This window comes from Schistocerca cancellata, chromosome 11 (assembly GCF_023864275.1).
Source record: "Schistocerca cancellata isolate TAMUIC-IGC-003103 chromosome 11, iqSchCanc2.1, whole genome shotgun sequence".
Classification (NCBI taxonomy): Eukaryota; Metazoa; Arthropoda; class Insecta; order Orthoptera; family Acrididae; genus Schistocerca; species Schistocerca cancellata.
This window is the reverse complement of record NC_064636.1, coordinates 37,113,894-37,402,251: the sequence shown is the minus strand read 5'-3', so window position 1 is coordinate 37,402,251 and position 288,358 is coordinate 37,113,894. Positions and strand designations below refer to the sequence as shown.

At 41.2% G+C, this 288,358-nt stretch overlaps 2 protein-coding genes and 2 non-coding genes across 9 annotated transcripts; 3 read left to right on the top strand and 1 right to left on the bottom strand.

The window, feature by feature from the left end:
* Window positions 1-85,137: 85,137 nt before the first annotated feature.
* LOC126108481 (uncharacterized) lies at window positions 85,138-241,005 on the top strand. 4 transcript variants are annotated; one of them, XM_049913735.1, is made up of 9 exons: window positions 85,138-85,384; window positions 93,688-93,749; window positions 110,284-111,962; window positions 113,617-113,745; window positions 129,004-129,147; window positions 163,850-164,098; window positions 172,190-172,271; window positions 183,139-183,209; window positions 183,242-183,298. In XM_049913735.1, exons 2-9 carry the CDS (start codon window positions 93,696-93,698, stop codon window positions 183,249-183,251), a joined length of 2,418 nt encoding a protein of 805 aa, XP_049769692.1. In that variant the 5' UTR covers window positions 85,138-85,384; window positions 93,688-93,695; the 3' UTR covers window positions 183,252-183,298. The 4 variants fall into 4 exon arrangements, with proteins under 4 accessions (XP_049769692.1, XP_049769690.1, XP_049769691.1 ...); XM_049913733.1 differs by lacking the exon at window positions 172,190-172,271 and adding an exon at window positions 239,102-241,005 and having other exon boundaries at window positions 183,139-183,320; XM_049913734.1 differs by having other exon boundaries at window positions 183,139-183,333.
* Window positions 88,404-88,476, top strand: Trnaa-cgc (transfer RNA alanine (anticodon CGC)). The gene has a single exon. It is a non-coding gene; the product is annotated as a tRNA-Ala (tRNA).
* On the top strand, window positions 175,280-175,354 carry Trnas-cga (transfer RNA serine (anticodon CGA)). Its single transcript has one exon. It is a non-coding gene; the product is annotated as a tRNA-Ser (tRNA).
* A 106-nt stretch (window positions 241,006-241,111) lies between the features above and the next one.
* Window positions 241,112-261,734, bottom strand: LOC126108486 (ankyrin-2-like). 3 transcript variants are annotated; one of them, XM_049913744.1, is made up of 6 exons: window positions 261,701-261,734; window positions 259,662-259,831; window positions 259,499-259,546; window positions 254,150-254,699; window positions 247,268-247,411; window positions 241,112-241,589 (listed from the first exon to the last, which is right to left on the bottom strand). In XM_049913744.1, the coding sequence occupies exons 2-6, from the start codon at window positions 259,747-259,749 to the stop codon at window positions 241,112-241,114; spliced, it is 1,308 nt and encodes a 435-aa protein (XP_049769701.1). In that variant the 5' UTR covers window positions 259,750-259,831; window positions 261,701-261,734. The 3 variants fall into 3 exon arrangements, with proteins under 3 accessions (XP_049769701.1, XP_049769702.1, XP_049769703.1); XM_049913745.1 differs by lacking the exon at window positions 261,701-261,734 and adding an exon at window positions 259,934-260,019; XM_049913746.1 differs by lacking the exon at window positions 259,499-259,546.
* Window positions 261,735-288,358: the final 26,624 nt, after the last annotated feature.

The following is a 288,358-nucleotide window of genomic DNA, read 5'->3' as shown; positions in this document are numbered from 1 at the left end:
AACTAGAAAGGATAGGGGACAGTCTTTTTGGTGTTGATACATGATGTGGTCAGCAACAGGGAATGTGGTGCTTTTTCTGCAAACTACTTTGTCTATGTCATGTGTTATGATAGGTGTGTTTATTCTGTTTGAGGTATATAGTCCAAGTGCTGGGAGCCAAGAGTGGGGCAGCAGTATTAGTATGTTCATTGATAGTAATATAAACAAGGGTCATCGGGAATGGAGATGATGTCGGAGAGATGGGATGAGATGTGGTCTATTTTGCTCCAGCTGTCAGGTAAGGGATGATGGTTGTGGAGGAGCAGGTCATTACCCATGAGTCAATGGAATGCTTTCCAGTACTTGGAAGAGTTTATGGAGAGTGTTGAGTGTGATGCATGTCTGGTGCCAGTACCAGAATCCCAAACTCCTCACGTGTCACTGAATTTGCCGGAGGCATGTTGTGTATCCCCGTCGCAAGTTTGCAGGAAGAAATAGTACATGTGATCGGATTCTCAGAGGAAAAGTGGGGTTTGTGGCGGGAGTGTGAGATGGTGAGGATATATGGACTCTGTAGGAATGTGTGTGAATACAGTGTCTGACGAAGTCTACTGCAGGAAGAATATGGCATCAGAGATATCTTGAGGTTGCTGGAAGATGAGGGGATGGCTTCCTAACTGGATGTCTGCAGATTCCCAGTACACATTCCAGTTGGTGCTAGAGTAGTCTCGGATAACTCTCATATGGAGCTGCTGATGGTGTGCACAGGGATGAGGTTGTGCATAGGAGATGGTTAGGAGTACAGGTAGGTGGTTGGGAGGTGCTAGGAAAATGTCTAGGGTGGTGTTGCTTTCAGGCCAGGTGTGCTGTGGGATGGGGACAATGCGACCTTGGAGGAAGTATGTAAACTGACATCACTGCTGGATTTATGCTGGACATCTATTATGGATTTTTAGGTCAGCAGCAATGATATAGGTGAAGGTGTGGATAACATTGGTGAGGAAATTGTAGGGTAGGGGATTATTAGGCCAGACATAGATAGTAGCACAGTTGACAGTCAGGGCTTTGAAGAAGGGGCTAAGCATAAGCAAATGGAGATGTTCTTGTGGTGGCTGATTGCAACTCCACCTCTGGCCAAGAGATGGGGACTATCTGTGCAGAGAAGGATACAGGGAGAGACATCTCATTATGGAGGAAGGTATCAGCATTGTGTTGGCAGAGGGTATGCATTACAAGGAGTTTGTAGTGGGTAGGGTGCGAATGTTGTGGTATAGGATGCTGTATTGCTGTCACACCATGATGAAAATCTGGGGAGAGGGTTGTGTGGGTGAGGGGGTGGAGAGGTTTAAATAAGGTGTCAAGACAAGTAAAGACAAAGTGGACTTGGTTTTGGGAGTAGGCAGCTTGGGTTCTGAAATGGAAGATGGAGTGTGCAGCTGGGGAAATTTGTTTCATGGTATGCAGTCATTGGAAGGAGTGAATATTTTGGAGGGCGACAGAGAGGAATCTGATATTTTCGCCAGTGGGAGTTGGTCAGAGTGAGGTATTGGGATGGATTGAATGATCAATGGGACAAGGTTCCATTTTAGGGCCCTTACATTTTCTTGTGTATATCAATGACCTTTCATCAGTAACATAATCAGATGCCAAGCTTGTTTTGTTTGCCAATGATACAAACATTGCAATAAATAGCAAATGGAGTGTAGTCTTAGAAAGATCGGCTAATAAAATATTTGTGGACATTAATAACTACTTCCTAACCAATTAATGTCAATTAACTTTGAAAAAACACACTAAATGCAGTTCGGAACTTGTAAGGGGTGTCCCACGAGTATATGCCTAACATATGATGACAAGCAGATAGAAGAAGTGGACAGTGTTAAATTCTTGGGATTACAGTTTGATAATAAATTCAACTGGGAGGAGCACACCACAGAACTGATGAAGCGTCTTAACGAATCTCTATTTGCAATGCGAATTGTGTCAGACATGGGCGATATACAAATGAAAAATCTGGCATACTATGTTTACTTTCATTCCCTAATGTCATATGGGATTATTTTTTGGGGTAATTCATCAAGCCAAGCTAAAGTTTTCCGGGTGCAAAAACGTGCATAAGATTTATGTGTGGTGTGAACTCAAGAACATCCTGCAGAAGCCTGTTTAGGGAACTAGGGATACTAACTACTGCTTCCCAATATATTTATTCCTTAATGAAATTTGTCATTAAAAATATATCACTGTTTCAAACCAACAGCTCAATTTCATGGAATCAGTATTAGAAGAAAGAATAACCTTCACAAGGATTTAAAGTCACTTACTCTTGTACAAAAATATGTGCATTATTCAGGAACACACATTTTCAATAACTTGCCAGCAGCCATAAAAAGTTTAACAACCAATGAAATTCAGTTTAAGAGAAGCCTAAAGGATTTATTGGTGGCCAACTCCTTCTACTCCATTGATGAATTTCTCAGTAGAACCAACAGATTTGTGTGTGTACACACACACACACACACACACACACACACACACACACACACACACACACCATTACTTCAGGGCAGTAATGTGTTCATTGTAAATAAGTATTGTAGTAGTTATATTAAATGCATTAGTGTTTGTAAAATGATTCTTTCATATAGTGTTCATTTAAAAAAATGAGGATCATTCCACTTGGGACTTGTGGAAGGTACAATAGCTTATTTGTTTCAGTTGTAAATATTTGTCATGCATTATTGTTTTTCTGACATGTTCTACATCCTAGAGGACCTCCTCACTATGGAGCAATTGCAATGAAAGTAAATCTAATCTAAACAAGGCAGGTACTATTAAATCTGGTTTCTTGATTGGGGAGTTGGTCTTGCACTTGGAGTAAATAAGTTAGACGAAATTGCAGGTGGGAGGGGAGGCGAGGTAGGAACATTGTTTGAGGAAGTGAGAGACTTAAGAGTGAGGATGGGTGGGAGGATTTTTACGTTCCGGAATGAATTGTCATTGTAAATGCGACATTTTTGGCAGTGGTAGGACTGTGGAAGGGATTTGGAAGGTTCAACTTAATACCGGCCATTGTACATCAGCGATCTCTCCCTGACGAGACCTGCATAAGGAATGTGGAACCTGACAAGGAGTGGTCCACAGTGGTGGGATTCACTTTATGAAACCATCTATAGGGTGATGTAAGTTAAGATGCCAGCTATCACATCCTGCAGCCATTCACCTTGGTAGGTTTTTGTTTGTGAGTTAAGGAGCAAGTCTACACAATACTTCTCTTTCAATGCTGTTGAGTATCACATAAAATTCCAGCATATTTTCATCAATTACTTGCAAATGAGGGCTACACCCCCATATAGAAGGTTTCAAAAAGTCAATCCCACCAGTGTAGACGTCTCTCTGTGAGTCATAACAGCTACATATTTCTAAAGTGGAACTGGAACTGTTTTTGCAGCCACCTCCACTGTCGTGATCTCGGGGCCAATCATTGTTGTTATGGCAGTGAAAGCAGGGGGACGGTGAGGAGGCTGGAGTTGTTTAGAGGTGGTACTGAATGGAGTGAGGGAGGCATGATGCCAAAGGTAGTGCATGGGATTTTGAAGAGGTGGTTGGAATGGAAGTTGGGGTTTGTGGATTTGATGTGGTCAGAATCTTTGTGGGGGAATGATTTGAGTGATGGAAATGTGAGAGATGTATTTCCTTACTTCTAGTGATGGATTCGGCATTTAGGAATTTGGGGTCAGCAAGGGAGAGAATGAAAGTGGAAACAGCTATGACAGAAGGTGATTGGTGGGTGGGGTGGGGTGGGCTGTGTTTGATAGGGTCAGGAGTTGTTTGTGGTTTTTTGAGTACGGTACTGGAAATGGGATCTGCTTTAGGGTACTTCTATGGGTTTCTGGTGGTTGTGTGTTGGGGTGGGGGTTGGGGAATTGGAAAAGGGTGGTGTGTGACATGGTGCAGGTCCTTGCAGAAGGCTCGAGGAGATTTGGTTTCTTGTTGATTGTAATGTGGTTTCAGGTATTGCAACGATAGCTTGACTAGTTATTAGTTTGGCTGGAGTTGCTGAGGAGGTGCTTGGTTTGGGAAAAGTTGGAAATGGGGGATAGGTAAATGATGTGGTAGACAATGTGGAAGAGGTTGTGGGATGGGATAGTAAGGGCAGGGTAGGCAAAGGAAGTGACTATGGGTGGGGTGAGACTATTAGAAGAGGAATGTGGACATAACATGGTGGGCCAGGGAAAGTGCTCCACATAGTGAAGTGGGAGCGGAGGAGAGGGTGGTGTGTCCACTGTGGGGTCAAAAGAAACAGGGGACGGAAGTAGATGATTAATATCGGCAGGGGAGTATCGCCGGTATGGTGGGGAAGATGGCACAGACATCTGGTGAGATGTGATGACAGCAGATGAGGGTGGCAGTGACAGGGACAAAGACAGAGATGGCGAGTACAGTGTGACAGTGGCGATGATGGTGATTGTGGTTAAGAGGAGGCAGCAGATGACTACAGCAGAGGTGGAGGCTGTGATGGTGGCAAGGAGATGATAATGATGATGATGATGAATACACACACAAAAGACTCTCTCAATGACACAAGCAAACTACATGGATGAACAGATATGGACGCAAAGCATCACAAAGTGGCAACAACAAATGAACTAGTGCTAGAGACTTCTAGTCAGTTGGTGCACGTCAGTACCATTTTTCTTTCTCTATTGTCATTTCATACCCCTAGCCCCATATGGGTGGAGCATGTCCTGTCAGTGGATACAAGTCGCCACTCTCCAGCCATATGAAGGTAAAAATTTTGAAACATACTATAAAATTACACTTGGAGGTTGTCAAAAAGACAAACTGAAAGTGAAAAGACTAATGGTTGAAATGGCTCTGACCACTATGGGACTTCACATCTGAGGTCATCAGTCCCCTAGAACTTGGAACTACTTGAACCTAACTAACCAAAGGACATCACACACTTCCATGCCTGAGGCAGGATTCGAACCTGTGACTGTAGCAGTCACGTGGTTCCAGACTGAAGCGCCTAGAACCTCTCTGTCACAGTGGCCGGCACAGAAAGACGGGTAGCTGCATAAGTTAAAATACAAAAGGCTGATTTGTTGATTAATTAAAATATTGTCACAGAGGAAGTGGCAAATGAATGTTTTGCAAAATATAAAAGGCAGACAGAGAGTCGCATAAGTTAAAAGGTAAAAGCTGATGTGTCAACAGATTAACATAGAGACATAGATGAGCGAAATGATGAGTGGGTGTAGACTGACAGGGACAATGCAAAAGAGGATGTTTACTTGGTGGCAATATCGTACGAATCAAATGAATATATACCCACAGTCTGCAACACAATCATAAAGAAAAACACATCACACTCTCTACATGTGGGAATGAAATATTGCAATTACACACTGCAGTACATACAATAATGAGTTAATGATGGGTCCACCTTTTTGCAAGTATACAAACAGTTGTGTAGATGCAAAAAGGCAAACCAATAATTGATTCCTTATTATTTTTCTGCAAGCAGGGGAACAGAGCTCAGAATTCCAGTATCGTAGTACATATACTTTATCAAATGACAGATATAGTAACAGAAGAGTTCACAGAATTGCTGTTATTAATACTTCCTAAATGCTGCATTCCAATTTACAGGACTAAACACTAGCTGTACATGTATCTCTATTTCATGGAAATGTAAGAAAACAGTGACACTAGTTTGCTGGGAGATGTCTCCAGATCATGTCAATCACATGACTGCCATTCTGGGCAGAGCCACATTGTCTGCGCATGAAAGATCAATTCCTATGTGGCAAAACTGGATGGAATGGAATGTGACAACATTCCACAATGTGTTTCAAGTAGCGGCATTTGCACACGCCGGCAACAGAATGGGGTGATGCATCAAGATTGCTGTTTCTCGGGAAGAAAGTTTCGATGCTGACACATAGCATGAGATGGTATAGACAGTGAGGGGGGAGCGGGGGGGGGGGGGGGGGGGCATCTCATCTTGGATATTTTTTCCTCCGAGTGTTCTCCCACAAAAAAGCTCAGATTTTCTTTTCTTTTATTGCCTTTTAGTTCTCTTTCTTTACAGCTATCTACTTAGTTTTTAATCTTTAATTTCTTAGCACCTTTCTATCTGGCTTAATTAGGTTGGATTCAAAAATCTTAGTCAATTGCCTTGAGAGGTATACATATCTCACTAAGGCAAAGGTTCAAAATTATGGGGTACTGTATCTGCTACTGTGTTAGGCCAGTTAAAACAAAATTCAGAGATAGAACCATAATGGGAGGTACAAAGTACAAAACTGGTAACTCATTGATTTAAATTAATGATAGAAGTACTATCAATATTCTTGCTACATAGGTCTGAGGTGAGTCAGTTATAGTTAACTGTATTAACTCGTATAAATTAGCATACAAATTCAGATATACATTTTTATGTATTCATCCTCTGATAGCTGTACATTCAGTACACATTTACAATTGCGGGTATATTGTAAATTTCAGTTTGAGTATACACGTATATGCAATGATGAAAAAAAACTTTCCTCTATCTCAGTTCTACCCCGATTCATCTGTTTGCATGTATCAATATATTGTATCAGTTATTACATATTATGTGCATCTGGGAAAAGAAAGAGTTCCTTGTGTAGCCAGTAGTCTCTTGTCACCAGGAGCATTGGCACAGGTGTTAGAAGAGAAATGTTAATGCCACCAGACTCCGAATAAATCTATTGGATTGTCGTCCTCGACTGTCGCATCCAAAGAACGGGTGTTTACTTCTTCTGTGCTTCCACATCCACAAAGAGGTGGCTAAGCAGCATCAGTGTGGTCTAGATGTTGTCAGAGACATGTATGATTGAAACTCAGTCACACTACAGTAAGTACAAACTTTCTGCCATATCAGTTTCTCATTTACCAAGGCTTCCTTGGTATCACTGATGATTTTCTGGTATAATGTCAGATATTTACAAGTGAAAACTGGTTTAGGTTTTACAATACACATACAAAGCAGCAGCCTGCACTGAGCATATATACATAAAGAACAAAAAGTGATGAAGCCATTTCCATTACATAACACTTTCTAAAGGCATGAGGACAAGAATGGAAAACGATTGTTGTGCAATATTTATGACTGACAATAAGTCAGCTAGAATTCTCTATGTAACAAACATGTCAGCACTTGATGGTGTAGAACTCCCATGTATTGTGAGTGCAGTCACTACATGCTGCAAAAAGTATAAACAGGATTAAGCGGTGATGGGCAAAAAAATAACTTGGAAGGCATTCTACACACAGCCATACCAAAAATCTTAGAGAATTGCAGCAGAGCCAGATGATTATCAAAACTTTTGAAGGATAAATGAGGAATGTTTTAAAGAATTGGTGAATTTTGGAACACCTTGTATACATTGAAAAGATATTGTTCATATATCCATCGGGTTTCGTTTTCCAGAATGCTTGAACGGTCTATAATATAATTCTGAAAAGAGGTGAATACATTATTGTACAGCAGTGTTCCTCAAACTGCGGCCTGCAAGCAGCATGTGGCCTCAATAAGTATTAATGTGGCCTGTAGTTCTCAGTCGTATTTTATAATAGTATGTGTATAGCAGTTAACAGCCAAATCCTACAACATCAACTAGTGATAACATCTAATTAACAGTGCAGTTTTCTCTCTGCAACAAATAAAAATACTTAAAGAGAGAGTGTGTATTATTTTAATATGTGCTTAATTTTAATTAATGTTTGTAAATTCGAGCACAGGCTTAGTGAAGTCGCCCTCTTACCTCAGGGGAAGATGAGAGAGGGAGAATGTTTTGTTGCCATCCAGTACTCAAAGCTCAAGGATGTGTGCTGCTCATACCAATGAGTTGCTATGGTATAAATTTCTAATGTAAGAAACATGGATTTGTAAATGTGTACATAATTGTAACTACGAATATGAAAGTAAATGAGGCTTTTGCAATGCAATGCGATGCAGTGAGAAGAAAGAAAATTAATTCAAATAATTCAGTAAACATGTGTGATCTTCTCTCATACTGCATAATGCATTTAAATATAACAATTACTGTTATTAATCAATTAATTATCCAACACACAATCAATGCAACAATTCTTTGTCAAGCACAATCTGAAACAAGAACAGTAGATACAAACTTTTCCGAACGGTGCTGACTTTCAACAGTAAGCTGCCAGCCCCCAACTTATCAAGCCTCTGCTGCAGCTAGTCTACTGGGAGCTCATAACGTACTAATTTTTGTAGGGTACCAATTGATAATAAGACTGGTACATATGCAGCCCTGATGATTGCCCCACAGTACCTACACTGGCTCTCGAGCAGTAAAGTTTGATGGCCGCTGTCGTAGAGGATCAGTACCGTAGGCCGTGCTGTCATGTATTTCTGCAGTATACAGGATGGACAATAATAAAACTGACAAACTGCGTGGGTGGATTCCTGACTGGAACTGGAGGAAAAAAGGTTCTATGAATGTGATGTCCTGCAATTGACGGTGTGCCTGTAATGACAAGATTTCCTTCTGGAACACAGTACTGAGCTGGACAACACCCACATCACAACAGGTGTTCAAAATGGCCTCCACAGGGTGCAGTGGGTGAATTCACATGGCACACTGTATCCTGCCACACTCTTTCGCACGTTCCGTGCTCTCTTCAAATCATGTCGCAAGTGTCGTGAACATGCTGTTGAAGGGTCTGCTCGACAGGAACTGGTGCAGCATACAGAATGATTTTCAGATACCCCCAGGGGTAAAAATCCAGGAGGTTTAAGTCCAGTGATCTAGTAGGCAGCCGGCCGGTGTGGCTGTACAGTTCTAGGCACTTCAGTCTGGAACCACGTGACCACTACGGTCGCAAGTTCGAATCCTGCCTCTGGCATGGATGTGTGTGATTTCCTTAGGTTAGTTAGGTTTAGGTAGTTCTAAGTTCTATGGGACTGATGACCACAGATGTTAAGTCCCATAGTGCTCAGAGCCATTTGAACCATTTCTAGTAGGCAACACTATGAGGCCTCCGTGTCCCATTCAGTGTCTGGGGAAGATGCTGTGCAGATGTCGGCAAACGGTAATGTGGAAACTACAGAACCTGTCATATAGCTAAAGGCATATTCTCAAGCAGCCCAGCCAGACATTTTTCAGAAAGTCCAGGTACATTCCTCAGTTGAGGCATTGAGAAATAAAAACTGGTCCAAGTATGTGGTCACCAAGAATCCCTTCTCCAATGATGATTCTCAATCATTGCTGTTGAACCACTTAAAAATTCACTGAGAATTTTCTGTAGCCCACACATTGTGACTATGTGGATTAATTAATGATGCCACTTCTGGTAAAGGCTGCTACTTCAGTAAAGAGGACTGCTCAAGGAAATCCCATAATTGTGGTGATCTGATGCAACAACCATCAACCAAATCCTTCCCATAGAGGGAAATCCACTGTTGACAATCCTTGCACTCACTGCAGGTGTAACGGAAAGTAGCAGTTGTCATGCAGGATACACATAATTGTACTTTGGTTTAAACGGTGTTGGTGGGCCACTTGCCTGGAGCTTGTATTACGGTTTGTCTCAGTATCCCGTAGAACCCAGTCATGTCAATCTGCTGTACACACATTCCACTGCCTCCCTGTATGTTAATCTGTCTGAAAGGACCCATGATCACACAAACTCCCAAAAAGGCCTCGAAATGTTGTGTGATGTGGTTGGTGCCCGGGCACTTGATTTGGTATAGTCATGCTGCCTCTGGACCACCTCAGCTTGTTCTCGACATAAATCAAACTACTGCCCTGAATGCACTTGAGCAGATGATTGCTATCATCTTTCTTCGGTGAAGTATTCATTCACATGGTGATGTTGTATTTTGTTGTCTGCATGTCTGCCCATCACCAAGACCCAGCAGGAGTTGCTGTGTGTTACACAGTACCGCCTTTACATGGAACAATATACTCCAAAGTATACTGAGCAGGAGCTGATGTTAAAGTGTCAAAAGCACTCTCAGGTTGTCAATATAAGTATTGAATAATAAAATTGACTGTGTGAGAGCGTTTATGGGTGAAAAATTCAGGCCTACTGAAGGAAAAAAAAACTGTTGTCATTTTTGGCATTATTGCGTATTTAGAAAGAAAAGCCTCAATAGATAGGGTAAATAGGCTCTATAGTGTGTGTTTCACAACTCATGTTATATACTTCTAGGTGCTGTGGAGGGGACAAGTAGATAGACTTTTGTCAAAGAACCCATACTGAGAAATGTACCGTTTGGATAGAAAGTAAATTTTCAGGTCCTAACTTAACTTTCAATGTGATGTGACTGGTGTTTTATGGAGCTAAATGGTGAGATCATCAGCACCCTTACTTTTTCAGGCCTATAAATGACGTATGAAGGCTACATCACTCCACTGTTAGAGAGAAACTGATTGTATTTCAGGAATAATCTGGAAACAGACATAAGAATTCCAGTTGTGATGGTTAATATTTGTGTCATCCATACAATGTAGGAAAAATGAAACTATAAACCATTTGTCTATATTTATTTAGCTGATTTGGATGTACATATATGGATCAGATCCAAGTACATATTTCATATGTCAGTTTTACACAACAACATTCACATATTCTAGTTAATTATCATGGAAGTGACTTTAAACACTATAGCTTCATACATAATTAGATATTTTTATCTACTGTGCAGTCTATTTACACACTTTTTATTTCAATTCAAAATACATAATAATGTATCTTGAATTTACTGCCCATCTCAAATGCACATTTTAGTTTTATCTGGGAAGTTTTCCTGTAAAAAGTTCTTTGGCTGGGATCAAGTACTTAACATGTGTCATCTGCTTCAAAGAGTTGATCTTGCCTGTTGCTGTAGAACACAAGAATAAACAGAAGTTCTGGTGTTACAAATGCTGACAAGTAGATAGTAATGCCCAAATTAATTCATGCCACACACAGTCTTGAGTTTCTGTCTTTCTTATTTCCAGGTAAACTGTACAAAGTTGGCACAATGTGTGCCTTTTAGAATTCATTTACTAAACTGAATGGCATGGATGCCACATTGATACTTCAAGCAAAAATGGGAGTACAACAGTGATTCCTCAAGGGTCTTATGTACACTTTGCTACAATAACACAACAGTGAAAAACAGAAAATTAAAGAACTACAATGAATTTTGTACATTAAATAATGCTGAATAAATTATAAAATAAAATGTCATTACATAACATATTAATTTTATTGCAGAGTAGTCTCATTCACAATGAAAATAGATATGTGAATACAACAACCCAGCGCATAGTGGAAGAATGGCCAGTTCGAGCTCACAAGGGAACCTTCATTGACTTCCTTGCTGCAACAGAGGAGGCTATCGATGATATTCAATGTTTGCCAATTTGTAATTAAATTGTTTAAGAATATTAATGTATGCCACACAATAAAGAAATAAAATAAACACTATCACTTGAGGTATAAGGAATATATTCTATAGCTTTACATCATGGTCACATTTTCCAAAGTGTAGCATTACTGATATTGCCCACATTTGGCGATCCTTAGGATTCTTGTTGACTTGCTATTAGCTGTTCTATTAATTAATGTGACAGAAACTGCTGGTAACAAAACTTAAAGAAGCAGTAACGCCATAGCTGTTATGTTTCATACTACACTGTGTGCCTATTTCCAATTATTTTTTTTTTGCATGTGGTATGTATTCATTGACAAAATAGAATGGTATTCTTACAAGCAACAGTTTTATTTTTGCTTACATATCACTCCCAAGCTGGCATTGGGAACATGAAATGAACTGTACAGTTTTATTGGCTTCCTTTGAAGCTAAGCCATGTTATGTGAAAGAACCCTTAAATTTATACAGTTTCTGCTAGAACGGTTATGTACAACTTCACTTTTATTGAACTTGTTTTTATGTTCCTCTGGAAACAATAGTATTTTGAATACATAAATATTGCAGAAAGTTAAAATTTTAATATTTTTAACTGTGGCCTAGAGCTGTTTGATCATCTTGCATTAGTCGTTGTTCTAATGGTTACATTTTTCAGTTTGAATATTTCTTTTGCATCACTTGACTGACCTCATATTTCAATTCCATGTGTCATGATGGCATCAAGATATGAAAAATACAGCATTCACATAGCACCATCTGTTACTAGTTTTTTAATGTTCTCGAGAACAAATATAGCTGAACTCCATTTGTGCTGTGATACCAATTCGGTCTTTCCACAGTGAACTGTTATCCGTGGCGAGACCTAAGAATTGTGCTTTTTGAAGCATATTCATACTATTCATACTTGTTACTGAGTTTACTCCTGTAGTCTTCTTCTGTTGTTCCCAAACAGTATTGTTTTAGTTTTCTCTCTAATGAGAATAAATCTATTGATTCCAAGCCATTGAGTGATTGAGTCAAATATCATTTTGCTTTTTGTTATGGCATCAACTAAATTTGTAGCACTGGTTATGCTAGTGGTAATGCCTGCAGAAAGAATTACGTCACTTTCAGTATTAAAAGCTAAGTATGATTATCTATGCAAATTTATCTCAGAAACATTGGGTACCCTAATATGCTGCTTTGTGGTACACAATGACTAATTTTTCAAAATCCAACTAGATATTGTTATTGTACTAATTGTGTTTCTACTGTTTTCTATTTTGTAGGTACATCTTAATTGTACTAAGAGCTGCTCTTCTAACCCCATACTAATGAAGTCACCTTATTGAAATGTAATGATCAACTAGGTCAAAAGCTTTCGATAAGTCACACAGTAGTAACAAAATATACCATGAGGATTTTGCCATTGATCTAATCCCTGTGAAAGATATTTACTCATTCAAATAGCTGAAACTATTGATTTTCCTTTCTGCAGTCCAAATCGTCTGTTATTTATGACACCAATCTTTTCCTCTTCAAAATATGGAATAAATATGAAGTACTTTATTTTCTCAGGAACTTTGAGAAAATGAGAAAAATGGTTTGCAGTTGACACAGCACATTGGATCTCCATTTTTGTATAGTGGTATGTCTATGGCTATTATCATCCTATCTGGAAAACTGCCTTTTGTCAGAGATGAATAAACTATGTGGCAAATTTCTTTGGCCATTTCAATTGTTGTTAACTTTAAATTTTTAAATTAGAGTCCTTTTAAGTCAGAGGACGTTTAATTATGTAATTTATTTGTTGCTTTTACTGTGTCTTGATCTGTTGTAGGATAGAGATCACGAGTTCACTGAGGAGTGCTTTAGTTCCTGCAGGGGATCAATTTTGTCGTTTTGTGTAAATCTGTCATATGTTCGTAAAATATTTATTGACAATGCTAGTAACAGATATGAGACCTTCTGATAATCTGTTGATTGCTTTTAGCTTTAGTTGTGTGCTATTGGTGTCTGACAAATTTCCCATTTCTTTGTTAACCCTCACACTGCACACTGGGATCCTCTGGACCCTAGCGTAATTTTTATTGTGTATTACAAAGAGTATCTTGGCAACAGTTTATCGAAACATAGTGTATATTAAGTTGGTAACACTGCCTACACGTATGCGATGTTAACTCAAACATTTGCATTGGTGTTGCAGTAGTGTAAAGCTGTAAAGATTGTTGAACGTCCGGAGGGTCATGATTACCCCAGTGCGCATTTTGTGTAGCTCATTTATGCATACTGAAAATAACAACTTGGTAAATATACAATATTGAAATATATATTGTGCATAACTTATAACTGTTTCCTTTCAGTGTTGTCCTATATTATTATTATTTTTTTCAGCGACAATGAGTAAACGACTCATAACAGATGACGATATACATAATATACTTATGGACGAGCTGGACCAGGCAAACAATCCATTTGGAGGCCTAGATTCTAATGAAGATCCTGATTTTGTCGTAATACAGGAACTATTCGGTACGGAAGAGGGTGGAGAAGATGATGATGATATCTATGGTAGTTCTTCCAATGCAAACATCCTTCCATCCTTCTAGGTAAGAATGGCTTTAAGTGGTCTTCACCTGTACCATCTAAGACAGGAAGAATTAAATCCAGAAATTTAGTTACTGCTTTCCCAAGTCCAAAGGGTCAAACAAGATCTATTTCTAGTCCAATTGAAGCATGGTAGTTATTAGTGGTTATAGATGAAATACTGGACAAGTTTGTCACTCACACAAGCACTTTCACCTATTTGGGACATCTGGACTAAATTTATTGACAACTGAAAGTCCCTATAAACCCTTTTCGATTACTGCATAACAGATGAGTAGCCAATGGGCTTCCGTGACAGATATCCATTCAGTATAAACATGTCTTCGAAACCAGACAAATAAGGAATTAAGATTTTGATGTTTAATGATTGCATGTCTTAGTGCATACTAAATGCTATTCCCTGCATTGTCAAGGAAGTAACAGAAAAAAAATGAAGCTGTCCCAGTTATCAGAACTGATTCATAACACTAATAGGAACCTATCTGTTGACAACTGGTTTTTGTCAGTTCCTCTTTATCACACAATGATTGAAAACTTTGGTTTGACAATGTTGGGAACTGTAAGAAAAAATGAACCTGAAATACCACAATCATTCTTATGTTTTCAAAATGTAAGAAATACACATTTTGCCTCTGATGTCAATAAGATGCTACTGGCATATGTCCCAAAGAAGAATAAAGTTGTACTCTTGCTGTCTACCATGCTCTAGTCAAACAATATCGACAAAACAACAGGAAAACCTGAAATGATAATTTCATACAATAAAACAAAAGGTGGTACTGACACTTTCGATCAGCTATGCAAAACTTACACCACTGCACATGCAACAAGAAGATGGCCTATGAGGGTTTTCTGTGACATTCTCAATTAAAGTGGGAGAAATGCCACAATTCTCTTTACCCTTTCCAGCACTGATGTAAAGAAGCCACGAAGGAAATTTCTGCATGAATTGGCATGGAATTTAACTGCTACATTGAATATTCCTACACAATGAAGGAATGTGAAGAGAACTCTAGAAGAAATACTGACAATAGATACTGTGGCACCAGACAGACCAGAACCTCTGACCAGCAAACTGAGATATTCAGTACTTTCAAAGAAAAGGGACAGGAGAACAAAAATGTTGCCAGGATTGTAAAAGGGCAACTAACTAAATAAAGTCAGGTAAGTCACTCTGTTGCATTATACAGATTCATATATGAGAAAGTTAACCATAAAGAAATACAAAATATTATTTATCAATAATACTACGAACAATTTATAGACATCTTATGTTACTCATTGTTGTAATAATAAAAAAATCAATAAAGGTAACTACATAGTCATTTACAATGTCCCATATACATAAGACAGTCCAATATGTATATTAATGAGCTTTGAATGCATGGTATACGATATGCAGACTAGACGAATGTCTGAAAACGACACTTACACTCCCAATCTATAAGAAAGGTGACAGAGAAATGCCAGACAATTATAGACCTATATCAATAGTTCCCATTATATCAAAAGTAATAGGAACCTGCAAACATATCCAAATTTACAATTATTTTGAAAGTAATAAATTATTGAGTAAGAACCAGTTTGGCTTTCGATCTGAACTATAGACAACCAAAGCAGTTGAATGCCTCCTTAGTAATGTATATGAAGGATATGAAAACAAGAAACTCACTTGTGCTACACTGTTAGATTTAACAACAGTCTTCAGCTCAGTCACACATGAAATAATGATAAAAAACTAGAACATTATGGTACTGTAGATAAACCATTACATTTTTTTCAGTCATACTTAAGCAACAGGGTACAATTAGTAAAAAGAAACTATCAAAAGTCAACACCCATGAAAGTAAAGAGAGGAGTTCCACAAGGCTGAGTGCTTGCATCTTTCCTGTTCATTGTTTACATCAATGACTTCTCAAATCATATGCCATGCAACAATGTACTGTATGCTAATGACATGACACTAGTAACAGATGGAGAACATCTGCAAGATGTCATAGAATACAACAAAGTAGTAACTGAAATGAGCAGTGACTGGTGCAGAGTCAACCTTTAATCAATAAACACATTGAAAACTCAAGAAATTTACTTCACCCTGAAACCAATTGAACAGAATACAAAAAATGTCAAGTTACTAGGTTTACATATAGATCAAAAACTTACATGGGACAGACACACAAATTATCTTTGTGGCAAACTTGTTCGAACTCTCCTTCTATTACACAAGCTGAGACACGTTATCAGTAAAAATCTGCTAATCTCCACATACTTTGCTCTTTTCCATTCACAACTGCAATATGGGGTATTCCTTTGGGGTAACTCAGTGGGTTCAAGTACCATCTTCAAGTGGCAGAAGAAAGCAGTTAGGTGCATTTTAGAACTAGCACCAATACAAAGTTCCAAAAATCATTTTAAAGAATTAAAGATAATGACACTACCTAGTATATACATTTATAATTGTTTAATATATGCTAAAGAGAACATAAATATCTTTGATTTAAGATCTGAAGTGCATGCTGATAATACTCAAAATAATAGTAACATGGACCTACCATACACAAGGCTGACATTAACACAAAAGAACCATAAACACCTTAGCTTGAAATTTTACAACAAACTCTCAAAGGCTGTGAGCAAACTACCGATGAATAACTTTAAGCAAACAATACAAGTGTGGCTCAAATGTACACCATATTACTCACATGATGAGTTTCTAAACAGTGACACAAAAGAGATATGCTACATGAAACAAAAAACTGCCACATGAATTATACCTATATGTTTGTGACAGTAATGTACCAACTAAGACTTTTTACATGGATACGTAAGATGTACCATAAATATATCTTGATACTATTGTATATTTAACTGTTATGATATATTATAATTACTATTGTGAATGTATAATTGTTGTATTATCAATATCACTTTAGAATGTGTATCTGTTTGCCCTGCACAGGCACAATTATGTACAATAATAATCGTAATTTTTTAAAAACAATATTGAACACACTGGCAATGCCAATTGTATGGAAAAAATACTGAAAGGCAAATAAAGATTCTATTCTATTCTATTCTAACATTTTACTGGGGTCCAGTGGACCCTAGTGTGAGGTGCAGGGTAATTCAAATCAAGTGTGCAGTGTGAGGGTTAATTATCTTTCACCTACTCCTGACGTTGTTCGATGATAGTAATCTGGTTTCCCACATTTTTGCAGCTTTAAGTTTGTTATTTTATCTTCTTATAACCTTTATAGTATTAAATGGTGAGGCCTGTGTAGATCTGTGCTAATACCATAAAGATGTTTTAGTTTTTTGCAGGACAGTAGTAAACCCTTAATCAACTGTGACTTATGCCTTCTGTTTTTCTTTATTATCTTTGTTTTACTCAGTAGCCTGTCTTCTATAGCTTTTAAGTATGTACCTGGTAAAATATTATATTTATCATTTATATTATCAGACACATACAATTCTGGCCAATTTTCATTCTCCAGTTTTTTCTTCAAAAACTCTCTGATAGAGATGCTACTGTCTGCTGAGACACACATTTGTGAGTATCTACCTTCACAGCATAACTTATAATTAAATTCTATGAATTGTGGTGCGACAGATTCAATCCATTTTTCAGGAACCTCTACCCACTGGAGTCAACCTTTGTAATTATGAAATCAGTGACTGAGTATTTTTGCTTATGCTAGCAAAACCCTTAACAATATTATGTAAACCATGTGTTCTAAGAAGTAACGACAACACAAGTATCAACAAATGGAGAATAAATGATTGTAGTTTTCAGCCTGAATGAGGTTCTGGCATGGCTCTCCACACTTGTCTGCTCCGTGGAAGCCTCTTCATCACCACAAAACTACTGCAACCTCCATCCATTTGAACCCGCTTACTGCAGAAAAGCCTCAGTCTCTCCCTCTCCCTACAATTTTTACTTCCAACACTTCCTTGAATAACCGAATGTCTTACTGTGTGTCCCATTAACTAATTGTTTCTTTTAGTCAAGTTTTGCCACAAGCTTCTTTCTTTTCCCTAGTTCGATTCAGTATCCCCTCTCTTTTGAATATACTATTTGTTCTGTACAACTTATAAGGGCACTGCTAGCTTTTATGTTATGATTTAGTGATATTGTACTCTTTTCTTATAGCTGGCTTCTGGAATTTTTGAGAGGCTGAAAGTGTCTTTTTTCTGGAGGTGGTGGTGTTTTGCTGTATAATGTCAAAAATGCTGCACCACTACTGCTCATATACTAAGTTAGAGCGGATGTAAAATCATTGTTGGACGTCAGCACAGAGCAGCCAAGCACAGTTGTGTTGCTGATAAAATAGTATGCAGAATTTGCTAAAAACGATGATCAAGAGTTGAAAGTGTTACTTCAATTCATAGGACATAAATTTTTGAGTAATTTAGTTAATTCATGTAAAGGTGTGTGGGATTAGTTTTGATATTTATTGTACTGTGTTTTTCAATTGGTAGCTTTTGTGCAGGACAAAAATTAAAAGTTTTCCATTATCAGTAATTGTAAGTTAAATTGAGGTGCAGAGACTTGCAATGGGTAACATTTTCAGTTTTTCAACTGAATAAATCATGTACAAAGCTATATATGTAACTGTCCTTACCAGAATTACTGTTCTCTCAAGAGCTACTGTTGTGGCAAGAGTCACATTCAATTTAGGGGAGTCTTGTTGCAGCTGTACCATCTTGTGCACATACAACTGACCCCCCAGATGCACACCTTCTGTGAGTTCAAATTTCCACCCAGAAAATCCTCACCTTCATGCAATGACATTTCATTTGCAAAGTTTGCACATAAACCCCAGTCTGAGAACTATAGAGCTTGTAACAACTGCAAATGATAAAGCTATAGATGTAAGTATCTTGTTAAAAGTTTCCACACAGACTTCATTCGAATTGCTGATTCCACACTAGCCTTCCAAACTGACTTTTTGGATCTATGCATGGAAGTCTCTCTCACTCATTCAAAATGTTTTGCACTTACTCTTCTTTGTCTCATATCTTTCACTTTGCAAAGACATTTGCTGTCTTCAAATTAATGCCATCTACGGCAGCCGATTTTTCACAGAGTGCTGCATTGAGGAGAGGTATAGATGTCGGTCAGTGAGACATGGCACAAAGTCAGCGTTCCAAAACATCCCAAAGCTGTTCTATAGGATTCAAGTCAGGACTCTGCAGGCCAGTCCATTACAGGGATGTTATTGTCATGTAACCACACAACCACAGACCATGCATTATGACCAGGTGCTCGACAGTGTTGAAAGATGCAATCGCCGTCACCAAACCGCTCTTCGACAGTGGGAAGCAAGGAGGTGCTTAAAACATGAGTGTAGCCCTGTGCTGTGATAGTGTCGTGCAAAACAAGGGGTGCAAGCCCCTATATCAAAAACTCAACCACACCACAACACCACCACCTCTGAATTTTACTTTTGGCACTACACACGCTAGCAGATGATGTTCACCGGGCATTCGCCATACCCACTCCCTGCATCAGATCCCCACATTGTGTACTGTGATACGTCACTCCAAAGAATGTTTTTACACTGTTCAATTGTCTAATGTTTATGCTCCTTACACCAATCAAGGCATCGTTTGGCATTTACCGGTTTGATGTGTGGCTTATGAGCAGCCGCAAGACCATGAAATACAATTTTTCTCACCTCCTGCCTAACTGTCATAATACTTGCAGCAAATCCTGATGCAGTCTGAAATTCCTGTGTGATTGTCTGGATAGATGTCTCCCTATTATACATTATGACCCTCTTCAACCATCAGTGGTCTCTGTCAGTCAACAGACAAGGTTGGCCTGTTTGCTTTTGTGCTGTACATGCCCCTTCACATTTCCACTTCACTATCACATCTGAAACTGTGGACCTAGGGATGTTTAGGAGTGTTGACATCTCGGGTACAGACGTATGACACAAGTGACACTCAATCACGTTACCACATTCAAAGTCCACGATTTCCTTGGAGCACCCCAACTGTTCTCTCACAATGTCTAACGACTACTGAGATCGCTGATATGGAGTACCTGGCAGTAGGTGGCAGCACGATGCACCTAATGTGAAAAATGTATGTTTTCAGGATACTTTTGATCACACACTGTAACATGAAATGCAAGCTGCACTGTAACAACAAGTTCAGCCCTTGAACACTGTTAAACACAGAAAGTTCTCCCTTCACTAGAGGCCACCTTTGCTGCTTGTGCTTTCTTATGGAGCCCACAGCAGATAGTGCACATGTATACATATGTGTATACAAACAAAACTGTTTGAATTGCTCTTTCATTTATAGTATTACATTTAATTGGATGCTGAATGTAATAAATTTTACAAAGTTTTAAAACTGTGATATTCATTTTGAGACACACTGTTGAAGGTATAGCTGGTTAAACTATATTTCATCAGTCAAGCACCATCTTGTATCATGAAATGGAAGTAGTTCCTCTACAGTGCAACATGTGATACAAATTGAGTACCTTTAACGTATTAACAATTTTAGCCACCTCGAAAATACAGACTTGCGTTACTTTTCAGTACCCTCTATTTCAAATATTTAGCTTGTAAAAGGTCTCCTATTATACAGGCTGACCAAAACAAGAGGCCCTCTTTCTTATAAACAACCTACAGACAAGCCACTCATTTATTCTTAAGTACAAAGAAGTAAATTATTATTATGAAAAGCAATTTACTGAACATGGAGTAGGTCAGAAGTACACAGAAGGTCCTGAAAATATTCACCATAAACTCAGAGACACAACTAAGCATGTCTCATGTTTCCGGCAACTTTTGTCTATTCATTTGGTATTTGTTTTGTTTTGTTTTGTTTTAGGGTGCAAAAAACAACTGGGCTCATACAGGCACAAGTCAAATTCATTTGGTGTGATTTCCGATATCGCAATGGAAATGTTTGTCTTCAACTCTCCAATTTCAACAGGTCATTACTGTAGACTTTGCCCTTTCAGTTAACCCACAGATAAAAATCACAGGTACACAGATCAGGCAAAGCGTGAGACCATAAACCACGATAAACTGTATAGTCTTCTTGAAAGCTTCACGGACGTATGACACTGTAAACTGTGACGTACACATCATAGTGCCATCTTGCTGGAAAACTGCATACTCCCGTTCTTCCTCCATCAGCTGCATCACGGATAGTTGCAACAGTTCTGTTACATAGATTGAGAGTTCATGGTGGTGTTGAAGAAAATGAGATTTAAAACCTGTTGGCCTGAAACTGCACACAGCAGCTTACTTTCAGATTGTGCAAAGACATCTCAAAGAGTTCTATGAGATTGTCTGTTGACCAATAGTGTGCATCTTGAGAGTTCAAAAACCCACTAAGATGAAATCGTGCTTTGCGTGAGTTGAAGTAATTTTCTTTATTCAGATAGCCTCCAGCAACTTGTGTGAGTAACCATCTACAATAGTGTTGTTGTGCATAATCTACAGGTTTTAATACTTGCATCACTCTTACTTAGTATGCTCGCATATGTAGTAGCTTCTACATGTTATGGCCTTATGTTCATGTGATATACAGTAGGGAGAATAGTGGTCTAGTGGTCATCCGTGAACTTCTTACTCTAGTCTCGTGAACATATTCAATATTTTTCAGTGAATAAACTTTCTTTACCTGGTTATATTTGGCATTAGCAGCTGAAACTATTGCTCTAAATATAGAGATCAATTTCTGCACTACTCTTTTTGTGGAAGCAGCTGTCTCTGTATAGTTCATTGAGAACTTTTTCCCATTTAACATTTTAAATGATTTGCATCCATACAATACAAACTCCCTGTTCAATTGACAAAGGCATTCTGCAGAACTGTACTCACAACAAGCTTCAAACCGACTGTGTGACAACACAGCACAGATATCTAAACCACTGCTTGACAGCAGGTGACACTGCTCGATCGCTGCTCTAGCATTAAGAAAGATCAAGACTCATATAGCTTCAGATACCATGTTCATTATAATTATGACTGATTACTGGTGTGTAGTAGAATAATAACGCAGACTATTAAACAGAGCATTGATTAGATTTTCTCAAGTGTAACACTTTTAAAATTCTATAGACAATTCGATCCTAAGTGCATGACCTTGTTGTACCCTGGAATACTTTTTCACATTTGGAAAATTTTTCCAGAGTAATCATATCAGAAAAAGACAGCATCACACAAACAGTGAATGCCCTCATTCAAAAAGAGAATAAGGAAATATAATAAATTTTTATTACAAGGCTGGCTATGCATAAAATTCTGAAAAGTTTTCCAAGGGACAACACTCCCTGATTTTTGAATCAGTACTTCTTCAGGTCTCTGTGATCCACTTTTCTGGCGCCCTGAAAATATTCTAAGTTCGCAGTTGGCGTGGCCATGCAGGGGGCTCTCGGTGGGCCCCGGGTTGCCGCACGGTGCCAGACATTTGCTGTAGCGAGAGGGGCAGCCCCGGCACATGGTCCAGGCGGACCGCGTGGCCGGGAATTCCACGTTGACCCAGTGTCGAGGACGGTGCTTTGTGTCAATGAAGGAGATGTGTATGTCAGAAGTGCCAAAGATGGCGGACTTTGGGAAACCATTATGGGAGGCATTCCAAAGCTCGTGGAGAAATTAATAATAGCCAGAGGAATCATGGTACCACAAAGAGAAACATGTACATTACCACTATTTGCACGACGATTCTGATGGTCTAATCAGATTTTCAAAATCTTTGTTAGTTTAAATTTTATTATCTGACTGTAAATTACACAAGTAACACCCAGCAACAAATTTCCAAAATCTAAACGATTCATCCAATTTTGTCGATTGACGTGTCTTTAGAAAGCTATTAGTGTAAACTTAAATAGGTGTGAACTACAGGCATGTACCTTGAATAGTACACAAGTTATTGGACATCAGATTGGTCGATTACTATCGATCACGTCAGGCCATAAGTACTCCACAGTTAACAAAACAAACGGTAACACCATGCCTATAAATATAATTGTTTATCTATGTCTTTGTTCATATCCAATATATACTATTCATGAAGAAATTAGTCAAATATTTACTGTTTTAGAAAGCACAGAGACATTAGGCTACTTGCCTAGTTTTGGTTTCTGTTCCTTTGATACATGTTTATTTGATTTGTTTATGTATTTAACAATGTGCGTTAGAGATTGTTTATGGTCCAGCCGTAGGAATATTTATTCAATTTCAAGTTATTTAAATATAAATCCAGTATTTCGTATGTGTTTCAATATGTCTGTGAGTGTGCGTTGGCTTGGACAAATGGCTGGAGTGCTCTAGCCAATCACAGCGCACATTAATGGGGAATCTGTGTGGAAGTGGGGATGGAGCAGGAGTTTGCGAGAGGACACGAGGGGTGCCTGACGGGAAGGCATGACGGAGGGTCGCAGGAAAGACTTGGAGAGTGGAGTAGTTTGCGCGTGGTCATGGCTTCTGCAGTGAAGACATAGTATGCATTTAGAAGTGAATATCTTGCGAGGTATGTTGTTGTTCATAACTAATTACTTGAAGTGGGAATCTATTGTTTCCCTGTTATTCAACTTATATTTTATTTAATTGCTGGACCATCGACAACAGTAAGTCTTATGCAGTAATGAACGTCATTCTTAAAGTTACTTCTGCTATCGTACTCATCATTTAAAGTCATTAAAAATAGTACCTCCAGGTTTTGTTTAATTGCAATCTTTCAATTATGAATTTCTGTTACATTCAAAATTCACAATTGCCGAGTGATAGGAACCTTCGATCATTCGATTTATGTGTATATTCATATTGTATACCGTAGACTCGGCAGTATTTGGCTTGTAATGCGTCAACTATGTATTAAAGCCACTAGACAATGAAACCAGCCAAAAGAATTAATATTTCAACTCTGTGTTGGAGGGTACGTAGTTCAGGGCCACCACATCATCATTTTTTCCCCCTTGAAAGCCTGCAATGTTATACTAATTGTGAAGTTTCTTACATCTCTCTGATGTACTGATGACGAATACAAAATTAATGTTGAAATATTAGTGGGATTTTGTTGTATTTGTTTAAATGTAAGTGCGGGTTATCCGTATGTTAATTGACTGCACCACTGTAGCAAATGATGAAATGTATTATGAAAGACAATGCAATATGACTGTTGTAATTATTTCCACGAGCTGCAGCACATGCAGTGTGGCGTACCGGTTAGTATCACTGGCTGCAGTGATGTGGGTTGCCAGTTCAATCCCATCACTAGCAGTTATTGTTTATTGGGTACTGATCATTTCTGGGAGGTTCTCAGAAGGTTGTGGTAAACGACTGACCTATAGCACAGTTGAACTGCAGGCTGGATTGGAATGTAATAATCTGGTTGTGAGTTGGCAAAGACAACAAACAAATATGTAAAACCAAATTATTGTCTCAGAATGCATAGTACATTTAGCATCCACCTAACAAAAAAAAAGTGAAGAACTTGGAAGACATGGTCTGATGTCGATGCAACTTTCTGTGTGTACATGCCATCATTAGGTACACAAAAGATTACAATTGTAATTATCTGTGACACACAGAAGAGCCATAAAGTGCATTAGTGTTGTTCATGTTCAGCGTTGTTACCAGGCTTGGTAAGAGATGTCGAGAGAATCACTGTGGAGGACGTGGACATGCCTTGTACTCACATGAGACAACATTACCAGCAGCAGTATTTTGAAAAGTCCTCATACCAACACTTGCATAATACCTGTGGCAGCACACACTAAAGAGCAACACAAGTGCCTGTCAATTCTGACCAGTAACGAGACAATTAACCATCACAGATCATACTCAAATTGACAATCGGTAGGAGCAATACATGCTTCCAGTATGGTACGGAGTGACGGCTGCACACAACCTAGCATTTTGGCAGAGATGTCCAAATGTCATTGCATATCATTGAATGTAGTTGGTATGACCTGGCAGAGAGTGTCTTTCAGCTTTCCCCACAGAATAAAAGAATTATAGGCATCAAATCCATTGAATAGGCCAGCCAAGGTGCAGATCCTCTGTGACCAATCCAATGATTTGGAAACAGTTCACGATGACATGCTGTAGTACTTTGTGCACTATGGGCTGGACAGCCATCATATTGATACCACAGGTTCCTCTTAAGCTGTAGAGGAACTATTTCTAGCATTCGCGGAAGGGGATCTCTTTAGGAGGCTGCAACACACGTGGAAGTTGTAAAGCAGCAACCTCCTTTGGCATTACTTTTCCTCAACAGAAGTAGTCGATTCCAGAAATATTTTCGAATTTCAGACAGGTCAATATTATCTCAGTCACGTATCTGAAAAATTTCATATAATTTTATCTACAATATGCTATATTTCAAGTTAAAAACTATAAATTGAATTACTTTATTTTCGTTGTTACATGTCCTACCTCTGTATTACAGTCCCCCCACCCCCCGCCGAAACGTTTGAAAGTACGAAATATTTGGCATACTTAAAATTTCTATTATTAATTACACATTTTGGTACTGTTTAGTTCTGGATTCACTTACAAAATAATAGAAATTCATTTTTCAAGAAAATTTTGTTATTACCGCAGAGAGAGGAGATAGTGGTAAGCACGCCTCTGATGTGATTGCATGTTTTTTTGTATTTTGTAAGAACAATGTAATTTCGGCTTTATTAAAGTGAAAATTCAAAAGACAGTGTGGTATAGTAAAATATGAAGCAAATAAATGTAAAAAAAGAAACAAAAATTCTGTGCATGCACTTTACAGTTGACAATAGTAATGACAACAACAAATTTTGTGACAGGGAGATTATAAGTGGCGGTGTCAACTGAGATCAGTTGACTATTAATGAAGTTTTGTCTGTAGCAGAAAAGAAAGTACTTTATTGCATTTACAATTTATGTATGAATGAATTTCCAAAGACACAAAGAAAGTAGACCGAGGGCTGCCCAACAAAGCAAATTACATCAATAGTGACGATGTACTAACAACAATGACATACCAGATCGAATAAAGCGGACTTTGCAACTACAAAAAGGGACATCAAAAAGGAAAGATAAGTACAAACTATTTGTGAAGTTAATTTGTTTGTGGACTTGTGTGTTTGTTAACAAAATGAAGAGAGGTGAGGGTAGGACTGAGGCAGAAGTGAAAGCTGTAGGATCCAGTCAGGAAATGTCTGAGCCAAGTGAAATCGCAGATAGCAAAGAAACTGTAATAACTGACATTCTACAGTTAATTTTAGCGAGAATTGAGGAAATGAAGACAGATAATAGTACATTAGACACAGTACAAGATCAAATGGACCAACCCAGTAATGAAGTTTCACTGCAAAAAAATGAGTTGTCAGAGGGGTTACAAAGTATGAATGAAAAAGTTGATGTTTCATAAAATAAACTTATTGTTTTGGAGAATGAATTGATAGTTGAGTCAGCGAGACAATCAAAGAATTTTGATGTTGGCAAAGTGAAAAGAAGGGTGTAACGGAAAAGATGGAACAAAACGTTGCCAATTTAAACAAAAAAATTTTAAGTTTTGGAAACAATATGCAAACTAATGTAACTGTTTTAGATCAAAAAATTTCAACAGTTCAAGAAAGTTATATTATCCAAAATCTGTATGCAAACAATGGTATGGTGTGGTCCAGCACTCCTATCAAAAGTTTTCCATCAGACTATTAAATCCAGTGGATTTTCTGCATCACTGTAGAGATACTTTTGCATCAGGGATGAATGACAATCAAAAAATTTAATTAGTTAAAAGACGTCTTGATGGCGAAACTCTATCATGGGTAAATATAAATTTAAGTCAGTGGAGCAAATATCAAGGATTCAAGAAAAGTTTTTTAATAAATTTTGGTCAGAAGCTGAACAGGGGAGAACCAAAAGTAAATTTGAATGGTCCTAATTATAGGAATAGGGACAGTAATTAAAAAGAGTTTTGGAAGAACTAACTTAATAAATTAACACACCTTGATGAACCCTTTAACAAGATGCCCTTGATTGATGCACTTAAAAGCAAATTACCAGGAAGGTTGCCTTGGGATTTAGTACATGGAACTGATGATTGTCTTGAACAATTTTTGCAATATGTTGACAGGCTGGACAGAGCAGTAGAAAGAAGTATGTACGACAATAATCAGAGTTATAGAAAACACAATGTCAGTAATCACAGAAACAGAGATAACGGTAACTTCTATCAGGATTAAAGTGTCAATAGGGAGAGAAATTTTGAGCATCAGCAAAATGCAAATAATGGGGATGATCATGGGGTTTTTAATAGGAAACAATCATAGAAGTGACTACTCGGAAAACAGCAGTTCGCCTCAATGAAGATCCACAATTCTGTAGCGAGCAAACACAAAAAGCAAAGGATCACGAAGTTACACTTGCGATTAGACAATAATAACAGTGTTAATAATATGGCACATGTATCTGAAATTGAACAGAAGGAATATCAGATTTCTCATTTATGTTTTGATCAAAAGTTTTGGAATACTATGTTGAATTATGGAGATCTAGGTACTAATCACAAACCAGAATGTGGGAGTAGTGAGAATTTTGATGTAGTACGTACTAATGATGTTATTGATGTACGTAAATCAGGTGATGACTGTACTGCATCTGAACTAGGTGGTGTTTTTTATGTACATGTGAATGAGAGGTGTGAAGTAACTGAGGTTAAGTCTGATGCTGGTGGCTTACTGCAAATGAATGTAGGTGAGGTACATGACTCTGATGGAGATGAGACTTTTATTGTTAGTGACATTGTTAATGAACCAATTTTGGAGGAATATGATGATGATGATGATGATGATGATGAGTATCAGGTATTTGCGGAGTTTAAGAATAATGAAGTTTCTGAGTTATTTGTGAATGATGTTGAAAATACAGATAAGGCAAATGATGTATGTGAGTTGTGAGTGAGTGTCATTGAATACCTTTGAGCCCAGAGAATAAAGGTAGAAACTTTTTGAAGTTAGTTTGGCAACATACTGATGATAACAGAGATAAATGTGTATTCTGGAATGAGTTAGCTATGGTTAGTCAGAATATGTATTCAAATTGGTGGACTGATGTGAAAGAAGATCTAAGCGGGAAGTGTAATTTTGACAGTAATGTTTTTTGTGTTCTTTGTGCAACAAGAGATGTTAGTTGTGCCATGGAATCTACTCGTTGTGTTCAATATTTAATGGTAATAATAATAATAATAATAATAATATTTATTCAACATCGAATAATCAAATACAATCCCTAGAAATAATACAGATGACAACATGAGCAAGCAAAGTAATGCTATGATACCTGTTAAGTTGATAAAACCCTCTGAAAGCAGTGTGACATACCATTTGATAAAATTCAAAATGATCTTTCGCATGCCTGACAACAGAGAAGAGGATTCAGATTTTGGTTGTCCTTACATTAAAGTTAAGATTGATCAGTGGGAAGGTAACTTTTGGAATGATACAGGTAGTTCGATTTGTGGTGTATGTGAACAATTTAAAGACGAGATCAAGTATAGTAAGAATTTTGTGGAAACAACCATTGTAGGTGTAATGGTAAGAGGAGATACAGTTAAGCAAAGCAAACTGGTAAAATCTGAGGTGGTTTTAACTTTTAGTATAGCAGACAAAATTTTTGAAGATGGATGCTTAGTGATCCCTAGTCTGGAAAAAAATATAATTCTTGGTATGGATTGGATAGTGAAAGTTGAGGCTTTTTTTGGACGGAATGCTAAAGAATTGTTTATTTTGGAACCTAAAAGTAATACTTATGTGAAAACTAATATCTGTATTTTAAACTGTGGTAAATGATTTAATTGTTGGCAAAACATTGTGAACCAAGGTGAGTTCAATGTGTTTGATGATGATGACTGATGATTGAAGCTCAGGATTTTGAAAGTGTAGTAGATTCTAAAGTAAGGGAAGCTACAGTTCTTAATGATCAACAAAAGGAACAACTTTGGAGTCTGTTATTGGAGTTTAGAAATGTGCTGATGATATACCAGGGAAAGTGAAAGGCTATCAGTGCATGCTTTACCTTAGAGATTATCAACTTTTCTTTCTCAAGGCATATAATGTACTATTTTCAAAAAGGATAGATGTTGAGTTAGAAATTCAGAAAATGGAAACATGGTGGATAATTGAGAGAAGTAGGAGTGTTTACAATAATCCTGTAGTTGTGATAAGTAACAGAAATGGTAGAGTGAAAATTGTTTTGGATTTTAGACATCTTAATAAGTTTCCTATCAGAGATAATGACCATCCTGAGAACCACGTGAGTGGTTTGGACATGACCTCCAGATTTCAAGTTGTGTCAAAGTCAGATATTGTTCAGACCAGATTTCTCTCTTCCTTTTCGTATTATGACAGACAACAGTGATGTTGATTTGGGTGCTCATTTATTTCAGGATGTTGAAGTTGATGGTTTTAATGAACACAGAGCTTGCATTTGCTAGTAGAGTATTGCATAAAAATGAAAAGAAATGCACTGTAAATGAGAAAGATCTTTTGGCTGTACATTGGTACATTGGGTGTTCAACAAGTTTAAAAATTATCTACTAGGTCACAAAGTCATCATCTATACTGATCACAAAGCATTGTGTTGTCTCCAGGTGTGTAAGCTGGACCATAACAGAATTTACTCGTTGGGCCTTATTTTTACAGCAGTTCAATTATAAAATCAGATACATTAAGGGCACAGACAATGTAGTTGCTGATACATTGTCTAGGCTACCTTTAGGGAGTAAATTATCTAACAACTTTGGAGGAGGAGAGAAAGAATTTAAAATCATGTGCTTGAGAGATGTGAAAGAGGAAAAAGAGATCTTGAAAATTTGCAATGACATCCACAGGTATCAAAATCATGATCAAAATTGGAAATTGGTTAAGAGCATGTTGGGTAAGAAAGGAGGAAAAAAGATGGAACAATATTATAAGGGACACGAGGGTATTTTATTCAGGAGACATACAACTGACTCAGATCTTTGGAAACTATGTTGGCCATAACAGTTCATTAATACTTTAATTACTTATGCACATGAGAATTTTGGTCATTGTGGATCAACCAAATATACACAAAAGATTCAGAAAAACATCTATTTTTGTATTATGTGAAGGAGAGTCAAGAAGAAGATTGCCAGCTGTGACAGATGTCAGAGACTGAAGGTAAGTAGCCAAACAAGTAGAGGTCAAATGGAAAACATACTGCCTTATAATAACCTAGATCTTGTTGAAGACTGCAGCCAAACATTTGTTCCAATTTGCATCAGTACAATATGAGAAATAAATAAAAAATTTTACATCAGCAGCCACAGAACAGCACTCTATGAAAAGGGTCCACAATATTAAGGTTTAAAGTTACTCAATGCACTGCCCAGTAAAGTTATGGCCCTATCCACAATGAAGCTTAAATTTCAGCTAACGAAATTCCTGTTACAAAATCTGTTTTACACATTAAAAGCACACCATACCTCCATGCAGAATAAGAAGTGCTTCAAAAAAATATGTAAATAGTTTTAAGCAAACCATTTTATTTCCCATTTATTTTGGTAATTAATGCTGTATTCAGAAGAGTGCATTATTGTGCTAGGTATCAAAAACTGTAACCTGCAATGAATCATTCGATGTTGAATAAAGTACACTTGTAGAAATGATCAATATTTTTGTTGTAAATTGTCGTAGCTGTGTTGGGAAAGAACCAGAGCTGTAAGCCCTAATAGAAAGCACTGGAGCTCAAAGACAAGGGTTGGAACTTAAATAGTGGCAATTATTTATTCACAACCAGTACAAAAGTGTTTCACGTTTGCACCTGTTACTGTCCTTCAAAGTAGTCACCAGCATTGTGTAGAACCCATTGCCTGCAAAGTGGAAGGCGTAGTATACCATTGGCAGAGCCTGTTAAGTGATGGCGCGAATGGAGCGGTCTAAAGTTATGGAGATTCTTGTGTATGACTGTGATGGTGGTATCATAACGCATTACATTCTTCCATGGCAGACCATCAACGCATTCAGCGGACAGTATTACTGTTCATTTTTGGTGCATCACCTGCAACCAGCTTTGCACAAGAAGCAGCATCACTTTCTGTGCAACTCACCCATTATTTTCCAAGACAATGCGTGGGCACATACTGCGCATGCTGTGGCTGCTCAGTTTGGTCGATGGAACTGGGAAGTACTGTACCAGTTAAGTCCTTGTGACTTTGATTTGATTCCAAAGATGAAGGAACCAATTCATGACATTTGCTACAGAACTGTTCCAGAGAGTCGAAAGGCAGTAGACCGCTCCATTCGCACCATCACAGAACAGGCTCTGCTAACAGTATACTACACCTTCCACATCGGTGGCAATGGGTTCTACACAACACTGGTGACTACTTTGAAGGACAGTAACAGGTGGAAACATGTAACTCTTTTGTATATTGGTTGTGAATAAATAATTGCCACTATTTAAGTTCCAACCCTCATAGTTATAGGTACAGAAAACTGGCTAAAGCCGGAACTAAGTTCAGCAGAAATTTTTTCTAACAATCTAACAGTGTTCAGAAAGGATAGATTAAATACAATTGGTGGTGGAGTATTTTCTGCTGTCAGAAGTAGTTTCACCTTGTAGTGAAACTGAAGTAGATAGTTCCTGCGAAATAGTATGGGTAGAGGTTATACTTGACAATCGGACTGAACTATTAATTGGATCATTTTACCGGCCCCTGACTGAGAAGATATAGTTGCTTGACAGTTCAAAGAAAATTTGAGTCTCATTTCAAACAGGTACCCCATTCAGAAAGTTATAGTTGTTGGTGACTTTAATCTACCCTCGATATGCTGGAAAAATTATATGTCTAAAGCCGGCAGCAGGCATATAACGTCTTCTGAAATTCTACTGAATGCTTTCTCAGAAAATTATTTTGAACAAATAGTTCATGAGCCCACTCGAAGTGTAAATGGTTGAGAAAGCATACTTGACCTCTTAGCAACAAATAACACTGGACAAACAGCAAGTATCGTGACGAATACAGGGATTAGCGACCACAAGACAGTATTTGCTAGGCTGAATACTGTAACTCCTACAACCATCTATTTAAAAAACCTGACAAAAATGATCTTCATGCCTTTTAAAGACATTCTGCACTCCTTCCGATCTGATCATGTAAGATTCCGAAAGTTGAGGAATGATTTCAAAGAGATAGTATCAACAGCAATTGAGAGATATATACCACATAAATTAATAAGTGATGGTACTGATCCCCCTTGATACACTAACCAGGTCAGATCACGCAAAATCCTCACGACTGGCAAAGTTTTGTAGAAGTTCGAAATATAGTGCGTTCTTCAATGCGAGATGCTTTCAATAATTTCCACAATGAAACTCTGTCTCTGAACCTGGCAGAAAACCCAAAGAGAGTCTGGTCATACATAAAGCACACCAGTGGCAAGACGCAATCAATACCTTCACCACACGATAACAACAGTGAAGTCATTGATGACAGTGCCACTAAGGCAGAGTAATTAAACATGATTTTCCAAAATGCCTTCAGCAAAGAAGACCAAGTAAATATTCCTGAATTCCAATCAAGAACAACTGCCAAGATGAGAAACACTGAAATGGATATCCTCAGTGTTGCAAAGCAGCTTAAATCACTTATTAAAGTAAGGCTTCTGGTCCAGATTGTATACCAGCCAGGTTCCTCTGTGAGCATGATGATACAATAGCTCCATGTTTAGCAATTATATACAACCGCTCGCTCACAGAAAGATCCATACCTAAAAACTGTAAAATTGCTCAAGTCACACCAATACCCGAAAAGGGAAGTAGGTGTAATCCGTTGAATTACAGGCCCATATCACTAACGTATATTTCAAAAAATGGCTCTGAGCACTATGGGACTTATCATCTGAGGTCATCAGTCCCCTAGAACTTAGAACTACTTAAACCTAACTAACCTAAGGACATGACACACATCCAGGCCCGAGTCAGTATTCGAGCCTGAGACTGTAGCAGTCATGTGGTTCCAGACTGAAGCGCCTAGAACCACTCAGCCACAGTGGCCAGCATGTCTATTTGCAGTAGGGTTTTGCAACATATACTATATTCGAAAGTTATGAAGTACCTCAAAGAAAACAATTTATTGACGCGTAGTCAGGACAGATTAAGAAAATATTGTTTTCGCAAAACACAACTAGCTCTTTATACTCATGAAGAAATGAGTGCTATCTACAGGAGATGTCAAATTGATTACACATTTTTAGATTTCGGGAATGCTTTTGACACCGTTCCTCACAAATGTCTTCTAACCAAACTGCGTGCCTATGGAATGTCACCTCAGTTGTGCGACTGGATTCGCGATTTCCTGTCAGAAAGATCACCGTTCATAATAATAGATGGAAAATCATCCAGTAAAACAGAAATAATATCTGGTGTTCCCCAAGGAAGTGTTATAGGTTCTCTATTGTTCCTGATCTATATTAATGACATAGGAGACAATCTCAGTAGCTGTCTTAGATTGTTTGCAGATGATGCTGTCATTTATCGTCTTGTAAAGTCTTCAGGTGACCAAAAGAAATTGCAAAATGATTTAGATAAGCTATCTGTATGGTGCAAAAAGTGGCAATTGACCATGAATAAAGAAACGTGTGAAGTTATTCACATGAGTACTAAAAGAAATCCACTAAATTTTGATTATGCGATAAGTCACACAAATCTGAAGGCTGCAAATTAAAGAAAATACTTAGGGATTACAATTACAAATACCCTAAGCTGGAACGGTCACATAGATAAAGACTGTGATTCATTGGCAGAACACTTAGAAGGTGCAACAGGTCTTATAAAGAGACTGCTTACACCATGCTTGTCTACCCTATTCTGGAGTACTGCTGTGTAGTGTGGGATCCATATGAGTAGGACTGATGGATGACATCGAAAAAGTACAAAGAAGGGCAGCTCATTTTTTATTATCGCAAAGTAGGGGAGAGAGTGCCACAGACATGATACGTGAACTGGAGTGGCAATCATTAAAACAAAGGTGTTTTTCTTTGCAACGGGATCATCTCATGAAATTTCAATCACCAGTTTTCTCCTCCAACTGCGAAAACATTCTGCTGGCACTCACCTACATAGGGAGAAATGATCATCATGATAAAATAACAGAAATCAGGGCTCGCACAGAAAAATTTAAGTGCTTGTTTTTCCCGCACTCTGTTCGAGAGTGGAACGGTAGAGAGACAGTTTGAAGGTGGTTCATTGAACACTCTGCCAGGCACTTTATTGTGAATAGCAGAGTAATCATGTATATGTAGATGTATTATCATTATTATTATTATTTCTTTCCTTCCTCAGACGTTATGTCTGGTTAAAAATGGAAAGTGACACGGACCTTGATCACGCGTGACTTCCTTTTAACTGAACGGTATATGTAACATTGCATTTAGGAACTTTTAGGTAATTGAACATGTATCAATAATTACAGATTTCTGTAGTTGTATATATACATTTGGATGTAGCTGTATTGCGTTGATGTACTGGTGGATATTGTGTGGTATGACTCCTGTAGTTGATAGTATAATTGGCATGATGTCAACTTTATCCTGATGCCACATGTCTTTGACTTCCTCAGCCAGTTGGATGTATTTTTCAATTTTTTCTCCTGTTTTCTTCTGTATATTTGTTGTATTAGGTACAGGTATTGCAATTAGTTGGGTTAATTTCTTCTTTTTATTGGTGAGTATGATGTCAGGTTTGTTATGTGGTGTTGTTTTATCTGTTATAATGGTTCTGTTCCAGTATAATTTGTATTTATCATTCTCCAGTAAATTTTGTGGTTCATACTTGTATGTGGGAACATGTTGTTTTATTAGTTTGTGTTGTATGACATGTTGTTGATGTATTATTTTTGCTACATTGTCATGTCTTCTGGGGTATTCTGTACTTGCTAGTATTGTACATCCGCTTGTGATGTGATCTACTGTGTCTATTTGTTGTTTGCAAAGTCTGCATTTATCTGTTGTGATATTGGGATCTTTAATACTATGCTTGCTGTAATATCTGGTGTTTATTGTTTGATTGTGTACGGCAATCATGAATCCTTCCATCTCACTGTATATATTGCTTTTTCTTAGCCATGTGTTGGATGCGTCTTGATCGATGTGTGGCTGTGTTAAATGATACGGGTGCTTGTCATGTAGTGTTTTCTTTTCCCAATTTACTTTCTTCGTATCTGTTGATGTTATAATATCTAAAGGGTTGTAGATGTGGTTATGAAATTGCAATGGTGTAGCATAAGTATTTATAGTTTTTGTCTTGTTTCTTGCTGTCAATTCTGTTTTCAGTATTTTTGTTAGGCTTTGTCTGTATTTTTCTTATAGTTCTTCTTTAATATTTGTATTATCTATTCCTATTTTTTGTCTGTATCCTAGATATTTATAGGCATCTGTTTTTTCCATCGCTTCTATGCAGTCGCTGTGGTTATCCAATATGTAATCTTCTTGTTTAGTGTGTTTTCCCTTGACTATGCTATTTTTCTTACATTTGTCTGTTCCAAAAGCCATATTTATATCATTGCTGAATACTTCTGTTATCTTTAGTAATTGGTTGAGTTGTTGATTTGTTGCTGCCAGTAGTTTTAGATCATCCATGTATAGCAAAAGTGTTATTTTGTGTGGGTATGTTCCAGCAATATTATATCCATAATTTGTATTATTTAGCATGTTGGATAGTGGGTTCAGAGCAAGGCAGAATCAGAAAGGACTTAATGAGTCTCCTTGGTATATTCCACGCTTAATCTGTATTGGCTGTGATGTGATATTTGTTGAATTTGTTTGGATATTAAGTGTGGTTTTCCAATTTTTCATTGCTATGTTTAGGAATTGTATTAATTTAGGATCTACTTTGTGTATTTACAATATTGGTAGTAACCATGAGTGGAGTACACTATCAAAAGCTTTTTGGTAACCAATGTATGCGTAGTGTAGGGACCTTTGTTTAGTTTTAGCTTGATATGTCACCTCTGCATCTATTATCAGTTGCTCTTTACATCATCGTGCTCCTTTGCTGCAGCAATTTTGTTCTTCATTTATAATTTTGTTCTGTGTTGTATGTGTCATTAATTTCTGTGTAAAGACTGAAATTAATATTTTGAGTATTGTTGGTAGGCATGTTATGGGGCGATATTTTGCTGGGTTTGCTGTGTCTGCTTGATCTTTAGGTTTCAGATAAGTTATTCCTTGTGTAAGTGTATAAGGGACTGTGTATGGATCTGCAATGTAATTGTTAAATAATTTAGTTAGATGTGAATGTGGTGAGGTGAACTTCTTTAGCCAGAAATTTGCTATTTTATCATTTCCAGGGCCTTCCAATTGTGCGTAGAATTAATTGCTTGGGTGACTTCATGTTGCAAAATTATCACTACAGACATTTGTGGTATCATCTTGTATGAGTCTGTTTCTGCTTGTATCCACCATGCGTGTCTGTTATGTTGTACCGGGTTTGACCATATGTTGCTCCAGAAGTGTTCCATGTCTGTTATGTTTGGTGGATTGTCTATTTTAATGTGTGTGTTATCTATTGTCTGGTAAAATTTCTTTTGGTTTGTGTTGAATTTTTGGTTTTGTTTCCTTCTATTTTCACTTTTTTCTATCTTCTAAGTCGTTTGGCCAATGCTTGTAATTTCTGCTTCTTTTCATATAATTGCTCTATTGCTTCTTGTTGTGAGATTTTACCTAACCTTTTTCGTTTTTTGTCTGATATTTCATTTCTTATAAATTTTGTTAGCTGTCCAATGTCTTTTCTCAGTTTTTCTATTCGATCTGTAGCCTGTGTTGCCATGCTGGTTTTGTGGGTTTCTTCTGTGTGTTGGTTGGTTGTGATCTCTGCCTAGTGTGTATATTTAGTGTAGTGAGTGCTCCTACATAAACCAGTAGTTGTAACTCTTCCATAGTTGTGTTTTCAGTTATTTTGTTGTGTATGATTGGTTTGATAGTTGTTATTGTTGTTTTGACTTGTGGGTTATTTGGCGGTCTATGCAAGAATGGTCTAATGTCTGTATTTATGTCTTTGTATTCTATATATGTCAGCTGAAATTTTTCTTCTATATCTAACATGTGTGTCACTTCATGTTCTATTTGTGCTTGTTCTGGTGGCTGTCTTAAGATTTCGTTTTCCTCTGATTGTTTAATTGATGTGTGTTGTTCTTTGTTTGTTTGCTCTGGGATGTTTGAGTCCATTACTGTATTTTCTTCTTCTTATGATTGCACATTATTTTATTCCAGTACTTATTGTACTTGTTGTTTGATGTTTTCTAATTCTGACTGGGGTATCCTGTTATTTTTTATTATTACACGGATCTGATCAGCTAGTCGTTGTTCTGTTAAATATTTTAATTCTGGGTATCTGGTAATAAATGTTGTGTATACTTGTGATCTGTATCCAGTTGTGTTGGTTCCTAACTTTGTTGCTTGGTAATAACAGAACATGAGGTGTCGGTTAACTTCATCTGGTCATCTCATCCTCTGTCTTTGTTTTCCTTCTAGGGTGGTTGCAGGAAGCATATCCTGCAAAACACCTCTATTTGGATTTAAATCATTTTCCAGTTGGCTAGCAGTGTCATTACCATTGTGGGCGTGCGTAGGGTTCAAGCGTCGTCCCCGACCATAACGGCGCTTGTCCTGAACCAACTCATCACACTAAAAGAGGGGTTAGCCCTATCAGTGGTTTGTTCTTCTCGTCTCCTTTTACGACTGGCAGAACATACCGGAGGCCTATTCTTTTCCCGGGCCTCCACAGGGTTTATTATTATTATTATTATTACTATTATTATTGTTGTTGTTGTTATTCTAAATTGGTTAATGCACACAAATGAAAACCAACACAACCATAAACTGTGACAGTCTATTCATCAATATGATACACCTACAATGGCAGACTGACATCCCAGCTGCCAGACTTCAAAAAATCCAAGCCACTTACAAACACTTGGGTTTACTATTATTGGTATTTAAGAAATTGCCAACATGCGCACAAGATGTGGCACTTACAGTGTTCAGAAACACCACTTGCAACTGGCTGTACCATAACTAAATATAATGGCCCAATGTGACTGAACTTGTTTAAACTTGGATATGAGAATGTGCTATTTACCCACAATCTGATTGCTGATTGCAGTACTTTATAAGTTTGGTAGATGGTAGATGGTAAAAAAAATATAAATTAATTATTTGAAGTAAAATATTGTGGTCCATAACTGGAATAAAGAATTTAACATTTCCTGGATGACTGAATGATGCTGTTACTTTCTCTAAACTCATGAAATGAAGTATCCACAAGCTTTAAAGTAGATGTGAATGAAAAAACTATTGAAACTTTGTGGCATCTGTTTCATTGGATCAGTGGTTACAGTGCATATAATTATATCAAGAGAGCTAAATGCAAATTTATAGGTGCCACTGACTGGGTGACTAATGTTATTCTCCCACTGATGCTGAATGTGTAGCTCACACTCATTCCTTTTCTGTAACAATAAAGATAATGAAAGACACATCCTGGTGCAGCACAGCCTGTAGACCGTGGCAAATGAAATGTGAACAATTGTATAAGCTTTTTGCACAAGCATATTGTATGCTGTTCTGTCAACATATTGCTGAACAAGTAAGGGAATGACACAAACACAAATAAAAGGATTCAAAAGCACTAAAATGCAGAATGAAAAATAATTTTTTCTTTCAGTATTTGTCATCAATAAAATGGAATGCTTGTCACATAACTTTATTCATAAAAGCTAACTGGATAGATAAAAAAAAGGTATTACAATTTTCTAGCTTTCGGGCCCAGTAGCTCCTTCTTCTCGTAAAAGGGTTGAAGGTGAGGGAAGAAGGGTGAGGGAAAAGTACTGGTGAGGTTTGTGGGAAAGGGTAGAATTTGGAAAAGTCACACAGGTCCCAGGGTCAGGGCAGGCTTGCCAGACTTGGTGAGAACAAAAGATTGATTGTTGGGGACAGTAGCAGGCGATATTTTAAAACCCGAGAGTTTAAAGGTGAAAGATAGGGTAATATGCAAGCCAGAGATTACTGCTAAAACATTGTGCATGAGTTAATAAGAGAAAAATGCTAAGTGCATTATTTGTGGAAGAGGTGGGAGGGGGATGGCAAAAAATACACAGGTCAGAAAATGAAAGATGTTGAAAACCAAAAGGGAGTGAAGAAAGTAATAGTTACTGTGAAAAAAGAAATTAACGTAAATTGAGGCCAGGGGGGTGACAAGAGTCAAGGCCATGTTGTTATGCCATTCCTACCTGTGAGGTTCCAAGAAACTGGTGTTTGGGGGAAGATTCCAAATGGTACGTGTGGTGAAACAGGCACCTAGGTCACGACTGTCATGTCGTAGAACACACTCTGCAACATGATGTTCTGTGTTGCCTATATACACCTTTCATCAATAATCATTCGTCCTAACTAATAACTTGGTGGTAGTCAATACATAAAATAAATTTAGAGCTGTGAATGTGGACAAAATTCAAATGCATAATGAAATGACAACTATTAAAATTTGTGCCAGACTGGGACTCAAACCCAGATTTCCCATCTACCGTGAGTGGTCACCTTACCATAAGGCTATCAGAGCATGACTCACAGCCAGACCCTAACTTTCACACGTTTTGTCAACCGTGTGTCTACAACATGTACTTGTACATCCTTTATATATATTCCCGTACAGGCAGGGATGGCTAGAGGACAAATGTAAGGATGTAGCGGCTTGTCTCACTAGGGGTAAGATAGATACTGCCTACAGGAAAATTAAAGAGACCTTTGGAGAGAAGAGAACCAATTGTATGAATATCAAGAGCTCAGATGGAAACCCAGTTCTAAGCAAAGAAGGGAAGGCAGAAAGGTGGAAGGAGTAAATAGAGGGTTTATACAAGGGCGATGTACTTGAGGACAATATTATGGAAATGGAAGATGATGTAGATGAAGATGAAATGGGAGATAAGATACTGCGTGAAGAGTTTGACAGAGCACTGAAAGACCTGAGTCGAAACAAGGCCCCGGGAGTAGACAACATTCCATTAGAACTACTGATGGCCTTGGGAGAGCCAGTCATGACAAAACTCTACCATCTGGTGAGCAAGATGTATGAGACAGGCGAAATACCCTCAGACTTCAAGAAGAATATAATAATTCCAATCCCAAAGAAAGCAGGTGTTGACAGATGTGAAAATTACAGAACTATCAGTTTAATAAGTCACAGCTGCAAAATACTAACGCGAATTCTTTATAGACGAATGGAAAAACTGGTACAAGCGGACCTTGGGGAAGATCGGTTTGGATTCCGTAGAAATGTTGGAACACGTGAGGCAATACTAACTTTACAACTTATCTTAGAAGAAAGATTAAGAAAAGGCAGACCTACATTTCTAGCATTTGTAGACTTAGAGAAAGCTTTTGACAATGTTAACTGGAATACTCTCTTTCAAATTCTGAAGGTGGCAGGGGTAAAACACAGGGAGCGAAAGGCTATTTACAATTTGGACAGAAACCAGATGGCAGTTATAAGAGTCGAGGGGCATGAAAGGGAAGCAGTGGTTGGGAAAGGAGTGAGACAGGGTTGTAGCCTCTCTCCGATGTTATTCAATCTGTATATTGAGCAAGCAGTGAAGGAAACAAAAGAAAAATTTGGAGTAGGTATTAAAATTCATGGATTAGAAGTAAAAACTTTGAGGTTCGCCAATGACATTGTAATTCTGTCAGAGACAGCAAAGGACTTGGAAGATCAGTTGAACGGAATGGACAGTGTCCTGAAAGGAGGATATAAGATGAACATCAACAAAAGCAAAACGAGGATAATGGAACGTAGTCAAATTAAATCAGGTGATGCTGAGGGAATTAGATTAGGAAATGAGACACTTAAAGTAGTAAAGGAGTTTTGCTATTTAGCGAGTAAAATAACTGATGATGGTCGAAGTAGAGAGGATATAAAATGTAGACTGGCAATGGCAAGGAAATCGTTTCTGAAGAAGAGAAATTTCTTAACATCGGGTATAGATTTAAGTGTCAGGAAGTCGTTTCTGAAAGTATTTGTATGGAGTGTAGCCATGTATGGAAGTGAAAGATGGACGATAAATAGTTTGGACAAGAAGAGAATAGAAGCTTTCAAAATGTGGTGCTACAGAAGAATGCTGAAGATAAGGTGGGTAGATTACATAACTAATGACGAGGTATTGAATAGGATTGGGGAGAAGAGAAGTTTGTGGGACAACTTGACTAGAAGAAGGGATTGGTTGGTAGGACATGTTTTGAGACATCAAGGGATCACCAATTTAGCATTGGAGGGCAGCGTGGAGGGTAAAAATTGTAGTGGGAGACCAAGAGATGAATACACTAAGCAGATTCAGAAGGATGTAGGTTGCAGTAGGTACTGGGAGATGAAGAAGCTTGCACCGGATAGAGTAGCATGGAGAGCTGCATCAAACCAGTCTCAGGACTGAAGACCACAATAACAACAACAACACAGGCGAGACATTTGGCTTGTAAGTAACTTGCTGTTGTTGGTGGATAAATACGATATTGGAGTGCCTGCGTTATTCCAAATTATGATGTAGGGTTTCTCTGGACATCCATGCATGTCCAAAGCAACAGGCACTGTGGCAACTGTAGCTGTTATGAGAGTATGACCAATTGTAATTGTGCAAGTATTACAATAGTTGAACAAATAATGGGTGACATCGATATAGCCATTTAGTAAGCCTGGGTAAGTGGCTACACTTTGAAACAAAACAGAAGTTAATATTGCAATTTTTTTACTCTGTTCCTTTATTTGATACTTAGAAGCTTAATGGGTGTTGGAACGCAATACCCCAACAATGCTAAATTTAGAGACTCAGCTTCCCTGTATTTCAGGAAGCACTGTAGCCATTGACATGAAAGTTTCACAGTAGATTACACTGTATGTTCTGAGTCTACTGAACTAAAGTAATTGCATTTCAGCCACTGCTTTTGGAAATACAATTTTTTAATTACACAACTAAAATTTTGTGTACTTTTTAGTAGATTAAAAATCATTTTAATTATACATAACATTATGTTCTCCTTTCAGTTAAGTAGACTCAGGATATGTATGATATTACTCAATGAAAATTTGAGTACTCTACTCGAAGTGGTTTCTGAGATTTAGAGAAAAACGCGACTTCTTAGTGGCCAACTGTACTGCATACTCTGCTTTATCAATGCGAACCTTGACCTTCTGTTTAAGTTCTTTGATGCAGTTTGCTCCAGGATTAATTCCCATATGCTGTAGCACACACACCCTACCAGTGTTGCCATCATTAAAAGCAATAACAGCATCACTGACCCCTCACTTCAGTGTCTTCACTCCAACAAAAACATTTTTTGGTAAGCAAGGTTTCTGCTCTTTTGGACACGTCAGAAAGCACACCATACATTCATACAATCCCAGATTTAACCTACATAGGGCCTGCATATACTAGTATCAGAGAAATTTTTTCCAATATAGTCATACTTTTGATTCAGATGATATTAGCCTTCAATGTGAACATTTTCTTTTTTTATTTTGTGTACTTGATAGGAATGAAACAAAATATAATGCACTCTTATAACTTTCATGCTCTCAGGAGTCTGCATGCAGTCTGTTCTGTAGCTCTCCCTGCCCTCTGTCTTCGACGCTGCGTACTACAATTGTGCAGCAACTGCTGCAAACCTCTAGCATCACTGTCCAGCCCTATGTTTCTCCTGTTTATGAAATATGAAGAATGTTTTGGATATTTCACTCTGGCTTTATCGCTGGTGCAATATGATCACAAATGAGAGTGCTACATTTTCTCGAGATTGGTGCCGGATAGACCTTCACCCAAGTCTAATGAAAAATTCAGTATCTTTGATAAATTTCATATGCAGTAACATATTATGTAATATGTCCCAAACACAAAATTATGTCAACCCCTGTTTGTCATTGCAAACTTTTTGGAATTTTGCGCCGTGTATTACTTCCGTGTAAATATCACAATAACTGTGACCATTAAAGAAATGGTGTGCACATCATCATGAGCCTGACTAAGTAATGCAGAAATCAATTTTTTTTACCAAATAGTTTCTGTAAAATCGTCTTAAGAAATACTGCAGCGCGTACGTCTTGATGGTATCATCGCCCACCAGCCAGAAGGTGAAAAACTGGTCACTGCACATTGGACACTTTATCCTGCACAGACTCTACCTCAGTTACTAATAAAATGGACTTCATCATTCTCCACAAGGAGATTTTGCCAATTCATGGAGATATTAAATACCATGAAAAATTAAGTCTGAAACTAGGCATAAGATTCAATATACAACAAGATTAAAGAAATTCACAAGCAACAAATTGATAAATATCATAGAAGCTATAATGAGCTGTTATATTTATGGACATTGAATACAATATTTGGGTGGTCAGGGAAGTAAATAAATGGAAGAGTAAAAATAGCCTAGGCTGCTTTTCTGTAAACTCAGTGGGGTTTGTAACGTTGACCTTCCTAACAGTCCAAAAGGGGAAGTTTGGAAATATGAGGTTTACCAGCTTTGACTTTTAGTAACGAGGTTTCCCGTGGACTTCAATTCAGAATGAAAACTATTCAAAAGCTGAGGTATCTTCCGACAGCAATGCTGAAAATGTGTGTTGGAAGTTTCTGTGGGTATACAGGAAAATACACATAGGATTAGGGCGCAAACTGGAGTTGCAGATATAATTGGGGCTATAGTTGGAATTTATTGTATTCAGGCATGACACAAAGCCAAGGAGATCGTGTGGTCATTTGACCGAGGAAAATCCTCGCTGCCACTTTTCGGAGATGTAGTAAGAGCATTTAAAAATGAATCCACAGAGAGTACAAAAAAATTAAAATAAATACACAGAGATAACACACTTAGTCTCTTGGTATTTGTTAGTGATATATATGAACAGTTAGATTCAGCTAACAATTAAATATTTATTGGGCGTGGGCAAGAAATTGTGTATCTGTTATAAATCACAGTGATTGAGAAGTTAGACATGTCACAATAATAACTTTATACAATCTGGCTGTGATCTGAGTCGCAACTAGGAGTTGCAAGTAGCCTTTAACATTCAAGCTATGTGCCATCTTGCTGAATTTTGTACTTCTTCCTGTGAACCACTTCTTTTTTTCATGTTCTTCTTCTTCTTCTTCTTCTTCTGCTTCTTCTTCATGTTCTTCTTCGAAGGGCTCTTAGTAGCTTAGTGCACCACTCTTCAGGCTACAGAAGTTTTAAAAACATAGTAAGAAGATAATAAACAATAAAAGAAGTCATTAAAAATGGTGACTCTTAAATTGTAAAATGGCGGGAAATTGTGGAATTTAAAATATAAAACAAAAGTTGGCAATGCAAAGTAAAACATTCAGTAAGCAGACAGGTGCAATAGTAGACAGACAATTAAGAAATACGGCAACAGTATGGTCTCTGTTCACAACAGATAACAACTCACACCTAGCAACAGTATGGTTTCTGTTCACTACACTTCAGAAAAGACACAGAACACTTTAACACTCACTTAAAACACTGCACTAAAAAGTTGGCATGGAGATGACACACCACAGCCTAGGGCAGAATGGTTAGGGAGAGGGGGGTGGGGGTGGGGGGACATGAACATATGAGGGGAAAAAAAGGGAGGAGGTAAGGAATACACTAACAGGTGGGGGGGGACTCATAAGGGAGGGCAGGATGGACATGAGAAGGAGTGGGTAAAGGCAGAGGAGGGGTATGCAGAAGTACTCAGGGGACAGAAGGGAGTCAAAGACAGAATATGCAGGAAGAGGGAAAACATGAAGGGGGTGGGACCAGAGGAAGCCTGGGAAAAAGACAGAGGTAGGAAGGGGGAGGTGACGATCAAAGTTGATAGGAGGAATAAATGGAGGGAGAAAGGGCATCTTCAGAGAGGGAGAGTTGACAGAAGGCTCCTTGGGAAAGGAAATGAAGTGTGTAGAGGTAGATGGTCGGGGGGCACAATGGTGAAGGCGCAGCAGAGGGCGGGGGTGGAGAGGTGAGGAGCAACCAGGGGATGCGGGCATCAAGTCTGCAGATGGTGTATAGGACTCTGATATATTCAAGGAAAAATAGCAGATCGGGGAAAGGAATCAGGTAACAGAATTTCCACATGGGGGATGGGAGGTGTATACAGAAGGGAGGGCGAAGTGCAAGGTGCTAGAGGATCTGGAGGGATTTATAGAATTTGGGTGCGGCAAAGATCCAGGTGGGACTGGCACAGGAGAGGATGGGATGGATCAAGGATATATATGTGTGGAGGATGGTAGAGAGGTTCAACCCTTATGTCCGGCCAGAGAGGAGTTGTAGGAGACGGAGGTGGTTGTGGGCTTTGGGTTTGATAGGGCGGAGATGAGGGGTCCAGGTAAGGTGATGGTCAATGTTAAGTCAGAGGTAGGTGAGGATGGGGGAGAGGCAGACAGGATGGGCACAGATGCTAAGGGAAAAATCAAGGAGCCAGAAGGAGGGAGTGGTACGACTTACGATGATTGCCTGGGTCGTGGAAGGATTGATTTTGAGGAGCCACTGGTTACACCATGTGGCAAACAGGTCAAGGTGATTCTGGAGAAGGCATTGGTTCCGTCAAAGGGTAGGAGCGAGGACAAGGGAGGCGTTGTTATCAGCATACTGCAGGAAGTGGACTGGAGGGAGGGGTTTGGGGCATATCTGCTGTGTACAGGAGGTAGAGGAGAGGGTAGGGGACAGAGTCCGGGGCAAACCCACAGAGGGCTAGAAGATGCAGGAATCGGTGTAATGAACGCTGACATAGGAAGGGTGGTGGAGAGGAAGGAGGCAATCAGATGGACATAGGTGATAGGAAGGGCGTAAATCTGGAGTTTCAACAGGAGACTGGGATGCCATATGCAGTCATATGTCTTTTCCACATCAAGGGAAACAAAAATGGTGGAGCGGCTGGAGTTAAGTTGGAGGGAGAGGAGATGGGTGAAGTATAGGAGTTGATTGTTGGCAGAGAAGGAAGGTCGAAAGCCACATTGGGTGTTGGGGAGGAGGTGGTGTCGGTGGAGGTGGTGATGGATGTGCCAGGTAAGGTCATATTTTAAGAGCTTGCTGAACACTGAAGTGAGACAAATAGGGCAATAGGAAGAGACATCAGAGAGAGGCTTGTTAGGTTTGGGGAACATCAGGATATGGCAGGTTTTCCACAGGACAAAGTAGAAGCTGGTGGCAAGGATTACATTAGCAAAAACTACGTTATAGAGGATGGTAAGGGCTGCAAGAAAGGAGGGAGGGCAGTGTTTGAGATGGCGGCAGGAAATGTGGTCACGGGTGGGAGCAGTGTTGCGTTTAGTGCAGAGTGTGAGGCTGATGTCCTGTGTACTGATCGGAGTCTTAAGTTCTCATGGTGGTGTGTGGCCCAAGTACTGGAAGTTAGGAGCAAGGGGAGGAACGGTGGTATCCAGACATTTGACAATGTCGGGGAAGAGGGAATAATCAAATTGTGGATCATCTGGAATGGAAAAGACTTTGGATAGGTGGGAGGTGAAGTGGTTGGCCTTACTGAAGTTGTCTGAGAAAGGACGGTCATCAAGGAGGAGAGGGTTTTGCAGGGTAGGATTGTTTCCAGAAAAGGCTTTGGAAAGCAGACCAATAACTTGGAAGAGTTATTGGGAGTGTGGCGTTGAGTTGTAAGCGTGTCTATCACCAGGCAAAGCATTCCTTCACAGTAACCATGTCCTGCGAACCTCTTCTCTAGTTGTGATTCCAGAGACAAGTAGCAAGCATAAGTCGCAAGTAGCGAGACAAACAGTGCAGTTAACTGAGCCATGTGTGGCTCGTGTTCCTGCCATCATGTATTTTACACCCTGTTTTTAATGTACTTCCACCTCACTACATTAATTTAAATTACTACTGTCACTTTGCCTGACCGTGACTGGCACTAGCAGAACATTTCGATATATCCCGTCTCATAGTATCTTTGCTCAACTGCTATTACTTCCCGGGCATTGTCTATCGTGAGTTCCGGTCGTGAGTTCAGGCCACCAGTCAGTTGGACCGCGTCTGGAGTGCAGTCCGGACCTGCCATTCAAGAGTTGCAATGTGGCACTGGTGCAGTAGGGTCGGATCAGTGGTGAGGTCGGCGTCGTCACGGCTCGCCCGACCATTGCTGCCTCGCATCACTTGAGCCGGGCCACGGTCTCGGTGGATCGTCAGTCTGTCATCCTAACAGACGACGCATTTTGGCTCACCGATTGTTCGTGAGTCAGCTGTGTGTGTGTGTGTGCATCGACTCCCGATTTGTCATCGTGTGTGCTTACTTACTGTTGGGTATCGTTCAGGTCTTCGTGCAAGTGTTTGTCAGGTTGTGTGTGTAGTTGGCGTTATTTCCACTGACGACTATTTTAGATGTTGTCGGCATTCTGAGAGGAGTGGGTCGGTTGCTGAGGACTAGGGAAGTTATCTCCGAGTGGTGCAATCGGTTGGATCTGCTGCGCATCCCTGAGCAGTGTCAAATCATGTGTGGATCTGTCCCATCGCTACAAGCTTCGTGGCTCACTGACCGAGGATGTTAAAGTTGAGTAGGGGTTTCAACTATCCAAGCCACATCCATTCATGTTGTGCGGTTCATTTCGGTGGTTCACTGTTGGGGAAGTTTCCCTGTGAGCAGCACCGAGTGTTTCTATTGGTGAAATTTAGTCACCATGTGGTCCAATTAACTATATTGGTTGACTACAATTCGAGTGCACCAGCGGAATTTTCTCCCTTGTGGCCGTGAGTGTTCTGGTTACTTGCCCTGTCCACTGACGTAAATTCACACAGTGTTCCTTTTGGGTGAAGTTAACTACATTACCGTATTTCAAATTCAAGTGTACCAGCAGAATTTTCTGCCTTGTGGCCGTTAGTGGTCCGGTTACCTGTCCTGGCCACTAACATAATTTCAGGCAGCGTCCTTTCCTCATCTGTTGTTGCTGTCCAACATGGTGTGTAGTTTTGACAGCTAATACATATTTCATTGTGGATAATCACGTTCGTAATCTTTTGTGTTTGAGTTCTCATGTACTGATTGGTGGCAAGGAATTCGTTGTGTCAGTCAGTCCGAGGCGGTCCCCTGGTTGAGTTCCGTCGGATCAAGTGTAGTTGGGCTCACCACCTGTCTCACCTAAGTGAACAAGGGCAGACCGACCTCCCTGGAGGCTTCTCAGTGCCGTTTTCTTTATTGTCCTTCTCACCAGTGTTTAATTGTCCATTTACAATCTTTTATAGCCAATGATTTAAAAATTCTTGTTTTTACTGGACTTTATGTATTTTTGAATTTTGAAAACCAATTGTGGGCTTTAAGCCATTTAAAACCTTATCCTTGAGATTACCCTTTAAGCAAAAACATTGCAGCCTTTTCTGCCTTAAAGGATTATGGTAATATATTTTAAAAATTTCAAATTTAATTGTGGCTCTTACCCACTTGTATTGCACATTGCATATGTATGTTCTATCTGCTTTTGCCTTGAGGCTTTCCAGCTTAACTGTGATACCATTTATATTTTAATTATTTCATTTGCTATTTTAACTGCATTTTCATTTTGTTGACTTTTAAGATTTCTTGTTTGGAGGCCCTCAGCCATGAAATAGTTGCCCTTTTGAAACTCATAGTTCTAAAGATTCGGATATGTGCTGTTTTGGTTTAGTGGTGCTATTAAATTACAATAAATTACAATTTTGAGTGAACCCTACCGACACCTTATTTGGCCCTTTCCACAATCCTAATCACCTGTTCTGCCCTGCGGGTTTAGTGGGCATCTCATTAACATTCAGCGCCGTGTGGCATCTGTTGGCCGACTTTCGTACTTCTTCGTCTCAAATTCTCTCTCTCTCTCTCTCTTTCTGTCTTTTTTTTCCTTTATTGAGTTTCAGTTCCACATTAAGTAGGCAGGCTGGCAGTAGTTTAGTATTCTGCTGTTTAGCCTACAGAATTTTTAAAAGATGATAATAAAAGCAGATGATAAGAATGGTGACTTCTAAAGTGTAAAATGGCGGAAAATTGTGGAAGTTAAAATATGAAACAAGAGTTGGGGATGCTAAGTATAACACACGTAAGCAGACAGGTACAATAGTAGACAGACAATTAAGAAACACGGCGACAGTCTGGTTTCTGTTCACAAGAGATTAAAAAAATCACACACAGCGACAGTATGGTTTCTGTAAAAAGTTGACATGGAGATGACATACCACAGCCTAAAACAAATGTGTGTGTGTGTGGGGGGGGGGGGGGGGGGGGAAGGACCCTGATATATATAAGGGGCAAAAAGAGTGGAGGAGAGGAAAAACCAAAGGGAGGGAAAGAACCAACGGAGAGAGAGGAGTCATAACAGAGGCCAGGGCAGACGTGACACTGAGAGGGTAAAGGCAGAGCAGGGTAATGCAAAAGTATTCAGCGGAGGGAAGCGTGTCAAAGAGAGGGTAGGGAAGTGGAAAAACAGGATGGGTGGAGGGGGCAAGAGGGAGCCTGGGGAAAAAATAAAAGTAGGGACAGGGAGGTGAGGATCATAGTTGATAAGAGGGATAAATGGAGGGAGAGAGGGCATTATCTGGGAGAGGGAGCTGTCGAAAGCCACCTTGTGAAAGGAGATGAATGGCGTGGAGGTGGGACAGAATGGTGAAGGCACGGCAATGGGTGGGGGTTGGAGAGGAGAGGTTCAACCAGGGAATGGGGGGGGAGGTGTAGAGGGCAGGGATATGTTTGAGGAAAAGGAGCATATGAAGGAAAAGAATCAGGTCATAGAGGATCTGTGTGTGGCATTGGAGGTCTATGTGGAAGGTGAGGTGGAGTGTGTGGCTCTCAAGGAATTTTGGGAGGGGGGAGGGGGGTATGGAGGGATGGCGGAAATCCAGGCGTGACTAGTGAAGCAGATGATGATGGAAAGGATCAAGGGTTTGTAGTTGTGGAGGATGGTCAGAGACGAGTTTAAGAAGACGGAGGCAGTTGTGGACTTCGGACTGAGTAGAACGGAGATGAATGGTCCACGTAAGGTGACGGTATATGGTGAGTCCAAGGTAGGTGAGGGTGGGGGAAGAGGTGAACAGGACGGGAGCAGATGGTAAGGGAAAAATCAAGGAGATGGAAGGAGGGGATGGTACGAACTACGATGATTGCCTTGTCCTTGGAAGGATTGCTTTTCAGGAGCCACTGGTTGCACCATGTGGCAAAAAGATCAAGGTGATTCTCGAGAAGGCATTTGGATCGTTGAACAGTAGGAGCGAGGGATGCCATTTGTAGGCCTTTTCCATGTCTAGGGAGACAAAAATGGTAGAGCGGCAGGAGTTAAGCCGGAGGGAGAGGAGATGGGTGAGGCGTAGGAGATGGTTGTTGGCAGAGAATGAAGGTTGAAAGCCACACAAGGACTGCAAGAAAGGAGGGAGGGCAGTGTTTGAGGTGACAGTAGGTAATGCGGTCATGGCTGGGAACAGAGTTGCGTTTAGTGCAGAGTGTGAGGATGACGTCCTGTGCACTGAGGGGAATGTTGAGCTCCAATGGCGGTCTGTTGCCTAAGTACTGGAGGCCAGGAGCAAGGGGAGGATTATCCATACATTTGATGACGTTGGGGAGGTGGGAATAAGCAAATTGGGGATCATCTGGAAGTCTTGAGATAGGTGGGAGGCCAAGTTGGCCTTACTGAGGTTACCAGGAAAGCAACGGTCTTCATGGAGGACAAGGTATTGTGGGGTAGGACAGTTTCCAGTAAGGCAGTGGAAAGCAGACCAGTACTTTGAAGAGATTATTGGGAGAGAAGCATTGAGTTGTGTGCATGTCTGTCTCCAGGCTCAGCATTCCTTTGGACTAAGATTGTTCCTGATGTGTCATTGTGATTGCCGGTGGTGAGTGAGTGTGTCTCAGTCACGGGTGTGGAGGATGGATTGGTATAGTTGAAAGGATTCACGAATGAAAAGGACGGTACGCGGGCGAGGGCTGGGTGGTGATGGTGTACGGCTTTTGTATTGATATGGGCAGCTACGGCATTCATCAAGGTCTGGTGGAGGAAGGTAGCAGTTTGGGAGATGTTGTTCAGATATTGGAGGGTAGGGTTGTGGCATTTGTCCTGGGTGTATATCGAGTCTTGTTAGGCATTCCAGTTGGCGCAGGAGTAATCGTGGACAAGTTTAGGAGGAACATCAGGATGAGGAAAGGGGCGGGGATAGCGACCATCAAAGATGCTGAGAAGGATGGGGGTGTGGTCGCTACCAATGATGTCAAGGCTTTCGGCGGTGATTGCCCGAGGAGGTTGGGAGACGCCAAAATCATGTGAGGAGTGGTATTGGATTCAGGTTAGGTGTGTTGTGTGGGGGAAACCTGGTCTCCCTGGAGGCTGGTGATAAACCAATGCCACCACTGGAGGTCAGCAGGAGGACAGCTGTGGATACTGACGTCTGCAGAAATCTCATATGTGAAGAAGGTGCGTTAGATGTGGGCCAGGAAACCGTACGGTAAGGGGGTGCAAACTCAGATGTAAATGGTGGCACATGTAATGGTAAGGGTGGGGAGAAGAGGCTGAGGGTGAGATTCTCAGAGAGATTGTTGAGAAGAGGTTGAGCCAAAGAGGGAGGTGTTTAAGGTGGCAACCCTACTACACATTAGTCTGTGGAGATGGAAAGACGAGGTTGGAGGAAGGTTTCATTGAGTGTGAAGGCTCCACATGGTGTTGATTTAGGGTATGCAGGAGTGTTCTGGTAAATGATACTGTAATGTTGTTGTGCCATTGTGGGGGAGATTTAGAAGAGGGTGGTGAGGGAGGTGAAGGAGAAGTGGGCCTGCTTGTGGGAGTAGGTGGCATAGGTGGTGAGGTGAAAGATAGAACAGGCAGCGAGGGCAGTTTGGGAAATGGTGTGGGGGCATTGGAAAGTGTGTATTTTGTAGGACTGTGGTGATAAAGTGGATGATGTCCTCTGCAGTAGGAGGACGGCAGAGGGAATTGTTGGGATGGATGTGATCATATAGTGGATGGACGGGGATGGTGAGCTCTGGGGTGATGGGAGGAGGCTCTGCTTTACATTTATATGAGTAGGTAGAATGTGATTTGTTACAGGTACTCGTATTACAGGAGGGGGAAGAGGCAAGGTGGGGGCAGTTCTTGAGGAAGTGTGAATCTTTGCAATGGGGACAGGTTGGGGGCTCTTACAATTGGCAATGATATGCACATTATATTTAAGACATCATTGGCAGTGGTAGGATTAAAGGGGGAAACGGGAGGGGTCAACTTTAAGGCATCTATTAATGAGGGCTCCCTCTGTAAGGAGACGGTCAATGGAAAAGAAGGATTCAGTGAAGGTTATTATAAGGCATGTCGCCTCTGCATCATTAAAGGTGCGACAGGCCAAGCATATTTCAAAGTCAGTGTGGGAATTGAGTTCCACAAACACCTCAGCCTCCATGACCACGGGGCTAAGCATCATGATCACAGAGGTGAAGGTCAGCAGATATCGAGGAGGCTGTGGTAGGGGGAGGGTGTGGTAGGGGGTAAGGGAGGCTCGTGGGCCAAAGTGGACGCATAGGATTTTTGAGAGGAGATCAATGTGGAAGGATGCATGGGGGTGGAGTCCTTGTGAGGAATGGGAAGGGAGATAGGGGCATTGGTGAGGTATTAACAGATGACAAGGGTGAGGCTGCAGGTGTCAGGGAGTTGAGGGTTAGGATCTGAGAGGATGAAGGAGTGGGGCAAAGGAGGTGTAAGAGCGAGGGATGGGGTTGTGTCCATGGGGATGGGTGGTTCACGGGGATCAGTGGTTTTCTTTGTGGATAGGGTGGGGGCAGGGTCAACATTAGGGCATTTGGTAGGTTTCTTGGATAGGACAGTTTGAGAAGGACGCTGTGGGGTGGGTTCAAGGTTTAGGTGTCAGTGGAAAGTTCCTCCCTAAGTGTCAGGTGATGGAGTGGGTGGGGACGTGGGTGTGGCAGAGATTGTGGCACGGCATACTGAGATTTGTGCTAGCTGGGAGCCTGATGTAGGTGGCGCAGAGAGTGGTGGGAAGTCCGGAGATGACGATGGAGTGGCAGCTACAGGTGAGGGAGAGTCGGGGAAGTGATGGGCGTATACAGCACAGGAGTAGGATGAACAGGGAGGGAAGTGGTAATGGTGATGGGATCTGCTGAAGAACTCCATGTGATGGTGGTCAGAGCAGTGGAAGAGGAGGTGAAAATGATGGAGGTGGTAGGGTGGGCCATGGTGGTGGTGAGCAAGTGGGGGATGAAGACGGTGACAGCAGTGGTGACGGCAGAAGCGACGAGAAACGGTGGCGTTGGCGAAGAACTCGGCAATAGTGGCAGCAGCAGCAATGACGAGATAGCCCTCGATGACGTGAGGGTCAGCAGCAACTCCACCAGGGTGGTGGCGGCAGCCCTCTGCAGGCAGTGCCGGTGGTCCAGTGACTTACTCTGGGCAGCAGTTGAATGATGAGGGCAACAAGGACGGAGGCGAGGGCAGGAACTGGTGTGGGGCAGAGCCCCATCAGAGCGGTGGTGGTGAGCACCAGGCAGCAACGGCGAGCAGTGGGTGGCAGTGGCTGTGGCGTAATCCTGGGATGTGGGAATGAGGGAGTCCGACCCTCAAGATTTCTCTCAACCTCTTGTCTAGTTGCGATTTCAGTGACAAGTTGCAAGTAGAAGTTGCAAGTAGCAACTAAAATCACCAGTTATAATTGAATGCCGTATGTGATCTGTTATCCTCTGCCGGCCGGTGTGGCCAAGCGGTTAACGGCGCTTCAGTCTGGAACCGCGTGACCGCTATGGTCGCAGGTTCGAATCCTGCCTTGGGCATGGATGTGTGTGATGTCCTTAGGTTAGTTAGGTTTAAGTAGTTCTAAGTTCTAGGGGACTGATGACCTCAGTGTTAAATCCCATAGTGCTCAGAGCCATTTTGTTATCCTCTATCCGTACTTTGTTTGTTATTGTGTCTCACAATATGGGTGTATTGCGTGCTTATGGTCAAGAATATGAACGAAGAAGCTGATTTTCTCTGAGAAAAATTTTATACTCAGTTGAGAATTGGGTCAGCCGAGTAATGTGAAGGCCGAATAAAGGTTGTGGTAGCGTTCCATATACACCTCCCACACCCCATGCGGATCCTAAACGACCTGATTCCTTTCCATCTGCTCTTCTTCTTCGAACATATCTGCATCCTGTACACCTCCCACAGACTTGATCCCCCCATTCCCTGGATGTTCCTCTCCTTTTATACCCACACCCACACCCACAGCCGTGCCTTCATCATTGTGCCCCATCTACCCTGCACCTCTACACCCTTTATCTCCTTTCCCAAGGTGGCTTCCATCAACTCCCCCTCCCAGATGATGCCCCATCTCCCTCCATTTATCCCTCCTTTCAACTTTGATCCTCACCTCCCCCTCCCTACTGCTGTCTATTTCCCAGACTCCCCTTCCCTCTCCCAGCCCATCCTGTTTTTCCCTCTTTCCCGGCTACACTCTTTTGAGTCACTTCTCTCCCCTGAGTACTTTTGCTTTTCCGTCCTATGCCTTTCCCCACACCCTCTCTTGTCCACCCTGCCCCCCCCCCCCCTTATGAGTCCTCTTCGTCCATTGGCTCCTCTCCCTTACTTTGCTTTTTCCTCGCCTCCCCCCCCCCCCCCCCCTCTGACCTAGGCTGTGGTGTGTCTTTTCCATGCCAACTTTTTAGCGCAGTGTTTTATGTGAGTGTTAAGTGTTGTGCGTCTTTTCCGAAGTGTTGTGAGCAGAAACTATACTGTCACTGAGTGTGATTTTTTTATCTCTTGCAAACAGAAACCAGACTGTCACCGTGTTTCTTAATTGTTGTCTACTGTTGTACTTGTCTGCTTCCCATGTACTTAATTAGCATAACCAACTCTTTGTTTTATATTTTAACTTCCACAACTTTCCGCCATTTTACAATTTAAAAGCCACCATTTTTATTGCCTGCTTTTATTACTTATTATTATGTTTTAAAAATTCTGTAGGCTGAAGAGCGGCATACTGCTCCAGCCATGTAGGCCAATATCACTACTGACAAGCTTTTCAAAGGTTTTAGAGAAACTAGTGCATGCCAGGATAGTTAAGCATCTCAGTGAACACAATAGCTTCAGCAAAAGTCAGTTTGGATTTCAGAAAGGTTTGTGAGTGGTAGATGCAATATTTGCATTTACTGGCAAACTCTTGGAATCTATCACCAAAAAACAAAGTGATTGGCATATTTTGTGACCTAAAAAAAGCATATGACTGTGTAAATCACCACATTCTTTTACAAAAAGCTGAACATCTCGGTATAAGTGGTGCAGCAGGAAAATGGCTCAACTCATATCTGTCAAACAGGAAACAAAAAGTTGCAGTAGATAGTCAAGATGGTGTCCCAAATGATCTTCCTCTCTCTACGGAATATTGTACGAGGGTTATTCCAAAAGTAAGGTCCGATTCGCCGTAACTATTGAAATTTGGCGCCAATGACAAAACACGCATGCGCGCCGACTCCCGGCAAGCCTTGCGCGTCAAACGCCGCCATTCGCTTTGTTACTGTTGCTGAGTGTAGTTCACAGTGTCACTTTACAATGTTTAAGACAATTGATCAGCCCGCCGATTGTGAAGTAAGGGCAGTGATACGGTTTTTGTCTGCAAGAAACAATTCAGCAGCGGAAATCCATCGGCAGATTACTGAAGTGTACGGTCCTAACATAATGAGCGACAGTAAAGTGCGCAAGTGGGTGCGAGCTTTTAATGAAGGACGGGATAATGTGCACGATGAACCACGGTGTGGCCGACCATCAGTGATTTCAGACGATATGGTCAATGCGGTTGACAAAAAAATTCGTGAAGATCGCCGATTCACTATTACAGACGTAGACATGCATTTTCCGAATGTGAGTAGAACAACTTTGTACAGAATTGTGTCTGAACATTTGAAGTTTCACAAATTGTGTGCCCGTTGGGTTCCCAGGCTGCTTACTGAGCCCCAACGAATGAAAAGAATGGCTTTTGCTCTTGATTTTTTGGAGCGATATCATAAGGAAGGTGACAGTCTTTTAGACAATGTTGTCACAGGGGATGAGACATGGGTTTCTCACATCACTCCAGAGTCTAAACGTCAGTCAATGCAATGGCGTCACACGTCATCGCCAGTCAAGGTCAAGGCAAAGCAGACAATCTCAACACAAAAGGTTATGGCGACTGTGTTCTGGGATAGACGTGGAGTATTGTTAGTCGACTTTATGGAGAGAGGAACAACGATTAATAAAGCAGCCTACTGCGCTACCCTGACTAAACTTCGATGTGCAATCCAGAATAAGCGACGTGGTCTTTTGTCGTCTGGAATCTTGTTGTTGCATGACAATGCCAGACCCCACACTGCAAATGAAACGCAAGCTCTGATCAAGAAATTTGGATGGGAACAGATGGACCATCCTCCTTACAGTCCGGACCTGGCGCCAAGTGATTTCCACCTGTTCCGTTACTTAAAGGAGTTTCTCGGCGGCAAGCGCTTCGACACAGATGATGAAGTGAAAGAAGCAGTTAAGGACTGGTTATCGTCACAGGCGGCCGATTTCTATAACATGGGCATTCAAAAGCTTGTTGAACGATGTGACAAATGTTTAAATAAGTATGGAAGTTATGTAGAAAAATAGATAAAGATGTAAGGAATGTAAATAAAACAATTGTTTTGAAAAAACATTTTAGTTTTGATTTTTTTCTTATAACCGGACCTTACTTTTGGAATAACCCTCGTAGATTCACCATTTTCGCGGATGACACTACACTACTTATTGATAATTCAGTATATAAACTTGAGGTAATGGCAAATAAGGTTTTAAATGAAATGGTGAACTGGTTCAACATTAATGGTCTTATTTTAAATTACTGTAAAACAAACTACATTCAGTTCCACAAAACATCCAAAGATGAGGAAATATTTGTAAAGATAGGTGAGCAGACAATAACCAGGGTAGATTCCTCAAAATACCTAGGCTTGCATATTGATAGCAAACTGAATTGGTCAAATCAAATCGTGGATCTGTGCAAAAGACTAAGTTCAGTAACATACGCATTGCGCATTGTTTCTTCTTATAGAAATACGGAGACCATGAAGTCAGCGTATTATGGTTACTTTCATGCAATTACGGCATATGGAATAAATTTTTGGGGAAATCAGCCACTGGCTAAAAAAATTCTTTGTGTACAAAAAAGAGCCATAAGCATTATGTGTGGAGTCCATCCTAGAGCCACATGCAGGAATCTTTTTAAGAAGCTTGAAATGCTTACACCCACTGCGCAATATATATTCTCATTGATGTGCTTCATAAGGAAAGAAAAATCCATCTTAAGCTGAATAGTGCATATCACAGTCACAATACTAGAAGGAAACATGATATCCACTATGAACAGCCAAATCTAAGTATGGTGCAGAAAGGAGTCCATTTCAGTGGCTGTAAGATTTTTAATGCCCTCCCTTCAAGAATTAAGTGTTTGGTAGACGATGATCTCCTATTTAAAAAAATCTTAAGGCAGTTCCTATTGCAAGGATCATTTTATACATTAGAAGAGTTCCTGAACTACAGTGTTTAACATTTCTTGTATTGTAAATTGCAAATGTATGCCCAAATTTGTATTTGTAAAACGGAATATTTTTATTGTAAACATATATTTTGCAATGTTTATTTCTCTGTAACACTTATTATTTCGTAATCTTTATCTATCTCTAAAATGTACTTTTGTATTGGGACCTAAGTTACTGTTTTGCAATCTCTATCTATCTCTAAAATGTATTTTTTTTTTTTTTTTTTTTTTTTTGTAGTGGGACCTAAGTTACTGTTTATTGTTTTTGTTTTATTTTATGTATTACCATACATTCCGGCCAAAAGCTTGTAAAATTGACACGTTCCATATCCTGTGATAGTGTCACAACATGGATCACTGGAACAAGAGATATATAAATAAAAATACTAAGCTGCTGCCAGCCCAACCCCTTCCAGAGAGATTCGAAACTCAATAAAAAGGAAAAAGAAGTTAAAATTGCATGGTGATTTTAAAACCAGATAATGGCTAAGTCTCTGATGAGTATTTTGATGCATATTACACACATATATTGTACATAAACTACAAAAAATTCAATCTGGTGTCTACTATGTAACTTTTACCAAACATTAAACAGCTGTATTCACAAGACTGATATTATTTCCAACAGTATAATACACAGCTATACCTTTGTCTGTATTTTAAAATATTGCATTAGTAATATTCCCAATTTCAACTTGTATCTGTAAGATCAGTGCTTTCCAATGTTTTGACGTGCACATCATCAATCTTAAAACACACAACCTTCTGTCCTAACCTAGAGATTGGGCTACGCTACACGTCAGTCCGTCATCACAATCAACATTCAAGGATAAACGTATCAGTATCACACTCTAGCAAGTCGTTATCATTAAATACGTGGCAGAAAATGTGGGGGAATCGAATGTGAATGGAATTTTCGTTATTCAGTCTCAGTATGGTTCACATCTATTTATCATTCCTTTCTAATCACATAATAACTTCAGTTACGCACTGTACCAATACTCATTTTGCACACTTTATTATCAACCATGGCTCCTTTACGGTGCGAATTCTTCAAGAGTCATTTTGAATCTTCATGACTATCTCTTCTAAATGTGGATGGGTAAATAGAGCATCCAGTAGTCGCGCCTGACAAAATCACGAGGATTATTAAAATTTTATATCGCTTCTAATTACTAGCAATTTAATTCACATTATACAACTGCTAATACTTCTGTTAATGGAAGCACTTGAGTGGGGGGAGGTTTCACACTTTGCACAAATGATGCCCCTAGATTCATTTACAAACATAGAAACTAACCTTACTTCTGACAAAGACGATGTAAAGACGCTGTGGCAACTTTTCCAGTTTTGCTGTCACTGGCATTATGAATTATCGATAAATCAAGTGACTTACAATGAATGTAGTTCAGATACTTGTGGAGGCGCAACAACGTGGTTAGAACCCGTATTCAAAATATGAGCTCCTATGGTACTCTGTGGTAATTTGCGATATAATTCTGAATATCGCACTATCAATACTTTCACACTAGTTCCATTAATTTAAACCAAAGCCAAATGAAGAACATAGGTAAACCAAACTTAATGCTGATCATGTCGTAGTAACGAAATAACGTTATTTATATAGAATGCATTACTTTCACTAAACTTAGGAGCTTGATCATAAATTATTAATTGTTATTACAATTATAACGTTATTTCTATAGAATGCATTACTTTCACTAAACTTAGGGGCATGATCAATAACAACCACGCCTTTCAAAAATTAAGATTATCATTAATGTTATTAGGGGCATGATCAATAACAACCACGCCTTCAAAAATTAAGATTATCATTAATGTTAGTTTGCTTGGTACACTCGATTGACGCAATGATTAAATATGTAGAACATTGTACCACAAATATTGCTAGGTATGAAGTATTCACTTCATAATTAATTGGAATATACATGCGATTATAGCAGCAGAGTAAAAACAGTTAAAGCGAGGGATTTCTTTATACATCCATCACCTGCTTGTAGAACCTATAATTGCAAACTGAAATGAAATATGAAGAATTTACATCGTATGGAGTGAAGCTCCGTTCCGCAGTGTTGCTAGATATAACCGACAGATGGCACCCTAATACGCTGAGTGAGAAAGTGTTGCGGGGTCTCTCATTCGCTTTGCTAACAGCACTCAGCAATCGGCAGTTACCGAATATTTGTAGCCACACTAGTCTTATACATTGCTTGTTTAAAATGGGAGATGTGATGCATTTGATAAGTTTTATGAACATTTTACACTCGTGTTGTACTACTATTTGCATTTGACACATTTTACTGTAGTATAAAAACAGCTATAAAATGCCGAGAAATTAAAAAATCGTTTATATTATTCGTATTACATTTGTATATCTGTTATAGCTTTCATGTCTTGTTACAATTCCATGAGTCCTGTAACAATACAGCGCATGCAAGTAAACAAATAATGAAAGCGTATTGCTTGAACTAGATATCTTACTATAGACAGAGACAGTCTGTTTTGTTGGTTCAGTTATATGCCTTACATTTTAGTATCATTCCAACAAGTTTTCGCGATCAAATGTGACGATTCATCGCATATCAGTTCAAGCTAAAATACTGTATGTGATGTGGCATCTTTTCTCTGTTCCCCAAATTCCCGTTTTTTGTCCCTCTTTATCAAGATTTGGTTCCCCCTCAGAGGGGGAGGTGGGCTGGCAGCAGCGTAATATGCCGCTCTGCAGCCTACAATATAGTTTAAAAACATAATGAGTGAAGAATAAACGATATAACCAGGAGCTAAAACGGTGACGGGTTAAAACCGTAATAGGGCTTAAAGTTGTGTAACTTAAATTAGAAAACCAAAGGGTCGGCGATGATGATTAAAATAAATAATAATTAGACAGGCACAATTAAAAAAACATGGCGACAGTTTGGTTTCTGTTCGCAAGAGTTGCAAAAACACATCCAGTGACAGGATGGTGTCTGTTCACAACACGTAAAAACAGGATGCACAATGCTGTCACATCACTGAAACACTGCACTATGAAGCAGACAAGAAAGCAGATGGAGGGGGGGGGGGGGGGAGGCTAACAGCAGAGGGGGGGTAAAGGGGGAGGAGAGGAGAGGAAAAGCAAAAGGGGGGAGCCGATGGAGGAAGAGGACACAGAAAAAAAAAGGGGGGCAGGGCGAAGGCGACAAGGAGTGGGGAAGGCAGTGGAGGGAAAAGAAAAAGGATTTGAGGGGCGAGAAAAGGAATCAAAAAGAGGGTAGGTGGGAGAAAACAAACAGGATAGAAGGGGGGAGTGGAAGCTCGGGAAAAGGACAGAGGGAGGGATGGGGAAGTGAGGATCAGAGTTGACAGGGATAAATGGAGGGAGAGAGGGCATCATCTGGGAGGCAGAGTTGACAAGCCACCTTGGGAAAGGAGATGAAGGGTGTAGAGGTGGAGGGTAAGAGGGACACAACAGTGAAGGCAAGGCAGCGAGCGGGCATCAGAAAGGAGAGGTGGAGTGAGGGATGGTGAGGTGGGGGGGGGGGGGGGGGGATCGAGTCGGCCGGAGTTTTAGAGGACTCAGATATGCTTGAGGAAAAGGAACTGATTGGGGATATGAATCAGGTCATAGATGATCTACTGGGCTAAAGGAGGAATATACGAAAGGCAAGGTGGACTGCATGGCACTCAAGGATCCGGAGGAACATATAAAATTTGGGGGGGGGGGGGAATCCAGATGGGACTGGCATAACAGAGAATGGGGGGCAGACAGGGATGGTGAGCTCTGAGATGACGGGAGGAGGTTTTACTTTACATTTAGAGGAGTAGGAAGGATGGGGTTCATTACAGGTGTTACAGGAGGGGAGAGAGGTTAGGTTGGAGTTCTTCGAGTAGTGGGAATCTTTGCAGTGGGGACAGGGAGAGGGAATTTTGCAGGCAGCAGCGACATGGTCATTGTACTTAAGGCAGCGTTAGCAGAGGTAGGATTGGAGAGGGAATGGGAGGGGTCAACTTTGTGACATATATTGTAGATGAGGGCTCCCTCTGTAAGGAGGCGGTCAATAGAGGAGGATTCTGTAAGTAGGTGCATAAGGTAAGTCTGACTGGGATCATGAAAGATGTGACAGGCTGAGTGGATTTCAATGTCGGGATGGGAAGCTAGTTCTGCCAACACCTCTGCCTCCATGATCACGGGGCTAAGCTTCATGATTATGGCGGTGAAGGTCAGTGGATGTTGCGGAGTTTGAGGCTGACGGGAGACAACTGGGTGTGGCAGGGGGTAAGGGTTGCTCATGGGCCAAATTGGATACATGGGATTTTGGAGAGGAGATCGATGTGGAAGGAAGCATTGGGGGATTTAATAAGAATCGAGTGTTTTCAAGGAATGAGAATGGAGATGGGGGCATTTGGGAAGTATTTACAGATTGCAAGGGTGAGGGTGTGGGTGTCGAGGAATTGAGGATCAAGATTGCAGAGGACGATGGTGTGGAAGGAAAGGTTTGTCAGGGGTGGGGCCAGAGTCGTGTGCGTGGGAGTGGGTGGGTCACAGTGATCAGGGGTTTTCTTTGTGGATAGGGTGGCTACAGCGTCCACATTAGGGCATTTAGTAGGTTTCTTGGACAGGACAGGGTAGGAAGAGGGCTGAGGGATCAGTTGCAGGGGAAGGTGGCGGGGGACAAGTCCTCACTGAGGGCAGATGATGCAGGGGTCGATGGCACAGGCGTCGCAGAGACTGTGGGTGGTAATCCGTGCAGGCTGGGAACCTGTCATAGGTGATGCAGTGAGTGGTGGGAAGTCTGAAGTTGGTGATGGGGCGACAGCTAAAGGTGAGGGAGAGTCGTGGGAAGTGACAGCCAAAAACGGGACAGGAGTGGGGGGGATGGAGGGAAATGAGGACGGTGATGGAGCCTGTGGATGAGTTCCATGTGATGGTGGTTGGAGTTGCTTAGGGGGAGGTGAAAATGATGGAGTTTGAGACATGGTTGTGGTCTGCTAGTGGGGGGTGAAGATGGTGACGGTGCTGACGGCGATGGCAGTAGGGACGAGAAACAGCAATGGCAGCTAGGACAGTGGTGGTGGCGAAGGACTGCAGCAATGGTGGCAGGAGCAGAGGCGGTGGTGACAAGGGTGACAAGGGGGGGGGGGGGGCTGTGATGACTCTAACAGGCAGTGAAGGTGATCCAGCAAATCCCATCACTACCTAGTGCCTGTTGTCACCGATGCTATCCAGTGCTTTCCAGTGCCGCGCCTCCCAGTGCCTGCTGTCACCACCCCCACCTGTTGCTCGCTGATGCCGCCTGATGCTCGCCACCTGCATCACCGGCCGTTGCTCATCGCTGCAGCCACTGCCGCCAATGCTGCCCTCCAGTGTTCGCCACTTCCCAGTGCTCGCCGCCGTCGGCCCCTTCTTTAGTTCCTTTCCCTCTTCGGCAACTCCTGTCACCAGTGGACACCGCATTCAATAATTGACGCCCTGACTACCACCATCATCTCCACTTCCCCTTCCCTTTCACTCACTGTGCCCTCGTGGAGAGCTTCCTCTGAGCTTAACCCATCTACTCCACCTCCCCTCCTCACAGTCTCCTCCCCTTCCATCTCCTCCTCATCCCTGTATTCCCACCTCTATGTTGCTCCTTCCCCTACTTCTTCTCCTGCTCGTATTCCTGTTCCTGCTCCTGTCCCTTCTTTTGACCTCCCATCTACAATCGCCCAACAAGATGACTTTTCCCCCCTTCCCACCTGCCCCACTACAACTCTTCCTACTTCACCTGCCTGAGGCAATGCCTGCCACGCCACAGTTGCCAACACAGAGAGCCCCACTTCCATTCCTAGTGCCGCCGCCTCCAAAGAGGGGCTGCCTCCCACCACCTCCTCATCCACTCAGTCCCTCACCCCTCCTCCCAGGCCACACCCACAATAAAACTCCCAAGCGTCCTAATGGCGACATCATCTCTAACCCCTCCTCCAAAAGAACACTGCCTGCCCCACTTCCCTCTGATCCCGCCATGGATACTACCCCTTCACCCATTTCCCCAGCCCCAACCCTGTACACTTTCATCGTTGCCAACTCTGATCCGAAATTCCTAGATGTCCGCACCCTCACTCTTGAAATCCGAAAATACATCCCCAGTGCCCCATTACCCACCTTACCCGTGGCATAGACTCTGTTCTCATCAAGTACTCCTCTCCCTCTTTCCATACTCATCTACTCTGGCGCCTTCCCCGTATCATCTTGGCTCCCCTCGTCTCCTCATCAGCTCCAACCCCCTCGTCGTCTGCCAACCCTCAACACCATGATCACCAAACTCAGCCCTGTGATCACGGAGGCGGAGGTGTTGGCAGAGCTGAATGCCCATCCTGGCCTGGCAATATGATCGGCCCGCCATATTCCCAACTCCTCTGGCCCTTCCTTCCTCATGCATCTCATTACTGAGTCCGCCTATTCCATCAATCACCTCCTCATACAGGGAGCCCTGATTTTCAACCGCTGCCACCCTGTTGACCAATCCCATTCCTCTCATCAATCCTACTGCTGCGAGTGCCGTCTCCTGTACAACAACAACCTCACCCAAGACTGCAAGAAGCCTCCCACCTGCCCCCATTGTGAAGCCTCCCACTTCCTTAAACAGTGTCCTCATCTCGCCTCTTTCCCTGTCTGCAACACCTGCAATGAACCCCACCCCACCTACTCCTCCAAATGCAAAGCCAAATCCTCTCCTACCAACCCTGAGCTCACTGTCCCCATTCACCCCACTGACCAGCACACCCACCCAACAATTCCCTCTGTCCTCCCCTTACGGCTGAAGACATCATATGGTTCCTGACCATTGTCCTGCAGAACCTCCACCCCTTTCAACACCCCCACATCCTGCAGCAGATTTTCCTTTCCGCCTGCTCTGTTTTCCATTTAAATACCTGTGCCACCTACTGCCACAACCAGGCCCACTTTGCCTTCACCTACCTAGACACCATCATTTAAGCCCCTCTCTCCTCATCCCACTTCCTTCCCCACTCCCACCTCCTGGGATGTCAACTGTATCGTCTCCTCTACCTAAACATCCACTCCCTCCCTGCCAACAAATACCTCTTCATGCATACCCTATCCCAGCACCAGGTCGACTCCTTCATCCTTAATGAAACCTTCCTCCAACCTCGCCATGTTGTCCACACCTCTCCTTATCTACTTCATTGCACTGTCAATCCCCTACCCCTCGCGTGAGGCAGTGTCGCTATTGACCACCTCAAGTATTTCCCTTCCCGGCCACATCCCCTCCTCAATGACCTGACTGAAGACCTTCTCATCATCTTTTTTCCCTCCCTCACAATCACCTGTGCCAATATCTATGTTCATCCTGCAGCTCCTCTCCCCTACGACTTCATTTCCCAAGTTGACCGTACCTTCTCCATCTATGTGATCACTACTGACCTCAACATCCACAGCCGTGACCCTGCCACCCTTTAGCAGTGGAATCAGTACCTTGCCATCCTTCCTGGTGATCTCGTTCCTCTCCCACAACACACGCGTCCTGAAAGTAACACTACCCTGGATGTTATCCTCGCTTCCCCCAACCTCTTTGGTAATATCATGGTGGATGTTCTCGATCCTATTGGCAGTGACCACCTCCCCGTCCTTCTCACCCTCTCCTCTGCCCATGGACCCCTGCAGCCTCCCACCCACCTGCCTCTCCAAAGTCCATCCACCTCTTCCCTGACAACCTCAGTAAAGCTAACCATTTAGCTTCCCACCTATCCAAGGTCTTCTACATTCTTGACGATTCCCATTTTGATTAATCCCTCTCACCTCCATCCTTGACAGCGTTCATACCTCTGTCCTGCCACTTGCCCCTAGTTTCCAGTATTTGGATCAATTATCCCCTCTGACATCAACACTCCCATCACCGCACACATCACCAGGCTCATCCAGCTCCTTAACCTTACCCATCTACCCAACATTACTCCCACCACTTTGCTATCTTTGTTTTCATTGACCTCCAGAACACTTATGACCGTGTCTGGCATCTTAGGCTCCCCTTCAAACTCCAGACCTATGATCTCTCATCAATTTCGTCCATTTCATTGCTTCCTTCTCCACCCGTCATCCCTCTTATGTCACTATCCACAATTCCAACTCCCATACTTTCTATCCGTCTGCTGGCGTGCCTCAAGGCTCCATCCTTTCCCCTCTCCTCTGTCTCCTCCTCCTCACCTTCCATATCCACCTTCTGTCACCCACAGACATACTCTATGACCTCACCACCTTCCCACAACTTCTCCTTTTCCTTGAACACATCCTCATCCTGTATGTCATTTGCCAACTCGATGCCCCCCAACCCATGGTGTCACCCTTCCTCTCCATCCCCAGCCTGTTGCTGCACATTTACTATTGTGCCCCGCCCTCTCTTCATCTTCACACCCTCCATCTCCTACCCGAATGCAACTTTGAGCACCTACCCCTCCCAGATGATGAGCTTTGAACTGACATCTACCCCACCTACCAACTCTAGCCCAACCTTCCTCCCCTATTCCTCAGGGCTCCCTCTCCCCCCCTTCCCCTTCCCCTGAGCAGTTTTCCACCTACCCCACCACCTCCCTGTCCCATGCCCTCCCCCCCACCCCCTTCTGTGTTTCTGTGCTCCCTCCTGCATTATCTTCCCTCTTCATTTGCCACACCACCCATCTCCTGCCTCTTGGTGCACCTCCTGCCCACCCTTTTCTTCCTCTTCCTCCTGCCCCCCCCCCCACCCCCCCCCACACCTTCCTCCCCTCTTTTTCCCTCCTCTCCAGTTTCTAGTCCCTCGGCAGTCCCTACCAGTGGTTTTTATTCTTCATAAGTGCTCCATCGTTTCCAGTGGTTTTTTTTTTTATGTGTTCTACACTAAGTGATTTTAATCATGTGGCCGACTTTTAACTTGTGTTTGCCTCCAGAGTTTTTTAAGTGCACTTTGAATTTGCACCTATGTTCTTTTAAATTTATGTTGGCTTTTTAACTGTCCCCCAGTACACGTCCCTGTATTAGTGTATATTTTACCTCCCATCATCTCCATTTACTGTGTTTTTTATGTCCCGCTTTTTCTCCCCCTTCTTACACAATTTATTGTAAGGCCATTTGGCTGAAGAGCAAAACCCTCGAAATCCATAAATACATCCCCAGTGCCACCATCACCCAGCTTATCCCCTGCAGAGACGCTGTCCTCATCAAATCTCCCTCTCCCTCTGTGACATGCGGGGTTGAAGAAGAGTTTGTACCTCTTTAATTCTGGTGAATTTTGCATCAGAACTGGACACACACTCAACCCCCTCCTTACCTACCACCTAATCAATTATGTGCACAACAGTAAAGAAAGGAACTGATAGTGGACCCTGCTAGTTGGTAAAGTAAGAAGTGTACACTCACAATAATTTAATAAAAATCATTATCTACTCAGTAAAGAAAATGGGAATTTTATCATAACGGATGACAGGAAATGCGATTCTACATCTATCTATGAAATGGTATGTGGATCAAATATTACAATGTGATTTATTATAAGTCAGAACACAAAGGTACTTGATTGTCAATACAAACAATACGCTAAAGGTTAGGTCATACTGAACTATTATGAGAATAAGAGTTGGCTTGAGGCCAAAAAGACAAACAATATTTCTATCCTTCATGGCTGAAACATTTAACCTCACTTACACTGTTTCCCTGAACAGAAAGGATGATAATTTTGCACGGTGATTGACTGACTGATGATGGTCCATTCACCACTAACCAGAATTGTAACTGCAGATATCCCGCTCACACACACACACACAAAACAAACAAAAATATTCTCGTGTAACTGTGGCATTTTGTAACTACTGGCACATACACATGAAATTTGTACACCTGACAGGCATCAATGCAAGTGATCAAAAATTAAGTAATGTAGTGTGCATCACAAAAAACTTGTTCTAAACTGACATAATGATAGGGAACCAGGATATCTTGAACATGGACATGTATACATAAAAAAAGAAGACTGGAAGCTGTAAAACTAACCACTATACATGTAGCTGACCTTGTATTTCCAGTTTTTAGTCTCTTAAATAAAGGAAAAAAATCAATGCTTTCACTAGGGGCACGAATTTTACTGTGTTGACACTCTTGTCTGAGCGGGTGGGGGGGAAACCAGTTGACCAAAACATCCTCCATGCAATGAATCACTCAACACACGGACATTGCCACATTGCCGTACTCATCTGTGGAGTGAGGTGGTGGCTCCTGGCGTGGAGAAAGGGGCGCCTACTGGTGGGAGTGCAAGTAGTCGACTAGTGGTGTGGGCCACCAATCTAATGTTTCTCAGAACCAGGCATGGATCTGGGTGTGGGTGGACAGTGACAGGAGAGCATGACACAAGGCTTGGCAGTTGACCTATAAATGGTGCTCAGCAATACCCATACTAGAGGAGCAACAATAAAAAACAAAAATCATCAGTACATACAGCATATAAGGAGGGCCATACCAGAGATCCCACAGCCGCTGCTAGAGTACTGATGGCCACCAGAAAGAGGGGGAGCTCAGGACAGAGGCCTGTATGACCCTTTTTTCTTGGATATAGGGGGGATACTGACTGAATCACCTTCTGGAACCCAGAATGTACGTGACAACAAGTTCTTGAGAAAAATTGAGAGTGGACCCTGGAGACACCACTCATGTAACGTAGTAACTATATGACGATGCCATGTCATGTTATAAGCCTTCTGTAGGTCAAAAAAGACAGCAATGAGATACTGGTGACCTGCAAAGACCATCTGGATAGTGATCTCCGTAGGAACCAAATCGGCAGTGGAATGGCCTTTGCGAAAACTGCCCTGAGATCAACCATAAGGCCCCAAGACTGTCCACCCACACCCAGATCTCTGCCTAGCTGAGATGCATTGCTTTTTGGGACTGGTCTTTGATCACTGGCTGATGTGGCTTCCCCATCCAACGTAATTGGAAGTCCTAGCAACACCTCAATACCCTTCACTGCCTCAGTAACACTAGCTGGTGTGCAGATCACTCTACCCTTTTGCAGCTCTACAAAGACCCGATTCTGTCCCGTCTCGACTGTAGGAGTCTTACAGTCTTGCACGTAATTCAGGATCACCCTCAGCATTGCCAATACTGGATCCCATTCGTCACTGTGCTGTCTGACTTGTGACATGAGCCTTCCAAACTAGCCCTGGGGACAGCTTATAAGTCGAGGCTGGAGTTCCTCCATTCCCCATCAGGTGCCAACAACAGCTGCTGAATTACACTATATGTACACTGCTGGCCACCGTAAATGCAACACCAAGAAAGACAAGAGGTAGCACAACAAAATTTATTTTGTAGATAACATGTTGACCAAGTATCAAATGATTACGTTTACAGACGTCTGTGACATGTGGTTCCTGCCAGAATCAGTAGCCAGAGTAGCCGCCATTGTTGGAGATCACCGCTGCCACACGTCTCAGCATTGAGTCAAAGAGACGTTGGATGTGCTCCTGCGATACAGCAGCCCAAGCAGTTTCCACACGTTGCCAAAGATCATCTGGTGTGGCAGCTGGGGATGTAATCTGGGTCACTCGTTGAGCAACCGTGGACCTCATGTTTTCTATCGGCAAAAGATCCGGAGAGCAAGCTGGCCAGGGAAGCAATTCAATCTGGCTATTGACGAAGAACCTTTGGACAATGCGTGCCACGTGTGGTCGCGCATTATCCTGTTGAAATATGGCTGTGGCCGAGCCCTGAAGGTAAGGAAGGACAACTGGCTCCAGCGCCTCGGATATGTAGCGCCGGCTATTTAAAGTACCGGCAATGCGTACTAGAGGCGTGCGAGAGTAATATCCATTACCGCCCCATACCATAATACCCATTGCAAGACCAGTGTGGCGGTGCATAATGCAGCTGTCCAGCATCCTCTCTCCACGGTGTCTCCACACTCGAATCCGACCATTGTGGTGCTGCAGACAGAAGCGTGCCTCGTCAGTAAAGACAACGTCATTCCATTCTGCCATCCACATCCGTCTGTCATCACACCATTGGCGACGGAGACGTGTGGTTCTGCGTCAATGGTAGACGAAGCAATGGACGTCTTGTGAACAGACCACCCTGCTGTAAACGGCGTCGAATGGCGCAGACACTGGATGATGCGTTACAGACGCAATGTGCTGTGCTATGGATCGGGATGTCACTGAGCGATCCGTCACTGCCATGCGCACAATTTGCCTATCAGCACGTGCAGTGGTGCATCGAGGTGAATGCGATCGACCACGTCGGTCCGTCGTACCCTCCTGCATCCAACGGTCACATATCCGCATTACAGTTGTTTGGTTTCGTCCAACACGACTAGCGATTTCTCTGTATGATCATCCACAATCTCGGTAAGCCACTATCCTTCCTCTGTCGAACTCGGATACTTGATCAAAAGATGTTCGCTGTTGTCTACGAGGCATAACTGATCGTCTTGTGAAACAACCACAAGGTAAACACACGTGCCGAACGTACACTCGTCGAAATTGCCAAGCGTTAAATGGCGCTATGAGGTGGCACCACAGGCGCGCGTGATGTGCGTCTGCGCTGAAATTCTAATCAGTTGCATATCTCATCGCTGCAAACCCATGATGTAAATTTCACTTGATTCGGATGCTTCCTTCAGGGTGTTGCATTTACGGTGGCCAGCAGTGTATTTGCAGCTTCCCCTAACATCTCAGCTACTGAGTCCTTTTCCCTGGAAAGAATCTCCACCTCCCACAACAAGGAGAACTGAGTTTACAACTGCTGCATGCCTCGAGTGTCTCTGTTTGAACTGGAACTTCCTCCACTGTCACCTGCAGTCTGGGAGACATCGCGTCTGCCCCACAGCTTGTGCCTCAACCTAAGATTTGTCTCAGAGTCTCCTTTGGTCCAAAAGATTCTGCTGACCCCATGATTTTTCACCAACTGTTCCTGGCTGTCCTTGAGATGTATCCAGGTTCAGAAGTGATAGTCACCAATGGCTCAACACCTGATGGGTGAATAGGCTTTGCATACACACATGCATGGTACAGTGAACTCCACTCACAGCCAAACAGCTGCAGTGTCTTCACTGATGAATTGATGGCCATTAAACTAGTCCTTAGCCATGTTTGTTCTTTGACTGGTAAAAGTATCCTAATCTGCAGTGACTCCCTTAGTAGCCTTCAGCTAATAGACCAGTGCTACTCTCCTCATCCACTGTTTATGGCTGTCCAGCATCTCACCTCTGAACTCCATCAAGCTGGATGGTCAGTTATTTTCACTTGGACTCCCATTCATGTTAGGATTTCGGGAAAAAGAGAGTCCCAGAACCAGTCCTTTGTTTATTTATATGCCATCAATTGTTGGAAGTCTGGAACTCAGAATAGTCTGCCTTGGTCCCCCCAAACAAACTGAGGACACTTAAGAAGTCACGATCAATTGGCAGTCTTCCCCTGCACGCTTCTCGCAGGGAATCCACCATCCTGTTAACTTCGCATTGGCCACACTTAGCTGACCTGTGGGTACATTCCACTTACTTATTGACTGCCCTAATTTGGCTGTTTTGAGGTGGCCTCTTAATCTTCCTGACACACTAGCTTTGGTGTTGGCAAATGACACCAAAGCAGCTGACCTGGTGTTACGATTTGCCCCGCGAAGGTGGTTTCTATTCATGCCTGTAAGATGGGGCTTTTTGGCCTCATTGATTGCCTGAGGGATTGGTGGGGTAACTCTCTCCTGCTTCTCCCCCCAAGGTCCACTGGGAGTTCTTGCTTGGTGGCCCAGGCTGGCCTTTACCCTTCCCACCTTTCTTTTCTCTTTATTATTTCTCATTTCTCGGTTTTAATGCCTTGTATTAACTGATCATTTAATGAATTGTCTGTGCTGTTTTTCTCTGGGCTTTTATCTTTTTATTTTTATGTATTTATTTTTTGAGCTAGTTCCACTAAGGCTTCCCAGGATTTGCATTTCACCTTGTTTAATACTTAACTGATGAAAGGACTGATGGTCTAGCAATTTAGTCCCTTTCACTCCAAACCACCCAGCCACATCGTGTGATGCAAATTGGTTTTGCACTAACAGGGGTGACCACCATTGCTGAGTATGGTGGGACCTAGACAGAACCCATTCCTCCAATGCTTAGGAGAGCCACAGCATTTAGCTGAGCCACAGCAGTGTTACACTTCGAATGATATAGTGGGAAGCCATTGGTTCTGACTTCAGGCCAAGGCTAATAGTGACTGACAGAACTCTGATGGACCAACAGACATCCTGCATCCACATGTGTCATCTCTCATGTAACAGTATAGTAGTGCCATTTATCAACAGGATATGTTCACCCACACATGGCACATGCCTCTGTAACCTGTTTTCTCGATGTTGAGGTACTTCTGTGGACAGCAAAATCCCGAGATCTGTTTGTGAAAGAACATGTATGGGACCAGCTTGGTCATCAACTCCACCCGAGTGCCAGTATCCGTGATAATGAGTACTGTTTCCCACATTTGTGTGTCATCATGCCTCAGGAGAGGATAAAACACCTGTATGACACACTTCCCAACTGTATCACTGCTGGCATCCAGGCCTGAGGGAGTGCAAATGATCCATGGAACAAGAACCCAACAAACAAATAATTTGCATATATACACTACTGGCCATAAAAACTGCCACACCAAGAAGAAATGCAGATGATAAACAGGTACTGATTGGACAAATATATTATACTAGAACTGACATGTGATTACATTTTTGCACAATTTGGGTGCATAGATCCTCAGAAATCACTACCCAGACAACCACCTCTGGCCATAATAACAGCCATGATGTGCCTGGGCATTGAGTCAAACAGAGCTTGGATCACGTGTACACGTACAGCTGCCCATGCAGCTTCAACATGATACCACAGTTCATCAAGAGTATTGACTGGTGTATTGTGATGAGCCAGTTGCTCGGCCATCATTGACCAGACATTTTCAATTGGTGAGAGATCTGGAGAATGTGCTGGCCAGGGCAGCAGTCGAACATTTTCTGAACCCAGAAAGGCGCGAACAGGACCTCCAACATGCGGTCGTGCATTATCCTGCTGAAATGTAGGGTTTCGCAGGGATCGAATGAAGGGTAGAGCCATGTGTCGTAACACATCTGAAATGTAACATCCACTGTTCAAAGTGCCGTCAATGCAAACAAAAGGTGACCAAGACGTGTAGACAATTGCACCCCATACCATCACGCTGGGTGATACGCCAGTATGGCGAAGACGATTACACACTTTCAATGTGCGTTCACCAAGATGCCGCCAAACACGGATGTTGCCATCACAATGCTGTAAACAGAACCTGGATTCATCCAAAAAAATTACGTTTTGCCATTCGTGCACCAAGGTTAGTCATGGAGTACACCATCGCAGGCGCTCCTGTCTGTGATGCAGCGTCAAGGGTAACCGCAGCCACGGTCTCCGAGCTGATAGTCCATGCTGCTTCAGATGTCGTCGAACTGTTCGTGCAGATGGTTGTTGTCTTGCAAATGTTCCCATCTGTTGACTCGAGATCAAGACGTGACTGTACAATCCGTTACAGCCATGCGGTTAAAATACCTGTCATCTGGACTGCTTGTAATACGAGGTCGTCGGGATCCAGCACGGCATTCCGTATTACCCTCCTGAACCCACCGATTCCATATTCTGCTGACAGTCATCGGATCTCGACCAACACGAGCAGCAATGTCGTGATACGATAAACCACAATTGTGATAGGCTACAATTTGAACTTTATCAAAGTTGGAAATGTGATGCTACGCACTTCTCCTCCTAGCACGAGACATCACAACAACGTTTCACCAGGCAACGCCAGGCAACTGCTGTTTGTGTATGAGGAATCGGTTGCAAACTTTCCTCATGTCAGCACATTGTAGGTGTTGCCACCAGCGCCAACCTTGTGTGAATGCTCCGAAAAGCTAATCATTTGTATATCACAGCATCTTATTCCTGTCGGTTAAATTTCACACCTGTAGCACGTCATCTTCATGGTGTAGCGTTTTTAATGGCCAGTAGTGTATTATAAAATCAACTTAAAATACACTTCTGTTTTAGTTATTAGCAAAAATTTCTTGTCAGTACAGGTAGTTTTGGAGGAAATACCTATTTATGATTCCTAATCAACAAATTTCTGCTTGGTATCATTTGGGACGGGTGGTAGGGGGAGAGTATTTCCTTCTCATCCTGTCCGGTAGGTCTCCCCTGGCCCGGGGTTATTTTCTGAACTGCACCCCTTCCCCTAAACCTCTGCAGTCCTCATCCTTCACCCCTATTCCTTCACTTTCAACTCTTCTGCAAGAAGAAGGAGCCACAGGCTCCGAAAGCTTGTAAAAGTTGAACCCTTTTGTGTGCATTTTCCCCTGTGGCCAGTTGGTGAGTAGATTTTTTAATCCATCCGTTTATATTACATTATCAATAATTGATTATTTTCGTTGTTACACTAAATAGTTAGGTGCTTATTAATTACATTTGCAAAAGAAATACTTCAAAGTGGTGAAGTGTTACAATTTTTTAAATAATATTCTGGTTTTTTTGGGAAAGAATGTTTTTTAAAGTTGGAATGGTCATTACAACTGTTCACTTGAGAACACTACGATAAACCAAAATCACAGTTGTTAATAAATGCTGTGCAGACAGAATTGTTGACATTTCTAAAGTTGACCGATGACCACGCTGTCTGGTCTCCTTCCCCAAACCAACCAACCAACCAATTTCTAAAGTTAAGAGGTTAATTGCAGCAATCAGTATATTGTTCGGAAACTGTGATAATAATTTAGGTAATCTGGGTAAGTAGTATTTTTGTAAGGAACTGTGATGTTAAACTGTATCGTGGAACATGTCATACTTGCCGCTATCCCTTAGCTGCTGAGATGGATTCTTGACCAGTGTGCAGAAGTTGGAGACTATTGTTTCCTGTATACACTTCATCCAAGTCTGGTTTGCAAATACCCTTGAAATTGTATGTATTTGTATGTTTTGAGAAGATTCCTTTGCAGGCTTGCAGTTTTGTGTTATTTCTGAAGCCAGAGTTTAGCTTCATTATCTGAAAGTAAAGACGTGATGGCCGAGATCATTTATTAATTTTCAATTTTATTAGTTTATTTATTTATTGCTTCTTTCCTTGTGGACTCGAGCTAGCTGAGAGTAAGGGCATCACAAGATGTTTCACAGTTTGTTGCTAAGATAAGTAACTGATTATATTTTCCCCATTAGTATGTTTGATGTATGTGCATTACTTTCTATTCACCATGTGTAACTGCATAACATAGCAGCATTTCCTTTGACTCCCATGGTAATAAGGTGTCTTCCATTAGGTCATAATGATTCATGCAGTCAGGCACCTTTGACAGATCCTTCAATATCCCACACAAATTCTATTGCTGTCAAGGGAGCTCAGAACTAAGGCCCAGCAATTCTATTCTTTGTTATCAATTCAGAATGTTTTGTAGAAGTGATAATAAATTATATTGGCCTGCATTTTCTTAAGTCACCTCTGTTGATTTTCTTAAATTACTTGATTTTACTGATTCTGAAAAAAAGCTTTTCTCTATCGTAGCATTCAATATAGATGTTGAGTCTTTTGGTAAACTTTCCTGCATTCCTTTATGAGATATGGTGTAACACCACCTAAGACAGAAAAATGTTTGGCTTTTAGTTGGTTTATTGTGTTTGAAACCTCTGTGTCAATGTAATGAATGCAATGGTAGAATTTTTGCCTCTGTATTCTCTCCGTCTGTTATATGTGGTCTTATTTTATCTGTTACAGTTACAATATATATGTTGAAGGTGTCTGCTATTTCAGGAGGCTCTATTTCACTTTCATTACCTTTCAGTGGGCCGATGTCCTCTGTCCTATTTCTTCTCTCCTCATTTTTATGTTTCCTGTTAATTTCAGTAAGTAACACATGTGATGTAAGACTGATACTGAATCTTTGGTTGTGGTACCCTTGTGGAAGAATCCTCCAGTGGATGTATGCCTGACTACCTATAACCTGACTCAACCTACATGGTTAAATGTGCTCTCTCATGATGTGGTTTGGAGGACATAATGTGTGGGGCATCAAACTGTAACAGATTTTCAGTCAGTTCTCACTATGCCTTCAGCGTCACCTGCTTAATTTGAAGTACACTATTCATTGCAATCTCAAGTACCTACATTGGTGTTGCATCTTTCACAATATTTACCTCAAAATCAGCATTCTTTCAGCAGTCAGTCTGAGTTATCATCATTCGAACCTAACCTAACAAATTTGTTCCCTTTGTAACCAATTTATGATAGTGCAACTGAACTGTGAAACTGCAGGTAAGTTAATTAAGAATGTGTACATATTGTAATATTTGTACCATTAGAAATGTATTCGTTCAACATTGTGCTGGACTGTTTCAGTGAGTCACCTTTTATAGTACACCTACTGTCTTGGACCTAGAAGTAATCTGTGCAACTGTTTTTATTCTTTCCTCATTTAATGCCCTCAAGATGATTATTGTCCCATTCTCTCAGAGTTCAATTTTCTATGTTTAGTGTAGACTGCACGGTTCCATGTCACCATGCTGGGAGTTCCACAGTATTGCTGCTCCTGATGACAGCCTGACCCCAAACTGTGTTTTGTGGAGACATTGTCTAGTTTCTGTTCAGTCCTCCCTGCACAGGAGGCTTGTGAGGATGTACTGGGCATCATTCATGTGCCCCTAAAGGAGTTCCCAATTGTTATGTGAGTGAGTTTCCTTACTGTAACACTGTTCTGAACCGGACCTGATGGAGGAAAACATCAGAATTCCACAGACATGTAGTAACATTATTTCACCTTTGCTTTGAGTTGCTACCTACGTCTGTTCACTGGTTGATGTAAGATCCATTTTTACAACTTTCCCTTTTTTCAGAACACTGACAATTTGTATCATTGTTTAGACTTCACAGTGAAACTATGCCCCCAGTCACTACCAGTACATTGATCCTGTGGCTTTTGATCTCTTACAACAGTGGAGACAGCAAAGAAATCCTTTACTTTTAATTTTTTCCGCAGTGCTAATAGTCTTGGAAATCTAAAATTCAGAGATTTTGTAAGTGTCATTAAAAATGGGCAATTTTGTTAACCAGGAGAACAACATGACTCTGTCCCTAGAAAAGGATGCAGTTGGCATTATTTGAAACTGATTTGTATCATTTGCTGTTTATTTTAAATAAATTAAGCTTGCTGATGTGCGCTGAAATCAAATTTTACTCAAAGAAGGAAAGAAGATTATGGTTTAACACCTTGGAGATAATGAAGTCATTAGAGATATAATGCAAACTCTGAATGCACGAGGAGAACTGCCATGTGCTGTGCTTGGGAGTGGTCTCGGTGTTTGCTCCAACTCACTTGAGGAAACTGCGGGAAACCTCAGCCCGCATGATCAGACACTTTTCCTGGTCCAGATGCCTCTGTGTGGCAGTCATCTGCCAACTCTACGAATTATTCTCATTGTTTATTTGTGTGCATTAAAAACTGTGATACTAAAACGTCTGAGGAGGTATTTTTTTGTACTTAACAGCACTCAGAAATCTGCAAAATTGTCTTTTTTTGGGATGGGACGGGGGAGGGGGTGTTGACTGCTTTAGGAGTTTTGTGTTCAGGAACTCAACTCTAGACCCTGTAAGTGTGGAGATTACCTGAGAGAACCAGTCAGTAGGGAGTTCTTGTCCAGTTGCTCTCATACTGTACTACAAGGTGGTGTAAGCCTTTTTTGTTGCCATAAATGCTTCATCTTACTTTATCATTTAAGTTTGCACGAGCAAGTCACCAAGCAGAGCGTACCATAAATGAAGATTCTCTTAATACCTTCACTCTCTAAACACTGTGAATGTGTCACAAGCATGAGATCCAATGTCTCTATGTTAAGATATACATCTTAACATGTCGGATACCTAACAAACCTGTCCACATGATTTTCTGTGTTAGAGGTAGTAAAATCGTTGCAGAAAGTGTTTCTTAAACAGATGTAGAGGAATGTTTGATGAGTCGTCGCCTTTGACCTGTGACATAAGAAGCATGCAATGAACACCATAAAGAATGTGGTGACTATAACATGATGTTATTGGCAATTTTTTCAAAAACTACAATCAGGATTTTTTAGTGTCACATTCACTGTCTTTGCCAATGCACAACCAAATTTTCACCTTCCAACCCAACTGACACATTGGACACAGCTATAGATCAATCTGTCACCACAGCCACATATTTTTATTATCACATTCATTAACTTCACCTGCTCACAAGCTACAGATCAGTGTGTCACCAATATCAGTTCTTTTTCTTTTTTTCCAAATTAGTTGGCTTTGCTAACAAACAACGAAAGTGTGAATTCATACACCAAAAGGTGGCATGACAGCAGCCAAACAGTACATCACTGGCCAGAGCTGATGACTCATATCTAACATTCTTCTTGACGCTCTTAAACACCCAGTGCTTGCTGTGGAGAGAGCAACATCTGTTTCTTTCAATGAGTACCATAGCAGTATATTGTCAGGTGATCTCTCACAGAACTAAAAGGAATTCTGGTTGTATGTAAATGCTGTTAGTGGCACCAAAACTAGTGTCCAGTACCTAGTGAATGAGACAGGAACTGAAGCTGAGGGTAGAAAGCAAAAGCTGAAATTTGTAACTCTGTTTTCAAATGTTGCTTTACAACAGAAAACCCAGGAGAACTGCCCCAATTTAATCCTTGTACCACTCAAAAGATGAATGAAATAAGTATCAGTATCAATGGTATTGAGAAACAGTTGAAATCATTAAAGCTGAACAAAGCTCTTGGGCATGAAAGTATTTCTGTCGGATTCTATACTGAATTTGTGACTGTGTTAGACCCTCTTCTTACTATAACCTATCATAGACCCCTTGAACAAAAAATAGTGCCCAATTCTTGGAAAAAGACACAGATCACACTCATTTACAACAAGGGTAGAAGAAATGATCCACAAAACTGCCATCCAATACCCTTGACATCAATTTGTTGCAGAATCTTAGCACATATTCTGAGCTCAAACATAATGAATTATCTTGAACAGAATGAGCCCCTAAATGCCAACCAGTATGAATTTTGGAAACATCAATCATGTGAAACCCAACTTGCACTTTTCTCACGAAATATTGAAAGCCTGTATTAGTTGATTTCCAAAAAACATTAGACTCAGTACCATGCACACGCTTATTGTCAACATTATGATCATAAGGGTATCAAGTGAAATTTGTGACTGGGTTGATGACTTTTTGGAGTGTCATGGTCAGATGTAGCAGTAACTTCAGGTATACCTCAGGAAAGTGTGTTGGGTCCATTGCTGTTCATGTTGTACATCAATGACCTTGCAGACGACATTAATACTGACAGCAGACTTTTTACAGATGATGCACCTACCTCCCCCCCCCCCCCCCCCCCCCCCCCCCCCCCCCCCCCCCATGAACCATGGACCTTGCCGTTGGTGGGGAGGCTTGCGTGCCTCAGCGATACAGATGGCCCGTAGGTACAAACACAACGGAGGGGTATCTGTTGAGAGGCCAGACAAACGTGTGGTTCCTGAAGAGGGGCAGCAGCCTTTTCAGTAGTTGCAAGGGCAACAGCCTGGATGATTGACTGATCTGGCCTTGTAACAATAACCAGAACGGCATTGCTGTGCTGGTACTGCGAACAGCTGAAAGCAAGGGGAAACTACGGCCGTAATTTTTCCCGAGGGCATGCAGCTTTACTGTATGATTAAATGATGATGGCGTCCTCTTGGGTAAAATATTCTGGAAGTAAAATATTCCCCCATTCGGATCTCCGGGCGGGGACTACTCAAGAGGATGTCGTTATCAGAAGAAAGAAAACTGGCGTCCTACGGATCGGAGCGTGGAATGTCAGATCCCTTAATCGGGCAGGTAGGTTAGAAAATTTAAAAAGGGAAATGGATAGGTTAAAGTTAGATATAGTGGGAATTAGTGAAGTTCAGTGGCAAGAGGAACAAGACTTCTGGTCAGGTGACTACAGGGTTATAAACACAAAGTCAAATAGGGGTAATGCAGGAGTAGGTTTAATAATGAATAGGAAAATAGGAATGCTGGTAAGCTACTACAAACAGCATAGTGAACGCATTATTGTGGCCAAGATAGACACATGGCCCACGCCTACTACAGTAGTACAAATTTATATGCCAATTAGCTCTGCAGATGACGAAGAAATTGAAGAAATGTATGATGATATAAAAGAAATTATTCAGATAGTGAAGGGAGACGAAAATTTAATAGTCATGGGTGACTGGAATTCGAGTGTAGGAAAAGGGAGAGAAGGAAACGTAGTAGGTGAATATGGATTGGGGCTAAGAAATGAAAGAGGAAGCCGCCTGGTAGAATTTTGCACACAGCACAACTTAATTATAGCTAACACTTGGTTTAAGAATCATGATAGAAGGTTGTATACATGGAAGAACCCTGGAGATACTAAAAGGTACCAGATAGATTATATAATGGTAAGACAGAGATTTAGGAACCAGGTTTTAAATTGTAAGACATTTCCAGGGGCAGATGTGGACTCTGACCACAATCTATTGGTTATGAACTGCAGATTAAAACTGAAGAAACTGCAAAAAGATGGGAATTTAAGGAGATGGGACCTGGATAAGCTGACTAAACCAGAGGTTGTACAGAATTTCAGGGAGAGCATAAGGGAACAATTTACAGGAATGGGGGAAAGAAGTACAGTAGAAGAAGAATGGGTAGCTCTGAGGGGTGAAGTAGTGAAGGCAGCAGAGGATCAAGTAGGTAAAAAGACAAGGGCTAGTAGAAATCCTTGGGTAACAGAAGAAATATTGAATTTAATTGATGAAAGGAGAAAATATAAAAATGCAGTAAATGAAGCAGGCAAAAAGGAATACAAACGTCTCAAAAATGAGATCGACAGGAAGTGCAAAATGGCTAAGCAGGGACGGCTAGAGGACAAATGTAAGGATGTAGAGGCTTATCTCACTAGGGGTAAGATAGATACTGCCTACAGGAAAATTAAAGAGACCTTTGGAGATAAGAGAACCACTTGTATGAACATCAAGAGCTCAGATGGAAACCCAGTTCTAAGCAAAGAAGGGAAAGCAGAAAGGTGGAAGGAGTATATAGAGGGTCTATACAAGGGCGATGCACTTGAGGACAATATTATGGAAATGGAAGAGGATGTAGATGAAGACGAAATGGGAGATACGATACTGCATGAAGAGTTTGACAGAGCACTGAAAGACCTGAGTCGAAACAAGGCCCCCGGAGTAGACAACATTCCATTAGAACTACTGACGGCCTTGGGAGAGCCAGTCCTGACAAAACTCTACCATCTGGTGAGCAAGATGTATGAAACAGGCGAAATACCCTCAGACTTCAAGATGTGAAAATTACCGAACTATCAGTTTAATAAGCCACAGCTGCAAAATACTAACACGAATTCTTTACAGACGAATGGAAAAACTAGTAGAAGCCGACCTCGGGGAAGATCAGTTTGGATTCCGTAGAAATACTGGAACACGTGAGGCAATACTGACCTTACGACTTATCTTAGAAGAAAGATTAAGGAAAGGCAAACCTACGTTTCTAGCATTTGTAGACTTAGAGAAAGCTTTTGACAATGTTGACTGGAATACTCTCTTTCAAATTCTAAAGGTGGCAGGGGTAAAATACAGGGAGCGAAAGGCTATTTACAATTTGTACAGAAACCAGATGGCAGTTATAAGAGTCGAGGGACATGAAAGGGAAGCAGTGGTTGGGAAGGGTGTGAGACAGGGTTGTAGCCTCTCCCCGATGTTATTCAATCTGTATATTGAGCAAGCAGTAAAGGAAACAAAAGAAAAATTCGGAGTAGGTATTACAATCCATGGAGAAGAAATAAAAACGTTGAGGTTTGCTGATGACATTGTAATTGTGTCAGAGACAGCACAGGATCTAAGGATCTGGAAGAGCAGTTGAACGGAATGGACAGTGTCTTGAAAGGAGGATATAAGATGAACATCAACAAAAGTAAAACGAGGATAATGGAATGTAGTCGAATTAAGTCGGGTGATGCTGAGGGAATTAGATTAGGAAATGAGACACTTAAAGTAGTAAAGGAGTTTTGCTATTTGGGGAGCAAAATAACTGATGATGGTCGAAGTAGAGAGGATATAAAATGTAGACTGGCAATGGCAAGGAAAGCGTTTCTGAAGAAGCGAAATTTGTTAACATCGAGTATAGATTTAAGTGTCAGGAAGTCATTTCTGAAAGTATTTGTATGGAGTGTAGCCATGTATGGAAGTGAAACATGGACGGTAAATAGTTTGGACAAGAAGAGAATAGAAGCTTTCGAAATGTGGTGCTTCAGAAGAATGCTGAAGATTAGATGGGTAGATCACATAACTAATGAGGAAGTATTGAATAGGATTGGGGAGAAGAGAAGTTTGTGGCACAACTTGACCAGAAGAAGGGATCGGTTGGTAGGACATGTTCTGAGGCATCAAGGGATCACCAATTTAATATTGGAGGGCAGCGTGGAGTGTAAAAATCACAGGGGGAGACCAAGAGATGAATACACTAAGCAGATTCAGAAGGATGTAGGTTGCAGTAGGTACTGGGAGATGAAGAAGCTTGCACAGGATAGAGTAGCATGGAGAGCTGCATCAAACCAGTCTCAGGACTGAAGACCACAACAACAACAGCACCTATCTATAATGAAGAACTATCTGAAAGAAGCTGCATAAATATTCAGTCAGATCTTGATAAGATTTCAAAATGGTGCAGAGATTGGCAACTTGCTTTAAATGTTCAGCAATGTAAGACATTGCACTTCAAAAAATTAATACCCTATGACTATAATATCCATGAGTCACTGTTGGAAGCAGCCAACTCATACAAACACCTGGTTGATTTTGTGGAGTGGACCAAACAGCAAGGCCTTTGGTCCTATAGGATTAGATAAGGAAGTCGCCTGCACCCCTTCAAAGGAACCATACCGGCATTTGTTTAAAGTGACTTGGGGAAATGAGGTAAAATCTGTAGGAGGATAGCTGTATGCTAATTTGAACCACCATCCTCCCAAATGCGAGTCCAGTGTGCTAATAACTGCGCCACCTCACTCGGTACAAATACACTTTGTAGGGATATTTATTTATTTATCTTCTGTCCATATAACAAAAAGTTTTTGGACATGGTCAGGGAAATTTAGACTACATTACACATATACAGTAAAATATTTACATTCTTTCATAACAACATATGGATCAGATACGTGTCCGTACATATTATTTTTCCAAAGGGCACTACAAGTACATTCCTCTATAGTGTAACACAATTTAGCTTATATTTATGATAGTACAGTACACATTATACAGTGTATAATTACATTCTTTCATACCACTGATAGATCGGAAACATTGTCTATATACATTGTTTTCCAAGATGGCACTACAATTTGAAAGTCCTCTATAGAGTAACAAAACTTCTCTATTAAAAATTGCTTCAGTCTACTCTTTAGCACATTTAGATTATAAAATGGCATGATCACATCAGTTCAGTCCTGGGCAAAGCAGGTGGTATACTAGAGTTTATTGGAAGAATACTGGGGAAGTGCAGTCTATCTACAAAGGAGATTGCTCACAAATCACTCATGCAGCAAGTTCCAGAATATGCTCAAGTGTGTGGGACCCGTACCACATGGGCCTAACGGGGGTTTACTGAACAAATACAGAAAAGGCAGCATGAATGATCACGCATTTGTTTAACCCATGGGTGAGTGTCACAGATATACTGAAGGAACTGAACTGGAAGACTCTTGAAGATTGAAGTAAACTATTCCAAGTCTATTAACAATGTTTCAATAACTAGTTTTAAATGACTGCTCTAGGAATATCCTATACCCCCTACGTATTGCTCACACAGATGTCATGAAGATAAGGTTAGAATAATTACTGCACACATAGAGGCATTCAGTCAATCATTCTTCCTGTGCTTCAGATGTGAATGGAACTGGAAGAAACCCTTGTAATTGGTATAATGGGACATACCCTCTCACATGAATCTCACAGTGGTTTGCTGAGTATTGATGTAGATAATATTTCACTCTTTGGATGTTATAGATCGTCATATAGAATCTCCACACTGGAAAGTGGTTCCAAAAGGGCACGTGTACTTTGTTTCCTAAGTGTCATGAAACAATCATCAGTGTACAAAGTACACTTTATTGTTAATAACTGGCAACACTTGCTACATTGTGTTGTCATGCCTACCTTGTATGTCGTTTGTCACTGGTAGAAATTATGGAGACATCGGTAGCTACATTTAAGTCGTGCGACTGTAATTTACATATAATTGATGTATTTTTCCCATGTTGTATAATAAATCACACACTACAGACTTATTACATGAAGTTCAACGAAGAATTTATGCTGAATAATGTACGTAAAAAACATATTTTTGCTAAAGATTTATCTAATTTTCCTTGAATAAAGCATTCTCAGATGTTTTCTTCGCCATCAAAAGGCCGCAATTTACATTATCCAACATTTTTCTGTAATTCCAAACGATACATTTTCAGACTAAATCTTGCATATCTGTCCATTAATTAGAAACGTACGTTATGGCTGCTTAGGAAATACACTTGAGACTTTATTAGTAACCAATATTATTTATTTAATACTGAAACCAATTCAACTCTTCACAACTTTCCAGTGTAGGGGCCAATTGGTGAAAGAACATAGCCATTATTACAAAAATTTTATAACACTTCTCGGACGCTTACAATAAACTACCTTTGTCCTGCATATATTGCTTCCGATTTACAGACGTGCAAGCTCTCTAACCTCTCTTGTTCATTGTAGATCGTCGTTTCATACACTCTTTATGGAGCGAACCATGTTAACTAGGCAGTCTAACCTTCACGAAAGTATCAGCAGGGATAAAATTGAAACAATAAAGTTGATGGGTGCCAGAAGCGAAGTACTTTATAAAACAGCCATAAAAACATTAATGCAGAAAATTAACAGCATTAAGCAAAGAAAAGCTAAAACAAAACTCTCGGAAAATATTATGTTATTTACATCGTGTATCATAAACATTAATAGTAATAATAAATTGCAAACTAATGTCTCCACCGTTTTTCAACAGATAGGCGAGAGTAGAAGTTTAAATGGAAAGCTTTATTTAGTTCCTAAAAGTAGTGTGGACAACTCCAGCTGCGGCCAAAAAACAAATGAGTACTGAACTAGTGGCAGTTTCGCATGATGGTAAACTGCCAACACCGAAACATCAAAAAGTTTCAGAGACGCTATAAAAATGGAATTTTCCACATTGGCATCTAATAATTAGGACTCTGGATGTTTGAGGTGATAAACTCGTTTTATATCCGGTTAATATCAATTGATGTTATAATATAATGACGATAAGTTATTTTTATTTTTAATTAGGTGGGACATATGTGTGAATGCCTTTCTCCATATGAATTAAATTTCTCCGATATAAGTTTCTCTAGCTACAATTTTGTATAATAATCATTACGTGATTGTGTACACTGAAAATATTTTACGGACTTTTCATTTTCAAACGCTTCTTTGTTGGCAATGGAATGGTGGTGTACTGTGGAGTGTTAACATGTTTGGCGCGTTAATTTTAGTGTTTGAATTGGATTTGGTTATTAAGACAAATAATACCGTAGCTCTCTTTTAATAACAGTAATAGAACAAGTTTTTGGTTATCATAATAAATTAATCGGTGTGCTGCAAGAACAAATATTGTTACGTAACGTGCAGTTGTTCGACATCCGTCCATCGTTTCAGAAGTGCGCTGAAGATATATAAATCTGTGTTAGAATTTTATTTAAATTGATAAGAAGCCCCAGGTAAGAATGAGGAACTATGAAACTTCGCATATCCACAACTGTTTGAAGCTGTTGGAAGGTAGTAATAATTTCAAATTGCTGCATATTTTTTATTTTGAGAGAATAAGTAGTGATTTTGCCAAATTAATTTTGGCAACTACTTTGTTATACACACGAGTTCTTCGAGTGCAGGGGGTTATTTGCTAACAGTTTAATGATGCAAGTATTCTTTCCTTTTGTTTTAAGCTCTACGGACAGGAAATTTATCCCAGCGTTCGATAATTGTGTTTACGTGTATATAATATTATACAACAATTAATGAAAATTTAGGGAACTCTTCTTGTTGAGTATTTGACAACTTTTTCGGTGCATGTTGCAGTGTTGTTCTTCTTAGTTTAAACGACGTTAGATGGGACGAAAATAGTCTGTTTCATTTTGCCCTTATTTGAATCTTACTCCCAGCACTCCTCCCAAATGACACCAAGGAGATATTTGTTGCTTAGGAGTCATAAATCGGTGTTTGCTCCAAAACTACCCGTACTGCCGAGAAGTGTGTATGTGCATTTTAAGTTGATTTTATAATATATATGCATGTTATTTGGTTGCTTGCTGGGTTCCTGCTCCATGGTTCCTTTGTACCATAAATCATAATGATGTGGAACGATTAATTTTACAAGCGCACCATAACTTAATTTTTAAAGATAGCTATATGCTGAAAATTTGTGGAGCTGTTTTTCTCTTTTTTTAATATATTGAGATGGAGTTATTAACTCCTAGCCACCACCCTTTACAAATTATGTTGGCAGAGAGAGTTTTACACAGTAGCAGGAGTTGTCAAGGAGAAACGGTTTGTTATCGAGAATTAAAATATATTGGTGCCATGGCCATTGCCCTTTTTTAAATTGTATTGGGCTAAATAATTTCATGGTTCTCTCATCTGCGTAACTATCAGTAGGAATTAGTCCAGAAAAAAGAAAGTTGGGGACTCTGTCTAGTGGCAGCCTGCATTTATTTATATTTCCACCTGACTGTTATTTTCCAACTAACGTATACCCCAGGCCATATGACAGACCTGTCAGTCATCAGAGCCAAGGTTTTGAGGCAGAGCACTATCATACTCAAGCCATTATGCATTTTTTTGTGCAATGTTTGTAAATGATATTACAATATAGGCTAGTTGCACTTTTAAGGTGTCCAGATGTGTCTAAAAAATGTGCTGACTGTCTTAGAATTTCTGGTACGAGGATACACGGATCTGCTCAGGATTGGACAGCACTTCTGCTACTGCTGTAGGCCCTAAGTGGAATATGTTGGCTGTGAAGCCTTTGATCCCTGTAGTGGCTGCCTGAGTGAGAGTTGTACTCAGCAGAGTTGGGACAAGAGATCTCAGGCACTTTGATATCTGGTGGGTTGCTGGAGTAGAACACACTTATATTCTCTTTCGGAGTAATCCTTTATGTTACTCATAGACCACAGATCCTGTGGAGAGGTGTCTCAGAGCTGTGGAAAGAAGTCAAAGGTGCATGTATTATCTAAGTTAAATGCAAAATATTGTTAAGACATTATGTTAGAAATGATTGTAGTTTTGCAATGCCAATTCTCGAATGATCAAAAATATTGAATTCGGTATTTTCTGTGACAAATATCTTTAGTGAAGTATAAGGAGTTGCCCAACAGAAACTTCTTTAAATCAGTTTAAACTCAATTACCTTATTGACCCGACATTTAATGTGCCTTGGTAGGTTTTTTAATACCTGAAAACCTCTCTGTCACTGCCATAGGTGACACCTCATACCATTTGTTGCTCACATGACAGCTGGTAGGTGCTTCCATTTCTTAGCCAGCTGTGACATTCTACTCTCTGGCTCTGTTGTAAATGTGAAAACATGTAGAATGTAGTGACAAATCAAAGATTTTTGTACTGGAGGCGCATCAAATTACTTAAAAAAAAAGATAGTAATAATTAACATATTTAAGCAGACATTTCTGAATTTTCAGACATGAACATTTTAGCAAGAACATATATAACACTTATGGTCATTTTGCAGCTTGCAATACAATAAATACAATATATTAACAATTTATTATACAATACGTAATCTTTATTGTTTCTTTTATTTTCAAATTGCCAAAGTGTCCTGCATTAATTCTTCGATCGAATAACAACATTTTTCCATTAGTGTATTAAATAACAATGTTTTTAGTGGGTCCAACTCCATATTTAACAGATTTGTGTTATTTAGTTTATTGTAAATTTTTAAGCCCATGTACAGTGGTCTTTGATTGTAAAGTTGTAAATTATGAGAGGGAAGGGTGATACTGTGTCTGTGACGAGTACTGTAATTGTGGTTAAAATGAAAATTGTCGAGTGAGTTTTGATTTTTATGTATGAAAATAAAAATTTCGTACATGTACAGAGAAGGAATGTTGAATATTTTTAATTTTTTAAATAATGGGTGATAGAATGTTCTTTTTTGAACTAAACCCATGTTTCTTATAATTCTCTTTTGAAGTGTAATTAATCTTGGGCTGTTCGCAGAGTTCCTCAGAAAATTATTCCATATTGAATTATGCCCGTACTCTTAAAGTAGCTGTGGTAGACTATGTTCCTGGTATCCATAAGGGTGGAACCAGATAAAATGTTCATCGCATTAGGTAGGCTGTTTAGTTTGTTTGCTAAGAAGTCTGCATGTGCAAGATTTGGACCTAGAAATTTTACATAACTTGCTTCAGTCATTTCTTGATTGCCGTGCACTTTTTCCATGGGAGATGCTGATGATGTTTTAGCACTGAACTGTACTGATAAGTTTTAATCCATTTTACTGAAACCATCGGTCTAGGTTTCCCATTATTTTATCCCCAGTATCGTGAATTTGTTCAAAATTGTTATTTTAAATTAAAACTGAGGTATCATCTGTGAATAAACCGGAGTGAACATCAATGCTTAAAGGTAAATCATTTATGTACAGCAGAAAAAGATAAGGCTCAAAAATTAAGGCCTTTGAGACCACTGTACAAATCTTTTTCCAGTCTGAGACCGAGCGAGGTGGTGCAGTGGTTAGCACACTGGACTCGCATTCGGGAGGACGATGGTTCAATCCCGTCTCCAGCCATCCTGATTTAGGTTTTCCGTGATTTCCCTAAATCGTTTCAGGCAAATGCCGGGATAGTTCCTTTCAAAGGGCATGGCCGATTTCCTTCCCCACCTTTCCCTAACCCGAGCTAGCGCTCCGTCTCTAATGACCTCGTTGTCGACGGGACGTTTAACAACACTAACCTAACCTAACCCAGTCCGAGAATGATAATTTCCTGTTTGAATTTAGTATAAGTCCCTGGGTTTTTTTTTTTTTTTTTTTTTTTTTTTTTTTTTTTTTTTTTTTTTTTGACCAATAAGATTTGAACCACTGTAATGCCCTGTCCACAGTCCCATCTCTCTCTAACTTGTGTAGAAGTAGCAAGTAACTGACAGAGTCAAAACCTTTGGTCAAATCACAAAAAATACCTGTGACCTTTTTACCCTTGTCTAAAGCAGAGCTTGTCTTTTCAGTGAATTCCCTGATAGTGTTTATTGTATTTTTCCCTTTTAGAAATCCAAATTGATTTTTAAGTATAATGTCATTTTATATAAGAAAGTTTTCAAGATGTTTTGCAATAATCCTTTCTATCACCTTAGCAGAAACTGGCATCAGGGAAATAGTGCAGCAGTTTCCCATGTCATCCGTTGAGCCTTTCTTGAACAATGGTCTTATTTCAGCATATTTTAACACATCTGGGAAATATCCTGCCTCAAATGTCTGATTAATAATTTCAGCCAATGGATAAGAAATGATGTTATAAACAGCCTTGACTACAGTGGTTGGAATTTCATCCCACCCAGCTGATTTCTTGTTTTTTAAAGGCACTGCAGCATCTTCTACATCTTTTGGGGTAATTCTTTTGAATGTTTTAACAGATTTGACAACATCTGAAATAGCCCTTGATTTATTTTCATGTTTACTAATAAACAGGTTGTTAACCAAATTTCTTGCTGCCTGTACAACTTTTTTGAATGTATTCTTATATCTCTTTAGTCAGAATTTTTGTCATGTTTTAACTCATTGTGAAGTTCTTTTCCTGGCACTAGAAACTTTTATTCCTTGTGTAATCCAGTTTATTTTGTTGGCCACTCTTTGTTGCCAGGCTTGAGGGGGAAAGTTTAGTTCAAAAATCTAGGAAACCATTTAGGAATGTTTTGAAATTTTTTTCACTTGACACACTATTATCTAGAAGCCTGTTTATAGTTTTTTAGGAAATATATTTACATTCTCTTCCCTTTCAAAACATGTTTTCACACGGTTTGGTTTTCCTATTTTTGGAAACTGATAATATGTGTTTCCGAGTGGCTATTTCTTCTAGTACTTTAAGTGAAATTTAAATTAAAAGCATGTTTCTGAATTAAGTAACAAAGATTTACAATATTATTATTATTTAATACATTTATATTAAGGTTGGCTGCAATTACTATTTTTTTCTTTCTTTCTGGTTTTCGGAAGTCTTTCTAATAGACATTGAAATTTAGATAAAAATAATTTTGCTACAGCATTTCCAGGAATTCTGTAAAGAGATACAGTATTTAAATCAATTCGTTCCACAGCACAACTTTCAAAATTACCTTCCTCATTCAAACAATTGAATTCACTGTCTTTAAAATTTATTGAGTCATTTAGAAGCATGCAGCAGCCCCCATGAGACCTTTTACCTCCACAAAAACTACTGACAAGTGTAAAATGTTCAATTTTGTTTAGAATTTCTATACTGCCTTTGTCAGCCAATGTTTGTTTAAACATAAAATTTTTAAATTTGAACATTCTGAAAGTAAAACTTGGAAGTTCATCAGTTTTAGAATAACTTGGGTTACAACAAATCTGAGGCTATACCATTTATATTTGAATGCATTAGAAAATGTTTATCACTGTTTTGAATGCTTTTAAGTAAATCATATGTTCGAATATATCTACATTTTTTATTTGCAGTTGATTCTTTTGTTTTTAACATCCATTCGACACACTGTCAGTTTCCCTGATAATTGATGATTTTGCAAATGTCGAAAAACATTTTACTCAGTCACTGAGAATAGCCTATTTAGATGTACACAATCTACACCCAGACATTTGTTACTTACAAATTTCTTTGGGTTTATAAGTACCACGCTAAGCTTATCACACTGGTCCCATCTACGTAAGAGACAGAGTGTCAATAATAATGGGACAGGAATAATGTGTAATCCACACATTGAGAAGTTAACGGTAAAAATTCAAAATGAAGTCACTCTTTCTGTCTGTGATGTTTTGTAGTTAATGAAGGTTGGACAGTGAAAGAAGTAAATGGAATAGTGAACATATTCTGTTGTGCTTTCACTGAACTAAATGTGGTTTTTGAAACTAAGCTTCTGGTGCATCCGAAATGAAAAGTTTGCATTGGTTGGTCACATTCTGCAGATCTTGTCGAGAAAGAATCTTCAGGACAGAAACATGTCGAGGCATACCGGTAAATTTTACCAAAATGGAGGTGAGTCAAAGAAACTTAATGTGTGTACTTTGCTAACAATAAACTATCCCTATACTAAACACTGTTCATATTAATACCACCTGACTTTAACCCAAGGCACTGGAACGAAAGCTGCTATTTTGGAAGAAGCTGCTACTTCCTAATTTTTAATATGTAGCTTTGGCTTTCGGCAGCTTACTATTCATTTTATTACAAAGCATTTTTCAAAGAAAATATTTTTACATCCATAAATACTGAGTGTTATTTATAGTACATTATTACTTGTCATACAGCTTTATCACAAACACTAATATTTACTATATGGCTAACATATCACTGAACCTAGATATTCAGATAGTTGAAAGAGTAGTTAATGAGGTATGTTTTTAATTTTCTTTTGAATTGGCAGGGATTTCCAATTTCTTGCTTTATGTTAGATTGGAATTTGTTGAATATCTTCCATCAGAGCACACAACCAGGCAAAGTCTAGATGAAAATTGTTGTCGTGTCTTTATTGTGACTGTGTAAGAAACATTTCAGCTAAATCTGATTTTTATTGTCAGCAACAACAACCATTTGGGAGTAAACGTATTGGAAATTGAGTGTCAAGCCTTGTGTAAGATGTACAGTTATCTAATTTATTCAGTAGTTATACTACTTGCTGTTGTACAAACATTTTGCTTAATTACTGTAGATGCACTCCCCCAGTGTATATAGTAAGTCCACAAGACAACAGGTAGTGACAGTGGGAAAATGAGAAAACCCTCTTGTCTTCAGAACAACACAGTGAGAGATGAGAGATGCTTCTAATGATGAAACGCTTTGAACTGAGCTGCTTAATTAGTTTATCTCTGTTCTTTTTTCTTTTCTGTAATATTTAGCCTGCCTAGTATTGGGTCCACTTTTTCAGGGTTTGGCAAATTTTACTTTGACAAATTTTATTTCCATGTGCTTTATCTTGTAGACAAGAAAAAAATCATTCTTATTTAGATGTATCAAACATATTTTGCCTATTCATGCTGGGCGTCCTCGATGGTATTCATTTTTATGTCCTTGTCACATATCCATACATTCTTTTGCATGTACTAGGTGCACATAGTAGAGATTTCTTCTTTTTTTTTAGGCTGCATTTAAACACTGCACTGCCCATAATATATACTTTGGCACACTGAAAGTGCTCTTACTTATTTAGTACACACAAATAAAACATTCAGTTGCAAAAGACTGATTTTTCATATGTATACAGGGTGTTACAAAAAGGTACGGCCAGACTTTCAGGAAACATTCCTCACACACAAATAAAGAAAAGATGTTATGTGGACTTGTGTCCGGAAATGCTTAATTTCCATGTTAGAGCTCATTTTAGTTTGTTCTCCCACCTACGCTCAATGGAGCACGTTATCACGATTTCATACGGGATACTCTACCTGTGCTGCTAGAACATGTGCCTTTACAAGTACGACACAAATTGTGGTTCGTGCACGATGGAGCTCCTGCACATTTCAGTCAAAGTGTTCGTACGCTTCTCAACAACAGATTCGGTGACCGGCGGATTGGTAGAGGCGGACCAATTCCGTGGCCTCCACGCTCTCCTGACCTCAACCCTCTTGACTTTCATTTATGGGAGCATTTGAAAGCTCTTGTCTACGCAACCCCGGTACCAAATGTAGAGACTCTTCGTGCTCGTATTGTGGACGGCTGTGATACAATACGCCATTCTTGAGGGCTGCATCAGCACATCAGGGTTTCCTTGCGACGGAGGGTGGATGCACGTATCCTCGCTAACGGAGGACATTTTGAATATTTCCTGTAACAAAGTGTTTGAAGTCACGCTGGTACGTTCTCTTGCTGTGTGTTTCCATTCCATGATTAATGAGATTTGAAGAGAAGTAATAAAATGAGCTGTAACATGGAAAGTAAGCATTTCCGGACACATGTCCACATAACATATTTTCTTTCTTTGTGTGTGAGGAATGTTTCCTGAAAGTTTGGCCGTACCTTTTTGTAACAGCGTGTATAATGAAGCATAACTGAAGTAGCAACTGAGAAAAAATGGCTGCAGATATTAAGAATATTTTATCTCTGTAGGGGTAAGGGAGACAACTCACTGAAGAACAACAGCCTTGAGTCATTGACAGACAAACCGAAAATGAGGGAAAACATGCTAGCTTTTGGAATAAATCCTTTTGTTCAGCTGTATTGCACCACCACTCCCCCTCCTCCCGTTCTGTCCCCACCCCCCACCCCTCCCTCCCCCAGTTTCAAGGCTTTGTGAGAGCCACAGTATGCACCAACAGCTTAATTTTTCTTGCTTAGCTCTGCCAGCTCTTCACTTTTGAGGCCTCATATTGATTTCTCTGTGGAAAGCTGTTTATGATAGCCATAGTGAGAGGCAGTTAAATAAGTCAGTATTCATCATAGGCCAGTTATGGAAATGTTAATCTCTGCATTGCACATTCATATCTTGAAACTGGTGGAATAAGATTGTTGTTTTATTTCAAGGTGAGACCAGGACCATTGAAGTTATTTTAGTCATGATTTTCATTTTTTGTAGTTCTTAATTTACTTTTTACAGTATTCTAAGTAAGTATCAGTATATTTTTACTGCATATACTGATAGTGCTAAATGAGGCAACTCGCTCGGTTATTGAACTGTTTATTTGTGGGGGAGAGGTAGGGAGAGATGCATGCATACACAAGTGCAGGAGAATTGTATGTCCTACCTGGCACTGATTCAGTTTCTAGAATTGTAATTAAAATTACTGGCCTTTGTCTCTAATGTGTCCCTTTCCTTACAGGCACTAATATGGATGACAAACTGCTTCCGAGAGAAGTGCCAGAGCCGACAAGGTTTCCAAGTGTAAGTAAGTCGTAATATTTTTTTAATTATTAATTTTTTATATCTCTTTATGGAGATATTAGTTTGGATCATTATTGTCCCATACTTACCAGTGGAGTAGCATTTAAAACTGTTACACACAGACTGTGGTTTCGAATGTCAACACTGAGTGTTCCGAGTTCAGCGTGCTGCTGAAAACTCAGAAACAATGTAATTGTGCGTATGGCATGTGTTCCTCGATGTGGTATATGCGATTGCAGTGCGCTCCAGTGGCTGTTGTTGGCTGCGTCTCGCTCGCACGTCATATTGATTATTAAAGGGATGAGCATAGATTTGCTATGTTAGCTCTGTTAAAATGAACAGTTACTCCCTTGTCCAGAGGCTAGTCGTGTTTTGTCTGTAGTATACATAAATAAAAACTTTAATATCCATGAAAATGTTGTAAGGCAAAAAGGAATGTACCATGTTCAGTCAGTAATAACAGTGGCGTACAAAAGTTCCATTACAAGTAGTGTGATGCAAATTTACAATAATTCACCATGTAAGATAAAAATGATTTTGTTATTCTTACTATTTAGTAAAATCCTAAGGCCATTCGTACTTGATCACTGTTTCTTCAGCAAGAATCACTACAATATGTGGAATACACTTAAAACAAGAACGTTTAAGTAGTGCGTGCTGTTTTGTAGCTAAAACCAATCAAGCAAACAAACTGACTTCCCAGAAAGTGCATGACATGGGATATTGGAGAACATACTTTTATTAATTTAACAAGAAAGTATCAGAACCTGCTAAGAAACGCCACTGTCAGGAAAAAAAAAAAAAAAAATTGGCTCCAAGGAGGCGCAGACCAGTGACACATTGACATACACCTGAGAATTCTGTGACGCTACCCATTGTGCTATACGAGCCGTGAGTGTTATATGATCTTAATTTGCATCTTAGCATCTTCTGAAAGTGTTAAACATAGGTGTGTTATTAACTGACAATTGTAACAAATTGTACCAAGAACATTGTGGATTCTCAGTGTGCCATTGCCTTGGCATACTTTAATAATATTCAAGCTACAATAATTTTTTAACCACCAATGTGATGTTTCCAGTCATTTTATCATAACTAATCATACAGTTAACAACAGGTGTTTGGGACAGGACAATATTGCAGGGTAGCAACATCAAGGTGTGGATAATCATGTGACATTGTTGTAGAGTCTGACTGTTAAGTTACAGAGGCGACCAGAGCGATGGATGCCAACGCTGGGTGGAGTAGGTGGGAGACAAAAGGGAGGGTATCCAATTTCAGGGCTCAATCCGAAAGTGTGTGGTATGTTCAGTGGAGGCATATCAGATCCTAGGTGATGAGGGTGCTTCTGACAGGAGGGCATTAGTTTGTGAATAATGCCTGTAGGGGTAGTTGTGGGACAGCTTGCCAGTCTGTCGGGAGGGGGGGGGGGGCATTTGATGTGGATATGGTGATAACTTTTAAAGTGTAGGTGTTGCTACTTGTCATTTGGTTTTGGGGGACAAGGTTTGGATGAGGGCTTCAATGCAACGGGGGTTTGACGATCTTAGATTCTCACACATCAAGGTATTTGCCATTGTTTGTAACGTTTGTTCATAAATGTATCGATCTACTTCATCGCAGAGTGTGTGTTCCAGCTACCTCTTGTTTAGCTGAGGTAAGAATTCCACAATAATCACTTCCTGCTGACTATGAGTGTGATTTTTGTTGCTGGGCACGAGTGCTTGGCATGGTGCAACAGTTAGTCCGAGCATAGCAGTTGGATTGAGATGATGCTCTTGTCAGCATGGGTCGCACGTGCTTGCTAACTGTGTTCACGTGAGACATGCCCTTTCGTAAGAAAGAATTCACTGTAATTATTCACACTGCATTATTTATGTGATAGTGAGTGGGAATAAGTTGAGTTGAGTTCAGACAATGTGGTTACTGACATTGCTCGGATGTATTTGCTGATTTTCTTTTGTTATTCGTACCGCATTTTGTTTGCTTTGAGAATTGTAAAGTGATCAGTGTTGTACGGTGACATGCACAATAGCACTAAAGCCAAGTATCTTAAAAAATGTTTGAAATTATTAATAATTGTGGTAATAAACCATGCTATTGATGATTTGCTAACAATCACTGTTCTTAATCGAACTCATCTTAACTGACTAACTCAAACCGTCAGAAATTGAAATAAACATTTTGTAACTTCTTCGAGTGGAGAGAGGCAGCATTATCGTAATGTCACACACCCTCGTCGAGGAAGGTGGCTTTGAATCTGAAAAAGGACAGGGTTACTTATGTTGGGAAATGAATTTTCGTTTAAATAATTTTTCATTCTCACAGAACTTAGAATTATGTAAAAGATAGTCTACTCCACCCAAAAACAAATAAATATTCTTAAATTGTGCAATGTGGACAACATGGTCTTGTATAGTATGTATTTACAGAATGAGCAATACAAACCTCAGAACTTTATCTGTAAACCTCACCGTGAAATTCAGCACCACTCTTGCAGCCCCCACTACTGGAGTTTGTTGAGCATATGTGTAATCTAAAAATGCACTTCTTTGCATCTTCTCTGTTTACTATCAATTTTAGGTGTAAGAATCACAGACAGATGAGCAGTATTCGGGTATTGGTGGAAGGAAGGTTTTGTAAGGCACTTCACTTCTGGGTGGCCCATACATCCTGAGGATTCGTCCAGTGAATCTCATTCTGACATCTGCCTTACCTGCAGTTAGTTTTGTGTGGTCATTTCACTTGAAATTCCTCCATTCGCATTCTCTTAGGTATTTAATGGGTGTAATTGCTCGGTAATCATGCAGTCATACAATAATGGATCTATCTGTCTGTTTAGATACAGTACATTACTTTATTTTTTGTTGAGGGTCAAACAGATGTACATCATCATCATGTTTTCAGCTAATAGACCTAGTTGTCTGTTATGACATCCTTGCATCTCGTGTAACAGACGTGGCAGGGAAACAGGCAGTTTTGAAACCTCTGCTAGTGATACAAATTTATTCACAAAGATATAAAATAAATACAGCATGGATTCACAATGCTTGCAATTTAAAATGCCTATCACTTGAAAATGATATCACTCATGTGGCCACCATTTTCCTTCACAAACATTTCAAGTTGAAGAAGAACCAGTTACTTAATTTACCGTACAGACTAATGAACCTGGCAAAAGAAGATTGGGCATCAAGTTAATGAGAAGTCTGTCCAAAAACTTACAAGCAGAGGTGTGTGACAGCAGAGTCTCTGGTGGACAGTATTAAAGATAACCTAATAGATTAAATCTGTAAATAATGTTCTGTGTAGTCACTAATCAACTGTATTGAGGATTTTTCGGTAGAGAGGATGGAGCACATGGTTGTAGATATAGATTTGCCCACAGATATAGATGTAACTTGAGGTATGCCCCATCAAAATGTTTAAGCATCCTTACTATCCATATTGTGTATAAATGACCTTGCAGACAAAATTAATAACCTCGCACTTGTTGCAGGCAATGTAGTTATCTATCTGAAAAATAGGCGCAGACATATTCAGTCATATCTTGATAAGGTTTCAAATTGGAGCTAAGATTTGCATCTTGCTTTAAATGTTCAGAAATGTAAAACTGTGCAGTTCATAACTTGCAAAAACATTTAGTATACTGCAACTAAAATACCAGCAAGTCACGATTTCAGTCAGTAAACTTGTTCGAATACCTAGATGTAACAGTTTGTAGGCATATCAAATGTAACTCCACTTAAAATGGCGCAGTGATCAGCTTAAAAAGACTGCTGATGGACAAAGCTTCTGGATATTGTGTAACTGGTTTTGGACCCAGAGAACAATAAGGATCCTGAAATATGGGTAACCAGTAGCCCAGCCAATCTCATACTATTTGGAGGGGTCAGCCCGTCGTGAGTACCACCTTCCGGTTTCTTCACCCAGTGCAGTCTCCAAGGTCGCCTCTCAGCATCTGTCGTCCTGCACCGGCCCATCTCATCTGTTCTGATTTGTGTACAGGTTGATTAGAGAAAGCGTCTCATATTTTTACAGGGGGCACTGCTAGTCAAAACAGCAAAAATTTTGCCATCAACATGACTGCAACACACACAGATCACATGAAACCCATGTCACACTTCTGTTACATGACATTCTGAAAGCTTTGGATCAAGGCAGGCAGGTAATGCAGTATCTCTTAATTTCTGAAAAGCATTTGACTCAGTACCACATCTACTTTTATTGTCAAAAGTACGATTATATAGGATATCAAGTGAAATTTGTGACTGGATTGAAGACTTTTGGTACATAGAATGCAGGTTGTTATCTTGGTTGTAGAGTCATCGTCAGATGTAGAAATAACTTTGGGTATGCTCCAGGGTGGTGTGTGGGGACCGTTGCTGTTCATGTCGCATATTTGCAGTTCTCTATAATGGAGTGCTACATGAAAGATACTGAATAAACATCAGTCAGATCTTGATAAGATGTCAAAGTACTGCAAAGGTTGGCAACTTGCTTTAAAGATGATGGCTTTGAAGATGGCATAGTGGAATGCTGAAACTGTTTGTTGTCAAAATAAAAAAAATTAAATTAAATTAAAAAAAATCATCATCTTGGTTACACAGCTGTTGGAGTATTTCATTGATATTGACAATTGCTTAACCAGCTGATGTCCCCTGTCCATGAGGGACCAATAGAGACTTGCTTTAAATGTTCAAAAATGTAAAGTTATACACTTCGTATAGTGAAAAAAATGTAATATTCTATGACTATTATGTCAGTGAGTCACTATTGGAATCGGCCAACTCGTACAAATACCTGGGTGTGACACTCTGTAGGGATATGAAATGAAATAATCACATAGGATCAGTCGTGGGTGAAACAGGAAGTAGATTTCGGTTTATTGGTAGAATACTGGGGAAGTGCAGTCAGTCTACAAAGGAGACTGCTTACAAATCACTCGTACAACCAGTTCTGGAATATTGCTAATGTGTGTGAAACCCTTACCAATAGGACTAAATGGGAATGTTGAATATATACGCAGAAGGGCAACACGAATGGTCACAGATTTGTTTGACATGTGGGATGGAGTCACAGAGCTACTGAAGGAACTGAACTGGCAGACCCTTGAAGATAGACATAAAATACCCAAGAAAGTCTGCTAACGAAGTTTCAAGAACTGGTTTTAAACAATGATCTTAGCAATGTGCTACAACCCCGTATGTATTGCTAACACAGGGCTTGTGAGGATAAGATTAGAACAATTACAGTCTGCACAGAGACATTCAAATTATAATTATTCCTGTGCTTCATATGTAAGTGGAACAGAAAGAAACCCTGATTACTGTTATTATGGAACATACCCTCTGCCATGCACTTCGCAGTGGTTTGCAGAGTATAGTTGTATATGTAGATTAATCGAGTTACACCCCAGGCTGTCGTACGACAGGCACCTGTACTTCCAACATTCCTTGTGGTTTCCATTTGTTGTCACACACCCTTCAGCTCTCCTCCTCACAGAGTCACAAATTTGTGTAGACACATGCTCAGATTTGGTGTTACACATGTGCACATTGTTGATGGCTGCAGAATACACCAATATCTTTAACACTTTGAAGAAGAGCAACGTAGTTTGTACATCACATAGATTTTGCTTGAAAAAGACGAGCAACATAGGATCCCCACTGGCTGTTTCTCAGCTCTGTTAATATATTCCAAAATTTGTGTAGCAACATTAGGAATAACAGAAAATCTGTATTTTGCATTGTTATAAAAACAATGCAGTGACCAGCTAATGGGCTGCTACCCTTTTGAGATGAAGTAAATAAAGTGGTGGAATAAAGCTTTTTTCACATTTACATAACAACAATTGTAACTTCATTTGCCTATTAGTAGACATCATCTTGAATTCATTACTAAATTGAAGTGGCTTTGATACACAAAGGAGGCTTTCCCACAAGGTAGTTCACTTGTAAACAGACTCAATGGAAGATATTTTTCTATACTGAAGCTGGTTACAGAAATGTCACAGAGGCCCCAGAGAAGATGTTACGTTTGTGCAGAATGAATCGAGGCATGATCTGGAAAAGTGACAAGAAAATGTACCAGGTTCTATTGAGAAGTACGTGAGGTAGGACTTTGCTTTCCAAAATCCTTCAAAAGTTTTCATGCTAAGCAGTTTTCAATAAAAACTATATTTTCAAAAAGATTTATTTTTAGTACCACCAGTTTCTAATTCTGTCTGCAATAAGGAAAGAAAAGATGAAAAAAAAATGTTTTGTTTTATTAAAACAACACATTATTTTTATTTCAGTATAAAAAATGGTCACTGTGTAGGTCTTATGTTTCTTTGCAGTATCTCACAGAAAAGATCTTCTTTCAAATGCAATAACCTGACATAATTTTTTCGCAGTAGAATCTACTAAACAAAATTCTAAAAAGGCTTTGAAAAAGCACAGTACGAGTTTGTTGAATGACACCAAAGGTGCCCAGTCCTCAAAATTTTAAATGTCCGCACAGCTGGAAATTCAAAGGATTGAAGGCAGTTGAACCTCTACCAATCTGTTGCTTACCAAATGTCGACGATAGGTACTTTTGCACGTGGCATAGAATGTGCAGCGGTGCCCTGTAGTGCTTAAATCCTGTCCGTCGTCTTTTGGTGAGAATGCTGTGGGTAATTTATTATTGCAGTTTGGCGATAAAGGGCAGCTGTTAATATGTCTGGCAAAGTATGATAAATGAATCGTACAACAATGCCGAAGGTGTGAGTTTGACGTTAAACAAACTGTACTACTCAGTGTGCATGGGTGTACAGATGTGATACTGCTAGTTACATAAGCCCAGCCACCACGGCAAGGTCATATCATATTGGACGGTAAAAATTGGTTTTTAATTTTCCTGAGGCCAAAAACCTCATAAAAAGCATCACTCAGATCAGTTTTTAACTCTCCTGAGGCTAAAACCGCAATCAAAATCAAATCTGATTATTAATTCCTGTGTGACTTTAACAAAACATGTTCCATATGCTGTCCCCTGTTTTCTGTAACAAGTTGAAATCGAGAAACAGCATGTTCCGTAACTGATCGAAGTGTTTCCAGGGTCACGTTCAGAATGTGTTGCGCAATGCGTGCCTTCAATGCAACTAAGTCTTCAATCAGAACATTGAACACAACATCTTTCGGATAGCTCCACAGCCAGAAGTCACACGGATTAAGATCAGGTGATTGGGATGGCCAGGCTGTAGGGAAATGATGGCTGATAATTCTAGCATTTCTGAAATGGCGCTTGAGCAGCAGCTTAACTGGATTTGCAATGTGCGGAGGTGAACCGTCTTGCTTAAAATGATCCCATCCACACATCCATGCTGTCGGAGAGCTGGAATGACGTGGTTGTGCGAAAGACACTCGTAGCATTTACCAGTGACGGTACAGGTACCAGGACCGGAAACACATCTCTTCGAAATAATATGGCCCTATGATAAATGATGCCGTAAACCCGCACCACACAGTGACCTTTTCAGGATGAAGTGGTACTGGTTGATTTGCCTATGGATTTTCTGTTGCCCATATTCGACAATTCTGTGTATTGACATATCCTGTTAGATGAAAGTGGGCTTCGTCTGCCCACAAAATCTTTCACGGCCAATCATTGTCTACCTCCATGCGAGCAAGAAATTCTAAAGCAGAGGTCTGTCTTGCTGACAGGTCAATAGGAAGCAACTTGTGCACATGGGTAATTTTTAACGGATCGCAAAGAAGGATGTTTTGTAGGATTTTACGCGCCATGCTCACAGGTATGTCCAATGTTCAGGCAATTCTCCGTGCACTACACGTTTGCACATCACTACTTGTCTCCTCCTGCATTGCTGTGGCCACTGCTTCCACTGACGTCAGATTAATTTGTTTTCTCCATCTACCAGGTTTCACACCAAAAGAACCTGTCTTTTTGAATTTCCGAATAATTTTCTCCAGACCCATGGTAGTCATCGGACCAATGCCTTTCTTCAAATCCTTCAATGTCTGGAACTTCTGCAGAACAAGGTGTGCACAGTCATCATTTGTGTAATACAGCTTTACAAGCAGAGCAAAATCCTGCATTGAGACAGTCATGGCGAACATTGCAGGCGCGAAAGGAGGAAAAGCCGTGTACCTGGTGTGTTTATACCAACTTCAGTGGGTCGTGCGCATGACAGGTGTTTTCATTTACATATTCTGATACATACAGTGCCATCTACTGATCAATTTTCACATTATTTATTTTTTCTGCCATACATTTTCCCCCTTCTCCAATAATATTGTGTTGCAATTTGACGTCATTCTGACCAACGGTGTTATGTGTGCAGTGTTTTGAAAGTTTAACTTTAATTACAATCACCCTGTATTATACTTCTCTATGTGAGTGGTACCTTATCTGTAAATAAAATGAGTGTTGAAGTGTAGCTCTTCTAATGTAGCATGAGGGTATTGTAGCCCGAGAACTCGTGCACGCTGCAAGTGGTATGGAAAGAGTGATTGCTCATGCAAGTGTGACTCCACAAGACCACTGTTACAGTTCCCTGCACATTTGACATTTGTTTCAAGATGTAAAATGCTCTTTCAATAACTTACATCGATAATGACATATCCACTATGTGGGTGTTCGTCATTTTCGAGTGAAGTTGAAAGGCGTACCCACTTTGATGAGTTTAGAATTTTGCTACTTAGCTTATTCTTTTACTAATCTCATTCACTTTTCTCCAGGATATCAATTTTTCAATGAGTTTCATCAGTACAAAGAAATTGTACTACTTCATCTGGGAGACTCTATGTACAAGTTATAAAGATCGTTTCACTTTAACTCGTGTGTCTTTTGAAACAACTCTTTAACAGTGAAGTATAACATGTCTCTTCATTACAATTCAGTTTCCAAGACTTTCTGCCTTTGTTTTACAACAATTAAAATATAATGTCTTCTCATACGCTAAGACACAACTTATCTTAAGACAACTAAAATGTCACTGTTCTGTCTCTTCCCACATTGCATGAGCAGGCCAGACAGAGATACCGTAATAATGTACATGTAGGCTGAAGAGTTTAGTCATTTGCAAAGATATTCAACAAAGGTGTTTAAATTGTTCGTACATAAATTGACACGTAAACATTACAAAAGGTAGCATCAACATGTATGCGGTTGACTTTACTAAAATGGGCATATTTGTATCTTTGTTAATGTAACTGCACAGATGTTAAATTTGTGTCTAGTGAAATGGTAGTTCACAAGCCATAAAGATTGTATAAAAATCAAAGTTTCTATTTTCTTTTTCTAAATTTTTTTATTTTTTTCACACACAAAGTTACTGGTACGCACCAGTATCAGAGATTTCATACTACATATTAGGCTCGATTACAAGACAGGTTTCAATCTTCTGTTCGTCACAGTATCCCCTCCTGCGTATCTGGTGTATGAACTGTGTTATGTCTGTCACGAACCTTAGTCCTCATGGTATATCGTTCCATGATTGGGAGTTGCTGAAATAACTTGCAGAAAACATTTTTTCAGTAAGAATGTGATGCTGAGGATCTTGTGCTGCTACAGTTTAGCTGACGGTGTATTCACCAGGCGGGTATTAGGTACACTAAACAAGATCCTTAGCATCACATTCTGGGTGAAAAAAAGTTTTCTGCAAGTTATTTCGGCAACTCCCAGACATGGAACAGTATGCCACGAGGACTAAGGATCATGACAGACGTCACACAGTTAATACACCAGATATGCGGGAGGGGATACTGTGACAAATAGAAGACTGAATCCTGTCATGTAATTGAGCCTAATACTTAGTATGAAATCTCTGATACTGGTGTGTATCAGTAACTTTGTGTATGTGGGGGGGGGATTAAAAATTTAAAAAAAATACAAACTTTGTAAAAAAATCAATCTTTATAGCTTATGAACTACTGTTACACTGGGCACAAATTTAACATCTGTGCAGTTACATTAACAAAGATATAAATATGCCTATTTGAGTAAAGTCGACTGCATACATGTTTATGCAAACTTTTGTAATATTTTCGTGTCAATTTATTTAAGAACGATATAAACACTTTTGTTGAATATCTTTGCAAATGATTAAACTCTTTGGTCTACATGTACATTATTATGGTACCTCTGTTTAGCCTGCTTGCGTGATGTGGGAAGAGAGAGAGAGCAGCCACATTTTAGTTGTCTTAAAGAGAAGTTGTGTCTTAGTGTAAGAATACATTATATTTTAATTGTTGTAAAACAAAGGTAGAAAATCTTGGAAATTGAATTGTAATGAAGAGATTTGTTATGCTTCATTGTTCAATAGTGGTTTCAAAAGACACGTGAGTTAAAGTGAGATGTTGTTTATAACTTGAACATAGAGTCCCCCAGAGGAAGACGTACAATTTCTTTGTACTGATGAAACTAATTGAAAAACTAATACCCCAAAGAAAAGGGAATGGGACAGTAAAAGAATAAGCTAAGTAGAAAAATTTTTGATTCATCAAGAGCTGACGTACATCCACATAGTGGATATCTCATTATCAAATGTAAGTTATTGGAAGAGCATTTTACATCTCAAAACAAATGTGCATGGAACTGAAGCTGCCAAAGGCATTGACAATGGTCTTCTGGGATCACACTTGCATGAGCAGTCACTCTCTCCATATCACCTGCAGCGTGCACGAGCTCTTGGGCTAAAATGCCGTCATGCCACTTTAGAAGATCTACACTTAAAAGCTCGTATTTTATTTACAGATAAGGTACCATGGACCTTGCCGTTGGTGGGGAGGCTTGCGTGCCTCAGCAATACTGATAGCCGTACCGTAAGAGCAACCACAATGGAGGGGTATCTGTTGAGAGGCCAGACAAACGTATGGTTCCTGAAGAGGGACAGCAGCCTTTTCAGTAGTTGCAGGGGCAACAGTCTTGGTGATTGGCTGATCTGGCCTTGTGACACTAACCAAAACAGCCTTGCTGTGCTGGTACTGTGAACGGTTGAAAGCAAGGAGAAACTACAGCCTTAATTTTTCCCGAGGGCGTGCAGCATTACTGTATGGTGAAATGATGATGGCGTCCTCTTGGGTAAAATATTCCGGAGGTAAAATAGTCCCCCAATCGGATCTCCGGGCGAAGACTAATCAAGAGGACTTCGTTATCAGGAGAAAGAAAACTAGCGTTCTACGGATTGGAGCGTGGAATGTCAGATCCCTTAATCGGGCAGGTAGGTTAGAAAATTTAAAAAGGGAAATGGATAGGTTAAAGTTAGATATAGTGGGAATTAGTGAAGTTCGGTGGTGGGAGGAACAAGACTTTTGGTCAGGTGAATACAGGGTTATAAATACAAAATCAAATAGGGGTAATGCAGGAGTAGGTTTAATAATGAATAAAAAAAATAGGAATGCGGGTAAGCTACTACAAACAGCATAGTGAACGCATTATTGTGGCCAAGATAGACACATGGCCCACGCCTACTACAGTAGTACAAGTTTATATGCCAACTAGCTCTGCAGATGATGAAGAAATTGATGAAATGTATGATGAAATAAAAGAACTTATTCAGATAGTGAAGGATGACAAAAGTTTAATAGTCATGGGTGACTGGAATTCGGTAGTAGGAAAAGGGAGAGAAGGAAACGTAGTAGGTGACTATGGATGGGGGGTAAGAAATGAAAGAGGAAGCCGCCTGGTAGAATTTTGCACAGAGCACAACTTAATCATAGCTAACACTTGGTTCAAGAATCATGAAAGAAGGTTGTATACATGGAAGAAGCCTGGAGATACTCACAGGTTTCAGATAGATTATATAATGGTAAGACAGAGATTTAGAAACCAGGTTTTAAATTGTAAGACATTTCCAGAGGCAGATGTGGACTCTGACCACAATCTGTTAGTTATGAACTGTAGATTAAAACTGCAAAAAGGTGGGAATTTAAGGTGATGGGACCTGGATAAACTGACTAAACCAGAGGTTGTACAGAGTTTCAGGAAGAGCATAGGAGAACAATTGACAGGAATGGGGGAAAGAAATACGGTAGTAGAAGAATGGGTAGCTCTGACGGATGAAGTAGTGAAGGCAGCAGAGGATCAAGTAGGTAAAAAGACAAGGGCTAGTAGAAATCCTTGGGTAACAGAAGAAATATTGAATTTAATTGATGAAAGGAGAAAATATAAAAATGCAGTAAATGAAGCAGGCAAAATGGAATACAAACGTCTCAAAAATGAGATCGACAGGAAGTGTAAAATGGCTAAGCAGGGATGGCTAGAGGACAAATGTAAGGATGTAGAGGCTGATATCACTGGGGGTAAGATAGATGCTGCCTATAGGAAAATTAAAGAGACCTTTGGAGAAAAGAGAACCACTTGTATGAATATCAAGAGCTCAGATGGAAACCCAGTTCTAAACAAAGAAGGGAAAGCAGAAAGGTGGAAGGAGTATATAGAGGGTCTATACAAGGGCGATTTTCTTGAGGACAATATTATGGAAATGGAAGAGAATTTAGATGAAGATGAAATGGGAGATACGATACTGCGTGAAGAGTTTGACAGAACACTGAAAGACCTGAGTCGAAACAAGGCCCCGGGAGTAGACAACATTCCATTGTAACTACTGACAGCCTTGGGAGAGCCACTCCTGACAAAACTCTACCATCTGTTGAGCAAGATGTATGAGACAGGCGAAATACCCTCAGACTTCAAGAAGAATATAATAATTCCAATCCCAAAGAAAGCAGGTGTTGACAGATGTGAAAATTACCGAACTATCAATTTAATAAGTCACAGCTGCAAAATACTAACTCGTATTCTTTACAGATGAATGGAAAAACTGGTAGAAGCCGACCTCGGGGAAGATCAGTTTGGATTCTGTAGAAATGTTGGAACACGTGAGGCAATAATTACCCTACGACTTATCTTAGAATAAAGATTAAGGAAAGGCATACCTACGTTTCTAACATTTGTAGACTTAGAGAAAGCTTTTGACAGTGTTGACTGGAATACTCTCTTTCAAATTCTGAAGGTGGTAGGGGTAAAATACAGGGAGCAAAAGGCAATTTACAATTTGTACAGAAACCAGATGGCAGTTATAAGAGTCAAGGGGTGTGAAAGGGAAGCAGTGGTTGGGAAGGAAGTGAGACAGGGTTGTAGCCTCTCCCCTATGTTATTCAATCTGTATATTGAGCAAGCAGTAAAGGAAACAGAAGAAAAATTTGGAGTAGGTATTAAAACCCATGGAGAAGAAGTGAAAACTTCGAGGTTCGCCGATGACATTGTAATTCTGTCAGAGACAGCAAAGGATCTGGAAGAGCAGCTGAACGGAATGGACAGTGTCTTGAAAGGAGGGTATAAGATGAACATCAACAAAAGCAAAACAAGGATAATGGAATGTAGTCGAATTAAGTCGGATGATGCTGAGGGAATTAGATTAGGAAATGAGACGCTTAAAGTAGTAAAGGAGTTTTGCTATTTGGGGAGCAAAATAACTGAAGATTGTCGAAGTAGAGAGGATATAAAATGTAGACTGGCAATGGCAAGGACAGCGTTTCTGAAGAAGAGAAATTTGTTAACATTTAGTATAGATTTAAGTCTCAGGAAGTCTTTTCTGAAAGTATTTGTATGGAGAGTAGCCATGTGTGGAAGTGAAACATGGACGATAAATAGCTTCGACAAGAAGAGAATAGAAGCTTTCGAAATGTGGTGCTACAGAAGAATGCTGAAGATTAGATGGGTAGATCACATAACTAATGAGGAGGTATTGAATAGGATTGGGGAGAAGAGAAGTTTGTGGCACAACTTGACTAGAAGAAGGGATCGGTTGGTAGGACATGTTCTGAGGCATCAAGGGATCACCAATTTAGTATTGGAGGGCAGCGTGGAGGGTAAAAATCGTAGAGGGAGACCAAGAGATGAATACACTAAGCAGATTCAGAAGGATGTAGGTTGCAGTAGGTACTGGGAAATGAAGAAGCTTGCCCAGGATAGAGTAGCATGGAGAGCTGCATCAACCAAGTCTCAGGACTGAAGACCACAACAACAACAAGGTACCATTCACATAGAGAAGTATAATACGGGGTGATTATAATTAAAGTTAAACTTTCGAAACACTAGAAATAAGACCACTGGTCAGAATGACGTCAGATTGCAGTGGAATATTATCGGAGAAGGGGGAAAACGTATGGAAGAAGAAAAAAAATATTGTGAAAATTGATAATAGATGGCGCTGTACGTGTCAGGATACGTAAATGAAAACACCTGTCATGCGCACGACCTTTTGAAGTTGGTATACACACACTGGGTACACAGCTTGTCATCTTTTCATGGCTGTGATGTTCACCATGACTGTCTCAATGCAGGATTGTGCTCTGCTTCTAAAGCTGTATTGTTTTCCATCATTGTGTGGAACAGTAGGACTCCATATTACTATCTACGTTTTCACTAACTGCAGCAACATTGGTCTTCTGCTCAGGCCTGCACAACTTGAAATGATGCAAATGGAATGACTCTTGTTGGAGACAGTTGCAAGTGCCAAGTCTGACAAGAATATCATAGTCGGAGGGCCAGAAACAGAGTTGAACCCAGCCAACATAGCTTACACCACTGATTGCTGACTGCTCACCACACAAGTAGTATGGCCTGTATCTCAATGAGTATTAGTTCATAGGTATAAGTTTATAGGACACTACTTTTTTTCCAATTTGTAGTCATTATTGTCTTCTCTCTCTCTCTCTCTCTCTCTCTCTCTCTCTCTCTTTGTGTGTGTGTGTGTGTGTGTGTGTGTGTGTGTGTGTGTGTGTGTTCCCTCCCAGTTATTTTTGATGTGTTTTGTGACCTCACAGGTTTCCTCAGCCTTCCTGAATAGCAGTGTACTTCAGGGTGGCTCAGCTGAATTCTGTCCATTTTATACCCAATATTTTGACGACTGACCCACTTGTCTTCTTCAGGTGCTGCGAATTGTGCCGCCTTGTGTAATTGCTGCCTGAGCTCCAACCACACTATGAACTGTATTTGGTCTCATGCCGCTATTCGTACCCGATTGTGAGTCGACTCTTGATGCCCACTGTGTCTTTTGACTTTCCCGAGTTTTTCAAACTGTGCGCTGTTAGGTTAAGTTCACATTCTTGCAGCTTTTCGTAGAAATGATAGATGATAGCCAGCAAGATCTCACTGAATTGAGTGTCTAGCCCCAAACCTTGTTAAAATTAAGGTATCCATACCCATTTATTAGTTTGTCTGACGTCTTTGTTTCAGTAGTCTCCTTAATTACATTGCCTCAGAAGCTTGGTGTTTGCACCACGATACTCATCTGGTGATGAGTGTATTTGAGACAGTGCTTGGCAACCATCGATTTGTACAGTTGTTTTAGTCTGGTGTATCCGTGACGTTCCTCGAACCTCTCATCAACTGTTCTAATAGCTTGCACCGTGTAAGACATTTGTGTGGAATGCAGTACACACTTGGCTCTCAGAGACCTAGAGCGTCTTTAACATTACAAAGAAGACTTTTTATCTTTGTTGACGATAGTGAAACACAGTGAAATCCATATTTCTGTAGGAGTCCCCAGTCACTCCAGATACTGGGCCAGTGCAAGGTAGATAAGTGATTCTTAGTTCTCTTTTTCTGTGTGTCTCAACCTCTTTCTTTTGCAATCTTGATGTTGACTGCAAAGCCTGTTGAATGAGTCTGCATCCCTTAGGGAGACTGTTCGAGGGTGTGTAATACTTTCATAAGCCACTCCTTGTCTGCTAGTGTAAAGAACTTCATAGACCAGAGTCTTCAGCATCAATTTTGTCTGTGAGGAGTGGTGACAGCTTGAGGTGTAGAGATATAAAAAATTGTGTGCATGTTTACTATGTACACTGTGACCCAGGGATTTTGCCCAGTTTTGTCTTAACCAACAAATTAAGCAAAGATAGCCAGCCTCTTTTTTCTAAGCTCTGTCATAAATTTTATATAAGAATGGATATAGTTAAGATATTCCAAACACTCTTAAAGGTCACATGACAAACATGTCATGCATGTAAGAACAGATTCATTGGTTTGTACTTTGCAGATTCTAGTGCCTTTGCTTCAAAATGTTCCATGTATGGATTTGTGACTTCAGGCATAAGGGCTAACTGCTGCAACATCAACAGTATGTTAATAATAATTTGTGGCATAAAGGAAAGAAGTTGATGTCAGAATATGCCTAAAAAGTTATGTGAAACAATTGATTACTTCCAAGGATTTACAAAGTGGGACTATTGTGAAGAGGGAAACTACGACGGGGCTGAGTTTCCAGAAGTACACCATTAATTCTATGAGTGTTAGTAGCAATGTAAGCTGTCTTGTTTACTAACAATGTAAGCTGTCTTGTCTTTTCTGTTCACTTGACCTACACTCCTTTTTCTGTTTAGATTTTAATGTGATTTTTCTGACAAGAATTGAGAAGAGGTGATGTTGTAACCTCGTTGTGACCTTGCTATCTATGACAGTCTTTACAGCTCAGCATACAAAAACTCAGTCATGTTGAGCATAAACTGTACCTTGTTCACTTACAAGCATTTGTTTCTTTTAGATCCTCTTCGAGCCATGTGTGCCAGACGCATCTCTAGTTTTTGGATGTGGGCTGTTCGAAGCACCAAAGGCATCTGCCAAAGTGATGAAAACTCCACACGAAACTTCAAACACAGAAGATATTTTACGCTATGGCATACAAGAGAAAGCTGTCCCTTCATGGATAAAGGCATACAAAGTGGAGACAAATACAGTTGTCGATCCCAGCAACTTTGAGCAGAGTGATCACCAGCGCATATCAGCTGACTTCAGTGAGAGGAGACCAGATTTCGAGGAGTTTGAAGAGCGAAGTGCTGAGAATTTTTCAGGAAGGACCAGTTCAGGGCCCGTTGGGGCAGGGAATATGTGTGTGGGACAGAAGACGGGGGACGGAACTCGTAAAGCCGATCGACTCGGGTATAAGAACTCGGTTGCAGTGCAGGAAATGAGAGAAAGAGGTGAGTCATTTGGAAAAAGTACCACCGATAATTTCCTCGATTCTGACACAGACCCGTTTGCAAAAAAATACCAATATGGTCTCAAAAGGAGCAAAGTGACAAATTCTCAGACTCGTGTTGAGATGTCGGATCGGCACTATGCTGAGCTGCAGGAAGGCACTGCTGCAGTGCCACATAAGCGTCTCGGGGATGTTGTGGACTGTACGGGACGTCCCACGCAGGATTTGCCCGACATTACGGGCGTCCAGTGTGACAGTACCGTTTCGGCGACAGTCACTGCACCTGGAGGAGAGATACAGGGTGTGGAGGAGGAGCGTGGCAGCTTTCCACCGGGTCACTCGGACCGACAGGGAGGAGTCGCTCGCTACGTCGATTCGTCCGATCGGGTCGCACTCGGAGGGGCGGGGTACGTCGCCTCGGATGTAAGTGGCCTGCGGGTACCCCAGGCTTTCGACTTTCAGAAGGAAAGAGAAAAATCTACAGGGCCACACAAAGGTTTTATTTCGTCAGACTGCAGCCTAAGTGACGGTTCTCCTTTCAGTTTGGGAAGGCGCAGACGGAAGTGGAAAAACAAACTGGTGAAAGAAAGTGACCCGGGATCAGTTCCGTGCAAAAATCTTGGAATAAATGTGAGGGAGAGAGAACTCCTCACAGTCGGCAATTCTGAAACGCGCGACAGTCCCAGGCGTGCAAAGAGGGGGAGCTCCGCGGGATCACCCCTCACGGACTTCGGAAACGCACGCACTGCGGAGGGGCTCGGAGGGTCGCGGGTCCCAGTGTCGGACCCTCTTATAAGGGCACTGTTCCACCTGCAGAACCGCCACACAGAGCTGCTGCTAAAGCTGGCGGCAAATGTGGGTGAGGTGGCTCACAAGCAGAGGAGGATGTTTGACGTCTTCCAGAAACTGCAGAGTGCCTTCTGTGACAGTGGCACCCGGACTGCCGCCGAGGTGCCTGTGGGGAGTGACGGGGTCCAGAGGAGGCACTGCGACAAGTGCACACAGACGAGCTGTGATGGTGGCGACCGGGTACCGGTGGCTGTGACGGATGCCTGGACGCAGTCGGGCCATACGGGAGACACGGAGGGTAGCAGTTACAGGGCAGGTCGTCTGGAAAGTGGGGTCGTGACTGAGACTGAGAGCGGAGGCTCGCACAAAACACGTGAAGATCTCGGTGGAGCAGTGTGTGCTGTGAGTGGAGGGACAGGACATCTTGCCGAGAGTGGAACCTGCATCGGTGATAGGTATGTTTTCCTGTTGTCACTGGGTATCGCATGAATTTTAAATGTAGTCATCTTTGCATTTTGTGGTAGAGACTCCCGTACACACTTTGTCATTTGTTGTGAAGTCTCCATTCAGTTGAATACATACACCATTTTGCTCATTGTCAGTCAAGACTTCATTTGCTTTAATGTTTGGAGCACACTCTCACTGAAGCGGTGGTTTAAAATACAATGTTTCCTGGATAGAAATGTGTTTTATTTTGTCTAATTTATGTAATAATTCTTGTGCTATTTTAATTTAAAGATTTAATTTGTTATTTAACAATGTAACAAAGAACACTACTTTAATTTCACACCAATAAAGCAGGTCCTGTGTAATTAGTGTTTTAAAAAGTGTTTGAATTACTGGGAGGTACAAGGAAATATGTTTTGATTAATCATGTTATTAATCAAAATCATGCCAGCATAAAACTATATGAAATAAGCCCATTTAAATGATTTTTGAAGCAATGGTGTACAGTCCAATTCGACGATACACAGAAGTGTGAAATTTAAGATAATGGAATGAGACATTGCCGAGGCAATTAGATTGTGAAATGACACAGTAAAAGTAGTCAATGACTTTTGCTGTGTGGCCAGTAGAATGACTGATGATGGCCAGTGTAGAGAGGATATTAAATGCAGACACAGATACTCTGAAATAGTTAAATTTGCTAACATGGAATATAAATTTTCATAAGAAAGTTTGTTCTGGAGGTGTCTGTCTGCAGTGTAGGCTCCTACAGAAGTTTGACACCGACAGTAAGCACGTCAGACTAGGGAGAACAAAAGCTTCTGAAGCGTGGTGCTGACGATAATATGGGTAGATCAGACGACGAATGTAGATGTGCCAAAGGGAATTAGTGAGAAAAGAAATTTATGGCAGAAGTTGACTAAAGGAACGGATAAATTAACAGGACACATCCTCGGGCATCTAGGAATCATCAGTTTGGTAATGGATGGAGTACGAGGGTAAAGTAGCGAGTGACCAACGTTTGAATACAGTAGCAGATTCAAGTGGATTAGGTTGCTTTAGCTGTGCGTGTCTCTTGATATTTATTAGAGTGTCACATGTATAGTAAAAATTATGTACTGTGCCGGGTGATTGATCGATTTTGTTGTTTAATTTTTTAAAATTATTTTCAAAAGAATCACATGAATTTTTCACGGTTTTGTAAGGAATTGGGACAAGACAATGTCTGTCTTCAGACTGTGATAGATAAAAAGTGGAGACAAGAATCATCACAGAACCTGTAATTGCTGCCAAGTAACCATGTACAGTTGTCATTCATGCTGTCTTTCTTTGGTAGTTTACTTCTTATTTGTGATTAATGTTTATCTTTCTCAGGTGATTTTATCCGTAGCAATTAGTATTATTGACAATGTGTGGGGAATATTAAATCATCAGTTGCACCATGTGTCTTTAGGTATAACTATATTCTTATTTATCAAGAAGTAGATAGTTACTTGACTGAGTTTATATGTTCTGCAATAATCCTTTGTCTCCTTGTTTTTTTTTTACTTACCGGAAGTCTGTGGAACACGGCCACGAGACTGAGAAATGGTTGTGTAACTGTTTGTGTAAAATAAAAAATGATAAAGACAGTATACAGCTGACGAGAGATGCCTCTTGCAGGTTGGAGACAACAGAGGTCAGAGCGAGGGTAGGCTCAGATGCCACCCGGGGAGGCAAGGACTCTGGCAAGGCAGCAAATCCTGGTGATGTGTGGAGGCTTATAGGAGCCGTGCGGAGCATCGCTGCCAGGTACAACGAGTGTTGGTGTGGAGGGTGTCGTTAGTTGGTAGCACTACTACACAAACCGTATAAACAGAATATGAGCCTGAATTGAATTATTTGTGCACGGCCATGTAATATATAGAGTTGGTGCATAAGTTTGTAGTGCTTTTCCATGGGTCTTTGTGTATCTGCTGTGTTTATACAAAGACTTTAGTCTTATAATATATTCTCTTTGACTACTTGCAACAGTTTGCTAACACTGGGTTAACTGTCTGATTCTGCAGCTTTTGATTCATGTGTTTTTGAGGCAAAGAACTCGTTAAGTCACGTTCAGAGTGCATCCCCATCCAGAAAAGAAGATCCTTGAAGCTTGTTCGATGGAGAGCAGAAAAGGTGAAAATCTGAGGGTGCGACATCAGGTGAATAAGGTGGCTACGGAATGACTTACCAACCCAAGTCCTGTATAGCGTTTTTCGTCAGTCAAGAGGAACGTGGGCGGGCAATACTGTGGCATAGCATCACTTTTCACAGTGTTCTCGGTCATCGTTCTCAGATTGCATGTGCAAGATGTCTCAGTTGTTGACAATAAATGTGAGCAGTGATGGTTACATCTCAGGGAAGCAGTTCGTAGTGCAACACCATCACTGTTCCACCAGAAGCATAACGTTATCTTTTTCTGGAAGCGTGCAGGTCTTTGTACGGGGAGTTGCTACTTTGTTTGGGCTCAACCATTTCTCACCACCAGTGACAATATGGGATAGGAATGGTTGGTGTTGTTCACAAGCCAAATGATGACGAGCAAGCAGAGATGAACATACGGCCACCCACTGATTTTTATGATTTTGACTTAGAGCATTCGGTACCCGTACACCCAGTTTTTGAACATTCCCCATTGCATGCAAATGTCCCATGATGCTGCAATGATCACAGTTCATCACATTTGCCATTTATCAAGTACACTGGTGTGGATCATTGTGAATTAATGCGTTTAAACAATCTTTGTCAAACCTTGAAGGTCTTCCTGAATGTGGAGAGTCACTGATGTCAAAATGATCCTTCTCAAAATGAGAATAGCATTTTCTTCCCATACTTTATCCAGTGGCATTATCCCCATACACAGTGCAAATGTTTCTGGCTGTTTCCACTGCTGTCATCCCTTGTTGAACTCAAACAAAAGAATATGTGTGAAATATTCTGATTTCTTCATTTGGCACTCTATAAAATAGCGTCCACAGCTTCACTTATTTGGTCGAAATGACAAAATGTATGGAAACTCAGATAGCAACATTAAATTATAAATGGAAAAAAAAAAAAATTCAGTCAATAAATAAAACCATAGCAACTGGAATATAAACATGCGAAACAAAAATGCTATGAACTTATGCCTCAACATAATAATAATAATAATAATAATAATAATAATAATAATAATAATAACAACTACCAATGCCGGCAGCTTTGCAAGTGTAGCATTAAGTATCTACACCCAGACAACTTGCCTGCCATAATGAGAATAAATGATATACACAAACCTTTGCCATGATTTAGTCTGTGCTAGTGAAAATTGTATAAAAAAACCCTACAGTAGTTCTTGAGAGTTATCTTCACAAACAGACAAAAAAATATGATTTTGGGAAGGGGGGGGGAGGGCTTTAATTCAATAATAGACGTATAATACTTGAGCAAGCTAGTTTCCATAGCAGATTTGGCAAACTTCAACATAGTTTTTTCTGCAGAAATTAAACAAATACTGGATGCCTCTATGGTAGATTTAGTGAATTTTGTAAAGGCCTTGGACTGAATTAGCTATCGAGTTGTTGTGTAAGACGTAGCTGAGTGAGGGGTTAGAGGTGGCTTATGGTAAAGCCCTGTAGCACATATACAAAACCTACATCTTTCATTAACGTCAGAGAACCTACATGGGACTTTCCAATCAAAGAGGAGTAAAATAAGGTGAGTTCATCTTTCCTAATCTGTTCTGTCATACTGGAAATGGCTGTGATGAAATTAAACTGGAAAGAAAAATGAATTTTATTCAGTAGGAAGATAATTAATAACCTGAGATTTAACAGTAGACATTGGGCACTTGGCAAACAGTTTTGAAGAACTACAGATGTCGGTATTGCATCTCGCCTCGGAATGTGAGGCAGCTGGACTGAACTAGACCTTTCCTAGACAGAAGCTATGCCTAATAAGTGGAGAATGGTAAGAAATGTACAGTTTAGAAATACACTACTGTACACTTCCAGCGACTACATCTATGCCGGCCAGCTCATAAATACGACTGGAGACATAATATCTGAAATGTTTCGACACATTGATCTATGCTGGCAAGCATTTGGAAGACATTCAAGTATCTTCAAGTGAAACTTGGTAGTAAAACTGAAAAAATCGTTTGTGTCCAGAATGTCCTCCCCATGTTGACTTTCAGCTGCTAGGTCTGGAGACTTCACAAATACACCATGAAGCATGGAAAGGTTGGTATCACAAGAAAGGACAAAAAGGAGGACAGAAGGCATCAGATACATTACTGACATCAAATACATCCTGGATATAATAGGTACCGTATTTACTCGAATCTAAGCCACACTTTTTTTCCAGTTTTTGTAATCCAAAAAACCGCCTGCGGCTTAGAATCGAGTGCAAAGTAAGCGGAAGTACTGAAAAATGTTGGTAGGTGCCGCCACAACTAACTTCTGCCGTCAAATATATGTAGCACTACACAGGCACGCTTTGCAGGCCCAAAAATAAATACTGGCGCCAAAAACTCTGCGTAAGTAAATAAATTTAAAAAAAGGAGGAAGTCGAGCTTTTTTTCTCCGCCCCGAGTTTCGACCACTGCATTTTCATACGTTATCCAACGAAGTAAATGCAAATTCCGTATTCTTCATCTTCGAATGTAGCAGCATTTCAGTGTACTACGAAAATCCGACTGGCAAGACTGTTTGGGATGTTTGTCAATATGGCCAATTCTATGTTCTGAATTTTTTCCCACCTGTGAGAAGAGATGGTTGCTAATAGGAACTTTTATGAATTGTGAATCACATGCAGTATTCTCTTTACCATAAGAATAATCCGAATATAAACATTTTTCCATGTATTCCTTTGTGTTTGCTGCTATCTCATTTAAATCCTGTCTGCCTAATAAACTACGAAACTAGAGTGAGCCAACAGCAAATGCGGAAGACTATACATATTATGTCACATTTATATTCGTGTTATTCTTATGCCTAATAGTGATATAGTCAGAAATGAAGCATGGCAATTGACTAGATTTTTAAATCTAAGATGACTAATTTCTGTGCAGAATGTAATGTACTAAAGAGGCGCCTGCAAAGGTTGTCAAACGGCGAAAAATTTTCACTAAACTCTTGTTCAGAAAATCTTCTATCATATGCAGTCTATTATTTGGTTCTTGTTGATCATTATCAAAGAAAGCAGCAGTGTAAGTAACAACAAATAGCGTTCTCTTGCCATTGTTTCGCTAATGAGAGAATTCCTCTCTCTTTTTTTTTTAATTGTAAACGGCGGTAGTGTGCACAAAAGCTAGCTATGCCACGAGCGGCGGCAGGTCGTAAACACCCAATATCAGAATAAGACAAACAATGGATGACACAGTACAGTAATGGATTTTCAGCTTGGAGTGACGTAAACACCTATAACAAAGAGAACTGCACTTATCAGATCAAAGAAAAATAAGCAATCAATTCAAACCAGACGAAGCACGTGAAAAAGGAAGGGAACCCGTATGAATACGGACGGAGCGAATGACGCATAATGGCTACCTGGTAAAGCTTAACTGCTAAGCTTACGACTCGAACCAAACTACTGTAGATGTATTGTCATTCATTCGACCTAAATTGTTTCTCATATTACTGTGGACCAACTTTGTTTCGATGTGGAGGTGCGGCCTAAAACTTTTCTCTTCCCTTGAATTTCGAGTCTCAAATTTCAGGTGTGGCTTAGATTCGGGAAATTTTTTTTTTTTTTTTTTCCTTGATTTCGAGTCCCATTTTTCAGGTGCGGCTTAGATTCGAGTGAATACGGTACTGTGAAATGGCAGTGGGTTGGCGTGTTGCCGGAAGAATAATGACTGATAGATGAAGACTGTGCTGGAATGGAATCCGAGAGACAGACCACAAGGAGGACCGCCAGACTGATGGGACAAAGACCTGTTGACGTTATTGGAGCCAGCTGGCTGAATATTGCCCAAGGCTGTTGAAGTTGCAGACACCAATAAGCTCAGTACACGAATACCACATCATTTAATAATAATGATGATAATAATAATGGTAGTAATGGTGATGTTGGTGAATAGTAATATAAGGTATCACAACAAATGAAGTCAGTTGTGCAGTATCCATGTTCTTTCTGTTCATACAATTGAACAACTTTTGGTCCAGGGACATCTGAATTTATGTCTTGAATGAGGTATCTGACTACCGATAAAGAAATCAATAAATAACAGGCTAAAGGCAAATGTCATAACTGAAAGTAATTATTTATGTGCAAGTGATAGTCATTCTGTAGCCTTAAAAAGTCTGAGAATATGTCAGACGCACATGCGGCATACAGCAACACTAGTCAGATTATTTAAGTTTGTGTTTGTTGTGCGTGCGAGTGCAAAGCCAGTGTGTATTTATACTAGCTGTATGGCAAGTAATGTGCATGTACTCAGCCTCGTATACATAAACTCTGCAGTAAGGAAAAATAAGGATCAAAGGTGTATGGAAAGACATGCCATATTTAAATAAAATTTGGAAAGGAGTAGGTAGTAAAGTTTATACTGGATTATATACATCAATAGAGCAATTAATATCTTTTTGTGACCAATTGATGCATTTAACAACAAAAAATTTGTTTCTCATGTTTGTTCTTTATGAGGGCTGATGATTGTCAAGGTGACGTGTTTTGTAAGAATGGACCCATATTTCTTCACCCCTCATTCAGCCTGCTAGTTGGCAGAAAACCATCCTTGGATCCCAAACTGTGAATACTTTTGTTTCTGGCATGAAAACTGTGGACCTTTCCACAACATTGAAAATAGTTGTCTAAATTGCAAGCTCCGTTACTGTTGCCCAGGAGGTCTTTAAATGATTCCAGCCCACTATCAGATATATATATATATATCTATCACTCTTTGCCTTTACACACGTCTGCTTGTGTGTGTGTGTGTGTGTGTGTGTGTGTGTGTGTGTGTGTGTGTGTGTGTGTGTGTGCGTGTTAGTGTTTCTATCAACATACCAACACTTTCGTTTGGTAAGTTACATCATCTTTGTTTTTAGATATATTTTTCCCACGTGGAATAAAAAATATCTGAAACAAATAAAGATAACCCCTGATAGCCACTTCTGAAAAGTATACTGACAACAAATTATGACTAGTGCTAACCTCCTCGCACTCATAATTATGCAAATTACTTCTGAATTATTTCATACAGATTTTAAAAAAATTTGGAAAAAAAGCCAGCTTTCCAAAAAAATATATGTATAGTTTAGAATCTAGTAACTGGTCATTGTGTTGTGTTTTTCACTGAGAAATTGTACTATAATTGTAAAACTCGCTCATTCCAGATTGTAGCAAGAGGTTTTGACTATGATGTGACGTGCAATCCAAATAGCTAACCAGTCACTAACAGCTGCCTATATACTGGCAGAGCTTATTTTTGTTTTATATACAACATGGAATTTGGAGAAATTTGCATTTTTGATTCCAAATATCATGACTACATTATTCTTTTATTTTGTTTCTAAGTGTTTAGGGGTCCACTGGCAGAGTGTTACAGACTTTTGCACCAGAATATAAAACTCCACTCTTAATATTAGAGAACGAGGTATGGCCTGTACAAAAATTGGTATGGCCTGTACAAAAATTGTTCATACTTGTAGTGTTGTGGTTGTGAATTGCTGAGTTGGTTCCAAATTGTCTCTTATTATTAATCACAAAAATTTATTATCATGTAAGTGCAGGAGTTCTTAGGCCCCTGAAGAGGCTTTGGCAAGGTGTTTGGTTTCCTTATATGCAGAATATTCTTACTGCACACTTGTGTAAAATAAATAGTTGTTTGGTGTTAGCCGCAATGCCATAGGACAGAAGTGACCGAAAGTATGCGGAATATGCCAACAGTACTGTCTGCAGGTCAGCACAATGAGAGAGGTTTCTACTTCTCCATCTATACTTATTATGTTATTAAGCTAGTTTATATTTTACAAAGTACAAGCTAGCACATACACACTTCACAATTTTTGGCAGTGACAGCAGTTTTTCAGGGCACTTTCACGAACTAGCTCTGACTGACAAGTATCACAATATTTGTTTTGGTTAAATTGTTTTGATATAACACTACAGATTGTCTAAAGTATACTCAACCTGCCATGTCAATTCAGGATGAAAACTCGTAAATTCAGGATAGAACCTTGCCCTTTTGAGGATTGCCTCCATTGCCTGAGTCAGGAGTAACTGACTGTCAAAACTACTACTGTGGTGACACATAGCAGAGAGACAGCTTCTGATTGCTTGATAATTACATCGTGCTGTCGCAGATGATGTCACTGTCCAGAGTGGTGGTTCCATCACTCCTGCTGTAGCATAAAAATTGCGACGCATGTTGCTGGCTCTTCTCTGCATCGAGAGCTTGCTTTTGTGCACCACTAAGATTACACCTGTTGTCAAGATTCGAGGTTGTCTCACACTTTCTTATTTCCATGGCCTCTTTAATTACAGAATCGAATTATGTGGGAGCCTGAATAATATTTTATGTTTGTTTGTGGGGCTCTGTTCAGTAACAGCAGATCTCTCCAGTTCTCAACTTTTAATGTGCCATTCAAGTTCTGCACGGCAGTCGGAAATGGTGCAAATGGACTGATTCATGTAATTGTATCCACACTTACAAGTGATGTTATAAATCCCAGGAATCTTGAGTCTGAGACTTCTTAGGAGGTCAAACAATAGATCTGATACGTCATCTTCCCAGGACTCTGCCTGTTTTGCTGAATGTAGCACTGCAGAAGGGAAGGAATGCAACCAGTTGATCATCATATGATTGTTCAATATTTTCACATTTCCTTTGCTTGGAGAATGCTGACTTTATATCATGTGACTCATAGCCACTTTTTCTTAATGCTGGCTGCTAACTAGATGCCAACTTTTATACTTAGATGCTTATCTAAGTTCCATTGTGGAGATACTACCCGGGTGACAGCTAAGCATGAATTTTTTACACCTAAGAGTGGACACTGACACACAGGTATTAACAGATTGAATTCTAGCAGCCAAATGACTACTCAGTAAGGGGTGTATAAAAACAGGCATGTGAATAAGTAACAACATCAGTAATTACATTTCACTTCATAATTATGTAAGATTCAAATTTACTTGTGGGGTCAACCAATTGAGCCCAATGGTAGTTTTAATTCAACTTTATTTTAGGCTATTAGAAAAGTATTAAAGGTAGATGTCAGTGTGTTTAACTTTAAAGCTTTTCTATTTATGTGTTCTTATGTGGTGGATTCCTGGGTTGCATGTTAAATTCTTATGTTTGTAATTTCTCTAATTTACTCAATTTCATTATTAGTGGCTTATTCAGATAATGAAACGTATCTTGTTCAGAAAAATTAGGACAGCAAAAGCATAGCATCAGATGAAATTAAATGAACTTGAAGGCTCAAATAATGAAAGTACTCCGTATGTCAGCAAAATTTCAGGACAGGTGGTTCTTTTTTTTTTTTTTTTTTTTTTTGTGAGTTTACAATGCTATAAAGGAACAAATGTTATATTACCTGCAGCCTTGAAATGACCTTGGCCGTGCAAACTCACTAGGTTGCAGGGCTGTGCTTAGCAACTCATTGTTTGGTTTCTTGACACATCAATTACTGTGTCATAATGGGTGCTTATAGTGAGCAAAGAGTGAACATTAAGTTCTGCATTAAGCTCGGGAAAACCCGTAGTGAAACGTGGACAATGATTAAGCGAGCATATGCAGGTGAGGCACTTTCAAGATGTCGTGTTTTCAAGAGGCACAAAAGGCTTCATGAAGGCAAAGATGAACGAGTACCAGGTAGAAGTACTGGTGGCGTGCGTAAACATGTTCAGAGCGCACAGGGACAGGTACAAAGGCACACGTGTTAACACATCCAGAGCATTTAAAGGATTAAGGAAGTCCAATCCCAATGTTGGATTTCTGCCAAGTATTAACTGGGTGAAAGCTACTTGTTCTTGGGAATAAGCTAATATTGGTAACAAGAAATGACAGTAAAGAATATCTATATTAAGAGGCCAGTGTCAACATCCCCAGGCTAGTGAACAGGGGTTGACAAGGGGTTCATGAACTTTCACCGCTTATTGCCCATTTCTGAGCCAAAAATATCCATTTAGAATGGGAAGAGTTACCCCAAAATGTAATACCATACGACATAAGCAAATGAAAATAAGCGAAGTAGACTAATTTTCATGTCAAATGATCACTTCAGATACGTTCGAATAGTAAAAATGGCAGCATTAAGTCTTTGAATAAGATCCTGAACGTGGTCTTCCCATGACAGTTTACTATTTATCTGAACACCCAGAAATTTGAACTGTTCAGTTTCACTAATCATATGCCCATTCTGTGAAATTAAAATGTCGGGTTTTGTTGAATTGCATGTTAGAAACTGTAAAAACTGAGTCTTACTGTGATTTATTGTTACTTTATGTTCTACAAGCCAGCAACTTATGTCGTGAACTGCACTGTTTGGAACAGAGCCAATGTTGCACACGACATCCTCTACTACCGAGCTAATGTCATCAGCAAACAGAAATATTTTACAATTACCTGTAATACTATAGGGCATATCATTTAAATAAATAAGAAACTGATCTCCGAGGCACCCCCCCCCCCCCCCCCCCCCCCCCATTTAGTCGTATCCCACTCAGACCCCACATCAGGGCCATTCTCAACACTGTGAATAATGACCTTTTGCTGTCTGTTGTTAAAATAAGAGGTGAACCAATTGTGAGCTACTCCCCGTATTCCGTAATGGTCCAACTTCTGGAGCAATTTTTTGTGGTTAACACAACCAAATGCCAGAGTTAAATCAAAAAATATACCTAGCGTTCAAAACTTTTTGTTTAACCCATCCAGTACCTGACAGGGGAAAGAGACTATAGCATTTTCAGTTGTTAAATGACTTCTAAAGCGGATGAGCCGTGCGTGGCTCGTGTTCGTGCCATATCTCATTTGTCATCCTGTTTTTACTGTACTACCACCTCGTTCTGTTAATTTCAATTACTGGTGTCACTGAGTTGCCGCGTTGCCTGCCTGTGAGCGGCAGCAGCAGCGCTTATCGATATAAGCCCTGGCGTATTATCTTTGCTGTCCGCTATTACTTCCCAGTTGTCATGTGTTTGGAGTTAGTTCAGATCTGCCAGTGAGTTGGGAGGCACTAGCAGTGCGTTCTGACCTTCCAGTGTTTGACTTAGGACATGGGGAAAATTCAGTCAGGATGCGGCTGCAGTGAGATCCGGACAGCCACGATTCGCCCGACAATTCCCGATACATGTCACTTGAGTGCGGACCACCTCGATTGGTCGTCGGTCGGTCGTCTTGTCGGACGACTTGTATGTCGGCTGGCGATGCTTATGGGTTGTCTGCGTGTGCTGATTCGTGATTCGTCCTTGTTATTGCACAGTCGCTGCCATCAGTATTGTCTAGTCCTTTGTGTAAGTGTTCATAAACTGTGTGTAGCTTGTGATGTCAACTAATCAGTTGTTTTAGTGCTGTCCCTTTGCTGATGTGTGACAGTCGGTCGGTTGGCGTGGAGCAGCGAGGAAAAGTTCTGCGGGGTGTCGTTTGGCCGGGCCCGCTGGCGGTCTCTACGCAACGTCGGAGTGTGTGGGGCCGTTCCCATTGCTACGAGGTCCGTGGCTCACCGACCCTGGACACGAAAGTTGAATTTGGATTTAATTTACCAGCAAGTCAAGACTGTTCACATTGTGCCATTCTGTTCTCGTTGTTGGCTGTTGGGATATTCCCGTGAGCAACAACGTGTGTGTTAGAGTTTGCGAAGGTTTAGCGACCGTCCGGTGGAGTCTAACTGTATTTGGTTATTTGCAATTGAAGTGCACCAGGGGAATTTTCTGCCTTGTGACTGTTAACATTCCGGTTACCTGCCCTGGCCGTTAATGCAAATTTAGGCAATGTCCTTTCCTAACCGTGTTGTCGCTGTCCGGCACGGTGTGTAGCTCGACAGCTTAATGTGTGCTCGGTTGTGGGCGTCCGTGCCTTTTACGTTTGCATTGAACTCCCGGTTGTGTGCTGGTCGAGTGGGGCGCAAGTTACCTTGTCGGTGGGTCCGTTGACTGTCTGTTGGTTGGGTTGTCGTCGGATCGAGAATGGTTGGGCCGACTGTCTGTCTTACCTAATTAGTATTTCAAGTGCTGGCCGATGCCTGAAACTTCTGAGCACCATTAGCTGCACTGCCTTTTCTTATTTTCCGTTGTGTGTATTTGTATGGCTCATAGCTGATGGTTTTCAATTAAAGTTGAATTGTATTAGTGGTTTTTTAAGTCATGGGCCTTCAGCCACTTTAAAATTAAAGTTCCTTGCTTTTCAAGTGTTAGATTTTTTGGCCTTCAGCCAAATTATAGAACTTACTTAATGTGAGGCCTTCTGCCTTCTAAATATTGTTTTTGGTGTCTGAATTTTAAGTTAATGGCTTTTAGCCTTTTTAAAAAAAAATCAAAGTTGTTGTGCTCGTAAGGTAAAAGATAGTGTGGTGTATTCAGCCGATAACTAAGTTCAAGAATTTGTACTGTAATACTTGGTCAAATAAATAAAGTTATATGTGTTGAAGTGTAATTGACAGCCACTCATTTTGGCCCCTTTGCACAATTCCAACAACCTGTCCTGTCCTGTGAGTTTAGCAGGGCGTCTCAGCGGAACTATACTTTTGATAGCAAATTATGTGATATAAAATGACCAATTAACCTTACATACACAGCCTTTTCCATAACGTTAGCAAATACTGATGGCATAGAAATAGGTGTAAAATTGTATCATTATCCCTTTCTCCCTTTTTATAAAGTGGCTTTACTACTGATGCTTTAATCATTCAGGAAACTGATCTTTCCTAAAGGAAAAATTAAAAATATGGCTAAGTACAGGGCTGACATGTGCAGCACAGTACTTTAATATTCTGCTATGCACTCCATCATATCCATGAGAGTCCTTAGTCTCCAGTGATTTAATTTTTGAGTCAGTCTCCTCCTTGTCTGTATCACAGACGAATATTTCGGACATCAGTCTCGGAAAGGCATTTTCCAAGAGAGTTACATGATTCCCTGCAGAAACTAAATCTTTATTTAATTCACTGACAATGCTCAGAAAATGATTGTTAAATACTGTAAATATATATCTGATTCATCAGTAACAGAAATATTTTTACTATGAACTGATTGTATATCGTCGACCTTATGCTGATGATCACACTTCCTTCACAACTGAACCTGTGGTTTTAATTTTATCCTATGAATTAGCTGTTCTATTTGGACACCAAATACTCTTTGCTGTCCAAATAATATTTTAAGCACTTTAAATTTACTGTTTTTAATAGGCTTGATTGTGACTACTTCTATAATTTTGATATAATTCCCGCTTTCTTCTACAGGATATCCTTATCCCACTAGTCAGCCTCCCAGGTTACATTTTACTGCTAATATCCCATTTAGAATGTTCTAATGGAAAGCAACTCTCAAAAAGCATGAGAAATGTGTTAAGGAAAGTATTAATATTTGTCATGTATATTATCAGCACTATAAACATCCTGCCACTCTTGTTCCTTGACAAGGTTAAAAAAAAAAAAAAGAAAAAAAAAGAACTCTGTTGCTACTGGATTAACTTTCCTACATAGTTTGTAATTATATGTGACATTTGTTTGAGTACAAAAGCATTTTAGTGTTAAAATTTGTGTATCATGGTCTGAACGGCCATTCACCCTTTTACTAACAGAATGCCCATTTAGTAATCAAGAATGAATAAAAATATTGTCTATGGCTGTGCTACTGTTCCCCTGCACCCTAGTTGAAAAACAACACAGTCTGCATCAGATCATATGAGTTAAGGAGTTCTACTGATATCCTTTTCCTTGCACTGTCATATACAAAATTTATATTGAAGTCACCACATATAACTAATTTCTGGTACTTCCTACAAAGTGAATCAAGAACCCTGTCTAGCTTGAGCAGAAATGCTCTGAAGTCAGAGTTAGGGGACCTATAAACAACAACAATTAGAAGTTTGGTTTCACTAAACTCAACTGCTGCTGCAGCAACATTCCAATATCTTTTCAGTGCAGTGTCATGGAACGTCTGTGGACTCAAATGGAATACTGTTTTTTACATACATAGCCACTCCTCCACCCCGCAAGGAACTCCTTGAAAAACAGCCAGCTAATCTGTATCTTGGTAAAGGAAGCCTCTGAATTATCAAATTATTTAAGTGGTGCTCCGATTTACCAGCAATTTCAGAGTCAACATCTATAAGCAGTTTACTAACTTTATCTCCAATACCTCTTATATTTTGACGAAACATACAAATTCCGTCTCCACTTAGGATCATGATGTCCTCTGAAGGTGAGCCCTTAGAGGTACTTCCTTTAAGCAGGTATACCTATCAGCTGACTTCAATCTAAAAAAGGCACAGCTCTAACATCAACTACTACAGGAATTTTTCCATGAGTGATTCCCCCCCCTACACTGTCACCCATAAGCTTTGCCAGCCTCCCTTTTCCATACCTATTGGGCTGCAGGCCATGCCTAGTGAAATCCGATCTACTGATGGACTCAACTGGTGCTGTGACCCATGTCCTCTGCCATCAATGCCTTCTCCAGCCTCATGATAACGTGCCTACAGCCACATTAAGATGAGCCCAATCATGATGCTGAAAAAGTTGCACAAATGCACATTAGTGTCACCAGTTCGAGTAGCTACTTTATTTGTTACCAAGTAGTTGGCCAGACATTCTGTTGTTTCCATCCCACATCCGTTGTATTCTCCTGACCTCTCTCCTTGTAATTTTGTCTCATTTCCATGAGTGAAGTGGTGACTACAAGGAAAGCTACATCAAGATATCGCAGACATGCAACGGGCTGTGATAAATGGGTTTACAAGCTTCAGAGTTGAAAATTTCCCTGTTTGCTTCCAAGACCTCCAGAAACATTGGCAACTGTGTGTACATAGCCAAGGGGATTACTTTGATTGGGGCTAGGATCATTACCTGGTTTTCTATTTTTTAAGAAACTTGACTCGGAACTTTTCTGACAAAGGGATTGTTTTCAGATGGGTAGAAATTTTAGTCACAAATAATTTATTAGTTAATGAATTTTCACAGAAATTAAACTGATTATTAAAAGGAGTGAATTTGGGCCTATCTAATGAACTGGGTGCTTTTTGAATAAATTGTAGCTTTCACAATTTTTACTAACAAGTGGCATTGGAACAAGTTCAATCACAGATTTATCTTAAAAATATTTTATGAAAACTAATTATGTCACTGGAATAAGCAGCAGACAGACAACCCAGTCAACTACAAATTGTAATAGGTTTCAGTGTCGATACGAATTTTGATGCAATTTTGGAATTATCCAAATGAATATGTTGCTATGAAACCTGATGTCATATTACAACCTTTAATTATTATAGATCTTCCATTTGTGGTAGCAAAAATGAAGTGCTGAATTTAAATGATTTCAGAATTCAAATTTTGGGCTTCGTATACGAATCATAAAATACAGAAGGGTCCAGGAAAATGTAGACATTCTTTGATAGCCAGTATTCATGAAACAGAATTACATACCATTACAATTCTTGCATGGGAGAAAGGTTATTTTGTGTGTTCAAACTGACCCCAATTAGCAGCCACACAATATCAATGCCATTGAAGTGTTGCCGAACTACACCTGTCAGTGTTTGCTGGTGTGATAGCTGCACAGTACACCCAATGTTTTCTAGAAGCTCATTTGGTGTAGCTGACTTCCATTGATAAACTTCATTTTTCGAGGTCTGTCATGGGTAGAAGTCAAGAGGTGCAATATCTGGAGATGATAGTGAGTACTCGACAGCTCCTTTTTGACCGCTCCATCATCCAGGTAGGCTCTGACATATCTGTGGTAGTGAGGCAGAGCGCCATTTTGTTGTAGGTAAAATCTCTCATTTCCAAACACCTCTCTGATGGCAGGTAAAGTCAGTGTTTGCAGCATATGAAGACACACCTCATTTTTACAGTACCATCAAAGAAGCATGGGCCATTCAATAACAGACCACACCTCACATTAACTCCCGGTAGATTAACATGTTTGTCCATGTGAATGTGAGGATTTTCAGGAGCCCAGTATACACAGTTGTGGCAGTTTACATTACTGTTCAGTTTGAATTGCGCCTGATCAGATCAGATAAGCATCCCTGCAAACTTTCATCCTCACGAAGCATGCCTTCAAACCACTCGCAGTACTCCGTCCTTCAATCTGTGTCGTCGTCATTCATAAGCAGCGATCTCGGAATGTACACTTCCCAGTTTGGCGGCCATCAGAAATGGTTGTACGCTTGAATGGCTTACCCCCACTTTCATGTGCACCATGCTTCACAGATTTTTGAGGTGGCCTATTAAAATGTTGCAAAACAGCAGTGCTGGAAGCTTAACTTGTTGATGTTTTTGGTCGGCCAGACCTTTCTTACCACATCCTGCACGGTACCATCAGCTTCACATTTATCCCGAATATGATAAATTGTTGGACATGTTGTGGCTGGTTTCTGTACACATTCTGCCAGTGCTGTTGTACCTCCAACATGTTTTCATACTTCCAGTACCACTTCAGTATGGCCTTGCATTGCTCGAATGACGATCTTAACTTCATTCAGTGCTGCACTATCATCTGCTGGAAAACGCTTGCCAAACTCTGTTGAGAAAACAATATACTTTGCCACCATGCAAAATAGCAACACTATGTCTTTTTGTTCCAAAGATATTAACTATCAGAGAGTGCCTACATTTTCCTGGACCCCTCTGTACAATTCAGGATTATATAGCACCTTTGGAATCATCAAAGTAGTGCTATTTTGTAAACATATCTTGTGTGTGAAAAAATGGAATTTTGTTATATCAGTTTAGGTTAGGGTCAGCGAGTGTCACTAGCGGTCGATTAACTTTGCTCTAATAATCGATGGTCGACTATGAAATTGAAGTACACTACGCAGAATATTTTCTCCTCAGTATCTGAAAATTTGTACAATCTGCTAGGGCAATTTGTTTTCAGGGTTGAGGACTCTGGAGAGAAAACGAGACATCCCTCCGGGGAGGCGGGCACCGGCAATCACGAGGCAGAGGAGGAATGTGGTGACCGCTCGAGGCAGGTGGAGGTGGCTGGCCTCGTCGCAGCCATGCGGAGTGCTGTGTTGAGGTGAGTGGGGGCGAGGCAGCCGTGGCTACTGCCACTGTATTCTGCCTGCATTGACTCTTGGATGTCACGAGTGGGCACTTTTATTTACACCCCAGCCATGGGATCGCATGAGCTGTGACAATGAGGTTCTGAGGAGCAATGAGTGCAGACTTCAGTAATGATTGAAGCAAAATTCACAGTCTCTGTTTCTGACAGAAGTGTACGATAATTTCTCGACACTACTGATGACAGAGAATAGGAAACATGTCGTACAAACATTTTGAAATGTCATTGTTTATTTGCTCATGTAAATAAATGTCTACAAACATATGAAACTGTATTTAGAAGGCAGTGCATAGAGCATTTCTACTTTATCCTTCCTGTCGCAGTTTCTTTCAGAGTATCAGATATAGCCATTTTCACTGTTGAAATAATTTTCACTAACCCTTTGGGCGCGCCTGCAACAGTTAGCCGCAAGCCGTTTTCTGTTAGTGTCACAGATAGAGTTATACTTGGAGGAATGTCCAAATACGTATTTGTCATTCATTACAGCTGTCACCACTTACTACATTTGTGCAATTCACGCTAAAAGCAGTTTGGTCGCTATTGTTTGGAAAATGGATATGTGTTTGCAGTGTGTTTGCTGCTATGCACCTTGTAACATATGTACTTTCTATACTTATGTTTTTCTCACTTCCCAAGGCAATATTTCTTTTATTTTAGTATGTAATGAATATTTGAATTGAATCAAAGTACCCATATGCAACTTGTGTTACCTTTTAAAATATTGGATATTGTCTTGCAACAATATCTTACTGTTCTAAACATTTGTATCATTTGGTCTCATAAGAGTATGGAAATGGGGGGAAAAAGAAGACATTTCACAGGCACTCTCAAATTTTATGTCCTAAAGACTATGAGACAATATTACAGAAATTGTCAGAAGAATTGTCAGACCATGTGAATCACAGTTAGAAGAGGAAGTTATTGAAAAAGAAAACCACAGCAGTAACTCCGAACTATGAACAGAGGAAACGGTCTGTAGGAGCTGATCATTCATTTGCTCCCGGGATTCCTGAGTTGGGGACTGGAAAGCACCGCTGTTTGGTCACCATAAACTGTATGCATGCTTCACCGATCACCGTGGCAGTGGAACATTGTGTGTGACAGGGAATGGGAATCTTGGCATGAACACCCAGGTCATGATAACAGAATAAACTTCTAAAAAAAATTAAATAAATAAATAAAGGAACCTGTCAATCTCAAGGTGTGCTGCGCACAGATGAGATGCATAGCAGTTGAGTTGTCACAGTCGTTAACGGACAACCTGGTGGGACCCTGCCGCACCTTAGTTGTATAATGTTTACTCAGGCATGTGGGTCTCTGTCTGAGTGGACCCTTATTTCCCCCGCTGCTCATGGGATAAAAATGGAACCCTTGGAGATTTCTCCTTATTGTCCCAGTGGCAAGAGTGGGCTGCTGGTAGGTACTAACACCCAATCAAATAAGAGGGGTGATGTAGCCACTCTTCCAGACATGGTGGCGACACAGAATTTGTGCACGAATACTAACGGAATGCATGCTGCAGGTCAGAATGTGTTTATAATTGTGAAACAGAAAGAGGGCAGTTTCGAAAAAGTTTCGCCTTTTTATGTTCAAGAAGGTTTGGAGGGCATTACAGGTTCATCGAAATCCGTCAAGCGATTGTGTAATGGTATGCTGTTGGTTGAAACTGCTAGCTCCCAACAATCAACATGCCTCCGGAAAGCTAAACGTCTTGTAGAATATGCCGTCAAAATGGAGCTCCGCAATACCTTGTGCTATACCAAACGTGTTGTGTTGTGTAGAGATCTGGTAGACATACATAAGGAGAAATTGAAAGATGAGTGGGCTCAAGAAGGATCAGCAATTTGCTGAATATGCTGAAAAGGGTGGATGGGAATCTGGTGAAATCTGACTCCTTCAATAACATGAAACTCCCAGAGCATATCAAGGCAGGTTTTCTTTATCTAAGCATACGGCCATATGTCCCTAACCCAGTGATCTGTTTTAAATGTCAGTATTTTGGTCACACACCTGTGGCAAATGTAGCCAATGCCTTGATGGCATTCGCTGCTCCTCCCCTCCAGAGTGTGTAAATTGCTCTGGGGATCACCCTGTCTGGAGTAGGGATTGCAGTGTCTTTCTTGAAGAGCAAAAGATACAGGAGATTAAGATTTTGAGATGCATCCCATATGGAGAAGCCAAGAACATCTATAAGGCCGAGCAGTCTTCCACATTCACTACATCTTTTGCATTCCCCTTAAAAATCGTAGTTTGACAGCCAACACTTCTTCACAAATGGAGGTTGCTAGTGTCAGCACTAGTACCTGCATGTGTCACTGTACTTGTAAATTAGTTTCAGAGCCCATAGCCCCTCCGAGAACGCAAGTGAAAGCCACCATTGTGGAGCTTATGGTACCTCAAAAGGCAGAATCTTGTAAAAATCCAGCTCTGCCTCTGCCACTGTTGTGGTAGTCTCCAGAAAGCCCTTCCAGGTCAAGAAAGCAAACGGGAAACTCGAACCGCAGTCAAAAACAGGTGATAGACTGTCAGACCGAGACAATGTAATTCGACTTGATGGCTCTGCTGCTTCCTCTTCAGAGCCTACGGACTGCGAAGTCTGCCCGGGGCAACCATCTTATCCCAAAGCTGAAACTCCAATCATTGTCGGCTCCCCACCCCAGTGGAAAGACAGGGTGAAAGTCCAACCACCATGATAAATAGCTCCCATACTACAGCGGAACATGAATGGGTTCAGGACTCTTGTGGAGGAACTGAAACTCTTGGTGCAAGCACAGTCCCTGTGCTTGTGTTTACAGGAAACACATTTCAAAGCTAATGATGCACCTCTGCTATCGTGCTATACCCTCCACCGTGATAATGACCTGACTGGGGAATGAGCTGAGGGAGATGTTGCTGTGTTTGTCAATAACACACACCACTCCTCTGCTCTCCTTAGTTACTGATCTAGAAGCAGTGGCCATTGCAGTTCATGCAAGTCCGATGATCACTATCTGCTCTCTGCACTTGCCTTCACAGGAAACAATGGACTCTGAGGCTCTCGCAAGCCTAATTGAACAACTTTCCCACCCATTTCTCAAACTGATTTACACTCCTGGAAATTGAAATAAGAACACCGTGAATTCATTGTCCCAGGAAGGGGAAACTTTATTGAGACATTCCTGGGGTCAGATACATCACATGATCACACTGACAGAACCACAGGCACATAGACACAGGCAACAGAGCATGCACAATGTCGGCACTAGTACAGTGTATATCCACCTTTCGCAGCAATGTAGGCTGCTATTCTCCCATGGAGACGATCGTAGAGATGCTGGATGTAGTCCTGTGGAACGGCTTGCCATGCCATTTCCACCTGGCGCCTCAGTTGGACCAGCGTTCGTGCTGGACGTGCAGACCGCGTGAGACGACGCTTCATCCAGTCCCAAACATGCTCAATGGGGGACAGATCCGGAGATCTTGCTGGCCAGGGTAGTTGACTTACACCTTCTAGAGCACGTTGGGTGGCACGGGATACATGCGGACGTGCATTGTCCTGTTGGAACAGCAAGTTCCCTTGCCGGTCTAGGAATGGTAGAACGATGGGTTCGATGACGGTTTGGATGTACCGTGCACTATTCAGTGTCCCCTCGACGATCACCAGTGGTGTACGGCCAGTGTAGGAGATCGCTCCCCACACCATGATGCCGGGTGTTGGCCCTGTGTGCCTCGGTCGTATGCAGTCCTGATTGTGGCGCTCACCTGCACGGCGCCAAACACGCATACGACCATCATTGGCACCAAGGCAGAAGCGACTCTCATCGCTGAAGACGACACGTCTCCATTCGTCCCTCCATTCACGCCTGTCGCGACACCACTGGAGGCGGGCTGCACGATGTTGGGGCGTGAGCGGAAGACTGCCTAACGGTGTGCGGGACCGTAGCCCAGCTTCATGGAGACGGTTGCGAATGGTCCTCGCCGATACCCCAGGAGCAACAGTGTCCCTAATTTGCTGGGAAGTGGCGGTGCGGTCCCCTACGGCACTGCGTAGGATCCTACGGTCTTGGCGTGCATCCGTGCGTCGCTGCGGTCTGGTCCCAGGTCGACGGGCACGTGCACCTTCCGCCGACCACTGGCGACAACATCGATGTACTGTGGAGACCTCACGCCCCACGTGTTGAGCAATTCGGCGGTACGTCCACCCGGCCTCCCGCATGCCCACTATACGCCCTCGCTCAAAGTCCGTCAACTGCACATACGGTTCACGTCCACGCTGTCGCGGTATGCTACCAGTGTTAAAGACTGCGATGGAGCTCCGTATGCCACGGCAAACTGGCTGACACTGACAGCGGCGGTGCACAAATGCTGCGCAGCTAGCGCCATTCGACGGCCAACACCACGGTTCCTGGTGTGTCCGCTGTGCCGTGCGTGTGATCATTGATTGTACAGCCCTCTCGCAGTGTCCGGAGCAAGTATGGTGGGTCTGACACACCGGTGTCAATGTGTTCTTTTTTCCATTTCCAGGAGTGTATTTCAATGCTTGCAATGTATTATGGGGCTCACACTTGACTTGCCCAAGGGGTCAAGTGTTGGAGAACTTCATGATGTCTCAGGAGCTGTGCACCGTCAACATGTCCCGTGCATTTCTCAGCTGCTCCTGGGTCACCTTCAGCCATCAAACTGCCTTGCTCTCCAGGCCGTGCACACTAAGCACAGTGGGAAGCAACTGATTACTTTCATTCCAATGACCACTTCCCACAGTGGATCCACGTACCGGATGGAGGATTGTTGGAACAGAAGCCACCAAAATGGATGATCAGCAGGACTAACGGGGTGCTGTTAAGCCAGTTGGCTGCGTTTGAACACCGTGACAGTGACCAGGAATAGGTGGACCACATCATGTGTGTGATCCGTCATGCCACTGACCTATCCATACCACAGTCTTGAGGTCATCTTAGGGGGTGACCCGCACCTTGGTGAACAGGTAAGTGCCGTTCAGCCACCTGGTAGAGGCATGCGGCCCTTTAACAGTTTAAATGCCTCGCGACAGCAGAAAGCCTCACAGCCTTTCGAGTTGAGAGCCGAGGCTTGACTCGTCATTACGGAGAGTGAAAAAAGGTCGTGGCAAACGTTCCTGGACTCCATCAACCATTCCACTTGTTCTACAAAAGTGCAGGAAGTCATCTGGAGGATTTCCAATAAACGTAGTCGATTATTGATAGCAGCGGTATTGAAAAAGCGGTGTCTCCAAATGGCACCCAGAGCCATCGTTCAGATGCTGGCTGACCATTTTGGAAAAACTACAGCCGATCCAAGTCAGGATCCAGCATTTTTTCGCTACCATGCAGCTGTAGAGGGGGGCAAGTTGGACTTCAGATCCAACAGTTTTGAGGCCTATAACTCTCCAAGTGGGAGCTCGAAACGTCTCTTTCTGATTCTTGTGACACTACATATGGTCACGACCAACTCCGGTACCTCATGCTTCGACATTTGCCAATAGTGTGAAAGGAAATCATCCTAAAACGTTTTAATCTTATGCGGCAGACAAGCAACTCCAATTCATGGAGGGAGACAATTCTGATACTTCTCCTAAATCCAGGAAAGGTCTACGCATCTCCCAGTAGTTACAGGAATGTTGCCTTAACGAGCTGTGTAGGAAAGACTGGAGCGAATGGTTAACTGTCGTCTAGCCTGGCTGTTAAGAGACCAGGCAACTCCTTAGCCACTCTAGTTGTGGATTGGGGAGATTTCGGCCCACTATCGACAACCTGACCGTGCTGGAGGTGGCCGTTTAGCAGTCTTTCCTACATAACCGTCACTGTGTGGGTATATTCTTCGATATCAGAAACGCTTATGATACTACTTTGAGAGACTGTATTATTGCACATCTGCATCCTTGGGGATTTCATGGTCACCTCCCCATCTTCATAGGATCTTCCCTGTTTCAGTGGTTTTTTAGGACCCTCGTTGGTGGCTCTGCAGCTCGTTGTGAACAGGAGAATGGTGTCCCTCAGGGCCATGTTTCAAATGTTAGCCTCTTTGCCATAGCCATAAACAGTAGCATGTATACAGCAAGGAGTCCTGTACAGTGTTCATTATTGTTGGACGTTTTTGCTGTTTTCTGTTACTCCTCCAGTGTTGCAACTTAAAGTGCAGAGGTTAGAGGGAGCTGCCAAAATGGGTTTACAATTTTCTGCAGATAAGTGTGTGTGTGTGTGTGTGTGTGTGTGTGTGTGTGTGTGTGTGTTCTCATTTTAATCAGTCTTGTTATATTTTTAATTTTAGCTGCCTTGCATATGAGGAACACCATCCTACATTTTAGAGACTCGGTTGGGTTCTTGGGCCTCATTTATGGCTTCAAATAGGCTGAGAGACCTTAGAGCAAGAACCCTGCAGGGACTCAATATCTTAAAGTGCAATTAAAGCAATAACAGCCCTCGGTCGCAAAAATTACATCTTTTGACCTGGTTTCGGCACTACTATGAGTGCCTTCATCAGAAGTAAGACATTGAAACTGGCCTATAACATAAGTACAAAAATCACCGCAAATACAAATAGGCTACTTAACATTCAAAATATAGACAGATGAATATTATGATGAACATTATTTAGTACATGAAGTAAAAGGCAATGTTTTATTTGACAGCAGCATACATAGTAACTTTTTGTCTATGTAAGAGTTTAGAAGTACTGTTTAAAGGCGGAAACTAACAGCACAGGAAAGAAATAGTACTTACATGTCACGTATAAACTAAATATCAGGCGCTAAAGCCTTAAGTCACAAAACTTTTTATGAAATAATACATGGGAGCAAACTACTATGGGCTACTCACACGTCATGCCATAGGTAGCAGAAGACTAGATTAGACTAGATTAGATTAGATTAATACTAGTTCCATGGATCATGAATACGATATTTTGTAATGATGTGGAACGAGTCAAATTTTCCAATACATGACATAATTAAGTTAATTTATCAACATACTTAAGTTAATATAACAACTTTTTCATTTTTTTGTGTTTTTTATTTTTATTTTTTTTAATATATATATATTTTTAATTTATATCTAAAAATTCCTCTATGGAGTAGAAGGAGTTGTCATTCAGAAATTCTTTTAATTTCTTCTTAAATACTTGTTGGTTATCTGTCAGACTTTTTATACTATTTGGTAAGTGACCAAAGACTTTAGTGCCAGTATAATTCACCCCTTTCTGTGCCAAAGTTAGATTTAATCTTGAATAGTGAAGATCATCCTTTCTCCTAGTATTGTAGTTATGCACACTGCTATTACTTTTGAATTGGGTTTGGTTGTTAATAACAAATTTCATAAGAGAGTATATATACTGAGAAGCCACTGTGAATATCCCTAGATCCTTAAATAAATGTCTGCAGGATGATCTTGGGTGGACTCCATCTATTATTCTGATTACACGCTTTTGTGCAATAAATACTTTATTCCTCAGTGATGAATTACCCCAAAATATGATGCCATATGAAAGCAACGAGTGAAAATAGGCGTAGTAAGCTAATTTACTAAGATGTTTATCACCAAAATTTGCAATGACCCTTATTGCATAAGTAGCTGAACTCAAACGTTTCAGCAGATCATCAATGTGTTTCTTCCAATTTAATCTCTCATCAATGGACACACCTAAAAATTTTGAATATTCTACCTTAGCCTGGTGCCTGCGTTAACAACTGTGTGCAGGTGAACATTACACCAAGAGTGCCATCTAGTAGCCACAAATACAAACCGGCTACTTAACATCCAATATATAGACAGACAAATATTATGATGTACATGAAGTAAATGGCAATATTTTGTTTGACAGCAGCAGACAGGTTAACATTTTGTTATACATTAGAGCTTATAAATACAGTTTAAAGGCTGAAAATGGCATATAGAATTACAAATGGGGCTGAATAAGAGCAAGCAGAAAAACAATATGACATGAAATGCAACCAATATAAACCATTTAATAGACAAAAAGTATGACTCCACTTAGATAGAAAAAACATTTCGGTAACTGCGTGAAGAAACACAAAATCAAATATCAGGTAACGGCTTTATACCGTTGAAGACATTTTTATTACGTAATTACAGCTGCTCCTTAGGAATGAAGCCATCATTTTGAGAAAGATGTTTAAAAATTTCTAATTCTTCAAGAATATTTAATCAATGCCCATTCTTCTCAGTGTGCAAAATGTTGATGTCGTGAACAGCTTTAGGCACGTAACCTGTAATCAAAAGGTGGTCGGCAAAAGACGAATTTTGGGCAGTAGTGCCATTTTTTTCTTAAAAGATTTTCTTTGTATCTGATTGTAAAGACAAGTCCTGTTTGTCTTATGCAGTAAGAAGAGCAGATGGCGCAGAAAATCTAATGAAAGCCAGTTTTACAAAGGGGAACTAGTCAATTTTAAATTATGAATAATTTTTTTTCCAACTATTATTGGTTGAAAAGGCGGCATTACAATTGTATTTATTACGAAGAAGGCATTGAATCTGATAGGGGATGGGCCTCAAGAAAGGAATAGAAAAAAACTTTTTTTTAGGTTGGATTCAATGATAGAAGTGGAGAGAGTAGTAACTGTTTTAACAGTTTTAAAATGTTCACAGAGTGACTGGCTCGCCCATATTTTGTGTAAGTGGTCAGCCTGTGACATTTTCCTGTGCCTTCCTCCTTTGTCATTTTCTTGTGTTTTAGTCTTGTGTATAGCATCTTTATTCTTTCCTATTATCTCAGCATGTATCATCACATTTTCATAATTTTTTGCATATTTGTTTCTTTTAATATGTGTAAGGGGACCCGTAAGCAAAACACACACACACACACACACACACACACACACACACACACACACACACACACACACAAAATGTGACCACATGGTTGAGGAGGGGAAACAACAAACATATGATCACCATTTTTAAATAGGAAAAGATGAAGAAACTATTTCAGTAAGTGAACCGCTTCCTTCTTCTTCTTCTTCTTCTTCTTCTAAAGCCAAGGCCAAGAACATACTAAAAGTTTTTCCAGGTCCAAAACAATGACAATATTGTGGGTAGTACAAAATAATGCATCCAGTATAGTAAAAGAGCTGAGATTCAATATTCAAGAGAACGAGACTGCAGACACACCACAAAACCAGAGATCTAGGCTCTTTTAGGTGCATTATATCTAATAGGTATAAAGAAAGGAGACACGATTACTGTGAACTGTGGGATTCAGATGCCACAAGAACAATTATTTTACAATCTCTCTTCAGCTATAAACACTTTAGGTTTCTGCTATGAGCTCATAGGTTTGACGACTTGGGTACCTGGAATGGGAGAAAACAAAGAGAGAAACTAGAACCTATTTGGGACTTCCATCAAGATTTTGTCAACTGTCTTGTTCAGTACAATGTTAGCGAGTTTGTAACTGTTGACAAGATGTTGCTTCATTTCAGAGGATGCTGCATATTTGTATAGTATATCCATAACAAGGCTGCAAAATATGGGATCAAGATTTGTGCCTGGTATGATGCCAAAACGTTTTTTACCATGAACTTTGAAATTTGTTGTGGCAAGCAGATGCCAGGACCCTAGCAAGTCTGATAACATTGTACAACGATTAGCGACACTAGTTGAGAAAACAAACAGATATCTTTCGACTGGCAATTACTGGAGTAGCTACCCTCTGGCTGAAAATCTCCTCTGCAAAGGATTGACTTTCTTGGAAACCATGGAGAGGGGGGAGAGAGAGAGAGAGAGAAGGAAATTCCTCCAGAATTTTTTTTTGCCTCGATTATTTCTAAAAAGAACAAAGCTGTGATTTTTTTTATCGACAATACACAGCACAAATGTAATAGATCAAGAGACTACGAAATCGAGAGTGGAGTACAATGCTACCAAAGGAGTAGTAGGTGCTGTAGATCAGATGTTCTCATCCTACAGCATTTCCAGAATTATGCGACGATGGCCAATGGCATTTTTTTCTACGGACATCTAGATACTGCTGGGATAAATGAAGACATTATTTTCAAATTCAACAATCCTGATAATAAAAGAGAATATGGATTTTTTTAAACATCTTGCTCTTAGCCTGATGGAAGAACATTCAAATCAAGGAATGTTACATCAAACAGTTCCCAAGGATATGCACACCTTCTTGGCCAAGTAATGACATGAAGAAAAGCAGACCAAGGAACCAGCAAAATCTGGAATTTGTTACATATGCGGCAGGCATAAAAACAACAGAATAAAAACAGAATGTGTAAAATGTAAGAAAGATATATGCAAGAAACATAGTGCCACAGACACTAAGTGTGTGCATTGTGAAAGGAGCTGCAGATGGAAGTTGACTAACTTATTCAGTCACAAAGAGGAGTGGGAGTTGATGAGTGCTCCATTTCATAATGTGTTCTCGTGTTACTTTCTTTTCACACCAATCAGTGCAGTTAAGTGATACAACTTTAAAAAAGTGAAGGGAACAAAGAATATTAGCACCTTATTAATTACTGTGACAGCAATAGACAATTATGAAGGCAAGAAATAAATAAAATATTGTTTTTATAGAGCCATGTGAAGTTATGTTTTCTCCATTAAAATGCAACTAGTGATTATAAAAAGGTTATTTTTCCTAAGGTTCAAAATGTATTACTAATTGCTGTGTAAAAGCCGCAAGGCACGTACTCATGAAACTTTGAATGGCACTCCCACTGAGTGGTTAAAAAAACATTTCTTATTTATGCTGAGTGCATACTCCTTTGTCCAGCTATTGTGAAGTGTAGATAGCTTTTAGCTTTCAAATATTGGGTTTCTCTTGTTGAAGAACTCTCTTAGTAGTGTGTATTTATTCGCTGGCATGACACAATACTCTCAACTGATATTACGACTGTAGAAAGCTACACAGAGCCCCCACCCCCCACCCCCCGCTCTTGCTGCCCCCGCCCCTCAGGAGAGTATGTCTTTGTAAAACAATAAACCGTCCATAAAGCTTGATATTAATTACTAAATTGCTGTACACTTGAATGATCAGTCACCATTTGTCAGCTGGAGTTACACGTGATTCTACTGGAATGATATATAATAGCACAATATAGATGATAGATCTTGTATGGTAATGATTGTACCCCCCCCCCCCCTCCCTCCGCTGGGGTGGCTTGTGTTCCTCAGCGATACAGACAGCCATACTGTAGGTACGACCATAATAGTGGGGTATCTGTTGAGATGCCAGAAAAACGTGGTTCCTGCTGAGGGGCAGAAGCCTTTTCAGTAGTTGCAGGAGCAAGAGTCTGGATGATTGACTGATCTGGCCTTGTAGAATCAGCCAAAATGGCCTTGCTGCTATGCTGATACTGTGAATGACTGAAAGCAAGAGTAAGCTACAGCCGTAATTTTTCCCAAGGACATGCAGCTCTACCATATGGTTATATGATGATGGCATTGCCTTGGGTGAAATATTCCAGAGGTAAAAAGAGTCCTCCATTTGGATCTCCGGGTGGGCGGGGACTACTCAGGAGGATGTCTTCATCAGGAAAACATAACTGGCGTTCTTCGGATCAGAGCTTGGAATGTTAGCTCCCTTAATCGGGTGGGTAGGTTAGAAAATTTGAAAGGAAAACTGAAAGGTTGAAATTAGATATGGTGAGAAGAGAACTAGTGAAGTTTGGAGACAGGAAGAACAGGACTTCTGGTCATGTGAATACAGGTTTGTAAATAATAAATCAAATATGGGTATATGGGTAATGGAGAAGTGGGTTTAATTATAAATAAGAAAATAGGAATGTGGTGGGTAAACTACTGTGAACAGAATAGTGAGCATGGGCACATTATCATAGCCAAGATAGACATGAAGGCAACTCTACCACAATAGTAAAAGTTTACATGCCAACTAGCTCCGCAGATGATGGAGAGATTGCAGAAATGAGTGATGAGATAAAAGAACTTATTCAGATAGTTAAAGCAGATGAAAATTTGTAATGGGGGGACTGTAATCCAATCGTTGGAAAAGGAAGAGTAGGAAAAATACGTGAATGGGGGGTTGGAGGAAGGAATGAAAGAGGAAGCTGCCAGGTAGAATTTTGCACAGAGCACAGTGTAATCATCTCTTAACACTTGGTTTAAGAATCATAAAAGGAGGTTGTAGACATGGAAGAGACCTGCAGACACTGGAAGGTTTCAGATTGGTTATATAATGGTTAGACAGAGATTTAGGAACCAAGTGTTAAATTCTAAGACATTTCCAGGGCAGAGGTGGACTCAACCAAAATTTATTGATTATGGGACCTGGAAAAGTTGAAAGAACCAGAGGTTGTTGAGAGATTCATAGGGAGCATTGGGCAACAGTTGACTAGAACAGAAGATGAAAGTGAAGCTTTAAGAGATGGAGTAGTATAGCCACCAGAGGGTCATGTAGATAAAATGACAAGACCCAGCAGAAACCCTTGGATAACAAAAGATATTGAATTTAATTGTTGAAAGGGGAAAATTTAAAAGTGCAGCAAATGAAGCAGGCAAAAGGGAATACAAATGTTTAAAAGATTAAGTTTACAGCAAGAGCAAGACTGCTAAGTAGGAATGGTCAGAGGACAAATTCAAGGATTTAGAAGCATATTTCACTAGGGCAAAGACAAGTACAGCCTGCAGGAAAATTAAGAGGCTTTTGGGAAAAAGAGAAGCAGCTGTAGCAATATCAAGAATTTAGATGGTAAACCAGTCCTAAGCAATGAAGGAAAAGCTGAAAAGTGGATGGATTGTTTAGAGGTCTGTACAAGGGAGATGACCTTGAAAGCAGTATTATAAAAAGGGAAGTGGATGTTGAGAAGATGAGAGGGGAGATATGAAGCCACGAGAAGAATTTAAAAAACCTCTGAAAGATGTAAGTCAAAACAAGGCCCCAGGAGCAGACAGTATTCCGTCAGAACTACTGATAGCCTTGGGAGAGCCAGCAATGACAAAACTCTTCTATGTGGTGTGCAAGACATATGAGACGAGGGAAATATCAGCAGACTTCAATAAGAATGTAGTAATTCCAATTCCAAAGAAAGCAGTTGCTGACAGGAGTGAAAATTACTGAATTATCAGTTTAATTAGTAATGGTTGCAAAATACTAACACGAATTCTTTAAAGAGGATTGGAAAAACTGATACAAGCAGACCTCAGGGAAGATCAGTTCAGATTCCAGAGAAATGTCGGAACATGCGAGGCACTACTGACCCTATGACTTATCTTAGAAGATATATTAAGGAAAGGCAAACATACATTTATAGCATTTGTAGACTTAGAGAAAGCTTTCGACAGTGTTGACTGGAATATTCTCTTTGAAATTCGGAAGGCAGCAGAGGTAAAATACAGGAAGCGAAAGATTATTTATAACTTGTACTTATAGTGAACGAGCAGTAAGGAAACCAAATAAACATTTGGAACACGAATTAAAGTTCATGGAGAAGAAGTAAAAACTCTGAGGTTTGTTGATGGCATTGTAATTCTGTCAGAGACAGCAAAGGATTTGAAAGAGCAGTTGATTGGAATGGACAGTGTCATGAAAGGGGGATGCAAGATAAACACAAAACAAGGATAATAGAATGTCGTCGAATTAAATAAAGTGGTGCTAAGGTACTCAGATTAGGATACGAGATTCTTCATGTAGTACGTGAGCTTTGCTATTTGAGCAGCAAAATAACTGATGATGTTTGAAGTTGTAGTTGTTGTTGTTGTTGTTGTTGTTGTTGTGGTCTTCAGTCCACAGACTGGTTTGATGCAGCTCTCCATGCTACTCTATCCTGTGCAAGCTTCTTCATCTCCCAGTACCTACTGCAGCCTACATCTTTCTGAATCTGCTTAGTGTATTCATCCCTTAGTCTTCCTCTACGATTTTTACCCTCCACGCTGCCCTCCAATGCTAAATTTGTGATCCCTTGATGCCTCAGAACATGTCCTACCAACCGGTCCCTTCTTCTGGTCAAGTTGTGCCACAAACTTCTCTTCTCCCCAATCCTATTCAATACCTCCTGATTAGTTATGTGATCTACCCATTCTAATCTTCAGCATTCTTCTGTAGCACAACATTTCAAATGCTTCTATTCTCTTCTTGTCCAAACTATTTATCGTCCATGTTTCACTTCCATACATCTACACTCCATACAAACACTTTCAGAAACGACTTGCTGACACTTAAATCTATACTCTTCTTCAGAAACACTGTCCTTGACATTGCTAGTCTACATTTTATATCCTCTCTACTTCGACGATCATCAGTTATTTTGCTCCCCAAATAGCAAAACTCCTTTACTACTTTAAGTGTCTCATTTCCCAATCTAATTCCCGCAGCATCACCCGACTTAATTCGACTACATTCCGTTATCCTCATTTTGCTTTTGTTGATGTTCATCTTATACCCTCCTTTCAAGACACTGTACATTCCGTTCAACTGCTCTTGCAGGTCCTTTGCTGTCTGACAGAATTACAATGTCATCGGCGAACCTCAAAGTTTTTGTTTCTTGTCCATGGATTTTAATACCTACTCCGAACTTTTTTTTTATTCCTTTACTGCTTGCTCAATATACAGATTGAATAGCATCGGGGAGAGCCTAAAACCCCGTCTCACTCCCTTCCCAACCACTGCTTCCCTTTCGTGTCCCTCGACTCTTATAACTGCCATCTGCTTTCTGGTCAAATGTAAATAGCCTTTTGCTCCCTGTATTTTACCCCTGCCACCTTCAGAATTTGAAAGAGAGTATTCCAGTCAACATTGTCAAAAGCTTTCTCTAATAAGTCTACAAACGCTAGAAATGTAGGTTTGCCTTTCCTTAATCTTTCTTCTAAGATAAGTCGTAAGGTCAGTATTGCCTCACGTGTTTCAGCATTTCTGCGGAATCCAAACTGATCTTCCCCAAGGTCAGCTTTTACCAGTTTTTCCATTCGTCTGTAAAGAATTCGCGTTAGTATTTTGCAGCTGTGATTATTAAACTGATAGTTCGGTAATTTTCACATCTGTCAACACCAGATTTCTTTATGATTGGAATTATTATATTCTTCTTGAAGCCTGAGGGTATGTCACCTGTCTCGTACATCTTGCTCACCAGATGGTAGAGTTTTGTCAGGACTGGCTCTCCCAAGGCTGTCAGTAGTTCTAATGGAATGTCGTCTACTCCCGGGACCTTGTTTTGACTCAGGTCTTTCAGTGCTCTGTAAAACTCTTCACGCAGTATCGTATCTCCCATTTCATCTTCATCTACATCCTCTTCCATTTCCATAATATTGTCCTCAAGTACATCGCCCTTATACAGACCCTCTATATACTCCTTCCACCTTTCTGCTTTCCCTTCTTTGTTTAGAACTGGGTTTCCAACTGAGCTCTTGATATTCATACAAGTGACTCTCTTTTCTCCAAAGGTCTCTCCAATTTTCCTGTAGGCAGTATCTATCTTACCCCTAGTGAGACAAGCCTCTACATCCTTACATTTGTCCTCTAGCCATCCCTGCTTAGCCATTTTGCACTTTCTGTCGATCTCATTTTTGAGACGTTTGTATTCCGTTTTGCCTGCTTCATTTACTGCATTTTTATATTTTCTCCTTTCATCAATTAAATTCAATATTTCTTCTGTTACCCAAGGATTTCTACTAGCCCTTGTCTTTTTACCTACTTGATCCTCTGCTGCCTTCACTACTTCATCCCTCAGAGCTACCCTTTCTTCTTCTACTGTATTTCTTTCCCCCATTCCTGCCAATTGTTCTCTTAGGCTCTCCCTGAAACTGTACAACCTCTGGTTTAGTCAGTTTATCCAGGACCCATTCCAACTTTTTGCAGTTTCTTCAGTTTTAATCTATAATTCATAACCAATAGTTTGTGGTCAGAGTTCACATCTGCCCCTGGATATGTCTTATAATTTAAAATCTGGTTCCTAGATCTCTGTCTTACCATTATATAATCTATCTGATACCTTGTAGCATCTCCAGGGTTCTTCCATGTATACAACGTTCTTTCATGATTCTTGAACCAAGTGTTAGCTATCATTAAGTTATGCCCTGTACAAAATTCTACCAGACGGCTTCCTCTTTCATTTATTAACCCCAATCCATATTCACCTTCTATGTTTCCTTCTCTCCCTTTTCCTACTCTCGAATTCCAGTCACCCATGACTATTAAATTTTCGTCTCCCTTCACTACCTGAATAATTTCTTTTATCTCATCATACATTTCGTCAAGTTCTTCATCATCTGCAGAGCTAGTTGGCATATAAAATTGTACTATTGTAGTAGGCATGGGCTTCGTGTCTACCTTGGCCACAATAATGCGTTCACTATGGCGTTTGTAGTAGCTTACCCGCATTCTTATTTTTTTATTCATTATTAAACCTACTCCTGCATTACCCCCTTTTGATTTTGTATTTATAACCCTGTATTCACCTGACCAAAAGTCTTGTTCCTCCTGCCACCGAACTTCACTAATTCCCACTATATCTAACTTTAACCTATCCATTTCCTTTTTTAAATTTTCTAACCTACCTGCCCAATTAAAGGACCTGACATTCCACGCTCTGATCCATAGAACGCCAGTTTTCTTTCTCCTGATAACGATGTCCTCTTCAGTAGTCCCCACCCGGAGATCCGAATGGGGGGCTATTTTACCTCCGGAGTATTTTACCCAAGAGGACGCCATCATCATACAGTAAAGCTGCATGCCCTCTGGAAAAATTACGGCTGTAGTTTCCCCTTGATTTCAGCCGTTCGCAGTACCAGCACAGCAAGACCGTTTTGGTTAGTGTTACAAGGCCAGATCAGTGAATCATCCAGACTGTTGCCCCTGCAACTACTGAAAAGGCTGCCGCCCCTCTTCAGGAACCACATGTTTGTCTGGCCTCTCAACAGGTACCCCTCCGTTGTGGTTGCACCTACGGTACGGCTATCTGTATCGCTGAGGCACGCAAGCCTCCCCTCCAACGGCAAGGTCCATGGTTCATGGGGGGAAGTAGGGATGATATAAATGGTAATAACGGGAAAAGCATTTCTTAAGAAGAGGAATGTGTTAACAGCGAGTATAGATTTGAGTGTTAGGAAGTCTTTCCTGATGGTGTCTGTCTAGAAGGTAGCCATGTATGGGAGTGAAACGTGGGCAATAAACAGTTTAGATAAAAAGAGAATACAAGCTTTTGAAATGGGTACTACAGAAACACGCTGAAGATTAGATGGGCCGATTATGTAACTAATGAGGATGTACTGAATAGAATTGGGGATACAAGAAATTTGTGGCACAACTTGACCAAAAGAAGGGATCAGTCGATGGGACACATTCTGAGCCATCGAGGGATCACCAATTTGGTATTGGAGGGAAGTGTGTGGGGTGAAAATTGTAGAGGGAGATCAGGAGATGAATACAGTAAGCAGATTCTGAAGAATGGAGGTTGCTGCAGTTATTCGCAGATGAAGAGGCTTGCACAGGATAGAGTGGCATGGAGAGCTGCATCAAATCAGTCTTTGGACTGAAGACCACAACAAGCAACAAATTCATATTATGGAGCTCATAGATGACAATTATCAGTCATACAGCACAGATTATTTGTTATTGATAAGTTTTATAGATCTTGCCTTACTGAACATAGATGGTAGTTTATATAGGACATAGAGCATAAATAATTGAACGTTTGTGAAAGTTTAATTGAACATATACTCTAGACACTGGATTGTACATCATCCGTAACAAGAACAATGTTGAGAATATGAGGTGTCACAATGGGAAGTGCAATTTGCAAGAAAGTGGCACCTGAATATGGTGGAGAAAGCTTCACTGCACGAAAGACGTCTGTGTCAGTCAGATGCTGCGTGTCGGATAAAATGCCATTGGGTCTGACAACTGTACAGCTTTAATGGTGTTGATTTCATGAAAACTCTGAATTCTTTCCCCATGTTTATGATGGTTCCTTCCCTCATTGGCAGTGGCAGGTTGATGTGTGATCCTGGGCCACTGGAGTTATCTCATTTTAGAACGATAGTAAACGCGGACTCCACTCATGGTAGTCCATCTACTGAGCCCGAGCTGTTTGGAATGCTTAGCTCTTTTCATCTTTCATTTGCTGATTTGTTATTAATGTCTCAGAATTGTGTCTCAAAAAAATCTGAAGTTTGTGCTTTGGGAAAATGGTGAGCACTTTGTGTCAGGGGTTGTGTGTAAATCGTTCATTAAATGCAGCAAGTGACTCGTGTTGAACAGCTTCTGTAACTTGCTTATTGTACATTAAACGTCTGTAACTTGGAAACAGAACTTCTCTTGATCCTTGTGCATATAAGAGGGCAAGTCAAAATTAATAGACGCTATTCTCTAGAAAGAAGTTGTTATTTGAAAAACAACCTTGCCAGTAACATAATTTCTCTACTTAATCTCCCTTGTCCTCTTTGAGCACTAACATAAATATCCAATTTTTTTATCTTATAATTAACAGACTTTTACAAAAATATATATTTTAGTGCCGTTTGGCAGGTGATTTTGTCGGTACATGAGCCCAATACATATCACTACGCACCCCAAATTAATTGGATACCATCAAAACAAAAATACTTATCTTCCATGCTGAATGAGCAGGTCCAGGTTCTTCAATCATAAAAATAATAACGTGACAGTTTTGGTATATACCTTCTAATTTATTCCTTCCCAGTGTAACTGATGAATTCAGAATTTCTCTCTGTCGTCAGTTCCATAAATCTAAATACAGTCTTTGACATCACAATGCAATACAAAATATGACAATTGAGAGGGACAAAAACTGAGACAGAACAAAAGTGAGACGGGTGATGTGACTACAAGTCGTCCAGGAAAAGTGTGATCAGATTATATAATTGGAACAGTACTGCACAAATGCCTCTGGCAGTTATGTAGGTAACGTAAAAGTTCAGGTTATCTGTACAACGTGGTGTATCTGATAATGATGAAAGGTTATCCCGATACGCACAATATGAAAAGTCATTCATTAACAATTTGATGATGTTTTTCTAAGTGCCCTTTCAGCATTTGTGCAGTACTGTTCCAATTAAACTGAGTCTGCCTGTGTGGTTATAGCCACAGTCATTTATATATCATCTTGACAGTGCAGTCAATTTTAATGTTATTACAGTTAATATTATATATAAATTCAAATAAAAACAGATGAGTATAAATAATTTCACATGTAACATTCAGTTTAGCAGAGAACTAAGACATCTTTTAAACAAATTGTTTCAAATTTTGTAAGATGAATATTTTTAACAGTTAATACTACAGTATGTAAGATTTCGTTAAAGTAAAAGTAATATGTTACTTGCCTTAAATAGTGGTGACTACATCATGATCGTGCATATATGTTTATGTAAAGAAATTGTGTATCCTGAAGTGTATTGGTTATGTGTGTGGTGTTGCTAGAGTGGCAAATCTCTGTCTGTTCCATTACATCTCATTCCATCTGATGAGCTTCCAAATGCTGACCCAGCAGAAACTTTGCACCACAATCTCATCATCTGACTGAAGCTCGGATTCATGCAGTTGCTCCTTTGTCAGACTGGAATGGTGACACTCACTTGCAGCTAGGCCAGGGCTGTACGCTGGGCGCTCCAGAAGGTGTAGTGTGTTCCTTTCCCAGCAGTATAAGGGTGGTCATTATCGTAAAGCAAAATGACATATTTTAAAAATTTACCTCTGCTCTTCATTTTGATTTTGAGTTTCAGATTTCATAGTATCTGTCACTATGTTCTGTGTGACCTTAAGGAGTGGAATGAATCAGCAGTGGTACTTTTATATCACAAAACAGTAATCAAATTTCCTGCAGGAGCTTGGCTCTTGGCTGCTTCCACGTCTATACTCGTACTCCACAATCCACTTATGGTGCACGGGGTAGTGTACCGTGTACCATTACTAGCCATTTCCTTTCTTGTTCCAGTTGCTTAGAGACTGAGGGAAAAGCAACTGTCTATATGCCTCTGTGTGAGCCCTAATTTCTTCTACCTTCATGATCTTTATGCCAAATATATGTTGGTGGCAGTAAAATCATTCTGCAGTCAGCCTCAAATGCCGATTCTCTGAATTTTCTCGATAGTGTTTCGTGAAAATCCCTCCAGGGATTCTCATTTGAATTCGGGAAGTATGTCCATAATACTCGTTCCTGGATTGACCTACCAGTAACAAGTTTAGCAGCCCACCTGCGAATTGCTTTGATGTCTTCCTTTAATTCAATCTGGAGGGGATCCCAAATACTTCAGCAGTACTCAAGAATGGATTGCGCTAATGTCCCATATGTGGTCTCCTTTATAGATTAGCTACACTTTCTTAAAATTCTCCCAGTAAACTGAAATCTGCGTTACCTTCCCTACTGCTGTCCTTACGGGTTTGTTCCATTTCATACTGCTTTGCAACATTACACCTAGATACGAGGGTTCGAACTCTAATAGTGGCAACTATTTATTTACAGCTCATACAAAATAGACATGTGTTTCAAAGTTTTACTGACCTTCAAAGTAGTCACGAGCATTATGTATCACCCGTTGCCAGCAATGTGGAAGTCGTAGGATGCTCTAAGCAGTGCCAGTTGTGTTGACAGTTCGAGCGGTGCGGTCTAATGCCCAACGAATTTGTAGCAGTTCTGAAGCGAATGCCGTGAAGTGATTCCTTCAGTTTAGAAATCGAATTGAACTCACGAGGGCTTATGTGAGGGGAGTGTAGTAGGTGGTATAGCACTCAGCAGCCCCATCAGTCAAACAAATCAGTAACAGCTTGCACTGTACGTGCTTGAGCATTGTCCTGCAAAATTATGGTCACGTCCTGCAGAGAGTGTTATCACTTCTGTCTCTATGCTGTTCATTTTTGGAACACAACCTATGACCAGCTTATATGCAGGACAAAGCTCAGGTACATACAGTGCAAGCTTTTACTGATTTATTTGGCTGATGGGGCTGCTAAGTGCTATACCACCTACTGCACTCCCTTGACTTAAGCCCTCGTGAGTTCAACTCTATTTCTAAACTGAAGGAAACATTTCACAGCATTCGCTTCAGAACTGCTACAAATTTGTCAGGCATTAAACTGCACCGCTCGAACTGTCAACACAGCTGGCACTGCTAAGAGTATCCTATGACTTCCACATCGCTGGCAACGGGTTATACACAATGCTGGTGACAACTTTGAAGGTCAGCAAAACTTTGAATCACGTATCTATTTTGTACGAGCTGTAAATAAATAATTGCCACTACTAAAGTTCCAACCCTCGTATTCAAGTGACGTGACTGCATCTAGCAGCACACTACTAATACATTTAGATCAAGCTGTCATTCATCGTATCTACTAGAAATTTGCTCTATAGCCGATTCTCGAGAGCTGGGATGAAGCAAAAACACTTTTATGTGACTGACCAGTACTTGTTCCAGTGAAAGCATTCAGTTTTCACATGGTACCTAGCTGTGTCGGAAATCCTTGCATCCTTGCACGCTATGCACTTGGCCACCAGACTGACATCACAGTGAAATGTGTGTAGCTTGTGAGAAAGCCTGTATTTTTTTTTTTTTCCCCTGCAACATAGCCTTTGATTATGGGCGTAACTAATTCGTTAGCATTCAATTCGCAGTGGTGTGGAGGAATCTGAAGAACAGCTTTCCCTTCATTCTTAGCCTTTTTACCTATTACATGTTCATTGATCACTACTCTGTGCTTTTTAATGATATGTAATAGTTCTTTCAACAACATACCATCTTCAGAAGTAATATTTTTAGATGTGAAATAAATTCATTGAATGAGCGTATTTCTGTTGAAAGTTATCAACGCTTTCTGAAAGCTTCTGTCATGGTTTTTCTTTCTTAGGAGAGTTCAGAAAGTGCATAGCCCAGTACTCACTCACCACACGATACAGTGAAAAACGACCAACACCTGTAGATGCAGCTGTTCTCAGAACTATATCAGTCATTGACTACTTTGCATGCAATAGCTCCAGTTTATACAAGCTAAGAACAACGTGTTTCTCTGAATAACTTAATTATTTCTTTTCTGATCACTTCCTGAGTGGACTAAAAGCTGACATGTTGACCTCGCTCACTCTCCTGTGGATGACGTAATGGCTTACCTGTATGTGCTGCTATTGGATGGGCACAGAAACAGTGAATGCTGTGTGTGATTATACTGATACTTATGTTAATAATCAACAACTGGTTTTTCGAACATCTTAAAAGATGAATATTACAATCAGATTCTAAAATCACTGCTTTGTGTCAACACACACTAATGAGCTTACACCTGCAACAGGCGTGGTCACAATGACGAACACCTGTTGTGTTGTTCACCTCCTTCATAGCACCACTATGGTCTCACACCTTTGTGTGTATACGGGCCATCTCTTGTTTTGGTGAGTGGAGTGTAAGTCATCTTGTATCCCCCCTGCAGTCCCTCGACAATGATACCTTCCCGTACACCACAGCATCATCAGGAAACAGCCACAGATTGCTGCTCACTGCACCTTCCAAATCATTTGTATGTGTAGGTCACTCCTGATGATGCCCTTGTCTCTGACCAACACTCTCAGCCTTTTCTAGCTCTTTTCAGACAGTGCATTGCTGCTGTGGTTTCTAGTGACAGACCTAGATCACAGAATAAAGTATACAGAATAGAAACTCGAGTGAAATTCATGCAACAAAATTTAGTGTGCATCCATGAAGTCTGCCACATCGAAACTGTGTAAACAGCTGTGTTTAAAGCCAAAAGCAAATGGATGCATTTTGTTTGTTTTCTTAATTGATATGTTAGCTGTTAGCGTATTGACATGGGAACATTTGTTTGACGTACTGTAATAGTTAAAAACTTGTAATGAGTGGTAGTAAGAGAAAAGACTAGACAGGAGAGTAATGAGCGATTCCCCAAAGTGGCTGATAGCAGTACGTGAGAAAAATGAGTTCTTCGATTTCTTGTTGTGAATAGTAGAACCTCATTAAACTGTAGAAAACACTGTAAACGAAGCTACATAAACTTCTGTAGAGATTCTCCTTTGCTTTTGAAAAAATAAAAACTGTCTTTCACATTTGCTTGTCTTCTTGACTACTGTATATACCTGTCATTTGATCTTGAAGAAAATAATTGGCACATAAAACTGCTTTCTTTTATGTCTTGTAGTTTCATGTCATAACTTGTCCGCCCCAGTAGCTGAGTGGTCAACGTGACGGATTGCCGTCCTCCGGGCCCGGGTTCGATTCCCGGCTGGGTCGGAGATTTTCTCCGCTCAGGGACTGGGTGTTGTGTTGTGTTTATCATCATTTCATCCCCATCCGGCGTGCAGGTCGCCCAATGTGGCGCCGAATGTAATAAGACCTGCGCCAAGGCGGCCGGACCTGCCCCGCGAGGGGCCTCCCGGCCAATGACGCCAAACGCTCATCATCATCATCATGTCATAACTTGATAATGAAGTGTCTATTCTTTCATTATGGATCATAGTTACTGTAATACTTAATATCCAAGTACTCTGTAGCACGAAATTTGAAGGGTTTGCAGTGAAAACTGCGGTTGCTGGCTGCTTTACGTTTGGTTCATTTTAGCTGCACATTGCTGTATACTAAATGTAGGTAACATATCGTAACTGTTTTTATAGCTGGAAGGAAAGCCAACCTCAGTCATTGTGGAGAAAAGAGAAGTTAAAAGTATTTTATTTGAGTCCGCTGCCTGAGTGCACCACACACAAGTAGCCTTTAGCTCACAGGGGAACCGCACTTACTCGTCATCATTGATTTTGTTCAAATTTATGTTATATGCAAGGCTTGGCAAGAAATAAAAGGCAAAGAAATGGGAACTCCATATGGCTGGGCACTTAAAAGAAAATAGCATTTCTGACACAGCTGAGGTAACGGATGAGGCATGTATGGTAGTACAACTTGTAACCTTTGTGTGGCATATGGGAAGAGTGTGGTATAATAAATCAATGGTTTGGGTTTTGGCTTTGAGTCCAATGGTGAACACTATTTTATCTTTCCTATTTTCAGTTTTTACTTATCTTACACTGCAGAATAAATAGAAATAATGTTTAATGCATTCTATTCATTAATATGTTAATAACGGGTATGAAAAGGAAAGGCAAACAAAAATTTGTGGTTGCATATAACTTTCCAGGAAGCCAGAATGAGATTTTCACTCTGCAGCGGAGTGTGCGCTGATAAAAAACTTCCTGGTAGGTTAAAACTGTGTGCCGGACCGAGACTTGAACTCGGGTCCCGAGTTTGAATCTCGGTCCGGCACACAGTTTTAAGCTGCCAGGAAGTTTCTTTCCAAGAAGCGATTGTATGCTGTCCACAAGTATGTCTTATCTAAAATTAGATGCTTTCATAATTTTACAGTTGACGACTTGCACTTACTTGGGTCATATTTACTGGAAGTCATGACCAGTTCCTGGAAGTAGAAGCACGTTTATCAAACTGGTGATGATGATTTATTGTACTACTTATTGCTGGAAGAAAACGATGAAGACGACGACGTTCTACACCAACAGTTACATAATAGAAAAGCTGAACACATCTCATATTTAGGACAAAGTTGGACATAAGTTTCTTTATGACCTTTATCTGTCATCATTTATTAAACAAATATGCTTCATATTATGTAAAATGTTAGTGAACTTAATGATCTGGGCCTAATTCAAAACATTTGTGTAAATTAAATTTCAGTCACCTTCATTTAAAGTAATGCCCATGCATCAGTTTCTGGTTGAAAACATGAATGAAAATTCCAGGACTGATGCATACCCTGAAACTCCTGCAGAGTGTTCAATAACAGCTGTTTCTGTAGGAAGTGAATTTGATTTATTAGTTCACAGTCCCAGAAATGAAAAGTTATGGAGTAAAATAAAATTGCTGTAAGGCAAGAACCGATATTTGCAAAAATGTAGCTACATTGCTATCTGAAGCTAAAAGCAGTGGCAGTCCACATCTTTTATATGTGAACATAAATTAATTTAAAAATTCATGTGATAAATATTTAACTAAAGGTGTGTCACACCTTGTCTCTTTAGTGTTTCCTTCCATAAAAGTTTTCATTTAGTCTGTTGGATTAGTTCTTTTCTTAAGGACGTCCGTTTCGAGCCATAGTAGTAAGCAGCTATTGTTTTGCATTTACTTGGTTTCAGTATGACTTGATATGCATTGCTTGGCTTCATACAAATCAAAGGGGCCGCCCTCAGCTTTCCTTTCTGTATGGTCTCTGTTCTGTGCCCACATTACATTGGCAGTTGGTATCCAACTGACAAAGTTTCCCTTCAGAATCCCATAAATACAATTTCGCCACTTTCAGACATTCCTACATGTTCTGCAGTTTTTGGATTAGCATCTGGCATAATAGTAGTTCTTGTTTCAAAATTTTGGGTTCTTGTTCCAAAATTTTGCCTGCCAACATTTCAGCCATTCTCAAGGTGAGTCACTTGCAAGATTTTTAAATCGCTTAACACAATATTATGGAGTAAACGCACATGCATGAGAGAGAACATTTGACATTAAACATTACTTATAAAGAATAAAGTGCAAGTCAATTTCACATTGATTTCTGTCCAAGAGAGGTAGCTTGTCTTTTACTTATTGCACTAGGAATTTTACACAACACCAACTTGTCAGAAAGGGAAGCATCTTCTTGCTGTTCCAAGTAGTCCAGAAACTCTTCGGCCCATTGAAATGCTGATGCATGACCGATTATTATTTTTGGAATTAAAGGAATGTTGTTATCTTCCACTTTCATTCACCTTCTTGGATTTCCCTTGTATTCTCTGAGCAGTAGCGCCAACACTTGAGCTCCGATGACCCGGCTCAGTGCATGCCATATCAAACCATTCAGAAATATTCTCTTTATTAAAAGTTGAGCACCCTGGAATACTTTCCAAAACAACAGCTCATGTTGCTAATGAGCTGTCTTATTTGTCGCCAGAATAACTTATTCTATCAAGTTTGAGATTAGTGTTTTTCTATGACTTGGTCGTGGTTGATTGTTCAATCCTGGTTGATTGCTTTGTGTGAGAGACTTCATAAATTGTATCTAGCGCTGTCAATTGTTTCCAGAATGTTTGAAGATTGCTGATCTCATCAGTAAGCTTTCGTAACAGATTTCCTCTTCATTCAGATGCACTGCTGCACTGTCCAGTAGCGCAGTGTCCTTGCAGGTAGACACTCCAGTGTTAAATGCTCCATGGCCCAAAGCAGTTATGGAGCCATGTCTGAAATATTGTGTGATCCATCCAGGCTCCTTTCTGGTGAAAATAATGGACAGGTAAATTGTGCATTTCTTTTGCTCTGAAACAAGGTCATTTTTTAGCTTTAACTATTTCAACACACTCAACTTTATACGAGTATGATCCTGTAACCTTAGCACAACACAACCCAGTTATCTTGCCCTTACCGTACTCAGTTTATAACCGTGTGCACTACACTCTGTCTCGAGCTAAAGTCTTTGTCGGTAGACATTTCCAAAATGGCCCAGTTTCGTCTGTGTTGTTTATTGGCTCTAGCTCTAAATTTTCTGGTGCAATAAATTCCTGGAAATCTACAAAATTCAAAAGGAGCTTTATTATCTGCTCTTAACCTTTCTCCTCAGAACACAATCTCTCATATACTGTAAAGCTGTTGAAATCTTGTTAGCCAGCCAGAAGATGCATTAAAATCTCCTTCAGTCCCCAAGGTTTGGAAGAAAAACTGAGCCTATTTGGTTAATCTTGAGCCAGATTCTTGTGTGCCCTGTGCTCTTTTCTGCTGGAACCATTCCAACACAGCTTTATCCAGTTTTGCATACGTAGACGTTTTCATAGTCTTCCACTTTGGCAAACCTATAGATGAGTCAGAACTGTTAAAAAATTGAATTATTTTGTCTTTATTTTTCCAAATATCACAGATTATTGGTTCATACATGTAGTAAATCAGTGCCAGATTCCGCGAATCAATACAGCATTCTTAGAAAAACTACAGTATCGATCGCAACAATATACGAGGGCAGTTCAATAAGTAATGCAACACATTTTTTTTCTCGGCCAATTTTGGTTGAAAAAACCGGAAATTTCTTGTGGAATATTTTCAAACATTCCCGCTTCGTCTCGTATAGTTTCATTGACTTCCGACAGGTGGCAGCACTGTACGGAGCTGTTAAAATGGTGTCTGTAACGGATGTGCGTTGCAAACAACGGGCAGTGATCGAGTTTCTTTTGGCGGAAAACCAGGGCATCTCAGATATTCATAGGCGCTTGCAGAATGTCTACGGTGATCTGGCAGTGGACAAAAGCACGGTGAGTCGTTGGGCAAAGCGTGTGTCATCATCGCCGCAAGGTCAAGCAAGACTGTCTGATCTCCCGCGTGCGGGCCAGCCGTGCACAGCTGTGACTCCTGTAATGGCGGAGCGTGCGAACACACTCGTTCGAGATGATCGACAGATCACCATCAAACAACTCAGTGCTCAACTTCACATCTCTGTTGGTAGTGCTGTCACAATTGTTCACCAGTTGGGATATTCAAAGGTTTGTTCCCGCTGGGTCCCTCGTTGTCTAACCGAACACCATAAAGAGCAAAGGAGAACCATCTGTGCGGAATTGCTTGCTCGTCATGTGGCTGAGGGTGACAATTTCTTGTCAAAGATTGTTACAGGCGATGAAACATGGGTTCATCACTTCGAACCTGAAACAAAACGGCAATCAATGGAGTTGGCTCCGACATCGACCAGTGGAATGGTACCATGCAGGCATACAGGCCCTCATTTCAAGGTGGCGTAAGGCCGTAGCATTGAATGGAGATTACGTTGAAAAATAGTGTTGTGTAGCTAAAAGATTGGGGAATAACCTGGTGTATTTCAATGCTGAATAAAACAACCCCTGTTTCAGAAAAAAAATGTGTTGCATTACTTATTGAACTGCCCTCGTAATTTGGCACTTGACGTGCTTGAACAACACATTGTGTACTACAGTCATGTCATAACATGACACCGGCTTTCACCGGCGTCCACTCCCAGGTAAAAGGAAAATTTTCAGCAACTTAATCGCCAAAGCAGATAATCTGCAAAGCGGATTGAGAGCTTACACTATATCATTTTCATAGGATTTAGACAAGACTAGTAGATTCAGCTGTTATAACCAATACATTGTTAAAAGTGATTTTGCTGTTGTAGCATATCGACCATATTTGGTCAAATAATATGCCAGAGCGGAAGTGAGTTGCAACAGAACCAGCCACAGATGTGCGAGAGTGTTATGCATTGCAAAGCAAAACATGGCCGACTGGTGTTGCGAAGCAGATCCAGTTTGGCATGGTATAAGGACAGCCAACACTGCAATATGCTGACGGAAGAATGGAAGCTTTTCCTCATTTGCCACCACGGACGTATTTAGAGTACATGCCTTAAGCCTTAAATGAACATAGTCTCGAGCATATAAGACTCAGCAGTTCTTGTACTAAATGATTGTCGTCTCAGTATCACAGCCTACACTGCAAGCTTGCGACACCTGGGGAGACATCCCAGAATGCAGTTCGGGTCTGCTGTTTGAGCACGAGACAGGGCAACCTGTAACGAGCGAGCTGACCGCTCCCCAGAGTTCACGGCCATTGTCAGCTGTGCTGCCGCACTGTCGACGCGGTCATGGCCAGAGACTTTGCTGACAGTGGCATTCGAGTGGCGCCACACGAGGCCCCACTCCTTGCACTATGAGCAATGTTGGGCGTCAGCATGAGAGGTGGCTGGATGCCTCACTAAGTTTTTCCTGATGTATTATGGCGGAGGGCTGGAATAAAGAAATCAATTTATCAAATCTATTGTCTTCGTGACATCTCATTTCACTCTCCACTGGTGACAACGTGAGGGGCATTAAACACTGTAACAGTATTGTCTATATTACAGTTAGAAACTGTGTATTTTATTTGAGAGCACCTAGCTACTTCCAAAAAACTGTAAGTATAATTTGAAACATTTGCTAAATGTTTCCCCACTTATATGCTCAACGTCAAATGTTTAACACATGAACTATTTGTAATGTAATGGGATGTTTGAAGCTATTTTATAAGTGAGAGTTTAATTCCTGAAAGAGTGGGGTTACTGGTTGTTGCTAGACTCTGTATATGACACGAAAGAAAATCATAATTTATTTTATCCATGGTGGCCTGCAAAGCCCACAGTTTTGTGTACAAGTTTACTTTCAGACTGCCGAATACTTATGCCAATTTTACTATTCTCTCTTGAAGACAGAGGAAATCTCTGTGTAAAACAGCACAAAGTAGAAACTGTGTGCCTGCCTTATACTTCAAAATGGCAGACATCTCGCAATTTGTGCTCTGTGCAGTTTTGTATGGGGACCACCTTCTCTTTAAGATAGAAACAAACCATTTTCAGAAGAAAATTATTCAATCATGCGAAGATGGAGTTAGGACGAAAACTAGTTATCGGAAAATAAATTGTCGAATTTTAGTTCCCTAGAACTTGGAACTACTTAAACCTAACTAACCTAAGGACATCACACACATCCGTGCCCAAGGCAGGATTCGAGCCTGCGACCATAGCGGTCGCGCAGATCTAGATGGCTAGTTTATAGCATATTTTTTTGTTGGTAGTTCCTGTAGTATTTTACCACACCCTTTGCAGCCCTTCTATTTGTTGGTAATCAAATTAAGAAACATTTCTCTTCAAATATTGCATGTGCTCAGCCGTATTAACATAACACGTATTACATGCAAAAATACATGGACCAGAAAGAAACACAAATAATGTAACGAAGTTGCTGCTACTTGTGTTTGATGTACCTGGTGATACAATATTAGAGACACACAGACACTCAGACACTATAGTTTAGTTTAGACTTCCCGACATAGTGTTAAGGGTTCAGGCTATGATGTCAGTGCTTTCCATCTGAGCTATCTGAACAATTTCTGTGAAGTAGTTAAACTTCTCTCCCATTTTGTTGTTATATGTGTGCAGTTGGATTTTGGAATGTCACAGAATTTTATAATTGATGACATGTAGATTTGTATTACAGTTTATTTTCCACGACTATTGCAATTTCAGCAGTAATTATTATGAAATGGAATACTGTGAAAACAAAAGTATAAATCACAATCAATTGCTCAATGATAGTGAGGTGTTTTGAACAGAAAGACCCCTCCAAGCCAACTGATATTTAGTCCAAAAATGTTGATTGATTGTCCAAATCCAACTTGTGTTTTTCTCTTATGACATGCTGAAAGCCACTAATCTTAGACAGGCGGGTTGTGCAATAATCCTTGTCTTCCCAAAATCATTTGATGTGGTATCAAACCAGCATTTATAAACAACAGTAGGATCATATGGGTTGTTGTTGTTGTTGTTGTTGTTGTTGTTGTCTTCAGTCCTGAGACTGGTTTGATGCAGCTCTCCATGCTACTCTATCCTGTGCAAGCTTCTTCATCTCCCAAAACGTACTGCTGCCTACATTCTTCTGAATCTGTTTAGTGTATTCATCTTTTGGTCTCCCTCTACAATTTTTACCCTCCACACTACACTCCAATACTAAATTGGTGATCCCTTGATTGATGCCTCAGAACATGTCCTACCAACCGATCCCTTCTTCTTGTCAAGTTGTGCCACAAACTCCTCTTCTCCCCAACCCTATTCAATAACTCCTCATTAGTTATGTGATCTACCCATTTAATCTTCAGCATTCTTCTGTAGCACCACATTTCAAAAGCTTCTATTCTCTTGTCCAAACTATTTATCGTCCATGTTTCACTTCCATACACGGCTACACTCCATACAAATACTTTCAGAAACAACTTCCTGACACTTAAATCTATACTTGATGTTAACAAATTCCTCTTCTTCAGAAGCGCTTTCCTTGCCATTGCCAGTCTACATTTTATATCCTCTCTACTTCGACCATCATCAGTTATTTTGCTCCCCAAATCATCATATGAGTATAAAACAAAATTTATGACTGGATTGAGGATTTTGTGGCCGGGAGGACACAGCAAGTTATCTGAGATGGAGCATCAGCGACAGAAATAGAAGTAACCTCAGGTGCACCCCAGGCATGTGTTTTGGGACTGTTGTGTAATAACAACCTGACAAACTATATTACTGGTCACCAAAGACTTTTTGCAGACAGTGCAGTTAGCTACACCGCAGTCTTCCTCCTCCTTCTCCTCCTCCTTCTAGTGTTTGTCCCATCTATTATGGAGTCTGCATTTTCAGGATTTGGTGAATTTTTATTTCAATATTTAATCCTATAGCCAGATGCCCTTCTGATGCCACGGTCCTCCAAGTAACCTGAGGAATAGAAGTCTTACGTGCCATCTGTGCATGAATTGTGTAATCTTTTTCTGTGTGTTATCATATTCGGCCATTTTTGTATTGTACTCTTTGGGGTGGTAGTTTTGGACCAGCCCAGAATTTGCCTAAGTAATTATGGGAACCTCTCTAAAGACCATATGCAGGCCAGCCAGTGAACCAGTCCACCGTGTGAATTTGGCCTGGATCTGGTCCATTCCCTGCCTTTGCAAGCTAACGGGCTGCTCACACTACGAGAGCGAGTAGTTACGTGTAATGCAGTACTGCGTGAAAAAATCTTCACGAGTATTCAGTCCTATCTTAATAAGATTTTAAAGTGGTGCAAAGAGTGGCTGTTTCCTTTGATGACTAGAAATGTAAATTTGTGCACTCATAAAATGTAATAACCCATGACTACAATATTAGTGAGTCACAGTTGGAAGTGGTCACCTTTGCAACTATATTAGGTGTAATTTGTAGGGGTATGAAATGGAAAAGGCGCATTTGTAAGTAAATCAGGTGGCAGATTGCGATTCATTGGTAGAATATAAGGGAAATGTAGTCAGTCTACAAAGGAACAGTTTACAAAACACTTGTGTGACCCTTCCTGGAATATTGCTCAAGTGTGCAGGACACAGACCAAATATCACTGACAGGGAGTGTTGCAGTTTACAAAGAAGGGCAATGCTAACGGTCACAGGTTTGTTCGAGTCCGCAGCTTGTGGTCTAGTGGCTAGCATTGCCGCCTCTGGATCACAGGTCCCTGGTTCGATTCCAGGCAGGATTGGGGATTTTCTCTGTCTGGGAACTGAGTGTTTGTGTTGTCCTCGTCATTTCATCATCATTGATGAAAGTGGCTAGATTGCACTGAGTAAAGATTGGGAATTTGTACGGGCTCTGATAATCGTGCAGTTGAGCGCTCCACAAACCGATCATCATCATCACAGGTTTGTTTGAGCAGTGACAGGAATAGTGAAATACAAGAACTGGGCAGTGCCTGAAGACAGACAAACTATTCTGTGAAGCCTGCTTGCAAACTTTTGAGTACCAGTATTAAGTGGTGAATCTTGGAATATTCTACTGCCCCATACAGTTAATGCTGCAGGTACAATAAGACGAGATGAGACTAAACACAACACACGGACAGAGGCATTTGTGGAGTCATTCTTCCCGCACTCCACAAGTGAGTGGAATGGGGCAAAACCATAATATCTGCTACAATCTGAAATATCCTCTGCCATGCATCTCACAGTGATGTGCAGACTACAGCAGATATAAATGTAGAATGCGAAAACAGGGTCTCATGCATTCAGCTGTGAAAATCGTTAATACAGTTCATCTGATTCGCAACTTTGATTTTCCAGTATGCCACTTGATTTGTAATTGAAATTGCAGTCTTATTGGAAAATGAATTGTGAGACCTGTATGTGCTGATACTGTTATGATTTTTGTAATTTTTGAGCCTGTTTTCCTTAATCATTAATGATTTGTGTGTTTATTTGAGTGGTAGTCTTCTGCAAAGACTATTGCTATACAACAGCAACAAATATCATTTTACTTTCCCTGTCACAGGCATTCTGCAGATTAGAAAGTTTTTCATTACATGCAGTAAAGCTTCGTGAGTCGCGAAAACTATTTATTGGCCCTTTCCAAATGGAATGATGACAGTGGGTTGTTACTCTTGCCATTTGCAAAGAGTGTGAAAAAAAATTGCTGACACTTTCATTATATACTTTTTCGAAAAAAGTGTCGTTAGAAGCTAATGATTCCTATAACTGCATTGGTTCTCATGTGCAATGCACTTTATTTGTTTGTTTTGTAATGGGTATTGTGTATGTTGCTTGAAAGGAAAAGTTTTTCTTTGATTTGTGTGGACAGAAGCAATAAACAAACATCTTAATACTTATGAGGTCGTATCTTGTGAACTAAGAGTCATACAGTGACGTAATTTTGCAGGTACTTTCAGTGCTATTGTGCATAGTGTCTATGAAGTGTGGTATGAATAGAGTTAGTAATAAAGAAGTAATAGAATGAGATTTTCACTCTGCAGCGGAGTGTGTGCTTAACAGAAGTTTCTGTTAAGTTTGGAATGTAGGAGACGAGGTACTGGCAGAAGTAAAAGCTATGAGGACGGAGCGTGAGTCGTGCTTGGGTAGCTCAGTTGGTAGAGCATTTGCCCGCGAAAGGCAACGGTCCCGAGTTCGAGTCTCGATCCGGCACACAGTTTTAATCTGCTGGGAAGTTTCAAGAAGTAATAAATTACAATTTTATGCCTCATGCAAAGTTTTACTGTCTCAAAATTGAAAATGTAGTAAATGATAAAATTTTATCCTATTCTTTTTTTTTTTGGGGGGGGGGGGGGGGTAGTGTTTCAACCAAAAAAAGTTTCATAAAGGTTTGAAAACGTGTAAACTTCGATGGAAGTTATTCTCAAATACTGAATGAATATGGGTAGTTTTTGCACCTTGAGTTACAGCACGCCAAGACACACACACTTTCTTACTGTGTTTCTTACTGTAATATGTGTCTTACCCTTAAAATTGTAACATAAAAATATAGCTCTTAATGAGTGGAGTATAATAGCATTTAAAGTTCTAAATTTGGGTTATAATTACTTAGAATACGGGAAATCAAATTTTTGCTGACCTTGGAAGCCATTAGATAAGCAACCTGAAACTGGAACCATGCACCATGAAGTGAGTTAGCTGTTTAATAGTGTAGATAATCGATAAGATGTATGTTTGGGTTACTTAACAGACAGAACTACTGTTTTTGGGCCCCTGAACAGCTTTGTGTAGTACTTGAAAGACATCTCCACTCCCCAGGTGTGCCAGGTGTGGTGTGCCCTAGCTGCTGTCAGTGTACTTAGGCCTTATTTTTCAGAGGATGCCGGCATAATTGTGACAATAGAGTCCAAACATTTTGTATGCATGCTTAATACATTCTCCTGTCAGAATTTGATAGAGGACAGATAAACGGGAGGAGTCTGTATTTTCAGCATGACGGTGTGACATCTCATCACAGTGAATGTGTCCTGTTCAGTTGCTGGTCGCCTCATTTCTCATTTCAGTCATATGCTGTGGCCACAAATGTGACAAAACTTGTGCACTGCTTGGGTATTCGATAGTGTGTTCCTATTCAACAAACCCCAAAGCTTAACAGAGTAGAAAGCTGTTGTTAAAGAGGAGATGTGTTTGATTGACCAACACCTGTTTGCCCTAGATATGAATAACTTCCAGCAGTGTTGGAAATGCAAGAAAATGGTAGCACTAGGATAACATTTTTTTTTTAGGGTGACCATGTAGATAGACATGCTACTGTTCATATTTCATCTATAGCTCACCCTGTACGAATTAGCTCTATGTTTATCGGATTAGGTTTCATATGTGCCATTTAATTGCCAAATTTTTGGTGTGTACTGCATGTCTTTGTTGTGTGACTCCACTGTTGTCCACAGGTGTGAGAACAAAGAGTTCATAAAAGCTCCCAAGTTGGAGGATGTAGCCGAAGTATCGGAGAACTCTTCGGACTCGGAAGACGGTGAGGCATCTGAGGTGGGCGACGAGTCATTGACGATTGGTGACCTGAGCCTCGTCCCTCAGAACGTGTCATTGTCACCTGACCCGTCACTCCGGATTGACCCAGGGGGGTTGGAAATCTCTTCGGACGCACTCGCTACCGAGAGTGATGATAGTGAGACCGAAGTGTGAGTGTTTAACAACCTGGATTCTGATTCCTTCTTTTTTTCTTCTTGATTCTAGAAAAATATGGTATGGCTAAGCTGTGGCCCTCATATGTATGTAAATTGAAAGTACAAATTACTGTAAGCAGTCGCATTTCTTGTTTTTCACACTACTCGTTTCGGATAACTAAACCCTCTCATCAACTGAATTTATGTCAGTTAATAAGGTGACTTCTGAGAAATCTGTGGTCTCAGGATTCTCTTTTTCCAATCCTGTTTTTGTCAGATACAACACTGGAAGATAGTGCCACAGATTCGGTACAATCAATCTTACATACAAATCCTCCAGTCCTTATTAAATGACATAAATCCACCTGAGGGGGAAGGGGTGTAATTCTACAAAATGCATAGTATGAAGAATAAGAAATGTTTTGGTCGAAGTAATCTGTATTTTCAACTTTTTCTGGAAACTGCCAGACCATACCATGGCCAGCAAGGTTGCCAGACCTCTCCCCAGTTGAGAACATTTGGAGCATTATGGACAGGTCCCTCCAACCGGCACAGGATTTTGACTATCTAACATGCCAATTAGACAGAATTTGGCAAAATATCCCTCAGGAATGACATACAGCAAGTCTTGATAATCACTGCCAAGCGGAATAGCTGCTTTCATAATGTCCAGAGATGTGCTAGTGCAGCATGGACTTTCTCAGTTTTTGAAGCTCTTTCTCTTGAGTTGTTGTTGCTGTTGTTGTGGTCTTCAGTCCTGAGACTGGTTTGATGCAGCTGTCCATGCTACTCAGTGCTGTGCAAGCTTCATCTCCCAGTACCTACTGCGACCTACGTCCTTCTGAATCTGCTTAGGGTATTCATCTCGTGGTTTCCCTCTACGATTTTTACCCTCCACGCTGCCCTCCAACACTAAATTTGTGATCCCTTGATGCCTCGAAACATGTACTACCAACCAATCCCTTCTTCTATTCAAGTTGTGCCACAAACTCCTCTTCTCCCCAATTCCATTCAATACCGCCTCATTAGTTATGTGATCTACCCGTCTAAGCTCCAGCATTCTTCTGTAGCACCACATTTCAAAAGCTTCTATTCTCTTCTTGTCCAAACTACTTATCATCCATGTTTCACTTCCATACATGGCTACACTCCATACAAATACTTTCAGAAACGACTTCCTGACACTTAAATCTATACTAGAAGTTAACTAATTTCTCTTCTTCAGAAACACTTTGCTTGCCATTGCCAGTCTACATCTTATATCCTCTCTACTTCGACCATCATCAGTTATTCTGCTCTCCAAATAGCAAAACTCCTTTACTACTTTAAGTGTCTCATTTCCTAATCTAATTCCCTCAGCATCACCTGATTTAATTAGACTACATTCCATTATCTTCATTTTGCTTTTGTTGATGTTTATCTTATATCGTCGTTTCAAGACGCTGTCCATTCCTTTCAGCTGCTCTTGCAAGTCCTTTGCTGTCTCTGACAGAATTACTATGTCATCGGCGAATCTCAAAGTTTTTATTTCTTCTCCATGGATTTTAATACCTACTCCGAATGTTTCTTTTGTTTCCTTTACTGCTTGCTCATTATACAGATTGAATAACTTCGGGGAGAGGCTACAAACCTGCCTCACCCCCTTCCCAACCACTGCTTCCCTTTCATGCCTCTCGACTCTTATAACTGCCATCTGGTATCTATACAAATTGTAAATAGCCTTTTGCTCCCTGTATTTTACCCCTGCCACCTTCAGAATTTGAAAGAGAGTATTCCAGTCAACATTGTCAAAAGTTTTATCTAAGTCTACAAATACTAGAAACGTAGGTTTTTTAAGGAACCATTTGCACTCGAGCACAGACAATATTTAATTTACTGAACTTAGATTATATGTATCGATTTTTTTAAGACGAGAGAAAGCAAAACATTGGAATTAACACCGTTCTCTTGTTGCAGCCAGTAGGCATCAGCACTCTTATGTCATTTGTTGTCCTAGAAGGATGTAATATTTTGTGTGGCTCCACAGTTAGCCATATTGATACTTATTTGCATAAAGGAGGCGCAGAATTAATAAGTCGCTCTCATTTGTGAATTATCTGCAATTATTTACCTAGAATTTTACGTAAGTGTCATTCGTATCGTAATGTATAGGTTGAAATGAGCACCTGTTTTATTTAATCGTATGCTTTTCTCTGTTTTAGTAGTTCTAGTCACCCCATTGTCATGATTGAAGCTGAGGTCAGATATCAGACTTTGTCTTCAATTTATTATTATTATTTTATTTTATTTTTATTTGTTAAAGTTCCTCTTTCCTTAACTAATCTTCTAAGATTAGTAATAGGATCAGTATTGCCTCGTGTGTTCGAACATTTCTACGGAATCGAAACTGATCTTCCCCAAAGTCGGCTTCTACCAGTTTTTCCGTTTGTCTGTAAGGAATTCGTGTTAGTACTTTGCAGCCGTGACGAGCTGATAGTTCGGTAATTTTCACCCCTGTGAACACCTGCTTTCTTTGGGATTGGAATTATTATATTCTTCTTGAAGTCTGAGGGTATTTCGTCTGTCTCACACATCTTGCTCACCAGATGGTTTTTCGTCAGGGCTGACTCTCCCAAGGCTATTAGTAGCTCTAATGGAATGTTGACCACTCCTGAGGCCTTGTTTCGACAGGTCTTTCAGTACTTTCGTCGAATTCTTCGCACAGTATTGTATCTCCCATTTCATCTTCCTCTGCATCCTCTTCCATTTCCATAATATCGCCTTCAAGTACATTACCCTTGTATAGACACTCTATATACTCTTTCTACTTTCCCTTCATTGATTAGAACTGGTTCTCCATCTGAGCTCTTGATATTCATGCAAGTGGTTCTCTTTTCTCCAAAGGTTTCTTTAATTTTCCTGTTGGCAGTATCTATCTTACCCCTAGTGATAAATGCCTCTACATCCTTACATTAGTCCCCTATCCATTCCTGCTTAGCCCTTTTGCACTTCCTGTCGATCTCATTTTTGAGACATTTGTATTCCTTTTTGTCTGCATCATTTACTGCATTTTTATATTTTCTCCTTTCATCAATTAAATTCAATATTTCTTCTGTTACCCTAGGATTTCTACCAGCCCTTGTCTTTTTACCTATTTGATACTGTGCTGCCTTCACTATTTCATCCCTCAGAGCTACCTATTCTTCTTCTACTGTATTTCTTTCCCCCATTCTTGTCAATCATTCCCTAATGCTCTCCCTGAAACTCTGTACAACTTCTGGTTCTTTCAGTTTAACCAGGTCCCATCTCCTTAAATTCGCACCTTTTTGCAGTTTCTTCAGTTTTAATCTACAGTTCATAACCAATAGATTGTGGTCAGAGTCCACATCTGCCCCTGGAAATGCCTTACAATTTAAAACCTGGTTCCTAAATTTCTGTCTTACCATTGTATAATCTATCTGATACCTTCTAGCATCTCCAGGCTTCTTCCATGTATGCAACCTTCTTTCATGATTCTTGAACCGAGTGTTAGCTATGATTAAGTTATGCTCTGTGCAAAATCCTACTGGACAGCTTCCTCTTTCATTTCTTATGCCCAATTCATATTCACCTACTATGTTTCCTTCTCTCCCTTTTCCTCGCCCCCTCACCCCTCCAGTCACCCATGACTATTAAATTTTCGTCTCGTTTCACTATCTGAATAATTTCTTTTTTCTCATAATACATTTAATCAATTTCTTCCTCATCTGCAGAGCTAGTTGACATATAAACTTCTACTACTGTAGTAAGCAGGGGCTTCGTGTGTATCTTAGCCACAATAATGCCTTCACTATGCTGTTTGTAGTAGCTGACCGGCACTCCTATTTTTTTTATTCCTTATTAAACCTACTACTGCATTACCTCTATTTGATTTTGTTGATTTTGAATTTATAACCTTGTATTCACCTGACCAGAAGTCTTGTTCCTCCTGCCACCAAAGTTCACTAATTCCAACTATATCTAACTTTAACCTATCTATTTCCCTTCTTAAATTTTGTAATCTACCTGCCCGATTAAGGGATCTGACATTCCACACTCTGATCCGTAGAACATCCGTTTTCTTTCTTCTGATAACAACATCCTCCTGAGTAGTCCCTGCCCGTAGATCGGAATGGGGGACTATTTTACCTCCAGAATATTTTACCCAAGAGGATGCCATCATGATTTAACCATACAGTAAAGCTGCATGCCCTCGGGACAAATTATGGCTGTAGTTTCCCCTTGCTTTCAGCCGTTAGCATTACCAGCACAGCAAGGCCGTTTTGGTTAGTGTTACAAGGCCAGATTAGTTAATGATCCAAACTGTTGCCCCTGCAAATACTGAAAAGGCTGCTGCCCCTCTTCAGGAACCACACGTTTGTCTGGCCTCTCAACAGACACCCCTCTGTTGTGGTTGCACCTATGGTACGGCTATCTGTATTGCTGAGACACGCAAGCCTCCCCACCAACGGCAAGGCCCATGGTTCATGGGTTTTTGAATAAATCATCGAATTTTTCTGAATTTACAATCGAGTGTTTGTCTGTAATGTACATCACATGTAGTGATTTAAGTCCCATTTGGATAATTCCTTCATAGTGCCCTTTTTCTCCTCAGATTGCATTTTGCTGTTAAAATAAAAATGATACGTATAGCTTTGTACGGGGTGTTCAAAAAGTCTCTCCGCAGTGCCGTATGATTGTTCTCGTGCCTGGGTTACTTCCCTTTAAGTGGACTTTCCCAACATTCCACTGTTTCGTTTATCTCAGCCAGTGTCAGTAGTACCATTTGTGCGTGTTGTTACGTGTTGACGTGAATGTTTAAGTTTAGTTCCTTTGTTCGTTTGTGTCGCAACCGCGCGTACAGCCTGCATTTCAATGTCACTGCTTGCTGATGTTTCTGATGAGCCCATAATTTCACAGGGACATTGACCTCCACAGTCACCTGACCTAACACCACCTGACTTTTTCTTCTGAGGTGCAGTGAAAGCAACTGACTATAAAAACCGTCCAAAACCCATTGATGAATTTAAAACTGCAATATCCACATTCACTGCTTCTGTTACAGAAGAATTGTTACAACTTGTGTGTGGAAACACGATAAGACGAATTGAGTTGTGCATTCAACAACAGGGGGGACACTTTCAACATTTAATGTGAAAATTTGTAAATAAAAATGAATATTCAATAAATTAATAATTTGTATTTTACTGAGTTTCGTTTTGGTATATTTTCTGCGGCATATAGCATGCGGAGCTAACAATCATACGGCGCTGCAGAGAAACTTTTTGAACACCCCGTACATATAAGTTTCATCATTGTAGGGCAAAATCAGAAAAACTTCTAAAAGAAAACAATTGAGTGTGTAGCACTCAGAATCTACACTATGTGATCAAAAGTATCGGGGCATCACCAAAAACATACTTTTTTCATATTAGGTGAATTGTGCTGCCACCTACTGCCAGGTACTCCCCATCAGTGACCTCAGTAGTTATTGGACATCGTGAGAGAGCAGAATGGGGCACTCTGCAGTCAGGTGATTTAGTGTCACTTGTTATATGTCTGTATGCAAGATTTCCACACTCCTAAACATCCCTAGATCCACTGTTCCCATGTGATAATGAAGTGGAAACGTGTACAGCACAAAAGCGTACGGACCGACCTCGTCTGTTGACTGACAGAAATTCCATACTGCATCAGGATCCACTGCAAGTACTATGACAGTCAGGCGGGAGGTGAGAAAACTTGGATTCCAAGGTCGAGCGGCTGCTCATAAGCCACACATCACACTTAACTCCTGTAAATGCCAAACGCTGCATCACTTGGTCTGAGGAGGCTAAACATTACACGATTGAACAGTGGAGATGATGTGTGGAGTGTGACAAATCATGGTACACAATGTGGCGATCTTATGGCAGGATGTGGGTCTGGCGAATACCCGGTGAACGTCATCTGCCAGCGTGTCTCGTGCCAACAGGAAAATTCGGAGGCAGTGGTGTTATGGTGTGGTCGTGTTTTTTATGGAGGGGGCTTGCACCCCTTGTTTTGCATGGCACTATCACAGCAAAGGCCTACATTGATGTCTTAAGCATCTTCTCGCTTCCCACTGCTGAAGAGCAATTCGGGGATGGCGATTGCATCTTTCAACACGATCAAGCACATGTTCATAATACACGGCATGTGGCAGCGTGGTTACGTGACAATAACATCCCTGTAATGGACTGGCCTGCACAGAGTCCTAACCTGAATCCTGTAGAACACCTTTGGGATGTTTTGGAACGCCGACTTCGTACCAGGCCTCACTGACGGACATCGATACCTCTCCTCAGTGCAGGACTCCGTGAAGAATGGGCTGCCATTGCCCAAGAAACCATCCAGCACCTGATTGAATGCATGCCTGCGAGAGTTGAAGCTGATATCAAGGCCAACAGTGGACAAACACCATGTTGAATTCCAGCATTACCGATGGAGGGTGCCACGAACCTGTAAGTCATTTTCAGCTAGGTGTCCGGATACTTTTGATCACGTAGTGTAAGTTCTACTCCTGCAAACTACAATGTTGTACTTTGTTTTGTTTTATTCACTTAAAAGTGCTGTTTGCTACTCATTATTTGTGTAAATCCAAACAGATTTGAAAAACAGACACGTCTTTAGTTTCCTGAGAAAATAAAACATATCTGGTATAATTTCTACGCTGTGGCATTGTTTGAGTTTTGGCAAACTTCACTGTGGTAGAAGAAAAACTAGTGGCAAATCATAATCACTATCTTGTCCTTTGAAGAACATTTGCATAAACTTTAACTGCATTTGACTCATTTGCGTGCAGTACAATCTCCCCAGCATCCAAAAGTTGTGTGTATTTTTCAGAAACTATGCCACTGCTGCAAAAAGCACACATCCTGTTACACAAAGTACTAAATCTTTGCTATAGTATTGTTTGTACACTACCCAAGATTTTCAATATTTTTATTATTAATTGTCCACAATATTATTGCACCTGGGAGCGGGGGCTTATCTCGAGTCAGTGTGTAATTGACATTGGTAGTAAGTGTACAATTGACTTTAAAGCATTGACAGTGTGATGTGTTTTCCTTAGTCAGCATTGTATTTGTTTACTGTAAGATCACCATGTGGTTCCAAAATAATGGTGAATTGCAATGATATGATTGAGTAGTATGTAGTTTATTGTTGTTGTTGTTGTGGTTGGTGGTGGTGGTGGTGTAATCGTGTCTGCCCCTACAATTTTTACCCCACCCCCTCCCCCCACAGTTTCCTCCTTTAGACGTCCGGATGTGTAACATCAACCAATCCCTTCTTTTAATAAAGTTGTGCCGTAAATTTCTTTTTTCCTGAATTTGATCCAGGACCACCACCTCATTGGTTACTCAATCTACACATCTGATCTTGCGCATTCTTTTACAGCACTGCATTTCAAAAACTTGTAGTCACTCATTGTCAGAACTGTTTATTGTCCACATTTCACTTCTGTACAAGGTTGCATTCCAGACAAATACCTGCAGAAAAGATTTCCTAACATATTTATCTTCAATGTTAACAAATTTATGTTTTTCGGAAATGCCTTTCTTGCTTTTTCCAGTCTGTCTTTTATATCTTTAGACCATCATCAGTATATTTTGCTGCCAAAATACAAAATTTATCTATGACTTTGTGTCTCATTTCTTAATATAACAATTTGTCTGAACTATAAATCTTTTTACTCAATTCTTCTTGCTTTCCTTCAGACCTTCTTCAGTGTAGAGGTGGAATAGCATCAGAGGCAGGGTTGTACCCTATCTCATTCCCTTCTCAACTACTGCTCCCCTTCCATATCCTTAGATTATTATAGCTTATTGAATTGATATGTAAATAATTTGCTATATGTAAATAATTTGCCAGCAGTTACTAGTGATTTATATAGTGAACCAACGTAGTGATCCATCTGGGCCAACTTTATTGTGGTTTTCGTATACTTCTCGTGAACCAATCTACCAAAATACCAGAATAACAACTAGTTACATTTCTTTACATCTTTGTCCACACTTCAATTTAAGAAGAAATAGAACTCATAGTTTCAGTGAAAGTCAGTCATTTGCTTTCTTGTTCTATGTGCAGGTCAGCCCACTCTTCTAAAATGAAAGAAGGCCATTCCGAAAACACTGACACAACGGCCGTATACCTGTACAGAAATATTTTTGTAAGTACCTATATTTTATGTAAGTGACTGTTTCAAACATCTTTTCTTTTGTAGAAGGGGCCAAAGTTAAGTGTTGTGCTCCACTTATTCTGCAAGTATCTGCAATTATTAGGGGCTTCATATTTATAATATTTTCTGGATGTAGTCACTTTCCATAAAATTGTGTCGCTCTGTAGACTATGAAATGTTGGGAAATGTTGAACCAACATTTTGGCAACCTCTCAAAGTGGCATTCGTCAGGGTACATTATGTATTGCGGCAGTGCTGGAACACAGGAGAGTTTTACAAAAACTAACTGGAGATTTCCTGTGTGGAAATTCCAGACACCACAAGTGAAAGTGCATTTGGTGCATTTGGGTTTGGAATTGTAGAAGTGTTAATTGAGGGGGGGAGGGGGGGGGGGGAGAGTGAGTGTCTCTGGTAAGGTTTGGACTTCAGTATTATCATCACAACAGAATTTTGAAATATTACAAGGCGCAACAATGGTCAGTTGCTTGAAATTGTATTGTAATTAACTAATAGATTTTCAATTACAGGCATTTAAGCTAAACTAAGTGTCTGTGACTTGTAATAAAAACGTCTTACTTGTAATGAAAACATCTTCGGTCACAGGTTTGAAACCTGTCACTGCTTAAATTTTGATTAATAATCAGCATTGGTGTCCGGAGACTTAAGACAGAAGTCACACTCATTCTGCTAATAGCCTTGACAGGGAGGGCAGATGAGCAGGCAGAGGTTCAGTGCACTCTCTTGTCCTTGGGAGTGCGATACTGCCCCTAAAGGTGGAAGAAACAGCAATGATCAATGGTATGGGGATGGAAACCACTTCACTAGAAACACACGACATGTATCCACAGAACATGTGGCCTGTAATTGAAAAACGTGTCATGATGATCTCTCCATTGGCAAAAGATTCCGAAATAGCCTCCCATTTGGATATCTGGGAAGAGACTGCCAAGGGGGTGACCATGAGAAAACATTGAATAACCAATGAAAGGATGACATTCTACAAGTCGGAGCATGGAATGTCAGAAGCTTGAATGTGTTAGGGAAGCTAGAAAACCTGAAAAGAGAAATGAAAAGGCTCAATCTAGATAGAGTAGGGGTCAGTGAAGTAAAATGAAATGGAGACAAGGATAGTCAGATGAGTATAGGGCAGTATCAGCAGTAGCAGAAAATTGTATAACTGCAGTAGAATTTGTTATGAATAGGAAAGTGGGGCAGAGAGCGTTTTACTCTGAACAGTTCAGTGATAGGATTGTTCTTGTCAGAATTGACAGCAAACCAACACCGACAAAAATAGTTCAGATATACAAGCCGACGTCACAAGTTGAAGAGATAAGAGAAAGTACATGAGAATATTGGAAGGGTAATACAGTAAGTAAAGGGAGATGAAAATCTAATATTCATTGGGGGACTGGAATGCTAGGGGAAGGAGTAGAAGAAACGACTATTGGGGAGTTGGGCTTGGGACAAGGAATGAGAGAGGAGAAAGGCTGATTGAGTTCTGTAATAAATTTTGGCTAGTAATAGCGAATACTCCATTCAAGAATCGCTAGAGGAGGAAGTATAGTGCGCAGCTTGTGGCTTAGGGGCTAGCATTGCTGCCTCTGGATCTTGGAGTCCCGGGTTTAATTCCTGGCTGGGTTGGGGATTTTCTCTGCCCGGGGACTGGGTGTTTGTGTTATCATCATCATCATCATTTGTGAGACTGACTAGATTGGATTGTGGGAAAAAATGAACTGTGTAGAAATTGGGACTGTGTAGAAATTGGGACTGTGTAGAAATTGGGACTGTGTAGAAATTGGGACTGTGTAGAAATTGGGACTGTGTAGAAATTGGGACTGTGTAGAAATTGGGACTGTGTAGAAATTGGGACTGTGTAGAAATTGGGACTGTGTAGAAATTGGGACTGTGTAGAAATTGGGACTGTGTAGAAATTGGGACTGTGTAGAAATTGGGACTGTGTACAAGCCCTGATGATCACGCAGGATGATGATGATTGTTTTGTGGTGTGCTCAACCCCACAGAACAATCATCATCACAAGGAAGTATACTTGGAAAAGGCCAGGTGATACAGAAAGAGTTCAGTTAGATTACATCATGGTCAGACAGACTTTCCGAAATCAGATACTGGATTGTAATGCGTACCAAGGAGTAGATACAGATTCAGATCACAATGTAGTAGGGATGAAGAGCAGGCTGAAGTTTGAGGAATTAGTCAGAAAGAATCAATATGCAAAAAGATGAGATACAGAAGTACTAAGGAATGACGAGATAAGTTTGAAGTTCACTAAGGCTATAGACATAGCAATAAGCAATAGCACAGTAGGCAATACTGTTGAAAAGGAATGGACAACGCTAAAAAGGGCAGTCACAGAAGTTGGAAGGAAAAACATAGGTACAAAGAAGTTAACTGTGAAGAAACTGTGGGCAACAGAAGGAATACTTCAGTTGTTCGATGAAGGAGGAAAGTACAAAAATCTTCAGGGAAATTCAGGAATACGGAAATAAAAGTAGCTGAGGAATGAAATAAATAGAAATGCAGGGAAGTTAAGTAGAAACGGCTGCATGAAAAATGTGAAGAAATTGAAAGAGAAATTATTGTTGGAAGGACTGACTCAGCATATAGGAAAGTCAAAACAACCTTCAGTGAAATTAAATTCAAGGGTGGTAACATTGAGGGTGCAATGGGAGTTCCACTGTAAAATGCAGATGGGAGAGCAGAGAGGTGGACAGAGTACACTGAATCCTACATGAGGGGGAAGATTTGTCTGATATGATAGAAGAAGAAGATTTATAAGAGAGAGGCATCCAGGATTAGACTCAAAATTTAGTAGAGTTTTGTAGGACTTAAGACCAAATAAGGCAGAAGGGATAGACAACATTTCATCAGAATTTCTAAAATCATTGGGGGGAGTTTCAACAAAATGACTATTCATGTTTCCAGAATGAGAAGGAGACGAGGTACTGGCAGAAGTAAAGCTGTGAGGACGGGGCGTGAGTCGTGCTTGGGTAGCTCAGTTGGTAGAGCACTTGCCCGCGAAAGGCAAAGGTCCCGAGTTCGAGTCTCGGCCCGGCACACAGTTTTAATCTGCCAGGAAGTTTCACTATTCATGTTGTTGTGTAGAATGTATGAGTCTGGCAACATACCATGGTACTTTTGGAAAAATATCATTCACCTATTCCGAAGACTGAAAGTGCTGAAAAGCGGGAGAATTATTGCACAAGCAGCCTAACAGCTCATGTGTTCAAGCAACTGACAATAATAATGTACGAAGAATGGAAAAGAAAATTGAGGACATGTTGAGATGACCAGGTTGGCTTTAAGGAAGGTAAAGGCACTAAAGGGGCAATTCTGACATTGTGCTTGATAATGGAAGCAAGACTAAAGGAAAATCAAGACACATTCATAGGATTTTTCAGCCTGGAAAAAGTGTTTGACAATTTAAAATGGTGTAAGATGTTCGAAATTCTGGGAAAAATAGGGGGAACTTGTAAGGAAAGACTGTAATACACAATAAGAGTGGAAGATCAAGAACGAAGTGCTCAGATGGAAGAGGGTGTAAGACAGGGATGTAGTCTTTCGCCCTTCTGTTCAATCTGTACATAGAAGAAGCAATGATGAGATAAAAGAAAGGTTCAGGGGTGGATTAAAATTCAAGGCGAAAGGATACAATTCACTGATGACATTGCTATCCTGAGTGAAAGTCAAGAAGTTTCAAGAAGAATTACATGATCTGCTGAATGGAATGAACAGTTTAATGAATGCAGAATGTGGATTGAGAGTAAATCGAAGAAAGACGAAAGTAATGAGAGAAGTAGCAGATATGAGAACATCAGGATTGACGGTCATGAAGTTAAGGAATTCCACTACTTAGGCAGCAAAATAACCAATGATGGATGGAGCAAGGAGAAGATCAAAAGCAGACTAGCACTGGTATAAGAGTGTTCCTGGCCAAGAGAAGTCTACTAGTATCAAACATAGACCTCAATTTGAGGATGAAATTTCTGAGATTGTACGTTGGGAGTGCAGTGCTGTATGGTAATGAAATATGGACTGCTGGAAAACCAGAAAAGAAGAGAATTGAAGCATTTGAGATGTCGTGCTACAGATGAATGTTGAAAAGGTGAAGAATGAGGAGATTCTGTGCAGAATTGGAGAGGAAAGGGAAATATGGAAAACACTGACAAGGAGAAAGGACAGGATGATAGGACATCTGTTAAGATGTTAGGGAATCACTTCCACGGTACTAGAGGGAGCTGAAAAGGGCAAAAACTGTAGAGGAAGACTGAATTTGGAATACGTCCAGCACAAAATTGAGTATGTAGGAGAGGAATTTGTGGCGGGCTGCATTGAATTAATCAGAAGACTGATGATTAAAAGAAAAGTGGAAACAATTAGACCACAGTCTAATTAGATAGAATATTTATGTAATAATAATAAGAATGAGAAATACTTCACCAAATGTGAAAGTTGATAAATTTGCGTACACTTGTGGGGTAGTCATGATTCTGTATTTATGATAGTTAGAAAATGAGGGGTGCCTGGAGCACGTTAAGTGTCTGTATTAAACATGCCCACCCCCCACCCCCCTCCAGGTTTTGGCGTCTTCAGTACACACATGATTATAGAGTTCTCTTGTTGTACCTTTCGTCCTCTGGTCACACTTTCAGGTGTCGTTTCTGATTCTGATTTCCAGCAAGTCATCAGGTTGTCCATTTAAAAGGAAAGTAAATGGTGGTAGTTCTATACCAGCAAACTAAATTATAATCTTAATACAGTATAACCCTGCTTTTATGTTTCCGGAATTAATGTTTTCCCGCCATTTACGACGTTTCTCATCGGTCCCATCAAATTTTCTATGCCCACAATGTTAATTTGCACCTGAATTTGCATCAACATATTTTTAACTTTCCAGCGATTTACGCCATATGAAAACATGTTTGTGGACAAAATATGATGCTGGCATGATGTTGGCTGTCCAGTAGTGTTTACAAATATTAAGTGGTTAAGTTTCTTGACACCAGGGCACTCTTCTACTCAGCGGATTTGAACTGGTAAATGAGTAAAAGTTGTATCAATTCGTGCCGCATCTCCCGCCGTTGCCAAGCTCTAATGGTGTGGTGGCTGATGGAGTAACTGGGTTTATTCGAATGAAGATATCGTGACCAATCACAACCATCCTCAAACTGTTTCTACTGCGCAAATGCAGCTTTATGATTGTTGTGATCATTGGGACAGCTTTTTCGAACCATATTTAAGCCTGTTTTGGTTTATGGCCACGTGGAACGCTAGTTGACACAGTCATTCACTTTGCGTTGCTCAAATGTTTTTAATGTATACACAGCGACGGTTATGTATTGTATTCATGCTGAGCAAAACGTCTATTGAGAATTTATTCTCGTTGTCAAGTGCAGTATTTATGTATGTATTTTTTTGTGATGTTTCACAAACAAACAATGAGAATGATAGTTTGTGTGTGTGTGTGTGTGTGTGTGCGCGCGCGCACGCGTGTGTGTGTGTGTGTGTGTGTGTGTGTGTGTGTGTGTGTTTTCCTACATAACCGATGAGGCACAGTACCTGATAACCTCAAAACGACAACTGCAGTGCAAGAGACGCAGAATAACACACATTCAAACACCATACGAAATACATATTTGCACTTAACAATGAGAAAAAATTCTTGAAACTCGTCATGCTAAGCATGAAAAAATATGTAACTAGTGCAGTATTTCATTATTTAAATAAAGAATGACATGTACAGGCCTTCAAAAACATTGATTATGACATGAAATTGAGTCAAATGTTCTTCCTTCCCAGACAGTTATCAGTTTCACTTACATCAGTGGTTTTTATTAGGTAATCAACTTTCATTAGATAGTGAGAAAGTCCCTGACAAGTCTTTTGATGCCTGTTATGTACATATATCATACATAAAGTGCAAGTGGGTATCCTATACGTAACATCGACAGCTTAAAATGTTATTTCCCACATTTTACTTTTTCCAGCGGTTTACACCATTTTTTTGACATTCCTTGAAAAGTGTAAAAGGGGGGGGGGGGGTTTCACTGTATCTTCTAACCCAACTACATGCACTTGAATACATTACATGCAGACTCATGAAAGTACAGTTGGTTGGTTGGTTGGTTGGATTATACTCACAATGGAGGCAGTTCTGAACATGAGTCAAAAGAAGAATGATGAGTATTTGCTTTTCAATATTCCTGTTCTTCTTTCATAATTTTCAAAACCAGCAACTTGGTAATGTCTACCAACGTTGAACGACAACTCCTCTTATTTTAGTCCTCTGGTTGATGAAGCTTTGTGCCTTTCAACATTTTCAGTAGTGAAATCCGTGGGTATAATAGTCCAAGGAATAAAGTATTTCTTCTGTTTCTGAATGTTGATGAACTTTTGTGACACACGTGTGAGTACAAACATTGTGTTCAATCGGTTGCTCACATTAAAAGCTTATTTTTTGTTCATTAGCATTGTTGTCTAGCACATACATGGAATTATGTAGGAATGGAGTACTCTGAGATCCTGCTTGACATACTGTGATGTCGGTAGCTCTGTGCAGCGCATGTCACCTGAAAAATACCTCAGAAAATAATAAAAATACAAAACAAGTATCTGAACTTATACCTATAAAAATACTTTTCTTGATTACTCACCTCCCATTTAATTATTATTAAAATTATAATAAAATTTGGTGTACATATGCTTGCTCATGTATAGACGATGAGGGTACAGAAAATTTTGCGTGTCTAATGCCTATGAGACACTTCCTGGAATTAATGCAGCTGCATTCGGTACCCTCTCAACAATAAACATAGAGATGTGGAATGTATTAACAGGACAAACAAAGAACGCAAAAAAAAAAGGCTGTATTCTGGCCATCAGCAGGTTTTTCTGTGAAATTGACACAATTTCTATTCAAGAATTTGCCCGTTGTGTAGGAGGAGTTATTAAGGAGGAATATCTTTAATCTGCATTTGAAAAATACTGCAATTGTCTGTGGGGCAAGTACAATTTCCACAGATTTCTACTCCTTTCTGTGCCAAAGTCCTTTTCATTAAAGGGTAATGCAGATCATTTTCCCTTCCACCATTGTACTTCTGAATCTCTGTGTTACTCTCAAACACAGCTGTATTGTTGACAAAAAATTTTACAAGTAAACAGATGTGAGACACTGATTAATATTCCCAGCTTCTTAATGAGATGCCTGCAAGATGTACATGTGCGAACATAATTCTAATTACTTTCTTAATGTGATGAATACTTTTTGATCAAGTGAGAAGTTGCCCCAGAAATTATCCCATAGGATGTCAGTGAGTGAAAATATGCAAATTATGTTATTTTACTGACTTCCACCATCTCGCACATGTCTAATTGTAGCTAGATTGATAAATTCTATGGTGTACACTTGCAGCCACTGGCTACCAGTTTGCCACTTGTGGATCACATTTCTAGGTGGGCATTATTAAACCCACACTTATGTGCACTGTGCAGCGTGCTGAGAAGTCACACCACTGTTTTACTCATTTTTGCTTTGGGAAGGGCACATAATTCAATCAGTTTTATTTTCCAATTATTTTTATTATATTTTCAATTTTTACTATCACATTGTGAACTGTAGTCTTCAGTTATGACAGTCAGAGAGCAGACATGTTTACACTGAGTGGCTCTCCTGGCCTGATCAGCTATACTATGACGAGTTACTGTGTAATGGAATCTAGTTCACATAGTTCTTAGAATGAATTTTCCATGAAGCAGTGGAATGTGCGCTGATATGGAACTTTGTGGCAGATTAAAACTGTGTGCAGACTGTGACGCAAATTCGGGACCTTTGTCCGTTACGGGCAAGTGCTCTACAAACTGAGCTACCCGACCGTGACGTGCGATCTGTCCTCACAGCCTTACTTCTGCCAGTAGCTCGCATCCTGCTGTCCAAACTATCAGCACACACCCCATTGCCGACTGAAAAATTTGTTTTCGAAATTATCCCCCTGTCTTTGGCTGAGCTGTGTCTCCTCAATATCCGTTTTTTCAGGAGTGCTAGTCCTAAAAGTTTCACAGGAGAATGCCTGTGAAGTTTTAAAGGTAGAAGATGTACTGGCGAAAGTAAGGCTGTGGTGACTGGTTGTGTGTCATTCTCTGATAGCTCAGTCGGTAGAGCACTATCCACAAAAAGCAAAGGCCCCTGGTTTGTCCTAATTCGGCTTATAGTTTTAATAATTTTTGAGAATGTGTCCCATGGAGAACAGTGGTCGGGCAAAAAATACTTTAAAAATGTACAAAAACATCGCGACTGGAAAAAAAAATTGTGGTAACATGTTTCATTCACTTTTTGACCATCTTCAGACCCTTATGGCATGATGGTAGACAGAGGGAGTGACTGGAGTGGTCATTATAACTCCACAAATGTCAGCTGCACAAAATAAATGTTTTTTGCTGTTGAAACTGCTTGTGTTCATTTTTAAAACACAGTTTGAATCTCCCAAGAAGTTTCACATACTAGTTCTTTTTCAAACAGTCGAGTGTGAGTTGCACTAACCTGTGTGGATTAGTTTCATAAGGTAACGGTAAGTGCAAGTCTACGCTGAAGCTCAATAGGCTTGAAATCATAGTCGTCCTTAATTATAGAATATAAGATGCTCACTTTCATTTGTCTACTAAGTGGTAGATTGGAAATGGGACATGGGATTACTGCTAGGCACACGATTGCAATGCTTAACCTGCCATCATTTACCTGTATGCAGATTCTGCACTCCAAACTAAACATTTTCCAGTGGCTTTCAATTAAATTTGTGAAAGTTAATGTTCACTGAAATATCAGCAAGATGGGATGGACTGTTAAAGTGTGCACACTTCCCTGCATGATTTTTACTATCTATTTTTATGTACTGATAAGAGTGTGTTGTCTGTATTGTCATTGCCAGCATTTCAAATCTCTAATGTGACTCCGCAGCCCTCCATCTCAAAAGGATTGCTTTTAAGGAAGACTTCCTCTCACTTAGCATTTAGTTCATATTCTGCAAGGGCACGTAATTTATGTGTGTATATGTAGATATAATTGTGCTGTATAGTGCCATGAAAGCATTGTTGTAGCCTGGCATTAAGGTGGTGAATAGCACAGTTCATCCTAAATTCAGTCTAGTTTATAGTGAGAGATATCATTAAGGAATATGTGTTGGTGTGGAAGTGTAAAAACCTCTAGGCCGTTGAAGGTTCTGTGAGATGTTTGGTTATCCAGTCAAATGCAAAATATGCTTGATTTTAGTGGGAGGCCAATATGCTATTTTTTCATTTGTTTATAGTTTGAAAATGTGTTTTATACAATGTTAAATAATCATCATTTTCTGTTTTCTGAGCACGTAAATGTTTCTATCTGTTTGAGTTGCCCTTTCTACTTCTGTAAGCATTGCCTCTACAACTCCCTCATTGTCACTGATACCAGCTTAAGTGTGGATGTCCTCAGAGAGGTCAGCTCTTCTTTGTTCTTATTAGATGCTAAATATATCCAGACTGTCTGGTCTGTGGACAACATGAACTGCAAGGTCTCTCATAGGTCGAAAATGTCAAGAATCCAATAGCAAACAAGTGGCCACTGAATGGTGCTATTGAGTTTTAACATTACTGCTGTTTGAAAATTAACAATTTGGTGTAGTTAAAACAATTGCAGTTCAGAAACTGGCCAACCATATTGGCTACAGGGAGTGTTTAAAGAAACAGTGCTCAGAAAATGGATTATATCTGAGTGGTTTTGTTGAATGACTTGAGATTTTTGTGAAAGTCGAACTCGATAACAGTGCCTCAAATATATTTGTTGACCTTTGGTAACGAGACACTTCCAGAAAAGACTACTCACAACTGCTTTGCAGTTGTGAGTGTGCTTCTGTTACCGGTTTATTTCTCGAAGGCTGACCAAAATCAGTTGTTTCAAAAAACATGTATGCTGTCTGCAACATCATTGAAGGCGGTCCGCATTAGCTTTCCATGAGGTAGAGCCATCCTTAGGCATATTAGAGACTGTAGCACATTTGATTTTGCGTCAACATTTAGTAGCTGTAAATAAGATCTGTTCCACTGGCTTTCACACAATTTGACCAAAGTCTGAAAACAGGCTTGTGTCACTTTGTGTGAGAAATGCTTTAGGAAATTCAACTGAGGAAAACAAAATCTGTTTATGACATTATAGCAGGAGACGAAAACTGGTTGTATTTGTAAGAATTGGAAACAGAGCAGTGGTCATCTGTTTGGGTGTCCTCAAGTGAACCAAAACCAAAAGAGGGTCCTGGAAGCATTTTGCTTTCAATTTTGGTTACACTCAGCACATTGTAACGTTTGCTATAAAAGGATTGAAGAACAGCTAATGCCGAATGGTACACAACAATTTCTTTGGCACAAATCATTGATGGAATCGCGTAAAAAACAACTGAAAACATCACATCATTCTTCATCACTCAACATCAGTTCTTGCACGTCACACAAGTTATTTACTGGAACAAAATCCATCAAATTAATGGTTCATTGTCCACATTCACCTGGTTTTTTGCCAAGTAATTCCGTTTTGTTCCCTTGTGTGAAACAAAAAATACTCGGACAGCAATTTTGTGCCAATACTGGAGTGGAAATTTTTTTTTTCAGAATTGGTTCAAATATGTGCAGAAGTGAATAAATTTAAAGGCAACTGTTTTGAGAGACAGTAAAATGATTTTTACAAAAAGGTGTTTTTCTTCAGTTGTTTTTGAAAAAACTGGAAAGGCAGCCCCTGCACATCATTTTGGTACTATAGCATAATAATAAATGACTGATTGCTGCCAGAAAGCCTCTACTTTTTTATGGTTTTATTGTTTTCAGAGCAAAGTGCAGGAGATATTGGACCATAGTAAAACAGCTTCAGAGGGCAGGAGAGACAGTTCTGGGAAGAAACCCTCAACATCTGAAGCAGAAAATGGAAGAACGAAGAATAGATAGCATTAATTTCCATATGGTGATGCACAAGATGGATGTAGACAGAGTTAGGTTATCTGACTTAAAAGGTAAAATGTTTGATGGTATTAAAAATGTAAATAATAGAAAATAATAATGCTATTAACTCTGTACCAGTGTGTTAGGGGTAGTCATTACGTTCCCATTAGTCATCCCATCCATTCCAGGCTAGTCCAGAATGGAGCCATCGAGTCATTCTGATGCCCACTGCATCTGTCGTTAATTACAACATTGCTCTCTGCTGACTCTGTCAGATGGATCTTCTTAAGTGTCATTTATCCCAGATTGTATGAAAGCAAATATGGACGTATGAGCATGTGCTGACAATTCACCGTTGTTTGCTTGTATCTGTGACTAGTTGTATACACTGAAGGGACCAGGAGAGAACACAGTAAAGTAAGCTTATATGTTTTTTCACTGAGTGCCATACAGGTGTGACTCAATAGAATTCTGGTTACAGTTCTGGTATAAAACTCTGAGATTGACATAGGACTATTTTGCATGGTGGGTGTGTTGTTCTTGATTCAGCAAGCAAAATGGAACAGGAAAAGAAAAATGTATTAATAGATGTCCAAATTTCAATGCATGTGTGCAGCGCTTCACTGAACTGCAGCTCCATCCTTTCTTAGAATTATTCCATTATCTTGCAAGTACTTCAGTTGAAATTTCAAGCTGGCTTCTTGTTAGAGCTGAGGAGAAAATTTAAAAGTAGAACATTAATTACTGACATGCACAATTAAGACACTTACATAAAGCTTTTGGCCACAGTCTTAATCAGTAAAAGATAGACATGCACCATTTTCACACACAAGCAGTCACACCTCACGCACACACGACTGCCAACCCCAGCATCTCATGCCGGACTGCATTTCAGTCCGAGAAGCTGAAGTTTGCAGTCATGTGCATGAGGTGTGTTTGCTTATGTGTGTTTGTGTGTTGTATGTTTCTCTTTTACTGATTAAGGCTGTGGGCTGAAGCTTTATATTAGTGTCTTTTGATTGTGCCTGTCTGCAACTTGATGTGTCTTGTTTGTGGTAAGTAGCATCTGTCTTTTCTTACGTTGATGATATTCCTGCCTGGAGTTTCCTTTTTTTTTTGAATGTTAATTACTGATGAGTGACATAGCCTAAAGAATAGATAGGATTTACACACTGCAAATGGAGAAATTTACAAAAACCTTGTGCCTTAAATAGTTCCTGATGTTTGCAGTGATATATGTAAAGCACAGATTTCATTAAGGTACATGTAAGGAAGATAATGTCACTAAAGTACAATTATTGAAATGTGAAATATATATACAAGGGGTGGTCAAAAAGTTTCTAGCCTGAGATAGTTACCGTAATGTCTCACACAAACACCACCTACTTTTATTGTGGGTATGCAAGTTAAATTTTGCAGCTCCAGCTTCATTAGTTTTGGCACTAGGATGCGTTGTATACCATAGTTTAAGCAAAATGGTGACTATCAAAGAAACAAGAACTGTACTGTGATTGAATATCTTAATTTGAAGGGAATGACACAGAAGAAAATTGCGGAGGACATGTTGAATACACTTAAGAACAGTGCTCTATCTTATGCAACGGTGAAAAACTGGGTGTCCGACTTGAAACGTGGAAAACGAGTGTGGAAGATGTGCCTAGGAGTGTGTAGTGGGAATTCTGCCACCGAACGTATCAGAATGACCAAATGTAGTGGGAAGAGGTAGAAGGCACCGTATTAATACTAGTCCGAGCGTTCCAAATGATTTATTGTTTCCAACTACAGTGCCGTGTTCCCCTATATCACCGGGTCCTGCAATGCTGAGGACACCACTTCGCTGTCTGCGAAACGGATTGGCACAGAAGGGCTGCCTCAGCAACCTGTACACGCACTGTGTGTCAGCCTTGTATGTCAGCGGAGTTGTGTCGTCGTCAGGATGCCGGCAGTTGACTCAGTGGTCGGCGTCCCTGCCGACTCAGCGCAATTCTGTGTGAGCCACAGGCGGCCAGCTGCGCGCTTCTCGCCGGCGTGGCTGAGATCGTGGTGACAAGAAGCGCATGCAATCCGGCGTCCGAATCTGCGACCCTCGCCTCGGGATGACTCCGGCGTGTGTTGGAAGCCAGGATGACTGCCCGTGGTAGTGAACCGTGGCGTGGCCTGCCACTGACTGGCTACGGACCCTGCGTCGGCCTCGGAGGGTCGAACCAGTGACCTCTACATCTACATCCATACTCCACAAGCCACCTGACGGTGTGTGGCTGTGGACTGGAACGCTGGCACCCCATCTGTTGCTATGAGGTGCTGTGCTGGTTTGACATGCCCCGCTGTCCAGGGGAGCTGCCACACTTGAATGAATCTCGTTAGAAACCCGCACCTATTTATACACGGTTGTGCGCCTGTATTTTGCCATACACGTCGCTACTCGACACGTACTCATAACACACTAGGTTGGCCAGTGGGCCCCTTCTGCCCGTGATTTGCGACATGCAAAACCGCTACGTATACTCTTTCAGCAATTTGACGGCCCTGTGGCATCTATTCTACTTCACAACTGTTGGTATGCATAACTCACTGCAATCTGGCCCTCACCTGGCTGTAACTTGTGCTCAGAATGTTGCCCAAAACTAACTTTCCCCATTCTAAACGGTGGTGCTGCTACATTATTCCCCTCTTCGGAAAGACCCAGTCCCCAGTTCGAACTTTAACTAGCTCGTTAACTTGTTTGGATTGGCACCTATGGCGTATTTCCTTACTATTAGAAACCTTAAATGTGATCTAGGTGCCCCTTAAAACTGTGGCATGAAACAAACATAAAAATTCCTTATTGGACAACCACTGCTTGATCAAGCCCTTACCTACTCATCTCACGCCCGCGGTATCCAATCCACTGGGACTTGGACCACCTGTGGTTCCTTCTTGGAATTCATTATCCTCCATATCAGAAAGAAAAAACACATGACAAAGTTAAGGCTGCAATGACACTTGGAACAGAGGTGCTCAAAATGATTGTTATTTGCCATCGCCTTTCCCTATACTGAGCGACATGTTGCACAACCTGCTCAGCTGATATGCGCCCCTCTTGCTCTAAAATGAACTGGTTTATGTATCTCAACAGACATGGCTCCAGAGTTTGATTTAGCAAGGTCAAATTCTGCCTTGGCAAAACTCTAAAGAGGCTTCTGGCCAGTACAGCTGTGGCTGTGTAACATTCAATTGCACGACTCCTGAAATTGACAATGGCAGGTGGAAGGTTGGTCCTATTGTGTTCCATTGATTAAAATTCCGCTCCCCTCGAGCTCTATACATTTCGCTTCTGCAAATACTCCCCGATCAAAACAACTTGCTACTACTACCAAATTCTCATAGGTGGAGAAGATCCAATGCATCCCAACCCGTTGCAAGCTCAATTTTGGCTCCACGATGTCCCTTGGACAGTCTATTCCTTTCCCCTGGCTAAAAATAACTGCACCGTGCATGTGTCCGGATTGGTACTTACCACTCTGACTGGACATACTGTTACCTTCCCTCTATGGCTGCTTCGTAATTCCTCCCTTGCCATCTCGGCATACCGGTTTCTAGTTGCCAAGATCAGCAATAACTCTTTAGTTTTCACTTCCACAAACTTGCTCAACGCTCCCCATTTCACTGGATATGGGTGGACCATGTAACACTGAAACCTCGCATTCTTCCCCATAACCCGGAATTGGACCAAAATATACGCTCATGCGCGGTCAGTTGTTCCCTTTCTGTTGTGACATGGTAGAAAAATGGCAAATTTTGCTCACTGGGCTCCATTATTATATATAACCCCGACAGTAGTTCCTTTTGCAGCTTGCAAAACCCGCATACATATTGGTCCAGCGGTAACAAATCGGTACTTATCTGGCCTTGCAATGCGTGATGCAGCGCTTCTTGCAGATTCGTTATTACTCCTTGTACATCCCACACACTGTCAGCTACTCCTTGCAAAAGTCTGGTTAACACCACCCTGCTATCTAATACTACTAGATGCTGCTGTAGGGTTCCCAGGTTATGATTTATTATGTCTTCCAATGCCTTGGGGTATTCCACTACCTGCCCTGCTAATGTGTGTAGCAACCGTGTGTTATTCGGGACTTCTCCTTCCAATGTCCCTCTCTGAGTTGTATGCCAAGTTTCTGTTGCCCTGCTGTCCTCTGTGAGTTGCCTCACCGCTTCCACCGTGTTGTTCGGTTCTGTTATATCGCTTTCGTCTGTGGTTCCAAAAACAGTCTTTAAATTTTTTCCCCCTGCATTCAGCCATCCTCGTTTCCGTCTTACCCTTGGCACTGCTATCTCCATCCGTCCTGCCTGCTTCTGTAGTGTCTTATAAGCCTCGTGCAATTTCTTATACTCCCCTGCAACTTCCTTCAGCATTCCCTTGCCCTCTGCACATTGCCTAAGCTCTTCGAACACTTCCTCAAGCCTCCTTACTTCATTCCACATTTCCCATACATTTCATACCAACATTATTGCCCACTGGTGACTAGACACCATCACATCTTCGTGCCTTGAGTACAGCACACCCCCATCCAGGTGCTGCACCCGTAAGGCGTCCACCCCAATGATGAAGAGATGAATCACTGCCAACGCTCCCCCTTTCAGTGACCTGAGGACAGGGATCACCATCACCCTTCCTCCCTCTTCAAAAGGACTTCTGTCTGCAGCAGGCTATATTCGAAAATACATACAACATATGAAAATACAATGCCGAATTACTCTACGCAAACCCAGTGATACATAGCACGAAAACGAAAAGACTACAAATACTCTACTACTTTCTGGATCGTAAAGCATACGGTACTTCCTGCTGTGTTCTATCTTCATTGTTTTCTGTGTGCTTAGCATCTCTCTTCCCTCTCTCTTTCCTTCCTGTGACACACCTGAAATCACATCCGGGCAACCCTTAAATGGCCGTCCCCGCCCAATGTATACAATCGTCGTTCTAGTTGGATGCTGAAGCTTAACATTAACTCGGGATGTGGTTTCAACAACTTGGTATGGCCCTTGATACATCGTGAGGAACTTCTTCGTTTTCCCTTTTTGCGCATAGGGGGGCTGGACAGCGTTACCCATTGCCCCACTCTATACTGTGGTAAACTTCCTTTCCGCTTTACTGCGTCTTCCTGCCTTTCCAAAGCCTTTGTATTTGGCTTTTGTACCTGTTTCCAAACATCCCGATTTGTTCTCGCGAATTGATATACTGATTCACCAGTCCTTCCTTTCTGTAGCTTCACTAAATCAAACGGTGACAGCATTTTTCACCCATGCACTACCTCATATGGAGACAAACCGGTATTTGTATGGACTTTTACGTTGTATGTGCATACAATATCCTTCAAATACTCGTCCCACTGACAGTGATGAGAATCCACATAAAAATTCAGCATCTGTCCTTCCGTTGGCCTGTGGATGCGACACACACTCGTCCTCAACTTCTTTACGTTCAACAGTTCACACAGTTCCTTCATTAAATCCAACATGTAGTTGATCCCTTGGTCAGTAATTATTGTCTCCGGTACACAAAACTTCAAAATCCAGTTGTTTACTAACACTTGCGTGACCATTGCTGCTTGTTGATTTGGCATAGCCACCATCTCCACATACCTCGAAAAATGGTCTATTATTGTGAGAACAAATCTGTTCCCCAATGGTATTCGCCTAAAAGATCCTAAGACATCAATCCCCAACATAGATAATGGACATGTCGCTTCCTCCAATCGTTGTAGCTGTATCTGTTTCCAACTAAAATCCGCTCTCTGCGCACATGGTATACACTTCTTCACATACTGATCCACATCTACTTTCCTACCTCTCCACCAATACCTCTCCGCCATTATCCTATTTGTCGCTCTACACCCTCCATGACCAGATAACATGTGATCATGTGCTTCCTTTAAAACCTCATCCCTTAACTTCGCTGGCACTACTACCCGTGGCCCTAACTTCATTACCCTGCACAGAAGACCATCATACATATTTTTTTGGCTGTGTCCAGTTCGATTTGCAATCGTTGTCCGCATCCTGTAGTTCTTGCCGTACTGCTAGGTCATAACCTATGACTTGTGCTATTGCCACCTTTCCTACTTAGTGCATCCGCATTACCGTGCTTCTTCCCAGCCTTGTGCGCCACCTTGTAGTCAAATTCACTGAGCCTCACAGCCCATCTAGCGAGTCTGGTGAACTGATCCTTCAACCCCAACAACCACTTCAATGCAGCATGACCTGTCATTACTTGTAATCTTCTCCAATATAATATCATTTAAAATATGAGATTCCATAGATTACGCTAAGCATCTCCCTCTCGGTTGTTGAGATTCCTCTCTGTTTCATTCAACTGCCTAGACACGTAGGCTAAAGGATGAGATTTTCACTCTGCAGCGGAGTGTGCGCTGATATGAAACTTCCTGGCAGATTAAAACTGTGTGCCAGACCGAGACTCGAACTCTGGACCTTTGCCTTTCGTGGGCAAGTGCTCTATCAACTGAGCTACCCAAGCACGACTCACGTCCCGTCCTCAGAGCCTGCTCCCCAGCAACTATTACTATGCTCTATAATACCATTCGCAAGCTACTGATCAATGAAATCCTCCACAATCAGCTGCAAATACCTCGATATTCTGTATGGTCTACAGTAAACAGGTGCTTCATTCCCTGTTGGTTTTCTATGTTGAACGAATATAGTTGCTGGTAATGGCCCTTGTGGAAAAAACAAATCCTTAAATTCCCACAATAATTCTTCCGTATGCTCTCTTTCTCCTCCTTTCAAATACTTAATTTTGTAACGCAGTGCAGTTCTATCGGCAGTTAGTGGTTGATCGCTTCGCCCACCTCTCGAGCACCAGTCTTCATCATCTGTCACATCCAACTTAGCTACTAAAACTGCTTTCCTCAAATTCGCGTCTACAGTGCTAAAATTATCCTTGTTCACGGGACCTACTCACCCGTCGTTCCTCTCCTGTACGCGTACAACACTATGTTTCACAAATCAACCCAATGGGCCCAAAACTTCATTATCATCCAATGGTTCAATAACACATACTGTACCCACAGGTAGATTTGATTCAACACTTACCCAAAGCGACTTTCCGGTGCCACTAGACACACACTCATGCGAATTAAGCCTTAATGCTAATGTACGCGGTTCAGTTGGTTTGTTCATTACGTTGTTCAGTTGCTTTGTTCATTACGTTGTTCAGTTGGTTTGTTCATTACGTTCAAAGCCCCTCGCGACAACTCTGCATTGACAACAGTTTCTCCTAGCCGAACTAACATTCCACCAAGTTCCTCAGTTTGATGTCCAAGGTCAATATGATATGATGTTGATGCAAGAAATCTACTCCTAGGATCATGTCATAGCCCTCACTTACCCGTGGTACTACCTCCATGCATGCATTAAATTGCAATTTCTCTATTCGAAAGTCAACTGTCACCGACCCCAAAGGCATGATCTCCTTATTCTCCACTCCACACAACCTATAACGTGGTGGGTCTAGCTTTCTTTGTCCAATTATATTCCTAGTAGCCACTGACACTTGTGCCCCTGTGTCCAACAAAATCTTAAACTTTTTAGTTCCTATGGATCCTACCACTGAATATTCCACCTCTACATATGTATTTGTAGCACTGAAATTAAACAGGAGCTCCCTTAGTTGGGTCTTGGGCCCCCCTCTGTTGTTTAACACTTGTCCACCTCTCCTATCTCCATTTCTCCATCCTCACCGCTGCAGACTTCCACACCTTCCTTTATTCCTCGGTGACTGTGTACATTGCCTCTGCAGATGTCCTTTACGACCACACTTAACATTTCACACATGCTGTAAACACTGTTTGCCTCTCACATACCCCTGTTGCCATGTCTATTTCCTCACATTGAATTGCCAGCTGAATGGCTGAATACAAATCTTTCACAGTGCCTTCATGCACTTCCTGTGACATTTGCACCGGTAACCCTCTCAAAAATACATAAAGTGCTCTTTGCTTGGCCTCATGCAACAGAATACTATTCGCTTCATCGCTCTGACCCAACTCGTAAGTATACTCATTAATTTCCCTTATCCTGTCTGCAAATTTCTCCATCATCTCCAACTGTCTCCCTGACACTGTATTTAACCTCTCTCTAAAGTACTGAGTGCTACTCTGTTTTTGTACCTTTGTAAAAGCCCTTCCTTTAACTGCTTAAACTGTCCTGCCTTCCTTAAAGCCTCAGAACACCTTGCATATGTTTTCGCTTCACCCGTTAATCTAATCTTGGCTGTATGTTACAACTGTTCATCAGATCAACCATTTATCACTGCTGAAGTCTCAAAGTCCTCCACAAACGAATACACATCCTCAGATGCCTTGCCAGAAAACGCTTCACCCATTAATTTAATCTTAGCTATATGTAACAACTGTTCATCAGATCAACCATTTATCACCCCTGAAGTCTCAAAGTTCTCCACAAATGAACACACATCCTCAGATGGCTTGCCAGAAAACGGAATAATCAAACTCACGGCAGCTGGCTCAATCTCCTGCTGTGGCATCTTAGGTAAAAACGACTGATCAGATGCAGTTTCCCGCTCACTTCTAGATGTTAATTCATTTCTCAGCTACGTATTGTCTGCTGTCAGTTGTGCTACTTTTTCCAACAAAATTCGTACCACTTCTGGTTCCAACACACCTCACGTTCCTGTCTCTGTCATTGTGTTGCTTTCGTTCCCAGTTAGTCCCAAAACAAACAAGAATAACCTAACTTCCTACAGCTCCGTATCATCATACTCAAACCAATGCAAAAGTAATTAAATACCATGAAAAGAATATTACTGCCCCAAATACACTAACACTTATTCTGACAACAACAAAAATATGCCGACACAAAACGTCTAAAATGGCCTGCCACGAGCCATATTCAAAAACACAAAAAGGCAAGATAACGTCCAATAATCCAAAGAAAACTGGTCAAAACTCACCACATCTTGTGAATGTAATGCGAGCAGTGGGCTCGAACGTCATACTGGATAGATAACGTCCGCTATTCTGACAACAAATGTAGTGACATCTTCTTTCCTCCGAATGTATCAGGATGACAAAATGTAGTGGGAAGAGGTAGAAGGCACCGTATTAAGACTCGTCCGAGTTTTCCAAGTGATTTATTGTTTCCAGCTACAGTGCAATGTTTCCCTTGGTCTGTGCCACTAGGTCCCACAATGTTGAGGGCACCACTTCACTGTCTGTGAAACAGCTTGGCGCGTAATGGCTGCCTCAGTACGCCAGTGGAGTTGTGGTGTCGTCAGGATGCCAGCAGTCGACTTGGCGGTCGGCATCCCGTCCGACTCAGTGCCGCCCGGTGTGAGTTGCAGGCAGCCAGCTGCGTGCTTCTCGCTGGCGTGGCTGAGATTGCGGCGACAACAAGTGCCCATAGTCCGGTCTCCAAAATTGCAGCCCTCGTCTCAGCATGCATCTGGTGTTTGTTGGAAACCTGGACAACTGCCTGTGGTAGTGAGCGATGGAGTGGCCCGCTACTGTCTGGCTACGGACCACGGGTCGGACTCAGAGGGTCGAACCAGCAATTTACCGTGAACTGGAACGCTGGCACCCCATCTGCTGCTGTGTGTAGCTGGTGGTGTAACATGCCCTGCTGTTCAGGAGAGCTGCCACACTTGAATGAATCTCTTCGCATCATGTACTCATAACGCACTAGATTGGCCAGTGGGCCCCATCTGCCTGTGATTTGCGACATGCAAAACCTCTACATATACTCTTTCAGCAATTTGATGCCCCTGTGGCCTCTATTCTACTTCGCAACTCTTGGTATGCGTAACTCACTGCAATCTGGCCCGCACCTGGCTGTAACTTGTGCTCAAAACTAACTTTCCCTATCCTAAACGGTGATGCTGCTTCAGAGCAGAAGGCCTGTCACTTATGAAACAGTGACTGCAATTCACGATACGATTTTGCAGTAGTGTCCTCCTCCAATTTGAAGCAGATGAAGATGGCTTTCTTGCAAGATATGTGACAATGGACAAAACATGGGTTCACCTCTTTGATCTGGAAACAAAACAACAGTCACATCAATGGAAACATCCTTCATCTCCTGTTGCTGTTGTTGACATCAATCCAGAGACTAGTTTGATGCAGTTCTCCATGCCACTCTATCTGCTTAGTGTATTCATCTCTTGGTCTCCCTCTACGATTTTTACCCCCCCACGCTGTCCTCCAATACTAAACTGGTGATCCCTTGATGCATCAAAACATGTCCTACCAACCAATCCCTTCTTCTAGTCAAGTTGTGCCACAAATTCCTCTTCTTTTCAGTTCTATTCAGTACCTCCTCATTAGTTATGTGATCTACCCATCTGTCTTCAGCATTCTTCTGTAGCACCACATTTTGAAAGCTTCTATTCTCTTCTTGTCTACACTAGTTATCGTTCATGTTTCACTACCATATATGACTACACTCCATACTTCCTGATACTTAAATCTATACTCGATGTTAAAAAAAGTCTCTTCTTCAAAATGACTTTCCTTGCCATTACCAATCTACATTTCATATCCTCTCCACTACGACCATCATCAGTTATTTTGTTTCCCAACTCACTACTACTTTAAGTGTCTCATTTCCTAATCTAATTCCCTCAGTATCACCTGATTTAATTAGACTACATTCTATTATCTCGTTTTGCTGTTGTTGATATTCATCTTATATCCTCCTTTCAAGACACTATCCATTCCATTCAACTGCACTTCCAGGTCCTTTGCTGTCTCTGACAGAATAACATTGTCATCAGCAAACATCAAGGTTTTTATTTCTTCTCCATGAATTTTAATTCCTTCTCCGAATTTTTCTTTTGTTTCCTTTACTGCTTGCTTGATATACAGACTGAATAACATCGGGGACAGGCTACAACCCTGCCTCACTCCCTTCCCAACCACTGCTTCGTTTTCATGCCCATAGACTCTTGTAACTGCCATCTGGTTTCTGTACAAATTGTAAATAGCCTTTCTCTCCCTGTATTTTACCCCTGCCACCTTTAGAATTTGAAAGAGAGTATTCCAGTTAACATTGTCAAAAGCTTTCTCTAAGTCTACAAATGTTAGACGTAGGTTTGCCATTCCTTAATCTAGCTTCTTAGATAAGTCATACGGTCAGTATTGCCTCGCTTGTTCCAACATTTCTGCAGAATCCAAACTGATCTTCCCTAAAGTCGGCTTCTACCAGTTTTTCCATTTGTCTGTAAGGAATTCATGTCAGTACTTTGCAGCCGTGACTTATTAAGCTGATAGTTCAGTAATTTTAACACCTGTCAACACCTGCTTTCTTTGGGATTGGAATTATTATATTCTTCTTGAAGTCTTAGGGTATTTCGCCTGTGTTGATTTACGCAACTCTTCCTCTCCTAATACACTTCTTTCAACAGGCCTACTTTTTCTGAAGTTATTTCTGAAATCAGTGAAGGTATTTTAAATCTGTCTTGCAACTCCAAGGAAATGTGTATTTTTGTCACCAAATGTTTCTTTTTGCTGAAATAAAGTAATATCAGTGGTCTTAATGAAACACATATACCATTTGGCTTGCTTTCTCCTTTTAAATTATGTTAATTATAAAAGATGTTGATGTCAGTACTTAAGATTTTTGCTCCTGCAAATACAGATTGTCAACTTAAGTCTTAACTTACCTTTGAGATCTCAAAATTTGTCAGGGAAAATGTTAAAACTTGTCTGAAAATCAGGTAAATATCAGGAAATTTCACTTGGGGAAACTTGTGGCAACCCTGACACCTGTACACTGTACTCTCCGTCCCCCCCCTCCCTTACAACGGCCAACACGCAACCTGTGTCATAACTTCGGATGTACTGCTATTCCACACACATCACATATGTTGCAGAAAAACTCACAGCAATGGAAGCAGACGGATACCAGCATCCCTTAAATTCTGGCATGGTGAATCCTTGTCAGTTGGTGTATTAGAAAAGTCTTCCTAGACCTGGGGGGGGGGGGGGGGGGTTACTATTCACATCACTGTAACAATGTTCTGCTGTACACCGCATTACATGTTTACTCTGTGCCACATTGGACACCGAGCGAGGTGGCGCAGTGGTTAGCACACTGGACTCGCATTCGGGAGGACGTCGGTTCAATCCCGTCTCCGGCCATCCTGATTTAGGTTTTCCGTGATTTCCCTAAATCGTTTCAGGCAAATGCCAGGATGGTTCCTTTGAAAGGGCACGGCCGATTTCCTTCCCAATCCTTCCCTAACCCGAGCTTGCGCTCCGTCTCTAATGACCTCGTTGTCGACGGGACGTTAAACACTAACCACCACCACCACCACCACATTGGACAACTTTTATATAAATGTTACAAATTTTTTGCAGTGCAACATGACACACTAGTACACGACTGTTGTCATAATAATCAGAATTAGAGAAACTGATTGCAACTAAACAATAGGCAGATCATTATACACAGTGTACATAATGTCTGGAAACTCTTTCAATTATTTATTGCACAAGAACCAAACATTGTACAGATATCATAAATATGTCATTTTGAAGCGAAACCCTGAAAGTTTTCTTTCCCTGTATACCGCCACAGCATAGTATGGTAATTTGCCGATAGTCAGCACTAGTCGCAAATGTGACGAGTTCAGGTGCGGAGCGAGATTTCTGTGTGTTGGTTCATCCCTATGAAACCCCAAACCACCTTCTCTACCCTCTGGCTCCTACCCTTGTAACCGCTCCCGGTGTAAAACCTGTCCCATGCACCCTCCCACCACCACCTACTCCAGTCCTGTAACCCGGAAGGTGAACACGATCAAAGGCAGAGCCACGTGTGAAAGCACCCACGTGATTTACCAACTGACCTGCCTACACTGTGAAGCTTTCTCTGTGGGAATGACCAGCAACAAACTGTCCATTCGCATGAAAGGACACAGGCAGACAGTGTTTGTTGGTAATGAGGATCACCCTGTGGTTAAACATGCCTTGGTGCATGGCCAGCACATCTAGGCACAGTGTTAAACCGTCCGGGTTATCTGGATACTTCCCACTAACACCAGCCTATCAGAACTCCGGAGATGGGAACTTGCCCTTCAATATATCCTCTCTTCCCGTTACCCACCAGGCCTCAACCTCGACTAATTTCAGGTTGCCGCTGCTCATAGCTCACCCGTCATTCAACAACACCTTTGCCTCTGTACTTCCGCCTCGACTAACATCTCTGCCCAAACTCTTTGGCTTTACATATGTCTGCTTGTGTCTGTATATGTGCGGATGGATGTGTGTGTGTGTGTGTGTGTGTGTGTGTGTGTGTGTGTGTATTTTTTTCCCCCTAAGGTAAGTCTTTCCGCTCCCAGGATTGGAATGACCCCTTACCCTCTTTCTTAAAACCCACATGCTTTCGTCTTTCCCTCTCCTTCCCTCTTTCCTGACAAAGCAGCCGTGGGTTGCGAAAGCTTGAATTTTGTGTGTATGTTTGTGTTTGTTTGTGTGTCTATCAACATACCAACGCTTTCGTTTGGTAAGTTACATCATCTTTGTTTTTAGATATATAAAATAGTAAGTTATATATAAACCCAAATGTTTTACTGTGCACTGTGCCACCTTTCGTACAAGTGATTAATAATGTAGCTCACGAAAATTAGACTCTGGTACTAGAAACAAGCACCAGAAAAACTTTATCCATAGATGTGTTTCAGTGTTTGATTTAGTGCTAATACTCTGCAAGTTGCAGCACCAGATTCGACATTTTTGGGGTCACTTTCAACATGGTGCACGGGGAAGTTGTGTCGCGATGCCACTGCATTCATGCATTCAGATAGAGAAGCAGCAGTCTGATCAAGCGCAGAATAGATTCTAAAAATAGCAGTGGGTATGAATACTTTCCCTGTAGCGAAAAGACGGATGATGTACGAGCTGCTACAGTTTTTGTAAACAAGTGAAGTGGTCTTGCATTTATCGCTATCCAGAATTAATCCAGATTCTTTCCACGTATCAAATGCAGATTGTTAACGGTCCAGTTGAAAATGTCATACGAAAGCCGCTGAACTTTAGAACAGGATTGGATTGTTCTAGCGACGTGATGACATTAAGAGTCTGCAGAGGTCTTATGAGTAGACCATACACAGCATTATGTCTGTACAGTTCCTGTTGTGCGCATCTGAATGCTCGCTTCTTAGATATTCCTGTCCTGCGACTACACCTTTACACAGTAGCCTCCCTCACTACGCATATTGTCTGTCTCGTAACTGTGGACGTACTGCCACTCTACAAATTTCACATATGTTGCATGAAAATGCGTAACAGTGGAAGCAGGCTGATACAGTCACCAACACTGAGAAACCGTTGGGGAAACACATTTTATTATTATGCCTTTCTACATACCAACTCCCAAATAGAATTGTTGAATTCAGACTGCAAACATAAATGAGCGCAGCCAGAGAGACTTGGTGCAGAGGAGTTCTTTCCTACTGACTCCTGAAATACATCGCTGTGGCAGAAGGCCACAGAACCGAGCCGCAGTGGCAATGCCCATACACGCCAACTGTCACGTGTATAGTGACCGTTATCTGCAAAGTGCGTTACTAGTGACTCACTGAATTCTTCTAGAGTGTAATGAACAGATGAATATACAATCACATGTAATACTGGACTTCCCCATAATGTCCAACACTGGGGTGCTATTCCAATGTTGGAGAGCCCTGGTAATAGTGACAATGTAATAGGAAAATACACTATGTGATCAAAAGCTGATGAACCGCAAAACGCCCTACAACAAGAAAATTAATCTTCCACTGAAAGTGATACGTGACAAAGAGAAAGATGTTATTTATGTGGCCCTAAAGCTGGCAGCGAACAATCGCAAATGCGACAGATGCTTTAAATTCGTCCGTAAACGACATATAAGACATATAACGTTGTGTAGCAAGTGCTATTGGAAATCGGAAATTTGTGGTAAGGCCTTATGGGACCGAACTACTGAGGTAATCGGTCCTTAAGCTTACACTCTACTTAATCTAACATAAACTAACTTACGCTAAGGACAAAACACTCACACGTACACGCACACTGATGTTGATAACATTTGTACGCTTTCAGGTTTGGTTGCCATTACTTTTGTTTCTAATTCATGCCTCATGGAGTCCCTATTTAAGTTAAGAAGTTATGGAAAATTCCATATTGTATGCAGGTTTTTTAATCCAAGTGCTTATTACTTTAGGTTGACCATTAATAAAATCAACAAACTGCAGGGATGGATTGCTGACAAATTAGAGGAAGAAGGGTCGTACAAACATGGGTCTGGAAATGCATTGTAGCCATAGTAGATGGCGCTGACAAATAAAAGTTCCTCTGACCATGTGCTGTGTGTGTTGCAGGCTGCGTGATTGGCGCAGCATACTTTAAGTAGCAGAATGCCCTGGTCATTCATTTCAGGAACAAGCCAGGATGGTATCTGTAAATGGCCAAGGAGAAGGAAACGGGTCTACAGGCAGCATGACTATACCAAAGCAAGTACCCTCACAAGCGCCAACCACATCACACAACATTTCAAGCCCTTTTTGGGCATTTGTGTGATCGTGGGTCCTTTTAGACTGACGAGTGTGCAGGAGGTGGTGGACTGTGCGTACAAAAGATCTGGAGGATAAGTTTCTACAGGATGTTGGGACGAACCTTAGTATAAGCTCTAGGCAAGTGGCCTGCCAACATGTGTAAGCCAAAGTATGGTTATGTGTATCCTGGGTAACAACCACTACTATTCCTATCACCTGCAAGGAGTGCAAGGATTATCAGCAGCGGATTTCCCTACAGCAAAGATTTTGTCGATGTGTTTTTGCACCAGATCATCACAATTATGGGATTTCTGTCATCACTCCTCTTTACTAATGAAGCAACCTCTACCGGAACTGGCATCATCAGTGTGCATAATTGTCATCTGTTGGCTACAGACAATCCTCAGGGGATGGTTGAGGCACCTCACCAGCCTCGGTTCAACATAAGTGTGCGGGCAGGAAATCTTGGCCATCACATACTTAGACTGGTTATCATTCCACAGCACCTTGAAGGAGGAATGTACTTGAAATTCCTTTGGAATACTCTACCTGGGCTGCTTGAGAATGTGCCTTTGTCAATATGACAGGTTGCGTGGTTCCTGCATGATGGAGCACCCTGCAACGTTCTCATGACAGTTTGCTGACAACTCAACAACCTCTTTTAACTCTGGGGCATCTGAAAAGCATTGTGTATGCTGAACCAGTTCCTCATGCTCAGGGATCCAACCAACATGGTCATGAGCCCAGAGGAGGCGCCACAGGTGAAATAATGCTGTTAGTAAAGACACTCCTGTCAGTCGTCTGCTGCCATAGCCCATCAGAGCCACATTTCACCACACTGTACTAACAGATACATTCGTCGTACATCCCACATTGATTTCTGCAATTGTTTTTCTGTTAACTCTGACATCTCTACACAAATGCCACTGCTCTCAATCATTAAGTGAGGGCCGTAGGCCACTGCGTTCTCTGTGGTGAGAGGTAATGCCAGAAATTTGGTATTCTCGGCACATTCTTGAAGGAGCTCAGAATGTAGAATTCCCAAACAATTTCCGAAACAGGATGTCATCCTGCATCTACAGTAGCTCTAACTACCACTCAGCATACAATGGCTGTTAATTCCCATCGTGACCATGATCGCATCAGAAATCTTTCCACATGAATCACCTGAGTACATCACACCGTTACGCACCGAAAGATGTCCTCTATGTGTGAACAAATTTCAGTAATATTTGCAGTTGTTAGTTTAACGTATTTTTCACTCTTTGTCACAATTACCTTCATGTCCTCCATAGAGTGTGTGTAATATGAGGGTAATTTGAAAAGTTCTCTGAACGGAATAGGAGAAAAGTACTTAAGTCACTGAAACTTTTTTTGTTTTTCAATGTAATCTCCTTGTAGATTATGCACTTGGTCCAGCAGTGACCCAGTTGCGTGATCCCATCTCGAAAATGAGTTTCCTCCAGGCCTGCAAAATAGTAGTCAACTCCAGCTATCAGTTCTGTGTTTGAAGTGAATCTTTGTCAACAAAGGAAAATTTTCAGTTTTGGGAAGAGATGAAAGTCTGATGGAGCCATATCAGGTGAAGAAGGTGGGTGTGGCTACAATTCATACCTTAGTTTGTGTAATTTTACCATGGCGACGATATGTGTGCAGGAGCATATTGTCTTCATGGAAGATGACTTTATTCCTTGCTAAATCTGGCCTTTTTTCGTGTATCTTTTGTTGAAATTTGTCCAGGATGTTAGCATAGTCTTCTCCAGTAATTGTTTGTCCAGTGGGAAAATAATCTACAAACAGAAACCCCTTCGCATCCCACAACACTGATGCCATGACCTTTCCCACCGAAGGAATTGTCTTTGCTTTCTTTGGTGGCGGAGAATCAGCAAGTTTCCACTGCTTTGACTGTTGTTTTGTGTCTGGGGTATAGTAGTGCACCCAAGTTTCATCTGTGATGACAAACCGGCGCAAAAAATGTTGTTCTTTTCCCCTAAAACGGGCCAAACATTGTTCCAGCGTCAAGAGTGCAGCACCCATCTTGCAGATAATTTTTTCATTTTTAATTCTTCAGTTAAAATGTGATATACCCTTTCAGATGAATCTGGAAAGCATGAGCAATTTCATGCACTTTCAATCGGCGATCCTCCGTGACCATTTTGTGCACTTTTGCAATGATTTCTGATATAGTGACACATCCTGGCTGACCACTGCGCGGATCATCATCTAAGCTCTCCTGACCAAATTTAAATTCATTTGTCCACTTGGCAGCAGTTGAATATGAAGGAGCAGAGTGCCCCAGTGTACTCTGAAAATCGGCATGAATGTCCTTTGATTTTATACCTTTCTTTATGAAGTACTTAATCACTGCTGGAATCTTGATTTTTTTTTTTTTTTTTTTCCATCTTCGCAAATCACTGTGCAGGAACAACAACAGAGCCACGTGACTGCCACAGCTCTCTTCCAAGACCACTGATGTGGCACGTGTTTACAGGCAACAGTCCAATGAATATCACGTGAAAATCTCGTTGCGCTAGCGCTGACCTCTCATGGTGATTCCGAGGACTTTTCAAACCGCCCTTGTATCATGTCTCATCGATAAATACGCAGTATTGGATTTTACATATTGAACGAATACCTCTACAACTGAAAAATTTTTATTCACATTCACAAATTTCAAATTAACATATTTTACACGCTTTTTCACCTGTGCGTCTCATTTTCATCTGTCGTTTCTCGTTGATAAATGAACATTACTCAGCTTTCTGCTCCAAACGATTGTCTATATGTGTGGAGAAATTTTATTAATTATTGTACTTGTTTCTCACTGTGTACCAGAAATATAATCACATCATTCCCAGAGTTTGTATAATATTGTGTCTCACTGAGAAATGAACAGAACTTAGTTTTATATATCAGCCGAGTACCTACACATATGGAAAACTTTTACTCATTTTCATGAATGTCAAATTAATGTATCTTACAGTGTTTGCCACCTGGCTATGATTGAGGTTCCAACTGTGTGCAGAGTACATAGCAGCATTTCATAGGTCTTGTCTGTAGTGGAGCATATCACCTGTTATCATTATTTATTGAGTGAAGAAGCTACTAATTGTTTCTCTTGTATGTCAACCTTGTGTGTTAACACATGCATATACCGATAACTTTCAATACAATACAGTCACGCACACCAGGAACGAATGCAACCTCTCTGCATTAAGCTACAATGGCTTTATTTTGTCATGGGGGGGGGGGGGGGAATTTCAGTCATGTAGGCTTATCTGTTTTATTGAATTTTATAGAATTACACCTTTTATTAGTTTTTAAATTGTTTGTGTAAATGATAAGAGACACACTTTCTAACTTAACGAAACTCTATTAAAACATTATTCGATAGTGAATGCTGATTAATGCTTTGTTCATTGACCAAAGTTAAAAATAATATTCACTTTGTACCTTGGTTAAAAGAAATGTTTATTCAAACCATTATCCATCGCTTAAACCTTAATACAGTAAAACTTGCTCAAAACGGAATTGCCTGGGCCTAAAATAATTTTCCAAATGGGACCAAGTTTCCGGATTACACAAAACTCACTGGGCTATGTAAAATTTGCCAGGTATTGTGTACAGTAAAATTTTTTAAGTATCCATATACTGTATTTACATACCTTCACTCCAGCACAGTAGGTGTTCACTTGCTGTATATTGGACAATAGAAGACAGGATTATTCCACTAACTGATCTAATTGATAAATAACACGGCATTTTCAAGATGAGCGGCGGTAGCACAAAAGCAAGCCATGCCGCGAGCGGCGACAGGCCGTAAACACGCACTATCAGAATGCGACAAACAATGCATGACATAGTACAGTAATGCATTTTCAGCTTAGAGTGACATAAACACCTATAACAAAGAAAACGGCACTTATCAGATCAAAGCAAAATAAGCAATTGATTCAAACCACACGAAGCACGTGAAAAATGAAGGGTACCCGTATAAGTACGGACGGTGCGCCTGACGCATAGCAATGGCTACGTGGTAAAGCTTACCTGCTTAGCTCACGACTCGACCTAAATTGTGTCTCATACTACAATGGACCAACTTTGTTTCGATTTGGAGGTGCAGCCTAAAACTTTTCTCTCCCCTTGAATTTCGAGACTCAAATTTCAGGTGCGGCTTAGATTCGGGTTTTTTTTTGTTTTCTCCTTTATTTCGAGTCTCATTTCTCAGGTGCGGCTTAGATTCGAGTAAATACGGTAATTGGGAAATATTTTTACTCGAACTTAAAATTCGTTTATTATTGTATGTACATGCATATTATTCTCATGTTTATTTGCTTTACATTTCACTTTTTTCGCCACATATCAAGGAGGAAAACTTGCTTTAATTTCTTGTTCAAAATTGTTTTTGCTAGCAATTTTTGCATCTTACAATAGTCCCAACAAGTTGGGAGAATTTCCATGTGCTGCAAATTGCGTAACATAGTTTACACATGCAATGGCTTCTTCAGGCATATTAATTTTTCTAGGGACATCTTTTTTCTCTCCTTTTCTTCTTCCTTTGTTTCTTCATCATCATCCTCTGTGTATTGTGGATTGCTATTAAATCTGTTGCTGCAGTGAAAGTGGAGTGAGTTGACAGAAAGTCATCACTTAGAACGTAGTCATCTGCACTACATGAAATGTTTCGCATTTTCATTAATTTTGCAATTGCTGCTGCATTTTCTTGAACTTCGATGGCCACAGAAGCGCCTTGGTCTTGACCCCCAAACACCACTTTGTTGAAGCACGTGGTGACAGTTCCGGGTTTTATTTCCTTTACTGCCAATCCAGTCCAATTTACAACAGACCATGCAAGAACAAATGCACTTCAGGCTTCAACACGAAGAATAAGAGATTGCATCAGTAATCGCCTGTAATGACACTTAAATGTGTAAATAACCCCCTGGTCCATGGGTTGTGTGAATCTGGTTGAACCTGGAAGAAACCAAGCTATTTCACGTTTCATAACATTGCTTTCGGGTGGCAGGTTGCATTGTCTAGGAAAAGGAGAACATTGTGATTTCGTTTTTTGATTTTGGCGTTGAAAGAGTCGTGCCATTCTTCCATAAGACCACTCACCATCCACGCCTTTTTATTGCTTTGCCATGTGACTAGAAGCTTACTGACGTCTATGTTTTTGAAAAAAAACACGGTTTTGCCACCTGTCCAATCACCAGTGGCTTCTCTGTTTCACCTAACATGTTTCCACACATCGGTACTGTGAGTCTTTCCTTGGACATTTTTAAGCCGGTGCACTTTTCACCTCGAATTATTAGCTATTTTGAAGGCCGCGCGCGATAAAGCAGTCCCGTTTCATTGGCATTGAACGCGTCTTTTGGGTCATAATTCACAATCAAGTTGGATAGTATTGTCTTCCATTCCGTTGCTACACTTTCCTGCACGTCCTTAGCTTCCCCACACACTTCATTCCACATGGTGTTGTGCCTAGCTTTGAAACTGCAGCCATCCTGTTGATGCGTTAAACTCCGTAATTCCAAGCTCTTTACCAACATTCAGAGTCTCGGTCTAGATAAAGGTAAGTTTTTTGTCCACGCACTTACGAACCATCCCCACACTATTTCGTTGATTTCTTGATTTCCGGTCTTCTTCGCCTTTCTTTTCATCTGCCAGTTCTGTTTCATCCATTCGTCCTGAATCTTACCCTGGCTTCTTAAAGTCTCCTAAATTTGCATCCGAAACGCAACATAATTTCATGCATAGAGAGTTTGTCTTTCTCACTCGCCTCGATTACATTAATCTTTTCATTAAGTGTTAACGACACGTACCGTTTGTGCGGCATCATGTTACTGTATCTCTTAAAGTGCTACTAGTCAAGTGAAACTGGCAGGAAAAAATGACCTTGCCGGGTAAAACCATTGTTTAACGGAACTATACCCACCTCTTTCACTGCGCACATTGCAGCAGCGTGTGGGTCGATGCGCAACAATATTCGTGTACGCGCCGGCGTCGGTCAATAACGAGGTAAACAAGAAAGCCGACAAACAGAGAGCTGACGAACGAACCGTTTCCTTTGATGTACTGTACCGACACTGAGCGTAACTTACTTGTTGTTGCACAGAGCGGCGCAGATTTAGGTCCACACCAGCAGCGCCGCGCTGCGCTGGACCTCTTGTCTTGGTTTTGCGCCGCTTAACGGATGTGTTAAAAGTAACGTCCTTGTAGGTTCATGAATAACTAATGAACTGTAGTACTGTAAGGCACTTTTCCGCATTATCAATTATTAAATATGTTGTAATATTCGCATTCCGTTTCCGCGTTAGGCATGTTCCGGTTTATACAAAAAATCAGCCTATAAAAGTGCACTGAATGCGTCGGGACGGAAATACTTCTACGGTTTGAGCCGATTTCCAAATTTTACATGTGCCAATCTGAGCAAGTTTTACTGTGTAACACAAAATCCTACCCTCATTCCTTTCCCCTTTACATAACGTTGGCTAGGATTTCTGTCATATTTAATCGTCCTTACTAGGTATATATGTATATCCTCCACCTGCAACACGCATTTACATTTTAGAGACAATCCCGAAACTGAACGTTATTTACTCAGTGAATCCTAAATAGATATCGAGTTCAACTGACAGTGCACATTTAACGTTACCTCTCACACTATCTGCCTCATCAAAGACGAAACTAAAACGACACTCTATTCTTCGACAGTAACAGATATGTAATGTCCCCTTAACTCGTACAGTGAAAGTTCAAAATGTGTATGTACAGTGATGGAACCGAGAGAAGTGGTGCAGTGGTTAGCACACTGGACTCGCATTCGAGAGGACGACGGTTGAATCCCGCGTCCGGCCATCCAGATTTAGGTTTCCCATGATTTCCCTAAATCGCTTCAGGCAAACCCTGGGATGGTCCCTTTGAAAGGGCACAGCCGACTATCTACTGTGTGAGACACGTCTGCGCGGCAAGGTGGGGTTTTAGGGCGAGGTACCGCTGCCGGTGCGGCTGGGCGTTCGGGGCGAGCAAATTGCCCACTGCACAGACAGTGCGTGGGAAAACGTGTTCACATTGGGCCTGACAGCAGCTTATTCCAGACGGTACTGCTGAGATGTTGTTCACATACAAATAATAGAACATACGCTTCCAACGACAATATTGCGTTCCCTAACACAAACCTCTTACCATTCAGTTACTCAGTTCACACACTGCTTCTGCTACGTTTCTGATACCAGTAGTTTAGCGTGCCAAACAACGGCAAGTACACAAGAAAGCACAAGTCAAAGGTATATACAGGTCTGAACCGGTATGCTGGAATGAGTCATCAGCTATTGCACAACATAATTTGAATACATAACAGCAACAATTTCACAGATATTAGATTGCCAACAAAATTAATGTGTATGTAAGGTGATACTATAATCATGAGACATTCTTTGCAACTTACGTGTCGGGGACCACTCTCTAGGAAGCACAGACAGGTAGTAGGGGTGCTAAACGGGAAGACATCAAAATCAATGCAGACTACGAATAAATTGGAAATAAAAAAGAAAAGTATGAGATATGGCATTGATTTGAAATTATGAGGGTTGGTTTGTGTGTGCAATGTCCCGTCCTGACACCACTGGTGACACAAAAGACGGTAAGAACACCCACGAGCCATGAGAACGTATGGCGAATGCCGCCAGTTGGAGAACACATGGGGACTGTCGTCAGTTCTGGCCTGAGACCTCAACAGCAACAGTGTCAACCGCCAAGCAACCTGTGTGTTGTCGCACTGTTTTTTTATGACAAAAAGCACGGCATCTGGACGGGTGGCGACACTGGCCAAGCTGAATGTGACACAGAGTGTCTCCGTGCACAGAGCGAGCTACTCGAACGTTAAATCGGTATGCATGCGACAGAATGCGTGCCTACTATATTCCGATACGCCACACATGAAAACGGGATTTTCTGGAGCTCATACCTCGAGTTCTATTGGTGACAAAAGAAAAATGTTCAAATGTGTGTGAATTCTTAATGGACCAAACTGCTGAGATCATCAGTCCCTACACTGACAGACTACTTCAACTAACTTACGATAAGAACAATACACACACCCACGCCCAAGGGAGAACTCGAACCTCCGGCGTGTGGGGCCCCTGCAGTCAGTGACATATGGCACCCTAGACCATGCGGCCACTCCACTTGGTGATAAAAGCACAGTGTAAAGTGTTCTGGATAGATCTTGAGATACGAACAATTTTGATACTCAGCACAAGGACTATGTTACTGTCACTATCCTACAGTATGGGGTTAAAATATGAACATTACACTCCTCATCCTCCTAGGCAAATAAAGCAAATTGGTTGGTTCTTTTTGCATCTGACGTGGTCTGTGGTGTCCTGCTTAGGCCAATGGGGCATACTGGTTGGTTATTTTTGTACTTGATGTAGCCTACAGTAGGGTTAATGGGACTTACGGGCGATGTGTTTTTGTGATCAAGAAAATTAAAAGATTTTATAATTTAGTTCTAATGTTTTAAAAATACACATATCAAATAAAGTTTTGCATCACCCCAGTTCCCAGAACTCCTGAAGACTGTGTATATTGTATCACAGACACAATCCATTTGACTGTTCAATGATGTCACTAATCCGCCCAAAGATGTAAACAACCATGCATGAGCAGCACCTATTAGACGGAGGGGGTCCGACAGCCTATCAGTTCCAGTCATTCCACCAGGAAGAAGGTACAAGGTTCATGTTTTCTGTAGTTCAACCATGCCTAGATGGTCAATACCATGGTTCGATCAGTGCAAATTCAATGCTGACGTCCATGGCGAGGTCCATCTTTGGAACCACGGCACCATGCAGTGTGGTACAGATTGGCCCAACAACGTGCTGAATGGACCGCTCAGAATTGACATCATGTTCTCTTCACCAATGAGTGTCGCATATGCCTTCAACCAGACAAACGTTGGAGACATGTTTGGAGGCAACCTGGTCAGACTGAACGCCTTAGACACACTGTCCACCGAGTGCAGCAAGGTGGAGGTTCCCTGCTGTTTTTGGGTGGCATTATGAGGGGCCGACGTAAACCGCTGATGGTCATGCAAGGCGCCGTAATGGCTGTACGATATGTAAATACCATCCTCCAACCATATTGAAAGCATATTGGCGAGGCATTCATCTTCATGGATGACAATTCGCGCCCACATCGTGCACATCTTGTGAATGACTTCCTTCAGGATGACGACATCGCTCGACTACAGTGGCCAGCATGTTCTCCAGACATGAACCCTTTCGAACATGCGTGGGATAGATTTAAAAGGGCTGTTTTATGGATGACGTGACCCACCAACCACTCTGAGGGGTCTACGCCGAATCGCTGTTGAGGAGTGGGACAGTCTCGACCAACAGTGCCTTGGTGATCTTGTGGAAGGTATGCCACGACGAATACAGGCCTGCACCAATGCAAGAGGACGTGCTACTGGGTATTAGAGGTACCAGTGTGTACAGCAATGTGAGCCATCACCTCTGAAGGTTTTCGCTGTATGGTGGTACAACATGCAATATGTGGTTTTCATAAGCAATAAAAAAGGCGCGAATGATGTTTATGTTGATCTCTATTTCAATTTCCTGTTTATGTTCTGGAACTCTCGGAGCCGAGGTGATGCAAAACTTTTTTTGATGTGTGTACATAAGATCACTTATCTCCATCACCTGATAAGTCAAGTTTTAATAACATATGTTTATGATTAAGAACATTCGTCAACTATTTCAGATTGACCTAGTTAAAAAATGTCTCTTTCTGAGTTGCTGTTCCCAGTTACAGTCACTGTTTACATAGGAGCGGTAAAAATGAAAATCTTGAATTTACTGCAAGCAGCAATGTGCCTTACCAAACATGTTACTCTTTGAACTGGAATGCACTTAATAATGTCGTGAAACTGTTTATCTTTGATTTGAGGTTCTTATTTGGTTTGGAAATAGCGTGGAGTCCTGGTGGATTGGAGGACGATGTTATTTTTATTGCTAAATCTGGCATTCGCCTTATGGCTAGGTTAAAACCTCCCTGTAAAGAAGCATCACCAGGGATTGTTTGTCGAATTTAAAGTCATTTTGTGTCCTGTTCTATTGTATTGGTAGTCTTTTAGACTAATGCTTGGAAACTAATCTCTAGTATGATATGAAGGGATTTATAACATAAATGTGTAAGTCAGATTTTGACGAAAGCGAGCCAAGTACTACGCTATGTAATAGAAACTTCAATCATCTGAATGGTATGTGATGTATCTCTTTGTGTGAACAATAGCATGGCTGCATCATATTTATAATTTCTGCTGTCACGGCGTCACATTGTTTTATCTATAGCTAATGTAGTTATGTCCGTTATATCTCATTGAAGGTAATATTATAGAAAGGGAAGTGGATGTTGATGACATGGGAGATGTAATACTGTGAGAAGAATTTGGCTGTGCTCTGAAATATCTAAGTTGAAACATAGTCAGTAAACAGTATTGTCAGACCTATGGATAGCCTTGGAAGAGCCAGCCACGACAAAACTCTTCCATCTTTTGTGCCAGATGTATGAGACAGGCGAAATACCCACATACTTTAAGACGAATGTGATAATATAATTTCCAAAGAAAGCAGTTGCTGATAGATGTGAAAATTACCGAACTATCAGTTTAATAAGTAATGGTTGTAAGATACTAACACGAATTCTTTACAGAAGGATGAAAATTCTGGTAGAAGCCAGCCTCAGGGAAGATCAGTTTGGATTCCAGAGAAACGTGGGTACACGCGAGGCACAATTTGACCTAATGGAGAGATTGGTTGGTAGGACACGTTCTGAGTCGTTAGAGATAACCAGTTTAGTCTTAAAGGGAAGTGTGGAGGGTAAATACTGTAGAGGAAGGCCAAGTGGTAAATTTAGTAAGCAAATTCAGATGGATGTAGGTTGCACTTAGTTACTTGAAGATGAAGAGGCTTGCGTGGGATAGAGTAGGATGGAGAGCTCTGTTTAAAACCGGTCTTCAGACTGACGGGCACATCATCATCTGTCTGTGTTATAACATCTTATTTTCCTGTTGGTGTATTTCTTTAATTTTAATACTGAGTGGTAGAATACATCTGGTGTAATTTCCAGGATGACATGTGAGGAATACATATGTATGTAAAGTATGGGTAGTTGAAGGTCACAAGTTGGTGCTGAAGGATAGATTTCGTGGATCCTGTGTATTTTAATCTACTGAACGTATATCTAGCGTTTTTCCCTTTTTTTCCATTGAGTGTGTCGTGTACAGAGGCACTAGGTAAGTCTTATGCTAGGTTTTCAGCTATTCGTAGGATCCTTTTGTTGTCAAATATGATCTTTTTAATTTGACTGCATGTTCAAGTTCTGGATAAACGAATATTTTATGTGTACACAATGGCAGTGGCTGATCATCGTGTGTTTCACTAGTCGTAATAGTATGGGTATACCCTCTGCTTTTTTGGCCTGTTTTGTTTTTCATCCAGTTTATAATAGTTCGTCTAAGTGGCCTCCGAGGGTTTTACATGTACTTGTAGAGTGATCTTGGACGGAGAGTAGAATATTTAGCTTGTTTGGTTTCCGTGCTTGCAAATTAATAAGGTGTCGGTGCTAGAACAATGTTAACTGATTTTTTGCAGGGTTGGCTCTTAACTCGACTCGCTTAACGAAGATTGCTGATTGTTTGGGAAGCGGGTGACCTGTTCGTTATTTCTGCCGCATGTTGGGCGGTGACACTAGCATACAGTGTCCATCTGTGTACGGGGCTGTTCTTTCATTCCTAGACCGATGTTTAGCGACGTCAGCCATGTTGCTTGTGTGTAGTAGTCGAGACGTGACTGTTCCATGAGGCGTCTCGTATATGAGGCTGGTGTAAAGCTTGTCAAACGTTGATCACCGAGTAGGTCTTGTACTTATCTGCTACCCATAACGTTTGCAATTAACTGCACAGTTTGGAATGGGAAGTTCAAACGTAATGTTTCAAAGAGCAGCCCAGCATGCCAGAACCTATGGAACGCGTGTTCGCTGTCAAGCAGGAAGCTTGCTGCCGTCGCGTCTACCATATTACGTTGAGCCTGTGTACGTTTTTTCCTCAGACCTAGGACTGGGTTACCTGTGATATGGTTGCCGTTGAATCAGGCGTGTTCTTGTGCGATTATGTTGCTTCATTCCTTGATTTTTTTTTTAGTTTGTCTAGAAACTCTTCCCTATCACTGAGAGCACGGTACTCTATGAGTTGCCGTTGTGTTTTGGTCAATCAGGTTTGGAAATCAGCTTCATTTTAGCTTGATTCTATTTTAGAGAGACTGTTTTCAGTTTCATGGCCGGGATGAATAAACGTTTTAATGTCTTTGAGGCAGGTGTCTTGTGAAAGGAGTAACTTAAGTCGTTATCTTCCAGTGCCCCCTTCGTCTGCTTTTCTTCCATAGCAAATTCCTTGATCTTACTAAGTAGTTGATGTTAAGCGGTTGCATTTGGATTTTGGAATATCATTTCTTCACGGCTTTTGTCGAATTTTGGAACCTATGGATGATCGTGAATCTTTTTTCTAGCACTTTGTGGGACTTTCTTGAGGTCGTTAGTAATGAATGATGTTCTCCTCTGCTATTAATGCTGACAGTTCGCAGATCATGTGCTATGACTTGTTTGAATTTTTTTCCAAAAAAGAGTGGTATTGTGGGGCTTAATTTTGTGATTTCCTTGCCCAACACTTGGCAGGTTTCGCTTCTTATTAGGTCATTCAGACTATTCAGGCCAATCTTAGCGCATCCGTTTGGTTAGTGCTGTATTACCTGTAGAATTTTCTTTCTGTTTAATTTTGTTTATTATGGATATCAGCAGTCTTTCTCTGTGTTATGTTATGTCCTCCTTAGGGCTGTTTCCAGCTATAGCAGGTTCTATTGATTACACTATTTGTTGTTTATAATATAAATAAGCGGTTTCAATAGCTGATACGTTGGGTTTTGTGCTTAAATGTCTCAATCTGAATTTTTTTACGATCCGATTTCGTGAGTCTATGGTGGTTCCAGTTTTCTTGTGGTTTTTGTGATGCAAGTCTGTGGTTCATATAGTAAGTGTCAGGTACTCATTAGTCATGCTGTCGCCAAATTCAGTCTCGCTTCAGTATGTGGGTACCTATAGTGTACACATTATGTGATCTGAGAGAGAAGTACCACAGTGACTGATAAAAGCTGGCGAGTCATTTCTGAGTGGCGAGATTAGAAAGGGTGACAAGAAGTTCACCATTTTTCTTGTTCGATTTTTTTCAGCAAATATTGTGGATAGCTGGGTCGAGTGAGGGTATGTAATTAACGAGATCAATTGGCAGTTGCCCGGCAGGAGATACATATATTGGTGTGTCTCCTATACTGTGCTCTAATTTTTAACACGGTCGCGTGGTGAATGTTGAGATTTTACGGCAGGCTGGGTCGTATTGTAGCTAGGTGTTTGCTATGAAAGACAGCAACACATCTATTTCAGCTTCTGCCACAGTCTGATTTGGGTTTGTCAAGTCTGTGACAGATATAATTGTGTAGATTGATTTCTCTGCCTCGGCATCAGGTATGTGCTATGACTATAATGCTAGTAACTTCTTTTTCTCCTACTAAGTCTTCAAGGACTTTCTTTTTCATGCAGAAGCCCAATGTGTTCACAAAGCAGATAGTGGCAATATCTTTCTCAGGCTTGTTCGTGGTGTCTCGTGCTAGGTTAGTTTTGAACCTCCATGTCTGTCGGCTTAGTGATATAGATGTGTATCCGTGTTCACCAAAGAACGTCGTTGGCACTATTTAGAAACTATTGTTATCATTTCCCTCCTTTCAAATATAATGTTGAGAAGGGATGTACTGAAGGCTCACAGAAAGTTTTCCGTTTGATTGCTTTCGTGATGTTCCGGGTCAAAGACCCCGATAGTTTCATCAATGCAAGTAACCTTCTGAGTTTCGTTGACTGAAATAGGCTTTTTTAGGTCTTTCTTTGCAATTTTCTTCACTATAAAAGTGATCAGCGTTGCAGTTCCTGAATTTTGGTGCTTCTTCTTTCGGGTCATATTGCAATTTAAAATGCCTTGGGACGACTCCGTTTTCCACATTTCGGTTTATTACGGCAGTTTTTCGTGGCATTTTGGAAAGTGTTGCAACTTGGACATTGCTGTTATTGATAGTGTTTTAGATGGTTCAGCCTTGTGAAGTACGCAGTGCAGTCTGAAATGGTGGCAAGTACCTTGTCTGTTGGTTGGTTGTGACTGTAGATAACTCGAACTTTTCAATAGGTCTTGGAATGATGTCAGAAATTATGAGCACGGAATTTTGCTTTAGTTTCCCAGTGCATTTAGCTCCTCTTCAGTATTTTCTTTTACTATATCGGGCCTACCTCGGTTATCACAATGGTGAGCGGGAATCCATGTAATTTGTCTTTTGCTTACAATTTGGCGTGCGGTGTGATTGGTGTGATAGTTTCTTCAGATCGGTAAGTAACACGAACCATTTTCTTGGGTCCCGAAGTATAGTGGGTGTGCTTTAATGTTTGCAAATTTTTCGGGATTTTTGGTGAACGACTTGGTGTACCAGGCAATTGTTTTAGTGCAAGCTACAGCGATAACTTAATCATAGCTAACATTTGGTTCAAGAATCATAAAAGAAGGTTGTATACAGGGAAGAATCCTGGAGATACTGTAAGGTATCAGATAGATTATATAACAGTAAGACAGAGATTTAGGAACCAGGTTTTAAATTGTAAGACATTTCCAGGGGCAGATGTGGACTCTGACCACAATCTATTGGTTATGAGCTGTAGATTAAAACTGAAGAAACTGCAAAAAGGTGGTAATTTAAGGAGATGGGATCTGGATAATCTGACTAATCCAGAGGTTGTACAGAGTTTCAGGGAGAGCATAAGGAAACAATTGACAGGAATGGGGAAAAATACAGTAGAAGAAGAATGGGTAGCTCTGAGGGATGAAGTAGTGAAGGCAGCAGAGGATCAAGTAGGTAAAAAGACGAGAGCTAGTAGAAATCCTTGTGTAACAGAAGAAATATTGAATTTAATTGATGAAAGGAGAAAATATAAAAACACAGTAAATGAAGCGGGCAGAAAGGAATACAAACGTCTCTGAAATGAGATCAACAGGAAGTGCAAAATGGCTAAGCAGGGATGCTAGAGGACAAATGTAAGGATGTAGAGTATTATCTCACTAGGTGTAAGATAGATACTGCCTACAGGAAAATTAAAGAAACCTTTGGAGAAAAGAGAGCCACTTATGTGAATATCAAGAGCTCAGATGGAAACCCAGTTCTAAGCAAAGAAGGGAAAGCAGAAAGGTGGAAGGAGTATATAGAGGATCTATATAAGGGCAATGTACTTGAGGACAATATTATGGTAATAGAAGAGGATGTAGATGAAGATGAAATGGTAGATACAATACTGCGTGAAGAGTTTGACAGAGAACTGAAGGACCTGAGTCGAAACAAGGCCCCGGGAGTAGACAACATTCCCTTGGAACTACTGACAGCCTTGGGAGAGCCAGTCCTGACAAAACTCTACCATCTAGTGAGCAAGATGTATGAGACAGGCGAAATAACCCCAGACTTCAAGAAGAATATAATAATTCCAATCCCAAAGAAAGCAGGTGTTGGCAGATGTGAAAATTACCGAACTATCAGTTTAAGAATCACAGCTGCAAAATACTAACTCGAATTCGTCACAGATGAATGGAAAAACTGGTAGAAGCCGACCTAGGGGAAGATCAGTTTGGATTCCGCAGAAATTTTGGAACACGTGAGGCAATACTGACCCTATGACTTATCTTAGAAAATAGATTAAGGAAAGGCAAACCTACATTTCTAGCATTTGTAGACGTAGAGAATGCTTTTGACAATGTTGACTGGAATACTCTCTTTCAAATTCTGAAGATGGCAGAGGTAAAATACAGGGAGCGAAAGGCTATTTACAATTTGTACAGAAACCAGATGGCAGTTATAAGAGTCGAGGGTCATGAAAGGGAAGCAGTGGTTGGGAAGGGAGTGAGAGAGGGTTGTAGCCTGTCCCCGATGTTATTCAATCGTATATTGAGCAAGCAGTAAAAGAAACAAAGAAAAATTCAGAGTAGGTATTAAAATCCATGGAGAAGAAATAAAAACTTTGAGGTTCGCCGATGACATTGTAATTCTGTCAGAGACAGCAAAGGACTTGGAAGAGCAGTTGAACGGAATGGACAGTGTCTTGAAAGGAGGATATAAGATGAACATCAACAAAAGCAAAACGAGGATAATGGAATGTAGTCGAATTAAGTCGGATGGTGCTGAGGGAATTAGATTAGGAAATGAGACACTTAAAGTAGTAAAGGAGTTTTGCTATTTGGGGAGCAAACTAACTCATGATGTTCGAAGTAGAGAGGATGTAAAATGTAGACTGGCAATGGCAAGGAAAGCGTTTCTGAAGAAGAGAAATTTGTTAATATCGAGTAGACAGGGTGTTACAAAAAGGTATGGCCAAACTTTCAGGAAACATTCCTCACACACAAATGTAGAAAAGATGTTATGTGGACATGTGTCCAGAAACGCTTATTTCCACATTAGAGCTCATTTTAGTTTCGTTAGTGTGTGATCAAATTGTAAATTTTCACAATCAACATGTGTGGGCTGATGAGAATCCGCACGCAATTGTGCAATCACATCATCAACACAGATTTTCTGTGAATGTTTGGGCAGGCATTGTTGGTGATGTCTTGATTGGGCCCCATGTTCTTCCACCTACGCTCAATGGAGCACGTTATCATGATTTCATACGGGATACTCTACCTGTGCTGCTAGAACATGTACCTTTACAAGTACGACACAACATGTGGTTCATGCACGATGGAGCTCCTGCACATTTCAGTCGAAGTGTTCGTACGCTTCTCAACAACAGATTCGGTGACCGATGAATTGGTAGAGGCGGACCAATTCCATGGCCTCCATGCTCTCGTGACCTCAACCCTCTTGACTTTGATTTATGGGGGCATTCGAAAGCTCTCGTTTATGCAACCCCGGTACCAAATGTAGAGACTCTTTGTGCTTGTATTGTGGACGGCTGTGACAAAATACGCCATTCTCCAGGGCTGCATCAGCGCATCAGGGATTCCGTCCTCGCTAACGGAGGACATTTTGAACATTTCCTGTAACAAAGTGTTTGAAGTCACGCGGGTACGTTCTGTTGCTGTGTGTTTCCATTCCATGATTAATGTGATTTGAAGAGAAGTAATAAAATGAGCTCTAACATGGAAAGTAAGCGTTTCCGGACACATGTCCACATAACATATTTTCTTTCTTTGTGTGTGAGGAATGTTTCCTGAAAGTTTGGCCATACCTTTTTGTAGCACCCTGTAGATTTAAGTGTTAGGAAGTCGTTTCTGAAAGTATATGTATGGAGTGTAGCCATGTATGGAAGTGAAACATGGACGATAAATAGTTTGGACAAGAAGAGAATAGAAGCTTTCGAAATGTGGTGCTACAGAAGAATGCTGAAGATGAGATGGGTAGATCACATAACTAATGAGGAGATATTGGGGAGAAGAGGAGTTTGTGACACAACTTGACAAGAAGAAGGGACCGGTTGGTAGGACATGTTCTGAGGCATCGAGGGATCACAAATTTAGCATTGGAGGGCAGCGTGGAGGGTAAAAATCGTAGAGGGAGACCAAGAGATGAATACACTAACCAGATTCAGAAGGATGTAGGTTGCAGTAAGTACTGGGAGATGAAGAAGCTTGCACAGGATAGAGTAGCATGGAGAGCTGCATCAAACCAGTCTCAGGACTGAAGACAACAACAACAACAGCGATTTGGAGGTTTCTTTGGCGCCTTCTTCGTTTTTTGTTTACTGTAAGGTTTGTTAAAGTGCCATAAAGGTGTGTTAGATGTACTGTAGCCCATCCACATCCAAACAGTTCTAAACTTCGTTCTTCGTGAAAGTAGGTTTGTGTAGTGGTAAGTTTTTTTTACTGTTCTCGATAGGATGTTGGTTGGTTGGTTTGGGGAAGGAGACCAGACAGCGTGGTCATCGGTCTCATCAGATTATGGAAGAATTGGGAAGGAAATCGGCCGTGCCCTTTCAGAGGAACCATCCCGGCATTTGCCTGGAGTGATTTAGGGAAATCACAGAAAACCTAAATCAGGATGGCCGGACGCGGGATTGAACCGTCGTCCTCCCGAATGCGAGTCCAGTGTCTAACCACTGCGCCACCCCGCTCGGTGATAGGATGTAGATTGGTGAGTGCAAACATTTTGTATTTAGAGTATCATGTTTGTGGCTGCTTGGCCTGTTTACTGTGGCTTAGTTGTCTGGGTTTTCGGTTCGTTCCTATAGTTTTGCGTTGTTGGAGATCTAGTGCAGATGGAGTCCTTTGCTTTAGTTTGGTGTGTTGAAAGTTGTTGCTGCGTATTGGGAACAGGACGATCCGTATTTTCCAAGCACTGCTTGCGAACCATCACACTCGGCCTCGAGTTCTGCGCCTTTAGCCTCGCCAGATGCGGGTTGGTCGTCCTTTGCTATCTGTCGCCAAGTATGACTGTGCAGACTGCTGATCCCAAATCTGTAGCGCTCTGACAATGCACACGATTGGTGCTGTATTTGAAGGGAGTGGCGCAAGTTACACACGACATAGTTGACAGCAGTTCTGTCTGAGTAACACGTGTGTTCCAGAAAAACCAAATACAACTTTTCAAGTAATTTCGCATGTGAGAATGCTTCTGAAGTAGTTCGTTTCCATAATATCATAGGTAAGGTTTTAATATGTGCATTGGTTCCAGAAATTAATGCTTGGTACTCCATGAGTGAATACGTCTTAACATAAGATTTCCTGGCCACCAATGTTTGCTAGCTCGTTCGCCTCTAAAGATCGGGACCTGAAAGAAGCGGCTGTAAGCAGCAGCAGGGAGTGACCAATGGTGGTGCTTTCAGACCTCTCCTGGTTCTGGCTGGCTGAAAGGCCCACGTGTTGAGTGATTTCGTGGAGAGGCTAGGAGCTCGGGAAATCGACAAGGTGGCCGTCAGTGCTCCTAAGGTTGATGTGGATGGTCGCAGGCTCTCTGGAGCGGAGTTTGCGTTGTCAAGCGGTTATCACTTCAGAGTTCTGGAGTGAAGGACTGTCCACTATCAAGAGAGTTGCGATTTCGGTACGGAAAGTGGACATGACATTCCAAAGTGTGATCTCGTTGACGTGCATCGATTACTGCTGTTGTTCTCTGCGGATGTTGCAGAGTAATGAGTGTGGACATTTTTGCCGAGCTGTGTCTCAGGGAATGGTTAGTGATATTAGCTAAGTGGCAGTGTTGGTAAGGTTAAAACTGGCTGATTTGGCTGGGATAATTTGATGCGATAATCTTAATTTGTTCTCTTACAAGTTTGGGAGTGATGTTTCTTGAGTGGTCGTTTCCCTATTGTCTCTGAACTGTATATTTTGTATAGTCAGTCGAACGTAATTTACTGAACTTGGCTGTGAATGTTCCCGGTCTTGTGGCCAGATCTTGCTGGAGGTAAGTAGGTGGCGACAGGGCTATTAATTACTGAATCTTGAGTGATGAGGTTTGATCCTGTCTGGTTGGCGACCGTTTTGTCGGACTGACTTCATGCGTGTATTGGTGCAGGACACTTATCTGGATCCGCCAGTAAGCGTCTCAAGGTGCCACGTGACGGCTCAGGCGCGCCGCCAGGAGTGCTGTGACATGGAGCGCGAGGGCAGTGAACAGTGCACGAACAGTGCAGTGAACGCATTATCGTAGCCGACATAGACACGAAGCCCACGCCTACCACAGTAGCACAAGTTCATATGCCAACTATCTCCGCAGATGACGAAGAGATTGAAGAAATGTATGATGCATAAAAGAAATTATTCAGCTAGTCAAGGGAAACGAAAATTTAATAGTCGTAGGAGACTGGAATTCGATAGTAGGAAAAGGAAGAGAAGGAAAAGTAGTAGGCGAATATGGAATGTTGGTACGGAATGAAAGAGGAAGCCGCCTGGTAGAATTTTGCACAGAGCGTAACTTAATCAAAGTTGACACTTGGTTTAAGAATCATGAAAGAAGGTTGTGTATGTGGAAGACGCCTGGAGACACTGTAAGGTTTCAGATAGATTATATAATGGTAAGACAGAGATTTAGGAACCAGGTTTTGAGTTGTAAGACCTTTCCAGGGCCAGATGTGGACTCTGACCACAGACGATTGTTTATGAACTGTAGATATAAAACTGAAGAAACTGCGAAATGGTGGGAATTTAAGGAGATGGGACTTGGATAAACTGAAAGAACCAGAGGTTTAAGAGAGTTTGAGGGAGAGCATTAGGGAACGATTGACAGTAATGGGGGAAATAAATACAGTAGGAGAAGAATGGGTAGCTTTGAGAGACGAAATAGGAATGCCAGTAGAGGATCGAGTAGGTAAAAAGACGGTGGCTTGTAGAAATCCTTAGGTAACGGAAGAGATATTGAACTTAATTGATGAAAGGAGAAAATATAAAAATGCAGTATTGATGTGGGCATTGCACGGTCCATATAGTTGTCACCTTGCAACTAACTTTACCACATTTCTTAATTACTTTCTGGAAACGGAAATATTTACAAGTCTGGTAACGCTTTCTGTGCCAATGAAAACAGACTAAAGAGCTGTTGCTACCTAAATGGATAAGACACATATTGGTTCATGATGTAAAGTGGCACAGACAAATAGTAAATTTGAGTTGGAAACGCCCTTTACCTCCTTACCGGCCTTAACCCTCAACTACTCTAGTGAAATCTCTTATGTTAAAACTCAAGTGGGGACTTGGAATATCCCAGTAACTGAAACAATAATCTAAAGAACTTTCATCTGAAATTGAACTTTTATAGTTGGGTACTTCAACCTTTTTACACATTATAGCTGCAATTAGAAACAGTTCTGATATACTAGAAATCTGTTATAGGGACAAACATGTTCTGAGCATTTTTCGCACCTGTTTTTGGTTTCCTTGTCTGCAAATCTTTGCACGCATGCAGCATATTGCTTTCCTCATGAGTTGTGGCTCAGAAGATGTTTTGGCGAGAGGAATATCTCCAAGTTTAATAACATCATCTCTCAGTTCACGACATAGAGGTCGGCCATCTTGACACTGTGTGTGGAGTTCTACTAAACCAATTTTGAGCCTCTGTAGCAAATACCTTCTTTTTAATCATCAATTTGATCAACTTCTTTTTGGTGAACTGAAGTAAAACACCTACTGTGCACAATAAATAGACACTGAACACCCGTGTGTTCCCCATGATACCAAATAGTTGGCATACAGTTGGTTCAGTCCATTCAATCTTACTTTTGTGACACTGTAATCACCGATTACTTCAGGTATGTTCTTTTGAGTACTAAGGTTCTGATCGTGGTGCACATATGAAAGTAAGAAGACTGCTCGACCTTTCTAAGAGACATAATTATGAGAGTTATTCAATGAGGATATTCATTGATCATCATCACTGAGCTGTGTGCACACTCTGATGTCGTTTCTGGTGCTCTTTGGTTTCGTTGATAAGTTGTGGACTGTAGGGCGTCGCTTTGTGGTGGTGCATTTGCAGCACACAGTTTGTAGTTAGGTTGTCTGTTCCGGGGCTGTTTGTTGCATGTATGTTGATGCAGGAATTGGTCGTTGGCCATTGGACGGACTCAGAATCGTGCCGAGATGTCACGGTGGGCTGCTCCCTGTGTCTGGATCGCTGGTGTTTTTTTCGCAGACCACACCTTCGCCTTCTGGAGACTTGAGGCCTTACTCAATGAGGTGACGAAGCCAGCCACCAGTTTGCTTTAGTGAGCTCCCCAGTGCCTTGATTGGTGGACATGCCGATGTACATCGTCCATGATGCTCCTGTTGATAACTGAAAGGTTGAGATTCTATCATAGCATTCTACTCCACCTGCTTCACAGACATGCCTAATTAATTTTTCTTTCAATTTTTTACTAGTCTCCTGCTCTGTCTGCTTCACAGACATGTATAATTTGTTTCTTAAGTGTTCGATTGTTTTACCTGTTAGTTTTAGTACTGAACATAGAACATTCTCCTTTGCTTCACAAACGTGTATGTAAGGTTATTCTTTTAGAAGTTTGTATTAACAATTCCTCTATCTGCTTCACAGTGGAGTATAATTAGTTGTCTTTTTAAATTTTGTATGTTAATGGTAGTAGTGGTAGCTTTATTCATCCGTAGATCTCTTTTTACAAGGATATTGGAAATGTCAGAGTATTTACAAGTTTAGACCAATTTAAAATAAGCTAATTCGTATACACATACATTTACAGGCTTTTACTAGAGACAATCATTAGATTTACTCGTGGTATACAATACTTCTTCTACAAATAACTTATTAAATAATGTAATGCCACATTATTCGCTCGTATCTCACTATCAGTCACTGGACGCACTATACACACATTGTTTCATAACACTTCACTCATTACACACACACACACATACACACACACTGGTGATATCTGGGCCATTTTCTGTACCACATCTTCCAATTTGCTACCATGAAAAATTGAGTCAGCATCCCTCTATAATGAGTGAGATCTTGAGCTCAGAAAGAGGAAGAGGTGTTAGTATTGTTCTATACATAGCTGGGGCGTAAGAAAAAGAAGAGGAAAAAAGAAGGAAAAAACACAGTGTGAAGGTGTTATGTGGAATGTTGGATGTTTTATAATCATTTATTATTTATTATACGAATTTTTATAATCATTTTTACTGTTATTTATTTGTATAACATTGTTTTTACCAAACCCCAACTCTGTTTTATCTAAGTAATCCTTTGATGTATAAAATGTATTACGTAATAGGTACTTTTTAGCTGCCTATTTAAGTAAGTGTATTTTTGCAGTTTCTTTAATCTCTTTTGGTATTTTATTGTACAGTTTTATTCCTTGGTAGAAAATGCTGTTTTGAGATTAATGTCTATTTTTTCTTGATAAACGTAAGTTGAGTCTAGCTCTCGTTCAATGGTCGTGACAAAGCTGTTTGTGGAGTAATTACCAGTGTTATTTTGACGTGTACAGCTGCTTGGTAAATGTATTAACATGGAGCAGCTAAAATCCCCAGTGTTTTGAACAGATCTTTACAATGAGCTCGACTACTATTTTTGGTTATTATTCTTATGGCTCTTTTCTGGAGTTTAAAATTCGTGTTCATATTTTGTGCACTTGTTCATCGTAAAACAATGCCATAGCTAGGAACTGAGGATACATATGAATAGCATGTAACTAAAAGACACTGCTTGTTACACACTGATGATTGGATTCTAAGGGCATAAAACATGCTGATGACTTTCTGTTTGTAAGCACCTTTGTGTGTTCACACCACTTCGACTGAGAATCAATATTCATTCCTAGAAATTTTGCATTTGTTACACAGTCTTTAGAGGTGCCATCTACATTTAATTTAACATTGTAATTTTCCCTCTTCAAACTGAAATTCATAGCCTTAATTTTATTTATGTTCAATGTCACTTTATTTTCAACTTGTGCTTCGATAAGTCCTAAACGTACTGTTGACTCTCCTTTACAAATAGGTGCAAGTAGTTGATTTTAAAACTTATTTTGCATTAATGCTTTTATTGTCTGCTCCACATAAGTTTATAGCACTTTCAGTATCAGCTATCTGTAAATTTTTATCACAGTGGTCACTACTAAAATCTGTTTTGTTCGATACTTGTGTATTTATCAGTATCTAAAGATTTGTTTTCGATTGGCTGATCGTTGTAATGAAAAGTTTGCCTCTTGTGGTTAGTAAGTATTACCTGTTCTTGTACTTGTAAGATTGGCCTCTGGGGTAAGTAAGTAACTTTTTTAATTATTTCATTTCCGCTCAGCATCTTACTACTGCTAGGTCCTAGCTCCCTACCAGTTCAGTGGTGGCGGAGAGTGGATCTAATTGAGTGGCAGTGTTCTGATCCTGTGTATTGGTAGGGAGGAGCATTTTATTTTGGCGAAGTGTGCTTGTAATTGGTGGATTCAGCCATGTGCCAGTGATCAGTCTCCGGAATATCATACCTAACTGAAAAGCAATTGCGTTATGCAGAAGTCTGCATGGTGCATCGGACCATCAGATCAACATCACTCCTGGTATCATTGGTGAGGTGGGTGATGCCTGCGCCTTATATGGTAGCTTTGGTAGCTGACTGTCTGGTATCCAAGCGAGTATAGAACTTTTACAAAGTGGTGCGGATTTGCTGTTGTAGCTTTTTAGGATTAAGGACTGTATAAATCATTTGACTCACTGTATTCAGGACCGATCAAGCTCCTCTTCTTGAGGAGCTGCTTGGTACAATCATTCAGTTACAGCTTGATGACAGTTTGTAAGTTGGCAAAATGCTTGATACTTAAGGAGTGGGAGATGGGGGAAGTGTCCTAAGAGAGAGGGTTCTCTGGCTGAACCAGCTGCTGGAGGTGAGGGCGTTGGAACTTCAAATAGGAATAGCAAAGACGAGTGGAAATTGTGTAACATACTACTTATAAAGCTTTTGCCAATAACACAGAGCATTGACAATTTATCAATTGATACAGTTGATGAGATTATAAATCTTTTATGGTTAACCATTCGTTTTCAAGATCAAGCCGAAGTTTTGCCAGTTGGTCATTCTATCGTTTTACAGGGTATTTACCTGTTGACTGGTGCTAAATTAGAGGTGAGGCTATTCATAAGAGCAAGTAGTTGGTTGACTGCTGAGAAGCTTGGTAGAGGATAACTGACCAAGTACAATTAGGAATGAGTTAGCGTGACAACACTTCTATCATGATCAGAATTACAGTGTACTACTCGCTCGCTATACTGAGGATGTTAAGACAGCTATGTCGGCTCTTTTTCTTAGCGTTATCGAGCTGGAAGCTGTAAACAATATTTTGGAAGATATACGTTCTGAAGATCGGCCATATATTCTCTTCACTAATAAGCCTGAAAACTTTTCTTAACTGGATAGATTGGTAGCGAGTATAGGACGCATTCGACTTAGTGAGGAACGCTGTGGATTCCTGGAATGTAGACCAGAAAACTTTACACTACAAGCCTCATGTTACGGCTGCAAACCTGTGTCCGCTGGTAAAGCATGTTTTCGGTGCAATCATTCGGCTCATTCAGTGCGGGATTGTCTGTCACCCCAAGAAAGTGTAAAATGGTGCTAACGGCACTGGGTGATGGTTCATTGTAGGAAGTGCTGGGGACAGGATAATGGTCAACTCCTCCAGTGTGGGTCTGGAGAACACCAGATGATATAACTATCATACACAGTATGCGAACGGAACAACATATGGTGCTTGTGTTCTCGGCACACATCGGTGAAGTTACACCTTCTAACATGGTGTGTTGCATGCGGAGTTTCCTATTATATTTTGTGAGGCACAGAAAAAGAGAGCATAGAGTACCCCACCAAAGCACACACATGGAAAAAAAAAGTTTTGCATCACCCCAGTTCCCAGAACTCCTGAATACAGACGTTCACTATGGATATTGTATTACAGACACAGTGCCTTTGACTGTTCGGAGATGTCACTAAACCCACCCAAAGACGTAAACAACCATGCATGAGCAGTGCCTATTGGAGGGGTTCCGACAACCGATCAGTTCCAGTCTTTGCACCGGGAAAGAGGTACACGGCTCATGTTGTCTGTAGTTCAACCATGCCTAGAGCGTCAATACCGTGGTTGGATTGCGTGCGCATTGTTACTTTGTGCCAGGAAGGGTTCTCAACAACGGAAGTGTCCCAAGCATCTCTGAGTGAACCAAAGCGATGTTGTTCGGGCATGGAGGAGATACAGAGAGGCAGAAAATGTTGATGACATGCCTCGCTCAGGCCGCCCAAGGGTTATTACTGCAGTGCATGACCGCTACCTACAGAATATGTCTCGCAGAAGCTCTGACAGCAACGCCACCGTGTTGAATAATGCTTTTCATGCAGCCACAGGACGTCGTGTTATGACTCCAACTATGCGCAATAGGCTTCATGATGTGCACCCGCCGTCCATGGCGAGGTCCATCTTTGCAACCACATCACCATCTTTGCAGCCAATTCACCATGCAGTGCGGTACAGATGGGCCCAACAACATGCCTTATGAACCGCTCAGGATTGGCATCACGTTCTCTTCACCGATGCGTATGCCTTCAGCCAGACAATCGTCGGAGATGTGTTTGGAGGCAACGTGGTCAGGCTCAGTGCCTTAGACACACTGTACAGGGAGTGCAAGAAGGTGGAGGGTCCTTCTGTTTTGGGGTGCCGTTATGTGGGGCCGACACACACCGCTGTTGGTCGTGGAAGGCGCCGTAATGGCTGTATGATATGTGAATGCCATCCTCCAACCGATAGTGCAACCATAGTGGCAGCATATTGGCGAGGCATTCGTTTTCATGAACGACAATTCGCACCCTCATCGTGCACATCTTGCAAATGACTTCCTTCAGGATAACGATATCGCTCGACCAGAATGGCCAACATGTTCCAGACAGGAACCCTATCAAAGATGCGTGGGATAGATTGGAAAGGGCTGTTTATGGACGATTGACCCACCAACCACTCTGAGGGATCTACGCCGAATCGCCGTTGAGAAGTGGGACAATCTGGACCAACAGTGCCTTGATGAACTTGTGGATAGTATGCCACGACGAATACAGGCATACATCAATACAAGAGGACGTGCTACTGGGTATTAGAGGTACTGGTGTGTACAGCAATCTGGACCACCACCTCTGAAGCTCTCATTGTATGGTGGTACAACATACAGTGTGTGGTTTTGATGAGCAATAAAAAAGGCACGAATGATGTTTATGTTGATCTCTATTTTAATTCTCTATGCAGGTTCTGGAACTCTCGGAACCAAGGTGATGCAAAACTTTCATTCTCTGTATTAGTGTTTTAAGCGATTGAAGTCTTGGAGCATCTCAGAATGAGTAAAATATCAGTGAGAACCCCAGTACTGAAGGTAATGTATGAATGCATTATTTCTCAGGATGGCAACATCAAAGTCATTCATGAAAGTCATTAACAGATCGCAAGCGGAAAAGTGTAGTGAATGATCCTGCTTATTTCCAACTTGATAAGTAGAGCACAACAGCTACAGATGAATTTATACTGATTCCACATGTAAAATTACATCAGAAAGTAGTAGTAATGAACCAGATGAAGAATCATGTAATATGTAAAGTTACATCAGAAAGTAGTTGTGAAGAACCAGATGAAGAAGCATGTAAAGTGCCTTTGGCTGGCAAATATTGTTTTGGCGAAAAACGGTGCTACAAGTAATCAGGTGAAGCATCTTATGCAACTCGTACACGTGGCCACAATATAGACATGAATCATAAACGCTTGATTCAACTGACATATTACTTATTGGGCATTGCTCATTACTGAAGATTTAATACAAATAATACTCACCTATACAAACGTCAAGACACATGACATTGCAAACAAATAGATTTCCTAGACCAGCATTATTCAAACCCCTTCATAGAAAAGAATTGTGAGAATTTCTAGATCTGCTTTGTTTATGTGGACTCTGGATTAATTAAAATGTTGTTGGACTTTTTGGTAATGATGGGTCTGGTCGTGATGTGTTTCGTGCTTCCTATGTCCACCAAAGCAGCGTTTGTTATTATGAGAGCTGCCTTCTTATAACTCGATTTATGACAGTCCCTCCGAAATATATACTAAACTACACTGAAGCACCAAAGAAACTGGTATAGGCATGCATATTCAAATACAGAGATATGTAACAGGCAGAATATGGCGCTGTGATCGGCAACATCTATATAAGACAACAAGTGTCTGGCGCAGTTGTTATATCGGTTACTGATGCTACAATGGCAGATTATCAAGAGTTAAGTGAGTTTGAACGTGGTGTTAGTCGGTGCACGAGTGACGCTACACAGCATCTCCGAGCTAATGAAGAAGGGAGGGGTTTTCCCATACTACCATTACATGAGTGTGCTCTGAATATCAGGAATACAGTAAAACATAAAATATCTGACAAAACTGCGGCCAGAAGAAGATCCTGAATGAACAGGACCAACGACAACTGAAGAGTATCGTCCAGTGTGACAGAAGAACACATCTTTTGCAGATTTCAATGCTGGACTGGCAACAAGTATCATCGATTTTGTCTTTCAGAAATGAAGGAACACACGTGTATCCTTGATGACCATTCGACACAAAGCTTTTATGTCTCGCCGGGACAAAACTAAAATAAATTTTCAAAGGCAGAAGGCCCAAAGCTTTACCCAGAAAAAAAAAATTAAATGAGGCTGAAGGCCCAAACAGTGCAAGACTTAACAAGTAAGAAATTTTCAATTTTAAAACGGCTGAAGAACCTTTGTTTAAAGCCCAACTAAAAGCATACAAATTCAAACTATCGGATACGAGACATTAAAGTACACAATCAAACACCAGTAAGAAAAGGCAGAGCAGCCAGTGGCACTCTGAAGTTTCCGGGAGTTGGTGTGCACTTGATATATTAACGTTCACTTACGGTAGACAGGTAGTTGGCCTAACTATATCCAATCCGCTGGCAACCCAACCAAGAGACAGTCAATGGACCATCGATAAGATGAGTTGTTTTCCACCCAAACAGTACACAAGGAACTCCAAAGCCAAAACGTAAAAGGCATAGCCGCCCACAGCCAAGTATGCATAAGCTGTCAAAATTACACACACATGTTGGACAGCAATAACATGGTGAGGAAAGGACTCTACCTGAATTTTATGTTAGCAGTCAGGGCAGGTAACTGGTATGCTAACAGCCAGAAGGCAGAAAATTCCGCTGATGCCCTTGGACTTCAAATAACCAAAATACAGTTAAACTCCGCTGGATGGTGGCCAAACTTTCGCCAACTTGAACAATCGCTGTTGCTCACGGGAATACCCCCCAACAGTGAATCATGAAAATCAAGTGCCCAATGCCAACAGACTGGCTTCAATAAGTAAATCACCACTCAACTTTGATGTCCTGGGTCGGTAAGCCGTGAACCCTGTAGCAATCTGAACAGCTGCCACACACTCTGACACTGTGTAGAGACCGCCAGTGGGTCTGGCCCAGTGTGCTGCACAGAGATTTCCTGGCTGATCCACACTAACCGACCAACTGCCGCACACTGGCTAGCCAGGAACTATAAGCACCAGACCAGTACAAGGTGCGAATATTATTACACACTGCTGCTGCCACACACAGAAAGAGGACAAACCGTGGCATAACCGCAATAACTGTGGGAAACCAAACGCAGAGTAATGGTCAAGTTTTAAATCAACTCATAAGCCGGGCCAGCATGGCTCAATCCTGTCTGATCACCTGCATCGGTTCATGCCCATTGTGCATTCCGACAGACTTGGGGAATTCCAGCACGACACTGCAGCACCCCACACATCCAGAATTGCTACAGAGTGGCCCCAGGAACACTCTTCTGAGTTTAAACACTTCCGCTGGCCACCAAACTCCCCAGGCATTAGCATTATTGATCATATCTGGGATGTCTAGCAGCATGCTGTGCAGAATATATCTCCACCCTCCTCATACTATTACGGATTTATGGACGGCCCTGTAGGATTCATGGTATCAATTCCTCCAGCAGTACTTCAGATATTAGTCGAGTCCATGCCACATCGCGTTGCGGTATTTTTACGTGCCTGCGGGGGCCCTATGCGATATTAGGCAGGTGTATCAGTTTTTTTCCGTCTTCAGTATATAAATGCAGTCACCAAGCTCTGAAGGAGCTAAATTTTATTTATTGCGTCCAAAATTTATTGAATTACTTTGAAGCAGTTTTTTTTTTCAGTATTGCTTCTGATGTAGCACTTTGGCTACCACGTTGCAAGTTTGAGACTGAATAATTCCTGAAAATTATTTATCTGAACTTGACATAAATTTGAAACGAAAATATCGCTGGCATTTGAAAAGTTCACCAATGCGGTATATTAACACTCAGTTTTGACTGAAGTAGTCTGTAAGCACTTTGTTGGTTTTTTGACTTTGAGGCATGTGTGGATGGTTGATAAGTGCGCCGTAGTTTTCGAACAGCTAAAGACACTTACGGCCGCAGTCAGCTGTTTGTAGGCTGCTGCCTTGGAGTGTGGCGGCAGTGGAGATATCGGCGCGCGTACGAGACACCTCAGGCGCCGCCGGTTTCTCCCACAGGGATCTGCTATCAAGGAAACTTACAGCTTACCCAAGCCGGGGCCGTGCACAGTCCAAACAGGAACATGGGAGGAGGGGTTTACTAGTTTTTGAAGCTGAAATGTTATTGTTCAGGGTTGTAAATAAATCCACTCAGTGCATCTGCGGGTGTGCCTCACCTGGGATGTGGAGGTGCTCCTGCCTCCATATCTTGAGGGTGCAGTGTGCGGTAGGCTACAAGATGTGGCATTTGCGCCGCCAGGGGATTCTGAGGCCATGCTCGTTTCTCATGAGTGCCTGGTGGAAGTGGTGAGGACTGCTCACCTCACTTGTGGTGTGCAAATAGAGCTCACAATTGGGAAAATCCTACCGGAAGTCGATTGGGGTTCTTTGATTTGAAACCAAGTGGAGGGTACCAACAAAAGACTTTGTCGATATTGTGATGGTCAATAACTGCAGATTTCTGGACCTGTGTTATGTGGTGGAGAATTATGGAACTCCTCTTGATAGGTCTGGGGTGCACTAGGCAATGGAAGCAGCTACTCAGATAGCAGAGTACGTGTAGAGTGGACATGGGGTTTTTGTAGGCTAGACGGCTGACTGAGGTTCTCTGAGGAGGAACACTCGGTAGTCAGTATGCACATAGCGAAATCGGATTGCGTACAAAATCAAGACAGAATGAGATTTTCACTCTGCAGCGGAATGTGCACTGATATGAAACTTCTTGACAGATTAAAACTGTGTGCCGGACTGAGACACGAGCTCGGGACCTTTGCCCTTCACAGGCAAGTGCTCTACCATCTGAGCTAACCAAGCACGACTCATGACCCGTCCTCACAGCTTCAATTCTGCCAGTACCTCGTCTTCTACCTTCCAAACTTCACAGAAGCTCTCCTACGAAGCTTGCAGAACTAGCACTCTTAGAAGAAGGGATATTGTGGAGACATGGATTTGCCACAATCTGGGGGATGTTTCCAGATTGAAATTTCCACTCAGCAGTGGAGCGTAGGTGGGAGACGAGGTGCTGGCAGAAGTAAAGCTGTGAGGAGGATTGTGAGTCGTGCTTGGGTAGTTCAATTCGTAGAACACATGCCCGCAAAAGGCAAAGATCCCAATCTGTAGGGACTCCCCTACAGATATTTATTGGGGGCGTCAGTTGGCCGTTAACAGCCACTGAAGCCGAAATACCCGTTGACAGATTTGAGAGCACACACTGTGTGTCAACAGTGAAACCAACGCCCTCCAGAATCCGAAGCAGAAAGTCGTGATTGACACATTCAAATCCGTTATCGAAGTCTACAAAAGGAAGCGCACAAGGGACGGATGTTACAGCGGCACTCGACTATAGGGGTAAGAATGGTACGACCAGGTATGCAGCTTTATGTTTTGCAACAATCGTCTCCATCAGAGCCTCAAGGAAGCCGACTGTCAATGATTTTGTTTGTGTTGTTTTTGTAGCCCCTACTTCGGTTGCTAGCATCCCAGCTGACAGGTTGGATGCTTTCCAGCGGGACTACAGTTGTTGGTGCCTAAGCGGATGGCGTGATCGTTCTACTTCACAATCCTGCTGTAATCGATGATTTTTATCAGAGTTCGGTTGCAAAGCTTAAATGCAAGCTTCTTCCCTTATGTTCCGTGGGCTATTGCGGTTGATCAGCATATGTCTCTCGGTATCATCATTGATCGTTGTTGACTCAAAATGGCGGCGCTCAACTCGAAGTCTGTGCCGGAAAAAATTCAGGTAGTGATACTAGAGCATGAAAGGCGTTCTCTTACTCTGTTCCAGAAAGTCTGAATACTGGATACTTACGTCTTACGCAAAGCTTATTACGTGACTCAAGTTTATCCACTTCCCTCGATGGTGGCGAAGAAACTACAAAAATTGTCTGGTCATTTCTTATGGAAAACACTTATATTTTACTTACGGTATAACGTGATCACGAAGCCCGGAGGGGGGGGGGGGGGGGGCTGAACCTGACTGATATACGAAGGAAGACGCAGATGCTATATGTGCGCCGGACTATTTTGACGATACCGCAAGAAATTCACACATTCATCTCTCATTTATTTTTCTGTATCCGTCCTGCTAGTCTTGAACCCCCTATTGATGTTGGTCGCATAAATTATAAATAAAAACACATTCGTGACTTATATCTTGCAGTGAGCTATTTAGCATTCCTAAAGACTCGTTGGGAAACAGTCGCTTGCCCGAACCTCATTGAACGAGAATTGCCGCAAACAACCTAGACGACAGTTTGGTTCAATATCAGTCTTCCGATTTTGCCGATGCGCGTAGCGTCCTCGTGGTGCAAGGTAGTAAATAACTTGATTCCAACGAACGAGCGACTTTTCCGTATTGGGCTTCATGACATGGATTTATGTAGTCGTTGTATGTCTAAAGATGCGATACGACATCGCTTTACTTGTGGAGGTCGTATGGCAAACTGGTCTTGCATAAGGACACAATTGGCGTTCCTTAATCGATCTTCTGAGATTGCGTACACTACGAACACCATATTGCGCCCAGATTCTTCTTTCTTTCCACGGTCGAAAATCCATTACCGTTATGTGGTTGCTGGGACACTTCGTTGATTATGTTCGTAGAAGGGGAGGGAGAAGATCACGTGAACTTCATGCAGTACATGGTCACTGCCTATTGGACGTGCTTGCGAATGCCTCGATATTGAGACCACTTGGCCAACATGTTAAATCTTGTTTTCCGCCGGCAAGGTGTTGATTAATTTAATGTTTCTGATGATTAGTGTTTCTCTTTGTTATATATGTTCCCATCTGATTTGCATCGTATCGATGAAGTATAGATACACATGAGTGTATACAATTCTTGCAATCAAATTGGGATATTTCTTGCTTTGCTTTCGTTTTACTTCTATTTTTAGATTATATTACAAACTATAAAAATGTTTAAAAAACACAAAATAAAATTAAAAAATACTAAAAGACCGTACAAAAATAATTGTTGATACATATCATCTGAGCTTGCTGGTGGTTTGTCGGCTACGTTCTCGTTTTTTTTCCCCCTTCCCCCTTTCTCCTTTTATTTATTATTTTGTTATCATAATTAATTTGTTCTCCCATTCGCAGCTTATATTACATGGCGATTTGAGTATGGTCTACTGAAGTGTCGTGAAAGCACTTGCCTGCGAAAGGCAAAGGTCCCGAGTTCGTGTCTCAGTCCGGCATACATTTTTAACCAGCCAGGAAGTTTCATTTCAGGTAACTAACAGGCAACACTACGCAGTTTTCGGGCAGAAATATTTGTGTTGGTATTTCTTTATTATTTTGCGTTACATTCGTTGTAGCACAAGCAGAGAAAGGTTAAGTCAGCCCGCTTTGACACTTTTCGATGTCATCAATATTATCAGTGATCAATATTATCACAGGGCTGTCGGCCTGCAAGTTGATGTCAGACTCTCAGTTAACTAGTTTGTCGGCATCTACAAAGCATGAGGCGCTTAATTCGTTATGATGATTCACTGGAAGTGAGGTCCATCTGAGCAATAATTCGCATACAACAGAATATAGCAACCTGTTTTATAGCATTGCCCCAGTACCGGCAATCCTTGTCAGGTAGACGTGATGACAGCCTTCAAACGAGTTTTAAAAGTGTGTTGCAATGACCTTAAGAGGACAGCATTCCGTAGAGGGAAGGATTCTTCGGACGATCCTGGAAATTAAATGGGACATTTTCGAAGAAAGACAACCTTTTTAATGAAACGCTATTCAGTAAACATAGAAAACTAGCACTCAAGGTAAAATGTGGAATGATGCTGCAGGTTGCTTTCTTCATCAGTGCAGAGACCTTCGGACTGATGTATGGGAAATTTTACGTCATATGAATGTACTGAAGACAATCTTTTTCCTTGGCCCAATCTTCTAAGGAATTAATCAATACTATCGCAGAGACCTGTCTCCTATTTACTGTACGTTGCGCAGGTGGGATTCTGAACATTTCTACGTCAACATCCATAGTCTGCAAACCACTTAAGTGAGTGGCAGAGCACACTCCACATACTTTGTCACAGTAGCGACTCTGCCTGTTCCATTCGCATATGGATCACAGGAAGAATAACTTTCCAGTTACCTCCTGTAATTAGTCTGATCTTATCTCTTCTGACCCTTACACAGTGATTTGATCAAATACATCTGGTGCCTTTTATAACTACACTTAACATGACGTCTTAGTTGCAGTTTCTGTGGGTACAACATACTTCAAGAATCTTCAGATGTATATTGTACATTGTTTGCAATCTCCTTTGTACACGGCATTTTCCCAGCAGCCTACAAAAGAACCAAAGCCTGCCAGTTGCTTTACCTACAACTAAACCCATGCGATCGTTATGTTTGCAGCCGTACAAACTATTACCGTCAAATATATTAGTTTGCTGATTCCAGTTTTGGCTTAGCGAAATAGAAATCGCGGAATACTGGTTTTGTATTTTCTGAAAACCACAGTTTCATATATCTAATGATTCGAAGCAAGTTGCCAATCCTTGCACTTTTTTTTGTTAGCAAATTCTGAATATTTATTCTTTATATAATATAGCAAAACCTGAGATAATGAATACAATCATGGCAGGCCATTAAAATACACGGTGAGTCACTAACTATTGCCACCAAGAGTAACTCCGAAAGTATGATAGGAGCTGAAAAGTTTGTAGGACAAAAGTTGCATGGGATAACTGTAGCAAGAAATGTCGATTTTTTGTTGCTAGGTGGTATCGCTTCAGAGATTTGAAGGTCAACTTTGCTTTTTTTTTAAATGGGATGATATACTTTGGTACCTATTTTCTGATAGCGGTGATCGAGACTAATCCAATTATGTGTAACAGTAAGGTCAGCGAAGGTCACAAAGGTGGCATGAAAGTCCATTTACAGAAGTTGTTCCAAGTGATGACCATTGGTATCAGTGCAGTGCTGCAATCTTCTTATCCTGGATTGAGTGGCATTCCTTATCACTTCGGCACTTATCGAAGCACTTGTTCTCTCATATATCGTGCAAATAGTAACTAGTCGTTGAATACGGCGTATCCATCTAACGTGCCGTTGACATGTAAACACCATTCGACGGTTTCGCAATACAACACTAACAGTAACAGTGCGACTTGTATCGTCGAATCAAACGAATGTGAATGGTGTATTCCTTCCAAGAACAAGTCGATATGCTTCTCATTTACGGAGAATGCCAACGAAATTAACTGACAGCTAGAGACTTATACACTGAAAGATATCCTCAAAGAAATTTCAATGTACTCACCCTACACGTCGTACATTTAAATATGTGTAAGATAAATTGACCTTTCACACATCGGAAACATATCCGTCAAAGGAAACTTACTAATGAGGAAATGGATGTTGGTACTCGTGCCACTGTGATTAGAGATCCTTAGGTTAGTTCGCATCAAATCGCAAGGGAATCTTGTATGAGAGTTCGAGTTCTGCATCGCCATAAATATCATCCTTATCATATCAGTCTCCACCCAGAATTAACTGGTATGGATTGTAAATGTATCATTAAATTCTCCCGATGGGCTCAACTTCACATTCAGAGGGCTGACACAGTAATTTGATTTTATTTACTGAAGAGGCCACCTTCACGAACCATAGAAATGTTAATTTGCGTAACTTGCATTATTGGGCAACTGAGAATGAGTGAATGATGTATTCCCTCCAAGAACAAGTCGATATCTTCTCATTTACGGAGAATGCCAACGAAATTAATTGAGAGCTAGAGACTTATACACTGAAAGATACCCTCAACGTACTCACCCTACACGTCGTACATTTAAATATGTTGCTGCGGCAAGTTGCACACCACAAACCATGGTCAGTGAATGTATGGTGTGGGATTTTGGAGGACAGAATTATAGGCCCCTGTTTCATCGAAGCAAATCTCAATGGTAGGAAGTACACCACATAACTGCAAGAAACAGGTCTGTTATGGGAAGAAATACCTTTGGGAACAAGGAACAGAATGTGATATCAACACAATGGGTGTCTGGCACATATTTCGCTGATGGCTAGAAGTTGGTTGCAGAGACAATTCCCAAATCGTTGGATTGGACACGGAGGAGATGTGTCGTGGCTGGCTTGTTCACCATACTTGACGTCTCTGGATCTTTTCTTGTGGCGATTCGTAAAAGGCATTGTTTATAAAGACGTTCCAACTACACCGGAAGATATGCGAGAAACAATTGTCAGATTATGTGTGCTTCCATAAGTACCGATGTTATAAGGAATACCACTCAATCCACGATAAGAAGATTGCAGCACTATATTGATACCAATAGTGATCACTTCGAACACATTCTGTAAGTGAATGTTCGTGCCACCTTTGTGACCTTCGTTGACCTTCAAAGACTTTACATTTACATGTTATTGTATTCGTCTCGATAGCCATTATCAGAAAATGAGTACCAAATTGTAGCATCCTCTTTTAAAAAAACCAAGTTGGCTTTCATATCTCTGAAGCGACCGCACCTAACTAAGTACGAACGTCATATTCTGGCTCCCGTTTTCCCATGCAACTTTTGTCCCACAAACTTTTCAGCTCCAATCATATTTTCGGAGTTTGTTGAAATAGTTAGTGACTCATCCTGTTGAACATGAACATCGAGGGTTATAATGCACTTTGCTGAAGTTACTTCTATTTATGCCGATTACTCTCCATGCAAGGAAAAAAACCCTTCTAAGAAACCATTCATCGGATGCAAATTTCAGTTGGGGCCCCATAAAGTCGTACTTTACCTGACAAGCGTTTTTAAGGTACCTACTCAGATACTTTCCGGAACTCAAGATATGCTGGGCACACACATCTCACTTGATTAAATGCTTTCAGGCTGTAATTCGAAGAAAATGGAGATGCATTACAAGTGATCAGAGTTTGCGAAATCGGTGCCGGTTGGCATTTACGAGGTTAATCTTTTGTAGATACTCGTTCAGTGAATATATTACGCCATTACAAAGTCATGTTTGCTGTTCTAGCGACACAGTAGCTATACGTTGCATGCACAAAATGGTGGTAATCTGCATCAGAACGACTTTGAACCATCTTTCAACCTCCTCATTTCCTATGCATCATGTATGCCTCTTCATGTTTTATATTTTTTTCTGCATCAGGAAGTAAACTAATCTGGTTACAGCACATGTTTGCACCACGTGTGACAGTATTTGCTTGAAGGAAGGTGTTTACCACTGTGTCAGTATGACAGAGAAATGGGGGAAATTTCTGTTTGTTCTTAGTAGTAACCCTGAACTGAAATATGTTTATAATATCCTGTAATATGCTAATTTACTTCACACTATCAAGTAAGTGATTTTTCTTTCAACTCAGCAATAAAATCTATTTTTTTCATGTGGCACTGGGTCTACATTCAGCAGTGCCCTGTGGTTTCCCACTCCACTGCCATTGTTTTCATAGTTTTTAGATGTTTACCGCAAAAATGTCATTTGTTTTCTAGCATAGCTGGCCGCGGTGGTCTAGCGGTTCTAGGCGCGCAGTCCGGAACCGCGCGACTGCTATGGTCGCAGGTTCGAATCCTGCCTCGGGCATGGATGTGTGTGATGTCCTTAGGTTAGTTAGGTTTAAGTAGTTCTAAGTTCTAGGGGACTGATGACCACAGATGTTAAGTCCCATAGTGCTCAGAGCCATTTTTTCTAGCATAAATAAAATTGTCTTGGAACACATTCTAAAATACTGGAGAAGCTACACAGCTTCTTAAACTGAGAATTTTTGACTTAGTCTGTCTTAGAATAATGCAGTGACCAGCGATATATGGTACTCATTTATAAAATATTAGCTCCAAACACTGGAGGTTAATCGAAAAGTTACTATCAAGGTTCGAACCTGTGAATGATGACTCCCTAAGAGAATGACAGTATGGTTCCATCGAGGTACTGAAGTGTGGAAGGCTCTTTTTTCTAGAGCTGTTGTTACTTTCATCGACATGAGATAGCTTAACTTTTAGAAAAATTCAGAAGAATTATTCCATTTTATTGTTTAATGGAAGTCTGAGTAACTGTATAACTTGCATCAATGGAAATATGAACAACCCAATTATTTATATTTACAGCAAAATAATTAGAATTGCTAACATCATTTATGGGCCAATGTCTAGAATTTTACTTCATGTAGATTTGTTATTTTAATTACCACCTCAACTATACCATTCTGCTGGATGTATTTCACAGTTCGTGTTTATTGTTGTGCAATGTGTCTCACTGTGTCGTCTTGATAGTTGACAATCTGTCTTGTGCCTGAAGGGCAATTACATTTCTTTTGACTATTGAAGTCTGATGCTGAAAAGTAGGCATAATAATATGAAGATTATATTAACATTCTTTTTGCCTGTGCTGTGTACCATTTGTGACTGTGTTACGACGTCTGGTGGCTGCTTCAGCCTCTTTTGCCACAAGCAAAATATATACTTGTTTCATGGATTAGCACTTGGTTTTTGAATCTCTGTTGGGCTATATTACGTTCTCGTTATATCACGGCTTGTAAGATACACTTGCTGCTTGCTGGTAGTCAGTAGAAATAACCTGTTTGATAATGGAGATTGATCACCATAATTATTTATCATGTTGTAACCTCCCCCTCACTTATCGACCTATGGACAATTACTATAGTAACTGAAAAAGAAAGGTTATTACACATATAATTAGCACTACAAGCGTGGCAACTGAAGGTTGACACGTGTAGTGTGAAAACTGAAAGTTTGTCAGAAGTAATAAATACCGCTACACTCTGACTTAATTTAGCAAAAGAATTAATAAAACCGGAAAATTGAAAGTTAATTTAGTGACTGAAATTAATAGTGAGATTTGGTTCTGAAGCACTACAAAATTCAGTAAAATAAGGTGTCTTGGGCTACGTCAACAATCATTTCAAAAGCTACTTGAATCTATGCAATTTAGAAATAAGAGATTTAACTTGGAACTTGAATTAAATTATTCTGAACAATTAACAATAGTAAAATTTAGTTCATACCAAGCTGAGCTGCAGTCACAGGTAAGCTAAAATATGGTAACAAAACTCGCACTCTTAATTTGTGCTTGTGTAATTTAAGTATTGTAGCCAGCTATGAATACTTTAACTGAACTTTGAAATTAAATTAGTGAAGTGGAATGATTGTGCTTTAATGCTGGCGTCTGAATTTCAACGACACTCGGGTTCATTTCGGAAAAGGAATGGACCCTGCTTGGTAATGCAATTGGGACAATGAGCAACAAAGGTTCATGCTAAGTTGCTGTAATTTTGTGATGCAACAATTTTAAAAGCTGAGGTCTGCCATACAGTTCTAAAACTTTACGTGCTTCCAGTCTTCCTTGTTGGTTGATTGAAGGTTTGAAGCCGTCGATCGAGGAGGTGGCGACAGTCACTCATTGTTGGCCGTCGCCGTTGCAGAAGCTGGATGTTGGCACGCCTTCTTTTCGACACGATCACCAGGCGAAACGGGCTCTTGATGTGCGCCAGCTAATGCTTCCCGTCCGCGACACCGTGTCAGAAACAATCATAGCAAGTCGAGCGCAATTACATGCTGCCAAACCCCGAAAGCGCGGCAACTCGCGGGAGCGTCAAACAACACACCTGCTCCACTCGCTACTCCCCAGCCAGACTCCCTCTGCCCGCGCTCCACGCGACAGAGTTAACACTACCAAAGATCCTAAACACTTTGGTTCTCCACACGACCTATCGATGTATTCGTTCGATAGCATAGTTTTCCCTAGGCCAGACCCAGCATAAAAATTCAAATAATATTTACAAAACAAACCAATTATACATCAACATAAATGCATAAATATATACAAATAGTAAAACAATTACAATATACAAAGACACAGAAATGTTATATCTTCAGGTAACAAAATAAGGAAAAAAATTTGCAGTGCAATAGATGGAAATAGGAGGATATGCATTTCCGGCGGTACAATGTATTCTGACAAATTGCAAAGTATCCATTTTTAGAAATATTAAGAACACGATTGCCTTTCATTCATTGGGAGTGGTGTACAGTTTGAGCTGTGTGACTTGCTAAGTGTACTGACGGGATTCGCCAATTCTCATTTCCAGTTACCACAAGCCGTAGCTCAGCAGACTAACAGCTGAGGTTCGGCTTCTTGTGTTGCAGCCTCTGCAGGTGCTCTGCTGACATGGCGCTGGGCTGAAAAATATTCACTGAACGTGGACGGAAGGGAAATGTGGGAAGATGGAACATTTGCTGCTGCTCCCTGTAATGTGGCTGTGGTGACCCATGTTACCCGACACGTGGTAACATGTCTTGTAACTGCAGCATCATAGCTGTGTGGAAATGTTTGGAGGTTGTTATACCATTCTTAATAATTGACAATAGACTGATAATATGACTTCTCATGATAAGCAAATAATGTGGTGTGTATATTGGTACCAGCGGCTGACTGTAATTTAACACAGTAGCTACTGAACTATGGTTACTGCAGACGTGTGTAAATTTACTCTGAGATCAGAGCTAAAGTGGTATGAATATTTTTATAAAATGTCACACTGTAACTACAGTTGCCCGTTTTTGCTCTATCTGCACAGTAAGCAGAGAGGTAAATTTATTCTTAGATCTGAACTGAAATTGCATTTTGATTACAGACCATACAAAGCAAAAATTTGTCGATGGATAAATTTACAGTGGTTTTAGATAGTACCAAACATGCTTCTATCAAGCATTTTTCAGTAATTGGAAACAATATGACATGAAAAGTATCCGGCCACCCCCAAAAACATACATTTTTATATTAGGTGCATTGTGCTGCCACCTACTGCCAGGTACTCCATATCAGTGACCTAAGCAGTCATTAGACATCGTGAGAGAGTAGAATGGGGTGGTCTGCGGATCTTAAGGACTTTGAACCTGGTCAGGTGATTGGGTGTCACTTGTGTCATACGTATGTTTGCAAAATTTCCACACTCCTAAACATCCCTAGGTCCACTTTCTCAGATGTGATAGTGAAGTGGAAACGTGAAGAGACACGTACAGCATAAAAGCGTACAGGCCGACCGCGTCTGTTGACTGACAGAGGCTGCCGACAGTTGAAGAGGGTCGTAATGTGTAATAGGCAGACATCTATCCAGACCATCACACAGGAATTCCAAACTACATCGTGATCCACTGCAAGTGCTGTGGCATTTAGGCGGGAGTTGAGATAACTTGGATTCCAAGGTCGAGTGGCTGCTCGTAAGCCACACATCACGCCGTTAAATGACAAACGACGCCTCGCTTGGTGTAAGGAACATAAACAATGGACGATTTAACAGTGGAAAAACGTTGTGTGGATTGACGATCACGGTACACAATGTGACGATCCAGTGGCAGGGTGTGGGTGTGGCGAATGCCCGGTGAACGTCATATGCCAGCATGTGTAGTGCCAACAGTAAAATTCGGAGGCGGTGGTCTTATGGTGTGGTCGTGTTTTTCATAAGGGGGGAGGGGTGGGCACTATCACAGCACAGACCTACATTGACGTTTTAAGCACCTTCTCGCTTCTCACTGTTGAAAAGCAATTCGGCGATGCCAATTGCATCATACAAAGCGATTGAGCACTTGCTGGTAATGCACGGCCTGTGGCGAAGTGGTTACACAACAATAACGTCCCTGTAATGGAATGGCGACTTCGTGCCAGGCCTCACTGACACAGATCAGTATCTCTCCTCAGTGCAGCAATCTGTCAAAAATGGGCTGCCATTCCCCAAGAAACCTTCGAGCACCTGATTAAACGTTTGCCTGGGAGAGTGGAAGCTGTCATCAAGGCTATAGGTGGGCCAACACCATACTGAATTCCAGCATTACCGCTAGAGGACTTCACAAACATGTATGTCATTTTCAGTCTTGTCTCCAGATACTTTCTGATCACATAATGTGTTGCAGATACGTAGTGTGTATTGTTAACGGGATATTTCTCTATTTTTACCTAGTTTTCAAGAATGGAATCTCGAGTCTTTTTACTTTTCATTATACCTCTACTTTTATCGTTGTGGTATCCATCTGGTGTTACTACAGGAGTTTTACTCACAGTGTAAGAATGGGTACAAAGACAGGTTTCTTTGTATGCTTTTTTCTGAAAACAATGAAAAGTACTGTAAAAAGGTTTATTTATTTTAGTCCACAGGTTAATCATAGCACGTCTATCACCTGCTGCTGGTTGTACTGTCTGGCGATGTCCAGCGGGGTTTTCCCATTATTGTCTATAGCCCCCCTGTCGGCCCCTGCCTCCAGCAGCGCCGTCGCTGCTTCCGTCTCGTCATTGAATGCTGCAGAGTGCAACGGCGTCCACCCGTCCACATCCCTGGCGTTGGGGTCGGCAGAGGACGCCGACAGCAGCCTGACGACGGCCGGGCTGCCGCCCCACGCAGCCAAGTGCAGCGGCGTCTGCTGGAACATGTCCCTCGCCCCCACGTCCGCACCCGCCACCAGCAGACGCCTCACCATCTCCTCGTATCCCTTGCCAGCTGCCCAATGCAGGGGGGTCCACTCATTCATGTCTCTCGCCCCCACGTTCACTCCAGCTGCCAGCAGGGCCTGCAACTCCTCCATTGAGCCCTGAATAGCTGCCTGGATCAGCCTCCTGCCCTTCTCCTCTCCAGATAATGTCCTGCAAAAAACCACAGATGTTCTAATAATTTTTTCAAAAAAAAAAAAAAAAACACACACACACACACACACACACATGAAAGAACGTGAAGTCTTATGGGTGCAATGTGTCTGAAGGCAACAGTGAAACCTGCAGGATATGACAGTGAATTAATGACACATGCACATGTCTAGTTTATCATGATAAATTTGGCTCCAAGTAAATCTTGACTTCCTGAGCACACAGTAGAACTGTAGGCACTGATGTGTGTCCTCAGAAATGCACCATATCTTTTGCATTTAACAGCCTCACTACAGTGAGCATAGTGCCAAAATTCTGATACTAAAAACGGTGTTCAGCAGTAAAATGTAGCGAACTATTTTTAAGCTAGGGACAATTTAGAACAATTTCATGTTATTATCCCGCCAAATGTGATATCATTCCTGGTTAATCCAAAATCCATCAATCAATTAAGTACTCACTTTCTTCCTCTATAAATATCACATGCACACGGAGTTGCTAATGTCACCCTTCCGACTGATAATCAAATTCATATTTTAAGAATGGATATTAGAATTCTGATAACTGTGGGAAACGATTCTTGATCTTTTCTATGGAAAGGTGAGACAGGAAAATGTGAATTATGAACGACTGTACAGTGGCCAACAGGCTGTAAGTTCTTTTGACCCCATGCTACTTTCCAAGGCGTGGTCTCGTTAGAGACATGGCGCCTTCGCCTGTCTTTGGCGTGTGGGCTGGTTCACAAGGACTCACAAGTAGACAGTAAAGACTAGCAACGGTGCTAGTTAGTTTTTAGATGCACGGAGCAGTGACTGAGGTCAGTGTCACATCTAGAGATTCAAACAATACTAAAAGTGTGAGTGAAAGTCTGAGCTGTGGAATCAGGCACTTTTGCACAGAGCAGTCGACATGGTTCAGGTCCAGACATTTTTCTATCTACTGATGTTGCAACGGAAACCACATGCAGATTGATATGACCAGTGGCGTTGTAACTGACAAGTATGGTCACCATTGTTGTGCATTTTTCGGAATGTTCCACTGCTACAAACCTCCTGCTCCCACCTAACAAGTACTCTGGATGGCCAACATACTGGAAGTCTATGTTCTGACAATTATGTGCACACTTATATGCCTCAGTGTTTTTGGCTGGTAAAGGAGATGAAACTGCACTGCGAATCTGATTTTGAAGCACCCACAAACGTATTCTACGGTGGGAGGAGTTTCTGCTTTGCCTGCCTGTGTATGCTTATAGGGCCAGCAGGGATGTCAACCTATATCAGTGTGTCCCAGGTGCGAACACAGGACAGCCTCCTCCCTCATTAAGGTGAACAGTGACAGGAAACAGCTCTCCAGACACTTTTGTGAGTGGCATTCCTGGCATCGAATGGCCTTGCCACGGTGCTGACACTAGTTCCCATTCAAACACTGAAGTCAGGCACTGTCGAGCTTGGCTAACACCTCGATGGATGACCAACTGTGTCTGCCTCGCATTGTTGGCAGGCATGGTGCACTCTCCTGATATGTGTGTATCACTGTGATATAATTTTGCAGGTACATTCACTGATAAACGAGGTGTCATCAAAACGTCATGGGAATTTTTCTCTTTCTTGAAGAATCTTTATTTATTCGTCAACATCAGCTTTATTCTCTTCAGAGTAATCTCCGTCAGATATAGCACTCCTGTGCCACCGCCTCCTTTTAGAAGCTTGGAAGCACTTCTGGAACTCACTTTTCGTTATTGTTATCAGCTCCTTCGGCGGTCCTCTTTTTCTCGCAGCAGTGTTGGCAAAACGACGTACTCTCATGGTTCTCTTCAGCGTTGGAAATAGAAAGAAGTCGCAGAGGTCCATGTCCGAAGAATAGGTTGGCCACGTGAACACAAAGGCTTTGTTTCTTGCCAAAACCTCACGAACAAGCATTGTGGTGTGATGCGATATCCACGAACGGTTTTGTTACAATTCTGGTCGTTTCTTTTTCGGATATCCTCATGCAAACGGCGCGTTACTTCCAGGTAGTATACCTTAGTGAACGCACGATCATAAGGCAGGAACTCATGCTGCACTATCCCACTGTAATAGAAGAAAACAGTGAGATGAACCTTCACACATGATCGAAGTTGTCGAACCTTTTCGGTCTTCGCTCCTCAGGCAGTTACCATTAGGACGACTGGGCATTAGTTTTGACGTCATATCCGTACACTCATTTTTCGTCACATGTTGTAAACTTCTTTAGAAGTTCTGGACAGTTGTCCACTTCATTCAGCAGTTTCTGGGTGAAGTCTACGTGGCGTCGGTTTTGGTCGAAGTTCCATAATCTTGGAACAAACTTTGCTGCTACACATTTCATGCCCAAAACGTCCGAAAAATTGCTTGGAGTGGACCAAAGGACATAGCAAAATCATGAACAGCCTCTCTGATGGTGATTCGACAATTTTCGAAAACTGTTACCCATACTTCTTCGACATTGCCGTCAGTAACTGATATGCTACCGCTTTCAGAGCGGTCGACGTCTTCAACAATTTCTCGACCCTCTTTGAAACGTTTACACCACTCGTAAACTCCTGTCTTAGTTATAGTAGATTCGCCAAAGATCACGATCAAAATGTAGAACGCGTTCCTGCACGTTATTCCATCTTTCAAACAAAATTTATTGCTAATTCTTTGATCCATCTTTTTCGACGACAAAAATTCGCCGAGAACTTAAAAAACATGTAACCGTTTTGAGCGTTAGCAATAAACTAAATATTCAAAACAACTGGAAGGGCAAACACACATCGGAGACATGTGTACAACATGATAAAAAATTTTGAAAATCGGATGTATATAGAACGCGAAAATAAAATTTTCGACTAATTTTTGAACACACCTGGTGCATGGGTACAGCTTCAAAATGTGTTGCAAATTGAGTTAGTAATAAAGACGTAACATTAAAACGTCATGCCGGGAGCGGTAGATTTTTGCGTATGCCGGTATTTATAACATCTATCCTGGACTATGTGTCGCACAATGATATGATTTTTCAACCACGGTTTCTGTTATGTATGGATACAGTGTACAAAATGCGTTAGGAACAGCATATGTAGTGACGAAGTAATAGAGGAAAACGCCTTGCCTGAAACGGCAATTTTTCTGCATGAGGAGCGAAAACTTAAAAAGCAAAAAAAAAAAAAAAAAAAAATTTGCTTTCCTGAAATGTATTTGCATTTGCGAATACGGACTGCCATCAGCTGTAGAATGGAATGACAAAAGTGAAAATTTGTACCTCACCGTGACTTGAACCGGGATTGCCCCACATATAACGAGTGGTCGCTTCACCTTTTTTTTTCTTCTTCTACTTCTTCTATCATCTCATGTTGTTCGTTCTTTTTCTTCCATGCGGACATCCCACGTCGCTTGTTCAAGTTCATCATTGATCCATTTTCTCAGTTTTTTTTTATTACAGAGGGCAGCTAACCCTATGACCGAACACGCTCGGCTACTGTGCCCTCATGCCATTAGGCTCTCTGAGCACAACTAATGGCCAGGCACAAAGTTCCATATGCCACCCACCATGTGCCTACAAACTGTACATACATTATGTATATTCCCATACGGGGGAGACATTTTATTTGAAATTCGTTTGCCCGGTGTCGAGGAATAAATACGATATTGCAATGATGGCGTTATTCCGAATTACAATGTCATATTCTTCCAGACATGAATGCATGTCCCAAGGTACACTACATCATAATTTGGAATACCACTGAAATATCCTTCCATCATCTCGTAGGGGTCAGTTGCGAGCCACTAAGTGCTCTCAGTCTCAAATACTGGTTGAATACAAGTTGGGTATATGCATACATGGCGATGTACTTACACTACTGGCCATTAAAATTGCTACACCACGAAGATGATGTGCTACAGGCGCGAAATTTAGCCGACAGGAAGAAGATGCTGTGATATGCAAATGATTAGCTTTTCAGAGCATTCACACAAGGTTGGCGATAGGGCGACACCTACAACGAGCTGACATGAGGAAAGTTTCCAACTGATTTCTCATACACAAACAGCAGTTGACCGGCGTTGCCTGGCGAAACGTTGTTGCGATGCCTCGTGTAAGGAGGAGAAATGCGTACCATCACGTTTCCGACTTTGATAAAGGTAGGATTGTAGCCTATCGCGATTGCGGTTTATCATATCGTGACATTGCTGCTCGTGTTGGTCGAGATCCAATGACTTTTAACAGAATATGGAATCGGTGGTTTCAGGAGGATAATACAGAACGTCGTGCTGGATCCCAACGGCCTCGTATCACTAGCAGTCGAGATGACAGACATGTTATCCGCATGGCTGTAACGGATCCTGCAGCCACGTCTCGAACCCTGAGTCAACAGGTGGTGACGTTTGCAAGACAACCACCATCTGCATGAACAGTTCGACGACGTTAGCAGCAGCACGGACAAGCTCGGAGACCGTGGCTGCGTTTACCCTTGACGCTGCATCACACACAGGTGCGCCTGCGATGCTGTACTGGACGACGAACCTGGGTCCACGAATGGCACAACGTCATTTTTTCAGATGAATCTAGGTTCTGTTTACAGCATTGTGATGGTCGCATCTGTGTTTGGCGACATCACGGTGAACGCACATTGGAAGGGTGTATTCGTCATCGCCATACTGGCGTATAACCCGGCATGATGCTATGGGGTGCCATTGGTTACACGTCACGGTCACCTCTTGTTCGCATTGACGGCACTTTGAACGGTGGACGTTACATATCAGATATGTTGCGACCTGTGGCTCTACCCTTCATTCGATTCCTGTGAAACCCTACATTTCAGCAGGATAATCCACGGCCGCATGTTGAAAGTCCTGCATGGGCCTTACTGGATACAGAAAATGTTCGACTGCTGCCCTGGCCAGCACATTCTCCAGATCTCTCACCAATTGAAAACGTCTGGTCAATGGTGGCCGAGCAACTGTGGTATCGTGTTGAAGCTGCATGGGCAGCTGTACCTGAACACGCCATCCAAGCTCTGTTTGACTCAATGTTCAGGCATATCAAGGCTGTTATTATGGCCAGGGGTGGTTGTTCTGGGTGCTGATTTCTCAGGATCTATGCACCCAAATTGCGTGAAAATGTAATGACATGTCAGTTCTAGTATAATATATTTGTCTAATGCATACCCGTTTATCATCTGCATTTCTTCTTGGTGAAGCAATTTTAATGGCCAGTAGTGTATATAACTTTCTCATCCTCACCTCTTCGAAATTTAGATGTATGTTACCTCCGCACTATTTCATTCCAGACAGGATGTGTTACATGTGCTTGAAATCACTCCAGTAGTTTAGAATGTGATGTTGAACAAACATACACATTTAAAATACATACAAATATAAGATGAAGACACATAGTTCAGGATAGATGTTATAAATACTGGCATACGCAAAAATCTACCACTCCCGGCATGACGTTTTAATGTTGCGTCTTTATTACTACAATTCGCAACACATTTTGAAGACTCTACCCATGCACCAGGTGTGTTCAAAAATTAGTCGAAAATTTTATTTTTGCGTGCTATATACATCCGATTTTCACGGTAAAGTGACATTCTGTTTCATGACTATAACACTTTGTGAAATCCCAAATAACGTGTGTTGTGAATGTGGAAGAGAGACACGTGTAGTGGCGCAACTCACCTCAGGAGAGCGATGGCAACGCTGTCAGGTGGGGGAGTGTTGTGGGTAGACATGGTGGTCGGTGGAGCTGCGTCGCGACTCCAGCTGTGGTCACTGAGCGGCTGAGTGGAGGGGGTCGTCCGGCTGACTTCAGTAACTGGCGAGCTGCACACAGAGACACTACATGGCAAAGTGTGTTCACGTGGAGGCCAGAGGACAGCTTACAGTGGACAATATTGCTGAGGGTCTGTCCACACACTGACAACAGAACACACGCTGCCAAAGAAAGTAGCGGATTCGCTAACATGAATAACCAGTCACTAAATCAATCAGTTCACACACACACACACACACACACACACACACACACAGAGAGAGAGAGAAGAGCCAAAGAAACTGATGCACTTGCCTAATATAGTATAGGGCCCTGGCGAGCATGCAGAAGTGCCCCATCATGATGTGGGATGGACTCGAGTAATGTATGAAGTAGTTTTGGAGGGAACTGACACCATGAATCCTGCAGGGATGTCCATAAATTCGTAAGAGTACGAGGGGGTGGAGATCTCTTCTCAACAGCAAGTTGCAAGGCAACCCAGATATGCTCAGTAATGTTCATGTCTGAGGAGATTGATGGCCATTAGAAGTGTACTCCTGGAGCCACTCTATTGCAGTGCTGGATGTGTGGGGTGTACATTGTCCTGCTGGAATTGCTCATGTGCGTCGGAATGCACGATGGACATGAATGGATGCAGATGATCAGACAGGATGTTTACGTGTGTTTCACCTGTTAGAGTCGTATCTAGACGTATCAGGGGTCCCATATCACTCCAGCTACACACCATTACAGAGCCTCCACCAACTTGAACACTCCTCTGTTGACAATTAACATACTTTGAACGCGAAATGGCAGTTGGTGCAACATGCATGAGATATACCATTCTGGAAATCATTAGGAAATTCAGTATTCTGGGATGTACAGTGTCAAGAGTGTGCCCTGGATGCCAAATTTCAGGCATTATCTCTCACCAGGGACTATGCAGTGGCTGACAACCTTCACTTAACGACCGAAAGTAGCAGCAGTTCAGTAGATTTGTCAGTGCTAACAGACAAGGAACACCGCTTGAAATAGCTGCAGAAACCAATGTTGGATTTGCGACGAACGTATCCAACAGGACTGTGGTGACATGAGACATTTCAAAATCTTGACATGGGTCTGAAACAGCAACTGTGAAAATCTGGACACAGGTTGAAAAAATCAGCCAACCAGTTGCAAAACAAAGGTTTGTTAGCTTTTTACCTGGGTTCCCATATTTCTAAAAATATCTTCCATCATGTGATGTCACAGGACCCATTCCTTCTGAAGACGATATTTTTAGAAACATCGAAACCTAGGTCAAGGGATCTGGCATTAATGGGCTGTGGCATAAGACGACCGACATGGGTGCCTTTGATAACAGCACATCAGCTGAAGGGTCTCTCCTGGGCTCATTACCATATCAGTTGGACCCCAGACGACTGGAAAACCGCCCCCCAGTCAGATGAGTTCCGATTTCAGTGGGTAAGAGCTCATAGTAAAGTTTGAGTGTGGCGCAGGCCTCATGGAGCTATGGAGCCAAGTTCTCAACAAATCACTGCAAGCTGGTGGTGGCTTCATAATGGTGTGGGCGGTTTTTACGTGGAACGGACTGGCCTTTCCGGTCCAACTGAACGTTGACTGTAAATGGTCGTGTTCAGCTACTTGGACTTCATGGTCCCAATCAATGATATGATGTTATTGGGTCATAACTGTTCTCGACTAGTTTGAAGAACACCCTGGATAACTTGAGCAAATGATTTGGCCACCCAGACCACTCAACATGAATTCCCTTTCTCCTAGCGTCTTTGGTTCTCCAAGTGTCCTGAATTTAATACTTGCTTAGAAGTCATCCATTTTGACAGTTAAATACTACACCAGTGCTACTTTTTATGCACGAAGTAGCTATACTTTGAATAGATGAAGTTTCTGATATCTCACTTACGTTCCTAGCCTCTGATGTTCTCGAAAGACCCTAAATGTATAACTTGATTCGAAGGAAGCCTTTTTAATAGTCAGATAGCACAACAATTAACTATTTACATAGCTAGTAGCATTATTAATGAAATATTTCAGTTTCCCTTGAAATGATTAATTAAGTTTTTCTTAACTGACATGATTTTTTTCTTTAAGTAAATTCATCTTTTTTTGCAAACCTGCACGTAACGGTGGTATATTTGATACCCCAATTGTCCAGCTTTGACAGATTATTCAGGGCCAAACTAGGCTATGAAAATTCAGAATAAAGTATTCCCCAGTTCGCTTAAAACTTTACTTAATTATCCTGATTGTCATAGGAAACGAACAATTTCTTTGCTAAACCAGACCCCATTTGCCCATTTCCCACTCTTCATTAGAATATAAAAATTAATACAAAACTCATTGTATAAGTTGTAGGGACTATTGTTCTCGTTAGAATAAAATCTTCGATAAGTCATTGAAAATAGTAGTAAAAAGACTGCATAATTCAGTAGAAAAAGTATATTTTTTGTAAATAATCAAGAATTTATGATTGCATATAGAAATTGATTAAAAAATGTGATTTTGGCCAGAAAGGAGAAGACAGTACAAGAAAATGTCTGAAAACTGAACTGTGTGTGTGTGTGTGTGTGTGTGTGTGTGTGTGTAATAATTATATACCTGTGGTTAGTAATTTAAGTTTACTGCTGTGTTTAGGATAACACATTATGAAATATATGACAGTAATTTATTATCTTAGTGCAATGCAGAAACATAGTTGGAATGTTTTCAGAAAGGAGCAGAGCAAAGTTAGTGTCTTCACAGAAATTTGTGTGTAATGTGTTGACAAATGAAAACAACTGTGGTAGGAGTGAAACTAGACATGGAATTTACGAATGCAGCCAATGATCGAGGAGATGTAGTCAAATGAGTATTTTGTTCAATGTATTGTAATTACCAGATTCGACAGTTTTCTTGTGGTTGCGTGTTAATGTGTGTTCCGGTTATTTAATCTAGCAAACTTGTCTACGAATTTACCACTGACATAAAATAAAGGTCTTTTTAGCCATACAGGTGATGTGAATGAAAAACTATCTTTGAAGTTGATGTTTTGATAGGAAAACATACAGTTACCATATACTATATAGTAACATGTGGCAATGAAGAAGATAATGGTTGGGAATTATAACATTATCCGATTTAGGTTATCAAGAGCATTTACGAAATATACATTTGAGTATTGCAGATAGAATTACGTTTAAATATATGTATTATCATAGGATACCTTGAAAAGACTGCTGTTTGTTTCGAATATTCGTTTTCGTGTTACATTACAATGAACAGGAGAGATAAGCTTTTAGTGGTTTACGAGACAAGATACAACTAAATGAGAAATAAGTCAGACAATGCAGACAACATTCTCTTGAAGGCAGGAATTCTAGTTTATCAGACAGCTGAAAATTAAAGAAAAGTTATGAGTAATACTACACACTAGACATGTAAGGAGGACTTGTACTGTATTTAACTGAGGACAGTTCTATCTGGAGGTCATATCAACTTTGAGGATGTTACAGACTGATCAGTAACTGCAGTGGATGGACTAGTGAACTCCTGGTAGAATGAAGCACTGGAATTCACTAGACAGCATTTAGTATCGCTATGGATAGCTACATGCAAGACAACCAAGATGAAATTTGACTGTGGCTCTTCTAAGAAACAAGTACAGCGCCCTTGTCCAAAAAATACCTCCCTGTTTGAGTTATAGAAAGGAGTGGACTAAAGTCCTGTACATATCATGAGAATCAACTGACAAGAAAGGTGAATGGAACGGCCAGCACCATCTGGAACCACCCTAAGTTGCTCTGCTCTTGTGCAGTCTGGCTCGTTGTCTTGTCAGGTGTTGTATGTGGAGTAACCAGCTAACCCATCCTGCTCATGTACTTATGAGACTTTCTGTAATAGATGTCTTCCATACCTGCTCTGATGGAGAACCAAAATCTTATTTTTGAAGACCAGTATACTCCATAAAAATTCCAATTCCCCTGCACTGTTTGAAGAGAATAAGTGGATCCTATTATGGAGATTGTACACATGTACCTAGAAAGAGAAAAGGTATACAGTGCGCATCAAACAGTAGTGCTAATGTGGGAATTGCAATTACTCTGACCTTTGGCCTTACGACAGCTAACGTTTGCATAGGTCAGCATTTAGAGAATGACAGCACAAGAAATGAGAAATTTTAAATACGTGGCTACCATCCTTCAACCACACAGCAGCATACTGCAGCGTTCTTGGTGCAGGTATTGAACGAGAGACCGATATATTCCCTTATGCAGAGCTCACTGCTAGTAACAGAAAAGAAAACAAAGAATAAATGCTGCTCTGCATAAACATCTTTACAGTGGCCTCAACAGCACAAGCACATACAATAAAGCCTGCTTTCTGCTTTTTTTTCTGAGCAGCGCATCACTGTGTCCACCACTAGAATGGCTGCTGTTTTCTTCATAGGCAGTGAACCTTTTGTTAGGAGGATTGATATCAGAACCAAATTAAGAGCTTTTTCGCTTAAGCAGTTTAACAGAACTAATAACATCAAATAAACTCAGTTTGTGAAGCTACGAAATCTTGACTTTTCCATGAATTTTGTCAGCCAGTCTGTTCGCTAATAGACATAGTTCAATTTAGAGATTCCATGTACCTCTCATGACAAGTCAACGACAGCTTTATGAGCTATCAGAAAATGCTGTATTTTACAGCACAGACGAATCTAAGGAAACTCAGAGGCAAAGATTGTTGGCTTGCGAATATACAGAGCGATTCTAATTAAAGTCAAACTTTCAAACCGCTGTAGAAATAACACGACTAGTCTGAATGATGTAAAATTGTAACAGAATATTATCGGAGAAGGGGGAAAACGTATGGCAGGAGAAAAATAAATAGTTACAAAATGTAACAAGAGATGGCGCTGTAAGCATCATAATTTAATAGTGGTCAACTGCAAATGACAAGAGAATCATACAACAATTCCTGAGGTGTACTTTTGACGATAAACAGACTGCACTAATCAGTCTGCATGGGTGTACAGATGTAATACAGTTATTCACCGTGGCCATGTCATGTCATATCATATCGGATGGAAAAAATCGGTTTTCAACCATCATGAGGCCAAAAACCGCATAAAAAGTATCAATCACATAGCTTTTTAATAATCCTGAGGACAAAAGCGCATGAAAAGCATCAATCACATTGGGTTTTGTCCTGATGCCAAAAACCGCATAAAAAGCATTAATCAAAATCATATCGGATTATTAAGTTCCGTGTGACTGGCGCAACACATGTTCAATATGCTGTCCACCGGTTCCTGCAACATGTTGAAACCGAGAAACAGCATGTTCCACAACTGATAGAAGTGTTTCCAGGGTTACATTCAGAATGTGTTGTGCAATGCGTGCCTTCAATGCAGCTAAGTTTGCAATCGGAACACTGAACACAACATCTTTCAGGTAACCCCACAGCCAGAAGTCACACGGATTAATAGCAGGTGATCGGGATGGCCAGGCTGTAGGGAAATGGCGACTGATAATTCTAGCATTTCCGAAATGGCGCTTCAGCAGCTGCTTAACTGGATTTGCAATGTGTGGAGGTGCTCCATCTTGCATAAAAATGATCTCCACCCACACATCCACGCTCTTGCAGAGCTGGAATGACGTGGTAACGCGAAAGACGCCATAATGCTTACCAGTATGGTACAGGTAACAGGAGTGGAAACACCTGCCTCTTCGAAAGAATATTGACCTATGATAAATTATGCCATAAACCCACACCGCACAGTGACATTTTCAGGGTGAAGTAGTGGTACTGGTTGATTGTGTGTGTGGATTCTCCGTTGCCGATATTCGACAATTCTGTGTAGTGACATATCCTGTCAGATGGAAGTGGGCTTCGTCTGTCCACAGCCAATCATTGTCCACTTCCATGCCTCAAGATATTCTAAAGCCAAGGTCTCTTGTACTGGCGGGTCAACAGGAAGCAACTCGTGCACATGGGTAATTTTTAATGGATTGCAAAGAAGGATGTTTCATAGGATTTTATGCACCATGCTCATGGGTATGTCCAATGTTTGCACACCACCACTCGTCTCCTCCCACATTGCTGTGGCCACTGCTTCTACTGACGTCGAATCAGTTCGTTTCCTCCTCCTACCAGGTTGCACACCAAAAGATCCCGTCCTTTAGAATTTCCGAATAATTTTCTACAGACCCATGGCAGTCTTTTTTCAAACCCTTCAATGTCCATAACTTCTGCAGAGTGACGTGTGCACAGTCGCCATTTGTATAATACAGCTTTACAAGCAGAGCGTGATCCTGCATCGAGACAGTCATTTCGAACATCATAGACACGAAAGGAGGAAAAGATGTATACTCAGCGTGTTTATGCCAACTTCAGTGGGTCAGGTTCATGATAAGTGTTTTCATTGACGTATTCAAATGGCTCTGAACACTATGGGACTTAACCTCTGAGGTCATCAGTCCCCTAGAACTTAGAACTACTTAAACCTAACTAACCTAGGGATATCACAAACGTCCATGCCCGAGGCAGGATTCGAACCTGCTACCGTAGCAGTCGCACGGTTCCGGACTGAAGCGCCTAGGACCGCTCGGCCACTGCGGCCGGCACTGGCGTATTCCCACACATAAAGCGCTATCTATTGATCAATTTTCACAATTTTTTTTTTCTGCCACACGCTATCCCCCTTGTCCTATAATATTCTGTTGCAATTTGACGTTATTTCTACAGCGTTTTGAAAGTTTATAATCACCTTGTATATGTAGAATTCGACAGTATGTACAAGTGAGTTGTGTCTCACTTACCTGGCTTTTGCTGGTGGAACAGACAGCGGGCTGCTCACTTCCACCTGATCTTCACGCTGGCTGTGCAGGGTCTGTCCCATCACGTGGAGCAGGTGAGCCTTTATGAAGTCAACCACGGCCTGCCTCAGGCTGTTAGAGGAGCGCCTGACTTCGAGGACGGCTGTGGCCGCAGCACTTCCCCCAGACACTCGTGCAGCTACCAGCTGCTCACACTCTGCCTTCAGGGCGGACAGTCCATATCTTTCAGCAGCGGCCAGCAGCTGCGGGGCCATGCTGTGCAGCTGGGGGGCCTGGAGTGTATACATGTAGGCCAGCAGGTGGCGCAGCACTGGTCCCTCCACGTCTGAGATGGCAACGTGGCCGCTGCTGGCCTCCAGAGTGTTGTTGCGCAACATGGCGGCGAACACAGTGCTCCTGGCAATCAGGACGGCCCTGTGCGCCACCAGACGTGTGTCGCCTGCCACCAGCGTTACCACTGCGCTGTCCCCAGCGTCCAGAAGGGCGGCCAGATCCACAGCTGCGGTCTCCTTAACCCTCTGAACTGGTTCCACTGTCAACGATTCGAAAGCATAGTGTTACTAGAGTCACTATGCAGCCCTTTGCCTCTAGACAAAAGTCATGGGGTAGAGGCATGGTCATATACAGTTAACGATAGTGTCTCAAACGCAAGGTATAAAAGAACAGTGCATTAACGTACACTATGTGATCAAAAGTATCGAGACAGCCCCAAAAACATACATTTATCGTACTAGGTGCATTGTGCTGCTACCTACTGGCAGATCCTCCATATCAGTGACCTCAGCAATCATTAGACACCGTGAGAGCAGACTGGGACGCTCTGCGGAACTCATAGACTTCGAATGTGGTCGGGTGATTGGCTGTCACTTGTGTTATACGACTGTATGCAAGATTTCCACACTCCTAAACGTCCCTAGGTCCACTGTTTCCTACGTGATAGTGAACTGGAAACGTGAAGGGACACGTACAGCACAAAAGCGTACAGGCCGGCCTCGTCTGTTGACTGACCGAGACTGCCGGCAGTTGAAGGAGCAGACATCTATCCATACCATCACATGGGATGATGATGATGATGATGTTTGGTTTGTGGGGCGCTCAACAGCGTGGTTATCAGCTTCCGTACAATTACCCAATCTTTGCTCAGTCCAATTGCGCCACATTCCTGGATGATGATGAAATGATGAGGGCAACACAAACACCCAGTCATCTCGAGGCAGGTGAAAATCCCTGACCCCGCCGGGAATCGAACCCGGGACCCCGTGCTCGGGAAGCGAGAACGCTACCGCGAGACCACGAGCGGCGGACAAAATGGTTCAAATGGCTCTGAGCACTATGGGACTTAACTGCTGTGGTCATCAGTCCCCTAGAACTTAGAAGTACTTAAACCTAACGAACCTAAGGACATCACACACATCCATGCCCGAGGCAGGATTCGAACCTGCGACCGTAGCAGTCCCGCGGTTCCGAACTGCGCGCCTAGAACCACTAGACCACCGCGGCCGGCTATATCACATGGGAATTCCAGACTGCATCAGGATCCACTGCAGTACTATGAGAGTTAGGCAAGAGGTGGGAAAATTTTGATTCCATGGTCGAGCGGCTGTTCATAAGCCACACATCACGCCGGTAAATGCCTAACGACGTCTCGCTTGGTGTAAGGAGCGTAAACATTTGACGATTGAACAGTGGAAAAACGTTGTGTGGAGTGACGAATCACAGTACATAACGTGGCGAACTGATGGCAGGGTGTGGGTATGGCGAATGAGTGGTGAACGTCATCTGCCAGCAGTGTAGTGCCAACAGCAAAATTCAGAAGCAGTGCTGTATAGTGTAGTGCTGTTTTCCATGGAGGGGGCTTGCACCCCTTGTGGCTTTGCATGGCACTAAGACAGCACAGGTCTACATTGATGTTTTAAGCACTTTCTTGCTTCCTCTGTTAAAGGGCAGTTCAGGGATGGCGATTGCAATTGCATCTTTCAACACTATCTAGCACCTGTTCATAACCCACAGCCTATGGCGGAGTGATTGCACGACAGTAACATCCCTATAATGGACTGGCCCTCACAGAGTCCTGACTTGAAACCTATAGAAACACCTTTGGGATGGTTTGGAACGTCGACTTCGTGCCAGGCCTCACCGACCGACGTCAATGCCTCTCCTCAGTGCAGCGCTCCGTGAAGAATGGGCTGCCATTCCCCAAGAAACCTTCCAGCACCTGATTGTACGTATGCCTTCGAGAGTGGAAGCAGTCACCAAGGCTAAGGGTGGGACTACACCACATTGAATTCCAGCATTACGAATAGAGAGCGCCACGAACTTGTAAATCATTTTCAGCCAAATGTCTGGATAGTTTCGGTCCATAGTGTAGCTGTCATTTGTACTCAGGTCTTTTATGTTTAAAGGTGATTATGGCTGCACATCCAGAATTAACAGGCTTTGAAGACGAAATGGAAGTTGGAGCTAGACACATGGTGCATTCCATTTCTGAAACCGTTATGGAATTCAATATTCCTAGATCCACAGTGTGAAGACTGTACCAAGAATACTACAGTTTTGGCATTACCTCTAACCAAGGTAATCACAGTGGCGACGGCCTTCACGTAACGACCAAGACCGTTGGTGTAGAGTTGTAGTGCTATAAGACGAGCAACACTACGTAAATAACAGCAGAAATCTGTGTGGGACATATGACGAAAATCCCTTAGGATGGTGCAGCCAAATTTGGCGTTAATGGGCTATGGCAGCAGACGACAGACGTGAGTGTCTTTGCTAACAGCACAGCATCGATTGAAGCACCTCTCCTGCGCTCCTGACCATATCCATTGGACACTAGAACCATGGAAAACTGTAGTCTGGTCAGATCAGTCCAGATTTCAGTTGATAAGAGCCGATGATAGATTTCGAATGTGGTGCAGATCCCATGAAGTCAGAGACCCAAGTTGTCAAGAGGGCACAGTAAAAGCTGGTGGCCTGACATGAGTCCCACCAAACATTTATTGGAGGTAATCGAGAGGGCAGTTTGTGCACAAAATGCTGCATCAACAATACTTCCACAATTACTGTTGGTGATAGAGGCCGTATGGCCCAATTTTTCTGCAAAGTACTTCCAACAACTTGTTGAGTACATTCCATGTCGAATTGTGGCACTACGCGGTGCAAAAGGAGGTCTGATATTTATATTAGGGGTATCCCATGACTTTTGTCTTCTATGTGTATATCCTAAAATTGATGATACAGAAAACAGTAAATTTTTAACATCAGTGGTTTCAGAATGTTGTGTGAGAAAAGTGCGAGCTGGGTTTTACATGATCGGTGTTTCTGAAATCCGTGCTAGAAGACATGGAGGAGGTCAGTCGTTCACATTAGAGATATCTCACTAAGTTCGTGCTCATAACATTATCTAAGGTCCTACAACAAATGGTTATTAAGGATATTGGAGGTAGTTTTGTAGATCACTTCTAGTAGCTTCTCGTAGGCTGGTGCGACTGGGATGGTTCCTTTGAAAGGACATGGCCGACTTCCTTCCCCGTCATTTCCTAATCCGATGGAACTAGTGACCTCTGCTGTCTTGTCCCCTCCCCTAAATCAACCAAGCAACCAACAAACAACGAGGCGTTCCTTTCCATCCGTTGTTGCAGTTCTCTAAGGGGTTACTGTTATTCATCACATGTGTCAAATGCCAGTGGTTAATGGACTCAGCCCTTTTGCATTTGCCTCCTCTTGACATGGGACACAGGACTTTCTGAACACGTGAGTCTGTCTCACTGGCTCGTTTTCGGTGTCAGTGGAAAACGTCTCGACCTTGTTGGTTAGGAGGATGGGTATAATGTTCCTGCAGCTTCCAATCACTTGACAGTAGTCAGAGCGAATTCCATCTGCTTACAAACGTTAACTACCTCATCCCGTGTTCAAGAACCACGTCAAGAGTGGGCTGGTGTAATGTTTTACGTAATAGTAAAAAAGGATACACTAAAATAAGCCTTTTGATTCTTTTTTAATTTCTCAATCAGTGCAGCTGACACTACTGCTAATTCCCAGTAAGAACTGAAGCAATCAGAGCGCAAAACGAGATTTACGTTAACGCCGCAGAAACACCTGGGATAACCTTTCCTGATTTTATTTAAAATTTTTGAGATTTTGATCGCTGTCAACCTCAAAAATAACGTTAATTTGCGATAAATGTAGACAGCATACATTCCTCTTGAAGGGGAGAGCTGAGTGCAACACGGTCTATTAGTTACAGTTTTTTCCAGAGTAACTACGTCACAAACGCCGAATTTTTTCGAAATTTATTATGCAAAACATTCGTAGCTTCCGAAAATTCACAAAAATGTACGTTTATACAGATTGATTTACATTTAAATTCGGGATTACCGATTCTTTGAACGAGGACACCACTGCTAGAAAGGTATAAAGTACAAATGTTGGTTACAGCTGATGCTGCAGCACAAAATACGTTTCACGCGGCATGCAACATAACAAAATACATGCTATATCACGACACAAGCAGAAGTTCTGGTACAATCAACAAGAAAAAGGTGATGTTTCTGGACCTATGTTTTAAAGGCAAGTTTATCTGCCATATCTCACTTAAAAGATATCAAGGAAATACCGGAAGTAGGATTATATATGCAAATATCAGTAAATAACCATCCGAGTTAATCGAATTTAGCAGTTTTGTGTCACCTTTTGTTCTAGCGTTTCTAAGGTGAACATTACAGCGTCAGTGTATCTCAAAAAATCGATGCATGACATTGAGCACAACACAACATTTCTTCTACTTGAGATGCCTAATGATGCGTTACGTTACTGAAACATTTCGTGAAAATAGAACTGATGCTTTCCTCAGCCAGGCTACGGTGTCACTGTAAGGATTTATAGAACATATATACGACAGATAAATAAATAACATTCCAAATAGCAAACTATAATACCAAAAGCAAAAGTTATCAATGTTGCTGATTATGAGTACTGTGGCAATAGACTCACATGATAACGCTTTGACTCAAAGCAGTTCTTAATCACTAAATAAGACTACCACAAATAGATAAACTGGCATCAGATGAAGTTCTTGAACCATGAAAAGTGTTCGGGAATAATGGGAAATGGTCGTGCGGTAGCGTTCTCGCTTCCCGCGCCTGGGTTCCCGGGTTCGATTCCCGGCGGGGTCAGGGATTTTCCCTGCCTCGTGATGACTGGGTGTTGTGTGCTGTCCTTAGGTTAGTTAGGTTTAAGTAGTTCTAAGTTCTAGGGGACTGATGGCCATAGATGTTAAGTCCCATAGTGCTCAGAGCCATTTGAACCATTTGAATAATGGGAAAAAATAGTCACCTTCCTTGTCGGTTCTTAAACGATTGTCTGCGACTTCAGAATCAGATCCTGCAAATGGAATTGGTGGATACCTTAGTGAAATAACTGAACACAGTTAATACAAAATTGTTATTCATAATTCTACCCGAACTTACACGATCTGAAAAAAGAACAAATATTTCACCTGTATTGGAGACCGGGTCACTGAGGCTGGTATCTGTGACTATCGTCACAAAAATGCAGATGAACCACCAAACGCTTCTGCCGCACATAATGCCAGGAAGAAGTTATCAGGCCAGGTAAACAACTTCTTCCTCGAAATACCTTCAAAAAATTTGTACCCTGCAGAACAACCTGTGACAAATATAGTTACAAGTAATTTTTAGTCAGCAATATTTAATGTAAATTAGCTAGTGTAGATTAATATTTCACACTATTAATGATTCAGTTTCTTACAAGATATACATCACATTGTTCTGCCCAATAGACACTGCCTAATTCAGCTAAGCAATATCTGAAACAGTTTAAGACACTAATTCTTGCTTACGCCAAATTAATTGTGGAAAAGTGTTGTGTAAATGACGCATAGTCTTTTCTCATAGCCATATGAGTTGCTGTCATATTGATATCAACTTGGGTTTATTTTTATATTTTTCAAGTGGAACTGTTGTATGTGACATTACGAGCTGATGATTCGCCGAAAGGGAGCGAGGGATAGGGGTGTGCTTGCTTGTAACAGCGGCATTTTTCTGTACTTATGCTACTACAAATAATTGTTATAGTATTCAGATGCATTTAACTATTTGTTTTATAGTCGCCAACAGAGATGCTGTTACTAATGATATCTCCAGAAATATTCTCTGTTTCAGTGTCTAATTACGTTGGGAAGCGATTGGTTTGGTGATGTGTCCATCTGGGCACATCTACATGCCATCGTGTGCATATTTGTACTTAATACATATCGAGTCTCGAAGACTAGAATTTCTTGTCACCAAGTCCAATCACACGAATTGTGTAAAAACAGCACTAAACTACGGCGGCTAAAGTGACTGCAGAACTCAATAGCCATATTCGACACCCCGTATCTATCGATACTGTCCACTGAGAACTCAATAAAGCGAATATTCGTGGACGAGCTGCTATACCGAAACCATTAGTGGCGACAACCAACGCAAAGAAGCGTAAAACATGGTGCCGGGAGCGTAAATCGTGGACGGCTGATCAGTGGAAACACGTCATGTGGTCCGACGAGTCAGCGTTCTCTTTATTTCCAGCATCGGGAGGGGTTTACGCCAAATGAAGCCCAGAATCCTGATTGCTTCATTCCAGCGGTTAAGCATGGAGGTGGAAGTGTGATGGTGTGGGCAGCCATATCACAGTATTTTGCTGGTCCCATCATTACTCTCAAAAGCCGTGTTACAGCCAAAGATTATGTGAACATTTTACGTGATGACGTGCATCCCATGATCCAAACAGTGATGCCGTATTTCAGGACGATAACGCACCCATTCACACAGCCAGGACAGTACAGTCGTGGTATGAGGAGCATGCAGCTGAACTGCAGCGTCTTCCCTGGCCAGCACAGTCCCCGAACTTGAACATTATCGAACTCTTGTGGGCGGTATTGATGGCCAGACTCCGGAGCAGATTTGCGCCTCCCTCGTCACTACAGGAGTTAAGAGAGGTACTGATCGAAGAGTGGCATAGCATTGCACTGGACACTATACAATCATTATATGCCGGTATTCCAAGAATAATCGTAGCTGTATTACGGGCAAATTGGGGTCCAACCACTTACTAATAAATCATTCCCAAGTATGTACAGGTGTTCACATGCCTATCCCCTGTATGTAATACACATAAAACATGCAAATTTGGGTGGATTCGGACAAGTAGGTTTTGAGAAAAGTCCGACGTTAGTATGGACAGCCAAAGGAAATTCGGCCAGACCGGGTCGCGTTAAGTTACGCTTTGAGCAGCAGTAGCGTGCTTAAGTGGCGCAACTGACTCGTACCGATGCAAGATGCATCAGAATAGTTGTAGTGCTGCGGCTCGTGGGGGAAAGTCGAGAAAAAGAGAAAAGAAAACAGGTTTTTTTTCTTTGGTTTCCTGGATTCGCAGCCATCAGGTGTGGGTGACACAGAGAACGAGGGACTGTCAAGGTGAGTGGGGTGACAGACGCAGCATACGGCGCGCAGACGGAAGGAAAGCGCAGGGACTCACCAGCCACGGCCACTCCGTCCCGCGCCGCACCAGCCGCTGCAGTGGCGGCCGCTGGCGGGTCCCGCCTTTTATCCGCGGCCGGCCTCTCGGACGCACCGCCGCCCCCCGGCTGGACCTTCCGCAGCCTCCCCTCTGCCCCGGGCCACCGCCCACCGACAACCATATCTTCCCCACATGTCCGACGTCACGCGCAGTGGTCGCGCGGGACTAGCCGAGCGGTCTGGGGCGCTGCAATCATGGACTGTACGGCTGGTCCCGGCGGAGGTTCGAGTCCTCCCGCGGGCATGGGTGTGTGTGTTTGTCCTTAGGATAATTTATTTTAAGCAGTGTGTAAGCTTAGGGACTGATGCTCCAAATAGCTCTGAGCCAGTGTGCGATTTGTGCTTTTACCAGTGTGGGGGGGGGGAGTCTTAGGGGGTTAGTACAATTATACAGGGTGTCCCAGCTATCTTGTCCACCCAAAATATCTCTGGAACAATAACAGCTATTGGAAAACGACTTTCACCGGTATCAATGTAGGGCTGGGGCCCATGAATGTACATATTTGGAAACACTCTAAAACGAAAGAATATGTGTTTTTTATCACAAACTTGTGTTTTTTTAAATGGACCTTCTATATTTTTTTCTTAAGCAATCCATAGCATGACAAAGCACATACACAATGGCGTTGATTGCATCGCAATATTCCCATTACATCCCGAGATATTAAGACCCGAAGTTGACGCTTGAAACAGCCGACATGCGCTGCTAGCGCACGTCCTGAGGCTCAGGCGTGAACCCCATGCTGACCGTAATCGCAGCAGACCGTATTATTCGTTTCGCACCTCTTGATAAGTATGGAGGTGTGATTACGCATGTCAATCACATCGCGATTACGGGCAGCATGGGGTTCACGCCTGAGCCTCAGGACGTGCGCTAGCAGCGCATGTCGGCTGTTTCAAGCGTCAACTTCGCGTCTCAGTATCTCGGGATGTAATGGGAATATTGCGATGCAATCGACGCCATTGTGTATGTGCTTTGTCATGCTATGGATTGCTGAAGAAAAAATATAGGAGGTCCATTTAAAAAAAACATAAGTTTGTGATAAAAAACACATATGCTTTCGTTTTAGAATGTTTCCAAATATGTACATTCATGGGCCCCAGCCCTACATTGATACCGGTGAAAGTCGTTTTCCAATAGCTGTTATTGTTCCAGAGATATTTTGGGTGGACAAGATAGCTGGGACACCCTGTATATGTTACTAGCTTTGACCGTGGCGTTACCCATGGTTAAACAGTTATTTATAAATAGATGTTAATGCCGAAACTCACTATTCACGCGTATGCACTATCAGAAAAGCCATCCCTTGTTATATCTTTAAAAGTACATTATAGGTGAAGCTTATTTCCAATATCATCTACATACAGGTATACGAGAGGAATTCAAAAAGCAAAGGCAGGTTTGTGAAAAGCTGTACTTATTCTGATGATAGAAAACTGAAACATGCGTTATTTTTCTACCTAACATCCCTGGACTTCAATGCAGTTTTCCCGACGTTTTACGAGTTTTTTTATTTCATCAGAAAATACGTTCATCGGTTGCATCTATAACCAATTTTGCACCGCAGCAAAGACGTCTTCATCACTTTCAAATCTCCTTCCCTGTAGTGCTTCCGTTAAGGGTCCAAACATGTGAAAATCGCTTGGAACCAGGTCTGGACTGTATGGTGGATGTTCCAGCACCTCGATACTCAACTCCTTTATTGCGTCGGCTGTCCGTTTGGCAGAATGTGGGCGAGCGTTATCTTGCTGCAGGATGACACCTCTTCACAGTTTTCCACGACGTTTGGATCTGATTGCAGGTTTTAGTTTCGTACGCAACACATCACATCCACCATACAATACAGACCTGGCTTAGAAAGTCTCGTTTACGCTGGGGCGACGTCTTGCAAAATCGTGGCATGCTACGGAAATGAGGCGTGCATCGTCTTGTCATTTAGTTCTAAATGTTTTGAAATGCTTACCTACTACATAACAATTTTTCAAAATTAATAAACGAACATATTAATAGTATTAATAGTAAGACTGTATTAAAAACTTTCAGTGTTCGGCTCCACAAATTTAAATTATATGTAAAGTTTTACTCCAGTGCGTGGGAAATAAACATCCCAGGTTGGGATGCATAAACTAAAACCAGAGGAGGGGATGGTCTGATGCAGAGGGGGGGAAATGCCCCCATCCCCCCCTGCAAATCGCACACTGCACTGAGCACTATGGGACTTAACTTCTGTCATCAGTCCTCTAGAACTTAGAACTACTTAAACCTAACTAACCTAAGGACATCACACACATCCATTCCCGAGGCAGGATTCGAACCTGCGACCGTGGCGGTCGCGCGGTTCCAGACTGTAGCGACTAGAACCGCTCGGCCACATCGGCCGGCTAGGGCCTGATGACCTTAGCAGTTAAGTCCCGTAAGATTTCACACACATTTGAACATTTTGAACACGCGGAATGTCTCACAACACGGACACTTTCCTTTCTCTTCCTTGAACTCCCACAACCGCAGTCTGGTTCCTGTAAAATTTGTGAATGACCTTTCACTATTCATATTTTATCTCTTCTACCTTCAAAACTCAAAGAGTGCATGTCAATTAGCATCGTCAAAATCTTTGTGTAAGCCTACACCTCGGTGACGAAAGCCACCAGACACCTCCTCGTATCGTGTCGCACCACCTTCTGCCTGGCGTGGTGCGGCACGGACTCAGCGAGTCGTTGGAAGCCCCTGTAGCAGTCCATAACTGCGAAAGTTTCGCCAGCGCAACGTTTTGTGTACGAACTGACCTCTCGATTCCATCCCATCAATGTACGATAGGTGGCCAAATCATTAGCGCTAACTGTCCACGATGTTAATAATTTTTTTTTGTTTACTCTTCGACTTCCATAGGACCAAATTGAGGAGCAAATCTCCAAGTTTCATGGGACGTGTCAGTACACGAAATTACATCATAAAAGTAATAACAGAAAAAATAAAATGTTTATGAGGCCAAATAAGGTCAAGTCATAAGTTTAAGTAAACGCAGTCAACAATATAAGCTTAATTTATCAAGGAAGTCCCCCACAGGCTCAAATGGTACAAATGGCTCTGAGCACTACGGGACTTAACATCTGAGGTCATCAGTCCCCTAGAACTTAGAACTACTTAAACCTAACTAACCTAAGGACATCACACAACACCCAGTCATCACGAGGCAGAGAAAATCCCTGACCCCGCCGGGAATCGAACCCGGGCGTGGGAAGCGAGAACGCTACCGCACGACCACGAGCTGCGCACGCTGCTACGGTCGCAGGTTCGAATCCTGCCTCGGGCATGGTTGTGTGTAATGGCCTTTGGTTAGTTAGGTTTAAGTAGTTCTAAGTTTTAGGGGACTGATGACCTTAGATGTTAAGTCCCATAGTGCTTAGAGCCATCTGATACATTTTTTTCGTGTACAGTCACAGCCTCTGCAGCGTTGTGCTCTGATTGTCGCACTGTTTACGCGCAGTATGGAAATGGCTGAGGCTTCTTTCTGTTCCGTAGTGAAACACGCGTGTGGAAAACCGTTAAAAAGTGCCGAGAAATAGGCTGTTCTTAAGGTTTGTCATAAATTTACAGAGATAATCAGCTTTGAAGTTGTCCCAGCGAGTGTGTGTAATACAGTTGATACGTTTACCAATAATGTAAGTGTAGCGCAATGGAATGTTATCCAAGTACAGTTTACGGTTCGTTGGTTCGAATGTCTCCAGTAACATTTTTTTTCTCGTTCAATTTGAAATACCTACATCTCGTAATTATAAAACACATCATCATTTTTTATGAATAATGCACATCATCTTGTTTCTAATAACATATTGGACGTGAAAGTCCTGTTTTCATTTCACATACAAATTCTTGATTATGTTTTATGAAATTCTGTTTATAAAAGTTGCTTAAATTACGAAAACATAACGATTTTTAAGTCAAAAATGATAAATCAAATCCTCTTTATTTGGGCTACGTCCATCGTTTTAAACAACAGAGGTAGACAAGCATCGTACAAACATGAAAAACAATCCTTTTCACAGCATCGAGCACATCATGCAAATGCTGCATTTTTACTTTTGCTGCTGTACCATTCCAATATAAACCCAACAGAACTGATCTGGAGCCAAGTTGCGGGATTTGGCCCGAGAAGTAACAAGGCTGTTAAACTGCCAGACGTACTGGAACTAACGCACGGATCTTTTTCACACGTCACTGCCGAACGCTGGAGGGATACAGAACGGCTCGTCATAAAAGAGGAGGAGAAAACATGGCGCCTGGGTGGCTTCGTGGATTTTGTTGTTGATAGGCTCGTTATCAACGTAGCAGATGACAGCTCCATATTTGTAATGTATTTCTCGGATTCGGATAAGGAAGGAGATAGAGATTACCAGACGACACCACTGTAATTAATACCTTCAGTGGCTTCAGTATTCAACAGTACGGTGAAATCCCTGCCGTATACTTTTGCATCACACAGAGCTCTCTCAGAAAAACTACCCTTTGTGTAAGTTAGGAATCTTCATCACTCTTGTTTGTAATTATAATGTCACGTCTGGTGAGAACGAGTGCATTTTATGCTTTCCGCCTGGTCACCTAAGAAGTGCTGGAGTTACTCCGAATATCATTTCATTCTCTTTAAAAATTAAATGACGCTCGAAGCTATATTGTTTCCTTGTTCGTCGCTTTTTACTTATGAACTGCAACTGCTCACATCATTGCAGGTTAGTCGGACCGCTGGCTAGGCATTGCTGCCCAAGTGTAGTGCGTCGGTGAAGCTGTTGTCCCGCATTATCGCTCAGTCTACGTGCGTGTAGCACAGCATAAAACCTATCCTCCTGATTGTACTGGTCACAGTTTGGCGTCCGCTCCACTTGAAACGAAATCCAATGACAATCATGCAAACGCGGAAGAATACATGGTGTAGTGTTTCCATTAGGTTTCCAGAATGATATTTTCACTCTGCAGCGGCGTGTGCACTGTATGAAACTTCCTGGCAGATTAAAACTGTGTGCCGGACCGAGACTCGAACTCTGGACCTTTGCCTTTCGCCAGCAAGTGCTCTACCAACTGAAGTACCCGAGAAAGGCTCACGACCCTTCCTCACCTTTACTTCTGCCAGTACCTCATCTCCTAAGAGGTCCCGAGTTCGAGTCTCCGTCCGGGACACAGTTTTAATGTTCCGGGAAATTTCATTTGTTTTCTTGTTTGATCGTATTACTCTTCACCAGCTGTCTCGGCTAATCATTGCGTACATTAGACTTGATTTTGTAATAACAGAAGTAAAATCTCGTGATGGCCGTATGCATGAGCTTACATCGCTTCGGGATGCGGAAGATTCTACAGGAAATGTCGGCTTCCACTTGTTCTGTTCTCATGCATTATCTCTTTGTGGTCTAGCAGAAATCATTGCGCAGTGCGAAAGATACTGAGCCGACTACTTCCGTGAATTTGTCTGTCTGCTAAAAGTAACAGTCCGCTTGAGGTTCAGAGATAAATTCCTTCAGTTTCTAACACGCCAGTAATACCGGATCCAAGCATAAACATTCCTGCGAAAGATCTCGCAAATGCCTGTCCTGATCAGATCACTTCCTGCTCGAGAACAGCCTGTTGTGAGGAATGTAATCTAGCATTATGGACCGAATTCACCCCAAATGGCTCATTGGAAAAATTTTTGGAAAACTGGTAAGTTCCTACGGGACGAAACTGCTAAGGTGACCGGTCCGTAGGCTTACACACTACTTAATCTAACTTAAACTAACTTACGCCGAGGACAAAACACACACACACACACACACACACACACACACACACACACACACACACACCCGTGGTCGAGGGAGGACTCGAACCTCCGACACGGGGGAGCCGCCCGAACCGTGGCAAGGCGCCCAAGACCGCGTGGCTGGCTGCTTGGTAGATAGGTTGATAACGCTGTGTTTAGCTTGATGTTTGTAAGCTACCCCTTAGTTTCAAGTCAAATTTTATTTCCTTATATTTTGCAGTTTTACCAGTTCGTATCGCGTCTGCAGATTTCATGCAGCATTCAGTGAGCAAAGCAGTACTGTAGAATACACTCGGTTGGGAGTATAGTTTCAGTACCCACGATGGTGAAGGAACCGGCGGACCGGCTGTCGTTGCCAGTTGACTATGGTTTGAAGTGCTGCGGCTAGATACGGGGACGGCAGTTACGTCAGCAGAGAGATAAGAAAGCACAGTAATTCTGCCTCGAAGCAGTTCGTATTCTTCAGTACACGTTTGCTGACGAAAGACGCTTTTTCCAAGGCCATTAATAGAAGCCTGTAAGCCATAAGTACTTTCTTACAACAATACTACAACGGCAAAAATCAATTATCTTAACAAATAGACTGAAGCGTCAAAGAAACTGGTGTAGGCATGCGTATTCAAACACAGAGATATGTAAACGGGCAGACTACGGCGCTGCGGTCCGCAATGCCTACATATAACAAGTGTCTGGCGCATTTGTTAGATCGGTTACTGCTGCTACAGCGGCAGGTTATCAAGGTTTAAGCGAGTTTGAACGTGGTGCTATAGTCGGCGCACGAGCGGTAGGGCACAGCATCTTCAAGGTAGCGATGAAGTCGAGATTTTCCCGTACGACCATTTCGCGAGTCGGCTTAAGACAGTAAGATCAGTTGAATGGTATGAGTGAAATGGAGGAAATGGTGTCAGGACATAGTTTTCTCGGACGAAGTACGATCATTTTGACGTGAATTATCTGCCACATTTGGTGTGACCAAAGAATTATGATAAAGGACGTATTTACGGTTTACCACTATGGTACTCGACACTGTACCGAATAAATGGCAAATCTGATGACCACTTAACCTACGTGCAACACGTCCATATTTGTAACATTATTTTTAATACATCCCACCTGGCGTTTGTGAGGCGCAAAAGGCAGGCCTTATATTTGCAGACATTTATCTGATTACCTTATTCTTTTTATTGAGGCTCAAGCTCCTGCTTGCTCTGAACTATTTGATTTAACGTTTGTACTTAAATTGTTCCCATATGCTCAGTCCATATATTCACCTCGATATTTTTATTAAAATGTTAGTTACGGCAACCAATTCAGTGATTAATTCATTTCTTATATCAAATTGGGTGGCGACCCAGAAAAATTTCATGACACACGAGACTTACAGTAGACTGGAGAGTTCCATATTGGCTACCTTCCCGCAGTTTCTGTTTGCAAATCACTTTCTAGATAACCATTCACCCGTTAATAACCATTTATTAGTTCACCACAAATCAAATTTTGTCAGCGTGCTACTCTTTAGAATGTATGAAGTGCTGCGATGTGTTCGTAAGTAGTTTCAAGGCATCTGTCGATAACTTTATTGATTTTATACTGAACTTTGTTTATGCCGTAAATGATACTCAGCCAGGACCCAGACAACGAAGCCAAAATCCATACAGTTAGCGAGTCCCAGAAAAGCCCTAATGTCACTTAGTGGCAGTTTTCAGCAATTAAGTAAACAAAACAGGAAGGATTGAGACGTAGCCAGTTGGTGGTACTAGAGAATGAAATTGTGCGAAATGTCAGGAAAATGGTCACGTCGCCGTCTTTACGCCTTGCAGATGTGGACGACGCACCCGTTGTTTCTAGGATACCGTGCATTGAAGGCAATATACACTATGTCATCAAAAGTATCCTGACACATGGCTGAAAATGACTCACAAGTTCGTGGTGCTGTCCATCGGTAATGCTGGAATTCAGTATGGTGTAGGGCCATCCTTAGCCTTGATGAGTTCTTCCACTCACGCACGCATACGTTAAATCAGGTGCTGGAAGGTTTCTTGGGGAATGGCAGCCCATTCTTCACGGAGTGCTGCACTGAGGAGAGGTATCGATGTCGGTCAGTGAGGCCTGGCACGAAGTCGGAGTACCAAAACATCCCAAACGTGTTTTATAGGGTTCACGTCAGTACTCTGTGCAGGCCAGTCCATTACAGGGATGTTACTGTCGTGTAACTACTCCGCCACAGGCCGTGCATTATGAACAGGTGTTCGATCGTGTTGAAAGATGCAGTCGCCATCCCATAATTGCTCTTCAACACTGGGAAGCGAGAAGGTGCTTAAAACATCAATTTAGGCCTGTGATGTGGTAGTGCCACGCAAAACTACATGAATTCAAGCCCCCTCAAAACACGACCACATCGTAACACTACCGCCTCCGAATTTTACTGTTGGCACTACACACGCTGGCAGATGACGTTCACTGGGCATTCGCCATACCCACACCCCGCCATCGGATCTCCACATTCTGTACTGTGATCCGTCAGTCCACACGTTTTTCCACTGTTCAGTCGTCGAATGTTTACGCTCCTTACAATAAGCGAGGCGTCGTTTAGCATTTACCGGCGTGATGTGTGGATTATGAGCAGCCATTCAACCACGAAATCCAAGTTTTCTCACCTCCCACCCTACTGTTATAGTACTTGCAGTGGATCCTGATGCAGTTTGGAATTCCTGTGTGATGGTCTGGACAGATGTCTGCCTATTGCACATTACGACCGACTTCAACTGTCGGCGGTGTCTGTCAGTCAACAGACGAGGTTGAGCTGTACGCTTTTGTGCTGTGCGTATCCCTTCAAGTTACCACTTCGCTATCACATCGGAACCAGTTGACTTAGGGGTGTTTAGGAGTGTGGAAGTCTAGCGTACAGACGCATGACACAAGTGACACCAAATCAGCTGACCACGTCGGAAGTGTGTGTTCCGCGGAGCGCCCCATTCTGCTCTCTCACGATGTCTAATGACTACTGAGGTCGCTGATATGGAGTACGTGGCAGTAGGTGGCAGCACAATGCACCTAATATGAAAGAGGTATGTTTTTGGGGGTGTCTGGATACTTTTGATCACATGGTGTAGTATTTTTCATCGCCGTGTTCTTTCTGTGTTGGCCCACACTGTAGCCTCAGTATGTCGCAACAGTGACGCGGCTGTCCTCCCACGCCTCGCGGCTGCTCCCGCCCACAGCCGGGCTGTCGCAAGAGGGAAGCGGAGGACGGCGCAGGCAGGCTGCTATCTGCCGGCCGCCGGCAGCCTCTGGCCACAGCGGAGATACGACGCCAGCACTCGCGGCCGCGCTTCCGCCGTAGACACGCACTCACACAGAAGCGCGTTGGGCAGCTGCACAAGGTCAGATACCGCGAATACGACTTGAGAGGTGAGAATACGCGATTCTGGTAGAGCAGCTTCCCGATAAAGGCCCCCTCCTAGTACCACTGGGTTCAATGTGACCCCATAAGCACATTTGAAATATATATATATCTCCCTTGTTTTCAAAATGATTATTCTCAAAATTTACATTTACATTTACAACATATTAAATTTTAATCATGGGCTATGCACTGAGTACCACTGGGGTCAGCATGACCTCAATCTAAATTTTGTTTTGTTTTCTGAATGCAACATTATGAAGACAGAATGACGAATGTTACGTTGAACAGATGTTATTCGAAACACCTGCAACAATGAAACTAACATTTCCCACTTATTATTTACACCCATTGTTGCCGTTTCGTGCCTCATCCATTGTTGTGTATTGCCTCACTTGTTGCTAGTGTTTTGGCTCAGTGTGTGCAAGAACTACATCATGACTAGAAAACTTTTGAGTAGTGCTGAAGTACAAGCAATTTTGAATGAAGAAGAGTAATTAGGTGATATACCATCTGATGCCGATGAAGAGATTGGTGCTATTTTTTCTGGAGGCAGTCAGTCAACTGAAGATTCTGATGAAGCTGTTTGAGAATCAGAATGTTTTCAAGTAACTATATACACTCTACCATATGTTTGCAAAAGCTTTAATGATAGTACTAATAATAATAATTTGTAAGTACCTATCTATATACCGAAGGTGAAATAATGAACTGCGAAGAGAAACAGAGCAGGCTAGGAGAAAATGGCTAAAAGAGGAATGTGATGAAATTGAAGAACTGGACAGGAAGGGAAGATACGACTTACTATACAAAAGAGTAAAGACTATGACATGGGAACCAAACAGAACAGCAAGTGCTACTATGGAAATTTTGAGTAAAGACAAAGAGGTAGTGTACAAAGATCGGGACGATATCCTGCAGAGATGGGAAGAATATCTAAAACAGCTATATGACACAAATAGCAAAACCAGAAACTATGGAACTTGAATCACACAACAGTATAAGTGATGACGAGAAAGGACCAACCATCATAATCGAAGAAGTAAACTCTGCCATAGCTGCAATGAAAAATGGCAAAGCGGTAGGTACAGATCCGATACCGGGAGAAATATTAAAATGCTTGAACCAAGATGGGATAAGAGAAATATTGAGATTATGTAATAAAATATATGACAGTGGTGAATGGCCTGAGGACTTTCTGACAACAGTAATGATTCCATTACCGAAAAAACAAGGAACCAAGAAATGCAGCGAGCACAGGACTGTTAGCCTCATTTCACATGCAGCCAAAGTGATGTTAAGAATGATTAATAAACGACTTCAAAAAGTAATGGAGGAGAATCTTGGCGAGGAGCAGTTTGGCTTTAGACGGAATACGGGCACCAGTGATGCAATAAAGCTCCTATGAATCTTGGGAGAAAGGTTTATTGAAAAAGGCATTTGACAATGTGGTTTGGGACAAGCTGGCGACTATAATGAGGGAAAATAGAGTGGACTGGAAAACCAGAAGACTTGTAAACTCATTATATCTTAATCAAAAAGTTTCAATTAAAGTGAGAGGAGAAAGCACAAACTGGATCGGACTAGGAAAAGAAGTAAAAAAAGGATGCTGTCTGTCATCTACTCTTTTCAACCTCCACTTGGAAAACATGGTTGACCAGTGCTCATTAGATGAGAAAGGCGTCGAAATTGGAGGAAGAAGAGTAGGGTGTTTGAGGTTTGCTGATGACATGGTCCTTCTAGCCACAGGGGAAAAAGAATTACAGGATTTGGTGGACACCATTGAAACTAATGGAAAAAAATATGTAATGAAAATTAACACAAATAAAAGTATTGGCACTAGGAGGAAATAAGGAAAAAAAATTATGCTGAATGGAGAAATACTAGAATAGGTGCAAAATTTTAAGTATCTTGGAAGCAGGATAGACACTGACTGGAAGTGCACCACAGAAATTAAAACAAAGATAGCAATGGCAAAAGAGGCGTTTTATAAGAAAAGAAGAATTTTCTGCAGCGGTCTGGACAGAGAACTCAGATAGAAAACTTCCTGGCAGATTAAAACTGTGTGTCTGATCGAGACTCGAACTCGGGACCTGCCGAGTATGGAATGGTATAAAGATATGGGCAGCGTGTGACAGCAGTAATTGTTATGTCACACACCTGCAGGTGTACACAGGAAAGGGCGAAGCCTAGAGAAATCAATCAGGGCAAAAGAGTAGTGTTAGAATTGACAGGACATCTATCTGGGAGTAGTGGAAATATCACAACAGATAATTTATTTACAAGTTTGGAGTTGGCGAAGGAACTAGAACGAGAACAAATAACTCTGCTAGGAACGCTAAGAAAAAGTCGTCGTGATGTACCTGCGGAATTTATCGAAGGAAGGGGAAGAACTGCAGCTTCATGTCTCTTCGGATTCCAGGAATCAGCTACAATAGTCCACTATTGCCCAAAAAAGAGTAAGATAGTGACATTGCTAATTACTATGCATTTCAGAGAGGAAATAGTTGCCGGCGAAGCAACAAAACCTATTATAATCCTAGACTATAATGCAACTAAATCAGGTGTAGACACAATGAACAAGTTAGTCAGGACCTACACCACAAAACGTATGACAAGAAGATGCCCGTGTTATTTTTTATAATATTTTGGATATTAGTGCCCTAAATGCCTTCTCAATTTGACTGGACTTAAATCCTGACTGGAATTTAAAAAAAAAACTACAAAAGAAGAGAATTTCTTCTGGGAATGCGAACAAGTCTAGCACAGAAAAAGAGAAGTCGTCGCAGCAAAGCCTCCTCCCACAGCAGAGGTGCATACAGGGACAAGACGTGGGCGGTGCTCCCTGTGCGAACGTTCAGTGGACAGAAAACATTTAGAAACGTACATAAGATGCTTTCTTTTCCTCTGTAAACAACATTCAGAGATTCTTTGTATTAAATGTAAAGAGTTGCTTTGTTTTAAATGAAAGATCAAGGATTAAGACAAGATCTGTAAGTGCTTGTATACATAGTTTACCTGGTTTCAACCAGTAATGTGTGCTTTTATGTCAGTCCATTAAAATAAATAAAATACTGACAATATATCCCGCGTTAATTACTTGGGGTCATACTGACCCCAGTGGTATTCAGTGTACCAAAAAAATTCTGGTAGTAGGAGAGTTAATACTGGCTGGAGGTGAAAGGGGAGGGGACTGGAGACCTGCCTTCGATGGACTAGTCGACACGACCTAAACAAACCAAACTCGTATCCGAGGCCGACAAATGGTCAGATGTTTCGGTTCAGTACCACACCATGCAACGGATATTGACTTAGAAGCAAGTGCACTCAGAACTATTTGTCAAAAACTCTCAAATCTACTCCGGTATTTCTCCGTCCCCCCTCGCCTCCACCGCCAACGCAGGTGTTGCTGTTGTTGTCGTTATAGTGGTCTTTTGTACGAAGAGTGGTTTGACACAGCTCTATAATGTGCGACCCTCGTCATCTCCGAATAACTACTGCAACCTACGTCCTGCTGACTGTATTCGTGTGTTAGCCCCTCTGTAACATTCGCCACTCACGCTTCCATCCAGTACTGCACTCTGTCCATCACAAGCATAAACCTAATGCAAACATTACACCATGTATTCTTCCGCGTTTCCTTGATTCCTATTGGATTTCGTTTCATATGAAGTGGAAGCCAAGCTGTGTTCAGTACAGTCAATTACGATGATGTGGATACGTTTTATGCTGTGTTACAGTCATATAGACTGAGCGGTAATGCTGGACACCAGCTCTACCGCCGCATTTAACTTGGACAGCACTGTCCAGCCAGCGGTCCAACTTACCTGCAATGGAGACGTGAAAAGAGACGAGGGGGAAACACTACACCTTCGAATGTCATTTAATTTTTAAAGAGAATGAAATAATATTCGGGAAAACTCCAGCACTACAGCGCGGTTCTTAGGTGACTAGCGGGAAAGCACGTAACGAAAGTTCCTAACTTAAACACAGTGCAATTTTTCTGGACGAGCTGTGTGCAATGCAAAAGCATACTTCAGGGATTTCACCGTATTGTTGAATACTGAAACCACTGGAGGTATTAATTAGTCAGTCCTCTGGTAATCGCTTAGCTCCTTTCTTGTCCGAATCCGAGAAATGCATTTCAGTTCTGGAAGTGTCATCTGGTACGTTGATAACGAGCCTATCAACAACAGAATCCACAAAGTCACCCACGCCCTCCATTTTCTCCTCTTCTTTCATTACGTGCCGTTCTATATCCCGCTAACGCTCGGCGGTAGCATCCGAAGAAGGTACGTGCGTTAGTTCCAGTACGTCTGGCGGCTTAAAATGGTGTTATTTCTCGCGACAAATCCCGGAACGTGGCTGCAGATAAGTTCTATTGGGTTCGTATTGTAATGATACAGTGGCAAATGTAAAAATGCAACATTCTTATGGTGTGCTCGATGCTGTGAAAGTGATTGTGTTTCTACGACACTTACCACTCTGGTTCGTGTGAGGCTACATCTATGGTATAAAACAACGGACACAGTCTAAATAAGGAGTGTTTTATTTTTCAGTTTTGTCCTAAAAATTAAAGTTACGTTTCTCTTAATTTAAGCAATCGTTATTAACAATATTTCATGAAATATCATAAATTAAGAATTTAAATTTGAAATGAAAACACGAATTTTGCGTGCAATATATAATTAGAAACAAGAAGACGTGCATTATTCATAAAAAATGACGATGAATTTTACAATGACGAGATGTTGGCATTTCAAATTGAACGAAAAAAAGGATAACCAAGGCGAAACATGAACCAACGATCCATGAACTGGATTAGGTTATCGATCAACTGAGCTACCTATTCCGCTATACATCCATCGTGTATTTCAATCTCAGTTGTGTTAAATACAGCCCCTCGGAAAACTTCAACGCTGATTTTTTCCGTAAATTTGTGAAACACATTTCTCGGCACTTTTTAACCGTGTTCCCACATACGTGTTTTACTACGTAACATGAAGCAGCTTCAGCCATTTTCATAAAACGTAATGCGTATTAACGGCGCAACAATCACAGCACGACATCACAGAGACTGTGACTGTACACGATTTTTGAAATAAAAACTATACCCGGGCCGCTGAAACATTGCACTTGACGTTTGCGTATGAAGTAGGCAGCGTAACAGAGTAACAAGTGAAGAACGATAGGCGCTAGGCGTTCAGCATGGGGCGCCAGCCAATCACAGCGCAGTGAGCACTGCTGTTACTCACGTGCTGTGACGTCATAGTTCCCGCGTTGCTGGCTTTGTTTAGTGAATGTGTATACAACGTGAATTGTATGTTGTTTACCGCGTGTTTTCGTTGTACTGTGTGCTATATCATTGTGACTTTTGTTACGTTGTGAGTTTACATACTTGGAAAATGCCACCGAAAAGACTTCGGTCACCTAGTGACAATCCTTTGCGTCGAGGGGGGCCGCTAAACAGCCAGGCACTGGAGTTACTACGCAGAACTCGTGAGTTTTACGAGCAGGAGAAAAACTACATAAGCATTCATGGACAGCCATCAGTTCCTGCCGACAAAGTGGTGGAACGTACGTCGAAAACTCTTGGTATTAGTGCAAGAACTGTAGTAAGTAAGGGAGTATTACTACAAAATTTGGAAGATACTGAAGTGAGCCGTAATGATTCCGAGCTGCCTGGATCAAATAATACTTTTTTATCAACCCCGGGAAAGAAGAAAAAGCGGCCTAGTACTATCACAGATTTAGATTCTTTCCAGACTGATGCAATTCATAGGCATGTTTATGCTTACTACAGCAGAAAAGAGTATCCGACTGTAGCTAAGTTATTAATCTCTTTAAAAGAAAGTGAACGCTTCAGGGGTGGTTAAACATCACTAAAAATTGTGCTAAAAAATATGGGTTTCCGTTACAAAACGCTAGATGGACGCAAAGTACTGTTAGAGAGGGCACATATTGTTACCGCTCGTAGCATTTTCTTGCACAAAATTGTGGGCAGAGACATTTATTCCATAATTTGGCTAGACGAAACGTGGGTTAATGCCGGGGAAGCTGTCAGTAAATGTTGGACAGATAAGACACCCAGCAGTAGCGGCCATCAGCCGACGGGAAGAGGAGCTAGATTAATTGTGGTCCATGCAGGCTCCTCCAGTGGTTTTGTCCCTGACGCGCTTTTAGTTTTTAGATCAAAAAAGACTGGTCATTATCATGAAGATATGGATCACACACGATTTGCTGAGTGGTTCAGGAACCTTTTAAAACAATTTCCTGTCCCTACAACAATTGTAATGGACAATGCTCCATATCATTCAGTGATACAGAACAAAGCCCTAACCACAAATGATCGGAAAGAAGTTATGGTGCAGTGGTTAAAGGCTCTAAACATTGCAGCGGATATGAGTATGACAAAGGTTCTGTTATATTCCCTTGTTAAAGAAAATAAGCCTACGACACCTACATATGTAGGTGCCAAGGAGCAGGGTCATACTGTAATAAGGCTGCCACCATATCACTGCCATTTCAACCCTATTGAGTGATGTAAAAATGTATGTAAGGAACAACAACAAGTCCTTTACAATAACAGAGGTGGAAAAGCTGTTGCATGAAGCTCTTGTGACTTTGGATGCAGCCTCATGGAGAACAAAAGTAGAGCGCGTCGAGAAGCTTATACGAGCAGCACAGACAATAGAAGGCATTATCAGTGGCCATGAACAATTAATGATTTGTCTTGCTGATGACGACGATGAATCGGACCACAGTGACGATGGCGAGCTGGATGGAATTGCGCCATTATCGCTGTAAATTACTAATATTGGTTATTTATTGCAGTCTCGGTTATTATTTATTTTGTAAACTACGTACATTATTGATTTTAAAGTACCAGTCGTCAGATGCTTGTTTTTTGTATTTCTTTGCTCCGTTATCGAAAGGGTGCGCATTGTTATGCTTTTACATGCATTATTATACGGTTGTTTACTTCCTATCATTGTAGTACAACTAAAAACGAGTTTTTATATACACTGTAATTGCTCAATCGCTTGCATTTACGAGACGGGACGGAAAACTGTATCGTCTGCTGTGTATAGAGGCTGCCGTTGCAACATCGCTATTACAGTATAGCCAACCTAACTAGACAAAAAGCGAACTGTCAAGTGCAATGTTTCGCCGGCGGGGGTATACACAGCTAAAGCGTGATAAAGAAAAACGTTGATGGCTGTTAATACATTAGAATAGTTTAAAGATTCATTTAACGTAACTTAGTAATAAGATATCTAAAACGTAAGTAGGACCTACTTCCAAGAGTGTAACAACACCAGTGTATCCTGCGCTTCGGCTTCTGATCAATCATTGCGTTTGTGTTTGTTAACATCAGGTTTATTCTTATGTTGGAAGGAGTATAAATTGGCTATCCTTTGACTTCTCAGAGTTTGTTTTATCAACCGATCTCTTCTTTTAGTCAAGTTATACCACAAATTTCTTTTCTCTCCATTCTATTCAGTATTTCCTAATGTGTTATGTAATCTATCCACCTAATCTTCAGCATCCATTTCTATCAACATATTTCAGAAGCCCCTAATCCCTTCGTGTCTGAAACGCCCATCGTCCACATTTCGCTTCCACGCAGGACCACACATCAGACAAGTATCTTCAGAAGAGACTTCCCAACACTTAGATCTATATTTGATGGTAAAAATTCTTCACACTCGCTATTCTCCCCATTTCCCTCGCCGCCAGTTTTGGGAAGACCTCGTCGCTACTGCTGTGGAGGCCAAGTTGCTACGGATGTGAAGCCAGGCTGTGTTTGTGAGTTCGTGAAACGGCATTTGGTGCAGTACACAGCTAAGACAATTTCTCCCCGCCGCTATTACACAGCTATCCCCCTCGGTCAGGTAACAGGATAGATATCACACAAACGAGTTAAAATGTTTACTTACCTTTGTGACTAGTTGAATCATCAAGTTGGCAACACTGCATGTAATACAACACAAAAAAGGCCCTCAATGCCAAAGTACAAATAATTGCAGCTAAACTTCACAGTGCATACCAGATGCAATTTACAAAAACTGTCTGTTCACTTCTAAGAGTTCACTAAAGGACTTTCCCTGTCTAAGTCAGCCCTGGATGATGATCTACAACCGAGTGGGCGAGAGCTGCCCTTCTGTCTTCCGAGTAGGTTTGTGTCCGTTGTCGTCCCGTCATTGGCGGACTGTACTACGCCGGCAATTGGGCAAGGGGAAGTCGATATCTTCATCCTCAGCGCCGCCCGTGGGGATGGTGGAACTTGGGCAAGCGGCGAGTCTCTGTGGCACTGGTATCAGCTCGTACCTTTGTTCCTGTGGTGCTTTCGTCCTGTGTGTGTCCTCTTCCTGCCCAAACAGGAAAACTTATATGTTCCATCTTGTATCACGTTCCCTAATCTAATACCCTCAGCATCACCTGATTTAATTCGGCGACATTCCATTACGCTTACTTTGCCTTTGTTGGTGTTCATCTTATACTCTTCTTACAAGACGCTATCGATTCGTTCAATTGCCCACAGACCTTTGCTATGTATGACAGAATTACAATGTCATTGGCAAACATCAAAGTTTTCATTTCTTCTCCCTGTACATCACTTTCTTCTCCGAATCTGTCTTTGTATTACTTTGCTGCTTGCTCGATGTAAAGATTGCATAACATGGGAGTCAGGCTACAACCATAATTCACTCTCTTCTGAAACACAGTTTCCGTTTATAAATTACAGAGCGCAGTGATCAGTCATCCTTTTTCTTGCAGGTTTTATTACGCAAATCAAGATTTCGGCTAGTGCATAGACATTATCAATGCACTATTTTTTAATCTCGACGCATGTTAGTTCCCTGTTGTTCGGGCGTCAGTCACAGTTCTTTGAATACTACTGTATAAAGAGGGTAGGCTGTGTGACATACACGAATGATGTCAGACACAGATAACCTGCCCCATGAGCTGAGCAACCAAAGCAAAGTCTTCCGGAACGACGGCTACAGCGTCCATCAAATAAATGAAGTGATTTCAAGCAGGACTAGAATAAAACAACCGACGAGGAGCTGGAACAGAAACTTGCTTTATTGCCGTTCTGTCGCTCCATGTTGGGCAAAATAAGCCACCAGCTGGAACGACACGAGATGAAATCGATCTTCAGGCCTCTGACAAAAATCTGTCAGTTACTGAGACCAGTCGAAGATGCAGCGAATCTCAGAACACCTGGGGTCTTCAAGATACCTTGCGAGAGTGGCCAGTCTTACGTCGGACAAATTGTACGCACTGTGTAACAACGCAGGAATTAGCACGAAAGGTTTTATCGCCTAAGCTATGCGGGGAAATCTGTTAGCTAAGCATACTTTAGAAAACGCACACCAGAATAAATTTGCTGAAACGTCCGTGGTAGCTCGCACTAACGATTTCTGCTATTGTGTGATTAAGGAAGTCAGCCATTGAAATAAAAATTACTGATAGCACCCTAAATAGAGACGGCTGAAGCAGGCGCATCGAATGTCGGCTGAACATATGCCCGTATATCGCCATGCTGTGAGCACCAGTGATGTCACAGCTGGCAGATAGTGTATATAAGGGGCGTGCCAGCATCCCAGTGGCAGTCATACCACCCGACAGTGGCCAAACATTGGTTAGCCGAAAGTTTGTGTAACTTGAACCACTTGACGTGGCTGGAAACCCGACAACATTTTTACCCACAGAAATTCTATTCGTATGTAAAGTATGTCACTTGCAAGACACCATAGTACCCTCAATGCGCGATGATGATGATTGTACCGATGACATTGCTACCAAAGTTTTCCTAAATAACTTGACAAAATAAGAAAAATAAGTATTCCACTATCATAATCGAGAACAGCTGCAAAAACACGAGTAACTTGAATGTAGATTTCATCGGTGTAGCGAAGCAGCTTAATTCATGTAATAAAGGCAATTCTTTTGGTCCAAACTGCATACCAGTTAGCTTCCTTTCAGAGTATGCTGATACACTGAAACGCCAAAGAAACTGGTATAGGCATGCATATTTAAATACAGAGACATGTAAACAGGCAGAATACAGCACTGCAGTCGGCAACGTCTAAACAGGGTTATTACAAATGATTGAAGCGATTTCACAGCTCTACGATAACTTTATTATTTGAGATATTTTCACAATGCTTTGCACACACATACAAAAACTCAAAAAGTTTTTTAAGCATTCACAAATGTTCGATATGTGCCCCTTTAGTGATTCGGCAGACATCAAGCCGATAATCAAGTTCCTCCCACACTCGGCGCAGCATATCCCCATCAATGAGTTTGAAAGCATCGTTGATGCGAGCTCGCAGTTCTGGCACGTTTCTTGGTAGAGGAGGTTGAAACACAATCATTCACACAACCCCACAGAAAGAAATCGCATGGGGTTAAGTCGGGAGAGCGTGGAGGCCACGACATGAATTGCTGACCATGATCTCCACCACGTCCGATCCATCGGTTTTCCAATCTCCTGTTTAAGAAATGCCGAACATCATGATGGAAGTGCGGTGGAGCACCATCCTGTTGAAAGATGAAGTCGGCGCTGTCAGTCTCCAGTTGTGGCATGAGCCAATTTTCCAGCATGTCCAGATACACGTGTCCTGCAACGTTTTTTTTTTGCAGAAGAAAAAGGGGCCGTAAACCTTAAACCGAGAGATTGCACAAAACACGTTAACTTTTGGTGAATTGCGAATTTGCTGCACGAATGCGTGAGGATTCTCTACCGCCCAGCTTCGCGCATTGTGTCTGTTCACTTCACCATTAACAAAAAATGTTGCTTCATCACTGAAAACAAGTTTCACACTGAACGCATCCTCTTCCACGAGCTGTTGCAACCGCGCCGAAAATTCAAAGCGTTTGACTTTGTCATCGGGCGACAGGGCTTGTAGCAATTGTAAATGGTAAGGCTTCTGCTTTAGCCTTTTCCATAAGATTTTCCAAACCGTCGGCTGTGGTACGTTTAGCTCCCTGCTTGCTTTATTTGTCGACTTCCGCGCGCTACGCGTGAAACTTGCCCGCACGCGTTCAACCGTTTCTGCGCTCACTGCACGCCGACCCGTTGATTTCCCCTTACAGAGGCATCCAGAAGCTTTAAACTGCGCATACCATCGCTGAATGGAGTTAGCAGTTGGTGGATCTTTGTTGAACTTCGTCCTGAAGTGTCGTTGCACTGTTATGACTGACTGATGTGAGTGCATTTCAAGCACGACATACGCTTTCTCGGCTCCTGTCGCCATTTTGTCTCACTGCGCTCTCGAGCGCTCTGGCGGCAGAAACCTGAAGTGCGGCTTCAGCCGAACAAAACTTTATGAGTTTTGCTACGTATCTGTAGTGTGTCGTGACCATATGTCAATGAATGGAGCTACAGTGAATTTATGAAATCGCTTCACTCATTTGTAATAGCCCTGTATAAGACAACAGGCGTCTGGTGCAGTCGTTATATCAATTACTGCTGCTATAAAGCCGAGTTATCAAGATTTGAATGTGGTGCTATAGTCGGCGCACGAGCGATGGGACACATAATCTCAGAGGTAGTGATGAAGTGGGGATTTTCCCATACAACTATTTCACGAATGTACTGTGAATATAAGAGTCGGGTAAAACATCAAATTTCCATCATGGCTGTGGCCGGAAAAAGATCCTGCAGGAACAGGACCTATGACGACTGAAGAGAATTGTCCTACGTGACAGAAGGGCAGCCCTTCACAAAATGCTGCAGATTTCAATTCTGGCCCTCAAGAAGTGTCAGCATGCGAACCATTCAACGAAACATCATCGATATGGGCTTTCGGAGCCAAAGGCCCACTCGTGTACCCATGATGACGGCACGACACAAAGCTTTACGCCTCGCCTGGGCCCGTCAACACCGACACTGGACTGTTGATGACTGGAAACGTGTTGCCTGGTCGGATGAGTCCCGTTTCAAATTGTATCGAACAGATGGGCGTTTACGGGTATGAAGACAACCTGATGAATCCATGGGCCCTGCATGTCAGCAGGGGCTGTTCAAGCTGGTGGAGGCTCTGCAGTGGTGTGGGGCGTGTGCAGTTGGAGTGATACGGGACCCGTAATACGTCTAGATACGACTCTGACAGGTGACACATATGTAAGCTGATCAGCTACATCCATTCATGTCCATTGTGAATTTCGATGGACTTCGGAAATTCCAGCAGGACAAACGTCCAGAATTGCTGCGGAATGGCTCAAGTAATCCGCTTCTTAGTTTAAACACTTCCAATGGACAACAAACTCTACAGGTGTGAACATTGTTGACCATATCTGGGATGCCTTGCAATGTGCTGTCCGGAAGAGATCTCCACCCCCTCGTATTCTTACGGATTTATGGACTGCCCTGCAGGATTCATGGTGTCAATTCCCTCCAGCACTACTACGGACGTTAGTCATTTTGCGGCACTTCTGTGTGGTTGTAGTGGCCTTACACTACTTTAGGCAGGTGTACTGGTTTTCATCGTCTCTTCAGTGTGCAATAGCTTCACACTTGGCAGTCATATACAACCGATCCCTGAACAGAACATGCGTTCTTAAAGACACGATAGTTGCATAGGTAACACGAATGCTCATGAAAGGAAATAGAAGCAATCCGCTGAGTCAACGACATCAATCCATAGTAGGATTTGGACCATGTAATGTGTTTTAACCTTATTAATTACCGCGAAGAAGGCGGACTATTCACACACAGTCACCACTGATTCGGAAAATATCGTTCTTGTGGAACACAACTAGCTCTTTATTCAAACGGTGTAGAGTGCTGTCAACAGGGGAAATGAAATTTATTTGATATTTTTACATTTCCAGAAGACCTTCGATACAAGTGCTGATAAGTGATTTCAAATTACATATCCAGGGAGTATCGTTTCAGTTAGACGACTGGATTTGTGAATTTCTGTCGGAAGGGTTGTAACGCCGGAAATGCATATCCTCCTATTTCCATCTATTGTGCTATTATTTTCTTTCCTTGCTTTGTTACCTCAAGATATGACATTTCTGTCTCTTTGTATATTGTAATTGTTTTACTATTTGTATATTTATGCATTTATGTCGATGTATAATTGGTTTGTTTCGTAAATATTATTTGTATTTTTACGCTGGGTCTTGCCTAGGGAAAACTGCTATCGAACTATTACGTCGATAGGTCGTGTGAAGAATCAAAGTGTGTAGGATCTTTGGTAGTGTTAACTCTGCCGCGTGGAGCGCGGGCTGAGCAGAGAGGGAGTGTGGCGGGAGTAGCGAGTGGAGCAGGTGTGTTGTGTGACGCTCCCGCGAGTTGCCGCGCTTTCGGGGTTTGGCAGCATGTAATTGCGCTCGACTTGCAATGATAGTTTCTGACATGGTGTCGCGGACGGGAAACATTAACTAGCGCACATCAATAGCCCGTTTCGTCTGGTGACCGTGTCGAGAAGAAGGCGCGCCAACATCCAGCTTCTGCAACAGCGACGGCCGACAATGAGTGACTGTCGCCACCTCCTCGACCGACGGCTTCAAACCTTCAATCAACCGACAAGGAAGACTGGACGCACGTAAAGTTTTAGAACTGTATGGCAGACCTCAGCTTTTCAAACTGTTCCATTTTCGTCACTATAATTACAGCAACTTAGCATGAACGTTTGTTGCTCATTGTCCCAATTGCATTACCAAGCAGAGTCCCTTCCTTTTCCGAAATGAACCCGAGTGTCGTTGAAATTCAAACGCCAGCATTAAAGTAATATAGCTAACTCGTTTTCACTGCTTTAATTTCAAAATTCGGTTAAAGTATTTATAGCTGGCTACACTATTTAGATTACACAAGCACAAATTAAGAGTGCGAGTTTTGTTACCATATTTTAGCTTACCTGTGACTGCAGCTCAGCTTGGTACGTACTAAATTTTACTATTGTTAATTGTTCGGAATCATTTAATTCAAGTTCAAAGTTAAATCTCTTATTTCTAAATTGCGTAGATTCAAGTAGTTTTTGAAATGATTGTTGAGGTAGTCCAAGACTAACCGTGTTTTACTGAATTTCGATGTGCTTCAGAAAGAAAGCTCACTATTAACTTCAGTCACTAAATTAACTTTCGATTTTTCGGTTTTATTAATTCTTTTGCTAAATTAAGTCAGGGTGTAGCGAAATTTATTATTTCTGACAAACTTTCAGTTTTCACACTACACGTGTCAACCTTCAGTTGCCACGCTTCTAGTGCTAATTATATGTGTAATAACCTTTCTTTTTCAGTTACTATAGTAATTGTCCTTAGGACTGCCGACCGTGATTTCCCCCAAATCTCAAATACCTAATTACCGCTAGTTAATTGTTAACGTAACGGCTGCACATTTACTTTCTTTATTAACTTTACCCCTTTTCAAAATCAATTTCCACCAGTTTCATTAGCACATTTCCTTTCATTTAGATGTAACCCTTTCCTCCCTCTTTACCGACAGGTTAACTTCGGTGACGATTGCTTTTCCAAAACTCCCATTAGGTACACGCAGTTTCATTTTTCACTGTCATTAAGGTCGGTAAGTGAGGGGGAGGTTACAGGGTCACAGTTTGTAGTAACTGACTGAGAGCTGCTAAGTATAACAGAAGTGATAGCTAATATTCCCCAAGAAAGTGTTACAGACTCTCCACTGTTCCTAGTCTATATAAACGGTTTATGAGACTATCCGAGGTGAGTTTGTACATTGTTTGCAGTTGATGCTCTTGTTCACCGTTCAGTAAAGTCGTCAGAAGGTGAAAACTTATAGCAAAATGATGCTGACAGGACATCTGTATGGTGGGAAATATAGGAACTGACTCCAAGTAATGAGAGTGTGAGGTCCTCCACATGAATACAAATTTAGGTTAATCGAAAAATCACATACATCTAAAGACTCTCTGAACTCCGTGTAGTGGTTAATAAAAAAGAAAAGGAAGAGAAGAAAATAAAAGGTTGAAAATGGTGGGAAGAAATGGTGAATAAAAAGGGGGTTTTAAAATCGTAAATGACCGTGAAAAAGGGAAAGAATGAAAAGCAAATCGGACTTCGTGTTACAGAAAAGCTATCGGACTTCGTGATTCGAAAAAGCTATTGTTGGGATGGTCCTTGTGACGTTTTTGAGCAAAAGTTAAACCAATTTCCACTACAAAAATTATTGAAGAAGAACAGAGAATAACAAAACGTAACTGACAGGAGGAAATGGCGTAGCTTAGAGTTAATTCTTTACCATGTTAACATGTCTTCTTGTTTTGCGCGGCATCCAGGTCTTCAAAAATCTCCTACTTCATTTCTGCGTGAAAAGTCTGCTTCGAAATCTTGCAATAAGTTCCATTGTCCAGGAATTTCTAATGTACACAAAACCGTCTTGATATTAAATGCAATTTATTTTACGTTGCTTCCCTCCTCCAAATTTCATAACAACTTCCTCAATATGTCTACACATTAAAATCAGATCAAGACTAGCTATTAAGTTTTTTACGTCAGCATCAGATCACGTCTGCATTAAGCTTCCGCTCTCGAGAGACAATAAAGAAACGGATAAAGAAACAAAAAAGGGTTACAATTTTAGTATTTTCTCTGCCGTCGAGCGCTCATACCGCTGCGACAGTATAATTTTTATCTGAGGAAACGAATGTAGCGCGGCGAAATTCAAAGTCCCGCTACATCGCCCCCTCGATTGTCACGCTAAAACATTTAGCGTTGCAGGCTAGTAAACAATATAATAGATATACCAAAATGTCAATATATACATATTTTCATAGGAAAGGCCACGTGCATCCATAGGGGATAATCTTTGTCAACACTTACTTTCTAAACCTATATACTAAATACAATTATTACAGTTTGGATCCCTTTTACAAAATTAATATACATATATTTACATAGTGTGTGTTTGAGCAAGTTGCTCGCCAGTGCAGTTAAAGTTGTGCGCTTCCAGCGTTGGTTTCCCAATGCATCTCGGGCAGCACGTAGTCTTTGCACATGCGCAATAGCATGACTGAATTTCGCGTGCGGCAGTTTCAAAATCGCTGTGTTATGACAGTCTTGCACAGTATTCACTTTCACATAGTGTTCATTACAAGCTGTTATTCCAGCATAAATGGCATGATAAGTCCGGTGACACCATAAGATTGAGTGTGTGCACGATCTGAAGCAGTGTCCATGTCTTCTGTTACGACACAACACTCCAGGTCCTTGTGCGTTTTCATGACTATTGTTCCCGGGGCATATATGGTCGATGTGGTTTTTGGCCTCCACATTTGAGGGATGAAGTAGTGAAGGCAGCAGAGGACCAAGTAGGTAAAAAGACGAGGGCTAGTAGAAATTCTTGGGTAACAGAAGAAATATTGAATTTAATTGATGAAAGGAGAAAATATAACAATGCAGTAAATGAAGCAGGCAAAAAAGAATACAAACATCTCAAAAATGAGATCGACAGGAAGTGCAAAATGGCTAAGTAGGGATGGCTAGAGGACAAATGTAAGGATGTAGAGGCTTATCTCTCTAGGGGTAAGATAGATACTGCCTACAGGAAAATTAAAGAGACCTGTGGAGATAAGAGAACCACTTGTATGAACATCATGAGCTCAGATGCAAACCCAGTTCTAAGCAAAGAAGGGAAAGCAGAAAGGTGGAAGGAGTATATAGAGGGTATATACAAGGGTGATGTACTTGAGGACAATATTATGGAAATGGAAGAGGATGAAGATGAAGATGAAATGGGAGATACGATACTGTGTGAAGAGTTTGACAGATCACTGAAAGACCTGAATCGAAACAAGGCCCCCGGAGTAGACAACATTCCATTGGAACTACTGACGGCCTTGGGAGAGCCAGTCCTGACAAAACTCTATCATCTGGTGAGCAAGATGTATGAAACAGGCGAAATACCCTCAGACTTCAAGAAGAATATAATAATTCCAATCCCAAAGAAAGCAGGTGTTGACAGATGTGGAAATTACCGAACAATCAGTTTAATAAGCCACAGTTGCAAAATACTAACACGAATTCTTTACAGACGAATGGAAAAACTAGTAGAAGCCAACCTCGGGGAAGATCAGTTTGGATTCCGTAGAAATACTGGAACACGTGAGGCAATACTGACCTTACGACTTATCTTAGAAGAAAGATTAAGGAAAGGCAAACCTACATTTCTTGCATTTGTAGACTTAGAGAAAGCTTTTGACAATGTTGACTGGAATACTCTCTTTCAAATTCTAAAGGTGGCTGGGGTAAAATACAGGGAGCGAAAAGCTATTTACAATTTGTACAGAAACCAGATGGCAGTTATAAGAGTCGAGGGACATGAAAGGGAAGCAGTGGTTGGGAAGGGAGTAAGACAGGGATGTAGCCTCTCTCCGATGTTATTCAATCTGTATATTGAGCAAGCAGTAAAGGAAACAAAAGAAAAATTCGGAGT

Excerpts from the sequence above, each read along its gene's own strand:
- LOC126108481 (XM_049913733.1), top strand. The coding sequence starts at position 93,696 with ATGGATGACAAACTGCTTCCGAGAGAAGTGCCAGAGCCGACAAGGTTT. Across the intron at positions 129,148-163,849 it reads ATGCGGAGTGCTGTGTTGAG|GTGTGAGAACAAAGAGTTCA; the intron begins GTGAGTGGGGGC and ends TGTTGTCCACAG. Across the intron at positions 183,321-239,101 it reads TAGGTTATCTGACTTAAAAG|CCTCTGCAGGTGCTCTGCTG; the intron begins GTAAAATGTTTG and ends CTTGTGTTGCAG.
- LOC126108486 (XM_049913744.1), bottom strand. The coding sequence starts at position 259,749 with ATGTGCGGCAGAAGCGTTTGGTGGTTCATCTGCATTTTTGTGACGATA. Across the intron at positions 259,547-259,661 it reads TGACCCGGTCTCCAATACAG|GATCTGATTCTGAAGTCGCA; the intron begins GTGAAATATTTG and ends TTCCATTTGCAG. Across the intron at positions 241,590-247,267 it reads GTTGCCATCGCTCTCCTGAG|GACATTATCTGGAGAGGAGA; the intron begins GTGAGTTGCGCC and ends GGTTTTTTGCAG.